Source organism: Strix uralensis, chromosome 16, assembly GCF_047716275.1.
Source record: "Strix uralensis isolate ZFMK-TIS-50842 chromosome 16, bStrUra1, whole genome shotgun sequence".
NCBI classification, from domain to species: Eukaryota; Metazoa; Chordata; class Aves; order Strigiformes; family Strigidae; genus Strix; species Strix uralensis.
This window is the reverse complement of record NC_133987.1, coordinates 5,306,359-5,591,488: the sequence shown is the minus strand read 5'-3', so window position 1 is coordinate 5,591,488 and position 285,130 is coordinate 5,306,359. Positions and strand designations below refer to the sequence as shown.

Sequence of the window (285,130 nt, the reverse complement as noted above, 5' to 3'; positions counted from 1 at the left end):
TGCTCTTCCATCTTAGAAGAAGCTTGCTTCTCTTCCCTGCTGGTATTTGTGCCTGTCTGGAGGAGGGAGGAAGACTTTGTCTCAGAAACACGGGCATCAGGGAGTAATAATCACTAACAAAGGGAAACTACTACATGCAGCGACCATGCAGAGATATTATTCATTTTATAGTGGCAAATGATACTAATAAATATGTGGGCCTCGGGGGAATCTGCCATCACGAGGGAAGTTCCAGGTTTCAAACCACCAGCTGCTCCAGCCGGTCTGGTATCAGATCATGACCCAAAAAAGAAAGGATTCTTATTTTACATTTGATCCTGGAGAGATGGATAGTGTCTGTTTTTGCTGAACTCATCAGCAGGCCTCTCTCGACGGCTGAGTATGCCAGAGGCTGTTGAATGATGCAGGCTTGATGTTATCCTAGGAGAAAATTTCATTTCCCCATTTTTATGCTGGAACGTCTCTGAACTGTTCCAGCTGTTTGGGAGTGAAGGTTCTTGGGAATGATGCACCTCAGTCATACTCCTTTTCCTCTCCACAGATCAAAACCAGAAATGACGCGACTGTATGAGGTTCTCTGGAAGGAGAAGGGAAGAAGTTCCTGCTGTGGTCCTTTTGGGGTGACACATGCTGAGTGCTGAGGCACGTGCCTGGGGGGCTGGCGAGGTGATAGAGGGTGATTGCCCCCAAAACTCTGGTTGAAATGCTTCACTTGCACCCACCCAGCTTCGGGCAAGGGCTCACAGCTGGATTTGTCTTTTAGGTTCTCTTCACACCTTGCGTAACAGAGTATGTCTTTTGCAGCCAGGACTGCAATAGACAGTTGCAAGTCTGTCTTGTGGCTCCCAGTGGCCCTAAAAACTGCAAATAATATATGCTGGAAATTCCCTCGCCTTGCCCATGCTTTTGCTGTGTAAGTCTTAGTACCTCCCATATCATTAGTCCTCCTTCAGCAAACAGCTATTGTGCATTTGATACTTTTATCTTTTAACAGTTTTCCTTTACATTTTTCATCTGCTAAATTGCATTTTTGTGGGCTTGTCTCTCTCTTTTTATTTTAGTTTATGTTAGTTCTTTCCCTGGTGTAACTGTACTCTTAGGAAGATTTTAATTACCTTCCTTTAAAGCCAAATGACAAGTAGAGCATGTCATTTGTAGCTAAAGTATCACTTGAAAATGCAAAAGCCTCGGCTTTATCAGGCTTAAAAGCTTTCCTGGAATATGTTCAAAAACTGCTGACTGGGCAAGATTAAACATCGCAATGTTAAGTAAAAGATCTCCGCATGTGGTATTCTTTTATTCCCCTGGGTGATCAAGTTAAACTGCAATGCAGCCCTCAGGCCTTCTTCTAAAATATTATTAAGTTTTTTTCTCCTTTGTGCAATAGGGAGAGGGGCTGGAGCTTTGGTGATGAGAATCTCAAAACAAGTCTACCCAAAAGCACAGGGGAGCTGAAGCCACGATGCCTTCAAAGGAGATCAGGTGTTTCTAGAGCCAAGCAGCGACAACAGAGGGCACCTGAGGAACAGCCCTTGTCCAGACACACCGCTCGCACACGTTATGCTGAGCAAGAACCTCCTGCAAGACTGGGCAGACTTGTAATCCCGCGGCACCGGAGCAGTCTGACTGCATCTAGGCATTAAGGGAAACCATTTGTTAAGATGATTTGCTGCATGGGGGTCAGCAGAATGGGCAGAGGACGCACCCCTTCATTGCCAGGACAAGGCCTGGAAGTAGGACAGTGACATAAGGCGAACAGAAGCACCTGAGCCCAACAGCAACAAGGGTGGCCGCAGCACCGGCTCCCCTGCCCGCCTCTGCCTGGGGAGCCTGGTGCTTTGGAGCAAGGCCCCAAAATCCACAAATACAGGAGGGACCTGCCTGTTTGGGTGTGCCAAGGGGATGCCCATCCTCCCCACACCCAAGCTGCCAGGTCTGGGCTACTCAGCAGTGCAACCTGTAGTTTCTGGGACCAGCAAGTGGGGTAGCTCAACCTGCAGTCACCAACGGGGCTTGTGCCTTTCCCCCAGGTAAGACGCTGCATGCAGACAGCAGGCAAACAGCCTGACCCAATGGCAGGAGCAGTAGGACAGCACAGGGTCCTTGCAAGGATCCAGCGAGGCAGAAAGCTGGTGCTGGGAGGAAAAAAGTCATGATGATAACCAAGATACCCACACAGACCTGCAGACATGCGGAGGTGGCTCCTGGAGCAGAGCAGCGATTCGTTATGTGTCTGTGGTCTAAAACTCCTTAGATGCCAGTAGCAGGTAACAGCATCGGGAGAGTCTCTGCTCCAGAGTAATGGTCAATGAACAGCCCATGCTGGGATCTTTCAACCAGGCATCAGCAAAACCCATCTCAGCACTGTTACTAGAGCTTGCAGGTGTGAGCCATGCTGGTGGACCCTGGGAAGGCTGGAGATGGGGTGGGGACATCACCCCATCGGGGCAGAGCCTCCACCCACCCACCCACCACCCGCAAGGAGCTTTGGTTTAGATTTCCCTGAAGGCTGCAGGGAGCAGGGGATCTCTTAATTTATGGTAACAGGTTTTCCCCTCCCTGAACACAGTGATCCGCTGGCCAAGAGCTCCTTAAAAATGCTGGGGAAGGAGAATTCTGGGATATGGAGGGGAAACACTTATGGTTTAAAAGGCACATTGGACTTCCAGGTCTGTCCAGATTGTCTCTGAAGAAACCCTCTGAGGGCTTGGATTACTCATTTTTAATATGAACAGGAACCACCTGCCTGCAATCACACACATAAACCGTTGGTTACTTTGCAATGGAAGAGCAGCTTGAATGCTTTTTACCATAATGTTTAACCCACTGTGTGTTTTGGAGCTTTGTCTTCTTTTAATTGAAAACACACTTTTCAGATGTGCAATGTGCTCCTCTCTATCTCCCCCAGCCTCCCCAAGAAGCAGGAACAAATCCCAACCTGTGCAGAGGGTGCTCCGTGGTTTGAAGTGGGGAGATTTGGGGTGACAAAGCGAGTTGCAGGACTCGGTGTGCAAACACCACCAAGACAGGGCTGATAAAGAGCCTGGCTCACCCACTGCATCACCGCAGCAAGCAATCCACCACACCTTTCCCCACTTCTTCTGCTCGCTGCTGGCGAGCCCGTGCTTGGCACCCACCTTTGTCTCCCTCTGACCAGCATCTGCATCCCTCTGAGCCGCTCCTAACAGCACAAACACCGAGCTGCTTCTCCCCTTTGCCCTCCTCCACCCCCAATATCCCCCAGGTTGATGGAAGGACACATCCTCATTCCTTCTTCCAATCGCTGAAACCTCCCAGGCTCAGCTCTCCCAGGCAGGGAGCTCAGCCAGCACCCGGGAGATGCTCTGTGCATCGTGTCCCACCGGCTCCCAGGCATGGCCCTGCAGAGAGAGGACAATCCCCAACAGGCCACCTTCCTCACCCTCACTAACTATTTTGCATCACTCAAAGTAAATCTCAGAAAGTTTGTTTTCACTTTTAAAAACCTCCTTTCAAAACCCACTGAAAAAAGAAAGCAGCTGACCAAACAGTCAGAGAAACAGCAGAGGTCTCAGGGAAGGTCACCCAGAATCATTTCCATTTTTCTTTCTGCAGATTCATTGAACCTGATCGCATTGCCCCAAAAACACCAATTAAGACTTCTAGATCATTTTCTCTTTTTTTTTTGGACAGACAGGCCAAGCAGTGCTCATCACCCACAATTTTAACCAGCTGGGAAAACACAGCTCTCAATTTTGAGCCAAACATCCAACATTGGGATGTTTTGTTATTGTTCCTTTTTTCCCCCTCCCTCCAATCAGGGAAATGCAACAGTTTTGCATCCTTGACCTGTGTGTATGTCTGTGTGTGTGTATGTGTGTAGCTGTGGGTGTCTTAGCAGCTAGAATCGCCTTTTGTCCCGTTGGGTTTCCATAGGGACTGAGCATTCCCTTCAATAAAGGGCTCCAAATGAATGTAGCCTTCTCAGGGATATCATACAACCAGGCCTGCAAAAGCCTTTTATTAGGACGTTCACCTCTGATGGGATAATTTTACCTATCAGATCACATAATCTCTTCCCCTGATGCTGAGCCAGGAAATGAAAAAAGACCAGTGGGGAGATTTTTGACTCAAGAGCCAGGTTCTGCTGTGATGACAGCCTTGATTACTTGGTCACAGTCGTCTTAAAAGACGAGTACATCGAACGAAGCCTAAAATTACAATGCACAACTAGACAATACGTGGGGCAAGAAAGAGAGCAGCGACCAGACACTTTTAGATCAAATTATCAGCGTTTAGTCTATTCATAAATATTTTAGCAGGTTAGTTAGTTAGTGGAGCTCATCAGGCTGGATGTGAAGATATCTTCTGTTGCTCAATTTTTGTCCATGCTAGTAATGTTTGATGCAAAACGAGGTGATTGAAAAAAAAACCCACAGAGGTTAAGAGGATTTAGGAGAAGAGGATCAAGATTAGCACACAAGCAAACTGAAATGTTAGCCTTCCTCTGCTCCCTGTGCTCTGACTTGTTACCACATATCCTTTTTCATTGGGTAACATAATCATAGCAAAGTGAAAGGCTGCGCAGCCGGGTGGAAGGTAATTAACAAATACCTGGTTGCAAGAATAAACTGTTTCTACCCCAGAGGAATGGAGCCGAGGTTTCCTCTAAAGCCTTTGGGTGCAATTCATCAGCCCCATGAAAACAAAGGTACTAGCAGGCTGATGGAGAGTGGTCCTGCTGCTCTCTGCCTGAGGAAGGGGTGATCGTACTGTCACAGCATCAGGCTGGCAGCAAGGAAGGGCTGAGTCCCTTCTGCCCAAAGGCAGGATCAGCTTCTCTGCTGTCCTTTCTGGCCAGTCTGCTCTTCAAGCAGACAGACCTTGACAGGAGATCTGTAACACTGCTTCACCATCCTCCCCCCTCAGCAGCTTTCAGCAAAATTCAGTCTGAACCTCTTTTACTGAAATTTAAGCCCTCTCTTCTCCACCGTGCATGTGGAGAACTGATCGTACCCTCTCTTTTGTGCAGCAGTGTTTTGAAGATTGCTCTCATCTGCTTTTCCAGTTTTCTCTTCCTGAGGCCAAACAACCCTTTTCCCTTCACTTTCTCCATCAGGCTGTTGATTCATGCTCAACTTGTGGCCTGTAATAATCTTCAAGCTGTTTTCTGAAGGACCCCTGCCTGCCTGTCCAGTTGTTCTGCATCCTTTCCAGTTGCCCATGGGTTATTCCTGCAGTACCTCGCACTTGCTCCTCAGTACATCCTATTTTGGGGGTCACCCACTCAGCCTTGTTGGGAGCGCTTTGAGTTCCAACCTGTCACCCAGTACAAGGCAGTCCCTCCAGCGCAAGGGTCACCTGTTCATTTAGTAAGCATACACTCAATTAGGGTATCCTGATCATTAATTAGAAGATTAACCTTGGGCAGATTCCTCAAGCCCATGGAATCCAGTTTCCTCATCCACTGGCTTCTTCCCCTGAGTCCCTCTTTTCACGCCCACCCTAACAGAGACGGTGGTTTTGAAACACCAAATATCAAAGTCTTTTACATCCACCAACAAAGTAAGTCCGATGTAAGTAATCTGCTTCATGCTTTCACTTCTGTCACTGCACCTGAACAATTCAGCTTTTGAAAGATAAGACATTTCCCTTCCAGAATGTCAGTGTTTTGCTGGAAAACAGTGGCTTACACTAAAATGTCACCATTGTTCTCCCAAAATAACTTATATGCTTGTATAACATATTAGCTCTATCCACTGAACTGCTTGTCAAAACATCGGTTGTGTTCCCACTAGCCTATCCTAAAGGGCTGGATCCTGTTCTTCCATTTTTCACCATAAATAAAACTACATTTTTGATATGAAATGCACATTATGGTTGTGGAGTTTATTTGATTCCTCAGTTAGGAAAATATCCCGTTTGGTCTAAGCAAACATGCAGGGCAGCCTGCCTTCCTCACCCCATGAGCCACAACGTAAAATCTCCACCACAAGAGCCGCAAGATCGACGTTACGTACATCAAAAAACCCTGAGGGGAGAAAGAGCTCTGGGGCATCACGAGGACTAAAGGCTGGGGGAGCAAAAAGGAGAACTATGGAGAATACAGCCCTGATGGAAACCGGTCCATTGACCCTGGGTGGAGTCCAGATCACCCCCCCTGAATTCAAAGGCATGACTCCAGATTGACAGGAGTGACACTTGATCAAAAATGTTTGTTTATAACTTGTGCTTAGTGGAGGAAGGCCCTCTCCTTCACTGACAATCTGTATCTATTTATAGGGATCTGAGGGGTGGAAGACAGAGACTCTCTTTGTGCTTACCTCAGGATGATAATTTCTGGGAATTCCACCTTTCCCTTGCCCTACAAGTTCATTATTCACTTATTATGGGGAAGCAAGGCAAGGCAAAGGCATGCAATTCTCTGACAAGTCACCTCCTAGGGTATTTTCTAGCCAGAGCAGGAAGTTGCAGCTGGGTTGGTAACAAAGACATCTTCCCTTTGATTTTCCCCCTGAGCCGTTCCCTGCAGCTTCAGCTTGTTGCTTCAGTGTTGATCTGCCATTTCACCTCCACTGTGAGCCTTCCTTGAGAATATTCCTACATGAAAGAGAAGGAAAACCCACATGGGACGTTATTCTCTTACAGCCAGACAGAGCCATTATGATCATCAAGTCTGACTTCACACATAATACAGGACATACCTTTCCACACCAAGCTTATAAGCCCTGTGTGAGCTATAGCAGATCTTTGTGAAAAACTCCTGGGGTTAAAGTCTTCAAGTGACGGAGAATCCGCAGCACACCTAAGTAATTCCCTGCTTGCTCCTACTGGTATCTGCAGCTTGGAATTCCTGGAGAGGGCAAGGACAAAAGGCAGGCCCAGATCCTCGTTCCGCTGCATCAGGAATGTTTAAATCGGCTGATGGGCATCGAAGACAGAGTCCATTCCTGGAAAGATGAGAAGATCAAGCTCATTGCTAAGCTGTATCTTATTTATCACACCAAACCAGCACTTTGAGCTGTTTGTAAACTAATCCCTTTGAAGACAAAAATGCTCCTGAAAGTCAGTATTTAAGAAAACTCTGTGGTGGAAATGGGGATTTGAAAGGACCAGAATGAACAGGGAGGTATTTTCCATGCTGCTTTGGAAAGAGCCAGAGCACCTCTGTCAGAACCAGGGTGGCAAACAGCCCACCTGAACACCACAGACCCTTAACACAACCCACAATTTCCTCTCTCCTCCTTATTGCCACTACCATGAATTAGCTAGCCAACAGCTCAGAGTGGGGACCGCCTCGCCAAGGAGCTGCAGCAGCATCACGGTGCTGTGTCAGAGGATGCACAGATCCAACATCCCCCACAGGATTCCATATGCCCTGGGCAGAACATCACCAAACCTTGACTTTTTGCCTCCTTCCTCCAGAACACCTCAAAACCATGACGAGGCAGGGAGCACCGGGTGCTGAAAGGGTTAATCAGGGCTATCTGCTGGTTCCTGGTGGAGGCTGGAGCATGTATGCCAGTGACCAATTAGTTAGACCGGCTACTTTCCCTGACTCCTCCAGCTGGGCTGTGTTATGATCCTGACCACAAATAAAGACAGTGAGGAAGGAGAACACAGGCTTTCAGTCGGGCAGATAACCCAGCCTCCGTTCCCCGGCAGATCCTCCCAGTATCAGGCCCAAGAGAGGCAGATCACCCCCTCTCCTGGGGGGTTCAGAGTTCAGGCTCATTAGCTCAGACTGAACAAGAGCTAATCAGGGAGGAAGGGCTGATGTCACCCTGCCCTCTTCCCACCAGGGAGGACAAGCCCTGGGCTCCCACACCGCCTGCACGGCCATTAATTAGCTCATGGAGGAGCCCCGGCAGCCCTGCCCCGGCACTGCCTCTCCCACGCCCTGACCCCAGCTGCGATGGGGGTGTGCGGTCCCCACAAGAGCCCTCCACCACTTTGCAATGTGAGAGGGGAAAGGCCGCATCCACAGGTTTCATCATGGGTTGACTCGAAGGAAAAAGTCATGTTTTAGGTGAAACACAGTCTTTGTAGAAGCTGAAGGACCAGGTAGAAGCACGGCATTCATTAAGGTCAATGGCAAAAACCACACTGACTTTCCAAGGTCAGGGTTTTAGCCTGAGGACAAGCCAAAGAGCAAAGCAGAGTCACTTCATATAGTTCGGGCAGAGCTACGGTATCATCCTGAGAATGCTGCTTGCTGCTAAAGATGGACCAAGCTCCCCCGCTGCAGGAAAAGGGTTCATCGCTTTGAAAATCATTATGGAAAGTTGGTGCAGTTGAGCAGTCCGGTCCGTAATAGCTTAATCCAAAAAGGGCTGCTAAAACGCACGATTTCAGTTCAGTCCAGCTGGGTCCTTGTGTCGCATTTGTCACGGCAGTATTGGATAGCGGAGCAAGGGAGGGATATCGGGCAGAGGGGGGCAGAGATGGGACTCCCAGCCGTGCAAACCACGCACAGCCAGTTGGGAGCAGCCAAAATCCCGAACCCGTTGCACAGGGCAGTGATTTGGGAGCCTCAACTCCGCTGTGGTGAGTTGCTCAGGTAAATCAGGTCTCTGCAAACACCTTCTCACCTCCGGGAAACTCTACACATGGGGTTCACCTGCGGCTGGTAGGACCCCACACAGACCACAGTGCCAGACCAGCCCTGAGCCAAAGGAGCATCATTTTGCTGTTAAAAACGTGCAGGGGAAGGGCTGCCCCTGGCCGGGTGCAGATGTCCAACTGCACCCGCACATTCCAGGCTGAATTCAATTTTCTGCTCCTCACCCAGGGCCCTGGAGAGCAGCAGCTGCCTCAGACTGCACCTAAGATGCATATAAATAGAGGCATAATACCTTATTATAAAGGAATGCATGCCTAAGCAGGAGATACTGTTACCTTCTGAGGAGGAAGGGGGAGGAGGCAAAATGCTGCACAGAGGAAGGAAAAGTGGGCTGATTGAGATCTAAATTGACTTACAGTAACGAGACGCTGTCAAGATTAAAAAAAAAAAAAAAATCCCATTAGCCCCCTCTTCTTACATTGCAGCAAAAGAAAGGGCCGAGTACTGGCACCCTCCTTTGTGCCATGCTGGGGGAGGACCCGGGTTTGCTTCCAAGATGCTGGGAACCAAGGATGAGCCTTGTGTCCTCAACTGCGTGCTATGGGTGACTCACTCCCACCAACCCCTCTGCATGAGGGTATGGAGCAAAATCAGTGAATTCTGGAAACTATCAGCTCTGCACTGCAAGACTTGAGGCTAGGTTTTAATCCGAGGGTTGAAAATTACTTTGGGCATAGGGAGGCATTTGGTCCATCTGCCTTGGCAGCGTGTCCTGCAGCAGGCAGGAACCAGTACGACATCCCTGCTGTGTGTGACATCCCTGCTGTGTGTGACAGCACCTCTGTGTATGACATCATTACTGTGTCTGACATCCCTGCTGTGTACGTACCACCAGGCTGAGTGACTTGGCAGAGGCCACATGAGAAGTCAGTGTCAGAGCAGGGCTCTGACCCTGGGTCCCTCCCCAGTCTGCTGTTTGTGCAATTTTGGGACAATCCTGCCCCAAAATGCAGGCAGACCTCAGCGCTCTGCCTCCAGACCTGGCAGAAGCCCTTCCTGATGTAAATCAGGAGCGAGCTGAGCCAGACCCCAGCGCTCCCCAGCCGAGTGCCCTCTTCCAACGCAGCAGCCCTCCAGGACCTCGGGGGTTGTTATAAATGTGCGGGTCCCTGCAGAGCCCCGTTGTCCCGTGGGCTGTGCCCCTGGCACACCTCACGCATGGCTGCTCAGGTAGGTTAGAGCTGAAACGAATCTGTGTTGGGCTGAGCTTGCCAGCGCTTCGGCTTTGATCTTCCCAGCCAGGGATGTGATGTAACACCTGCAGAATTACACAGGAACGAGGGAAAGGAAAGATTCTGGCATTTAAAAGGCACCGAAAGAGGAGGCTGGGAACTCATTGGGCAGCCCCGGCTCAGCGCAGCGCAGTCTCAGGTTTAGGGAGCTGGTTTTCAGAGGGATTTTTAAAGTGTTTTTCCAAAAGCTGTTGCCTTGACTTTGCGCTTGTGCTCTGGCATTTGTCTGAGCACCAATATCCCCTGTTAGCTATCGCCATTGCCCATGGAGAACGGGAGGACGGGGCAGTCCCTGCAGTGGCCGTGCCCACCCACGCCGGTGGCCCCACGCTGGGGCATCGCTCCGCTCCTCTGGCCAACTTCTGAGGTTTCCTAGCAATATTACGTGCTACCTCAGACCAAAGAAAACACATTTGTGGAGCATCTACTTTAGAACAAGGACACAAACCGGTGCCAGCAACCATGGAAACCCCAGAGAAAACAACTGAAATTCATGTTTATGTGCAGCTCCCGGTAGCTGCAGAAATTGGATTCCCACATGAAAGGGGACCTTCAGCAGCCACTGTACACACTGACAAACCCTCCGGCTGTGACCTTCCGTGGATGCGCTGTTTAATAAAGCCAGGGAGAGAGGGAAAATGTAAAGCTCTGTGCTCATTAGTTAATGTTCACCAAAGTACTTGGTAGGTGAAGCTGAAAAGCCTTATACAAAGGCTGGGCATTCATCTTTTAGAGATATTCGTCAGCAAATTCAGGTGTTGGCAACTTTGGGTTAGCCAAGGCCTGACTCAATGGGGGGAGCAGGACCTGGTCCAGTTTATTCTAAAGGATTTACACTGGGATAGAGCAGAGGGATGGAAAATGTACTGGAGACTTTTACCAACTATGTCAGAAAGGTCAAAAAAATTTCCAGATTGAACCCAGCCAGAGCAGTGGGTCCTTATTCCCTTGCAGCACAACTGGATTAAGCCAGGCCCTCGAGTCCAAGCATTTCTATGCCCCTGACAGTGGATGGAGACTGTCATCAGCAGAGTCATGCGAATTTACACCACCAGAGATGTGGCCCCCCGCCTGATGGGAACAAATGTCCTGAGTCTGGTTTGTCTTTGGGTTTTGTGAGAAGGCTTTTCAGGGAGAGGAGTTGGTTTTCATGTTAAGGATCCTTCCATTTCTGATGATTTGTGACAAACATAATCCCATACTAATTAGATTTTGGTGCATGTGTTGAAAGCACTGTGCACATTTAGATCGGTTGGGGTTTATGGAGACTCTTACTTGTTCTGCACAATTGTTTCAAAATTAATCCTTGGAAGCCAGAAAGCTCAGACCAGATAGAGCAGCCAGAAATTCAACAACAAAAAAAAATCACTTTTTGTTTTTTTAATTCTCCTGATCTAGTTGGGTACTAGGCAGGTTACAATTTCTGACATTACGCTACCACTCAAAAATGTCCCAAGCTGTCTACTCTCATTGCATCAATGATATCAGCTGTGTTGACCTGCTCTTAAAGAGTTTTAATTCTGTTTGCTCTTGGCTAAACTCCATTCCTAATCCTATTTTCACCCATTTCTATCCAATTTAATACAGCTTCTGTAAGTCAAAATTAATTACTCCGTGTGCTCTCCCAGCCCTGTGGTCTAAAAGGAATAATAGAGAAATCCCACCTCATCGTTAATGGTACCTCATGGCTGCTCTCGTCCAGGGAAGATGTAAGAGGGAAAGGGAGTTACATAAGAAAATAGTAACATTTTGCTCATTTCTGCGATTAGCATTTCATCCTTACAGCTCTCTCCTCATTGAGTCTTCACATGCCCATTTTCTCCTTATTAAATGGTGGTACCCATGGAGGAATGCTGATCTCCTGAGGCAAAGGAGCAAGTCAGCACCTTCAGGTCACCTTCTCCCTTTTCCTTCACTTACTCAGAAATAGTTCATTTGCCTTTCATTTCCAGTATTAATTACTCCTTCTGTCCAACCTTTGCCAACAGGGCTCCCAAGGGGAGGAAGGATGGTTGTCTGGTCACACGCGTCTCATGTTTCTTTAGTCAGGCCTCCTGGTTTACGACTTACCCCACCTAGAAGTTGGGTTTGTTCTTAGCAGGGATGCTGTAGATTTGAATTAACTGAGATTCATAAAGTACCCCAAAGATGTAAAGCAGAATTCCTACTAAACTCTAGAATAATTATATTATCCCTGGTTTGTGGGAACTGAGGAGTTGTCCTATATCTACGATGATTATTTATTTTTCATGTCTAATTGGTTTTGCCTACATGCATTCTTTGTTTTAGCCTATGTGCACTCTTTTTCTTCTCTCTATAAATATAGATATATCATCCACACATTGTGTAGCTGAGAGGTATTTGAAATGTGGAGCTCATTCTCTGGTTTGACTTCTGTGGCAGAAAAGTCCGAAAATATTTCACATCAAAGACATGAGAGCTCACAGGCTGCTTACACCTGTGTGACACATCCGCACATTTGCAAAACCACCCTATCACCAGGTACCCTGCGTAAGAGTGAACATTCAATTAATAGAATAGAATAGAATAGAATAGAATAGAATAGAATAGAATAGAATAGAATAGAATAGAATAGAATAGGAGTAAGATATGGTATGATATGATAAAAAGACTATATATGCAAATGTCTTTTCTCCTTCACATAGACCACCAGAAGATTTTTTCATTACACACAGACCATAGATGAGGGGAGTAAGCGTAGCTTCAGTCCCTGTAATGACAAAAGACAGGTAAAATGAAGCTGTGCTAACTGGCCGGCAGTGTTATGGCAGGGTATTGGACTTACAAGAGGCTTTGGTCTGGCTCCTACAAGGACGGGCTAGCTGAAACAGGGGCAGCAGGGGATGTTTTGGGGTGTTTCCTGAGCTCCTGCTCCAAAGGGTCTGTGAGCAGGTCCAAGTTATTGGGGCTCAGGAGGGCATTGCTTGCCTGGGCACACTGTCGGGGGTCTGCATACCCTCAGAGGAGAGAGCTTTGATACATAAGCTCTCTAAATTCAGAAGGGAAATAAATAGTGAAGAGTAGAGCATTAAGCTGGTGAAAGAGAAACAGGTGATGTTTGTGTCTGTGTGTATAACTGTGCCCATCCAGCACCCAGTCTGGCCCAGGATATTGCACGTGTTGATGTGTTTCAGAGCTAATTACCCTCGCTGGAAATAGAACAGTGCAAAGGTTTAGAAGGAAACTTCAAATGCAGTGTGAGCAGCTTCTCAACTTGAGAGGATGCAGAGGGCAAATTTCCTCCCTAATATTCAGTAAAGTGCATGCAGAGGGTAGTCAGAGTCCACCAGTAAAAATCATATGGCTTTTCCTCGGAAGTGGAATGAACCACAAATATCAACTGCATGACATCAGTGAGAGCATTACGGGGCTAAAAACATTCAGCCAGTAAAAAGGTTTGAATTTTCTATGTCGGAGAAGAAAATAAACTGACAGTATAATAAAGCAAGGAGTTTGCTTTCATGTGATTAGATCATTCATGCTGGCCCATGCTCTGTACCAAAGGCTACAAGCTATAGAAGCTACTAATAATGTAAACATTGGCATCATTAAAAAGATCCAAGCGAAGATAAATGTCTGCCATGTTCAGCTTGACAAGATGTCACTGCAACGCTCAGATGCATTACGCAGCACAGGTCATTTGGCATTTGGGGAAATATTTGCTTGTCTTCTTTCTTAATAATTTTTAATGCACCTGCTAAAACTTCATTAGAGGATCTTGCATGCTGCAAAATGTGTTTTTGCAAGCCACAGAATAGCATTATGGATATTAGATAATCACCAGACATTCGATCTGAATATCTCTGTGACAGCAGCACGGTATTTATCTGATGTTTATGAACAGCACACAACTTCAGTTCCCTCTCAGAATAAATGTTGTGGTCATAATTTTGCTTTTACCTCTGCAGACTTCTTCCTCCAACGGCTTTGATGGAGATACTTATAATTAGCTGTTACAAAAAAGTCAGAATTAAGAGCAAGATACTAAAGAAGAGAGATTGCCATGCCAAGAAATTGTGTTCCAATGCAACATATGAGTGTCCTGCATCTAACTATAACAGAGACAGATATTATCTTGAGTAGCTGCAGTGTCCCAAGTATCAAGAAAAACATGTTTGCAGGCTGGAAACCATCATTTTCCTATAACATTGTGCTAATTCATGTAAGCTAATTGAAAATGAAAGCTTTTGAAAAATAAACTTGACTTCCATCATTTCGTTTCCATTACATATGCAGCATTGTATTCCTTTTACCCTCGGTAAATTGTTCCTCTTTCAGTGTTTCAGTAATTAGCACATCAGTAGGTGTTGGTCAGGAAGTTATTTTAGGATTTGCTCACCACAAAGTGGTAAGACAGAAACACATGGAACAGTATTGAGAGATATTGTGCCTTTCCTAAGTGCCTGGGTCTTATAGAAAATAATAACATACTGTTGCTATTTCTTAATAGCGTTACCCCTTCGGCTTAAACAGGAGAAGTTCATGTTGCAGAGCTGACGCATTTTGTGTAGGACTGGCCAAAAAATTATGTTCCTTCCTAATGAAGAATGTCAAGGTTTCGTAAGTCCTTTTAATCCCCACCAAGGTTTTTTGGAAACTATTTGTGAAAAAAAAAACCACAACAAAACCCACAAAGAAGAGAAAGACCCACCCGCACCACAGGAGCCAGTAGCTCGCTTGGTGGTAAAGCATCTCCCAAGGGAAGCAAAGGCCAAAACTGCTTGTTATATTTCATCTGCTAACAGAGTTGTGTTCCTGAACGATGATATGTAAGCGCTAAAATACAGCAAGCACAAAGGTGCTCTTTCATTCGTGGAAGCCATCATCTTAAAGTAATTAACTGGGGATTAGTCAGAAACGATGCCCAAACAAATGAGATACGGAAGGGCAAGAAATTGTATTCCTCTCTTGAACCTTGCGTTACGTGGAGCGCTGCCAGTGCAAACAGCAATGAGAACAGAGCGTTATGTCTTAAGAATAATGAAAAAATAAGATTGGCAATTAGAGCTGGATGGTTGTTTTCAAAACAAAGCATCTCGGGGGTGGACAGTGCTCCGCCTGCAACCAGCACTGTCATCTTCTGCCGCCCAGCAGCCCCAGAGCTCGGCCTTTCTTCTCCCTCCAGCAGGATGCTAACACAGATTGCATGGGACTTGCTGCAGCTTCCACGACTGTAAATCAAAGGCTGTGTCAACAGTATGTCAGCGGCATGAAGGAATAGCCCTGCTCCTCATGCGAAGTTTTCCTCTAACAATCTCCTCCTTTCATTTGCCTTCCCATGACTGATGCATAATTCAGGAAGCAAGCGCAGGAACGATGGGTTTGCTGAGAATGAAACTGCAGCAGCTATTGCACAGGGAAGTTTTATGGCTGCAAAGCATCCATACAGGCTTGGGAAGGAGCAGAAGTACTGCTTGAGCCCCATGTCCAAGGGTTGCTCACATCAGGTTCTTTGCAGACTAAAGCCCTGGTCTGGCGTTGCCCCCCCGGTGCAAAGCTGGGCCCGAGCTCCCCCCCGGGAGCTGTAAGCGCAGCACAGCGCAGAGCCAGCGCTCCTGGCCCCCTGCACAAGACGGAGCACCCCAGGGAAATCATGAGTCGACACAAAAATCCCAACCCCACTCTAAATGAGCCTCGGGGCTCCCCCAAAACCTTCACGAGGTACACGGGCTGGTGTCAAACCCCAGCAGCTTGTGTGTCCGTGCTGCTCCTGTTACTGATGTCCTGATAAACGTTGAATTTGCTCTCTTGGGAGCAGCAACCAGCGCTGCTGCTACTGAGGAACGCCACAACCCAGCGCCCCGGGGCTCGGCAGCGGCTATAAATCCTCTGACCTCTGCCACCCGCCTGCTCAGCAGCCACTGTAAATCCAGGCTGTGCTTCGCTCTGCTGCTGCAGCCGAGCTCCCCTGGTAAAAGGCAGGCGGTTGCCTTGCAGACGCGGTGCACGGCGTGCTGATTGCGCTGGGAACAAACCTGCCTTCTTGTAAAGCCCATATGGAGGAGAGGGAGGCAAGTTGTATAACCTGAGACCAGTAATTGAGTGTGTGTGTTAAGTGACTTTACAACCATGCTTCACTAGGAAGCCAATAAAAGGGCAAAACACAATTGCCGGGTTTTAATTAAGAAGCTAACATTTAAATGAGGTGCATCATCTGTTTGTATTAAATGTGTTTAATTTAATTTGTTATAGTACACTTATTAAATAAATCAGCTTTATTGAATTTGCTATGCTGGTGGCATGCTGAACAGAAGTGAATAGAAAGAAGCCGGGTCTGGAATTTTCTTTCTAAATCAACCAAGGCTCTGTCTGCATGCAGTGACACTTGGGAAAATTAATTCCAGTTAATTAAAGGTGTGAATTTAGAGCAGATCAGTTCAGCCACCCTAAAACTCCGAGCAGACCTCTTCATTCAGAATCCAAATGCCGTTGATTCAGCTCGGCTTGATTCACTTGGCATGTGATGTAAGGAATTGAATTAAGGCCATTTTAAATCTGAATGAACGTCTGCACGAGCCTTTCTCAGGGTTTCATTTGTCCCCTTCTTTTTCCTGAGCATCTCTGCGTGGATCAGAGGTTTGCAGGAGCCATGCAGGTTGGGTTGGCAGTCTCCGCTCTCCCAACCTTCAACCTTGTTAGGAATTGCCCGCAGCCAGAAAAGCAAAGTGCTGCCGGTAATAAACTCCCCTGGCTGGCACTGCCTGGCTGATCTCTGCCCTGCCCTGTCCTTTCCCATCTTCACTCTGCCGTGGAAAGGCAATATTTCAGCTCACTGCTACAGGAGATCCAGTATAAGGATATTAATACCAGCTGGGAAGAAATTTTCCTGCAAACTTCGGCCTCTGTCCAGACCACAAATCACTGGCTGCAGCAGCTCCTGGGCCAGGACTCTGGTTGTCCACAGGTACCCAGCCTCAGGCGTTGGCTCCTTCATCTGCATCGTGGATGCTCTCACACCTTGGTCAGGTAGCCGACAGACCCCCAGCCTCGATTCCTCCAGGCGTGGTGGTTAGAGATGCATTTCCAGTAGTGGCGCATCCAAATGCACCCCCAGCATCTGACATTTTGGAAAATGCCATTCCGAGGCTCGGTCTTTTCCTGGCTCGCCTCCATCCCTGCGCACACTCAAGTAATACCTACTTATTTCACAGGATAGCCAGGAAAGTTTCAAAGCTGCTTGCAAGCCCCTCCGAACTCCCCAGCCGAAGCAGCGAGGCCAAAGCATCGAGCATCGACCAGGGAGCTGGCTAACACGGCACGTTGTCCCCGCTCCGGAGGGGAGCAGCATGCCAGCACCACTGCCGCCAGCCGATACTTCCCGGGGGGCCGCACACGCCGGAGCACCCCCCCCCCCCCCCCGCCACCGCCCCCCGCATGAAAGAGCCCTTGTTGCTCCCCGCTGCCGCGCGGAGAGGCAGCCCCTTGTCATCCCTTCAACTTTGTGCGCGCTTTTCCTGGGAGGAAAATGAAATTCCTGCCTTGGAATTGGCGCCACCGTGCCAGAACGGCAGTGACCTCTGTAACCACACAAGATTTAGTGGTTACTTTATTTCAGCTGTAATGAGGCTTTGTAAACCGCTAAAAGCCAAATGTTTTCTTCTCCTTTAACTCTTGGTGGATCGCGCGAAATAAATAACAGAACAGACGTGCTGTCTGTGCATGAATTGAGAATTCACTTAAAATTACCCAGCGTCTGAAGTGGGTGAAACGGTGGTACTGAGAGGAGGTAGGTGCTGAGTGAGAAGTTATTTGGAGAAATGAGCCCTGAGCTCCTTCCAGCAGGCGCAGCCGCGGCTGGCCCGGGGCACAGGGAACGGCTCTGGGCACACCGGGGAGACCCTGATCTACATCCCCGCACCAAGACCTGAGGGGCAATTTCCTCCAAGCCTCTCTCAGGCATGTGTGAGGGGTCACCTAAGCTCAGCCAACATCGTATTGTGACTGTCCCCAGAAGTGTGTGGTCATCCTTCTGTTTTTCTTTACAATCTGCATCTGCAGGAAGGCTCCTTCCCGTTGAAAAGTGATCCTGGCTGCACTCTGCCAACTAACACCACCTGCCTTGGCCACAAGACAGACAACAACTGATAAATACAGTCGAAATGGTTGTTAAGGGGCATGTTTTCAAAGATAAAATGCTCTTTCTTTAAATATACTCCTTATTCCAAGGCCTGCTTCACTGCACCAAAAAGCATTAAAGATGGTGATGATCGAAACGCGCTGATGCGGCCATGCTTTATAGGAAACTTCTTCACCCTCTGCTGCTAATAAAAAAAATAAATCTACTTTTTATGCTTTGGAACAAGTGTCCAAGTGTTTGCTGCTCCCGCAAGGGCTGCCAGGGTGGTAAGGTGAGTTGCTTTGGGATCCAGCAGAAGGGCTGGGGAGTGGCAGCATCCCCAGGACACAGGCGATGCCACCACTGTGCCACCGCCACACCGCTGGCGCTGGGAGCAACGGAGCCACGGAGGATTCAGCCTGGGCAACCCAATTAATTTGGAACAACTGGAAACATCTTTCTCCAGGTTTAATTTGCTGCATGACTGAATACAGCCTGTGTGATGATTTAAAGTGGGAGAGGGGCAGGGCCCCAGGCAGGGCAATGGCACTGCGTGATGGAAATGGGGGATCGTTTCCACACCCCTTCCTCAGATGGGCCACCTCAGGGTGCTGGGAGCCATGTGGCAGCAGTGGCCATCCCAGCTGCCAGCCCCAGCAAAGCCCTGTGCTCCAATTTAGCAGAGCTAGAGCTGCTTTTGCATAGTGATGGCAGGGGAGCTGGGTCTGGCTTTACAGCCTTCCCCAGCAGCTCAGATCCTGATCCCAGCCCAAATCCTGACTCCAGGTCAGTTTAGCCCTGCTAGACGATCGCTGCTGAAGATTTGGGAATTCCCAAGCAGCTTATCTATGTGGGGCACCCAGAGGGCAGGGATCTGTTGCACAGCCTGCATCCGAAACAAGAAGGGCACAACTTTGACCTGCTGTTAGCAGAGACGGGCCGCTCTTCACGTGTAACTATTAATTTACCAGAAAACAGTATCTCTGCTATCCAAACAACTGCAATGAACCGTGCCCACTCTTCCTCCGCACAAGGTGAACTCAGCTGCACGACTTATCCTTTGTGGTCGAGATCAACCCTTTGGGGTGGAGATACCAGGAGTCATCAGAGGGTGAACTGAAAGTCAGAATTGCTGGTTTCAACCCCCAGCTCGGCCCCGAGTAAAGGGCCCGTTACAAGGGAGTAACAAGCTTTCATCAGGAGACCGATCTGCTCATGCTCAGGGAAGATCAAGAATTTCCATTAAATTTACCTTGTGGGTATTTTGTGCCCAACCCTTTGCCCAACCAATGCCGTGAAGTAAACTGTGGCTGAACACAGGCCTGGTTTCAAAGTGTTGGGGGGATTCACCAGATTTTTCCAAGCACACCGTCTCTTTGTTCATTTTCTGGTGAACTAATCTATCTTGATATTCAAGTTTTTGTTAGAGCCATGACCTTTTCTATTCTAATTCACATATATAATTCTAACCATTTTGGCATCTGTTAAGCTTTTTGCTGTAACAATAATCTTGCATCAGTAAGTTCCACAAGTTTATAACCTATTGTACTTCACCAGTTTTATTTAAATAGATAAAGTCAGATTCTCACCTGCACTAAGTTGGAGTGAAGTCAATTTATGCCATCAAAAGAGCTGGCCCAAAGTTTTAATTTCATCAAACGCGTCTTTGATCTTCTATTAGAGAAAAGGGAAAATAGAAGCACTTTATAACTGGAGGGGATTATGCCACATGTTTTATCTTCTTCTGCCTCTTAACCTTTCAGAGTGGAACTGTGCTGTCCCTTTTAAATGTTCCTGGTCTGAGACTCCCACCGCTGACTCTCTGGTCTGTGCTGACCCTCAGGAAGGTCAGGAGACCACCTCTTTGCCTTGACCTGCAGGGCAAAGCTCCTGCTGGGTTATCCACTATGAGAGGAGAAGACACCTACACATTGCAAATGTGTTTTAGGAAAGGCAGAAATTAATTCCACACCTGCAGGGTGCCTTGCACCTCTCAGTGGTGTCTGGTGCAAGAAAAGATTCTGCACTACATGGACGTGGTCTTATCTAATCTCACTGCTCTCAGGTTAAGGAAGGACTTTATCTTGTCATTTGCTCTTGCTACCAGGAAGAAACATCTCCACATCTATGGTGCTTCACACATAACACCAAACAAAGGCTTTACTGTGCGATACCCTGACGCATTCTCTTTCTCACCTTCCTCTTTAGTCCCTCCCTTGGCTTCTCCATGTTCCCTCAGACGAACATCTCTTGTCCCATCAAGCAGCCCCTCTGTAGCCAAACAAATTTCCTGTCCATGTTCCCAATGTAATTTCTCTGTGATACAGTCTTTGGGTTGAAGAGGAACCTGGGAAGGTTTCTGGAAAGGCAGTTTTATGCCTCCATTGTTGAGTGGGCCAAGGAACACCATATGAGAAGGCATTTTTCCAGTTAGACTCCTGAGTTTTATACATTTTTTTTTTGGTGTGAGATCAATCTGAGCTACTGAAAGGGTCTAAAAGCTCAAACTAGGTCAATGTGCAATGACTGCATCGTTGGATCGCTGCCTTGGTGATATGTATCTCACGGAGGACAAAGCCACGTTGCCTTGGCAGGCCTCTGAGCTATCATCTAAAGCTGATCGTTTTCTATCCACCAGCCAGGGCTGGATCTGAAACCCCAGGCAGTGATGGATGCATGAGCTGTCTACTCGATAAAACAGCTTACCTCGGAGCCACAGGAATCCCCATGCTGGGCTTCAAGCAAGGAATTTAATCGAGTTGGGTCTCCCTCATCTTCAGAAGTGACTCAGGCCAGCTGCTTGAGAGGAAAGTGCTAACAGGCAGCCATGGGCCAACATGCCCGAAAGGGAAAGTTTGTCCTTATCCCTGTTAATTAGAGGTTTGCAGAGCACTGAAGCATGAGGATTTATAACCATTCCTGACTATTTCTTCTGGGTTTTTCCTAAGGCTCTGCAGCTCAGGGTGCTGGTGTTACACTGCTGTTCCTGCTCCCTCCTGGAGCCCTCTGCTCCAGCACAGCTCAGATCACCTGTCATAGCACAAGGCATCAGCAAGCCCTGCTGGCAGTTGTGCAATAAGCTTTTGGAAACTCTGAGAGGTTAAAACATCCTTATAAACAGAAAAAGAGCTATAAAAATTGTATTTTCAACCCTCCACCTCTCCCTGGGTGCCTTTGAGTCATGTTCTTTATGGCAGGGAAGAAAGAGCAGAGCTTTTAATTCAGACTCTCTGTGCTGAGATCCACTCAACATTAGGAAGAGGGCACTGGGTTCTCTTCTGCTTTTACAAAGCCTAAATGTGTCTGTGTAAGATTTTTTCTAGAGGCTCTGTTTATGGGGACAGGAGATAGATCTCAAGAAACACTGATTTTGGGCATCTGACACTAATGGGGAGGTGCAGCCTTGCACTGTGGAAGTGGGGAGCGGAGGTCCTGAGGATCCAACGCGGGGCACTCGTGTGTGCATCGCACCCAAGCGGGCTCAGTGAACTCAGCAGGACCCTGCAGACGTGTGAGTACCATCGGGATGAACAACACGTTCAGGGCCAAAGGGAGAATGAAGACAAAATCCCAGAGCAGGGATAGGCCGTGGTCTTCCACACCCTGCCCAAAGGCTTGTCTGACAGAAGGGGAACCCTGAAGTTACCCCCCACCCCCTATAGTTAACATAAATTAGTGAAGCCTGATCCTAACTCTACCTGCTGACTCAGTATTGATGCAGCGTCATCAAACCAGCTCACACGATTGACCCTGGGCTGTATTCTATGCTCCTTTCAACTAACGCTGAGCTAAAGCTGCATCTTTGGAGTCAAAACAGGTGAAGTCAGGCTTGGTTAATTCATTTTAACTAACTTAGATGTAAGTCTGATTTTTTTCTTTGTCTAGACAAAAGCAGGAACAGACTCGTTCGTGGTGTGTTAGACCATTGCCAGGCAGACACCTGGAGCAGCAGAGGCTCTGACAAGAGCACAAGGGCAATTACCATGCAAACGTGGCTGTGACCCACAGGAAGACCTGACCAGCCAAGAGCTGGGAGTTACTCCCTGCATGGGCAGGAAAATCCGTTGCAACCGTACACGAAGCAAGCCTGCACACTGAAAGAAGGTGTCTGCCACTTGGCTGTGTAGCAGCAATCATGACAGAAGTCCCTGGCTTGTGAAGTTGTCAAACTGTAAAGTTAATGAGGTAGAAATGAGAGTTTGGTGCAGGCGTCTGAATGTTCGAATTACTCCCCAACGGGTTCGCCCTCCTCTTATTGCAGCCTGCGTAAATGAAGTGACTAAGGGTCTCCTTGGACTCTGGCCAACTCGCCACTGCTGCTGCAAAAAGTGCGCAGTCTTGTTTTGCAGATTAATAAATACGGAGTTGTCAGTGAAGGAAGAACATGTGGTTTCTAAGAACTAGACAAGCAGGAAAAGCAGACAGACATTACACTGCTCCTTGTCCCGGCGAAAAAATAAAAGCCATACAAGCCATGCATGCACAAACACCCCTCCGCCAAGCATGGGAAAGTAGTGTTGGTGTGAGACAAAACAGGGGTGTTTCGAGGAGGCTGAGGGACGCTGGGGGAGACAAGGGCTCAGGTGCTAGATGGAAAAAGTTGGAGATTGTTGTGCTTTGCCACTGAAAGAGGAACTTGAACTGGATGAATTTACTTGGAGTTGAGGTCTGCTCTACCTGTGTGGAGGGACAAGTTAATGAACCCACAGCTGGCATGCCAGTGGAAGAAACCACCTGGTGAAGAAAAACCTTCCCTTTTGGTGCTGGTGAGTGGGTGGCTCCATAGAGAAATTCCCAGTAAGCATAGGTGTGTCTTTGTGGGAGCCCAAAGGCAGCGTAAGTAACACTGCGAGTGGAAACAAAATCAACAGACTTATGGGCTACGGAAAGGTGAGGGACGGATTGAGACATCTGCAAACAGCCTTGCTGGCTGGCTAACTCACATATCCTTTTGGGAGTCCCACCAGCTGACCTGCAACACTATGTTGAAGTGTAGGAAGAATATTAATCGTAGAGAGCAAGAGTAGAGCTAATCCCACAGAGACATTCATGTCTAAGGCTTGTGACTATGAGGTTTTGTTTCTCAAAATCCTACCAAGTTCACCTAGAGAAGTGGATCGTGGTCCTCATCATGGTCCTGAAAAGAATTATGCGAGACCTCCATAAGAAAAACTGCAGGAAGAGGACACACTGCAAATTTTGAATCATTTTCTTAAGTGCCAGAAAGCTGAGAGAAACCTGGAGCTGGAGCTTGCACTTTAGTGCAGCTTGAAGCTCCAACACAACCAGAAAGTTAGAGGTGTGCTGATGATGTCCATGAGCTCAGTAAAATACCCTCCTCTTGAAATTAATTATTTCAAATAAATCCTGTCTGCCCCTTCCTAGTGAGGAGATGAGGGGCCCCATTACAAAGCAGGGGCTCAAGGAACAGCTTTTAGCTGAGGATACAAGCAAGTTCAAAGGGATTTAAAAGTGGGAACAAGGGCTGGAACAAGCCTTTCCACTGCTATTAAGACTACAGGAGCAATCTAGTTAGGTTTAAAAGAGTATTTGGACCCTATTGCTGTGTCTTTCCCACACCAGAGGAACTGATCCATATGTCAACTTTGAGAATAGACATCCCAGCAAACCCAGACCATTACCAATGTGCTGGTCATCATGTAAAACAGGCCAGACTCTCACCGCTAACATCTGTATGCTCTGCATTATCAGCACCATCAAGTTTTCTATATTTTAGGCTCGAATCCACCCCAGTGCATGTTATTTTGATAAAGAAGCATCTGTTCAGATCCTGTACGGTATCCAGTGCACAAACACATGTAATGGCAGCCCAGAGGTACTCTGCTCTCTGCTGATGACACACACAGCAATGGGGAAATTGTGAAGATCAATTTTACACCTAATTTAACATGAGTTAGCATGTCTCTGTAAGTTTTCTAATGGAACACAGTCCCACTGCATGTCACTTGCAGCTGTTTCCTTTATTTTGTGACTTCCAAAATTGTCGACTTGTGATTTTAGGAAATTGCCAAGCTGCGACTTTAGATTTGGACGACTTGCACCTTCCAAGAGGCTCTGGAGTGGCTCCAGGGAAGCTCTGCGATGGCTCTGGGAAAGCTTTAAATTGTCTCATTGGAAGTGGGGATGTCTGAGATGATGCTAGAATACGTCCAGAGAAGCTCCCAGATACCTCTAGGAGAAGGTCTGCCCAGGCTCTAGAGAGGCTCTGAGGTGGTTTCAGAAAGCTCCTGTGAGCTCCAGGAAGGACTCTCAAGAAGAGCCAGGATTGCTTCAGGAGACCTTGTACTTGTGCTATGGGGGTGGCTCTGTGGGGCTCCAGAGAAGCTCTGGAGAACTCTTGGTTGCCTCTAGAAAGGCTCTGTGGTGCTCTGGAAAGCTCCAGGGAAGGTTTGGTTTGCCTCCAAAGCAGCTCTGGAAAGGCTATAGAAAAGGTCTGGGACAGCTTTTGCAAAGACAATGGGGAACACTGTGAAGGGTCTAGAAATGCTGCAGGATCTACAAGTCTCTAGAGATCTGCAGACACCGCAGCACCACCCTGCAAAATCCACAGTTGCAACTTGACAACTTTGCCGAGTTTCCACTTGGCAGCATCAGGAGGCTGGGACTGCAAAATTTACCTTTCTGACTCAGTGAATCACCAAGTCTGTGATTTATCGTGTTTTAATTTTTGCAAGTGTTTCACATTTGTGGGCTACAAATCCGAGGAGCTGTCAGTTGAAGGGCAATTTTCAAGCATCCTTCTGTTCCGTTGCTGTTGCTCCATCACCTCTGATGCTTCCTTCTGTCTCAGAGAGAAGAACCAGAATGCAAAGAGGACAGGGCTTGCGCCTTCCCACGTACCTGCACACCTTCCTCCTCTTCATTTATTTCTCCACAGAATCAGTGATTTTCCATACACACAATTTCCTTCCAAGTTACTTCTTCACGTTTAATCGCTACTAGGAAGTCCACACTTTCCTGCATCCCCTTCTTCTCCCACAACAGATTATGTTTTCTTACAGGTTTCATACCAGTGTCCAAGGGCACACATTTTCCTCTGCCTTGCCTTCTCTCTGCTTTAATATCTGCTTCCCTTCAGTACCCCTTTACCTTCCCAAGAGGAACTAGGGACTTCCTTCCACGTGTCTTCCAAGACTGGATCTGTGATTTTAACTCCTGTTTTGCCACTAAGGCACTGCTTGAAGTTCATAGTAATCTCTAAAGAACAGGACTTCATGAGAGGGGTTTCAGAAAGAATCAGATTGCCAAGTCAGCATGTCAATCCTGTTTAATGTAATTCCAACATTTGCTTGTAATTCTTGTTTAAGATATTTTCACCAAAGCACTTTTTGGCCCCAGTCATTCAAAAATGCACAAGAGTCTCATTTCCAAAACACAAATCATACAAGAGATGCCAATTCCCGAGTCCACTCAAGCAGGTCAAATTTTGTGGAATTGGCACCTCCTGAAAAGTGCTTTGCCCTGTTGCTGGATGGGCTGTCCTCACTTGGGGACATTTTTCTTTGGGTCTCTTCTTGCCATACCAGTCCTGGCTGTCTTACATCTGCCCACCACCTGCTCCTGCTGCAGAGAAGGAGCTGAAGCCCTGTAGCCCTCGCCCGGTGCCATTAGCAGGGTGAGATGTTTGCAGAAAAACCTGCAAGCCGAGAACACGCACGGGCTGGGACGTGCAACAGCGACGGCTCCTTCCCACCTCCCCAGACACAGCTCCTCCAAGGAAGGCAAGCTCGGTGTTGGCATCACCTCGCAGGGCACGGCAACACGAGATCTTGTTCAGGGGCAAATAATATATTTCCAGAGCGCAGATGAGTTTACACACTGCAAGGCAACGCTCTTTTAAAGTGGTGGCAACAGCTCCTGTTCTGCAAACCTCGGCTTTATTATTAGCTTCCATCCCAGAACTGGAGCTTAGGGTTGGGGTTTTTTCTTTTAAACACAGGTTAAATGCTGCAAGGAATTAAAGTGCTGCTTCTTCCAGCTGTCTTAATCCTCGGAAAAACAGCACAGTGGTTTCTTCCTATTGCAGTAACTAAGACTTGTTTCTGCTATGTCCAAAGCTTGACCTTATGCCATGTTCCCAATTTTACATGCCAAAATCCTCGTTTACCCAAAGACACAAATTAGGCACAGTTTGCATCGCCTTCTGCCTCTCCCATGCCTGTATTTTCCCCCTTTTCCTACGAGGGCCTTTTCATCTAGGCTGAGCCACCAGGAAAAATGTGAGCTGCCTCTCAGCTCCTTGGCTCCGTTGTATGGATGCTGGGATTATGTTGCAGATGTTGCCTGCGCTGAATGTGTAAGGATACTACATGGTGGTGTCACAGCTGGACATCCCATTAATAGGAACAATATTTGGTTTGAGCCATTTTAATTGAAACCACGGCTGTAGCAGCATGTATTTTTTTTCTTAATCGTACGCAAACGTGTTCCTCTCGGCCCTCCCCGCCTCCTGTGCGATAGTTATTGCTCTAAGACATCTGGTTTCACAGTTCAACAAGCACAGGCGTATTTCCACCATGTAGTTCTTCGCTTGTTGACAGGGCAGAATTTTTTAATATGGGGTTACTATCATCCAGACTTCCTCCACCTCCTCATTTATGTGACGGATACCTCTAAACAGTCCCTCAGCTCCTCCATCTTCAATCTGCTGGCCCAGTTTTATTAGCTCGCATACATGACACCTCGATGTCTGATTTTGCGCTCCCCTCCCCTCCTAGGTGAAATCCAAACCCCAAACGTGAACCGGACCTAATACTTTTTTTCTTTTTTTCCCTTTTGTTAAGGTCTGTTCCATAGAAACAAGGCCAGCAGCTTGGAGCCCCTTCATCTTGCAAGTAATTTGCAAGTGGATATAAGGGCTGGATGAGCCCCCACCCTATTTCTGACCAGGGCTGTAGGACAGCCCAGAGCAGCTCTGGAATCTCAATTTTTTCCATATATACTGAGATTTTGCACATACTTTATACTTTGCAAACTGGTACCTGCGTGAATGTGAAGGCTACCGCCAGCTTCCAGGGCATTTTGGGCTTCGGTATTTTGCAACACAGATGGCTGCTTCACTATGTCCACTGTCACCAGTTTTGCTGATGTCCAAAAAGGAAAAGCCCTGCTCGGTAGCAGGACCTTTCTCTGCAGGGTGGTTTCTGAAGGGGAATGGATTTGCAAGGGGAGAGGTGTCCTTCGCAGGGGACCACCCTCACCCCCAGGATAGGGACATCAGTGGCACTTTGCCCCAGCCTGAGCTGCCTATCCAACCTCCCTCTTCGCTTCTGAACATCCAAAAAAAGCAGTTTTATCACAAATGCACCCCCATACACACCCCGAGTCCCTCCAGAAGAGTCGCGTTATCTCCCATCACGCTCCATGATTTGTGCCTCATGAGCAGCCGAGGAAACCTGCACCGGCAGCTCCAGCCCGCCTCCCTCCCCGGCATCCTGGAGCTGCTTCCAGAGTTTCCCTGCAGCACCCATCGGAATGGCATCATATGGTGTAACTGTGGTATCTCACGGAGTCACCGCGTTCAGCATCGCCCTCCACTCAGTTTTGCATCCTCCCATCTTGGAAGGTTTTCTCTGGATATGAATTAGCCCCTCCAGCACCAGATGAAAGTGTCGGCCCTGCTATAGAGACCGCGGGCGACTTGCCCGGGGCAGTGTGGGGGTGACATGAGCTACCAGCACCAGGGACACACATGTAGACTGTGAAGATGGAGGATGTAGATCACTGAGCAGATGAGAAAAGGCAGAGTTTATATTGCACTGGACTGGAGGGAGCCCCGTGGCAAAGCAAGGGCTGCAAACCAGAAGTCCTCACTCTCCAAACCATCTTTTTTTTTTTTTCCCCAGCTTAGAACTGCATGTAAAATAACTCCAGCGGATACCCGTTATCTGAATTCATGCACCACCTAAGAGGGGTTTAAGCCTGGCTCACAGAGGTGCACTGTCACTGAAACAATTGCACCTGCTTGCCTAAGGTGTGACCTCAGTTCTTTATTTTCTTTTTAGGCTTTATTGTACAAAAAAGGCAAACTCAGAAAAAAATAAAATTATTAGGCAAGGTAAAAACAAACTTTACCTTTCATTCTTGGTTTATTGGTTACTGGAAAATAAGTTTTACAAACTATCTCTTGCAAAGGACTTGTTTTCAGCTAGTTTATATAGTAGCTTTTGTTCACATAAAAATTTAGAAAGCTACTTTCCTCTTCTCCTTTCCCCCCCTCCAATACATAAGGGAGGTATTACAGTGTGAAATATATCTACCGCTAGCAGGGCTGTGTTGTGAAGCTAAAATGAACACAGTAAATTCTGAGAAGGAATTTGTTTAACCTATAACCTTAAAGTAATAAGTGGAGTGCTAAATGTTTTGGCTCACACTGATATATTTTTATAACACTTGGCAAGGCAGCTTGGAGTCTGAAAGAAAAACTTGAGCACTGGAGAAACAGCTCTCTGCCTCTCCATCTCCGGGAGGCCGAATCTCAGCCCGGCACGGACCCCGTCCCTCCGTGCAGGCACCGGGAGCACGCGTGTGGCCACGTGTGCACATGTGTGTAACCACACGTGTGCCCGCGGTGGCTGCGGGAGTGGGATGGTGAAGTTGGTGTGGCTCAACCCAGCGCACCTCGTCCTGTCTGGTTCTAGTTGTGTTCATCGCATTTGTTTTTTTAAATTTAATTAAAATCCCTCTGGAGGGTTTTGGAGAGAGCCGGGGCACTGGGAGTCTGTGCTGAGGATGGTGCAGGTCCTGCAGTGCTCAGTCCCCTCTGCACCAGGTGGCTCAACCTTGGCACTGGCTGGGAGTGACCCCGGGGGTCCCAGTGCTCTCCCGCACCCCTGTTTCCCCATCTGCCTCTGGGAGTAATAATTACCCTCCTCCCTCCAGTGCTCAAACACATTTTCCCAAACATTTAAGGGCGATGCAATACGCAGGCCTGGTTTTCCTTCATTAACACCCGTTTGACATGGATTTCAGTAACATCACCCCCTGCTTGTGCCACCATCGGAGCTGAGCAGTAGGAGACGTGGATGCTGCCAGTGTTCTGCCATGAGCTCCCTCCCTCTCCACGCCGGCTCAAGCAGCGGGGCAGAGGGCAGAGAGTTGACCTCGGCTCCCCCGCTTCTCTCTTGGTGGAAACCCGGAGTGAACTGCCCTGAAACCGCTGAGCAGGAGTTTGCACGGCTGAGGTGCAGACCAGGATTTGGCCCATCGCCTGGCGAGGGTCCAGGGTACAGTCTAGCCTGAAGCCCGCCTGTATATTTTGGTTGCAAACCCACGCGCCGCAGGTTAAAGCAAATCCTTCTTTCTTTCCAGACAACGTCACTCCTGTTGCATCTCAGCCCAAGGTGATATTTTTCCTGGGGAGAGACCAAGGGCGCAGCGTTGGAGCCATGGGGAGGTGCTGCCGCTGCCGCCCTGCTTGGGGCAGAGCTTGCAGGGAGATGCGGGGGGATGCGGGGGGCTCCGACTCCAGATCTCCATTTCTGGGGGCCTGCAAAAGTGGGAAATGAGGGAATCTCCCATGTGGGAAACAGCCCAAGGACCACAGACAAGCTGGATCCTGGGCAAGGCACTGAGGGATGTGGCATCCTCACTGTGCAGCAGATGGGAAAGTGGATTTGGGGGGGATCACAGGAGATCCGCAAGGTTTCCCAGCCCTCCCAGTGGGATCTGCAGAGGCACCACGAAGGGGTCTCACCCACGGCCACTGACGCTCCCTTATTAAAGTGTCTGCGCCCAGCCCCGGGCAGCGTGGGTCCCCTCCGGCGCTGGGTGCTGCCAGCTCCCCCTTCACTTGGGAAAACAGCACCTGGCAAAGACCTTTCACACGTCCTTAGTTTAAATGCAACTAGTGGTGCCCATGGCCATGGCACTGAGCATCCGTGCCTCTCATCCATGTAGGACACTGCCCTTGGGAATTAGAAAACATTAATATTCTGTGTTTAAAGACAGGGAAACTGAGTCACAGGACTATGAAGTGACTCTCTCCAGGGTTCACAGGAAGCCCATGGCAGGTCAGGGGGTGCCACATGTCAGGACAATATGAAAAACTCAACCCATCTCTGTCAGCCCTCTGAAGCTCATGGGAGACAAAGGGGATCCATCTTCTGAACCAGGATATTTTCCCTCCCCAGGAAAACACACTGCTCCCCCAGGAGCCCTACTCTAGGGAGCAGGGACAGTGGCAGCAGGAATGTTTCACAACCTTCATCCTCCTCTTTTTTTTTTTTTTTTTAATTTGGCATTATTAATCTCTGGGGGGGTATAAATAACCTCGCTCACCCCTTCCCTGCCTCCACCTCCCAGATCATTTACTGTGGATTAATATTTGCTAGCTCGTTTGCACAGTAGCCTGTAGATTTTCAGCCTCGTCTCTGGAATGATGTTGACTTGCAGAGAAATTACAGGGGCTTTACCCTGGTACAAAGCAAACAGTGTGTGCTGTAATCAGACTCAACACCTCAGCAAATAATGAAAAGAGATATTATGTGGCTATAATTTCCACGCGGGATTAGGTGTTTGTCTTGTAAAGCATTCAGGTGCCGCCGGGTGTATAAACGAGTGTGTAATTATGGTCATCAGGTTAAACAGAGGGAGCAGGAATCCGACCCTGGGCTGGGGCGTGCACAGATGGGCCTGACGGTAGCTGTTAATTTGCAGCTATGAATGGCTCTTACAGGTCCTGGGTATTTGAGTGACTCGGCTTCTATTTATGGTTCCTGAAAGCAGAGCCCAGTCCAAGGCTCGCGGGGGTCCGCAGGAGCCTTTCCATGGCTCTGCACCAAGCCCCCTTCAGTTTTTGCTCATCTTATTTTCAGGGTAAATCAATCACGTGCTGTTTCCCCAGCTGGCACACAGCCACCTTGTCACACACCAGGAGATGGACCTCATCTATCTGCGGGGTTTGTGTTAGATCAAGGAGAAAGACTCAGGATGGGAGAGCATGGGGTGACACTGCGGTCCCAGAGACACATCCCAAAAACGGCTCCTTGCTCTTCGGGAACATTCTGGAGGGGTGCAGGGCACTGAGTGGGAAGGTGTGATGGGACAGGAGCACACACTAAATTTCCTCCTGAATCGGTGCCTTGTTCCCTAAAGGCTGGAGAGGGAGCAGCCCGTTTTGCTCTGGTCAGCCAAGAGCCGACAGCTATCCCTGGAAAAACCACCGAAGGCACCCAGGGCAGAAATGTCCACCCACAACGAAAAGGTGGGGGGGTAACAGCTTCTTGCCAGCAAACCCCAGCAGGGTCCAGCATGGGACAACCAAAGCCCAGAAATGGAAACCAGGCAAAACTCAGACTGGGAATAGGGACTGGTTTGGGCTGGGGAGAAGTGTTAGTTGCTGTCAGAGACGCCATGGAAAAGTGATGGACTTGGCACCTCCAGATGGACACAGGGCATGGGCAAGGTCCCAGCAAAGCACACACCCTTGGCCTAGCACAGAGATAACCTGGTAGTACCTCATGGCCAACAAGACACTATGATGCCATCCCAGCCAGAGTGAGTTTTGCCCTGTGTGGGCTAAACCTTCTCACGCAGTTCAAACCAACAATCCAAGCAAAAAACCCTCCTGGACAGTTCGTTCCTCCCTGTGCCCGCGCTGGGGCCTGGAGCCGTGGGGCCGAGGTGACCCCCAGGAGGCTCCTGGGCGGCCTGGCCGGGAGAGGAGCAGCTTTGCAGAGGCAGGAGCGTTGCCCAGCGGCCGTGCTTGGCTCCCGGCGCATGTCCTGGGTAGGCAGAGCCGGGCAGGAGCCCAGCGCCGGGAGCGGGATGGAGGCGGCTGGAGGAGGAGGCTGGGCTGGCTGCCCGGGAGGATGGGGCGTCTGCCCAGCCTCTGGCACAGAACCTGGAGGCCAAGGGGACAGTTTGCAGCCCCAGGAGCTGCCTGGAGCCATCCTGGCTGCCCAGCCTGAATTTACCCCAACGGGGGAAGGCAGGGGAGCAATACACTCCCTTAGCACCCCCAGGGTATCCCCAGCTTTTCCCTGCCAACCTGATCCTATCTCAGGGGTTCTCCTGTGTAGATCCCCCCTCCCTCCAGCACAGTGGGGTCAGTGCCTGCAAGGAGATGGGTCCGCAGCCCCCCCGCCACCCTCAGCCACCTCCACGCAAGGGGAGCAGCCAGGCCAAAACGTCTACGCCGCGCTCACGCCTTCCCCGAAACGGAGTCGCGGCTTATTATAGCAAATGTTATTGCAGTGGTGAAAGAGGCTGCATCCAGGAGCAGGCAATATCCTGCCTGAAATGTTCAGGGACCTCTGCCATGTGCACATTCTTCCACGGCGTAATTAGGGTGGCAGGCGCTGGCGACAAGCGCGCAGTCTGCTCAGGACGGGGTTGTTGGGTTGGTTGTTTTTTTTCTTCTCTTTGCAGGAGATTCACCTCAGATGGGGAACACACTGGTTTATTGAACACAAAATGTTCCAGAGGAAATCATTAAAGTGGGGTGGAGTGACAAGAGCTCTCGGTTAATGTCACCTAGGAGAAAAAGGGCTTCCAGAAAGGAAGAATTCAGGAAAGCCCTAATGGCCCCACATGCTCTCGGTGAGAAATGGGGACGTGAAGCTGATGCTCTCCCCAGGGGAAGGCTGCAGCAAACCAATGGTTTCTGGGATCGGCACAAATAAAACGCAGTGCTCGGTGCTGTGTGGCAGGAGGGACGGGGAGCCTTGCCGAGGGGTGGTGACACAGGGGACGTGCTGCCTGAGCCATGCTTGTGCCTGCCTCCAGCCAGGGATGCAGGGCTGGGGGGAGCTGCCCCCACATCTTCTGAAGGTTATGCCTTGGCTACAACATTATTTTCAAATTAAAAGTTTCAACTATCTCTTTTCAACGCTGTAAGGCCTCTGATTTCGGCAGAGCCCGTTCATCCCTCCTCATTGGAGACTCGGGCTTCCAGAGAAGGTCCTCGCAGCTGGAGTTGCTGGAGCCTGATGAGTCTGGGCTCCTGACCAGCCCCTTGGGTCTCTGCATCTGTCCTGTCTCCTCCCAGGCAAAGTCCCTGCTGCTTAGTAGGGGTTGGCTTCAGCCTTTTCCCTTAATATAGACATGAGCAGCACCTCATAGCAAACTGGGATTTGTACTGTGAGTGGTCTCAGGACTATCCACAGCAACGGGCTGAGCGCAGATCTGCAGATCTCTGGGCCTGCTTGTACCGTAGCCTCCACGGGCAAAGAGCTCCGGGGTGCTCGGGGGAAAGGATGCTGTAGGTATGTGACCTGTATTGTCCGGATATTTGGTGCCCTGAAATAGTCAACAACATATCTAATAATAATTCACTATTTAAGTTCACTTCAGCTAGGGAAACACAGACTTTTAACCCAGACTAAGTAACCATCCAGCCCATCTCCTTAGATTGCAGAAGAATTAAAGGGTTTAGGGGGGAAAATTTAACTACTGAGTAGGCTTGTGTTTGCTGAGGATGTCTGGAAATAACTCCTTCATTCATTCCATGCTAGGTGGGTATATGGGGGAAATGTGTTACCCCGAGTGCTGTCTTTAGGTTTCACGTTAAAGCACACACTTAATATTTAGCTTGTTGTTTTCCTGTTTCCTCCCTGGGGTGACCGACTCCCCAGGGAGAAACCTCCACAGCTATTTTGGAGCCCAAGGATGTGATTCACTTCAGGCAACCTATGCAAACAATAACATAAGTGTCTGTCACTCCTGTCCCCAGGAAGAGGAGGAAATCTGTCATACTTTAAGCTCCTTGGTTGGCACATCACTGCAAAACAATTTTCTCCCAGCAGCCACACTGGTGGGTGCCACAGTACCACTGCCAGGCGTTTGCCAGGCTGATAGTCCAACCTTTAGCCCGAGCTGAGTGCAAGTTTGGGGACTTCAAGGCACTGGGAGCTGCTCCTTTCCCAAGGATCCATCCTTTTTGCCTCATAGCTGCCTATCCCCTTACAGCCGAGGTCTTGCCTTCCCATTGCAGCAGCCTATCCCACAGAAAAATAGCACAAAGCAACATGAAATATATGTCCCAGAAAAAAAAAAAAGGGCTGTGCCTTGGCTAGAGAATGAATAGCCACCTCCCAGCTCTGTGCCAGTCGGGTTTTCTGTAAGAGGTCTGGCAAGGAGCAGGGACAGCGAGGCGGCCCTGGAGCAAGGCGGCACAGCGGGTCGCCCTTTCAAACCAGCTCCGCACCCCAGCCCGGGCGGAGGCTGAGCGGGAAACCTCTTCACAGCAAAGCAGGGGGGATATTTGTTACCACTGTCAGGATTTGGGAGTCAGAGAGCGGCAGCAGAATACAAAATCCAAGCCCAGGGTACAAAATCCAAGCCCCTGGGAATAGGGAGGTTAAATAAAAAGACTGTGTCCTGCAGGCCAGAGCCCACCTCTCCCTCCCGCTCTCAAAGGATGGGTTTCTGGTCTCGCTGCCTCCACGGAAAAGCACTGTAAAAGCAGCGTCTACAACCTGGCCCGTGGCTGCTCCTTCCACCCCTGTGGCACAGCCCCTGTCAGCCAGCATCCCCCCAAGCCCTGGCTCATGGCTGTGCCGGCTTCAGCTGAACCGGGAGGTGGGTGCCGTCACGCTGATGGAGCTGCGATGGGCAGGGATAACGTTATTACAAAGACAGTGGGATGGGATTGGTGTTCCCCTCAGATTTCACGCCCTGCTTTCATCCCATCCAAAATTATCGCACCTTTTGAGGGCAAGGAGCAATCTGTGCCACGCTCCCTCTCCGTTTGCAGCTACACAGGGTTGTATCCTTCAGGAGGAGCCAGAGAGACGTGAGTAACGGGACCGTGGCCGCCCTGGCCCCGCTTGTGCTGGGTTTGGCTGACACGGTGCTGCCCGAGCCCCTTGTTCCAGCAGAAACCCGGGGACCCCCTAAGGTGCAACCCCCAGCACCCTCTCAAGAACTTGCAGGCAGACAAGGGACCTTTCTGGTGACACGCTGGGACCTTGGGCTTGGGCCAAAGAGTTTTATTTGCTGCAGGCGGAAAAGTTCATCCCTGTTACGTAAAGCGACATCATCAAGCTCAGTAAAAAAGCAGCGGCTTCTGGAAATGCTCAGATTAGCCATGAGTGAGCAGGTTTAAGGGGCCTGCCGAGCTCCTACCCCAGCACAGCTCCGGCGGAGCGAGGGCCCGCAGAGCTCGTGGAAGCTGGAGGGGTTGCAGAGCTCTGGAATGAAAGGGAAGAGTACGTTCATCAGCTAAAATTTAGGTAGTTTCACAGACGCAATGTGTAATTAACAGAAAAAATTTAGCCAGCTAATTGCAAGAGATGCAGCTGCATTTGCACAAAGAGGAAGAGGGGTTTTAAAAGTTGAAAAGACCAAGCTTGAAGGTCCTTGTCCTTCAAACTCTACAGCCAGAAATCCCTTGTGGGCCCAGCAGCAGAGACATCGATATCCACCAACAGAGCTGTAAAACAATTCCCTCCCGCCCTGGTACAGTTCCAAGCAGCCTCTACATGGAGCAAATGATGCAAATCAGTGCCCATCTCTTTTGCATCTCATCTGCATGCCTCCTCTTGAACCATGCCAGGCTGCCCACGCTGCAGCTCTCAGCTCCGGGGGGGTGGGGGCAAACAGGGAAGCACTGCCTGAGCAGGATGGGGATGAGGATGAGGATTGAGGATGAGGATGAGGATAAGGATGGGGATGAGGCACTGGTGCCTTCTCATCCAAGGCAGGACCCAGCTTCAGAGCCAGCAACATCAGTTGGCATTTTCCTTCCTGAACTGACACGATTCAGCTTTGATTATCTTTTAAAAATGAATGAAAGTTGCAGAGGAGACTGATTTCAGGAGAAAATCCTGGGTCTGATCGGCACGAGAAGGCAGGCAGCGGGCTGCTCCACCGTCGGCAGAGGCCGTTATGGCTGTGTGTTTCCTCTAGCATCCCTCCTGAGAGAAAAGAAAAAACAGGTACTCACAGCAAAAAAAAAAACCTTTGCTGTCAGAGCAGTCAAGCAGCTGGGAATAACTCCAAGGGGGCCCTCAAAAAATACTGCTCCCCTGTTTGTTACCCTGGTTATAGGCCTGGGCAGCTCCTGGGATGTGGCGAGCCGTGGCATTCTCAGCCAGAAAAGCTGAGAGCAAGGGGCTGCAGGAAGCACCAGGGGGGAGCAAAAGCACAGCCCCCCCCCCCCGAGACCCCCCAGCCCGCCCTCGGCCACCCGCAGCCCCCAGCGGGCGTGAAGGCATTTGCAAACCCCTCACTTGGGATGATCACAGTAATATTAATAAGAGTAATAAAATCCCATTCTAACTGTGATAGCAAAGTGTGGAAGAAAGAAAAAATTATGCAAATGAGGCTTATCGGCTGATCAGAATAACAAGTGAACTTGATCTGGAAGGGGGCAGCCTTCCTGGGTAATGAGGATTATTTACCCACGATTTCCCTTGCAAATCAGCAGCGGGTTCCCAGAGCCAGGCGCGCACAGGGCGATGCTCAGCACCCGGCTACGCCTCTCCGGGGCCGTGGTGCAAAGCCCAGGGAGGGCACGGAGCACTTGGCCAAATCTACAGCTTTTTTGCAGTAAAATGCTGCTTTTTGGGTAGGTGCTTCCCTCTGTGTTGCTCCAGGGTTTGAGCCAGGTGTCGTATGGGCACATCGTTTTGCTTTCCGTGGCCACGCTGTGTATGTAAAGCGAAGGAGGGTTCATGTCGTCCGCAGCCTCTGCTGAAGAGGGAGTTGCAAGCCACATAAACGAGTTTACATTTTGGCAGTTAGCAGTCTTCATAGATTTTTAGCTATTATTAGTGGGCAGAGCATCTGTCCTGTATCATGGAACAGCACTCGCCAACGGCCTTGAATCCTCCGCAGCAAGGCCGGGGTCTCAGCAGGCTGGTTGTCCTGTTTCCTCGGCTCCAAGGAATCGCCCTTTATTGAATCCAGCTTCCAAGCAGCGTTCAGAGAGCTGCCTCTTCGAGCTACTTGGGTCTTACCCATGCTTTCTGGGCCAGGACTATTCCCATATGCATGATCCATGTGTTCCAAAATATTAGTGTATTGGAAAGGTCCTAACTCAATTTCACTCCGCGTTTTCCAGACATTTATTAAAACAGTGAGCTGTGAAATTCTGCTGTGGATTCCCCCCGGCTTAATTTGTGTCTGGGTTGGAGGAACCTGGAGAAGACCCATCCAGCACATACTGGCACAGGGGACACCATCACTGGGTGCTAATGGGGCTGTCTCACAGTGATCCCAGTGCAATTGGTGAAGTAAAAGCTTTTTCCTTCTGAATATTCAGTACAGGACACAAGGAAACATCACAAATAGCCGGGGCTTCATTGTCTCTGAGATGTTTGTAGGCCTCTCAGGAGCATCACCTCCCTTTCTATGGCATGCTCCAGTTCCCAGCCCCAGCTCACTCCGCAGCCTTCTGCTGCCCCACAGGAGGAGCGGATACCTGGAAGAGGGAGCAGATCTACCACGGACACTGCGCTCGTGCTGCTGGAGACGGGTAGCAAGTCAGGATTGAGCCCATCCCAAGCTGTGTATCATCTTCCCTGCGCACGCTCTTCCAGGCTGCTGGGAGAAGGATTTCAAGGTGTCACCCATCGGTGTGATCTACACCAGGGCTCTGGGCCAAGCACAAAGGTGAAAGATCTCGGAGTGGAGGTTCCTGGTGGGCACACGTGGGTTTTAGGATGGGGGATTCAGCAGAGGAGATCTTGTCCTCCCAAAAACTTCTGATGAGGTACCCGCAGTGGGACCATGCAGGACCTCCCTTCCTTCCCACCCCAGCTCTGCCGGGGGGTTTTCCATGGGGCTGTAAGACGTGGCTCCTTGCAAACAAGGGCTCAGCTCCAGAGACACTGGCCAGGGTGGGCACGTGGAGCGATGCCGTGGGCAATCCCGCGCTGCTGGCAACACAGAGGAGCCACCACAGCCCTGGTGAGGGCATGGAGAAGGATGAGAAAAGGGGAACAACATTATTAAGGCCATGTGAATATTTGGGGCAGAAGTCCAAGTCTGGCAGGCTCAGTGTGCTGAAACCCACCACACCCATGCCCAACAATGCATATTCATTTTGGTGTACTGGGGGGGGCAGAGGGCAGCCGCTCACATGCTTGTGCTAGGACTTTGTTTCAGAGCATCATGCTGTGGGACAGGGACGTCCCAGCACAAACATTGTCCCATTGTCCCTCTGCCCCAGTGCTCCCACAGTCCAGAGCAGCTCTCCAAAAAACAGATAGAGGAGGCAGTTCAGGGTCATGTTTCCAACCTCGAGGCCATCTGCGCTGCATGAACTTGCCAAGTCCAGCATTGCTCACCCCAATAATCTACAGAAGGATTTGCACCATTGTTCAAAATGTAGAGGCCAACTTGTTACAGGAGGTTATAGTTTAATTTCAGTGGTGGTTTCACCAGGAGTTGCTGTAATAAAGAGCTCGGTACTTCACAGGCTTTGGGTACTCTCAGGCCAGGTTCAGCTCTTATCACCCTTGTGCAAACCTGGAGTAACATTCCCGGTGTCAGTGAAGATGCTGCATGTTTGGAGGCTTTTAAACAAAAATAGGATTTGGCCTAAGATTTCTCCCAACAAACCTTTCTCATGCTAATACGGCCATTTTGCACACGCCTCGAATACCAAATTAGTAGAAGTTTCACTGCTCAGTCTCACATTTCCCCCACGTAACCCACACCACCACGTCTGTCCATGCCGAGTACTGGCACACGGCTTTCCCTGTCCCTGAAACCCGAGGGTGTATTCCGCCGGTGGTGACTCCGCTTGCTGCAAAACCAAATCGCTGTTGTTACACCAATAGCAATGTTGACCCATCAGATGAGATGGCCGAAGGGCTGCTCCTATGGGGATAGTTGGCCACGGAAATTGGGAGGAGCAGAAGAAATCAGGATGCAACAGCAAATCCAGGAAGCCCACAGGGAGTTTTGCTCTGGCTCTTGGTTGTAGATGAAGGTGCCTGAGCATCACAGCACCGGGGAAGGGGAGGGTGTAAAATCCCCAGATTGGGTAAATGACCATTAGGCAGAAGTGCTGGAAGAGAATGACATATTTCTGTCTCGCTGACCGTAACCAAGGAGCAGACCCCTCATTCCCCAGCCCCTTCAGGTGCTGCGCGGGACTGGAGCTGGGGGAATTTACTTTTGTCTGGCTCTGAGTCGTGCTGATCCCGCTGCAGCTGGGAGGGGATTTCCCGTCAGCTCCAACCCAGCTGCTTAAAAAACTCTTCCACTAAGTGAGCTAATATTTCATGAATAAATTGAAGTGGTCAAGTCCCATTTTGTGCAGAAAGCACGGTTCCCTGCCGATTAGCCTGCTTGGTACTTTTGGGGATATAAATAACTTCACAGACTCATTCTCTGCGCCTTTCAAAATAAAAGCAACATTCAGTTATTTGATTTTTTTTTTAATTTTATGCAAATGATCTTCTGTTCTGTGTTATTATGTAAACGAGCCAACTGAAATGGTAATGAGGGAACCCAGAAGTATGCATATATTAACTGCCGCTATAGAGCCTTACACCTACAGAAATGGCACTGAATTACATTTCTAAGGGAGGGACAGGTGTCCTGAGGGTGAAGATTTTACTCCAGTACTTGGTTACTTCTGAAATCCCTGTGTGTGAACGCTTCTTCCTACAGAGAATAGTCAAGCATTCAATTCAAAGAGCAAGTCAGCACTTCAGTCAGAAATTGCTTATTTTCAGTGTGGGAAAGTATGTTGTATTCAGTTACCGTCAGCCTGTGCAGCAGCAGTTCACATCCCACCTCTCATACTCCAGCAAGCTGAGCTCAAATCGGAGTCCACCTGAGTACAGACAACATCAGACAACCCACGATGAAGACAGAGCTGAAGGAATTTTTCTCTCCGTGCTCTCCATTGCAACAGGAGAACCTACGGGGAAATCATCCCTGCGTGCACTGCTCTAGGGCTGGGGAGAAAAGAGCATTTTTGGGCTCGGGTGAGCCCACAGCATGATAGACGTAGAAAATGATCCACACTAAGAGCAACTTTTTGAGTGCTTAAGGTAAAGGCAAAGCCCATTTCCAAAGGTCAGGCAGTCTTCAATGAAGTCCATGGTAAAACTCAACAGTGATAAAGGAATTTAAATGTTTCTGTTTCCTAAACCACATCCTTGTGTGCTCAGTGGGGTCCTGTGCCTGCTCCCCTCCCAGGTGCTACATGGGACACACCTCAAGCTACAAAAACTGCTGTGAGAATAAGAAGACAAGTAACATCTTCATTTTCTACAGTCTTCAAGAATATTCAAGGGTTTTAACCAAGGTGGAAGCATCAGAGTTTCTCACCTTCCTAAAACCCTGAGAGAGCTGAAGCTCAGATCACAAGGGAGCAGATGTCTCAAATCCTTCCTAATCCCCATGTTTAGCAATGATGTTTGAAGCGATTAGAGGTGCGGCGAGCACCGTTCCCAAGAAGGTAGAGCAGATGTTACACGCAGAGGTGCATTAAGCTCTCAGTTGTGGCTGCACTGCAGAAATGTTGGCCACAGTCCATCTCAGTATGTCTGACTGTTTTGGCTATTTGGCTCCGAACATGGTGGATTGGACCTGTAACATACCAGCACGGATCCGTTTTTCACAGTTTGTGAACTCACTGTGGCGTCAGGAGAGGGAGTGGAATCCAGAGACCTCCTGAAGGTTATTGGAGTCTTGTCCTTGATTAAGGAGCTTAATATCTGCAGCTTCTGTTTGATAATTAAATGAGAACCAGCAAATAATGGATAAATTGTTACAGGGAAAACTATACCAAGGGCTAGGACTGATCCAAGAGCCTGTGAAAGCCTTCTGCTGAGCCGACTGGGTTTTGGAACAAGCCCGCAGTGGTAATAAAAATAAATCCCTGTAATTAGGCAAAAGGAAAAACCCAAAAGATGCCATTTGAGCCATTTAGGGCTCAAAATCTGTATCCTGGGGTTTGGGCTGGGTGGCCCCGAAACCTCAGGAAATGCCACGAGCCCACGGGAGGTGGGTCATGGGGGGGGGGGGTCAGTCATCCCTGTGGGAGAGGATGGGGGAGCATCTTCTGCACCCCAGGTCTCAGCCTCCTCAAATGGCAACTCCCAGGTGAACCTGGGTGAGATGAGGAGACATCACCCAGTTTGGGATCTGGCTGGCCTGTTCCTGGTCTCTGTTGGCAGTCCAGCCCCAGCTCTGCCTTTCCCTAAGGAAGCTCCATCTGCTCCACTGGGTCTGTCCTTCCTTCCCACAGGCAAGTGTATGACAGTCCTGGCCGAGCTGCTTCACCATCCAAGATGCAAATGTCATTTCAGGCAACGCTACAGCCTTTTCTGCTTTGTCTGCTTTCCCTAGAGTGTATTTTCCCAGAGATCTAGAAATTTATCACTTGGAAGGCATGCCCCAAGAAGCAGGATTTATTGCTCAGAAACCAGGAAATCCAGACTTTTAAAGCATGTTTAAAGTCCATTTTTCACACTGAGATGAGACAAATGTCACCAGCATCAGCGCCAGGAGTGTATCAGGCCCCAAGGTGGAGTCAGAAACAGGGACAAAATTCTGCCCAAAGTGGATATTTTAGGTTTGGAGCTGAAATATGTTACTTGCTTCTAGGAGGCTCTTTCCAGCCCAGACTGACATCTTTTGGTGTAGGCAATGAAACACCAAATGGGGAAAGGAGAAGGGGAGAGGTGACTGATTATTCTTACCATCACCTGGTGTGTCTCATGATACAGTAATTGAACAGAAAGCTGAAATCAGATAAAAAGAAACACTTGGTGGGGTTTTTTTCAGCACAAACAGTTCAGCCGCAGAGCTCTGCCACAGGCAGAGGCCGAGGGCAGAGCTGGGTTCAGAGGAGGGTTAGACAAATTCATGGAAAATATGCAACTTCTAGGCATAGCACTGAGGCAACGCAAGTGTCTCACAGCAATTGCTGATTGCCAGAGGCTGGCAGAGACCAGGGGAAGGGCTATTTTCTACAAGTCCTGTTTGTTACCCTGGTTTCAGGGGTTTTTTGTTTGCTCCTGCATGGCAAACCTACATGTGCCTTTGCAGGATACTCCTGAGACAGACCTTTGCTCTCTTCCAGTGCAGATATTTCCATCTTCCCTCTTTCTTCCAAGCAGATCTGAGTATCTATGTAGTTTGGGGCTGATTGTTTTAGCATTTCTTTTTTCTGGGGGGTTTCAGAGGATCTTTCCTGCATTCCCAGAAATAGAACACAAACATCTACTACACGGATGTTTTGTTAAGATATTTTCATTAAAAAAATAAACTTGCTTCCATCTGGGAATTTTGTTAAGTGTTTTAGATATGTTTTTAACTTCTCTGTATCACATCACCAGTCGTGGATTTCAGCCAACTATTCCAGGGCTTGGACACACAGCTCTTAAGGGATGGTCGGAATCTGGCTCTGAAGCTCTCACCTGACTTCATTCTGATAGACGTCGCTCCAAGCTCCTCCTCCACAGATCTGATTTCTCCCAAATGTTGAGAATATCTGGATTCCTGCCTGAATTTTGTCCGTTTGGGTCCAGCTTTATCCCCATCATCTCCATCTGGTGACCAGGAGAGGCTCTCAAAGCCAACAGACCTTCTGGGGTTCTGGTGGCCCCGGAGCAGCGAGAGCTTCAGAGGGACAGGAGCAAGCCCTGGGGGACCTCAACAGCCTGGGAATTTGCAGAGAGTCTCCTCAGGGGTCGCATTAAATCCTCCTTGTTAGGAAAAGGGGTGTTTGCAGGAAAAGGTGACTCACTGGTCTCGAATGTGGGTGACTCACGGCTCAGCTCCGGGGGCCAAGATGCCAACACGATGGCAGCCAGACTCATCTTCGGTGGCAGAGCAAGTGGAGGTGCAGAGCGTGTCCCAGTTCCGCAGGCACCAGTGCTCCCCGGCTGATGGACCCCTCGTCGTTAATAACAGCTTTTCCATTTGCCTCCTTCCCAGCTACAGCGCGAAAGGAGGAACACAAATGGCAGTGTATTTTTTTTTTCTCCTTTCACAGTGTTAAGAAGCTGAAGTCTCAGGAGGAGCATTACAATTTCCAGTGGAACCAGTTACCTTCCCACCTCTTTTTTTTTATTATTTTATTTTAGTTTTGTTTGACATGCATGCCTTTACTTTCCCGAATAAAGAGTGCCACTAACTACCTCTTAAAATATTATTACAGAAGGGCTGTATTCTACTGAGAATGGCATTTTTTGTAATAACCCCATTTTCCTTTTCACTTATTCTTACCTAAAAAGTTTCAGATTGCAGCTCATCCATCTCCCTGACACCCAAATCCCCTCTCACGTTTTCAAATTTATATATATATTGTTAACCCATTATTAGCCCATAGTACCCACGGAAAAAAAAAAGAGAAGCGTGAGAAAGAGCCAGGCCCTGAGCGGAGGCACGGGATGCGTGGGGGGGTACATCAACTTGGCCTGCAGTTTGGGGAGGATTTGTTGTAAATTGGTGGCTGTGGAGCCTGCTTTCTCCCTCCGCAATGGGCTTTGCGGGGACACCTCGGTGTCACCGGTGGAGGGGGACACCCTTCATTCTCTCCCCGGGTCTTGCTCCAGCTCCTGTGGGCAGCTCCAGCTTGCTCTGCCCCACATTGTGTGGGGGATGAGACTCGCTCTGCCCCCAGCCCACCTGGACAGGAAAACCAGGGACCAAAGACTGCAAGAGGAGGAGAAAACCAAATTATCCCTGCCGCTTCCTCCAGCCGGGACCGGAGAGGTCGTTTTCTGAAGGATGCACGTGTGTGAGCTCATCCCAGCGGGGCAGCAGCGATGCACGTGGTTCTAAAACCTCCCTGACCTGGGTTCCCGAGGCAGGAGGGGAAGGACAGGGATGGGACATGGCTCCCAACAGAGCTGGCAACTCCATGCTGGCCATGCGAGCCGGAACCCGTCCATCTCAGCCTGTCCCAGTCCATCCTAGTCCATCGCATCTCCCCCAGAAGGCAGCAGGAAGATTCGGGCAGGTTGCAGGGGCATCTGGGCGAGGTGCATCAGCTCTCGGTGGCTTTTGCTACTCTATTCCTTGGAAATACAGGGTTCATCCTGTGAGGCAGGAGCGCAGCAATCCCGTACCCGGGCTGGCAGAGGGGCGATCGCTGCTGGTGATTCAGGAGGGGGAGGGTGCCTGTGCACTTGGTTATCAAACAGCAGCGAGGTCAGGCGGCATCCTGAGGACAGGAAGGATGTTGTCAGAGATTAAGTGATCCTCTGTGAGCTTTTGAGCAAAATTTAAAGCGTAATCTTTACCATGAGAAAATCTCTAAGTTGTGTGAAGGTGACAGCTTTCTATTTTCATCGGGCTGTAATGGATCACTTGCAAGGAAAAAAAAAGCTCTATCTTCATTAAAGTTTTCTTTTTTTGCCCTGAAACTTTCAACCAGCTGTGCACAGACCTGAGAGTAAACTGTTATTCCTATTTGTTATCCTCTTTAAAAAAAAAAGTGCATTCCTCATCAAAATCACACCTACCCAACGTGCTGGGCTTTTTTATTTATTCTTTCTTCCCCTTCTGTGTGTGTGGTTTTTATTATAACTCGCAGGCAACTGCTTAACATCAACAACAACAACAAAACTTTGGCAGAAGCCGCCTCAAAGGATCCGTGTGCGAGATGTTCAATGAACTTCCTAGCTACCAATAATTCCAGTTGGCTGCTTTTCCTTGAGCTGCATCCTCCCGGCGTCGGGGTGTGGAAGTGGTCAGCGCCCCATCGCTTGCGGGGGCTCCACCAGCTGCACGAGGCTTCCCCGAACAGTGGCTCTTTGGGAAAGGGGGGAAGTGGGAGAAGTTTATTCGTTCTTTTCCTTTTGCTAAATGAAGCTACTTCTCGCGAGTCTAAATATTTACTGCCGTTTCTGGACACACACACAAAAATTAATAAAACTATTCGTGGAGCGAGATTCTGATTCCCAATTATTTTGCCTTCGTGAAGTTAAAAAAAAAAATCCCAACTTTGTTTGTGCATTCTTATTGCAAACACAATGCCAACAATGGCTAAATAGACAGCATAATAAATAGCACCACAATGCCGACATAAAGGCCTTTCTGGTACTGCATACAAAATATAAACTGTGCCATGCCATTATTATTCCGGAGCCCTTGCTGAAACAGTGCAGTTGAAATTCCACCCCCAATGTGCACCTAATCAGCCATTCAGAGCCCCTTAATGACTTGTCAGTTCTTTGCCCTGCCATTTTCTGTCCAATTAATTCTTTTATTGTGCACCGGATAAAGGAAGACAAAGGCCTTCCATGCAATAATGAATCATTAAAATTCAGCAGCTCCTCTCTTGTGCTCTTGGCTCCTCACCAGCAATTCAGGCTGTTTCGCATTCGTTATGTGTGTGGTGGTTAAAATTCACTCTACCTCAAACAAGACCTTTCAAAATGCTTAACCCTTTCCTGGGTGAAGACCTCCATCGCTACATTGGGAATTTAGACACACACACACACACAAAAAAAAAAAAAAAAAAAAAAAAGAGGAGGAGGACGACGAGCGATGGGAGGAGAAAGGCAGGCAGAGGTATTTTGGGTAAATGTTTTAATATCACGTCTCTGACAGTCACAATATTGCCTGCGCACACATCCACAAACAAATACGGGGAGCAGGAGCCGATGCCAGCGCGGCTGCGAGAGCGGCCGGGCTGCGGAGCCGTGGCGGGACGGGCGTGCGGGTGCGGTGCCCCGGCCTGGGCAGCGCTTCCCGACCCGTGCCGGCAGCTTTGCATCGCTTTCCCTAAACCAACACAGCCCCGGGAGCGGGTGGCGGAGGCAGGGAGGGACACCCTCTTATTTTGGATTAGGAGTGGCTTGTTTTTCATTCCTAATTGGTTTAAGATAAACTGAAAGAAGCCGGCTTTTAAACCTGAATAAGTGTGTCCAACTGGCTTTTTTTTTTTTTTTTTTTTTTTTTTTGCACGGGCTTCACTAAATCAGGTCAAAACCAACACTCCAGTTAAGCCAATGACACACTGTGCATGGCTGAGCTCCGCAGCCATATGGGAGCAGCTTAATAGGGGTCAGCAGGAACGCCGGCGGCTCTTTCAAGCACGGGGAGGGCAGAGCCCCACTTTCAGCAGCACCCACCGTGTTTATCTAAGTGCCAAAGCATTTCTGAGCAAGAGCCCCCGGGCTGGTGGCAACAGCCACCCCCTCCGTGACTCCCATCCCACCACGGTGGCTCTGCTGCGGGCAGAGCTGCTGGCAGGCTGCAGCAGAAGCTGGGGGTAGGTTTGTTTTCGGAGCCCCATTAAAATGGGTTTTTTTTCAGTGGAGTTTGCGTGGTTTTATGGAAAGATGTTGCCTGCTGTTTCCCTCCTCGTGCACTGAGGTTCTGCGAAAGAATAAATTCACTTTCCACCTAAGCCACAAAACCAGCCGCCGCTCCGGCCGCAGCCCCGCTACTGAAATCTGCATTTCTCCACCAATACTCTGCGACAGAAACCCCGTGGCCCAAGACCCACTGTGAGCTGCCTGGGCTGGCTGAAGGGCTGGTGCTCCCAAAAACCCATGTTCACTGTCAGGAAGCAGCTCCTGCACCGCATCGTGTCCCCTCAGCAGGGACTGACCTGCAGCTGGCTCCCGCACGGGCTGGGGTTGCAGGACAGCAGGAGAATGAAGCAATTTGTAATAAGCACCATTTTCTGCGGTTTGGGCTCTGGAGGGGCTATTTTTAGCTCCTGCTGACTCATTTGGGAAATGGCTTCCCCTCCCCAAGCCTCATCCTTTGCCACTTGGTGCCATCCTTAATTCCTGTGTATAACATATAAAGTGAACTTGAACTGACACCGACCTGACTCAGCTGGGCTGGGTCTCCCTGGCTCCCATGGTCCTGTGCAACTCCCCTCATATCATTAATTAGGCCGCTGTGTGATGAACCCCCAAAAAACCTTGTGGAGCCTCTACAGGGTCTCCGAGGGAGAGCGGGGTGGTGGTGAGGTACGGGGCGTTTTCTCTCTTGGACCTGGGGTTCCTCCGTGCATCATTCACAGAGCGGTCAGGAGTTGATGTGAAACTCCCTGCTTTCACTCCCACTCCCCAGAACAGAAGTTTGGAGCCCTTCTGCTGGTGAATTCATGCTTAACAATTTGCCTTTGGGTGTAAAAGAGCCCTAAATCAATTGGACTCAACCCCATGCTCTTGAAGACTGAAAATAGGGTAATGTTGGAGTCTCCTTAAAGCCTTCCCCGAGGGTCGGGGTTCATCCAGGCTCCCCAGGGACCGGGGCTGTGCCACACTGTGTTCACCGTGGCACCTTCTCAGCTTGCCCAGCTCTGTCCCTGCAGCTCCTGTGGCCACTGAGCCTTCCCAAGGGCTCGCACATTGCTGCCCCTGCTCCCCAAAGCTCTCTGGCTTTGCCCCACAGTGTAGCTCTGCCCAATACAGGTCACTGGCTGCAGCATCTGCCTGCTCACCTGAAAACAGCTTTTGCTGCCCTCCTGGTGCTTGAACACCACAGACTCCAAACAGCAGTCATGTCTCTAGTTATTTTTATTTTATATTTAATTTTTTTTGCTTCTAGATCACAGGCAACGGGTAGCCAGGGGCTGCGAGCATCCAGCACTGGCAATGGGAGGATAAACATGGCAGAGGAAGGGGGAGGCCACACGCCTTTTCTCATCTCATTGAGCATTAGGCTGGAGATGCTGGGTAAGGACAGGCAGCTCCGCGGCTGCCGCCCAGGAGCAGCACGTGAGGATGGCCAAAGCCCTGCACTCAGATCCCCGGGGATCCCGCTCCCCGTCCCCCTGATCTCATGGCCTCACAAGGCTGTGGGTTGGGTCTGGGGAGCTCAGCTGGAAACGCCAGACAACCCAAGGAGGGATGTCATCCCAGGGAGCAGGGGTAGACCCATGCAGAAGTTTATTAAAGCTGAACACTGTCATAGAAATGCCATTTCAGAATTTCTTTGCCATAAAGCTAATACCCAACTGTAAAAAATGTGGAACAAAAGTTGATATCACTCCAGGAAAAATTATAATAAGGAGGATGGGAAGGGACTTTTTCCACCATGCAGAAGGAATGTGGATACGGTCTATAAAATTAATTTCCTCTTTCTTACTAAACAGTACCTTCTGAGCAATTCAGATAAATAGCAACATTCATTACTCTCTGCACCAAAAATAAAAAAGAGGAACTTTTATCACTTGTGTATTCCTGCAATTATCTTGAGAACCCTTTTTTGTTGACAGCCAGGGGTCAAAAGCCGGTCTTGGTTTCACCTGATCTCATTGACTTCTGCAGAGACATTCCAGATTCACGCCAACACAAGAGCCATCAGAGCCGAGCTCGGGACACACAATGCTGCCATTCACATCAGGAAGACGCTCGGCTCATGGAAAAATCACTTCTCTTTCTGTAGACGATATCTACACATAAAATGGAAGAAAAGCACAATGCATGAAAATACATTTATATAAACAGCAGTAGTTTCAAATCAAAATGCTCTTCTCTGAATATAAACTGTGCCCCTGATGAGTGGTTTTCTGCCAGGGAAATGAAATGGGAGACTCATATGTGTCAGTGCAAATCTTAGGTGTAAGGAATGAATTTCTGGTGCTCTTAGAAATTTCCAGCTCACCTTAAAGCCTGAGTCACTGGGATTATCCAGGCCACTGAATTTTACCTGCCTATCACCTTCCTGAACATCCATTTTGTAACGTCTTTGAATTTAACTCAACAGGAAATGTGGAGCGAGTATCCCCGACTCTGCGGGATGCCAAAACCAGTTGAATGTCACTCTTCAGCGTGAGCTATTCAAACGGGAGCTGCTTCCAGGAGCTGCAGAGGGGTCTCCAGGGCTCACATTATGGCTTGTACTTACTGAACAGAACAGATCTATAGCGTTTTGTTTCTGCAAATGTTAGTGAAAGCTAACTTCATTTTGCACAGCTTACAGAAAGCAAAAACAAGCGTGGCCGAAAGCAAATGGATTTAAAATCTGCATATTTTGGATGTGCATTTCCTTGGTGTAGTCACCAGGCTGGTCCCGGGGCCCCACGGCCACCCAGGGCTCCCGCAGAGGAGAGCACATCCCCACACACACACCCGCAGCTCCGGGCCGTGCTGGGGACGTTGCACTCGCTGGATGTCACCCCACGCTGGGGAGCCAGGGCTGGTACAACACACGGGGAGGAGAAGGAAAAGGAGAGAGGGAAGAGCTTGGTAATGTTGCCCAAGCCTGTGCCTTGGACTCATCCTGCTGGGTGCACAGACCCCCATCAGGCTCCCCCCCGAGTCAGAGACGCTTCGGTGCAATTTTTCATTTCAGTATTTTGGGTGATTTACAATACCGTCACATACAGATACTTTAACTCTGTTTTAAAGATTGATCCAGTTATCAGTGAGTTTACTGTAAGCTTCACTATTAAACATCAAGAAAAAAGTAACAATAAGCATTTCTATTCCTATCTCACCCTTTTTTCCCCCCAAAGTCTGTGACTTTGGAGAGGAAGCTCTACCTCAACACGCAGAACAGGCAAAGCCAAAACGCATCTATTTTTTGAGCGTGAGTTAGGATTAAGACTTGAAACTTGCATTGTAACTGGAGGGAGGAGAAAGAAGGAAAGAAAGTCTCCTCTGAAAGTTATTCTGCAGCTTTGGCTTATAGTGTAATAAAGTCATTTTGCCAGCAGTTTTGTAAATGAGCGCAGAGAAAATGGTGTCCAGTTACAGACACTCTGGCAAGATAGCTCTTGGCAGATACTGCAAACAGCACATTTGCGTTGGGACTCTGTTGTTCAGACTTTGTTAATGTTCTTGAGCTTCATTAATTGTCATCACATTTATTTTCCCCATGTTAAAACATTTTCCACAGGGCTGCACTGCAACCAAGTCCTGAGCGCATTTCTCAGGCAGAGGCAGCTGAATTTCCCTAATCCCAACCCTTTCCTCCCAATTAGGGCCCAGCCTGAAAATCTTGCACTGGTTTGTCTGAAGCAGTGAAACCAAACTGCAACTTCGTTTATATAAGCAAAAAAAAAAGTCACAAATGTAACTATTTTAATGACTGTATTTAAAAAAAAACAAAAACAAACCCACTAAATGCAACATATAATTTTGTTGCTATCATAATTAAGAGGTATTTACATGGGCTCACCAACCAGAAAACAGAATTTGTTACTGTAAAATTCCTACGTGCTGTACAGAATAAAATGAACTTGGTCTAAAACCATGTAGTCTGACCTTGCAAACCCTTACTCATGTGAACAGTCTCAATGAAATCCTACGAAATCCTTGGGATTATGGGTGTGGAAATATACTTCTCAAAGTAAAAAAAAAAAAATTAAAAATCTCATAGTAAGATGCCATTTATTACAGGGAAAGAGAGCAAGTTAAAAAAAAACACACAACCAAAAAACCCCAAGACATTAGGAAAAAGGAAAACCTTGGTCAACACATTTTATTCTGAATAGCCTGTCTCCTTCAAAGCTGTTCTCCACGTTTTTCAGCACAGAAATAAGCTCAAGCAGAAAGAAAACATAACACGTACTTGATAAAAAGCAATTTTTAATTTTATCAAATTGATCTGTACAAAAGTTAGCATTGCTTAGTCAGAAGCTAGTGAAGAGAACAGATAAGTAACAGCCAAAGTCTTTCAAACTTTATACAGAAAAATAGATTGCATAAAAATGAGTTTTCTGTATTTTCCCCCACCCCCACGTCCCCAAAAGGAAATATGCAAAAAATATTTTTAGAAAAAGAGTAGGAAACGTAGAAAAGGTAAAAAGATGATAACCTCTGAAATGTGTTTTTAGATTTACAAAGTTTTTAAAGGCACAAGTTACCATAAAATAGATGGTTATTATATGCTCAGCATACAATGGAAGAAGTAGAAATATATCAATGAAATATTAGTCTAAAACTAAGTACCTAAAAATTTTTTAGTGGAGAAGATTTTAGTTTCACAGCTTGATGGATGATATCTGGTCCCTAGAAGCCAAAATTCAAGCAGAAGTTGATAATTTCTCATTAAATTACATCTTCCTATAAAGTAGTCCTGGTTCTGAAAGTGTACAAACACTCTGCAATGCATTAAATCCAATTTTAACGCCCAAAAGCAGGTAGCCAGAAAAATCACCTGCTCCTTTTTGCAGTCATTTTAGCCTCCCAATTGAATTAGTAACTTCCCCCCCTCGTTATTTTACATTCCCACTTGAGTTTCCTGTTGGTGACCAGGTCTGCGATGGGCAGATTCATTCAGTCCCTCTCTCAAACACGACTGCTGCAGCGGTTCAAAATGAAAAAACCCAAAAACCAACGAAAATCTATAGACTCATAACACCATTTTATTGTATCATCTCCACTATTTTTATGCTCCCTCCCCACCCCATCTTTAAAATCTTTTAAAATTCTACTTTTTGCACAAAATTACTTCATTAATTAAAAGACAAAATAATACAGAACATAAATACATATTTAACAGATTTTAAAAAAAAAAAACAAAAACACTTTAAGCTTCCAAAAAAAAACCAAAATGTTAATTACAGCCAAACCTTGCTTAGAAGAACTCTTGACTAAAAAAAACACTTCAGACATTTAATTGGTTGGTCCCACCAGACTCGTTTGTTCCCACGAGATTGTTACACGGAATAGCCGGGTTTTCAGGTTTCATCCGCGTTGGTCCGAGTGAGTTCTTGCCCTCAAGGTTGGTCCGTTCCTCACATTGCAATAGACCCTTAAAGTCTCAAACAGCTTTTTGTTTTTTTGTTTTTTTTCTCCCCCCCCGCCCCCTTCCCACCCCCCTGCTCCACTTTTGCACTTGTCAACTTCCACGACGAGTAAATTCAGTTCAGTCCTCACAGAGGAGTCGAATGGTTTTGTCCTTCATTTATTCAAAAGGAATCGCCGGTCCTTTTTTTTTTTAATTATTTTTTTTTTAAATTTTTTTTAAATTGTATTAAAGAAAAATAGAGCTCTGTCCTTTTGGAGAGTTTTGAAGCAAGGGGACATCCAGTCACAACGAGCAGAGTTCCCAGTGGCTCAGGAGGCACTTCGGAAACTATCGCGGCACTCCACACTCTTCGTCTTCATTCCTTCATTAGTGCATAAGTCGGGGAAGCCCTCGGGGGCTCCACGCATCCTTTAAGGCCTCGTCAGGGTCGTATAGACTGGCTGGTCCCAGTTAGCGGTGGGGCTGTGAGCCGGTGGGATGGACAAGCCGTTGAGGATGGGTGTTGCGTAGGGACGGCGGGAGGAGTGGAAATAGGGATACTGGTAGATGCTGGAGGGGTAGCCAGGGTAGGGGTTGTAGTAGTTGGAGCTCTGGAGGTCTGTGTAGTCGCACTGGGAGCTGGAGAAGGAGGCGGCGGCCGTGGCGGTGGAGGCGGTGGTGGCACAAGCCTGGGCGCTGTAGGAGCCGTAGTCGGAGTGCGCGGGGGAGCCGTGGGACTGGTCGCTGTAGTGGCTGGGGCTCAGCTGCTCCGTTTTGATGTGTGGCCTTTGCTGGCCCGAGTCAGCGGAGGATGGCGACACCGAGGCCGGGCTTTTGTGAGTCCAGACCTGGTTGGTCCCACCGGTGCCCGTGGCCGAGTGGGAGTAGGACGCGCCATAGGAGCCGGCAGCGGCGTTGGGGCCGTGGTCGGCCGGCATGGCAGCGTGGCCGTTGAGCGGCAGGTACTGGTCAAACTCGTGCACGTCGAAGGTCTCCATGTTGTTGATGACCTCGCTGCTCAGCTCCGAGATGTCCACGTTGCTGAAGTCAATGTTCTGGCGGCCGCTCTCCACGAGGCGGCGGCCCTCATGCTTCAGTTCCTGCTTGCTGCTGTGGTGGAGGTCGGTTTTGGGGGTGGTGGGTGGGGTGGGTGGCCCGTGGGTCTGGCCTGGGGACAAAGGGACAGCAAGGCTTTAACAAGAGCAGCCACAAAGCACCCAACTCCTTGAAGGATGACTTAAAAAAAATAAAATGCACATTTCTTCCCCCCATCTCTTATTGCAAGAAGGGAAGGGGGATTTAAATCTATGGCCCCATGTTGGAGGTGGCTGATGTGCCCTGTCACCATGCCAGGGACCATGTCCTGGGCTGAGGGGTAAACCACCCGCTCGGTGATGGTTCACAGCGGGGAGGAGAAGCCGGGGAGTGCGCTCTGCCCCTCAGGATCACCCTGGGACATGGTGGGACCTCCCCAGCCACACAAACTTCCCTTCGCCTGGCAAGTGGAATTATGTGGGGGGGTGGGATTTGGAGGGCCCCGCTCAGCCTCTCCCCGCAGGCAGCCTGAAGCCAGCCCGGCTGTCCTGGAGGCAGAGAAGCCGTCCCGGCAGAGCGGGCCGGGGCCGGGATCCCCAGCCAGGCTGGGCGAGAGCGCAGACGCGTCTGAAGCTGCAGGACGTTCGCAATCCTCCTGGAATCTGTCAACACGCGCCCTGTGCCAATTCGCAGCGCCGACGAGGAGCGGGGAGCTTCGGGGGGAAGCCGCGTCTCCAGGACCTGCTCCCCCAGGCACCCTTCACATGGCCAACAGATTATTAACCCTTATTAGCTCGCAATTAATTCTCCCCACTCCCGGGCCGGCTGGGAAGCCGTGATCCCTGCGCTTTGGGGATTTCCTATCGCACAGTCAGCTCTATACGCATTTACTAAAACCGTGGTCACGTTCACAACCTGGTGCAAAACCACAGCTCACGGGGCAACAACTCCTGATTTGGATGGTCCCAATCCCACCGATATTCATTCGGGGGGCGGAAGAGCCCGTGCCTGCCAGCAGGTTCATGTCCCAAACCAACGTGCCCAGGACCTGGAGATTTTTTTTTTTTTTTTTGCCTGTGGGGGTCCTTTACCTGTGTGATCGCCGTGATGGTGGGAATCGGCCATGCCTCCCAGCCCGCTGTCCGCTTTGTAGATCTGCGTGCCTGCGTGGTGGCTGAGCTCGGCTCCAGAATCAGAGTCACTCTGCCCGGCTTTTACGCTTTTCCTCCTCCGTGGCTGGTATTTATAATCCGGGTGATCCTTTTTGTGCTGGACCCTGAGCCGCTCAGCTTCTTCCACAAAGGGACGTTTCTCATTTTCGCTTAACAAACTGGTTTGGGATGGATTTTTTTTTTTTTTAAATAAGGAGGAGGGAAAAAAAATAAATCCAAAATTAATGTCTTTTCCTTAGAAGTTTTCAGACTCACACATCCCCATTTCCCACACACTGATTTGAGCAACCAGAAAGTTATTTACAAAACGAATTTGCCATGGCAAAAAAAAGCTAAACTCTGTTGCAAAAATGTATTAAAATACCAACTACAGAGGTGCAAGAGACACTGACCACTGCTGATACTGATAGCTGGTCAAAACAAACCCCCCTGCCCCATTTTAAACCCCTTTGCTAAATATTATTCCCATGTTTGTCCTACAAATGCCACCCCCTCACCGGGACAAACAACACTGCCCATTTCCAGCTTTGTTTGGTGCTTACAAAGAAACCACGAAGGCAACAGCGACGGGATTATTTCTTTCAAAACTCGCCCCCACCCAGACCTCTCTTTGCAAACTCTTGGAGAGTCTCAAACCGCAGCGTGAGCATCCCTGGCCCAAACGAGCAGGAAAGATGCAGGTTTGGTACAGCCAGATATGACCGAATATACCACGCGGTAAAACGTGGCTCGTCGCGGAGCCTGGGAAAGCAGAGCGCGCTCGGATGCCGCCCAGCAAAAAAAAGTTTGTATCGCTGGGCAGCGCTGAGCATGCAAGCACGCAGATAAGAAGGGAAATTAGAAAGGAGATTGAAATAAGTGCTAAAAATTGGCTTGCTTCGTTTTATAGCTTGGTAAGCAACAAGTAAGCCAGTCAAGGCAAAAAATGTTAGAAAAAGCCATTGTAAAAGAAGCAATTAAAAAAAGTCTCGGTCTCCTGGGGACAGTGATGGGAAACCTTGGCCAGGAGAGGAAAGGACCCGGGCTGCACATCTCAGTGATGGAGCGGGGAAAATCCACGCGTGACACAGCGCTGGGGCAGGACCCAGCGGCAGCACCCAGCCGAGGGCACCCAGACCCCTGCACGGGGGCTTTTTCGGAGCAGGGACCCGCGCGTCCTTCGCAGCGAGCCGACACGCTCTGGGGGATTTCTGCACTTCAGTTTGAGCCACTTCGAGAATCCCCCACGGGCACAGACGGCCCAAAAGAATTATAAATAAAGAGTAAAAAAAAAAAATAAAAAGGGATTTTAAAAAAAAGCGGTGGGAGGGGGAATCCAGCCGCGTAGTCTGAGGTAAAGCCCCCGTCGCCTCCCCGGGCAGCCCACGGGGGTCCCCGCACGGGGTGCGGGGGGGGTCTCCCTGCGCGGAGCTGTGCCCCGCTGAGGGAATGAGGAGGAGGAAGAGGAGGAAGAGAAGGGGGGATGCGCGGCCCGGGACTCACCGCCAGAGCTTGCCCAGGGTCTTGCTGAGCTCGGCGTTGTGCAGATGCGGGTACTGGTCGGCCAGCTTCCTGCGGGCGGCCTGCGCCCACACCATGAAGGCGTTCATGGGCCGCTTGACGTGCGGCTTGGCCTTGAGGGATCCGTTCCCGCGGACGGGCATGGGCACCAGGCTCCAGTCGTAGCCCTTCAGCACCTGCGAGACGGCGTCGCGGATGCAGGCGGGGAAGCGCTCGTCCACCTCGGCCGCGTCCACCTTAGCGCCCAGAGGAGCGGCCCCGGGGGGGCGCGGAGCGGGCGCGGGGGCGCAGCCCAACCCCTCGGAGCCGGCGGGGGACAGAGGCGAGTCGGAGTCCGAGTCCACGTGGGACATGGAGCTGGTGGTGCCCGCGGGGCTGCACGGAGCCTCCAGCGCTTTGTCGTGCTCCTCGGTCATGTTGAGCATTGGGGGGGGTGGGGGGGTGGGGAAGGGGGGGGAAGGGAAGGGGGCGAGGGGCAGAGCCGCCCCGAGGGTGAGGATGTGCCCGGGCGAAGCGGCGGGGAGCGCGCACCCCTCCGCGGGCGCCCGAAGAGCGAGAAAAAAAAGATTAAAAATCGAAAACAAAAAAAACTTTAAAAGAGCAAATCTAGAAGAATAAAAAACAAAAGTCACAAATGCATAAAAATCAGCCGGGGGGAAGAAAAAAAAAAAAAAAAAAAAAAAAGAGAAAATAACCAAAAGCAGTCCTGCAGCCGTGCCGGCGCCCCGCTCCGCGCCGCTCCGCGCTCCACGTCCAGTGCGGGACGCGGCCCCCGGCAACAAGTTACTTTAAGGGGAGGGGAAGCGGCCCCGCCCCCGGCGCAGCTTCCCATTGGTGAAGAGGGCTCCCTCATTTACATAAGGGGGCGTGGCCGCGCTGCCCGCGCTCCCGCCGTTCCGCCGCCACCGAGAGGTGCCGGGGGGCGACGGGAGGCGGCCCGGCCGGGGGGGGGCTCCTCTTTCGGTATGGGTGGGCTCCCCACTATTTTATCCCGTGATTTCAGTGCGTTGCGGTACTAGCGGGGACCCCCCCCCCCGCGCCGGTGTGGATGTGTTTTATACGCCCGGTGCGCGGAGGGACCCCCCTGCCGCCGCCCCATTTTGGGGGGTACCGGTGGGGGGATGCTGAGCCCCTCCCCGGGCCCCCCAGGATGGGGCCGCCGCGGTGAGGCGGTGCGGAGCGGCACCGGGATGGGGCGGCAGCAGCAGCCACCGCCTCCCGGGGCTCCGGTGCGGCGGGACGCTCGTGCCCCGGTTCCTTTCTTTAAGTCTCTTTTCCGAGGGGATTTCTGGTGGGTCGGGGGGGGGGTCGGGACGCGGCAGAAGCACCGGTGCCTCCCGGTTACAAGCGGAGCCCGAGCTGCCCGTGTGCCCCCGCAGCCGGTGCAGTCCTCCGGCAGCCGAGCCCCGGTGCCCCCGGGGCCGCCGTGCGCTCCCCGCTCCTTCCAACGGGCAAATAACGGAGGAAAACGGCGAATTGCTGAAAACAACCGAAACGAGCCCCACAGCCTCCCCACCTCCGGGCTCGGTCCCGGCCCCGGGGCATCTCCCCGGGAGGGCAGAGGCTTTGCCCGCTCCGGAGGAGGATGCGGCACCTCGGGGTGAGCCTTTGGGTCTTGGGGGGGCGGGGGGGTGGGTCCGCTTTTTTAAAAATAATCCGCTTTTTCAAAAGATCTGCCCCTCTCGAAGCGAGCCCTGGTTTTGCAGCATTTATTTGGAGCATTTGATTCTAATTATCCGCGGAATCCAGCCTTCTAATTGCGACTGGCAAAAAGCAACTCCCCAAATTCCAGTTTTAGCCGCTGCTTCCCCCCAGCCCTGCTACCCTCTGGAAAAAGAGGGTCAAGTACAAGATTTACAGGAAAAAAACTAGAAATTGTGCGAGTGCTTCAAGAATTCCTGCATTTAAAAAGTAACAGGAACGTGGTGGTTTTGAGAGCATTTTGTTTAATTACTGCGATGTATAATCACCTTGAAATAAAGGGTACGCTTTAAATTTAAATGTAACACGATTTAAACGTGCCTGAATGTCCATATGCCTTCTAAGTGAAAATGAATATATTCCGTTAAAGTGCAAAGTGGGATTTTATTTTACTTAAGAATTCTCTCGTTTCCTTATTAGTAATTTCTCAAGATTTCAGCTTTCAGTTTGCAGAGTCACAAAGCGAGTTACCTTTTGGACAAAGGTTATTGGGGGTTTTTTGTAATAGAATTTTACAAAGTGCCATTTTAAAAATTATTGACTTTAAGGCTTAAGGCGTATTATATATGTTGAACTTGCAAGGGAGGATTAATTGAACTTCTCTTTCAGGGCCCAATCCAAAGCTTAATGAGACCGAGGAAGGGTTTCTGTTTCCCTGGGCTTCAGATCGGTGGCTTTGCAGTGCTGCTGGACACCTGGCAGAACTTTTTTTTTTCCTCTTGTGACATATAATTAACAGACATTTCTATAATGCCTGTTTCTTTAGGCTCTCAGAGTTCTTTAAGTTTACCTTACTGAAATTCTGTGAGTCAGGTAAATTGTATCTCATCCATTTTAGAGGTGGCTGAGTCAAAGCAATAATCTCTATTTTTAGTTCATTTTTTCAAAGACAGCCTCTCCTGCAGAGTAGTTTCCTCGGAAGATTCAAACCTCATTGCGTGGCTGAGGTTGGGAAGGGATTTGTGGGATGCTCGGAGCTTTGGGGCAAGCCCACGGAGGTAGGAACAAAAACAAGAGCCTCTATTTTCTGATCCCTGCCTTCAACTGCAAGTCAAATTCCTGCAAAAGAAGACCCCAAGGACAGCAGGAATTGGAGACATTGGTTTTCTTCCCCCTTGCATGCTGCTGCCTTCCACAGCTCCCCTGCTCTGCCCGAGGCAGGGAGTTGCATTTCCCAGCCCACACGTTTGAATTCCTCTTTGTCCAGTGCAGGTAGAAGGAGGAGGACAACTTTTGGTAGCTGCTTCCTCTAACTCCAGAGATGGGCACGGGGAAGAGGTAGTGCCTGGAACCAGAGCAGGGTACGTGTCCTGCTTCACGTCTGGTTTGGTGATCTTGCACAAACCATTCCACGTCTCCGAGCATCAGTTCTCAGCCGAGCTGGCGGAGGGTGCAGGGCTGCCCTGCCTCACACACCCAGCCGAGAAGCGGAGACGACGACGCAGGGAGAGGAGGGAGCTGCAGCACCTGGGAAAAGTCAGTAGCTCCCATTTCCTGAGAAGTTCACTCATCCATGAAACGGAATGAGATTACGCTGGGACAACAAGCGGGTTCAAGTGACATCATCTGTTTTAGGGGGCCTCATGTTCAAATTTTGTATGACAAAGTACCAGCAGTGTTTGCACAGGGCCAGGCAAATGACGGAGCTGCAGGGCAGTGATCCCACACGATGTGTCATCTAGACTCAGCTTAACACCTCTCTGTCTTGACCCAACCTGCTGCAGGGCAGGCCCTGACATAGGGATTTCCAGGAAAAGGGTGCAGATCTGGGAGGGAAGAACTGAGATTCCTGTTGCCCAAGAGCCTTGAAGAGTGCACCCAAGTAGGGTATGTTTAGAGAGGATTTGGTGGAACAGAGCCAGCTGTTCCTGACAGACCGGGCAGCACAGAGGTCCACCAGCTACCTGTCAATATTGATAATATTGCTTCATTTTCTTTAAAGTCTGGTGTGGTCTCCGATAAAGCTTCTGGCCAGCTCACACCAGCGTTGCTGGGGATCAGACACTAAATACAAGGTCTGCATGCTTGGCTCCATCACACTGTCAGTTGTCACCTGGGAACCCTCAGAAACCCCATGGCATGGAGGTGGCTGGACCTCCAGTCCTGCTTCCTCTCTGCCAGACCTATTCGATATACAGGAATAAGTGTGCGTGTGCATTGGTGTCAGAGCCCCGCTAATGTCAGGGAGGAGAAATTTCATCTTGAGTAGAAGACAGGGAAGGCATTTTCAGAGCATGAGAGCACACAGGAACTGCTGCACATGATGGGATGTGCTCTGCAACGTGCACACTTGCTGCACTTCTTCCCTGGCTGGATGGAGGCCCAGCCCAAAGGTGGGCTCTATCGCTTAATCTGGTCAAGCAGTAAAGTTATCATTTTTCAAAAATTGGCTACCTTTGAACTGCGAACAGATTTTACATGGGAATTTCAAAGAGCAAATAGAAAGAGCCTTACAGGCGAAGAGAAAACAACCCCTGATCAGATAAGAGTAACCTATGCGTGGTGTTAAAATAAACCTCTGTCGGCTGCAGGATTAATGCTCTGCCCAGAGGATACAGCAGTTCAGTGGCAACTCAGAGATTGTTTAATCCTTTTCAGGAAAGCTCCTGCTATCTGAAAAAAAAAAAAATAAAAATGACCTGTGGTAACTTTCAACTAATTTCAATGAAAGTAGCAGAGAAGAGCCGAAAAGCTTTGCTCTCAAGATGAACTGTAGTGATGGATCCAATCTTACACTGTGTGCTTGTGAAGGCTCCAGCACACAACTGGTGTCTGCTTCTGCCGTTTTAAGGCTAAATTTATATGGCTCAGCTGCTTGTAGATCAGTTTAGGTCCAGAATTTGTCTTCTGTTCACATGAAATGAGCCTTGCTGCTCTGAACAATTCAGGAGTAAAAGGGACAGAACCTTTTTGCAAATTTTAATTGACACTTGGGGTATTTAGTTCTCGGCATTTCCACAGCTCCCACCACTGTGCTTAGCTGTGCTCTCGAAATTCTTGTTTTCACCTGCACAGCAGGATTGAAAAATGACTGTGTGCTGTCACGAAGGTCACTGTGTGCTCCCACCACAGCGAGCACAAGTTTTTATTGCACAGCCTCATCCAAAGCCCATCATTAGAGGTGCTGCCATGGACTGTGAAGAGCTGGGGAGCTCGAGGCTCCCACCACCGTGCGTGGATGCAAACTTGCACCCCTTGCACAGCTGCTGCAGTCTGCTGAGAACTGGGGGAAAAGTGAGAGGCTTAAATAATAGTTTGATATTAGTTTTTACTGTGTTAATGGGGTGCTTAGCTCTGGCATCCCTCCTTTTTCTGGACAGAAATAGTTTGGCAGCTGCAGGGCGAACAATAGAGGAACATGTCCCCCAGCAGCTCTTTTCCAACTCATGAACATTTACCTGGCGTTGATACAAGAAACTCTGCACACCTGCACTGGGCAGGGCTCCACTGACCTCTCTCCTGTTTGAAATGCAAGCAGACTGCATGGCATTCCTAAGCCCTTTTCTCAGTTTCATCATGGCAGCAGAAATCAGAGAAAAAAGACTTTTATTTTTAGAAAGCTTTGACTTCAGTGTGCATCAAAGGCAGTGAGGGCTTCACGAAAATCTTTACATGTTACATTGGGCCTGGTGTGGAATTTCTGCTGAAATAAAATAAAATAGCCCTTCCTAACAAGTGCTTTTATGAGTATTAATTCTTTAATATCCCAGTGGAAAAAGTTAACTCCTGGCTTGTTCTGCCTTTTTATCTTGCAGCTTTCCCAGCCTGAAGTTGCACACCGTGGTGCTGGCAGCCAAGGACCCGGAGGTGAAAGCAATTACAGACCCGAAAGGGATGGCGTCCTCTTTCGGTCCCAGAAAACATGCATGCCTAAAGACCAAAACCAGTGGAATGGAAAAGATATGTCAATGCGTTGTTTCTGTTCAAATATTCTACGATGCCAGCAACAAAACAAAATTTGCTTTTGCAGGATCAACTCCCCACATGTATATGACATGTTAAAGGTCAGGTGAGATGATGGCAAAAGATCTCTTCTTTCCTCCTGCACAGCACAGGCTGGACAGTGTCTTTTCAAAATAATGGAGAACCATAATTCTATTAATTATGATCACTGTGATTACTAATTGTTTGTCCTATGGTACCACTTAGGAATCCCTCTTCTGAATCAGCACCTCATTACAGATGCTGTACAAATACAGGAGGAAAAAAAGGTAATTCTTCCTCTGAAAATCCTTTTCAGTCTTAATCCTGCTTACCTTGGAGTTAAAGATCAGATTTCCACAGGGAAGGATCAGGGATTTTAATGGAAAAAATATTACCGCTGGAAAAATCTTAACTAGTAGAAGGAAGCTCCCAAATTCTTTGCAAGATCCCCATCTCTCGTTTAGCAAACGCAGCTGAATGCTCAGCGGGATTGTGTATAACTGCATTATACATAATTGAATGTATGTTTTCTTTAGAAGAGTCCCCAAATGTTAATGCTGCTTTACAAAATAGTTATTTCTGCACACATTCACTTTCTCTGTTTCATTTAAACCCAATTCCTGGCAGCCAGAGGGGCGAAAGACTAGACCTGAATGAACACAGAGTAATTTAGGGTGCCAGGGACAGCAGGGTTGAGGTGCTGGTGGGGACAGCTGCTGGGTGCTGTGACAGTAAATGCTTGTTTCTCTGTCACTTTTGCAGCTGTTTGGAACACAGCAAAATAGGGTCGGGCGGGGGGACGTGGCGGCGCGCGTTTTGTTGAATGAAGATCAGCATCAATGATGCCTCAGCGCCTGCCTGCCGGCCTGACATTTATGAATCGCTTTCCCTTTGAGACTTTAAGGCTCAGAGCTTCGCTCTTAAATATCTTGTCTGCGTTACTTGCTTGGTTTTTACATTGTTTTCGTTTCGGGTACCTTACTTTGAAAAGGGGGAACACGAGGCAAAATCGCCACATGAAAATAAAAGCTGACAGTAAATAGAGAAGTGAGCAGAAAACCCGACACAGAAGATGGTCCGCACAAAGCTGTGTACCAGCAGGAACTGCAGAACGGGGAGGAGGTCATTTGATGTTCTCATCTACCATTTTATTGCACTTTTTCCTTTATAGCTTGATCCATCTTCCCGTAAAGCTAAAGGAAAGGCTTCCATTGCCTTTTATGAGAGTTGGATCGGTCCTTTAGAGTAACAACATTTTTCTGCCATTTAATAGGTTTAAAACTTTGCAGCTCGTATTGTTGCAAGGCGCTGTTGACACACGATGTCCCCGGAGCTCAGGTCAGTGTTCGTTCCTGCTACCGTCTCAACCTGCGCATCTGGCAGATTTCAGAGCGATCCTCGGCAATGAAAACCGACCCAGTTCAGTGTTCCCTTCCTTTTTTTGCTACATCTTTAGCCTAAACCCTCTGCTTTTCCTCAGTAATTTCCTCAATTATCCAGTTTGTTTTACAGACATTTCCATTTAATGTGGAATTTGCTGTAAAAGTTTCATAAAGACCCCACAAAGGAAACCATTAGCTTACATGTATTTAAATTTATCTAGCCAAACCTTGTGGCTAATCCAAAGGGAGAGCAAAACTGCAGTATACCAGAGGCCTTTAACAAATAGCTTATTTTTCTTTCCCTATACAATGCACCATTATGTAGGTTTTTTTCTAAGGAGAACAATGCAAGCAGCAGTGATGGGAAACTGGAAAAACAAAAGAGGCATTTAGAAGGGACCGCTTTACAGTCTGAAAAGCATTGAATAATGTTACACCTGATAACAGATACTTTCTCAGAGACCATCGAACGGTTTAGTGCGGCAGTATTTACTTAAGCGGGATACACGACGCACGTCTAAACACATCAATGACCGCTGAGGCCGCTTTATTAAAGCAGTTTGGCTAACAACCAGTATTTATGAACTCAACACGGAGTCAAGTGCTTGATGGCTAGATGAAATAGAAATCATGGCGGTGGCAAATGTTGAAAGCCTGAGGAATTTAACTTTATATTCCTCAGGGACGGAGCCCTGGTGCGGCGGGTGAAGGTGAAGGGGCTGCAGCCAGACCCTCCTCGCGGCCTCAGGGTTTTGCAGCCAACTCCTTCCTTTTCTTTCCATTTTTTTTTTTTTTTTTTTTTAAACTTTGCACTTTCTCGCCGTTTTTCAACGGTCACTCCCTGCGGCCGGGGCCGTACAAACGCCGGTTTTCCACACAAACCCCGGGCCCCGCCGTGGGTGACACGGTGTCCGCCCCCGGGCAGCCCCGCCGCCGTCTCAGCGCGGCCTTTCCCGCCGCCGCCCTCAGGGCCCGGCGCGGCGCGGCGCGGCGGGGGGCGGGCCGGCCGCACGCATGCTCGCTGCGGGCCCCGACATGGCGGCGCCCAGCGCGGCGCTGAGGCAGAGGCGGGCGGCGGCGGGGGACGGTGCCCCCGCGGCCCCGGAGCGGGCTGTGGTGGGGCCGGCGGGCAGCGGGGCCGAGCCGCCGCTTCTGCCGGGTACCTTCTGGCTGACCCGCATCGTGCTGCTGCGATCCATAGCCCTGCTTTACTGTGAGTCTCTGCCCCGCGCCTCTTTCTTTCCGCTGCCCGGGGAGCGGGTCCCGGAGGAACCCCGGGGCTGTGGGGGGCGGCCGGGCTCGTCGTCAAGCAGGAAACCCGTGAAGTCCTGGCGTTGCCCCGTCCCTCATGGCCTTCCCCGCTGCAAAGCCTCCGGTGGGGCAGGCGGGACCCCTGACACGGGGAAGGGGGGAGCCCCCGGGCGCCTCAGGGGTGGGTGCTCGCCCTCCCGTGGGGTCCCACTGTGGTGGGAGAGGAGGCCCGGGACCATCTTAGGTGCTCGGTGGTGAATCTCTGTTGGCGGGATGGGGGCTGCAGGTGCTTTGCCCCAGCTCCCAGGTACAGACCCCATCCTGGTGTGTCAGGGGTGCAGCAATTGCACTGAAGAGCCCTGCCTGCCTTTTACCAAAATACTGGTTAATTTTGGGTGTTGGGGGTACGTGTTTGCGTACACAAAGCTTGAGGGGACGAGTGAGATGTGAAATGGGAAGAGCCTCTTGTTTTCAACTCTTGCTTTGATGGTGGGACAGGGACCGTGCGGCTGGGATGGTGTTGGATGATGTTGGGGCTCCTGTGTTGGTGGAGCTGGAAGGAGAGTTTGTTCACGCCACAAGGCTGGTACCTGTCAGCAGAGCTGGTTGGAGTTGGTCATCCTTTTTCTTCAAGGTAGATGTTGTGAGCTACCTGTGCCAGAGAGGAACTCTTTGTCCTATGCAGAAGCAGGTCTTTAGCATCTTACGTAGGACTGGAGAGAGATGACGTCCTTGGTGCCAACACTACCAATTGGGACCTACAATTAACATGGCCTGAAAATAGTTAATGGTGAAATGAGCTTCCAACCTTGGCTGTGCTCATTTGGCTCTCGCTTTGGCAAGTAACGCTGTGAGCCATGCTCGGAGCCCACTAGTGTTCCACTTAAAAAATATTCACAGTGAAACCTAAACTGACATGTAACACACTACGTTACAAATTTTAAACTTGCCCCAGATTTGTCCACAAAATCGTTAGGATTTGTAGGCTGCCAGCCTGCTTAGATTATTTTGCATCAAAACCATGCAGAAGTTGTAGTTTTGTATGGTTTTGACACGTGCTCTGTTTCTAGTTTGGTTTCAGCTCTCAGTGAAATGCGGGGTTATGACTCTTTCAGTCAAAATGAAAGTGATTCCGATATTCCCCCGTGTGTAAATCCAGACTGCTGAGTTTCCCGTAGCTCGGTTTGCAGTTTCCTTATGAAAAACTGATTAGCGTTCTCCGCTGTGCGTTCAGTGGAGGCCGCTGCTTTCTGGTCGTGGATTTAGGGTTATAAATGTGCCACATCTGGGACCAAATGCTGGCCCGTAGGGTGGTGGTGTGTTTGATGGGAAGGGGCTGGTGGGGGGAGTGGGAAGGGAGCAGGCGGTGGCTGGAGGGGTGGGAGTTGGGAAGGGGATGATGAGGCAGAGGAGGGGAGTGGGCCAAACATATGGGACCTTCTGGTGAGTGGGAGACCTGATTTGGGACAATGAGAGCAGTAAGAGGTGAGGAGTGAGTCACCGATTCGGGGTCAGGTGAGTTACAGCGTGGAAGTGATTGAAACCTGCAGGCTGCAAGGAGAAAGGGGGAGCGAGGATGCGTACGCCAGAGGATGAAGCTGAGATTGCAGGCTGGTGAGTGAAAGCGGGATGAGAGAAAATAGGGAGAAGAACTGGATTCGGCACTTTTCCAAATTGGAGAGGGGAAGGGGAACACCTGGGAGTGGCAGAAGGAGGGAGGAGACCCCAAAATGCTTCCTCAGTCCAGGGTAAAGAGACCTTTTTGAGAGAGGTAGCCTCAGAGGAAAGGATTTGTGTCCCAGAGCAGGATGGGAGGATGATTCTGTCCTTTGTAATGGAAGAAGTGCAAGAGAGGAGAAGTTTACCTGCTCGTTATGCAACTTCTTATTGGTTGCAATCAGGTAACAGTGATTTCAGCTGTTTGTTTTGGTCGAGTAACAGCCCAACAACCCAAAGCCAGAAACCTGGGCCAGATTTGAGACAGGTCAGATTCTGGCTCCGGCTGTCACTTGCAGCGGTGTTCGGGCTCCAGCTCTGATCCCAACACGGGGGAAACACTGCGCAGCCGACAACCGAAGGGTTTGTGGGGTGGAAGTTAATTGGTGTGTCTGAGATGGAGAGATTGCAAACAGGCAGATTCTTCTGTCAAAGGCTGCAAAACCATGACACGGCTGTTGGGGTGGGATGCTCTCGAGGGAAGGTGGGTTGCCTTTTGATCTCTTCCGAGAGCCTGAGTTTAGAAACAGCAGAAAACAATTTAAAGTCTCTGTGCCAAGCTGCTCTTCCAACCTCTTTTCTGAAGATGGAACCATTTACTCTGACAGATTATTTTTTTTCCCAGACGCGGCGATTCTGCACACGCAGAGTCTCAGACTTGCTGAGGAAACAGTTGATGCCGTTGTGACAGTTTGACATTCCTCAGTCGTGGGTTGTTTTTCCCCCTTCTTTCATTTCACCCTTTTAAACGTAACCCTTTCATTCCTGCTGTGTTAAGCAACAAATCCTTTGGGGAGGACCTTGTGTTAAAGTATCAGGGAAGTGGTCACCCCCTGATGATTGTAGCTGCTGCCTATTAGTGCAGCTGTGTGAGCTGAAAGCTTGTTCTCCCTCCTAGGTGGAAAGGGAGGGGTGGGAGAGTGAAGGACCCTGTGGATGGGATGGAGAGAAACATGATTTGGGGTATGCAGTGATGCTGAGGTGAGGGGCAGAATCACTAAGCATGACCTGGGGGCCTGTCACCTCCTTCCTGCCCCCCACTCTGCTCTCGAGAGGTTGTTTTATTGCCTGATGTGAGCTGGGGAGATGCTTTCCCTTTGGATCTCCTCCTGTGGAAGGAGGAGAGGCAGAGCAAGGCAGGTGCGAAGTGTCCTTCTGTGTGCCCTCCCTTCTCCCCCACTCCCTTTGGTTGTAACAGCTCTCCCTCTTCTTTTTTTTTGAAGGGGGTTTCCAGAAGCAGCCAGGGCCTGGGAAGTCCCTGGCAAAGCAGCTGTTGTCTGAGAGGCAGGTTAGTGATGGGAAGGTGGGAAAGACTCTGACGATTTGTGGAGGTCAGGGACCAAAACCACCTGCTGCTTGCAGGAATGGGAAGGAAGGGAAAATGGATCCAAGCTGAAAGTGCTCAGTGAGGTTTGCTCTTTGCAATGGGGCTGTGCCAGCGGGGTCCTCCCAGCCGAGCGCTACGGTAAATGAAACGCCTGTCTGCGCAATTCTGGTTTTAATACTAGCACTGTGCGCTTGTAAACTCTGCCCGCAGAGACGTTTTCAGATCTGGGACCTCTCTCTCCACCAAGTAAGTGTGGGCAGACCAAGTGGTAAAACCCTTCCAAAGGAGGAGAGTGTGAAGTAACACAGAATCCAGCCCCTAACGCTTAGGAGGAGAACAACTGTGGAGGTCTTACCCCATGCTCTGCTGCCCAGACCCCTCACTGTTTCTGTAGAGGCATCTCTATATGCTACTGGTGTGCCAGGTGAAGAGACTTGTCTCACAGACTTCCACCATTGCAGCCTGTCCTTCAGTGGCTAATTGCAGTCTCTAATACAGTAATTTATGGGACAGGGAGGGTTGGAGAAATGCCGTTTTGAGATTTTGAAGGTTTTCCATCCTGGTCTTGCACTGTGTGTTTCTTCTTTAAGGCAACGATTGACATTTTGTCAATGCAGAAAGTCTTTGAGGTCTTCTTGGAAGTGCTGTTATAGGTAAATAGCTGCTCCCAAATCTCTTGACAACAAATGTGCATTATTTGCTCCTTTTACCCTCCTTCTAAATCATTGTTAAGTGCCCTTTTTGGATGATTGCTATCATTAGATTTGAGATGTAGAAGTTTAAGTAATTAAGGTACTACCCTTCCCAATTTCAGCCAGGCTCTGTAGAGTGCTTTGAAATAAAAGCTATTATTTAAACCCAGTTTATCTTCCTTCTCCTTTTGTATTAAGAGTAGTATTTTCTTTCCCCAGAGCTAGAGCTACAGGAGGTTCATGCTACTTCTTCCTAATTCTGAAATTTAAAGCCTTCTCAGGGGAGTTTGGCTTCCTGTAGGTTCCTGGCTCTCCCCGGTGTCCTTCCTCCCTTCTCTCAGCCATCTCCCCTGCTTTCCCTCTCCTCTTCCCTCAGTTACATTAAAAGGCTCCCAGTAGCTTTCAGCTTGCCTAGTCAGGATTATAGTACATCTTCTGACACTTTTTCTCCCCTGAAAGGTTTTATTTCAGCACAATGCTTGTTAGCAAGTCTGTACGACAGCGGCATGTTAGCACTGTGTCCTCCTAGGAAGCTACGTGCCCCCCATTTAACTCTGCACGAAAGAGCCATGTAAGTGAGACGCAATTGTGTCTGGTCCTGAACAAAGCGCTTTCACCATGGGAAGATAAATTCATAGCAAGCAGTGGTAGTTTAGGGGAAATGATAACAAGAACTGAGAAGGAGAGAATCTATCTCCAGTCTGCTGCTTGCCCAGAGCTGGTCTGGAGCAGAGGGATCTTCTCAGGGCATCCTCCAGCTGCAGGGGGTTTTGGGTCCTATGGGGGAGTTTTTTAGTAGTGCCACAGCCCAGCCTTTTCTGTTTGCTTTCACCTTATTTCAAACAAAGAGGCAATGGGGAGATAAGCTCTTAAAAAGCCCCCAAAGCAACCACCCCAAAGTCTTTAGCTTTGCTGTGAATAGCAATAAAACAAAAAAGTGTTAAGAACAGACTACTTTGTTGTGTGTTTATTTGTGGCTGTAAGGTTGCACGATGAAAAGGGGGTGCTTGGCTTCACTCTGGCTCTTTGCTCAGTACTACGGTGTTGTTGCTTCTGTGTTGCAAAACTTTGCAGGGGAATTTATCAATTGAAAACTTACTTGATTCATTTTTCTGATAATAATGAAAATACCATGAATATTATCCCCCTTCTTCTTTTCGGTAGTACAACCTCAGCTTGCCAGCATCCAGCATAGGGCCTTTTTGAATGCCTTGTTGGGTCAAAGGTGCACTTGATATATGGCTCCAGGCAGATTTTTTTTGTGTGTGCAAAATGTAGTTTGGTTTTCATGCAAAGCTCTGTGCTCTTGGTTCATTTCTTCTTGTGGTTTAGGCTTTAAGTAAAAGTTAAGACTTCTTTTAATGGGGGGAGAGAGAAAGCCATATGACCGGAAAGTTTTGGATTTCACATCTTTAAATCTTTACAGAGCATGAAGAATGGGATTCTCTCATTCTCCTACCATGACAGGCTGAGCCTGGGCTGGGGGAAAGGAACTGAGGTGACAGGGCAATATGGATAGACCAAATCATTTCAGATGGGCGACTCTTGTGTTGCATGCTTGGGTGGTGTTTATTGGTAGCATGTGGGTTCGAACAAGGAACGTGTTCAGTTTTGGGGGGAGAGAAGAGCCTGGGAGGGGAAGGAGAAGGTGGAGGGGGGGAGTTAATGGAAAAGTACAGTAAAGCACCTTCTGAGGTGAGAACAAGTAGTGAAGGTCTATTAGCAGTTGACGACAATTTACATGTATTACTTATGTAAAGATCAGCTCGCAGCAGGTAGAGGAGCGTGCTCCCATGTGAGCTGTCAAAGGCTCCTTCTGCCTCCTGAGTGGGAGGGAGCATGGGAGTTGCTGAGGCTGAGTTTTTTCAATCCGCGAAGGAACGAATAGTCTGAAGAAGACTGGCAAAGTGCTTCAGGTGGAACAGGGGAGACTGGCATGGGCTGAAAACTCCCAAGTGCAGGAAGTGTTGGTAAAAAGACCAGGCAGTGAGCAGCCACAGGGGTGATAGGCAAGGTGTTGGGGTTTTATGGAGACTTGAAGGTGTGCAGAGCTGTGCTGGGAGTGTGCAGGGGATGTCCCTGGATTAGGAGCCCAGCTGTGGCCTCACATCATTCCCACCTGCGATGCTGGAAAGGATCGCTATGGGCAAACATCACCTTCTGCATCCTGGCTGGCAAAGTATATTCTGAACTCTGAAAAAGCACCCTTCTCAGTTATGCTCTCATTTTGTAAGCTGATAGCAGAAAGTGGGAGTCGCTCTGAGGGGTTTGGCCTGCTAAAGGGGCTGGAAGGAGTGGGTGACTTGGGGCCCTGCCTCAGGTTGCTCCATCCTGGGGGAAGCTGCCGTGAACTCCTCGGTGCAATACGTGCATGAGCTGGAGGTAGCTCGGGAGCTGGTGGAGACAAGCTGCCTAGTACGTGGAAATGCAAGTGTTTGCTGTTCTGGATGGAAAAATAAATCCTGAACTGGCAGGAGATGCTGATCAGTGCGTTGCCCAAAGTTTGCAAATGCAGGAGCTGGGTTTGCTGAGGAGGAAGGCAGCTTCTCCCAAGCAGGATGTGGAGTCTTGCAGCTCTGTTGGTGACTGAGACGCTGCCCGCCTGCCTGGCTAACAGCGGTGCTCGCCGGCTCAGCATCTCTTTTGCCATTTCAACATCCCTTTGGGTAAGATCCTTCTCTCTTTGCTGCCAGAGATCGGAACATCCCTGGGCTGGCACGAGCCTTGCAGACACCCAAGAGCACGGCTTTACAGAGCATTTGGAGAGGCTGAGGTGAATGCAGTGCCGTTGCTCGAGCAGACTCCATCCATGCCTTGGACCCCGTGGCGTGGTTGAACCCAGCACGCTGCGTAGGTGGGTCCCCTCAGCATTGGCTGACTTACTCCCTGGTGAATTCTGGTTCGTGTTATAGGCCTGCTCTGCCACCCTCTTGCCAGGAAGAAGGTACAAGACAAACAAGAGAAGCGATTAACCTTGTCCCATGCCCTGGCAGTGCAGTGAGCGTGCCAGCCAGTGCCCAAGGTGGAAGCAAACTTGTTTGACCATGTTTACCTGGAGGGAGTGGGAAGATGGAGAGTGGAAAATCCCCAAATACAAGGCCAAAGGGAAGGTTTCAGAATAGGGGTTAAGGAAGAGGAAGAAAAGCACAGACTTTGGGGGCTAAAAGGGACTTTTTTCCCCCCCCCCATCCCAGACTAAGCCAAGATCAAAGAGAAGGGAGCGGGGTCTGTGTTACAGTCAATTTAAGGATACAGTTTCTTGAGAGGGGTTCAGGGAAAGGAAGCAATGCCAAGCTGATAAATAACTTCCCTTTTTTTCCCCTGGATCTGTTCATCTCCTGTGTTGCTGAAATCCTTTGTGGAATCTGTCTTTAGTTTCGACTATTGCGTGTGTCGGGTAGCGTGGGAACCACTGCCTACAGGGCGAAGCCTCTCGAAGACATAGCTGGTGCCTTGGAGGAGCAGGTCTAGGTGATTTGGTGGGGGTGTTTGAGAAGTGGGTGCTGCCTAAGGGATGTGCCTTTCAAAGGTGCTCCAAAAGATGCCAGAGATGAGTGGAGAAGGGAGCACGGCGTGGTGCGAGACAGCGGCTCAGCTTGGGGAGTGTCCAGGAGAGGGAGCTGGATCCGGGACGGAGCAGCAGGTCTAGGAAATGCTGCACACGTGTGAGCAATAAACGGCGCTGGCGATGGCTTGGGAGGGTGATGGATCGAAACCTAAGTGGAATGGTCAGGATTGTTTCAGGTTAGATGAGTTCTCCGTAAAGTAGGGCCGTTTGCAGGTGGGATTTAGCTGTGAAATGGTAACGTGCGAAATATCAGCAGTGTGGTGTCTTGGGAGAAATCGGTGTTCTGGGAGAAAACCACTTTGGAGCCCATCTTTAGTTGTGCAGTTCATGCCAACCTATAATGCAGTCTGCTGCTTTCAGACTTAAAAAGGCTGTACAGTATTTTGTACATACAATGTGTACTTTTCTGCAATAGCTATAGTTTGTTTTTCCTAATTTACCCTTTCCTTGTTTATCTTGCATACTGTGCAGGGGTCTAATTTAGATTTTTTTAGAAAAAAAACCTGCTTAGCAGTTATGGGTTGGGGCAGCAATTTCTGTAGCATTTAGAGGTGAATTTGATTAGCACTTTTGGAAAACTGCAGCAAACAGCAGTGCTAATCAAGGGAAATGAAGCCATGGAGCTTTAAGGCAGAGTTGGTCTTTATTTTTTTAAATGCCAAAAATGAAGATATTAAGCTCTCTGAGGCTCAGAAGTATTATACTTGTGCTGGTTTCACGTGTCAGGCTTTCTGATGCCGAACTGAATGTTGGTAGAAAAATATGAATGCTTTAAAATATAAAACACTTAATTTGCAGTCCGAAACTGATTCTTCAGTGTTGCGATCAGTTTTTCTCTTATCCTTCCCTGTCCATAATTGAATAAAATATTCTGTGTGTCTTTTATTTGTTAGTAAAATCCTTTGCTGTGTATAAAAGACAGACAGAAGGAGACACAACCAATTAAACCCCCAACTTTATTGTGTTAGAGCTGTGATTCAGGATCTGTTGAAATCAATGGAAACCCTCCCAGTGACCTCAGATACGCGTTGGATTGTGAGTTTTAGCGGTTTTTCAAATGAGAACAAAATGCATGGCGTGTGTTTAAAAAAAAAAAAAAAAAAGTGGAGTAAGCGTTAAGTGGATTAACCAAGATCCACTGGAGACCTTTGTGCGTGTCTGGGGGGAATGGGACATTTATTTTTATTCCCTGGGGCTGCAGACTTTTGGTTGCTAATCAGACTTCAAAGAAACGGGAATCCAGGCCTGAACTCGGGATATAGTTTCACATAGACTTTCCCCCAGTGTTCCCAGTGAGAGACACCAACCAGATGAACACCAGAATTTGTGTTTGCAGAATGACAGTATTCAGATAAGGAAGGAAACAGATTTGATCATTAACTAAGGGGGACTGGGGGGAAACAAATCGGCCTTTTGCGAGTCCTCTGCTATTGCTGTGTGTGACGTGGCTGGTGTTTGGAAAATGTTTGAAAGATGGGTAAGTTAGCTGCTGGGAGCAAAATGTATGGAGCCTAATCAGGAAATGTTGGCCTTCATTTTTTTTTCTGAGAAATGGAGATTACTGCAGTTACGAACTGCAAATTGGTAACTGGAGGAGATTCCTAAAATATGAGATAATCCCTAGAAGCTGACCAACTTTCTCTGTAGAACATCAAATTCTAGGTCTACAATCTGTAATTAAATTGCTTATGTGCTGTTAAAAAAAGCATCTGGCTGTTCTAAGATTGTTCAGTGCAAGAGCATAGACACTATAAATGAGAGAGCTATAGTGACATGTAAAAAGTAGCAATTTAGAGGACAGGAAAATATTAAGATTTTGTATTTCTAACCTACCAGGATGTGAGAGGATCCAGAAGGTCAGCCCATAGTATGACTACTGTATTCTGCAATTGCAGTGTATAACCATTAACCATTATGCTGCCAAAAGAATTAAGGTGTCCTTTGGACCCTTCTTGAACGGTATGAGTTTAAGCTGTCTCATTAACAGTATTTTGAAATATTAAGTGTTTTCAATATAAGGAAATAATCCAGTATTTGATAGATGCACAGAAGGTGTTATGTAAAAATGGAGATAAGCTTTGGCTTTGTAGGACAACATAACCTCACAGGCAACAATCTGCTTTCAGTCTGCCATGGGTTATTTGAACTGGGAGCGCAGACATTGTAAATCACCATCCACAACAAAGCCCATGCTGGAGCTGTTGTCTATTTACACTGCAAAATGTTTTGTGAAGCTGAAATAGGAGGGGTCAGAAAGTACAGCTGTGTCTTTGCTGCCGCCGAGCCGAAGGGAGTTGCGTGTGCTCTTGTGGCTGCTTCCACTGTGCTCCCCGGTATCTGTGCGTGAGCCGAGGGTTTCTCGGTGTCTCCTTTCCGAATGCTTTTTGTAGAAAGGAAATTCTGTCTGAGAGTCTTGAAATGAATGCATTACTCTCACTCGTACTCTGCAGTGCAATTAAGCTGTTTACCTCATCTGCATGGGGAGATGAATAGTGTATGTGACTAACGTAGGGTCACGCAGAGTCTAACAGAGCTGGGCTGAGCCTCCTGTTTCTGTGCTGGGTCAGGTCGCTCACTTACAGGGAGCTTTTCCCAGAAGCGCATTGTTGAGTTTGCCTGAAGCAAGTGGCATGTCCCTTGCAGCTGTTGAGGAGAAAATTATCTCAAAACAGACTCTGTGCCATTTCCTGGTGTGAAGGCACAGACAGTATTTATAGAATTCCTCTGCCTTCTGCATCGTGGTTAATAGAAATGACTGTGTTGTATTTTAATGGAGATGAGGACATGTGAATCAATTCCTTCCCGAGGCATGAATATACTTCTGTAACTCTGGACTCAGCCTGGATGACTTCTAATACTGTTTTTCCCCCTCCTTGTTTTCCTCTAGTTGTGGCCTTCCTGGTGGCATATCATCAAAATAAGCAGCTGATAGGAGAGAAGGGGCTGCTCCCTTGTAAACTGTACCTGCAGAATGTCAAAAAGTATTTCAAAGGGAAGATCAACCTGGATGCTCTGAGCTACGCACCGACAATCATCTGGTTTCTGGATTGGTCAGACATGGACAGCACCTTGGACTACCTCTCCCTGTTTGGCCTGGCCACTTCAGCCTTTGTGTTGGTAACTGGATGTGCAAACATGGTCCTCATGGCTGTCCTGTGGGTTCTCTACCTCTCGTTGGTCAATGTTGGACAGATCTGGTAGGTTAACAGTCTCTCTGCTTTGTTTTTCCTTGTAATCTCTTGCTGTTCATTGTACATGTTGACTTTGTGTTACCATTTGAGGTTGGTAGTCTGGTAAGGAGCGGTGTAGGTATGTGAGATAAGGAAAGCATTTGACAGAAATGGGTTATGGGCATGCCCCTGCTCTCGCTCTTACGTGGGATATCTGCACTGATTTCTCTTATCCTCTGAGAGAGGCAAATTGGCTGCATAATGTGCCATGCTACACGTTGTCCCTGCTGTGGAGTACTTTTCCTCATGGCTGTTGCAAGGGAATTCCCCCAATAATTACCTTGGAGATGGTTTCTCAGTTTTCAGTTCAATCCAGAAGAGAGCTGGGACACTCATGATGAGTACATGAAGCCTCTGGGGAAAAAGTAAAGGAGAAACAGTGACTGTCTGCGTATCGCCTTGCTGCAGGGAAAGGCTGTGGTGCAAAAGGAAAGGCTTTAGGTGGTCCTCACACTTGTTAAGGCCCCAAATACATTGGTTAAAAGGTGGTGGGCCCTTAGAACCTCAAATTTCATTAGTTCACCTCTTCAGGTACCTCTCTGCCTGTAACAGAGGTGATGTGGCAACTTCAGGGAAGTGAAAGGCCATGAAGAGGTGCCCAAGCTGTGGGCATGATACAGCTGCATCACTGGGATGTTCTTCTCAAATCTTCTGGCTCAATAACACACGATGGGACACCTTCCCTGTAGATGGGCTCAGTGAATTTAAATTTAAGGATCTGCATGTGCTTGGGCAGGCCTGCATCTTGTCCTGTCCCATTCATTCCTATCCTACTCCAGATGGTATGTAAGTGGGTGAAGGATAACAGCTTCAGTTTTCTGAAAAGCTCTGTTCTCTGAGCTCTTAACTCAGCATGAACTTAAGACTGTGAAAGCAAGCCACAAAATTTGAAAAATAACTTGGTGGATAGTTTTCCGTTGCCCATTTCCAAGTTATTCCAAAATCGCTCGTCTATTTTTCTAGATGTTTTATGTTACAGGGCAAGAATTCAAGCATCGTCCTGCTTTCATTTCCAGAGATACAGGAGCCTGTGTCACTGTAGCAGCAAAATCTGGATGTGTTCCTTGACTTCCTTCTCTTTGCGTTTCTGGTTGTGGGGGTGGAAAAAGCCCTAACAACCTCTCCCTTCAGCTGCAAAGGTTTTCTAGCTGAAAGCTGGATCCGCAGTGACTCCCGAGGCTGAAGGTTTGATCTGGCTTGCCCCTGAAGCAGTGGGGTAACTAGATACCAGCATGACAGGCTTTCTTCGTTAGTGTCCATGAGGCATTCTGGAGTGCTCAGTGTACTGGTGCTGTGGCTATAGTGGTGCTATGATGTCGTTACAGTTTTGATTTTAAAAAAAGCTAGCTGGAACGTGTTCTCCGTGTCTCGTTGGGCAGTTGTATTCTGTGCTGGTCCTCTGCTCCAGTTGCTTTTCCTGGTACAGGCAGGCTTGTGGTGTCTTCTCTGCTGGTGCTGGAGGGGTGACAGTCCTGCAGAACTCTTGAATTTTTGCCAAAATAAATCCAGTTGTGCCTGTTGAATGCATGGCTGTTTTGTCATCTTTTAAGTCTTTAAGGAAGAGGCAAAGGGCCAGGGATAGAGAAGGCAGCCTTCTTCCACTGCTGCACCAAACCACCACCAGCGTCCAGCAGACCTTGTCCAAATGCCTCTTCCTGAGGGGGTTGGAAGCTCACGGCCAAGCGTCAGGTCTCTGCAGCTCTGAAGACAATGAGCTGGCCAGCAGGAATGCAAGCGGAGCCCAGAGTTTGCCTCTTGTGGATGCTGTGGTTGAAAGGAATTGACTCTTGATATTTGAGATAAGGCTGTATTCTTTCCTCCTTTGCTACTTCAGATTTGGAGTTTCAAAGTTACCCTGGCCCAGGCAGGTGACTCCTGGTTATGCAGCAATAATACACCAAGGGAATGGGTCAGGTTCTTCTGGGGAGGGAGTGAGAGAGAAAAGAGGGGGGGATAGAAGGCATTGCCTCAACTTCATCTCTTCTTAATTATGTCTTCGAATATATATTAAACAGGAAATTAGGTTCTTGTAAAAGGGTGAGGGAAAAGAATCAAAGCAACCTAGTAGTACAGTTCATTCAGCTGTGGTTACATTTTTCATTAGATCCTCTGAAATGGGTCACTGGGTGGTCAAAACCATATTATTATTGTGCATGCAGTGTGACGTTCAATTCCCTGGAGAAAGGGATGCTGGGTGGCTTGGTACTTACAGTGCAAGTGAATGTGGGGAAAGAGCAAAGAAGGGATTAACTAATTTCTCACCATCCTTCAGGGAATTTCGGTGGCACGAGGGATGAGCTTGAGAGTACCTGAGATCTCATGAATTCTGCTGCTGATCAGGGGTGGGTGGGTGGCAGCATTGGCCTTGGAACTAAGGCTGGCTTTAAAACTGCCCTTTCACACTGGTTTGTAGGTGGGGTTAGGTGGTCCTGTTAACTTTGTCTTACTTTCAGATTTGGGCAGATTGAGAGGTTCAGATGAGTTCTTATTGTTCTCCAAAGCTTTGACTCACATTGACTTCTTATAAAGGGGGAAAGGACAACGTCGTCAGGCATTCCTGTTCAGAGTTACGAGATAGCTCAGCAAAGAGGAGTCTGAAATGAGGAAGAAATTCCTCCTGTGGCCACATTGTTTTGTAATTATTGTATGGTCTTTCTTAATGTTCTTCTTCAGCTGGCAGGCGTGGACTCTTGCGAGCCAGCACTGCTGGGCTGGGCACGGACCCGTGGGCTGACCCGATCCAGCAAAATCCTTTGCAGTAATTGCCTGGGAAGCTGGTTCAAGGAAGATACGGGGTGATAAGGAGGAATAGAGTTCTCTTCTTTAGGCCAGTGAGGAACAATTTATTCCTTTTATCGCCTTTTCTTTTTCTATTTTAATTTTAAATGTTTCTATTTGTTTTGGGCTGGAGTCTCCAGATACCGGGCGCTGCTGAAGGAGCAAGTCTTTCAACTGCTGTCCAGCTGGCTTGGGCTCAGAGTCAGAGGAAGCTTTAGAAGAGCAAACCGTCTCCTTTGAAGGGCAGGACATGTTGCCTGCCTGCCCCGGTACTGCTGACCTCCACCTGTGAGCCAGGGAATATGCTGTGTGCCTGGGGACAGCTGAGCCTGCTGTGACAGCACGGCAAGGGACCGGCTTAAAGGTCTTTGAGGGTGTTATAACCCTCAAGAAAGCTGCTCCTGGAACAGGCTGATGTGAGCTGTTTGTGATGGATTTTGTGGGATAAGGATTACTTTGGCAATCTAAAATCCTGAGAACTGGGGCCAGGATGTTGTCCTGGCCCTGAATTCTTGACTTCGCCAGTTTAGTGTTGGCTCTGCCAAAGCGTAAGTGAACTGTTTGAAATAATCTGCACTTCAGTGGGTCTCAAAACTAGGCTAGCTTTCAGAGAACAGCATGTTAATTTTGGTACCTGTGAAATGCAGGACCAAGGTTGCCTTTGCCAAATTTGAAAGTGGAATGCACAGGGAAGCTTTTGTAACTCTGGGAACTCTGTTCCCAAAACGGCGGTGGTATTTGGGGTCTGCTCAGACTAAATGTGGACGTGTTCTCCTTGTCATGGGGCATGGGTATAATGGTGCTGCACTTGCATCACAGGCTCAGGGTGTCTGTCTTAAAATACTGGATTTGTTTTCCCCTCTGCCATTTTGAGCTTTTGAAGTAGGAGGGGACTGTCAAGAATGCAAAAATCTGCCAGCGCAGAAGAATATATAATGTGTGACCCATAGGCTGGGTGAAGTGCTTAATAGTTATGTTAATTTTAGCCTTGATTTTTCTTGAAATTTCTGCAGACTATGCCTATTTTCAGTTTAATAATAATAGTAAAAAGTGGTCCCAGTTTGTAATAAAAGCTAATTAATAAAGCTAAAGATGCTTAAAAAGATTTTGTGGGAATTCCCCATACTTCAGCATCCATTTTGCAGACTGCAAGTCCTGCTTGTCTACGTTCAGTCGCTCGTGCAGCTCCTCAGGTCCAGTACGAATGGCTTTGCCTTTCTCCCCACTTCCTCCCTCCTGAATATTAATATAATGGATTGTCATACATTTAAGCAAGAATGGGAAAAGCTGCCCCTTTGTTTAAAAGTAAAAATACTTGTTGCAGGTGACCTCATGAAACCTCTGTTTGTGGTTTTATTCCCTATGGTTTCTGCTGGGGCATATGTCTGCAGAGATGGACCATTGGCAGTAGAAGTCCTTTGTTAGGACAAGCTCTCCGGGAGAGGTGCTCCAGCAGAAGTTAAATCACTTTTGTACCAGAATAACTAATGCACTTCTAAAGTGAATTTGTAATTCTGGAATAAAATCACTTTTATCCCACAGTAAGGTGTCTCCAGAGAGCTATTACATTTTCTTATATAAACAAACTTTTAAACTACTCTGCCACTGATCTCCTGTTTCTTCTTCTGTTGTTTCCTCACTGAACCAACCCCCCCTCCCTCAGCATTTTCAAATGTCATCTGAAAACCCTTCCTTTCCCTTGGTTATTGTGTTGTTTCATTTTACAAAGCCTATTGCCCACTGTTAGAGAGCATTCAGTGGTACAGTTTGTAAGACACTTGATACAAAAGCTAGAATTGTGGTTTTTTAAATCCTATTGCCTTTTTTTCTTTCATGACTAAGATTCTGGTAGAGTTACAAGAGCTCAAGGGAATAGGTTAAACACGCCAATAAATAAAACATTACAGCATGAGGTGGCTACAGCGTTCTTTTCAGTGTGTTCTTCCCTTGTGGAAAATGTTGGTGGAGCTACTGCTAACAGGTATTTAGGGTAACATAAGACTAAGCAGCACACTTTTTTTTTTTCTGCAAAGAATATGAAGCGGAACAGTGCTTCACCCCTGTACAACCCCAGCGATTGCGGGCGAGTGCCGTTTGAGCTGTGCTCACGTGCCCATCGAAGCCCACATGCCCAGGTGGTTTCCAAAAAGTTGCAGATGCTGCAACACTTTTCTAGAGCACGGGGAGGAGGACTTGCCTCTGGCTTTCCAACCTCGGATGCCTGGTGTTTTTTTGTATTTAGCTGATTGAACATGATATTAATAGCTTTTAACTTTAATATTAAGGACTTAGTGGAGGGACAGGTATACTGCAGGTCATGAAAGCACGTCTCTGAGGCATGTAATTTAATTGCAATTAAATTACCATCCTCAGAAGTTCATTTACAACGGAGAAAGAAGAAAGACTTGTATGTCATGGAGGTTTTGTGGTTTATATGTCTCATTAAAAACCACTTGACCTATGCAGGACTTTAATCACAGTCTTCTGTGTGCTAGCGGATGAACTGGTGACTGGCTCAGGCTGAGCTCCATTAAATGCTGGGGGGCTGATGAGATGCTCAGGGCTGTGTTTGCACTCTCCAGGAGGGCATTAGGAGCCATTAAATGGACCTCTTCCCCACTTTCTTTCCTCTTACATTCTACAGCTTTGGTTTTTCAGTCTAAAGCACTTGGGGTTTTGTCTAGTGTCATCCTATCCAGTAAAGGTTCGAAATGGATCTCTTCTGAGTTTCTTATTCCAGCTTGTAAAACAGCCGGCGTGTGAATTGTGGGCTGGATTTGGCAAAACATCATTCCCATTTTGAAGTGTACTGGTTTGTGACCCTCTTACGCTGAGGACACAGCACTTACGGAGATACTCATTTTATGACTAGAAGAGTCCTGGTCTGACATGCAGGATACAGATGGAAGAATCACCCTTTGCTCTTCCAGCAGACCAAAGCCAGATCAAGGGTGAATGAATGTATCCACACGGGTGCCTTTGAGCTAATGCACACTTTATTCAGTAGCGTGGGTAATTCTGTAAGACTTTTTTGACTGCCCCTGAGCAAGCAAACACTGAAAGATCAGGAGCTGTGCAAGCAGGGAGTAGGAACTTGGCGTCTCCTGGGTTTCATCAGTACTCTTGGTTCTCTTGGGAAGTTCTCCGAGACCTCACTGTACAGGCAGGAATGGATGTGTCGGGCTGTACTTAACTGTGTGACCTTGGCAAGGTCTTTCCATCAGTCTATATCCTGCTTTATCTGCCTGTCTGGAAATAATACAAGCTCGTACCAAGGGACTCTAAGACTTATTTGGTATCAGCTTTACAGATACCAAAGTTTGAAGTCCAAGCAAAAATTAATGTTGCGCCTGAATCCAGTGTACAATTTTGTGTATTAAAAAAAGTATCTAGGATTTTAGATGAATCACATTAACAAAGATCACCTTGATGAATATGCTAAACTGGAGTAATTTGAAGTTTGCTAGGGGCTTTGCATATAACCCGCTTGCAAAGAACCCTTTTTGCAACCTGGCTTTATTTTTCTAGCTTTCCAAAATAACCCAATAACAACAACAAGAAGAAAACTTAGAATATCTTATTCCTTTATCTGGCCCTGGCCTTGGCAATAAACCTCAGGAATTTCTTTGTTACTGTGGATCGCAGCCTTGCATCCCTTTTACTCCGACCTCCCCTCCCTCTTTCCCCAGAAAGAAAAGATTATCTCTAGAAACGTAAACCAAAAGCTGAAGGATCTCAGGGGGTCATCCTTCCTGTCGAGGAAGCTGCTTTTTGGCACTTCCTACTCGCACAGAAGAGAGGGAGCGTATCGGTTTCAAAGAATGCTGTGAGCAGTTGATATGACATATTAATGAAAACAAAGATTAATACCATGTGACACTGTTGCCTTGCAGTACAACTGGGGACTAATGAGGCTAATGAGAACCATATTTTTCTTTGAGAGATTAAAATTTAATCATGGCTGATGTCAGAAATGAATCATTTAGCATTTCCCCCACACCCCCCCAGCATATGTAAGGTTTCCCCTCCCTGCCCTAGGCTGGCTTTTGGTTTAGCGAGAGCCCCCGAGCAGGGTCAGCCCCTTGCCATCGGCTCGCCTGGCATTAGCCATGGCTGGGAAGGAGGAGGGCGATGCCGTGGCGAGCTCGCCTGCCTTAGTCCCCGAACCCTGTAAATGTGTGCTCTGCAGTGTGAGGTTACTTGTCTGGGTTGAGGCAGTTGAGTTAAATGCAGGTGGAAATGGGTTGTATGCCATTAATTTAGGCTGGGTTTTTTAAAAGGGCAAGTAGGAGCAAAGAGTGCAGTTGCCACAGGATGTCCAAGGTTTGAGCGTGTTCCTGCCGACATCTACTCCAAAAAACGTGTGTTAGGCTGTGTGAGTGGAGTGGACTGAAAAGGCAGGTGGGGATGAAGCTGATGAAGAAGCCAGGTCCCGCTATGACATGAATTTGAGAAGATCTGCATGAGCTGTCAGTAGGAGAGGAGCTGCCAAAAGCCCTTAAGGGCTGTCAAAGGATGCTTTGGTGGGATCTCCGGCTGCACCAGGTCTGGTCACTGCCTGCTTCCGTGAATATATTCCTGGAGAATGGTCTAACTTGCCATTGAAACATGACGTGAAAAACAAGAGAAGCAGCTTTGGTAAAATGGTGTGCAGGGGTTTTTTGAGCAGCTGCAGTGTGGAGATTGCAGCATTCTTGCTGAGGCTATTGGTTTTGTAGCAAGTAGGGCCTCTAAGATTAATGTCATTTGAATAATGTGAATGCTTGTAGGAACTTAAATAGATTTAAAAAGAGGGAGACTACAGGGAAATTTAAATATTTTACATTGATTGGTTGCATGCATTGTTTTGACTTATTGTAATTACTGGCTTTGTTTCACTTAATAATAGCAACTTTGGAGGATTTTTTTTTTATTTAAATCTGCTGTAAGATAGCCAGAGATCTGTAAAAATTAATTCACCGTACGTAGAAGAGATCATGTCTTTGTTTACAGTAGAAAACATTCTTGTGCCGAGGGTGCCCTTAAGGTGTGTGCAGGGGCTGTAGCATTCTGTCTGTACCGCAGCGGGTGCTGACTGGTGCTGCTCCCGTAAGCATCCCGCTGCCAGCCAGCTCCTCCTGCCCCAACGCCTGCTCCGTCTGTTAAATGTGCGCTGTGGAATTGCCCTCTGAGTCCTGGTTCATAACCTTTCATCTTGTTAATCCCAGTAATCGCTTCTGTCTAAATGTCAGGACAGTTACCTGTATGTAGTTTTAGGAAAGCGTAGAAAAGTGGTGGCATGTGTCTGCTACTTCACTTTCCAAAAAGCCTGACAAAATGGCTCAATGTCGTAGAGCGCAATGCTTTGATAGCACAGCAAAAGGCACGTAGCAATGTTCTTTCACCTCCTTCCTGCTTGCTACCCCTAACTTGATTTCATGAGAAGACCATGCTAAAAACACCAGCAGCAATGGGAATGGGATATTGGGCAGAGCCGTGGCACAGGGAGCTGCGTCTGCTCTATGGACAGTTAATAACCCCCCACTGTTTCCTTTGCACAAACTGTCTCTAGATTCCAATCGCTTCTGCAAATCGTGGCCGATGAGAAAATGAGAGCAAAGAAATTATCAGAAGATTATGTGGTTAGTGGCGTGGCTGTGCAGTGTCTGATGTACCACAGGCCTTTGCCAGAGACAGAGACAAATATTTTTTAATTGCTTATTATCTGGCACATCTAATTGCCAGCTGTATCCAGTGTGTAGACGTGGGGTATTGATTCCACAGCTGAAAGATTTAGGAAGAGAATGAATAATGTCTTTTTCATGATTTTTTTTTTTTTTTTTTTTTTTAAACTGTAACTTGCCAAATAGCTTCATGCACCCGGTCTGGTCCAGCACACGTTCATGTTGTTTAACTCAACTAACTTCTCAAACAGCTGTGGTTGGAAAGAATGTTAATGCAGTGATTGGTACAGCTGAAAAGCAATCAGGGGTTAGGGAAGGGTCCAAGCCATCCGTGGTGGGATCTGTGTTTACTAACTTCCCTAAGGGTCTTAATCCAGAAATTTATTCTTGAGAACAGCGTTAGCTACCAGCGGTGCCGGCTCATCACTGGGCTGGGGTTACTGCACCACCGGAGTTATTGTTAGTGAAGACATGTTCCAGGTCTGGCTGGGTAAACAGCAGCTCTGTCCTGGAGAAGGGGAGGCAAGCGACTGCAAAAACAAGCAAGCTCTCCTGGGGAAAGAGTCTGGGGTAGAAAGTAGGTGGAAACTTGCATTAGAATAACTCATGTCTTTAGGAACTTGGCGTAGAAGAAATGGCCATGCTTGCCCTGAAACCCAGAGCCATGCCGCAGACTTCTCCATGTGGTGGGGAATCACACCAAGTCTGTGGGATGATTGGTGGTGGAGGGCCAGCCTTCGGAGAGAGATGAATTAATGCAATTAAATGATTTATTTTTTTAAAAAAAATCAAAGAATGGAATTACTGAAATGCAGTTTTCCTGGGATTTTACTTGCCAGCATGCTGGCAGCAGAAATACAAGGCTTTCTGCTGCTGGTCCTGACAAAGCAGGATTGCAGCGCTCGATCTGCGCTGCCTCTCCGCTCACCAAAACACCGCCGTGGGACTGGCCTCTTGTTCTAGGCCTTGAATGTGTTCAAGCCAATGCTGACTCCTTTATTTTCCATCCGTGTCTGTTCCCACTTGCTGGGCACACACTTTTCAAGCCTGTTTCTGCCTAGGGAAATGCAGTGGTTTTGGCAGGTCGGGCAGCCTGGTGCAGCTTGTGCCAGGCTCTGGTGGGGTGGAGGAGCTGCAGTTGCCCTCCTGCTGCCGGCTCCCATTCCCACCTTTCCTGCTTTGGACTTTAGGAGCAGCTCAGAGAGGAGTTCCCAAGGCTGCCATTTCAGCATCTGGTTTTGGCACTGGAAGGATTTAACCAAAGCAAACTTCACTTGAGTTTGGCAAATTCTGCAGTCGTGTAAACCAGGGCTTGTAATAATTTTTAGCTTTGGAAATGAGCACGGACAGGACAGTTAGCGAGTGCCGTGGCTTAGTTGGGTAATTCACATTTGGTATCCTTAACCAAGCCTGGTTCCCTGCCTTACAAGGGAAAATAAAGCCGTGCTGGGATGGCTCTCCAGCTCGGCCGCAGGCAGAGCCGTGCGGCAGTGCCCGACCGCGTCGCGGCTGCGTGGGCAGGGGCCGGGGTGTGAGCACCCGGCGTGGCTCCAGGAGGGCGGCTGGCCCGTCCCTCATCCGCTGGCTCCAGCCCTGCTCAGGCACCTTTCCCAGCGCCATGTGCAAACAGAGGAGTAAACCTCATCCTTGAGCGCTCTCTTTTTTTTTTTTTTTTTAAATGTTATCCCCGTTCCTTCCATTTAAATGTGGATGTTGTAATTACAGAGCGCAGAATCCCAGTTTTTAGAGATCTGTGACCACAATAAAGTGAATCCAGAAACCAGACGAGTGGTTTCATTTACTACCATTCTAGCTTATTTCCTCCCCCCACGACCGCTGTGCAATACTAAAGGCTTGGCAGCAACTGAAACCAGCTGTCAAAAATGTTCCTTACCCCCACACTTTTAAGTTAATGATGTTCTGAAATTAATGGTGCACTAGACTAATTCTGTCATCTCATTTTGATGGACTCTCGTGCTCTTGCAAGTTAAGTTTGCCAACTGGCTTCTTTGTTTTGAGGAAGTGGATCCCCAGGTGCCAGGTACTGTACATACATATACATTGAAAAGATGGGGTTTTTTTTTGTCCTGAAGTGTTTACAGCTTTAATTTGGTTGGTATATTGTGGTTCACCAAACAAGCTTTCAGGCACGTAAACCAGTAACTTTAGGAGCGTCGTGTGCAAGACAGCAGTGGATGAGGTTTTCCACTTCTCGGAGCTGGGGAGGTGTCAGCCAGCATCTCCTATCTGGTTGTCACATTGTGCTGGAAGTGGCTACGGCCCCACACCGGGCAGAGAAGAGGCACAAGCCTTGGCAGCAGGGAAGAAAGCGGCCTGTTGTGGTGAAAAGCTGAAGGAGCTGAGTTTGATTAGTTGAGAGAAGGGAAAACTGCGAAAGGAGACAAAAGATCTTCGAGTGCGTGAAAGCAGCAGAGGATGGAAATTAGCTGTTCTGTGTTCGCTGTCTCGGCGGGGATAGGACAAGAAGCTGTTGCTTTACATGGTGGAAAGGAATGTAGAGGTTACACATAAGGAAAAGCCTTCAAGAGTACGTATGGAGGAACACTGAGCTGAATACCTGGAGAGGGAGGTGGAGTCTCCATTGCTGCTTAGACAGGTGCCTGTCAGAGGTGATTCTCACATTCAGCCCTGTCTTGGGACAGGTGGATTTTCCACATTTTTCTACACTTCCATGGCGTAGCCCTTTTTTTCTCCCCTGATGCAATGCCTGGATTTCTGGCAGGCAGCTTGTCCAGCTTTCCCTGTTACTGAATTTTTTGGAAGGAAGCTCTCCACTCTGCCAGTGGTGTGTCCATTTGGTTGCCCGCTGCAGCCTGAGGCTGCTCCTATCTCCTGCGGAGATGGTTCCCTACTTCCTCCTCTCCCTGGCTGGGTACTGCAGGGAAGACTGGGGTGGTTAATATGTCACACTTCCTTTCTTCACAGGGAAGGGATACCTCGCAGTGTAGCTTTTACCTGGTTTCCATTGTGGAGGGGTGTTGCTGTGGAAACCTTGTTACAGCAGATTTTGGAGCCACATCCTGATGGAGAAGAGAAAATGTTTTTACTACCCAAATATCTTTTCCCCCATCCCAATTTATACAGCCCAGAGAATGAGAGAGATTCATAATGGAGATGAAAGTTGACATCTGGGTTCACTTTCTGTAGAGGATGTTCTCCGTGGAGAACAGCGAGAGAGGCTGTTAACACCAGCTGCAGATTAGGGATGCAGCAGAGAATTATCCTGCCTGTGGAAATCAGTTTAGTTGGAAGAACCTTGTGGTGTTGGGCACTGCCAGGGTGCGAACGGTGGATAGGACTGTTTTTTTCTTTTTTTTTTTTTTTTTTTTTGGATTATACATACAGATGTATTTTCCTAGTAAGCATCAATAGATGTAAAGATCAGAGTTCCTGTCTCTGTTCTAATATTATTTCTTAACAGACTTTATTTAGAATTTTGTCATGTTTTACAGACTTGTAAGTGGAGTGCCTGTCCCAGACAACTCTTGCATTAAATAATTTGTGTAGCTATGAGGTAGGTGAGTGGAGAAGGAATGTAAATTTGTTGGGCAAGTCTGGCCGATCTGCTTTTCCTCCTTCTTGAGCAAATAGAAACCATCATCCCACGTGCTTTGTGCGCAGGAAAAAAAAAAAAAAAGGTGTTATATAGAAAATGTGATGTTTTCTGCTGGGTTGGTTTGGGAGCTCCCTGTTCACTTGCGCAGCGGTGCCCGTGTGTGGTTTGGAGACATGGGAGGCTCTTGCGGAGCCACGTCTTCAGACCCAGCTTGACTCTGTGCTGCCTCCACCACGGGCACTGATGACGGAGAGTATTTTCATCAGGAGTGATGTAGTTTAATGTAGTTTAAGCTGTGTTTTGCTATCAGTTTTTGTTTTCCAGGAATACACTTGACTAAAATTAATCAGCATGACAATGTGGTGAAAACAATTTAACCCAAATATTTGATGATGTTTATGATTCCCAGCTGATACTTACAGTCTTTCTAAGCGTGACATGAAGTTTGCCTCTAATGACAAGTCATGGCTAATTACATTGTTTCTCCAACCAGAAAACAGAAATGACATCACGTTTTAATTTGATTTAGAAAATCCAAATGGAATATACTTTGAATTTGCAAAATTTCTGGTTTTGACAATGTACAGATCAAAAGTTACTCTGTTGAAATTTGTCAAAAAACCCCAAACCCGCAAAATCAAATCCATGTTTTTACTTGTCATTATCTGTCGGTAATGTTGCAAATGCCAAGGCAGGCAGTAGGAAAAAAAAAAATCAATTTTTTTAATAAACACTTCTGTTTACTCCATATAAGCAAGGAAGAGGAACTTGAAAAGGAAAAATGGTAATTAGGTTCCAAACTACAACCTGAAGTCTGCAGGAATTGGGTACCTGCCTGTTTGTACCTATTAAAAAAAAAAAAAAATCCCTGCAAGAAGCCCTGCTGCTTTTATGTATTTGGAGTGGGCCATTTGGTTTGGTTTCCTTGGCATTTGTATCGCAGGCTTCTTCAGAGAAATAAATTCACAAGTGTTTGCCTGTCATCACATGACAAGTAATGGAGCCTAGATTGATGTAATCAGCAACAGACACACGTCAGAAAACTTAATGTGGTTCAGAAGAATACAATATTTTATTAATTCCTCATTTTGTGTGTGTCTCTGTGTGTGTGTGTTTTAAATGAGCCTCAGGGGGTTCTTAACTTCTGCCAAGAAATAAGAATAATTCGTACAAGTTTATGTTTAACTGCACCACAACAGCGAAGTTAGGTTGCTCTTAATGACAGATATCTTTATAAAGAGCCACTTTTATTAAGAAAGTTAAAACTTGTTGTGCATTTTAAAGTTATTGCTCTCTCTACATCAGTAGCCCGGTATGAAATTGTTGTTAAAAATGTAGTAAAATATTTAGACTGATGGATTGTAGAACTATTCAAACTACACATGTATGAATATAAAATTTGCACACCTAGTCAGGACATTTTCAGTAAGAGCAAATCTTTCTGAAAATTTTTAAAAGCCTGGAGTATTTTTGTTTGTTTGTTTTGGAGTTCTGTTGTTTTTTTTTTTGGTGTTAGTGTAATGCAATATGCTGCAGATACAAATAATAAAGCCCTGGTGTGGGATTGAAGCCTTAATGGGAGTAAACACAAGCTGTCTGTGAAAGAACAGCATCTTAAAACTTGTTAACCTTTGGGTTTAACTTTTAATCAGAACTTGTAATCTTACAGAAAATCATTATCTTGTAGCTGAGGCTAAAGGTAATTTCAGTGAGAAGACCAGTTAAAAAAGCAAGTTAAATGATGCACCAGATTGGCAAAAATTCACATGAAAATGATACAGTAAGTGTGTATGGCTTTTCCTGAGGCACCGAGGATTGGTGAGCACCCAGTACACTAGCAGATGGCATGGGGCTGGACTTCCCTGCGTTCCAAAGGGGAAAAAACCCAGCGAATAGTTCACCAGTGAGAAGTAACTTCTTGCTTTTCAGCAGCGTGGGCTTCATCAGCACAGAAGTATGCATCAAGCTTCGTGTTTTTAACAACTTCAGTTGTTGTCTTTTGCCTGGGAGGTGCTTAGCACGCTTTGGAAACCATAAATGAATAATTTTGCAGCAGAATCTGGTTAAGCTGCACTATCAACTAGATTGCTCGCTCAGAAGAGTTTCTTAAGTCGGAGCAAGGTGAGGAGCAGCCCTTTGTGAAGCCCAGTATCTGTTGTGATTTGGGACGGTGCTGCTTCTTCCGGGTACGCTGCTTTAGCATCTTTATGGAAAAAAGGGTGGCCGATTGCTCAGAGTGCTAAATAGCAGCTTGATTTGCCCAGAAATAAGGGAATTGCTCTTCTCGCATTTCCAGGTAGCAGCAGTTTACAATTTAGTGCCTTTGAGTTGCACGTTACATGGTTCAGGCATATTTCCATACTCCTTGACAGATGCGTTTTGAAACTCAAAATGTGTGAAATTTGAAATAAAACTAATATGAGACATAGGTTCCTACATTGATCAACCAAGATTTTAATTTTTTTGCTTTTTCTTCATTTTGTTTTGCAGGTATTCGTTTGGTAAGTGAATAAAAATGAGAAAAAATCTGCAGTAATAATGTATTGATGCATTTGTGGGTATGTAGCTTTTACATTACTCTAGCTTGCCTGTTCTGTCTTTCTCTGTTAAATGTTTAAGTTTTGATTGTTTCTATTCTCTGCCTGTCACTGAATTTCTTTCTGCCCATATGGCCCTAAGGAATGGAAAACTGGTGTAAACTCTGCAAATTGAGCTTGAAGGAGAGTTGGTGAAGGGTTGTGTAAGTACTAACAGCATCATTTGGAGGGTGACATTAAAGATGAATAGTTAAGCCTGAGGCAACCAAACGAAGCGTGGTCTGAAGGACACCCCTGGGAGGGAACTTGTTCCTCCCAAATTCCAGTTCCCTTTCCACTCATGATTTGTATGAATTTCAGGAACCTCTTACTCGTATCATCTGCTTTTCCACTGGTGTGGGGTGCAGATATTACTCCCTTAGAGGTCTGGAAAGTTGATGCATTTGTACAGGTTTGGGGTTTTTTCAGTGTTAAATATTCAAACCTACACCCAGAGTCTAAATGGAAAGTTAGAAATCCCGGTAGAAAATGTTCCTCTCTGTGGAAATATTAGGAAAACTGCTAGTGTACTTCTGATTTTCTGGGAAGTGCTGCCATGGCATAATGTCTTAAAGCAGCCTATTTGGTCGTATCTTCTCATCCCTTGAGCCAGGTGCTCATGCTGTTGGATGGGTGGGTGGACAAGGATGTTGGGTCACTGTGTGGATGAAAAGGGCATTGGTATTCCCAAGATACAACTAGCCAGTCACAAATACAAATTTGGTTATTCTAGTATAAGGCACAAGAATAGTTAAAGTCCATTTGTGTCTGTGTATTATGGAGGCTTGCAAAAGTAATGACCGAGGTTGCCTCCCCTTCTCCTTGTTGGAATCGCGTCCGTCTCCTTGTTTACTGATTGATTGTTTTAATCAGTTGTAAGTGGACGTACTGCTTTGGTGCACGTGGGGTCATCGAGATGGTGCTTCACCAAGTGGAGAGGCGGAGGAGTATGGAGAATTGTTTCTACTCCTGTGTGTTTGAGAGAATACTTCCAAATCAGATGTGGGTATTTTAACCAGCTGGACTTTACAATATGAATCCATGCTTTTGTAGGATTAGTGAGGACACCCATCTTAGTTTTAACTCAAGTTACTCATCTTCTGTATATGTTTTCCACTCTCACTGATGGTTGTAGAAAAACTGCTTTTTGCAAGTGGTGTTTTACCTTTCTTTGGCCTTTCTTTATGTCCCAACTGGATAGCCACCCTATGAGGATTACTGAAGTCCTTTGTACGCAGTAGGGTCTCTCCCTTCCTTGTTTTTGGCTTAAGGGCTACTTCTGAGTAAGATGAATGAGATGTAAATCTTGAGTTACTTTTGTTAGAATACAGGAAAACCACAATATTTTTGTTATAATATAGCTGAAACAACAACATTGTCATCCATTGCTGTAGAAGTACATTAAATATTGCTGAGCTCTGGAAGCCTTATTCTTTGGTAGCATCTACTTCAAAGCAAGATCTTAAAAAAAAAAAAAAAAATTCCTGGAGAGATCTTTGTAAATGCTGACTGTTTCCTATTCCCCTCCAGGAAGTGTGCTTTTTTTTGATACATCTTAAGATGGATTTTGGTAGCCTCTATTAAAACTGCAGGCTGTCCCTATGAATTTTAAAGAACTCCAGAGTCTGGAAATAACAACAAGCTGTTAGGCCAAATGGGATCAACTGGTATTGCCACAGGTTTTGCTCTTTGCTCTTACTCCTGTCAGGTAACAGTTATTAAAAACACTCTTCACTTTAGGGAATGAACTGCGAAACAGCCGTGCAAGAGTTTTCACAGTGCAAAGCATGGGCTGCATTGGACTATTTATCTTTGAAAGGTGAAGAGGTGCTCCGCAATGCAAATCCTGGAGCGGGCATCCGCCTGGGGGTTAGTGCTGTTTTGAAGTTAGCCGAGCTGTAATCACTTCTTGGCTTTATTTATTGTTATTCGGATATAAATTTGGCTTTAGATGTAGCGTGGCGTGTTTCAGTGAGCGCACGGAGGTTTTACATGGGGTCCCTCCCTGTGGATAGGTACAGCTCAGGCGTGCGAGACTCCCTGCCAGGAGACGGGAGCGCCCGACTCGATGGCTCGTTTTTCCTCCCTGCTCTTGGCTGTGCAACGCTCTGGTTGTTGAGTGTGGGTTTTGGTTCTTCCTAGCTGAGCTGAGGCTGCCGGGAGTCCCAGGGATGGGTGAATGGATGGATGGAGGTGCTGCCTGTCCTTGGAGGAGCACACCTGCAGGGCCAGCAGTCAGGCTGCTCCTAGATAGCTGAGCTTTTGTGGCAACTTCATTCTCAGCCTAAATCTCCTCCTTGAGCTGTGGTGTGCCAAGGGCTTTCCTCCATGGCCCTCTCTGTTCAAGCTCCTTTCTAGGTGCCTTGGTGACCTGTGTGTGCCACCATGAGCCAGCTGGCCTCATTCAGCACCCTTGGTCCTGGCTCAGCCCCAGAAACAGCAGGTCTCCCTCTCTCTGAAGCTTGCAGCTGTGGTGCTAGGACTAGAAAGAACCAGCAAGGTCAACTTGTTATTTCATCCTTCTTTGAAATTAAAGACATTTTTTCTCCTGGCTTAGAATGAGACCAAAGCTGCTTCAATAGATTTGTGGTGTTGACAGCTTTGCTGTTTCTGACCCTTTCTGAGCAAGGGTGCGCTCTCCTGGAGCAGTAGTTCCTGATGATGTTTCTGTCCCCCAAGGACATTTTTTTTTTTTCCAGTGGAAGCCTGATTTAATATAGTGATTTATTATCTCTGTTCTAACAGGCTTTGAAAAAGACGATGCTCTTTTACAAGCTTTCTTGTCCTCTCTTCTCTGTTCTGCCTTATTATTGTGTTAAGTAGCCCCAGATATTCAAAAGACAGTTTGATGGCCCTAAGTCTGTCCTGAGATACTTGTCAAATGAGATACCAGTGAGGAGCTAAGCAGAGCTGCAGAAAAGCTGCAAAGATCATGTGAGTTGTAATGGACAGCCACGTCTTTCTGTAGAGTAAAAATCCAGGTGTGGTGTGGGAAAATGATGTAACTGTCCAGGGAGATTCTGACTCCACATGTCACCTCCGTGGCCGTCAGATACCTCTCGGAGCAGCAATCTGGATTCCCAGCAAGGAACATGCAGAAAAGACAGAAATGTGTCTGTTTACCTCTTGGCTATCAATGGGATCATTAAACAGAAAGGATTGAGAAGCAGCTGATCTTATTTGACTCTTGATGCACAAAAGTGTCCTATTTGGAGCCAAAGCAAATGTTTCCTTGGGGATTGTTCCAGAGAACCTTGCTTCTGCACTCTTTGCAGGCCAACTCTATGGCTAGAATTAGAAGCATATTTTAAAAGTAAGAGCTTTTTTTTCCTCTTACAGTAAACTTGCTTGTTAATTTTGGTATGGAGAGAAGACAATCAACTGAAGATTGAGTTAGACTCCTAGGTTTTTTTCCATTATCTGTAAACATGGAATAAGCAAATAATTTCGGTCATACCCATGCCTGCCCCCAAATTTTATATTGCATCTGTTATCTCAGGATTTAAGATGAAGTGTGTTTTGATTAGAAGTAGAAGAAAAAGTTGAGAGCCGAGTGTACGTAATTCTCCATTACTTGTTAAATCCTCACTCTTTACTTCAATGCAAATTGTTCCAAGGAGGATTTTCTTTTAAAAGGTCTTCAGGGATCTTGAATTTTAGATGTGCATTGACATAAAATTAAATGTTAGAGTGCACAGCTGGGGTTCTGGCTTTTGCTGTACAAGATTGAGATGTTTCTCCCATGCTAGTGCATGTTTCCAAGGAAGAGGTGAAGTTTTCATATGAGTTGCACTATACTAGTGAGCACCACTGCGGCCACCGAAGAAAATGGGAGTCAGTTGAAATGACTGAGGTCAAACTTCCCTAGTGCAGGTCCAAAGCTTAGTTTAAAAGTGTGCTGAGATGGGGACGTGTCTGGGCTGAACTGTGCCCAGATTTAACCCGCTGATTCCTGCAGACCCATCTGCAGTGTCTGCGTGGTGGGTGTGAGGTTGCCCAAGTGCAAGAGAATTCACTGGCAGAGGTTTGCTTTTCCGCGTGGCAGCACAGAAGCATCATTCTAGCACCCGGTGGCACTTGTTACTCCGGTAGCTCGCTGTGCAGAAGGCGTGTGGGAGAGACATCGGCAGCAGGACGTGGAGGACGGGTTGCTCTGTGTTATTCCTGGAGAACTCTGTTCTGTTCACAGCAGGAGACCACGGAGCCGCGGCGCGAGCGTCCCAGCAAGCCCCTGGGAATCGCTGCGGGGTTGAACACCCAGATGGCCATAGACTGCTATTTATTCATCCTCCCCCCATGCCGAGATGGGAGGGACGGGTCTGCTTACCGACTGTTCCTGTTCCTGGCTAATATTGTGATCTGCTGTTCCTATTTCTCGTGTAAGAGTGGGAAACTTTTCTCTCTGTCTTATTAAATCTATTTTTCAAGCTGTCACTTAACCAGGTCTAGTGACAGAGTCGGATGTTTATGTGGCCCTGGACACTTGAACTCTGGTGTTTTCAATCACAACAGCACCTTTTGCCAGCCGTTGTGAATTAAATACTCCTTGTGACCTTTTACCCTCGCCGCTCTTAAATTCATGCTTTAAAAACAGCTTAATGAGGGGTTTACTGGCCCAATTGGAAGTTTTTATTAAAACCTATTAGTGTGCTAGAGTAGCCTGCCTGAAGGAAACGATTAGCCCAAAGCAACTAAACTTGGAGCTGGCCCCTAGCCACACCAGGTTTTCTCTAAACTGTTTCCAGACCCACGTTAACCCTAACACTGCAGCTTGCATGGTATTCATATCCTCTGCTTTAATTTATAGCTTGTCTGATTCTCTCCCCAGCCTTTCTCCATGTTCACGAAAGCATTTTGTTTTAATGTAATTAGACCTGCATTAAAGGGCAACATGCCTTCATTCAGGCCTGACTCATTTGAGAACCTCAATTAAGTGGAAGTGTTCCCCCAAAGTCCTCTGCTGATGCCGCCCAGGGATGGAACTGCCCTATGGACAAGGTGTGGAGTCCTCTTGGACAAAGCCAAGATGTTCCCGGGGTCCTGGCTCAGCTTCCCGTGAGGAGCATCCCAGCATCAAGTTGGTGATGCTGCTGCATTGGTGGAACACCCCGGGGTTTGAAGTGAAGCTGCGTTATCTGGAGGACACAGACCTCAGAATAACGTGCAGGAGCTGAAGGGTGGAAATCCCAGCTGGCTTCTGCCGCTAACTTCCAGTTGGATCTTAGCTTCTTTGCTCTAAATCTGTGTTTTATATTCAAAACTGGGCCAGTGATTCTTGCCCATCTTAAAAATAAACTTTGAAGTGCTACTGAAGCCCTGTAGCCAATATCATAGCATCATAGAATGGTTTGAGTTGGAAGGGACCTTGGAGACCATCCAGTCCCACCCCGCTGCCATGGGCAGGGACACCTTCCACTAGCCCAGGTTGCCCAAACCCCCATCCAGCCTGGCCTTGGACCCTTCCAGGAAGGGGGCAGCCTCAGCTTCTCTGGGCAACCTGTGCCAGGGCCTCACCACCCTCACAGTCTTTCTGTTATTTTTGTGTTCTTGTGCTATTGTCTCCCTGCAGCTGAGAAGAGCAGGCTGGAGCTCCTACTTGATAAGAAAATTGCTGTAGCAAGTCCCATGCTCCAAAAATGCTGAGCAGCTATCAACTTTGTACGTATTCCCTCTCCATCCATGCCCAGCTGCTTGTCCAGGCTTCCTGCAGTGTCTCCTTCTGAAACCACAAGGTCTTTGGAGAAGGGACTTCCAGTTCTTTTTTTTTTTTTTTAAATATATATATATATTTTTTTTTTTTTTTTGGTACTTGCCTGTTCGTAGATGTCAGCAACTACTGAACTGAAGGCATGAAATACTACAAAACTTGTAAGGTATTTAATGTTTTGCTGGTGGGGTTCTTTGTTGTCCGGCTGCTGAAACGACTGTCCACAGGTTAATGGTACATCCCCAAAGTAACAATACATCACCCAGGAGTCACTGCTGTATGTGTTGAATGCACGTGTCAGGCCTGATGTTTTTTGTTGCTAACCTCTGATGAGGGAAGGCAAGCTGAAGAGTGAGACATGAACTCCCACCTACAGGACCTTGTTTTAGCCTGGAAAGAAGCTTATAGACAGTAAATATAAAAATTAATAGGGAAAAAAAAACCCAGAGTTGCCAATGTACCAACTAGGCTGCTGTTTAAGTGACAGAAGTTTTACGTTCTGGGATACATTTTGAGCATCATAAAGCATAAACAAAGCACAAACCTAAAAGCAACTGGTCCCTCTCCACACCGTGTGTTTCCTTAGTGTCACCTGCTGTCTTTATTTTTACTGGAATATGGATGCACCAACCTTGGGAGGTACCTTTTAAAAAGAATGTTTAAGGAAAAATCTGCCATTAAAGTTATTACTGTAAAGTAGTGCCTTTGATTGCAGCAATTATGCAAATGACTTTAAGGGATAAAATACTTCTTAACAAGGACTCATGTAAATGGCGGTGCTGGAATGAGTGCATAACTTCTTCAAACAAGATCTTTCCATGCAAGTAATTTTCCTGCAGCCATTTGCCATGTTGCCTGGATGTCGACCTGTGTAACCGATGACCGGCCTGCGGATGTGATTTTATTTTCTCTTAATACAGGAATGTAAGTGGGTGGAATGGGAACGCTGGTCTTGCAGAAACTGGGAAACCCTTTCCCTAAGCAAATTGTTTCTCCACAGCTCTTGTGACTGACTTTTGTCCTAGCCTTAATAAAAAGGAAACAAACAAAAATGCTTTTTGCAGGCAGAGGTTTTCCTCTGAAAAAGCGAGTTGAACTGGGTGACTAGCAGGAGTGGAGCTCTCCTTGATTAAGGCTCTCACCTTAATGCATTGCCAAAGTTAAGTTAAATGAAATTTCCTCCAGTATTAAAGCAGAGAAGTTGCATCCTTGTCTCCCATAGTTTGAAAAACATTGACCACAGTTAGAAGGCAAGCATCTGTTATTGGCATGGCTGAGAGACCTATCTCCCGTTTCAGTCTGTGGTGCTTTAACTAAGCTTTTGGCTCCTGGTGGGGCGGAAGCGCAGTGCTGCACAGTGCGTGGCATCAGTTATGCGAAGGTTTACTGTTTCAGTTAAAATTATTCCCCAAAAGTGTCTATGGACAGTCAGTGCCTTGAGTTTGGACTATGTCAATGATGTTCCCCCCATATTATGGATTTGTTGTCATTAGCCCTCCTGCAGCTGGTGTATAATGGCATAAAAGCCAAAAGCCTTTGTAAAGCCACTGCAGTGAGCAGTCGTGGAGGTACAGCAGCACGGCAGGGTGCCCGCACGTGTCGGGAGCACTGTTTGTGCTCTGTGAGATGCCTGAATTGCTGCGTCCCTTTGAAACCTTGGCATTAAGGGTATGGTAGAAATGCAAAATGAGCGTGTGCGTGTTTTTGTTAGTGATGTGTCCAGTCTGCCCGAAAACCTGCATTGTGGGGAGAAGGCTGCAGGAGTTAAAGATGTAACAGCAAAATAAAAAATAAAAAAAAAAGAGGTCTTGAAGGTCTGGTGGCATAGATGTTGTCTATGGGTCTTGGGATGCAGCAGATTGCAGGGTATTTTGTTTAGTGTGTGCTTCAAAAACGGGCCCAGCCTGCCCGAGGATGCAGGAGCCTCTGTCCCTGCCAGCAGCGGCGACAGGCAGCCCCGTTGTTCGGCCGGTGCGGGCTCACAGGCGAGCGCCGCGTCTCTGGCGAGCGTTTGGATGCTGTCACGCGGATCGAGCTGCGAGGCCCAGTTTGGCTGGAGCAGGTGTAGTCATTTGCAATTATAATCATAGTTTCTGTTTTTGCAGATCTGTATGCAAATAGCAAGGGTATTGTATTTAAAGCTTCCTAACCTTTGTGTTTTCTCCTGAAATGCATTCTCCGCTTTTTAGGTGCTTTTCCTGCTTTATAAGGAAAGGATTTAATGTGCTTATTGCAATGGTCTGCTTAGATTTTTATCTTTTTAACAAGGTTCTAACAAGAGAAAATTTGTGTATGTGGGTATTTATTTTAAATCTGGGCATCTTTGTACTAGGAGAAGGACAACGCAGTTCGGTTAACTTCAGTTGCTGTAAGTATGTAAGGGTGCACCTATTCACAGATACACCTGAACAGTTTGGTCCTGGCACTGAGTTCACTTGTGTGCGATATAAAACCAGCACTTGTTCTCCTTATCTTGTGTTAGCGTCTCCGTTATCTGCTATCCTGAGCTTATGTTGGATTTGTGTTAAGCCTTTCCATTAAACTTCTAACTTCGTGTGGTGTTCCCAGTTGCGGCTTCCTGTGCAAAAGCTAAAACAAGACTAGGGTTAATAAAAGCGCCAGCTCACTTCAAAAAAAAAAAAAAAATTAAAAAAAATCTTTCTTGTAGCCTTTTCATAGGGAGGTGTATCTGAACAAAGGCACTGGCTCTGATCAGGCTCAGATTTTTGAGGAGGATTTGACTTATGTCCAAACATCCCAGCTTGGACTGATTGCTACTTGTTTGTGTAAAAAAAGAAGGCATTTCTTTTGACAAAGAAAAAAGCTAGTTCCAAGCTCGCTATAGGCAAGGGGAGTGCTGCCCACCACTGAAAGGCCTCCACCACTGTGGGCTGGGGTTTAGCACTGTCTCGTAACGTGCAGGGATGGTGCGCAGTGTGAGACAGGGCAACCTGAACACAATGTCCACTTGTTTGGGGGTTTTAAGGAGGTCAGATGTAATTACCCACTTGGAGTGTGGCCGGGAGAGGGTGATTAATTTCCCTGCTCCATCAGAAAAGCCTGTGGGAATTTTAATGACCCCAGCGATAAGATCCTCAGTTTGGGGCATCATTCAGAGAAGCAGAGCTCCACCTGCCCAGGCCTGCTGCAGCGCTGGGTGCACTCGGATTCGGGACCGATTTGGTGGTGAGATGGGACGGGGAGGTGCGTTGAGGGCAGGAGAGTGCATCTGCAGAGTTGTCATCCGTGTCCTACGGCCCAGATGAGTTTTTGAAAGGTAACCGGGCAGGTATGACCGCTCTGACCTTGCTCAGGTTGTGGATTAGCAAGAGGTTGCAGCGGTTGTATTGGATGTTGGGAGTTGTTGCTTCTCTCTCTTTTATTTGCTTCTATTTAATTGCACAAAAGCATGAATTTTCCCTCTGCCAAACTGGAGCAAAGCCTTTCAGCAAGGCTAACCTCGTACAATAGCCACAAAATTGTTCCTGTAAATACTGTACTATGGAATTATTTTTTTCCTTTTGCTCTATTTTTAAAAACAAAACTCAGGCAATTGTTTGAAATAGCATTTGTTACGTGTTCAGGCAATTGCAGAGGACATCAGCTTTATTTTACGTCCTCACCTCATTTATGGGTTAGTACTGGTTTTGCTGCTTCTTAGTAGTACCTCCTGTCTGGCCGTAGGGCTCACCTACATGTTGCACCGTGTTGGGAGGATCTTGAGGGTGCTGCTGCGAGCTGCCAAGCAGGAATAATGGCACTTTGTTGTGCCTGCAATATTTGCCAGTTGTCATAAATGCCAAGAGTCAGCACAGCCCAAGCATAATCCACCTACTTGGTTTTACCTTTTAGAAAGCAGTCAGTTCTAGTGAGTGTGTCTTGTAAGCCAGAAGGCCAACATAAAAACAGAATACACCTCAAAAGTGGGAGATAGACAGTAAAGTTTCTTCTGATTTTTAGTGAGAAAGACAAGTTGGGGAGAATCCAGTGAAAACAATGGATTAGCTCCATGACAGTGCTGGCTTCAACAGGCTGACACTTCTCAGCAAGGCGCTATTTAAATTCATTGTGATATCGCCAGGCTTTTGATGGAAGGAGGATGAGAGATGGGCAGAGTTGTCTTCAAGGCATGCTTCGATCAAAAGTTCAAGTCTGGCATGGGAGAATGAGTTTTATTTTTATTTTTCTATTTTTCTGAAGTTAAATAAACCTTGATGTGCAGAATAACCCCTGAATAATAATAATAAACTGAAGGACATCCAAGGAACTGCTGGCGTTTTTATTTTCCATTAACCACACTGTCATTTCTAACGTGGATCTGATTTATCTATGTCTGGTTAACCATTCAGATGCCCTTTTTCTGACCTGATATATATCACATAAAAGTTTTGTGGCAGTAATATATAGAGGAAGATTACAGCTCTGAATGTAAAGTTTTGGAGCACCATTCTTGAGCATAGTGGGTCTTGTTGGGTGTTCCTGAGGTATATGGTAGAATTACAAATTAAAGGATTGAGGTCTCGGGACTTGGCATCTCTTGGAGCTCTGAGGAAGGTTGGTGGGACTATGGGCCCTTTTTTAAGGAACCAAGTCTATTGGGATTCTTCATCCTTCTTTTATTCTGGATTTGATCTGGAGTTTGGAAGTTTGAGTGGAAGTCTGTAGATTTTGGATGCTTTCCATCAGGAATGTTTGATGAGCAGAAATGCACTGCAGTTTGAGTCAGGTTAAATGGTCTAGATCTTTTGTCTTTTTTAATCAGTCATAGGATTTAAAAAGCTCTTTGTCTGGAGAATCATCAGCAGATCTGCACTGTACCCTGAATATCTGTGCAGAATCCCAGTTGCTCACATGCAGATGTGGAGGGAGCAGTAACACCATTGCAATGGAGACAAGATTTTGGAAGGAGGAAGAACACTTTAATATTCCTGCCCATTTGTATCTGGTACTAATTTTTTTTGGCTGTGCATTAAAAAAAAGCAGTATTAATCCATTGACTTCACCAATAAAATAAAGGGCTGGTTTCAGGACATGTATCGCAGCATTCTCTCATCTGTTCTTACTGTCTCGTTTTTCTTGCTGGGAGGAGGAGTAGTGGTGTGGATTTTTTTTTTTCCCTTCTTTTAAGTTGTTGTCTTAAGGGTATTTATTTGACTGTTTGATGCTACTGAGGCTAGAGAGGTTAATCTATTTATGCTGGCAAAATCCCTTTTTGAAGCCTCTGTGTTTTCTCACAAGTCGTATTTTGAAGTTTATTGCATTTTCTGTGTTCACTCCATGTTAAACACTGGTAGAAGTACTGGCATTGGGTAATGGAGTGAGAGCCAGAGGTCAAGTTTGATCTTCCTCTAAGGCCAGACTCCTTGATCTCTCCGGAGCGGGGAACAAGCTGTCACTCTTCACTGTCTTTGCAGAAATTGATGTAAAAGTGAGTGACCACATGAATGGAGCCGTCTATGGATGTCTTCTTAAACTTCCTTTGTCCAAAAATGTCATTTCCTTGAAATAGAGATTATTTGGGGGAATGCACCAGTTTAAACAGATTTCTGGATCAGAAAAATGAAGTCAGCATTTTTGAAATTGTAGAACCTTTTTGTCTTGCCGTCTTTAAATTAGAAAAAAGTGTGTTGTAGTTCAGAGAGATTTAGTGTATAGAAATTTAAACATCAGTTGCACTTATTATAGCAAAAAGTGCTTGTGTTAGTGTGTTTGTGCATGTGAGCGAACGGGCTGATTTGTGTGAAGGAAATGAGTAATGACTTAGCGTCATTTAAAACCCGTATCTTTGTAAACTTAATGGGATTTGACAGTGTTCTTGAGCATCATCTGAACTTCAGATTCTGGGTAAAATCATTCCAAGAGCGAAAGTGCAAAATCTGAAATAGAAGAGAGGGCGTGCGGAGAAAAGTGTGCACTGAGCTGTTGAATTGTGTTGAGTTGGTGTCTCAAAGATTCCACATCAGGGAGCTTGGGCCTTGGAGCTGCCAATTTTCTTACTATCCCCAAAGCATCTTGTTTGACTCTAAGGAATTTACTGCAGCAACTGGGAGTTGAAATGTCTTGTGTGTTTTTATATGATTTGTGGCATCTTTGCACGGAATTCGAAGCTGATGCATCTGCTTCCTACTGAGCCCCGTGCACTTCAGTACGCTCCTGAGCAGGATGCCCTTATTTTCTTAAATACTATACTAGCACTTAAGTATTACAGTTTTACGTTATCACTTTTGATTTAAGGAGAATGCTACCTAGCCAAGTACTTCTGACCGCCTCTTCATTGCGTCCACCATGTTCTCTTAAACTCTTAAAAAATTTGATTCATTTATTTATTTTAAGTCTAGTGAAATAATTTTCTCATGGGTTTCTTTTCCGTTTCTAAACTGGGTAAAACCGCAGTGTTAAGCCATCCTCTTCCCAGTCGTATATAGGAAGTGAGCGTGAGCCAAGGTACATATTTTATGTTAGTCAGAAGAGATAAGTGTCAGGATTTCAAAGTAAATTCCACCCTGCAATTTCAAGTGCTGAAATCTCTGCTGTACCTTGGCTCTTGTGCCTTGATTCCAAACAGTTGGTGCTTTTATTGCAACTGTCTCGTATTTTTGTATTCTTTTGTATGGGGGGGTGTCTACACGCATGCCAAAATTATCTGTCCGAGTCATAATCCCTCCAGGAAAACCCTTGAGTGGCAGGAAACCTGCAGGTAGCGAAGCTGGAGAGGGTGCTGGCCCGCGAGCTGAGGGTGTGCCCGCCGGGAGGGGAAGAGGAAGGCGCACGATGCCGTGCTTTATCATCTCGGGAAGAGCAAAAGTGGCTCCTCTCGGTGCTCAGCAGAAGGCTTAGTGCCTAGAGGCAGTGCTCCGTCCCCAGGGGTACGTACCTGTTGCGGGGAGAGGGCGGGCTGTGTTATAGGTGGGGAGGGAGATGAGCCTGGGGCCGTGCTCCCACTTGCCTGGTGCGTATTAACCACATTTCCCTTGACATCAGATGGGGATAAAACTTTCCCCAAGGTGCTTCCAGACCTTTATGTAAAGCTGCTACATAAGAGTGAGAAGTTGCTGCTCGGTGAAGGCACAGTGCCTAAAATAACAGTGTTTTAGTAGTGGGATTTTGAGTTCTATCCTATGCTTTCAGGCTATTAGGTGATTAAACCTCCATTAAAAGTGGACTAAACAGCTCAGGGTTTTAGCGGAGCAGGTAGCTGAGGTGTGGAGGTTTATGAGGTTACTTCTTGATTTCCCATTTATTATGAACATTTACCAGGGAGCAGATAAGGGGTAATTTTCCATTTTGCTTCATGCTTGTCTGAGCCATGTTGGGCTGTGTCCAATTCAGCAACTAACCTCAAGCTCAGCTGGAAGATCTGCAGGATGGAGCCCTTTGCTCCTGTGAGTAGGAAGGACAGCAGGCTGGGGTTTGAGCTGTGCAGCCTGAGCCTCTCAGCAAGGATTGCTCAACCGCCCTGGAGCTGGCTTGGGGCTGGCCGCCTCGCTGCGTGGGCAGGCTGGGCTGCGACCCGCCTGCCGAAGCCTGTGCAGCTTCCAGGGATGGGTGGGAGACGGCAAAAGCAGGAATAGGTCCTGCAGCTCCAGGCTGGTCGGCTGTCAGCACCCAGCCACTGGCCTTCTGCAGATATGGACGTTTTTCCTCTGCAAAGGAGGGGTTGGGGCTGGCGTGGGGTGACTGCACTTGCACGCAGTGGAGATCTGCCTGGGAGCTGAGGGGAAAAGTCATCCTGCAGAGCTCCAAAAATAGGGTGGTACTTCTGTGTGGGAGGGGTGAAAGGAGAGAGCAAAGATGATCCCCCCCCAAAAAAGAGCGAGGGGCGAATAAACAAGCGATGCAATAAGGAGTGAGCAATCTGGGTGCAGGGTAGGGAGGAGATGTCAGGAAGGCTCCTCTGGGGGAAAGGAGCAATGGGAAAGGTGAAGGATGAGGGGTAGAAACCGATGGGGAAATCGTTCTTGTCCCTTGTTTCGGATTGCTGAGGTAATGTTGTTATTTTTGAATAGAGAGCTGGAGCGCATGGCAGAGCTCAGTTCCCCCGTGTGATGTCTCTGCTCGGCCTCACAGCTGCAGGAGGAAGGCTGTCAGCGACGGGAGCGACGGGCTGCTCTAGCTGCGGGACGGCCCTTTGCTATCGCCAGTTGTCACAAGGGCAAATGCTGCCCAGATTTATATATATATTTTTTTCTTTTAATGCAGTTTGGTAAACACAAGGGCCAGATTCTAGGCGTAAATCTGGAATAGCATCAGCGCAGTTGGATCTGCCCAGCTGGGCTGGATATCTCGCCTGGGGGAAGGCATTGCACAGAGCTGGTGTGCTGGGCTGCTCCGCTCTGCTTGGAGACACTGAAAAATTACCAGAGGGACAGGGAAGGGCAGCAAGGGGGAAGGAGATGCTGGGGAGGTGTTCAAGGGGTAACACAGAGATGTAGCTCTTCCCGTCTATCCTGCACTTTGCTAAGCTTTAAAATGCCACTTTTTGTCCTTTGTATTTAGCTGATAAATATGTTATGTTCTCACTTATATGGCTTACTTCTTAATATGACCTCCTCTGGCTTAGTCATCTTTTAAAAGAGATGCCCGATAGCTAATGGCCAGGGAGAAGAGGAGGAGGGTGCTTTAAAGCCAAAATTCAGTGCTTTAATGCAACGCTTTAAATCTGAGCTTCAGAAAATCCAGCTATCGGAATTGATTACATTGAAATGTGTGTGCCTTCATCCCAAGGCTTCAGCAGGAGGTTAACCCCGTGCCCTGGGCCCGTTGGGGAAATGCCCAGGTGATGCTGGCGCTGAGCAGCCCCAAATCCCAGCCACGGGGCCCTGATGTCACATGGCTCTGCCCAGGGTGGGTGCTGGCACAGAGCGGCATCACTCCGTGCCGATTTCCACACTCGTGCAGATCTGTGGGCACGGCACGGAGATCTTTGTCCTAAAAGGCTCCAGGATTTACAGCTGTGTTGGTTGTCAAGCCCCTGGGAAGGGAGTTGGATGGCTTTCAGTGCTCAGAGCTGTCTTGCCTGTGTCCTTGCTGCAGAGCATGTGAGGTTCAAGCTGAAGTGTCAGTTGGGCTTTAAAATTTACCCCCAGATACAGGAGTGAACCAGACCTCGGAGCAAAGATAAATCCACATGCTTGGGGGGTTTCTCGTGGGCTGCTGGGTCTTGCGATCAGTGCTGCAGCTCCTGTGTCGTGATACAGCACGGCTCATCGTATCAAATCCTTGCTCACATTTTGCAGTGCTGTGTCAGCCCTACAGTGTAGCTCAGACAGGGATTTTATTTATTTATTTATTTATTCTAAAAGAAAGTCACTTGATGCATGTATTTCAGTCTACAGGAATATGGAGAGCTCTGAGATCTGCGCAGTGAAAATGGTATATAGATAGTTAAGCAGCGGAATTTGGCCAAGACTTTCTGGCACACAGCTTGGATAGTTAGAATAATTTATTATAATATTTTCCCATCTGTTTGTTATTATTAAATATGAAGTACTGATGTTGCACAATTTTACCTTTTGGATTTATGTCCAGAAGAAATCGGTGTACATTTTTATTGAATACCTTTTAACTCTAACTTATGGTTACAAACAGCATTTTGAACTTCTTTACCCTTTGTGAGTTTAAAGTAAAATTAAATTTAAAAACTCCTGACACATGCCACTCTTTAAGGGTCAGCACTTTCTCTTTGGAAAATTATCCTGTACATGAATATCTTGTCTCAAGTGTTTTATTTCACTTCTAAATCTTGGGTTGCCAGCAGCTTCTTTTCCTGCTCGGGTTGTCCGTGAAGGAAGGCAGTCAGTTTTGCAGTTGTGTCACTGGCTGTGCACACACGGAAGGCAAAATACTCTGTACTTATACCAGCACCAGGTATAAAACTGCTGTGAACTAGAAGGTTTGTGTGATTGCCAGAAAATAACTCCTGCTCCTGAACTGCTGATACCGCTGCCTGGAACTGCTGCAGCCAGGGCCGGAGGGAGCTGCAGGTATCTGATTGGTTTTGTCATAAGTGCCCCTTCTCAGGGCCACCCTCTGTAATGGAAATAACTCTGTAGATCAACAAGCATCTCCAGAAATTCCAGGTAATTGCTAAAAACCCCCCTCCCTGCAGATGCGTCAGTTGGGAGAGGATCAGGGCTCTTCTTTTGAAACAAAGCACTTCTTCACTCCTTTCGGTCCAGAGGCTTGCTATGCTCGGTTCTCTGCATTTCCACATTTCTAGATACTTCAAAAAATGTTTTATCTTTGATATCTGTACTTATCCTCCCATGTAGTCATTTAGAATGGGACATTGTGTCATGCTAAAAAGCTGTTGATCTCTTTTAAGTGGCTTTCTAGACCAACTGAGCAGTACTACATTTATTAGAGGGAAAAGTAAATTTTTGTATGGAAGTTTGCTGCACATGGTAACATTTAAAAATTGGCTGTTTTATAAAGTAATTATTTTCACAAATAACGCAGATATTTTAGAATTGCTTTTCGTTCCCTTACCATGTTTCAAATGACTTTTAAATAGAACATATTTTTTTCCCTTCCATCCAGGGCTTTATTGGTGTGAGCATACCGCGGCCTCAGGTGTATGATAAATCACTGGAGTAAGCGGTGCTGGTGTTCAGGCAACCTTCACACGTGTTTCCAGTTACTGAATTTCAGCCCCCAGCTTTACTGACAAGTTTCCCATTAATGATTGAAAGTTTGCATCAAAGACTGGATGGTTATTTCTATCGATAAAAAGAACATATTCTTTGAGCGACTGTTTTGGAGGTGTTTTCATTCACTTGCAATTTCAGTATTAAAGCAGCTGCAGGATATTTTCCCTGGCTTTCCTGCAGTATTGATAACTATTTGTGTAGAAAATCCCGAAGTGGTACCTGCTATTTTGCATTTCCAGGTTGGCTTTCCGTTGCTGAATGCTTAACGAACTACACGCTCCCTTGCTGGATCACTCTTTGTTCTGGGGCACATGCGTTTTCAGCCTGAATTAATAACACTGTAGAGTGAGGACAGAAAAGCTAGTGATTAATTCATATGGTTCATTTTATGCACTGAAGTCATTTGGATTTCTTACAGCGGGGAGAGCCGAGCGGGTGTATGAGTCTTGTGGTATTGGGACATATGTGAATAGCTGTTTAATATCAGTTGTCACTATCCTGTGTGATTTTTTTTTTTTTTTAATGTGGTTGATTTCAGCGGTTTATATAAAAACATAAAAAGCTGCTTCTTCAAATTAGAAGCAAAAATTCTAATTATATGCTACAGAATATGCTCGCAAGTGAATTTGATGTCACACGCATGGGAAACCCACCACCCAGGTTGCCGGCAGCAGAACCGTGGCTGGCTGCTTCGTGGCGCTGGGGCGGCGAGGGGCAAAGGAAAATCTTGCTCTGCGCCGTGTTATGTTATCATTAAACCACTGAATCCTTCCAACTGGCAGCTTCTCAGCAGAACTTGGGGAATGGTAATATTTGTGGGAAAATATGCTGCTTTTCTTCTCCCTTCCTTTCTTTACCAGGAAGGGGCTTCATGGCATTTGCAACTGGGCTGGAGAAGGGGGATCGTTCTGGAGTTGGCTGTAGGTGTTTGCTGGGACACCCAACCCTGTGTCTTTCTTCCGAAAGCCGTGATGCAGATCTGTCAGAGGGGCAAGGGAGCTATTTTGTTGGGGTGACCTGAATCGGGACTCTGACCGGAGGTTGCACGAGCATCAGGCCATCTTTGCTGGGGAAGTGGCTCTGCAGACCCTTTGCTCAGCACTGCTGGGTTTTCACACCTCACTGGTGGGCTGTGCAAACCCCGCCAGCCCGCAACTGGTGGCCAGGCCGTAGTTATCCAGGCTTCCCTTCGTGACAAAGCTTGAGTGAGCAGCTTTCATGCTGCTGCATCCTTAGGAACCGATACTGAATATCTGTGGTCACAAACAGAGCAAAATTCCTGCTCTAAACTTCTCCAAAAGTTAATTTGCAATTGGTTTTGATTTTGTAGCAGAAGTGATAATTAATAAATAGTTATTAAGAGCTCTAGGAAGTAGGGAAAGGGCTAGGGATTTTAAAAATGCATTCCTGGAAGAAACAGCCTTGCCAGCTAAACTGTTGGACAATTTAAAACGAAAGATTCCATCCTCTGAGCGTGGTGGTGGGGTTTCTTGTTTGTTTGTTTTTGTTGTTGTGGTTTTTTGTTTTTTCTAATGACCTCCTGGCTAGAGGAGAGGAAAGACTGGACTGGATTTAGGGTTGTCTTTATTGCTGTGTTTTGTTACTGACTATGGGACATAGATGTGAAGAAATAGAATTGCAAGGCTTAAAATATTAGCTGTGGCTTCATCATGTTGCTGTGTCACGAGCTTCAGGATTCCTTCATAGCTCACTCCGGCCCTATAGATGCAGTAACAGTTGTCCAGACCCTGTAGCTGGAGGGAGTGCAATACCCTGGGACAGAAATAATTAGTGTGCTTAATTCCCTGTCAAGGGAAATTTGTTTGATGTATGGGGCAGAAAACAAGAAACGAAGAGCCCCGCAGTTCTAAACCTGCCGGTGCCACCACCGGTGCCTCGGGAGTGGGTCGGGAGCAGGTCTGTGTCGCTGTGGTACCTGAGTTAGAGTGCAAAGCCACCACCTAGCCTGGAGGACACGGGAGAGCTGGTAAACTGAGGCCCGAAGCAGGTTGTGGAAGACAGGAAGCTTCCCACAGAGCGTGCGGCACGTGTTTAGTCTTGCATAGTCATTTCTGCAGAGTGCAATTATGTAGTTACTTTGCCTTGGGTAAATATAGATTTCAGCTAGCACGAGTTTGAAGTGGATGTTGTAATTTTGGGAACATATATCTGTTTTAATTTCCTCTCCAAGATTTTCTTGATCGCTCCCTTGATACTTCTCCCATCAAATTACTCTCTTGACAGTTGAATGTGACAGCTCAGGTCTCTCAAGAACATTTGCCTCTGTCCCAGATGAATTTGGGCTTGGAAACTGCGTCGGAGGGGACAGGTGAGGACGGGTGGGCAGAACAGCCGTTTCTGTATGCAAAGTGCAAGCAAAAGGGGAAAATGAAGCGTTTGCCCAGGACTGTCTTTAGGCACCAAACTTACCAGTTTTAGGGCTGGGGTGCGTGGCCGCTCTCCTGCCCGCGGGGCACAGCCCGAGCTCTGGCGCTCGTGGGGTGCTGGATGCTCAGCCCTCCCACCCCAGGACGTGGGCTCGGGAGGGAGCTGAGCACGGGGCTGTCGCCCAAACTCCTGGATAACTCCGTCGGGGGAAGGATTTGTCCCAGGGTTGGGTGACCAGTGCCACCGTCGGAGCAGCGCCGTGTGGGGTCTGTGTGCCCGGGGCTGAGCCATCCTACCTTGGGTGGTGTCCCTGGGCTAACAATGGGCCGAGTTACCAGGGGAAAACTCCTCATTTAGGTGAATTACCAAAAACTGTTGAACGGCAGTTCTTAAACCTTCACAATCAGATGGTGTCTCCGAGCCCTTTGGCTCACCTTTCCTGAGTATCTCTAAAGAAACACTCCTATTGACCCAGGCAGGCAGTTACTATTTTTTTAATCATTGTACTCTGCTTTACTAGCACGTTTTACAAATTGTTTCTTACCTGTATAATTCTGTTTAGCTGGATTTAGCAAAACAGTGTGAAAAAAAGGAAACACAAGGCATATAGTATTGTGTCTGCAATGATTCAGGAGGAGTTAAGGGCCAGTGCTGCAATACTGTTCAACCTACTGTGGTCATTACGAACCCTAATAGCTGCCAACCATGTGTTGCTCATGTTTATTCGTGAGCAACGAGTCTGTGTTCAGACTCAGGGCCCCACCTTTGCTGAAGATCTAAATAATAGTTTTGTGGGGGTTTTTAAGAGTATAAAAATAATATCTAAGTTGCCATTTTTGCCAGGTTTGATGTTGAATGCTGCCTTCTTGGAAGCCAAGTGTGGCTCTTCGAGGAGTTTCCTTTCAGGAAAATATTTTTGGAGGAATATTTTTGTTTTTACATTTTGTTAGCACATAATGATATTGACTGTTCAATAGTAGGCAACAACTCTGCAAAACAGCCAGAAAACAAAGAAACATGTATATTCTTTTCCAAGTGTTGGGGAAGATGAGGCAAAGTAGAAGTAATTTATCCCAGCTGGCATTCTCAACCATAGAATGAATGCGTAATATTTTCCAAAAAATAGGGTGGCTCATAACTTCCAGGAATCAAGAACCTTGATTTTCTTCAGGTAATATTAACACTAATCAGTCTCATAGAAGATGTGCAGTTAATGTCAGTTAACTGTGGCTGTGTTAACAGCATACTGGGTCTAGTAGTTCTTAATTTTATTTAATGAAGTCCTTGGATATGTGCAGAACTTCCACTGATGGATATCAGAGCTAAGGTACAGGTCCTCCTAATGAGGAGGTGTATGTGCAAACACATATAAAGTGGTCTGTTTTCCTCTAGTTTCAATGTTTTCAAGAAAATAAAAAGGGTACTGAGGAATTCATGCTCATGCAGAAAAAACTCAACATTGGAAGTCTCCTTGATACACCTGTAGTAATAAATTTTGGTTTTGTTTTGGAAGTTTTTCTCCTCTACTTCCCTTATCTTTTTTCTTTGTCGCTGCATCTTTGTGCTGGAGCCCATCCTGCTGCCCGTGGTCCCTGTCCCACCATCCCTTCTGCAGAATCAGCGGCCAGGGGAGCAGAGGGCTGGTGGCCGGTGGCCACCACAGCCCCGCACTGGGCACAGCCTCCCTGCGTGCTGCCCGCAGAGTCCCATTGCACTCGCTGGGCTTTTGGCAAGATCTTTTCAAGGTGCATCAAGGTTAAGATCTGTTTTCAGGCACAGGAAATAAAAGGACCTAGAAATGGAAATTTATCGTGCCCTTCAGGCGATTGGGAGTTAAATATTTGGAATATATTAATACTAACTACTCTGTGTTGCTAGGTTCTAATTTCCGCCGAAGGGAAGCACGTTCATATTTATTTTAAACCAATAAAGCAAACCCAGGTCATTGCTGTGGATGCTTTGCTCGGGCAGGAGGGTGACACCTGTGGGGGTTCAAGCAGTGGGAGCCACCCGGGTGCCCCGTTGCCACTGTTATCAGCACTAGCACCCACCTGGACAAAACTGGGGGGGCTCTGGGGTTGAACAGCAGGTCTTGGGGTCACATCCACGGGCCCATGCTCGGGGCGGTGGCAGGCACCCCGTGCCCACCGGGGCTGAGCATCCCTAACCCCACCGGACAGCTGGGGGGGCACCAGAGCCCTTCGCTGTGTCCCACCCTTGTCCCACGGCTGTCCCCGACCCGAAAACACACGATTCGGCCGTGTCTCCTCTCCGGACTCGCAACCCGGCTGCTGTTACTGAGGCTTCCTTATTTTTACAAAGCGGATTTCAGAGTTTCTTTTAAAACCATCATAAACAGTTAAAACAACTAAACCACAGCTGTCAAAATAAATAACCCTGCTTTGTGTTGCTTTATCTTTTTGTTTTCTTACCACTCTGAAACTTGCTTATTCCTAAAAATGGAATCCACAGTAATTCTCACAGCTGCTCGTTCGGATTAATAAGGGTGTCTGTCTCCAGCTCCTGCCAGTGTCTGAGGTTTTCAAGTTTAACAAGTAATATATCTATACATGTGGCAAAGAAACACAGTGAATAGCATATTAATAAGAGCAACACTTACTGAATGCCACATCTGGCTGTTCCTCAACGTAAACCTGATTTATATTTACCTTTTTTTATCAGCAAATCTAAATTTATATTTGAGATGCATATTAGAGTTGGGTATTTACTCCGGTTATTTTGTAGGTCGTAAGCTGAGCTTCTGTGTGCTTGTGTTTGACACGGGTGGAAGCTGCTCTGGATGACTGCTGTGCATCCATGTTTTGTAGAGGGAGTAAAATAGTAGGACAGGCTGAGAAAAGAGCTTAAAGAAATGACCTGAGATCTTAAGGCTCTTATAATTATTTCTCTCTCCTCTCAGTGTATCCCAGTGAAGACTGATGAGTAATTTGATCATGATGGGGAATTTTTATGGCAGAGGGAAGAGAAAAGGTAAAATTAGGGCAATGTTTGGGGCTGCCTTATGGAAAAAAAAAAAAAAAAAAAAGCTAAAACTTTATGGGTTTGACATGCTACTTAATAAATGTAACTGTTTCTGGGGGGATGGGGTGAAGAGGTTGTCATCTGAAATCTTGACATCAGGCCTGTAGTATTTTTTAATTAGCCATTCTCTGTTTAAGATGAAAATGGCAGGTGGCTGAGCACGGCGCTGCGTCCTGTGCTGGCTGCATCCTCCTTCCCTCTCTGCCTCTGAAACCCATTAAGGAATTGGCTTTAAAGGTGTCCAAAGGACGCTTTTGGCTTTTTTTCAAAATAAGTAATGATGGGAAGAACACCAGCTCCTACAGTGGGTGGGTTTTGTTTCTGCTGCTTTGGTAAATTGTCCTTGGTATGTGGCAGCAGAGTCGCTAGGGTAGGTTGGTCATGTTGAATGTTTAATGTTTCCTGCAGACTGATTGATTATCTGAACGGCTGCTTACAGATCCATTTGCTGTCGCTGGAAATAATTATGTTGAAGTCTTCCTGATTTCTTTTATAGTTTATAATTTTTAATGCATTGTATGTTAGTTTAGTTGTTTAGGCACTGAATTAAATGATTGCTGATCTAGTTCATCTCTTTCTTTGTATCAGCAGGGAGATTTCAGGACTCAGAAGACTTGGCACATAGTTCAGGTCTCTGACCATCAGCATTTCTGCCTGTTTGTGTGTTTGCTCATCTCATTGTACTGTGCAGGGAGAGAACTACTTCCTAACGCAGTTGACTTATTGGCATTTGTCCCATAATTACCGAAAAACTGCTGTTTCCTCCTACGTATCCACCAGATCTCTTTAAAATCAGATGGGTTTTGAAAGCAACTTTTTGATTTCCTGAGATCTGCATTTGGTCTTCCTTCCTCCTGCTCCCCCTTTCTTCCTTTGTTCTTGGAGGTTAAAGCTGTGGGTGTTGAGGTCTCATTAGTCATTTTGGCCACTTCTGAGCTCATCATGTTTAAAAATGTCTGGATTAAACCATTCCTGAATCACAGCAGATTTACATCACCAACGCTTCGTTAGAGTTAGCTGAGTTACTTCTGAGCGATGTAGCTGAATAGAGAGTCTTGTTTACTTCTGCTGGGATGGAGGGGATGTCCTAAAGGACACAGCAGTATCAATTTTCTTATTTAACTGTAGTCCCGAAAAATAGACTTCGTTCCAGAGAGAGCAAATCCCCTTTTAGAATCAGAAAATTCATATTATAGGTTCTGTAGTGGTTTTCTCATGCTGTCTTGTATAAATAGTATCCTGCTTTTTTTTTTTGTTTGTTTGGGTTTTGGGTTATTTTAAGGTTTTGAGTGTAAAAGATGGTGCAAGAATGTAACTGAAAGCTCCACGTGTGGATGAAGGAGTTTGCCACCACCGAAGGAAATGGGCCCTGCAGTCCTCTCCCTCCTGATGGCTGTTGGCTCGAGCGCTGTTGCTGTTTCCTTGGGTGACAGCCCATCGGAAACCAATGTGCTGTGTTGGCTACCTAATATGCAATATTGTGCTCTCCTTCTTGGGGACTCTTTTTTACTACTAGGACTTGTATTTCCACTCCTGCACCAGGACAGCCTTTCACATTCAACCTAGAGGTTGGCCATAACCTGCTCGTGGTCTTCTCACATCTCACTGTTGAGATTGTACCTTTGTCATCGCCCCTGTGGTCCTGCAGCTGTTGGGGTGTTGGATGGGTATATCTGTCTTGATGTTAATGAACCACGCAGCCTTTTTTTCCCTAAATATACAAGCTGTAATTTAAAGGCACTGCGTTCAGGAAAAAATTAGGGAGGCAGAGAAAATTTTAAATGAGTGGTCCACTTCAAACTGATGGGGAAGCCCGATGCAGGAGTCATCCCTCGGTGAGTATTTATCATCTGCAAATGTTGATGCTAAAACATGTGCTTGCATGAGGCTAAAATGTGATCTCCCAAGGGCAATGGGAGTCTCACATGATACAGCAGGAAAAATTTGTCTAATATGCTTTTTATTTCGAGACTTGCTTTCTGTCTGTTAGCAAAATAGCTTGCCAGGTGCCTTCATGGTATTGGTTTTAATTTGTTCTTGCTTGAAGTGTACAAGGGGGGAATGATAGTTTTGAAATGGTGAAGAAAGCGGGCTGGTTGAGCTGTTAGGCTCAATGTTGCCATGCTAACCATGTTAACAGCTGCTAATGGTTTCTTAAGCTGCCAAAGCAGCCTGAAGATAGATTTAACACCCAACAGACACCTGTTTTTAGCAATTTAGCTCTGCAGGCACATGGCACAGTACTGCAGGGGTCCTGTCCATAAAGAACAGATAAAATGTGTTCAACAGGTTGCTTGAGAAGGTGGAAATTGCTGGCTTTTTACTTCATAGTGGGGCTTTTTCGGTGGAGAGTAAGGAGGAAAAGCACAGTAAGAAGGAATGTAACCTGGAGGAGACAAGCACCAAAGGGATTTTTTTGGTATTTCAAACTCAGCTCTGTCTTCCAAAGCCCTTGGTGACTTTCCCTCAGTCAGGGGACCCTCATGTCCTTGGTTGCAGCATCCTCCCAAGGTTCACAGGGCTTTGCAGGTGGAAATAAGGTCCCACTTCTCCCAGATGCTTGGAGGCTCCGAGAGAGTCCACCTGTAGCAAGGCCAAGTTGCAAGATGACCTTCCCAGGAGTTTTCACCCCAAGGCAGTGTCAGAGCCCCCACTGACTAATCCCAGCATGACGTTATGTTTCCTGAATGAGCTCGTTTCCACTGGTTTTCTCCCCACCTCTTCTCTTGGTGCAGTTTATGCCCTGTGACCATGCAGACTGCAGTGGCCACCAAAGCTGTGCAGAGGGCCATCCCCCAGAGTAGCAGGGGGAGGCCCTGATGAGAGAGGCCAGCTGAGCTGGGTAGAGTGTGTGTTGTATGCAACAGCAATGGCCTTCTGGTGTATCTTGGTTGTGTTGGGGTAGACTTGAACTTCTGACCCAGTCAGTCCCATATCAGCTGTTGACCAGTGCTGGAGGAAAACATAGATTTCCCTGGGAAAGAGGGCTGGGAGCTGAGGTTCGTGTCTCTAAGGCTTTCAGAGCTACCATTCCAAGCTCCTGAACCTTTGCTTGACCATTTGTTGCAATAAAGGGGCTCTGAGAGCTTTCAGTTGCTGAATCGCTGTTGGCTGCGTGGAAGGAAGGTGCTGCAAACACCAGCGCAGGATTTCTGTGTAGACCTCCCTGCAGAGAACAGCGCTGCGTTTGCAGAGCTCTGTTCAGACCACTCCGGGCTGAGCAAATGGGATGTTTTTACGTGAGGTGGATTTCAGGCTTTTCCTCTCACATAGCAGGAACGTGTATAATAACTACCAATTCCTGAACAAACCCTGACTGTTCAGGTTTGGTAGGAGAGAGTTCAATTTTTGCCTTTCTTGTCCTTTGGGTATGTCCAGGTTTTTGCTTATTCTCTTTTAAGCCAAAACCTCCTGATTCTGTGCGCTTGGCTGTGCCACCATGTATTCTTTTCATCTGATCAGCGTGGGTTTCCAGAGAGAAAACTCACCACAAAACTGGCTTTTAGTCATATCATGGACTTCAAAGCGATCAGTACAGAAAGGATAATTGCAAAGAAAATCCCTTCCAGGTTATAATTATTTGTCTCAGGAACCGGAGTTCCTTAGTGATGCTACATATTTTCCCTTTTGTTTTCCTAGTGCCATGGGAACCTGGCAGTAGATGGTTGCTGCTGGTATGTGCAGTGTATACCTGAACCTCTGCACAGGGGAACAGAGGAATCACGATACTGAATTCAAACCAGTGATCCATCGAGACTGGTTTCCAGCAGCACCAGAGCCAGCTGCTTCAAAGGAGAACAGAGAGCTCCGCAGTAGGCAGGTTATCAGTTTCGAAGGGAAAGCTTCTCTCCAACCACTCCCATCAGCCAAGGATTGTTCTCTGCCTTCAGGCTTTTTTGTTTCAAGCCTTTAAAGCTGCTTTCTTTTCTTCTGCTGAGAATCGATTGAGTGGGAACACGCTGCGGTGCCCTAATGCAACGTGTAGCAGTGATACTAAACGGATCGTATCACCTGGTTGTGGTGGCATCACTTGTCCTTGGCCTCTGCTTTTGTTCTGCATCTGTTCCCGGCTCTGTTTGAGCTGCTGAATCTCATTTCACAGTCAGTCCCTTCCGTCGCTTCCCATTTCAGTTATGAAGTTCTCAGTGTTGCACGTCGTTTGTGGACTGGTGCAGGATGCCCAGCTATTTTTTGTCCCCCTGTCTTTGTGGCCAGCCTAAATCTTGCTGATCTTTGTCTAAATTTATTGAGGTGAGTATGGAGGAGCTGTTAAACCTGCCGTGGAGTCCAGCACCAACCTCGGCCATGCCTGCAGGAGGACAGTGGGGAAACCCTGGGAAGCCACTGTCATCTCTTGGCCATGAACACTCCTGATGCTCGTTCCCCTCTGCTCACCAAGAGCTGTGGCACAGGTCTTGTGGCTGTTGGCCCTGTGAAGGTTTTGAGGGATGGTTTGAGACGTTGAGAAGTCCAGTGAGTAAGCAGCAGCTGCTGTCGTTACACGTCTCGAGACAGCACACCCCTTGCTGCTGAGGCCCATGCTCGCATCTTCTCCTTGCCTTGATGGCCATGCTTGAGAGATGCTGGGGCCCCTGAGTTCATACGAACACAGATGAAATTATTTTCATTACTTTAGAACAGAGTAATTAAATACAGTATATACTGATCCCTCAAAATGACAGCCGCCCACAGAGCTAAAAACAGGAAATCCATTAACTTCATTATTTAAAAAATAAAATAAAAATCCTCCCAACTGATTCTTCTGTCACTTAAAGTTCTGCATGGAAGGAGGGCTAATTTAACGCTGCATTAACTCACTGTTATCACCCTCCTGTTACCTAAGTAGTTTCTAATGACTACCCTGGAGAGCACTTGGAAGCTTTTAAAAGTTTTTATGCTAAATTTTTTTTTCTGTGTGGTTTATACTTTAAGAACAAAAGTTATTGATAACATTTTTCCAAATCTTCCAACAACATCAAAAACTATTCTGTTGGCTGCAGAAATGTGAAGTATCACCAGTGTCTTATCTCTTTGGCAGACGAGAAATTTGAAACATTTAATATAGGTGGTGGTTGGGGGAAATGGATATGGCAGAGTTGGACTGCGGGAAGCTGGTTCAGATCTTGGGCTCGTTGGTGTTTGTGGCCGCAGCGTGTCCTGGGGTGGGAGTAGAGGAGTGGGGTTATTTGCTCTTGCCCAGGGCAAGATGCCAGAGGGGACTCGGTCCTTCAGCCCTCTGAGCTTTGGCTTTCAGAGCTCTGAAAAGACTCGAGACCCCGTGGGACAGGCGGCTTGTGAGATGTGTCTCTTTGTTCTGGGATCCGTAAGTGAAAGGCACCACCGAATTGAGAGGCAATAAATCATTGTCTTTGCTCATTGTTTTTTCCTCAGAGCTGTGGTGGACTGATTTCTTCCTTTTTTTAAGCATCTCTCCTTCTTTCTCTGTCCTGGTTCAGATGTGTTTCTGAGGTCAGCAGCTGTTGCACTCAGGATTTTGGGGGTTTTTTTGGGCTGACTTCAGAACGAAACATTCTTGTTGCTCTGCAGTATTTTCAAGTCTTAAAGTTGAAACTTTCTGCTTTATATCAGTTGAAAAGAGCACTTTGCTGTGCTCCTAAGGTGTGTGCAATGCTAATGCCCAGGCTTAAACTCACCCCCGATTGAAGACCTAACTTATTTCAAAGTTAAGCCTTGCGTGCATGCTCTGCCTGTTGATGGAGGAGATTCAGAACTGCTCTCTGACATTATTAACAGGGTTTTCGTGTTTACAGGCTGACTGTGTGACTGCTGAGAGACCTGGTCTTTCCATTAGGAATCGCCAGGAATCCTCTCCATTGGGAGCCCTGGGAAACTTTTTAAACTTGACACAAACCCGAACATTTCTTGTATGCGCTCTTTGTGCCTCTATTTTTTTATTGATATTTAGAAAGCTAGAGTGAGGGGAGTGAGTCTGTCCCCCTGATAGGTTTGTTGTCCTTTTGGAAAAGGATAAAACAGTGGAAAAAAGGCAAAAAGGGGCAATGTTGCAGGGGAAGGAAGCTGCTGGTGATGCCTCGTGGAGCGCCCAGTACTTCTGGGGTGCAGAGCAGAGCCGATCACGGTCTGAACTTGAGTTAAAGCGATTCACTGAACATCCCCTGCTTTCCAAGGGATTCCTTCTGCTGCAGTCGAAGCTGTTTGCGTCTAGCTGTTGCTCTCCTTAAGCCTGACATGGCACAGCAGCAGACCGGTCCTGATCGCTTGGGTTTTTAGTGTCACCTTCATCACCGTGCCGCTCCTGCCTGGCTTCCCCTGCCCCAGGGCTGGCCGGCGAGTCCACTCCCCTGGCCCTTGTCTTTAGCGGGGACGAAAAACCAGCATGTTTCAACAGGTGGTAGCTGAGACATGTGAAACTCCTGCATGAAAGCCAAACCCAGTTGAAACTGGTGATAATTTTGCCATGGGTCTTAGTGTGGCCAGTATTTCATGCTGGAGATAAAAAAGGTATTTGTAGTTAGCTGGCAGGCGCAGTATTTTAATTTGCTAGAAGACGTGTTAGCAAGACACTTTAAAACCATGCAGCTCTTTTTAGGATAGTTAGGAGACTTGCTTTCCTTTGAGGAGGTTGTTGCTATGAATGATGAAAGTTTTCATGATTTACAGAGTATTTTGTTTAAAAAAATATTTAAAAGTAAGGGGAAAGCAGAAACATTTATTTTCCATGGACTCTTTTTTTTTTTTTATTATTATTATTTTAGGTTTGGGTTTTTTTTTTTTGAGATTTATCTTTCATAGTTGGAAAAGAGGGCTAGGTCTGGCCTAACTGTTCTCCTTTAAGGCAATATGTGCTTGTTAAAAGAAGTATTGATATGTCAGTACGGTTCTGAGCACTTTGTAACGTGATCTGCATTTCTGCAAGCAGGAGATGAGTACGGCCGGCCGGGTGAAGGAGGGGAGACCCTGACGGGGAAGGTGATAGGGAGGAGCGGTGGGTGCCAAAGCAAAGAGCAGCCGGTGCCCGTGGCAGCATGCCGGTGGGTAAACAATTACTGAGCATCTTGCTCGCTGCCGGACAGGGGTCTGTTTGCGTCGGTTGAACCGCACGTGGTAGGTGCGACGAGCATTGGCAGACTAAAGTCCTCGGTCAGAGTATCCTGTAGTCATCAGCGTAACTCATGCTATTTTCAACAGGTGTTTTAGCGCTATGGCTGAAATTATATCATCCTAAATTTCAGGGAGGTAGGGAGGAGAGGCTCAGGAGCAGTTAATCTAATTCCAGGGTTAGTCAGTCCGTATTGGGTGTCTGTCTTGCTCTGGCTGCTGGGGCGCCTGACACACAATATTTGCAGGCAGACAGCTGCGCCGCCGGGCACGGGCTGCGGAGACCCAGCTCTGAAATCCGTGGACGTAGTCGAAGCATTTGTCTGTGCCGTGCAAGCACGCTCTCTATAAATTTTATGTGTAGATATGTATATACAAAGAGAGACAGTTTGCCACTTCACCTTATCCTGTATTTTAGGAAGGGGAATGAATAAAAATAATTTATCGGAGTGTTTTCTACCATAGCTAGATGCGGGTTTGATTTTGAGCAGATGATTTTTTTTTTTTTTTTTTGCAGAAAAATAATTGAAAATGAGAAACTTCGTTATCTTTGGAGCTGACTATTTTGTATTTAGTTCTGAAGGCTTTCTGCCCTTCTATGCCTCGTTGCTTTCTCCCTGCCTGTCCATGCAAACGGAAGACTGGTTTGGGATGCGGGAGGGCTGAAGGTGCAGCGTGCAGGGCTGGGTGGGAGGGGATTGCACTGTCTTTCCTCTAGCCATGGACAAGCTGTGGTACCTTGGCTGTTTTTTTCATCAGATGTTTGATGGTAAATAATAAAGATAAAAATTGGAAACCTTAATGATACAATGCTATATAAGCTATACTCCATTAGAAATAATACCCTCTATAGGGAGCCATAATGGGGCTGCTTTGCACTTTTTTGGAGACCATTCATACCAAATGGACTTTTTTTTTTAATGTTAGGCACCAGTAATGTTTTCTACAGCGCATGGGATGTTCCTGCCAACACGTATGGTCTCTGCCGAAGGACTCGGTGAGGCGGCGCGGTGCCGGCTTTAATAGTTCCTCTTCCAAGTAGCAAATGGTTTTAGACTATAGATGTCACTTGATGTTGAGCTAAATGTCCTAGCTGAAAATTTAAACTGTTGGTTTATATAATTTTAAAGAAGAAAAACATTTGAAAACCCTAAAAGGAATATGGGAAAGCTTTTGTTGGTTTTCTTTTTGCTTCCTCCCCTGACCTGTCTTTCCTGCCTCCCCCGGCACATCCTCCCCGCTTCGCCTCCTCCCCTGCCCCAGCAGAGACCTCTAGAAAATGCCAAACTATGGATTTTGCCGCATCAAGTTCAGAGCATGTAACAAACATTCGAAACGCGTGTGGGGCAAGTGCAGCCTCCATTGGCAGTTTATTTTATTTCAATTTTTTTTTTTCCCAAAAAAACCCTCCCCATGGCTCCCTCTCCGGCTGCGCGGGAGATAACAATGGGGCGCTTTGTGCTGCTCTGCAGCTGCTGAAATTTGACTAGATCCAACTGAAGAAAACAGGAGCAGGTGGGTCAACAACGTGACCCTTTCGTTCCCAGCAGTATCAGTGTGCGCCAGGGCCACAGGGACCGGGGTGAAGGTGAGCCCCGAGTTTAGCCCCAGCAATAAGGATGTGTTGGTTGGCGCGTTGAGGAGGGGAGCTGCCTTTCTGAGATAGCCCTGATGCCTCTAAAGATCACAGGGTTTGCTGCCATTTATAAAATGGGTTCTCCAAAAATGCTAGAATGGGGAAACGTCGCTGTACGTATTAAGCTTCGTGAGAGGGAAGAGATCTTCACTCCATTACCGGTGCTTTGATTCCCGCTAGTTTCTCAGTTTGTGTGATGCTCCGTGGCTGCCCCGTGAGCTCCCGATGCCCAGTGCCTGCCCTCTCCTCCCACAGCCCCAGAGTGGGAAATAATTTAATTCCCCCTCTAGGTCCTGCCAGGTCACGGAGATGACTTCCTTCATGTCTTATGTTTTTGCAGTGGTAGAACTGTCCTAAAAAATGTTGAGGGTTGGAATTTCTGCAGCTTGGAGGAGGGTTCAGTGCGTGGTTTCCATGTTTGGTGGAGATGGAGGATGTGGATGTTAGATTCCTTTGCCAAACACATCCCATCAATCCTGCCCACTTGATAGCACAAGGAGGAGGATAAGGATACGGAGAAAAATGCTGTTATTACTTAGCTGCACGGGTCAGCTAAGTACCAATTGTTACTAAGGTCTTCCCTGCCAAGGTGTGGTGACTTGGTTGATTCCTTGTAGGTGTCACGGTTCATTTGGGCTTTGTGAGCTTCAGAAGTGGTCTTAAAGGGTGGCAGTGCTCAAACTTCAGCAGTGTGGGGCAGACACATGGTTACAGCCCCGAACCTGTCTAAGATTGCAAGGGATTTTGAGTCTGAGGCTTTTAAGGGGTAGATATGAACAACTGTTTCTAAGTCAGCAGTTAGAAACGCAAGGTTTCTGTTGATGGATCTTGTAATCTTCCTTTCTAATATCAATTTACAATAAAGTGAATGTGATATGGAGCAGAGCTCCCCCCTTCTGTGCTGTACTGTGGATACATTTGTGATGTTCAACGTGTTCACATCCTTGAAAGTCTTCACGATTTAGCTGTAATTTTTAGTAGAAAATGTGACACACGCATCTCGGATAATCCTACCATCGCAAACGCTTGCTTTGCTTATGGGGTAGGATCAAGCATCAAGGCTTAACTGTTTGCAGATGATGGAGCCTGTAAGAGGACTAACAAGGTAGAGTCAGGATGAGATCTGTGCTCACTGGGGAAAGGGAAGGCGGTGACAGCTTTGGCAGTGGGTTGGGAGCAGGGAGGCTGCTGCAGGGAAGGGTCCAGGGTGAAGAGCTGCTCAGGGTGGAAGGAGGGTGGATGGGGGCTGGAGAAGGAGCTTCTGCTGCCAAGGGCAGGGTGTGTAACTGTTTGGGTGACGTGTGCGAGTCCGGAAAATTGATCTGCATGACCACATTACCATCTGCGGAGACTCAGTCCACCAGGAAGAGGGTTGTTAATAAATCAGAGGCTCTCTGTGCATATCTGCATCTTAAACTTGGTTTTTAGCAGGAACTTGCTGTGATTTGCTATGAAGGTTAGTAGCAGAGCAAAGTACAGCACAGCACTTCATCTGCATGAGCAAATCTGCCTGTTGCTGTCGATGGGTGCAGAGCAGCTGGAGCTGGACAGGATTTAGCTGCAAGCTGAGGAAGTTTAGACAGAGACTTCTGAAACGGTGCTGTGACCGCAGTTTGTCCTTGGCTGCACTTGCAGTTAAACCCTGTTTGGTGCCGGTTTAGCTGCACCCGCTGCCAGCCCCCGTTGTCAGCAGCGGGTAATTTAAGAGGTTTCTCCCAACAGCTGGCAGCACTGCTTGCTCTGGTCCCCCCCTCCCGCCGCGGCACTGAGCTGTCCCCCTTGCTGGCACGGTTCGCAGCGGATTATGCTGTTGGACTCGCAGCCGGGTGGTGGTGATGGTGCCAGGATTCAAACTTGTCGTTTTGGAACAAGAAGCACAGGTGCAGGCTGAACTCATGATCCTTGGAGGCCAGCACATACCGGGAAGGCTTCGGGTTCGCTTGGGACACACGCGCGCTCACGCACGCGTCCCTGGGTGCTGGGTGCGCGCTCGTGTAACCCATTTAACGCCCCAAAAATGTGTCCCGTGGGATGGCATGGTCCTTTCGTGCCCTGTCCCTCCACGCATGCAAACACCTCCCTAGGAGTTCGGTTTAAAAATAAAATTAAAAAAAAAAATGCCAGCATGTCCTGCTCGGTGAGAGGCGATGCTGCTCTTGGAGGGAAGTGCGTACGTAGGGATCGAAAGGCCGTTTGGAGACGTAGAGGCGCTTGCCTTCCTGCTCAGCCGTCCAGCCAGGATCCTATACGTCTGCAGGGGAACACAGTGATTAACATATGAAAACGCTGATAACAGTGGGATTCTTGTGCAGGCAGAAACGAAGGAGATATACTACCATTTTGGTGCCAGTTAGACCCATAACTGCTATTTGTGGCTGGGTTTAGTAACAATTAACCTTTCACATTTTGTATTAGCCATTGCTTTCCTGGTGCAGCTGCTTTTATAACAATATACTTCGCTTCTCCTCTCAGAAGTGCTAATTTTGGCAGTTGGGGTATCTGTTCTAGAAACCACAGGATGTATGGAGGGAGAATGGAGATTTTTTTTTTTAATAGTTGTTTGACAGAAATATTTGAATGTAAGAGTGTGTAATTGAAGGTAGGACAAAGTTGGAGTAATTTGGTTTTGGCATCAGTATATTGTTACTTAAAAACATGGTGGAGTTGGACTTCACCTGTCAAAACAGAACTGCTGTGTTCTGGCTCTTCCGGAATAATCATTTCAATATTTTTGTTCTATGCTGTGCTGGAAAAAGAAAATGCAAAATGCAGATTTGCATGAAGTAGGTCATAGTCTGCCCTCTCCAAAGCGCCCGGTATCGCAGGTAACAGGTTCACTGTGTGGTTACAAGGCTGTGCTTTGATCTAGGCTCTACTGGGATTCAGTCTAGAGTAATTTCGCTAAATCTGTCAATGTGTAAAACTGGCTTGAGGGACAATTTGGACTTTTTTCATTATGACTTTCCTTTAAAATTAAAAATTCAAAGCTTCTGGTTTGCACATTAATGTTGGTGATGAATAAGACTTAATGTGATCTTAATCATTGTCTTTTGAAGATAAAGACTGCCCCGTTTTGGCACAAATCCAGCACAGTCAGCGGGACGGTTTGCAATCGCTCGGTTGGTCCATGGTCTGCAGGAATCAGCAACACTGATCAGTTGTGTGCTTGGGTCACCTTGTGAATTCCCAGGGCACTTAAATCACATTTTCCTTTGCTTCATAGATGTTCTTATTTTTTTCTCTTGCTTCACACTGCATAAAATAACTGTGTAAACAACAGAAGTGTCAGTGTGCACGCTTGGAGAACACCACAACCCAATGCACCAAATGCAGATGCACATCATTCACATCATCAGCTTAAAGCATCTGAATTCCCAGCGTGAGATGTGTGTGTTAGGACAGAGTTGGTACCTAAGTTCCCCCAAGTTAAGCTTAAAAAGCATTACAAGTTATTTTTTTTCTTCTTGGGTGTTTAAAATTTGTGAAAGGGTAACTTAGAGGACTTGCACAATCACTATTTTCTTTTTCATTTCTCATGTGTTGGCACTACAGGATGGGAATCACAGCTCCTGGAAACAGGGTTCCTGGGGATATTCCTCTGCCCGCTCTGGACCCTCTCCCGCCTGCCCCGGCACACGCCTCCTTCCAGCATCATCATCTGGAGCTTTCGGTGGCTGATTTTCAGGATCATGCTTGGAGCGGTAAGTGGGACTTCACCTTTTTGCTTTTTTGAGGTGACAGCAAAAGAAGTGTCTCATCCTAGCAGAAAACCTGCCCCTGGTCCAACACATTGGAGTCCTCTGGTGTAGGAATTTTTCTGGTTACAAGGAAGGAACATGTAGCAGGAAATGCTTCGTGCTCTGGTTTGCAGAATCTTTTAACTTATTATTGGTATTTATTTTAAGGAGGACAAACATGGGAGTAATAATATCTGTGTTCGTATGTTGGTGCTGCTCTTGTGATTGGCACTTGAAAAGGAATAAAAGTGAAGTTTGAGGCTTGGGCATTGTTGCTTTTTGATAAGATGTTTGGTAATCCAATGGGTAATTCCCAGGAACCAGGAGCTTTACCCTGTTATTTTTTCTTTGTGTGCGCTTTGCTGAAATGTCATTCTCTGCTCCGTGTTTTCAAAGAGAACAATTGCTGCATTACTGTCCCCGTGCCAGTGGAGTTTCCCAAGTAGCTTTTAAAAGAATCCATCAGGAACTGACACATCTTTGTTAAAATAAAGGTGTGGCAGGGGCGTTATCCTGTCATTTCGATCCGCATTGTGGATATTGCAAAATATCCCAAAACTTTAAGCTAAGGATCATCACTGTAGAAAGAGATTGCAGGTGGATGGACATTCCTGTGTCCATTTGCTCTAAAATCCTCTCTCGCTCCAGCTCTTAAAGTGCTTGAACGTGTAGTCAAGCTCAGTAAGCTCTTAATTATCCTCCCGCTGTTAAAAAATAAAAGAAATGAAAGACAAACTTTTTTTTTTTTTGCGTTAACCTTCCTATTACCTGTTTTCAAGACCACTTTGTTAGTGGAGAATGTGTTATCACAGTAGATATTCTTGGAAAACAGGTCCTGTACGCTTGTTGCATCTAAGGGCGACTTCCCAGCCCATGACAGTTCAGCAAATTCAGCTTGAAAGAGCAGAAAATTCTGCTTTTTCGTATGTGTCGTGGAAGTAGTATTTCAAAACCCACTCTTTGATGTTGCATTCATTTCTTTGCCATAGCTATTGTGTAGCATTGCCAGATTTCGCTCAGCTTCCTAAAGCTGCAATTCTTGCTCATTACTAATTAACTAGATCGGGTCCTGCTGTGTGGTGATACAGATGGATAAAATGATGCCTGAAGGTCTGCTCCAGCCCAGTTTTCTGTGACTCTATACAATATCTGCATGTGTAGCTAATCCTATAGATTTTAATGCAACTGCTGGTTGAAAATATTCAGTAATGATTTATGGGACAAAGTCACATTTTTAATGCTTTTAAAATGCCATAAGGCTTTTGGTCGGAGTTCAGGTGGATGCTGCTGCTCTAGCATCCCACCATGCCGCTCCTGCCATACCCTGGGAGGGAGGCTACTGGATGCATCTGTAACTGCAACTTAACTTTAAATGATAGAAATCAGTCCTTTAGGAAGCCTGACTTGTAGAGAGAGGGTCTGTCTGACTCTCTCTGGGATGAGAGCGGGAGATGGAGCTAATGGGGAGATCTCCGTGCTGGGCTGAACACACAATGTCAGGACACTCATGGCAGACAAGCTGTTGTGGTTAGGGAGGTAAATGCAAAATTATTTTGGCTCTTGTGATCTGCTTTGTGGAGTCTTTTTCCTGGGACAGCTGAGAAGTTGCTATTAGAAAAAAAGCTGGAATTGTTCTTAGCAAAACTCCTGAGGAAAGGAGTGAAAATGGGAGCGTCTGCAAAGCTTGGTGGTGTTTGTGGGCAAATGATGTTGGGAGGGAAGTGTGGTAGCCAAGTGAAGCACAGTGTATGGATTGGGGAGAGAATAATGGAAGATAATCCTTAAAAATGACCTGCCTTAAACCAACAGGTGGTTTGTAAGTCTGTGCGTGGGCTCTGCTGCAGCCTCAGAGCCTGGCGAAGCGGTCGGGAGCCTCAGGGCTGGCACCGCTGCAGGCTTGGGTGCACAGAGGCACCGTCCTCCCCGCGGCAGGGCTGGGTCTGTGCCGGTACTCACTGCTCCGTGTCTCTTCTGCACGAGATGGCCTGTGACTTGCTGCTGGCTCTGTGCAGAGCTCCGTGGGGACATCACAGGTGATGAGATGTGGGTCTCCATGCAGTTCATCCAACAGCTGTGAAGGGTACGTTGTTGGTCTAGTGAGAACGGTTCTGTTGAAACTTCTTTGGATGAGAAATTAAGGGTGGTTTTGGTATTAAATTTTTGTGAGGAAGCAAGTTGTTCTTGATGCTTCCCCATTTCTCATTTGGACATCACGATGACTTGGTTAAAATTGAGATCTTTCAGAGTTGGCTGGAGAAGGTCCCAATAACACCTACGCTCGAGCTGGCTGGAGCTGTGTCCCCCCCAGCCGTGGGATGGGTGTGGGGAGGTCACAGTCCTGAGGGCAGCCTCTCTCCACCTGAGGAAGGATTTCTACAAGTTTAAAGCAGCGCTTAAAACTTAACGCGCCAGCCGCTGTTGAGAGATGGTTTTACAGTAGGTTTCAAGTATTTTAAGCAACTGTTTAGGAAACACAGTTGAAGGCTGCTAACCTGCCAGAAATCTCCATCCACGTTTTAGTACAAATTAAATTTCCTGTCCTCTCCTTTAAGCACAGAATGATAAGCACTTTAGTAGCTGGTCTGCGTGGTTTCTTCATTATATTTTTGAGGGCAGCAAAGGTCTAAGTTGTTAAAGATTTGTGAGTGCAGTAATACAGCACTGGCTGACCTTTCACAACAGTCATGGGGACCCGTGTGGGTGACCCGAGGGGTCCCAGTCCCTGCAGGACCCCTGTGCAGTGATTCAGGAGGAGCTGAGAGTGTTCCCTGTTTTTCTGGGTTAGATCCCATGAGGTGAGCTGTTAATCCCCTCATCTGGTGAAGTCCAAGATGCAAGTTACCTTCAATGCAGGTTAGACCTTGCAGGGCTTGGTGGGGGGTGTGGATGTGATTGGGGGGGGCTTGGGTTTTTGGGGTGGGTTTTTTTGTTCTTTTTTTGGTGTGGTGTTTGGTTTGGTTTTGGGTTGGTGTTTTGTTTTTTTTTTTTCCAGGAACGTCATTGTGAATGTATTATTTGGGCCATTTATCCCCAGTGACATTTTTACCAAATGTCAGCATAGCCCCTTTGTCCCCGATGGGTGGAGGCTGACTCCTGTGGTCTTGATGCTTCTCAGCTTCTGAAATGCTTCTTCACAGTCATGATGCTGATTGTAGAAAGAATCGACAATCCATGATGCCAAATGTAGGGAAACACAGCTAATTTTCTTAACAAGTTATATGATCGCTAAGTCTGCATCCCCCTTTCCTTCTAAAATAGAGGAGTCTGAGCGTTGCTCTCTTCCTGCTAATTTGTAATATATTTTCTGAATTATGGGACAGGTTGGATATAAAGGGAAACCGTGCTCACCAAACATCTTTGTTACTGTTATCTCTGTGCTGCTTCTTGGTTTTATCTGGAGAGTAATAACTCTCCCGTTATTTTAGGGAGAGCCCTCTGCAGAAGAGATGCCGCCCCTCGAGTCCCTCATCTGTCTGGGTTACTGATATATAAGTAACAGGCATGGGAGAGGAAAACATGGAAAGGTCATTAAATGGGGATCTATACAAGCAAGTGGAAATTGGTGATTGATGGTATCTTTAATGTTTTGGGGCCCAAACACATGTACGTTTCCGTCTTGGCCAGGGTAATGGGGCTTGCAGGCACCGGGAGGCGAGTTTAATGCCTGAAAGCGCAGTGTCCTCCCGGCGCAGAGGTGCACCTGCTCACAGGCCATCTTTGATTTCTTCTCTGATTTGGGCAGGAGCAGAAGCCTGTGCACAAACGTGAACTGAAGGAAGTTTTTCCCAGGGGTGGGATTGGCAGTGATTATGTCTTACATGGGAAGAAAGTTCGACTTTCCCGCACGATTCTCCGGGGACTCTTCTAGCTGGTTGGGGTTAGGTTTTTCTTGGAAAATGCCATCCTCCAAGCAGCGCCGTTCCCTCGGGTCAGCTTGGGGTTTTCTCACCTTGTGCTAAGTGAGCAGTGCCGTGTGGGGGTTTGACACGCACCTTAGATGGACAACTTGTCTTTCTTTCGCAGTGTGATGACTCCCAGTGAAGACTTCAGGTTCTTATCCCATAGCTCTCCTGTTTTCTGCAGTCGGTTCCTGTATCATGAACATGGGGGTTGATTTCATTTGTCAGCCCCTTTTTTGTTCTGCTCAGTGTATGATATTTGGGAACTTTTTCCATGCAGAGCTCTAGCTTCACACTGAAGCACTAGGAATTCCTACCAAAATGAGTGCTGATGCACCGATGGCTGTTGCAGCCCCTCTTGTATCAGCCTGTGAAGGAACAAAAGATCAAGCCCAGTAAACTGCTGGATACAAAATAAACCTGACTGTAAAGAAGGGAGGCTGGACCTAAAGGACATTATTTCCTAACCCGAATTGGCATGATTGTTGCTATTGGTCTCCACAGAGCACATCAACCATCATTTCAAAATCTTCCCATATCCTGTTGCCCCTCATGCTTCTTTACACCCTCCTAATTAAGGAGCACTGGAGCAGTGATATGTCTTTATGCTTTTTTACTACATAAACCATAGAAGCCCACAGAGCTGGTGGAAGATGTCTGAGCAACACATGAAAGTCACAGATGCGCTGTGCCTGCTCCCCTGCTTTGCTGCTGCCTTTTCTTTTGTGTCTCCCTGTTAATATCTTTTCTGCTTAGGAGGTGAATATTGCTCCTGACACTCAGCACCATCCCCAGCGTGGTCCTGTTTCCTCCTCTTTTAGTCTTAACCAGGTGTTTGCTGCTGAAGCATGTGAGCACCGTTGTCCAGCTCTGGACCAGTGTAAGGAAGTCTTGCTGTTTTCTGGCTAATCCTCCCCCAAAAAATCATGTCCAGAAGTTGCTTTATTGTGATGCCTTCCCTGAGGGCTGGCTAGGCATGCTTAGGGGAGATACAGCCTATGAGAAGTAAAATAACCCTGGCTGCGTACTTGCAGGAGGCGAGGAGCACAGGCAGGCTCTGCTTCTGGGGTTTGATTGGCAGCAAGTGCTGGGCTGATCTCAAATATTGCTGACTTTTTAAAAGGCATAATTATGTGATTCAATCTATATGTTTGATGTTCTTAATAATCCATTAGTGCAGGATGTAAAGACGGATGCTTCTTAGGAACATGCAGAGGCAACAGAATAGCAGTCCCTTTGTGTGAGTGAGTAGCTTGTTAGGAAATAAGTGATGCAAACAGACATTTATGGGGCTGATTCGCCTCAGAAGCGCTCGGTGACTTGATGTGTTCGTCGTTTTGCTTGCGACTCTCTGTCACTCTGATTTCTTGAAGCTTGGAAGATGCAAAGAGTTGTTTTGTGTTTCCACAAGAATCAAGAGGCAGGTAAGCAGAGGGGCGTGCTCAGCCCGTCAGCGTTACCCAAGGACGTTAACCAAACGGTGGTGACTTGCTGAAAGGAGCAGCCCGTGCTGTCAGTGAGGTGCTTTGCTCGGCACTGTTGTCTGGTGGTAATTAGCTGTTTTGACATCTGCAACTACCTGGGGAGACATCGAAGGCACGATGCTGCGCTCTCAAAGCCTCAGCCCTCTCTCAAGTATATATATTTTTCAGCAGACAGAGTTTGTTTTCCAGCTGCTCTGTTCCCTGTAGAGCTGGTGTTGGGCTCGGTGTGTTTGGTGGGTTGGAGGACGGTGGGGCTGTCTCTGTGCTGCTGGCCCCACTCCCTGGTCTGGGTCAGCCTCTCCTCTGAGCCCCTCACTGCAGGCTGGGGGGCCCAAGAGGCTCTCGGCTCCTGGCAGCCATTTAGTCAAACTGCAGATTTGTATAATCGCCTGATCCCCAGTAATGGGACTCGTTGGAGGAGTAGCTGTGCTTCCCTGGTTCGGTAGAGCAGCATCTCCCCTGCATCTTGTGGCTTTTCAAAGCCAAGTCACATTTGTGCTCTCTGGGCTTTGTGCTCTGGCCAGGCTGGCGGGGGGAGATTCAAGTTTCATTTCCAGGGCTGTGATCATATGCTGCACTGGGTGAGGCCGTGGCCTTTGCCTCTGAGATGGGCAAGTTTCTGGTTTGCTTTTGGGGTTGTTTTTGTGATAGGTAGCAGCATTGCTCATGAGCATTCTTTTATCAGAAAATACAATTTGTGGCTAATACCCCATTCAGCAAGTGCTAGTCCCGTTCTTTTTTTGCAAAAGACTTGGAGTAGATGACAATTTGTTGAGTTCATATATTTTGTGTAATTACCTGCTACAGGCAAAAACAATGTGCTGGGGGAATCCAAATACCTGCCCCGTTTGTGCTGGGGGCAGGCTGGGGAGTAGCTGTGAGCTGATGAATTGCCAGCGCTGTGTTGCTGAAACTTCATCATAGCTCTTTGGATCCTGAAAGTCATTAGTGATTGCATACGTAAACCGTAAAATATAGTTTCTGTTTCTTCATTAGTTGAGTGTCTAAGAAACATTGTGTGCATACTTAGAGTCACAGAATCATTCAGGTTGGAAAAGACCCTTGGGATCATCGAGTCCAACCCTCAGCCCTACTCTACAAGTTCTCCCCTACACCACATCCCCCAACAGCTCATCTAAACGACCCTTAAACACATCCAGGGATGGTGATTCCACCCCCTCCCTGGGCAGCCTATTCCACTGTCTGACCACTCTTGCTGTGAAAAATTTTTTCCTAATGTCCAGTCTGAACCTCCCCTGTTGCAGTTTAAAGCTGTTCCCCCTTGTTCTGTCACTAATCACCTGTGAGAAGAGACCAGCACCAACCTCTCTACAATGTCCTTTCAGGTAGCTGTAGAGTGATGAGGTCTCCCCTCAGCCTTCTCTTCCTCAAACTGAACACTCCCAGCTCCTTCAATCGCTCCTCACAGGATTTATTCTCCAGGCCCTTCACCAGTTTTGTTGCCCTCCTCTGCACTTGCTCCAGCACCTTGATATCTCGTATTGAGGTGCCCAAAACTGGTCACAATACTCCAGGTGTGGCCTCACCAGTGCAGAGTACAGGGGAACTATCACCTCCCTACTTCTGCTGGTAAATGTGAGAATTACTTGCTCAGAAATGTGAGAATTTGATTTTCGTCAACACCTGTGTGCGTAACTATAGTAACACTGATAAAACTTAGTAACTGAAAAAACACGTGTAAAGGGATAGGAGTACAGGAATGTGATTTATCTGGATTTTGGGAAGAACCCCAGGCAGGGTCCATCCCTGAGCCCCCTCCAGCCAGACTTGGTGGGTAAGGGGTGGCAGTGCTGGGTGTCGGGGGCTTCTCCCGATTTCTCTGCCGTGGGGTTTTCCTGCGTTGCATGAGCTGTGACATCCCCGTCCAGCTTGGGGCCTGGTGCTGCGGAGGAGCTCAGGCTGCATCCTGGAGTGCATCGAGCTGAATCTTGACATGCAAAGCTGATGCTTTTGACTGCAGACATGACTTTTATGATTTCCTCACTAATTATTCTCAAGGGTTGCCTCTGCTTGTTACACACAACTCCTCCAGTCTCACCAGAGGGGTTTGTTGATGAGAGGCAGTTAAATGTGGGGCTGTTCCCTATCAGCACATCTTTCTGTCAATAAAGTGGATATAAACAGGGTGCGTAATGAGTTCAGGTCTAACTCTTGGCATAATATTGCCTCTTCCAACTGGAGCTGTAGTGGTAATGATGGGACAGGTCAAGGACTTACCAGGTCAAAAAGCAAAACTGCTGGGGACAGAAAATATGACTTGGGGACTGTGATGGGGAAACAGGTCCCAAACTGAGCCAAGGGCTGGGGGAGAAACTGGGATGAGCACAGGCAGAGCAGGAGCGAGGACGTGGGAGCCCCATCCAGCAGAGGATGCCGTGCCGGGGCCCCTTCCCGCTTGGGCAGGTTTGTTGAGCCTGATGCTGCCAAAATCAAGCACAGCTGGGTTCAGGCCTGCCCAGCTCCATGCCAAGATCTGTTCTCGCATCATTACATCTTTGGCTTAACTGGGAAGAGCATTAAACAGCGAGCAGCTTTGAGTGGAGGAGACATGAGTGGTTTTTATGGGGGTGCGTGATAGCGTTTGCACGTGTGCTGTCTCTCCCGCTCTGTGTTATTTCAGGTTTGGAGATATTTGAAGTATGCGTGTAGGTTTTTAACGAGTGTGTATCAGCCGTGCACAGCCTGGATTGCTGCCGCAGATGAAGTTAGTGAGGAAAGTTGTGCGAGGGAACCCTGCCTGGAAGCGTGAGCTGCCGCTGTTTTACTGCAGCTCTGTGCGGCTGCAACCGTGCAGCTGGCACTTGAAGGGCTGGTGCTGGAAATGTCATTATCCGTTTACGGCTGGTGTTCCTCCTGTAAAACATGAGGCACACGAAATGCCTTTAGGTCAGGTTGGACTCAAGGCCAACGTAGAAGTAAGAGCTGAGACTGAGTTTTCTTGCACCAGAGCAAATGTGAGTGCTGCTTGCCCGTCGTGGCACACGGCCGCGATGCTGTCAGGTGTTACTGGTCCCTCTGGAAGCACCCAGCAGTGATGATGTGCTTCAATTTATGTGACTTCTCATCATCTCCATTTAAAAACATCTCCTGTGCCTTTTCCCTCCCCACCTTTCTCTCTGTGGGGCACAGATGTGGAGCCTGGCAGTTCTCTGTGTTACACCCAGCTGAGGACTGGTGGTTGCTGTGCTGATAATCCCAATCCCATCCCAGTGCACATTCTGAGCACGGGAGGTGTCAGGGGGAGTATCGGTGATTAAGAAGGTTAAACGCCTTGAGATTCCCACTCTCTTGTTCTTGCAAGCCTGCTGCATCCCTGTTCCATGGCAGCAGAGCTGTGGTCCAGGAGCAGCTGTCCCAGGCCAGCCTGCCCGTTTGCTGCTATGGATGGCAGTGGGCTGGTGCTGGGATTTACCCGCGTTGGTGCAGGTCTCTTGGGTGCTCTCACTCAGGGAGTGCAGCCAGTTGCACCTGGCCAACAAGGGAGGGAAAATGCTTTTAGTGTGTCCTGAAGGAAATGGAGAACTGACGTGTACTTTCCTGTTTTTCCCTGTTTTTTGGGTTGTGGACGCTGTGATAGACAGGACCCGGCAGTGCCCCTCTGCTCATGGGCAGTACCATGCACCTTGGAAGTCATCTGCGCAGCTTCTCTACACCAACATCTCCTGCAGCCTCTTCTCTGGGTCCTCTTCCCAATGCCGTATGGTGGAGTTGTAGGGATACGGTGGAGTTGTAGGGATACGGTGGAGTTGTAGGGATACGGTGGAGTTGTAGGGATACGGTGGAGTTGTAGGGATACGGTGGAGTTGAGAATGGTCAGTGTTAGGTTAATGGTTGGACTACATAATCTCCAAGGTCTTTTCCAACCTGGATGATTCTGTGATTCTGCCACAACCAGCTGGAGATACTGGTGCTCTGCGAGCAGTGACGCTTTAAAGACACATAAGCCCATACACGTGCAACACAGCTTGTTGGGGCTCTTACTGTTTCTCGGGGGTTTCCAATAAGCATTTTGCTTTGCAGCAGGATGGGTTTGCAGTGCCCCATTAGCAGGGAGCAGGCAGCACTGCTGAGACGTGTACAAAGGACTCAGTAGGTGATGTTTGCTGTCTTGATGAGGTGATGTTCTGTACAAATAATTATCGCTCCTGGAGATGCAACGAGGAGGTGGGGGGGGTTTCACGTGCTGGGAGTGTAACAGCACGTTGGGAAACTGGAAGTAAATAGGGAATTAAGGTGGAGTTGTGTCTTGCAAAGGATCACGGACATATGGAATAAGTTACCGGGGAAGGTGGCTGGAGCAGAGAGTATAAGTGAGTCTGAGACATCTTGATTAGTTTCTGGAGGAAAGGATTGAAGACTGTAGTGAAAAAGCAGGGAAACAGGATTTAAAGCACATTACCACTTTAATTTAAAAGTGCCCAAAGCAAGGAAATTCAGATTTAAAGCTGCCAATCTATCACTGGCTGATGCAGGTGTTGGGGTTGGGGTCTGTGTGCAGATGGGTCCATGCCCTGCAGGCTCCGCTCCCCCGGCCGGGAGCTTAAGCCCAAGCCTCAGGTTTGCCCCAGGAATTAGGTCCTTTAATATGTGTGTTATGTAATAAAATAGTAATATTTATAATATATGTGTATTGTTACCTAATAATATTCTAATAATCTGCTGTGTATGTAGTGTCCTTGACACCTTCTTTGTGCGATGCCCTTAAAGCTCTCGCAGGGGCTGCTCTGCTCGCCAGGCTGGTGGCACACCAGGAGCCAGGGATGGGGTCTTGCAGGGAAGGGGTTTTCTTCTCCCATTTATCTTCACGTATTGGGGAGCCCTTCCCCAGAGTGGCTCCCCCACTCTTCCTTACGCTGGGTACGTCATGTAGAAGGTCCTGAGGGGCACAGGGGAAATTTAGGGAAACCCAAATGCATCTTTTCAATTGTGATTTGTGACTTGGCGGTCCCTCCCCTTGCTTTATTTTCTGTAAACAAAATTTCTCTCTTCCCCCCCCACTTTCTGGATTTCCCTTCCTGAATGTAACTGCAGACTGAACACCCCAAGTCCGAGCTCTGCCTCTCGGAGCTGTTCAAGTACATCCTCAGCAGAAGCCGCTGCAGAACAGAGGAGTCCCGGAGCATTTTTTGGCAGAGACATAGAAAATAATTTAAATCCTCTGGCGTTTCAAGTCTACACAAAAGATATGTTTCCCCTTTTACAGAAGAAAAAAGGATCATTTAAAGTGGTAGTCTTGGGAAAGAAATAGTGCAAAAAGATTTATAATAATTAGCAATAAATTCTTCCACTAAATTCTCATCATTGTTTCCTAGTAAATGTTGTCCATCTTTCACACAGAGATGTGTTTTCACAGAGAAAGGATCAATTACTTCCAGATTATTTGTATACCATTAGATATTTAATCTCCTTTTAAATTATTTTTAATTTTCTATGCTATTAGGAAAAAATGTTTCTTTTAACCAACTGCAGCAAATTATTTTAGAAACTAGTGGTTCATGTTAAACTCTTCATTTTTCTTGTTTTGTTTTTGCTCGGATTCTGTTAAAAGTGTCATAACGTGGGTGGCATTTTAAAGGTTACTGGGAAGGGTGGGGATGTGATTAGCTAATAAGGGAGATGAACTTTCTGGCAAAAATAATGAAGACTTTGAAGCAAATAGAATCTGGATGCCTGTAGTAAAATTGCATTAGATGTAATGAAATAAAAGTTGGAATTTAGGCGATCTCTGTAAATATGAAAAAAAGAAGAAGGAGAAGAAGAATCAAACGGATGTAGTTGTCATTTCAGTGACAAGCGTGCCCTGATCCTGGGCATTATGGCTCTGAAATTGAGAATAATTATTCTAATTTGTTTTATTACATTAGCGTGGGTAGGAGGGAAGAAAGGGAGCTTTCTTTTATGGCTTTCTCATTATTCATAGGCGAGCACGGCGGGGCCAAGCTCCCGACTCCCGCGCCGGGGCTTCATGGGAATTTTTGGAAAATGATGTCTGCAATGTTCTGACCTTTGCCGTCCCAGCTGCAGCCCTCCTCCTCTCTGCAGGGATCCCACACTTGACTCCTTAGCAACCTCCTTTGTGCCTCTGATCTCTCTCCATTTGTCTAGTAATAGCCCTTGGCAGGAAGACTTGTTGTTCCTTCGGTGGCTGTAAAAGGCAGGGAGCCGCTAATGCCAAGTACTTTTCAAAATCCCTTTCACCCACTCCTTGCAGCGCCGTCTTCAAAGTCAGTCAGATGCTGGTGCAGTCATGGTGGCTTCTCAAAGGGTCTTTCTGGTAGCCGGGAAAAACCAGCAACAAATAAACCAAAACAAAAATCAACACCAGTGACTACTCTTTCCTTTTCCAGTCCGTAGAGTTGAGGTGCTCTGCCGTTGTGTTTCGTGGCGACTCCAGTTTAGCTTTTGCGCTGGACCAACCTGTGCCCGTTGTGGCAGAACTAGACGTTCACCTCTTCCATGGGTGGGACCTGGCCTGTGGGCTTACGGTCCTGGGGCCATCTCAGCCCATCCCTACCTGCGTGGGAGGGTACAGGCAGGTGGGGTTTGTTCACCTGAAGGTGGGTTCTTCCAGACAATCTGGAGCCTGGTCCTATAATCTGCTAATGTGGGACCAGAACCAACGTTCTGCAAGTGAAGGGAAGTGCCCTCGCCTTGGTACAGGCTTGGACTTGAATAGGCCTGACTGTGGGCTTTGAACTGATGTGCAAGGTACAGAATAAAGCTATTTAACCAGTAGTCTCATCTGAGGAGCATAAGCTTGTCATTCTCTGGCTAAGGAGGAGGAATTTTGGCCCATTATTTCTCTCTTTTCGTGGAAGAAGCAGGAGAGATTTGAATTAGTGGCTGTTCATTTAATGAGAGGTTTGTATGAACATCAGGCACAGCTCTTTTTAAAGCCTTTAGTTTGCTACTGTCAGAGTTGTAGAAAAAAGTTTCCAAAGAGCCTAATACCTGTGTCACGTCTTCCCCATGTGGCAATTTTTAAAGAAAGGAATAAAATACCCCTGTGCAGCACACGTGATCCAGATCATCCTTCCCGCGCCGCAGAGCTTGACCCATCCGGCAGAGCCTGCATGGGGGAGATGTGGAGGGTCTGGATAGGTCTGGCCCAAATCCAGCCTCTGCCACCAGCGCAGTTCCTGGCAAGCCCTGCACCAGAGCACTCTGTGCTGGAAGATTTGGGCTCATAAATTATGCAATTATTTAAAAGTATGCAAACAATTTCGATAGCCATAACACGAACCTTGAGGCATAAAAGGACCATAGAAAACATACTGAATTTTTAAAAAGCTAGAGCCCTTGCTGGTCATAGAAATTAAATATTGTGTCCATTATGAGGTATAGAAGAAAAAAAAAAAAGTCATAAAGCAACGTCGTGGAGTTCAGAGGCAGTTTTACACGTCCAGCAGGATTGTGCCACTGCTGTAGTGTCACACCCGTCAAGCATCTTTCCCCTGGTGAATGCAGCATTGGGGCATGATATTTATTATGGAGGCTGAAATAAAATCCAGAAATTATCCTTTCAAATGCAGAAGAAAGCTGGAGCAGGTGGGTATTGAGCAGGCTGGGCAACCTGGTGCATAACAGCAGGAAAACTGAGTGTTTTAGTATTGCTGTTGTGGTCTAAAGGCGTCGTGTCGGGTCCCTCGGATTGGGGTGCTTCAGGTGCCGGGGTGCAGCGGGTTTGAGGAGCAGCGTAGCTGGCTGTCACCTTACAGCCCTGCCTGATTGTCCTTAAACAATTTTCTTTTTTTAATTTTAACTTTGTAAACCTCCTTCCTCTTCCCTGAACTTGGGGTCTAAATTACAGCTGGTTTGTCTTCAGAATACGCTGATATGTGTTTGGCTTTCAAAAGATGTTGGAACCACTTTTTCTGTGGGTAGCAGAGGCCGGCGGGTGGCTGAGTGCGTGAAGTGCAAGGCACTGTTTGGGATTTTCTCTGAGAGTGTTTCATTTATATTATGAGAAAAATTAAAATCTAGAATTTAGGATTGCCCTTCATTGAGATTTTTTTTTTCTTTTTCGCCTATCTTTTGTATTGTGAAGACACAGAAAGAAAGTCTTTAAATTGACTCTAAATTTATAACGCTGGTGCCCCGTACCCCACCCTTCTCTCCAGAGCCGGTATCAATAGGGGTTTTGCAGTCATAGCTTGAGTCACCAGGCTTTTTCTCGGCTTCCCGTGCTATTGGCCTGTCTGTACCATTTTTTTCAGAATTAATTTTGGGCTGAAAAAGTCTCAAAGAGTGCTTTGTTCCTCCTTGACACTCACTCCAGGGGAAAAAAAAAAAAAAAAAAAAAAGAAAAAAACCGTGGAAAATCTGACATCTGCATTGTAGAGAAAAATCAATAGATAGGGAGGAATATAATTATCCCCCACTCCTGAAAGAATTTTTAAGATATTTTTTGTAACAGTGACTCATATCGGCTTAGAGCTTGAATGACATTTTAATTATTTAGGCTTTTTTTCATTTTGAATCACCAAAGTACAGCAGCCTGAAAGGGGTACAGTTGGGCAGAGCAATCTGCGTAAGATGAAAGGGAAGGATTTGGCGTGTCGGAGTTCAGCCGCTTCCCTGCCTTCGAGCGGCGTCGGAGCGGGGTCGTGCGGAGCGAGATGCTGCATTGCTCCGCAGCGACGGGTGACGGATCACCCCTGCGCCCGTGAATCATGTTTGCTGGTGTCAAGTAAATAAGGAAACAGTTTATCTTCTTTGGAGATGTTTTGTTCCTTAGGCGAAGTGTAAAATCCTTACGGGGTTGTTTGTGATGGTGCATCTTGAACTGATACCGGTGCCTGGGTTTGATCTTTTGGGGAAGGGGCAAAATGGGGCTGGTGGAGTCGACGGGGAGAGGGAGCGAGGGCAATACTGTGGATTTTGTTTGGGCGTAGGCAGATTTAATTAGAAGGGAATTGCTAATTAGAAAGGCAATTGAGAGGAGAGTGAACACAGGAAGGAGGGAAAGAGAGGTCTGAAGTAAAGCTGGAGAGCAAAGACTGTGGCCAGTGCCCACGTGCGTGGGGGAGCCGGAGGTTAGACCCGCATGGACCTTCCCCGGAGGATGCTCCCCCTCGTCTGCCGTGGGGTGGCTGAGCTGCATCCAGGTGGGATGACAGCCGTGGGACGACAGTGGGCAGCCGGGGGGAGATTGGAGGTGGCTTTCTGTGGTTCTTGTTGTGCGTGGTGGCTCTGATGTGACACGGTGGAAGGGCTTCTCTCCACCTCTCTGGGGATGGACCCGCATGGTTCCCGTGCTCTGAGCCTTCTGCAGATCCAGAAGGTCTGGGGCAGGTCCTGGGGGTCTGAAGGGGGGGTGTTCCCCTTACAGAGCCTCTGCCACTGGTATTAGGGACCAGGCAGTCTTCACAACTCAGTGTTGCGTTTAATCCTAATGGCAGGAGCTAGGGATGATACAATAAAAAGCATCCAGATGTGCTTCTCTCACTGGAAAAATGCAGTAGAAAAGTGAGGACCCATTTTCTTCACATGTTCATCCTCTCTGTGATTTGAGAAGGTAATCCCCAGCATGCCAGAGTGCAAATTCAGATTTCAGTACCCTAAAACCAAACAGGGAGGTGTCTTTGGAGGACGCAGCTGGCAGTAGCACAGTTCGCAACCCTGTTTGGTTCCGTCCTCCAGTCCCGTGTTACGTTCCCTGTGTCACCGTGTGCCATGGCCTTAGGTTTGGGATTTCTGCCATGATTTAATCAAACTCATGAAATGTAGGAATCAAAAGCTGTTCGTAAACTTCCTCTCTATGGCTTAATTTCCCCTGAAATCCCTTTTGTTGGATACTCTTTCAATGATGGGGAAGGCAAGGGGGCACGTGAGGTTGCTCAATCAAGCAAGACTGGAATTGATTCAGTGGGAGCGAAGGGGTGATTTTGATTTCCACCCCCAAAGTCCCCTGGCCGCCAGTTGGCAAACCTTGCAAATGTATTCAACAATCTACTGCATTTGAAAGACAATTTATTAGTCATAAATAGCTAGTTTTCAGCAGGCTTACTGAGTTTTATAAACCGGACTGGTTTGGTGCCTTGCTGGCTGAATCAAGTCCTGCAGCAGGCAGGCAGGAGGATGAATTTTTTCAGCATGGGTTTTGCTAAGAATTTGCTGGGAAATATATATATATATATTTTTTTTTTTCCCCTCTGGTTGCTTGTGGATCTGCTCAAGTGTCTGCATGGTCATCTTTCCTTTAAAACTGTAGTGAGCTATCAAAGCTAGTGGTGATGCTGGAGGCAAAATAGGGTTTTTTCCACGTAGCCAATATCTAGAGCTGACAGATAAAATAAAAGCACGGTGGCAAAAGTCATCTGTGACACCTGCGGTGTATCCAGGGTGCACATCAGCGGAGTTTGGGAAATGCCATTTATACATGACTGTGAACTCATGGATGCAGAGCAGGGCTGGTGGATGGAAAGTGCACTGGGGCTGAGCGAGAACGGCGGAGTGGCTCTGGTGATTAAAACCAGGCATTTTATTGAACACATTTAAAAAAAAAAAAAAAAAAAAGTCCTAAATGTAATTTTCCTTCCCCTGTGAAAAATGCTGGTGAATTTAATGCACCTTAATTGTGAGAGCCTGGGAGCCCCGGAGGTTGGTGTTTTCGAAGTACAAGCAGGTGCTGCATCTCTGTCCTCCCCTGCGCTCCTCAGCCGTGCCCTAAAGGGAGCAAACTTAGTAGGGGAGAAGGTATTGAGCACATATTTCATTCTGGATGCTAATTCAATCCAGGGTGAACATTTTATAGTTCTCATGCGGACAGCAGCGCGAGGAGATTTCTGAGTGTGCAGAATGGCCTGGAGCCTCAGTCAGCTGTAAATTAATATGACAAAGATCTCAACTTTCCCCTTCCCCAGGCCAGGCTTTCTTATTGCTGGAAGGGGCTTGTGTGCACGTTCTGGCTTCCATGAGCTCCGCCAAAATGATCAAACCCCAGTGTCTTTGTAGCCACCATCCCATCAGTATGAATTTAATAATTCTGGTTAGAGCTGGATTCAAAGCAAGGCCACAGAGGTGAAAGGGCAATTGCTGGTTCACTTAGCCACCTGTTTCCTTCCCTTTAGTTTATATTTAATTTGTATTGCTGAATACCTTTCCCTTCTGATATGCAGGGCTTTGAAAGGCCCTTCACCCACCCCCAATGTGCAAACAGAGCCAGCATTTCTGGGGGTGCTTCGTGTTTTCCTGGGGTTGTAAGCACATGAGCATGCATTTGCCTTTATCACTGGGAAAAGAAAATAAAATTTAAAAGCCATTTTCCTGTCCCCGCCCCCCCAAAGCACAGATGCACTTTTTAGTTTTATCTAATGATTAGAGCGGATCATAAAAAAAAAATGTTTTCAAAATTCCCTGTCTCCTGCCTATGAGTCTCCAATCCTTATGTCAAAATAAATGCAGAATTCAAGTTTTTGGCTAGTGCTCTGCTAGCTCAGAACTGGGAAGAAACTTCTTAAATTTGCCAGTGTAAAAAAAAAAAAAAAGGAAAAAAACACTCTGAAGTCATTTTGAAATTTAGAAAACAAGAAACAAGTTAGTGCATTGAGCGTCCTATAGCACATCTTTTCTGTGTTTCCCAAATGATTGCCTTGCCCCGTGACAATATTAGGAGCATTATGCCAAGCTGGAATAATATAAAAACATGTATAAATGAGAACAATGACTTCTTACAATAGCAGTGACAGGAGTGCTACAGGACTGGGTGCTCCTGGCTGGTGCGAGGTATTTAAAAGACATGTAGATGTGGCACTTAGGGACACGGCTTGGCAGTGTTAGATTTATAGTTGGACTCGATGATCTTAAAGGTCTTTTCCAACCTAAATGATTCCGTGAGGTACCTGCGGGGCTCAGGACTTCGTTCTACGTTGGTGCAGCATCCTGCCGGCCGGGGTCCTGTCTGGTGACACTAACTCCTCAGTGCTATCACGGTGTGAATAGTAAATACCCGTGTGCAGTGTGGTGTCAGGTGCCGTTTCAAATTGTCTGGGAGCTGGAGGTTTTCTCCTTTATTTCAGACTTGTGAAATGTGGTCGGTGTGTTGTAAGATAACCAGCAGTAATGACGTTACCAGCTGGCACGTAGCCCCCGCTTTTCAGGCAGCCGAACTTTGCAAGTTTAATAAAAAGTTGGGGAGATTATTGTGTTGGACAAGGAGCTGAAAGCGGGATGAGAAAGGCTTTCCTCTTCGCGGTGATGGTGTCTTATTGTACTCACATCTTTGGGATGCTTCAAAAGGGCTGTAAAAACTGGGATGGTTTTAGTATATTGAGGTGTGGTCCGGCCTTCAAAGCGAATTACAATGGATAAACACTTAACTGTTGTTTTTTATCACCCAGCAACTGGAGCCCAGTAAAGAGCTCAGCTCCTCAGTAAACAGGGGCTGGCAAGACCCTGCCCCGTGTACGGCAGTGGTTTCTCAGGAGTTAACAGTGGCTGCCCTTGGAAATATTTTTCTGCTTATTGCCTACCTGTTAGCATGGCAAACTTCTGACAGCATTAGTTAGCACTGAGCTAACAGGTCAATTTTGACGTTGTATCAAAAAACACACGGTACCTAGAGACGCTTGAACACCAAAGGGAGAAATTGAAGTTGGGAGGGATGGAAGGGAACCAGGCTTGGCATGAAGAACACCAAACACTGGAAAATGTGGAGAAGGCTCTGCAAGTGTTGCTTTTTTTCATTTGCTTCCTGAGCCTTGAACTTATTCTTTACAAAAACTAGAGACTTGTACATGTGAGAGAAAGAGTGATTCAGCTGGTACAGCAGGTTTGTGGTAGCAGCTGCCCATAGCTGCTGCCTGGAAGCTACTGAATGTTCTAAATGCCTTTATATGTTCTTGGGTTTTGAGGGTATCGGGCAGATCCTACTTTCAAAAAACGCCCCCCAAAAGTGATGGAAAAGCCCTTTTTAAAAACATTTCCATCCTGGTCTTTCTAACAGTCAGGCATTGCCTCCAACACAGCCTTAACACAGGAAAGCACCAGGTTTGTTCTTAAATCTGTCCCACCTAAGGCTGATCTGTAGAGCTCGGTTTCAATCATATACTTAAAACTGAGTGCCTAAAGACGGGCTGTTTCCTTTCTCTTCTTTTCTTTTGCTTAAAGCAACTCTGCCAGGAGGTAGCAAGAGGGACAAGATCTGTCCGCCACATGCTCCAGGAAGGAAGCAGTTAGAAATGCCGTTTTGGGGATGTGAGCCCTGCTCTCCAAAGGGCTGCTAAATGGTTTCTTTCCTTGTTTTCCATTGAATTTGTCTATATCGTTCACCTCTTGAACTCTGCTTAATATTTGCCCCCAAAATACTCTTTGCAAGATGTTTGTAGCTTATGTCCAAATGAGAGGAGGGTTTTCCAGGTCTGCTGGAGTCTCGGGGGGTTGTCCCATGCACATGCAAGGGACCAGGAGGAAAAGGAGCCAGAGGGCACGTCCTGTCCTCATCAGAAGAGAGGACAGTGGGGGTACGTCAGAGATGCACTAGCCGTTGCTTGTCTGCGAGCAGGGGATGGGGATTTTTCCCTGTGCTTTGATCTGTGGTATATAATCTGGTGCAGCTGTGGAGTCCAGGCCCGTTCAATATACACACAGAAATCTTGAAAATGGATTGGGAATTGTTAGCAGACTGAGAGAAGTCCAGTGAATGTGAAACTCCAGCAGATGTGAGGATCCCCGTTTCCTCCCTTCCTCCTCCTGTCCTCTTGTGCTCACTTGGACCCAGATACCGTTTCTCAAACTAAGCTTGCATCTTGAAGAGGACAGTAGCTGATTTCCAAAAATGTCAGTAGAAGCCAAATAATTAGGGAAGATCCTGTAACGTCCATCCGAGTCTGGAGCAGAAGGTATGTCAGAGCTCAGCCTGGGTGTGTCGATACCCAGGGATCCACAACTCTTCACAGCAGGATTATGTAGCGAGCCACCATGGCTCATTCTCCTTTAGTGGTCCTCTTCAGCAGGGACGAAGCTACAGAGCACGTAGATTTTCATGCACTAAATGCTCTTGTTTCTTGGTCAAACTTCATTTAAAAACTGGAAAACTCGCATTCCAGTGTGGGAGTGGAAGTGGACTTGAAGACAGCAGCAGGGTAAAGAAGACTTCAAACGCCCCTTAAATATGAGAGTGGGAGTTTTCTGTGCTGAAAAACAGATTTGATATTAAGAGCTTTAAGTGACTTTCCTGTTTGAAAGCTTTATAGTAAACAAAATGTGATTAACTCCCTTAGTGACTCATTGCAGGAAAGATTTTGATTTTCAGTATGGTGCCTTTCTATCATATACTTGTTTTAATTATCCTTGCTGAATAATAGAGCTTGATAACAGCTTGGGCAAGGTAGGAGGGAAGGTCATCAAGATAGCTGTCCTTTTTTAATATTCCAGCATTCTTGCACAGAGCCTTTCTTAGTGTCTGTCCTGCCACTGACAGGGCTGCCGGCTGCGGCACATCCTGTGAGATGCTATCATCGTATCCTGTAATTTTAGAAAAGGTTCGAGGGGCAGAGTGAGCTGCGGATGATTCGGGAGGGGGAGATGAAGCCGTGACTGTTGACAGCGAGTCTGTCTTGTCCTTGCCTCTGCTGTGCCAGCCCTCGCAGAGTGATGGAGAAGAGAGTGAGGAGATCTGCTGAATAACTCGCTAGAGAGTAAAACTGCAGAGCAGCCACTGGTACCCACCGCTCTGCTTTCCCATCCCACCAGTCTTGTATGATAGCACTTTGCATCCATTGTGCTTTTATCTGTGTCTTCTGGACCAGCTCTGCTTGGTTTTTTGTGGTGGTGGTGCTGGTGGGGAGTGTCCCTTTCATCAGGATGCTGAGATGGACACCTCCAGGTCCCGGCTGTCTCTAGGTCTGAGCTCCTGGCGTGGACCCATCTCAGCCACACACAGAGCCACCCCGGGCCGTTCCCATTCCAACCTGTGTGAGACAACAGCATGCGGAGGTTTGAAGGTGCCTCTTTTCTCTGGAGGCTGCTGGGAGGGCTGGTGCTCAGGCTTTAGTGTAGCTCTTGGGGAGTTTTAGAGGTCTGAAGGCCAGCAGGGATGTGCAGGGTAGCAGCATCCCACAGGCTGCCTGCCCTCGGGGGACAGAGCGTGCACCACGCTGCTCTGGTACCCTTCCTCGTTCCCGTGTTGTGCAGAGCAGCGTCAGACACCACAGAAACCTTTGCCTTATATTGCTATTTTCCTTATCAATCACTTCAGTAAAAGAATGATTACCCTTTACTATATCTCCTTGCTCTTCCTTGCTGGTTATGACGGCATCAGTCTTTTGCATCTCTAGCATTTGCCTCTGTGAGGGGATGCTTTTCCTGAAGCTCATAGTTGATGTTGGGAGCTCGTAGGGGCTGTGCTGTCTGTCTGTCTGTCTGTCTGTCTGTCTGTCAGGGTTTAACCCCAGTCGGCAGCTCAGCCCCACACAGCCACTCGCTTGCTCCCCCCAGTGCGATGGGGGAGAGAATCGGAAGAGTAAACATGAGAAAACTCATGGGTTGAGGTAAAGACAGTTTAATAGGTAAAGCAAAAGCCGCGTGCACAAGCAAAGCAAACCAAGAAATTCATTCACCCCTTCCCATCGGTGGGTGGGGGCTCGGCCATCGCCAGGACAGCCAGGCTCCGTCACGCAGAACGGTGACTTGGGAAGACAAATGCCATCACTCCAAATGTCCCCCCCTTCCTTCTTCCCCCAGCTCTATAAGCTGAGCGTGATGCCATGTGCTCTGGGATATCCCTTGGGTCTGCTGGGGTCAGCTGTCCCGGCTGTGTCCCCCCCCAGCTCCTTGTGCCCCCCCAGCCCCCTCGCTGGTGGGGTGAGGAGCAGAGAAGGCCTTGACTCTGTGTAAGCACAGCTCAGCAATAATGAAAACATCTCTGTATTATCAAAACTGCTTCCAGCACAAATCCAAAACACAGCCCCATACTAGCTACTGTGAAGAAAATTAACTCTACCCCAGCCAAAACCAGCACACCAGTGTTTTCTTCATTGGCCACAGGATCGTATTGGGTACAGATGGCCCTGCCTGGGGGGGACTTTCATCCTTCTCCATGAGATGTGCCATGAGGAGTTGGGGATTTTACTGCCTTAGCTCTACCAAGTTCTCCAGGTTTATTCTTGGCTAAAAATTACAGGATGTAAATCACCTGGATTAATGAATTTTAAAAATGTGTAATAGTTTCTGTTTACTGTCCTTTTCAGTTAGCACTGAATTTTTCATTTTTTTTATGACTAGGAAAAAAAACGGAAAAATAATTTGGAACAGCAGATGGGTGAAATCTGCCTGAACACAGCAATGTGCCTGATAGCAGGTATAATTTAAGGCTGTAAATACCCCTATTGAAAGCTACTGGGGTCACCTGTATTCACATAGACATACATGTCTAAACATCATCTTGTATAAGGCTCAGACCAAGAAAGGTGCCTATTTCCTATTAATTTACCAGCCAAATAAGCTTGTAACTATTTTTGTAGATCTTTGTTTGTTTAAGAAAGCCTATGTTGGGTTAAGCCCAAGGTCCAACTAACTTCTTGTATTGTCTCTAATAGCGGCCATTAAGAGATGCTTGGGGAGGAATATAAAACATAAAGTGATCTTCTGGGGCAGCTCCCCGCAGCTCCTGGCAGTCAAGTGGTTTAGGGACTTTCCAGGGAGGAGGTTGTGTTCAGAAGTTACCCCAAGCCCGTCCTCTGGGATCATGGCTAATTCCTTTTAAACACATTTGTACTTTTGGCTCCCATAAAGTAAATGATTTGCTGTGTGGAAAAATACGTCTTTTGTTCATTTGTAAACCAGCTACTTGATCCTTCCCTCGGATTGCCTGTATGTCTTGTGTCAGGAGAAACGGTCAATAATCATCCCAGCTGACCCTATCAGGAGTTACTGGACTCTGGTCTGTCCTCCCTTTTCCACACTCAACAGCATATGGCTGTATATGGGCTCCCAGACATCGTACAGCCCACATCCAGCCTTGGGAACTGGATATTTCTGGATATTTACTTAGGAGATCTGGACAGTTTTGGGGGTCTTTAACTGGAATTTGGAATTTTTTCTTGAGCCCCAAACCTGCTAAATTTTGTTTAATGCTGCAAGTAAAGATTCTTTTTTTTCAGCAATTTGGATGAAACCAATAGGTCAGGGTGTGCTGTAGTGCTGGAATTTCCTCCTCCTCTGAGTTCTCAGATTTTAGCACTGAAAGGTCTCTGGTCTCTTCTTGAAAACCTTCCCTACTGCAAATGTAAAGAAGCTTCAGGATGCTCCTGCTGTAGCAGCAAGGGGTCCTCGCAGAAACTCCCTGTATTTTCTACTAAGGAAGGCAGGAACATTATAATTAGGGCAATGTCAGAGGTAGGCAAATACCCCCTAATTGTATGCAGATGATAGAGCTGGTTCAACCTTTTGACTAGTGAAGCTTTCCTCAATTTGGGATATTGTGATCCTAATCAGGGACCTTTTGCCATACATCAAAGCGGTCAGGCTGAACCCGCATACCTTCAGGCTGGCACGGCTTGATTGCAAAGGCTTCCTGCTAGCAGGCTCATCCCTGGCCAGGTGTCCTTCCTGCTGTGGACGACTGATTCCTTTCTACTCTTCATCACTGAGGCAAAGAAATTTAATCCCAATATTACTGCCAGCCCTGGAATGGACCCACTGGTTTGGAAATTTCACCCTCTTGTTGCCCTGAAATATCAATGCACAGCAACCTCTGATACCTGCTTATTTCATTGCCAACCTCTAACCTAAGGTGGAGCAGACCTGTCATTAGCGCATTCATCTGTGTTTAGATCTGTCAGCTTCCTTCCCCTTCTCCTCTTTTGTTTCTCTAATGACTTTGATTGCATCTCTGTAGCCAGCTCAGGGCTGGTGAGGCTGCCGGGTCCCCATCCCAGTCTGTGACACTCCTTCCTTTCCTACAGGGGCGGCTTTGCCAGAGTGAGACAATTGGGTCTGGATTTTAAAATTGTGAATGCAGCTGTATTTAGGTCTGCAGGTAACTTTTCAGTCTGTTATACAGAAACGTCCCAGGGGTAGAGTCTGGTTTTCAGGCTTTTTCTATGGTTTATCAATGCTCTGTGCCTCCTACCCAGCAATGCTGGGCTGCTCACAGCCGCTCTGCAGAGACTCGGCTGGGGGTGAAGCATCTTCCAGCACCCTTTAAGTGACATGGCATATTCCACATGGATTTTGTGTCAGATTTTCAGTAAACAGACCGTGGAAGGAGTCGTGTTGGAGCTCTCCTTGGGTTATGTTGCCTCGGGGGGGACAACTGGGCCTGGGGTGCAGATGTGCCGTGGGCCTCCGGGGGATCGTTCCAGCCTCTGTGCTTCCCTGTTACAGCTCTCCCTGTAATTTAACCACTGTCTTTGGCATCTTGAGCTAATACCTTGACATACAAGATAAAGTAAAATAAAATATTTGTGACAGTATTTTTTGAATTTTTTTTTTCTCCCCCCCCCAGGGTCTGATTAAAATTCGAGGAGATCGCTGCTGGAGAGAGTTAACTTGCATGGATTATCACTACGAGGTGAGCAATCTGCACGTTAAAACCAATTTCTCTTATCTGCTTTACTTTGGTGGAAAAATTTTCTCTAACCTTTTCTCTTCTGCCAGGCAGCTCTCCATGTTTTCTTTCTTTATCGTAGCCTTCTGTCTCTGGCAACGCAGTCAATGTCCATGTGCCAGTTTGGTGATGCTGTTTTTCCCAAAGACCAGTTTCTCTCCTTCCTTCCCATCACCATCATGGACTGATTCAGGAGCGAACCTGAGCCTCACTTGAGAACTCTCTCAGTAAAAATGCTTCTGGAGAGGGACAGAAAGGAGTTTTCTGTAGCATTGTGCTGAATGCTTTCTGCTTACGCTCCCAAAACGCAGGCATATGTAGACAGAAATAGAGCATCCCGCCGCTCTCCAAGATGCAGAGCACTAATCGTTGGCAATTCAGAATTATACGGTTTTATCTTTTTGACATCTGTTTCAGTGATTACATTGCATTCTGATTATAAACTGTGGTTTGTATTCTGGCTCTGAGTGTTGACTCCTCTTTGATTACAGAGAGGAGCTCAGCTTCCCCTCTCTTTGTACCTATATTTTTGCATTTGCGTTTTGTATAAACAGTGTTAGAAAAGAAAGAAATCGCTGCGTACAGCGATGCTCCACTGGGAGAGTAACCCTGGTTTAATGAAGGTACTGAAGAAATATTCCCTTCTCTAGATTAGCATCGCAGAAAACGGCATGCGGCATTATAACGCCTCTGCTCTCTAGTCCATGGCCACCTAACGAGCGGGCGAGCGGGCCGCGTCTGTGAGCATGAGGCTGCAAAGTCCCTGGTGCTGCGCTCGCCCCGTGTTGGTAAGACCTCTTCGTGCCTCAGCCACACTTATTTTCAGCCAGCAGGCCTGAGCTGTCAGCCCCGGGAGATGTACCTTTGGGGTGACATTCTCAGCGGACCTTCATCACGTCTGGAAACTATTTCCCCCTTCCAATTAAACCTGGCAGAGCCTGACTTCTCTGACCTGCAGAACGTGTTCCAAGGTGTTGCCTATGAATTACTTTTTATGGGGTAGGCACGCTGAGCAGTGGAAGCGGGGACGCTCGTACAAGACCTCTGTCTTTCCACCCCTGTGTGAAGAGAATTGCGTGCGAGTGCCAGGGACCACATTACCAGTCCTGTTACAGGATTGGGATTCCTCTCTCCCCAAAAGAGGAAAAAAAAAAAATAAAAAATCTATCCATTTCCCAGGCGCTGACACCTTTATTTTTCGCTCCTGTGACTGAGTTAACTGGTTGCACGTTTTGAAATGGAATTTTGCCGGTCCAGAAAGCTGTATCTGCCTTTTCAGCTTTAATGATCCTTTTTTTTTGTTATTATCATTTACTTTCAATGGGGTTTCACCCACTGAATGCAAGGATGACCTTTTATGAAGGCTGCTGCTCCTGTTGGACCATCGGTGTCCTGCTTCATTCTGAGTAAAACTTTGGATGCAAAGACCCTTCAGTGCTGTCATTTTTAATCCCGAACACAAAGGCAGCTGCAGTAAATTGTCCTTCTTCTTTGCCTAGCAGCGCGAGGGCTCTGCTCCGCGTGCTGCCAGGCACCTGGCAGCAGTCTGAGAAAACCCAGCTCAAAGCGAGCCCCCCAGAATCCCCCGGCCGGCTCCGCTGGTGACCCCAGCCCACAACAGTCAGCCTGCATAATCCCAAATATTTCAAATCAAAACCAGAATCAGTTCTGTAGCCCAGAAGGCTAATTAAGACCATGCCTGTCATATCCATAACGCAGGATCCCCAGCCTGTGCAAGTAATTGGGAACAGGGGCAGGGGGCAGATCACATTATCAATATCAATTATTTTAATCCACACAAAAGAAGCTGCAATAAAAGGAAAATGAAAGAGGCCAAACTTTGTCTACCAGCAATAACAAAGGACTGCAATTCACCTGCTGATTTCAGCCAGCCAGAGGGAGGAAGAGAAGGGTGAAGCTGAAGATACCTCTGCAAGGGGAGAGGGAGGGAGGGAGCTGGGAATCTGCTCGTAATTAGGATGATAAAACTGGGTATTGGACCAGCTCGTAAGTGGACCTGGGCCAAATGTAGTCTGCTGTGATGTATGTTGGCCACCCCAGCTCTCCTGTTCCAGTCCTGAACTGCAGTCCAAAATCTACATGGGCTTCTCTGCCAAGAGAATTAATGAAAACACATGGCCTCCATCTCTCGCGTGGTGAGCGCGCCCTGGACTATTTATTTGTAGTAGAACTAGCAGCTATGCTCGTGGAAAATAACATTTCCACTTTTGTCAGGAATCGTGTATAAAATAGTAAAATGTTGTTATGGCTTGGGTAATTAAACGGAGCATATTTTTCCTCCCTCTTTCCTTTCTAATGTGCAGGGCCTTGATCCCAGCCTTTCTGGAGATCTGTTCCTCAACTGAAGACTCTCTGTTTAGAGGCCTTACGATCTGTGACGCTGTGTAATTTGGAGAGGGAAATGGTGGAACTCATGGTTTACATAGGGAAGGTATTTTCCTACCAGCCTACCTCTCCTCTGCTCCCCGAGGAGTAGATGGTCTCCAGTAAGTGTGGAAGAGAAAGGCAGATGCTGATGGAGATGAGAAGACTGTTACACCACCATACACAGCCTGGCACGTGGAAACTACCCAGAGGCTGGCATGAGGTGTGGGGTAGAAACACTCAGCGGATTAATCATGGCTCTGGGTGCCAGGAGTCCCAAGCTCTAATCCCAGCTTGGCAAGACACCGTGAACAGGGAATTTAACCTCCTCCTACATTAGTTTCTTTGCTAACATGGCCAGAGGCTCCAAGGTAGGCGTGTACATTTGCACCCCGGTATGCGTGCAGGTCGGGGCTCCGGGTGCCCGTGGTGCCCCGGAGCTTCACATGCAGCAGTGTCCACGTTAGCATGTGAAAATAGACAAGCCTGGGTGGTAACTGGCAGGTGAAGTCCTAGGGTCTGATGTGCTATGGGCTTTATTTATTTATCATTCGTTGGGTTTGCCATTGTCTCACTGCTGGCTGTGGTTAGATGGCTTTTTTCCTTATAAGAGGGAGGCTTTTGCTCAGTGGAACCTGTTCCTGACGCAGTTACTGCGGAGGGAAGCTGCTTCTGGGTTTTAGGTCTGTTTGTCATCATGATTATTAAGCATTTATCTACTGTGTACACAATGGTTTACAAATATGCGTGCAGCGGTTTGCAGACTGGAGCTGGATTTCCGCTTCCACTGGAGCGCGTGGCACAGATCCCGCAGCCTTTAGTGGCGTCGCGCCCGCAGGGCAAGACAGAGCGGCCTCCGCTCCCTGCTTGTGTGAGACGTGGCTCGGCGTGTCCCCCTGCCTGTCCCTGCCCGCTCCAGAGGATGTCCTTCACCCCCAACAGAGTGCAACACCTCCCTCCCATAGCCAAGCTCCCATATGCACCGGGGAAAATGTCTGCTATGGAAGGTTTTGTGCCACTCGAGGCCGTTTCTTGCAGCACATCTCCCGGGCGTGAGCTGGAGCAGCTCTAACCACGGTTAGTAGGTACCAGGTCTGTGAGCCAGGCGTGGGATGGGGGAGCACCAACTTGCTCCCCAGGGGCCTCTCACCACTCCCTCCTGCGCCAAGGTTTTTCTGGCCCAACCTTTGCTAATTCTGGGTGTGCTGCTTAGCTGGCACAAGCACAATGTCTTAACGTGCTCCAAATGGAGAAAATCCTCTTGTGGAAGACCCATATTTTAAAATCTCCCCACCAAACCTGCAGCTCTCCCACCCTCGCGCTTACACTGCGGAGCACCTTGCGACCATATGTCTTGGCACGGGCCAGGTTTGAGTGGCACAGGCAGGAGATGAGCATTTCTGACCTGCAACCAGTCCAAATGGAGCTCGTGTTCTGGGCTGCTGGTGGTGGTCTTGGCAGAGCAGTTGAGCAGATAATCTTAGGGGTTTAGAAATGGGAAAGTCCTACATGGTCCCATCTATCGCATCTCCCCGTATTCCAGTGCAGAAGTACTCCCCGTGGGATGCAATCCAGTGATGCATTTTTATAATGGCTGCCAAAGTATTGTTGCTTTTTAATTACAGACAGATATCTTGTAAAATTCAGCCACCAACTGGTAGGAACAGCTGCCGAAGCAGCTGCTGGGGCAGGCGAGCGTGTGGAGGGGAGCCCCGCTGGGCCGCTGCCTCCTCCTCCTCCTCCTCCTCCCCCCGAAACTGCACAGGAGCCGTTAAACACATCCGGGGGGTCCCTCGTGTCCCGCTGGCCCCTCGGCTGGGCCAGCGCTGGGCAAGCTCAGAGGTGCGAGCCATGGCACGCATCAGGCAAGGAACCTGTGGCCATTCCACTCACTACTGGAACAACTTGTATTTTATATTTTTAATTTCAAGATAATTTTCTTCAAGTGATGTTTTGAAGGGAATGCCTTTTATCCCAGAGTTTCTCAATAATTTGCATCCCTTGCTGTGGAAAGCCAGGCTAGGGAGGCAAGCTTACTACTGAGACAGAGATGAGGCAGAGGGATAAAGGGAAAGTAAAACAAAAACCCACTCCCAAAGCAACAAAATCTCTGTCAGCGTTGAAAGTAAGACCCAGGATTTGCTTCCCTGCTGTGGAGTTATCTGTCGGTGCTCAGGACGGGTTGGTTGCCACGAAGCAGGAAAGTTTGAAGGACTTTGCTGAACCAGCCTCTACTTAATAACTGAGTCACATTTTAGCTCTGAATTTGTCAGTGCTGCCGAGAAAAGCTTTGTTCTTTACGTAAGACGCTGCGCAGCCACAAAGGTCACTTCTTCTGATTTGTACAAATTGTTGCTAATTATTCTGTAACTGTTTTTCTTAAATAGAGGCTGTCAATCAGTGCTCCAGCTTCTGCGTACAGCAGCTCTCCAGTTCCTGGAGAAGCTCTCCAGAGCACAATGTCTTTTGTACCTAATTACAGGCTTGCTGACTGATAGCTGTGCTGATAAGGATGAGAAGGAAGCTCTAACTGCTCTTTAACTGCCTCTTGATTTCTTTTCTCCCTTCTCTTCACTGTATTAGACCTTGTTAGACTTTCATCTAGCTTTTTCCAAGCTATTATGAAGCAAAAAGTAAATAATATCTAGCAATTCATTTTGATAAATCAGAAAATGATCTGCTTTCATGATCCCTGATGTCTCAGGATGGGCTTTATTCCAACAGTTTGCGTTGCTGGAAGCGAAAATGTTCTGAACGGGGAAGCAGATCTTATGCTCAAAATGTATGTTTTAAAGTTACAAATCAGTATGAGGGAGATGGTGCTGAATTAAACAGAAAACAAGAATATGTAAAAGAAGTAATCATGCAAAGCATTTTGGAGGTCTTTTTAATAACATTATAAAATATTTATGTAGCATCCTAAGTTTACAATCATTGGCCCTTTACAGAGTTTTCTCCGTTCTGAAGATAATCCTGGCAGGACTGATGATCACAACAATGAATTATTATGGCCAACAAAAAGCTGTGGCTTCACTGTGGAACTCCCAGGTCTGGCCTGGCTATGGGAGCACACGTTTGACAGGTGGGCTTTCCAAAACTGATGTCTTCTGGGGGAAAAACAGATCTTCCCCTTACAACAGTCACCAAAGGGAAACCAAAGAACCCACCTCGGGGTTTTTGGCACAGCGCGGCTGAGCCGGTTGGTTGGCACCTTTACCCCTTGCTGGTGTGAAAGAGTCTGATTTTGTTTCATTGAATGCAGAATAATGTGCATCTCTGTTCCTTCCTTCATGCAGGGCATGAACTTGCATGGTTTTGGTGATGGATTTTGCTGGTTCCCATTGGGACGGGAGGTGCTGGCTCACAGCAGTTGAGTTACCGAGGTCAGGGCTGCTTCCGTGTCCCGGCGCACGTGTTACCGTTGAGGTTTGCTGCAGAATTGGTGGAAGCTTGGAGGAGGGACAAGATGCAGCGTTGACATGGGGAATTTTTCCAGATTTTTGCCAAAAGCATTTGAAAAAGGTGTGGAAGTCCAGCAGTCTGTGCTGGCAGGGTGAGCTCAGTGCTGCCGGACACTTGGGTGTGAGCCCAGGGCAACTGCCTGTCCTTAGCATCTGGGAGGGTTTTAAGAAGTGACCGTGGGATTTGGTAGATGTGCTGTGGGTTTCTGGGGTTGCTCATAGCCTGTCGTTACTTGAAACAGTAGAATTTGTACTCTGAAAGCTGTAGTTTTTATAAAAAATACGGGTGAAGTGAGTTCTGATCCATCGCTACCCTCAGTGGACAACTTGCCCCATAGAAGCCAAAGCTGCTGTTGATGAGTCCTCCATGAAGAGAGCAAGGCAGAGGAAACATGGTTCTGCCCAAGGTGAATTATAAATGCAGGTTTTTTTCATCTCCTTTGTAAAAGCAAACTGTTCTTTGAGTTAAGGCAACTGATACCAAAAGGAAGAGCATGCTTGCGTTCAGCTTTTTTTTTTTTTTTTTTGTTCCATTTGGTCATAAGTTTTTTAAGATGACCTTTTCGGAGGCATAATTGAAAAACCAGTTGTCCTCATTCGCACATATCGAAGGGCTGCTTAGTGTGGATTTGAAGCTGAGGATTAGGTGCTTTCTTCTGTTTTTTGGTGATTTGCATGATGTCAGTGCTAGCACTGGAAGAAGGGCCAATTCCTGACCTTGCCTGTGATCAATTAAGTAACAAGATCCATCATAAGGTAAGTGCATGAAGCAATAATATTGGCAGATAAATGTCAACACAACATCAAAAGCTTATTACGCTGTATCTGGATTTTGTATCAGGCTGCTGCAAGAAGGTCTCTGAGACAGGTTTTCAGATGAATCCCAGGTGCTCTGTATTGGGTGCAAGATACCTTTGCAGTTTGCTAGAAACGTTCGTTATTCCCAACTTTAGGCTGGACTCTGTTGTTCTAATAGTAGCTAAATGTGCACATCACTTAAAAAGAGAGGGAACAAATGCTTTTAAAGGCGAAATCTGTGCTCAGCTTGGGAAGATAGGTTTGCACAGGTCGGGTTTACTGGCAGAAGCACAAGCAGAGGTGCAGTGACTGTGTAACTTCCAGCTGAGCGCCGCTCGGAAGGAGGCCCTGGTTTTCCAGAGTTTGGGCGCTGGCAGCGGGTTCTGCTGCAGATGATCAGTGCTTTTGAAAATGAGGTCTGAGCTCTCAAAAGCTGCGAAGCAGTAAATTTTCAGCAGTGTAACCGTCCTTGGGGAGTTGCGATTTTAGAAGACGTAATGATAAATACTGACATTTATGCCCAGTCATGCTGCTTTTTAAAAAGAGGAATACAGGTCTTGAAATCAAAGGATGCTCCAGAAGAAGTAGGATGATTAATAACGTTGGGCCTTAAGCAGAACAAAAGCAGATTTCTCCTACTTGCAGGGACACGGTAGGTGATATTTTATTCCAAGCAGAGCAGGCAGGGAAGCTGCTTTCCAGAGTCATGCACTCATGAGAGTGTAGGTTTACTGTCAGCCACTGTTTGGTCCAGGAGTCTGGCTTGTATTACCCTGAACAGCAAACATGACAGGCGAACGGTAAGTGGATTCCCAACCACCTCAAAGTTAGCATCAGTTCAGCTATCGTCTTCATCAGGATCCTGGCAGTGAGTTTAGGAGAAAGGGGAGGAGTGTCTGGTCAGAGAACTATCAAAATAAAAGGTAGAGCTGCAAATCAGCATCATAAAGCAGACAAAGCATCTTTGGCCCAGGCTCAGGAAACCACATGTGACTGAAGTAAATTGGACGTAAGCAGGTGCTGAGAGAGAAACTTTCAGAGTAGCTTTAAAAGGAAACTAATGGCAGGAACTGGAGGGATGGGACAAGCATGCAGTAAGTGATCCCTCGCAGATGCCAGCTACCATGGGCGGCAGAGCACCGGTTTTGCTGCGGGATTTTATTTATCTCTTCGGTGCAGTTCAGGAGCTGCTTTTCTCTGTGCGTTTCTTCACCAGAAGTAACTGTATTACAACAGTCGAAAATAAAGTGAGCAACCTCTGTGAGTCTCACGCTGGTATGAGCCCAGCAGGTTGGTGGCACCTGCCACTTGGGTCACCCACCGCTTCCCACCGCTTGCCCCAGCTTTCCCCTGATTTCCAGCAATATTAAAACAAAATGGGATAAACTAGCAAAAATTTAGTGGAAATGCCCCCCAGGGAACTTTCTGTTGTGAGCCTTTTGAGGTTTTTGAAGCGTAGGAAGACATTATCCCTCCCCGCTGCCGGGATCAGCGGCAGAACTGTCAGTCACACACTATAAATGCATTGGGAATATGCCAATACCGTTTTCAGCAGTAATACAATTCCTCTTCCTGGATTCTTTTCTGTTTTTCTTAAGGATTTGTTTTAAGCCTGGTGAAAGCTTCCTGTACAACTATTGGATTTCATCTCTTCGTTACACTCTCCCACTGTTTCAAACTCGTTTACAGACCACCCAGGACCCTCATCACTTGCCTTAAATATTCTCCCCTTTTCTCTCCCTCCCCGCTCCTCCACCCGTTTGGTTTTTTTCAATCCTAATCAGATTAATCCTTACAACCCACTTCGCAGCCACTTAATCAGCTCTCCATGCTCCAACCCTGTAGTAGTTTTTATCCTGCTGGCCAGCTTCTCCAGCAGACAGGAACGATGGAGCCCATCACTTCCCTCTGCCTACCAGGGGCTGTGGGGAATAATCTACTGCTCATGAAATGTTCAGGACCCAGGAGGTTTGTCAGCTTTGAAGATAACAGAGGCAATGCACCGATAATTATTTAAATTGTGGATTTATGAGCTAGTTAATGGTGTGTGTTAAGAAATCTGCAAAGAGAAGAAAGATGACAAATTTCAGTGCTATCTGGAAGACAGAAACAAGAAGGGAAAATGGTAGAAGAAAATTCAAGAGCTTTCCAGTCTTTCCAAGTAACATGTCTGTTATCTTTCTTGCTTTATGGATGAGAATCTTTTGTGGCATGCATGGACATTAAATACTGTTTTTTCTGGTCTCCTACATAGCAGCATGCCAGCTGCAGTCTGGGGAGAGTTGGTCTTCTCATCCATCCCCACCTTCCCCAGTGTTTGTAGGGGATTAACCATCATTCCAGTTCCTTTGCTTCGGAGACCTTTGGGATGATGCAAAGTGTTGGTGTCTGCCAAAATTTAATGCTCTTCTTTTTCCGTAATGCTTGCTCTCAACGGTCCAGAAGTCTAAGCAAAACTGAAACGTGAAGCTGCAAAATGGTGTGTGCAGAGCTCCAACGTACAATTAAATTATCCGAAAACCAGCCTACATCCTTGCCATCTGCTTTTCCGGGGAAAGCAAAATAACTACATGCTTTTAATCGCAGATAGAGTTTAAACAAATAGGGTGTTGGTTTACGAGCTGGTGCTTTCTTCTTTGGAGATCAGATTACATTTTCATCAGATTATGAAAGCGTGCTACTGTTTCATCTCTTTCTTTGACTGTTAAATGTGTTAAATTGTTTAATGAATTTTCACATAATAGAGAAGTCTGCCCTAATTTAATAAGTAAAATATTGAATTTGTTGCCTACAAAATAGCAGACACACACAAAAATTTTACTGAAGAAGCTGCATTCCCAGTGGCGGGCGTGTTTGCGCATCTCTCCTCCTCTGGTCTCTTACTAGGATTTTATTATGGGAATAACCGTAAGAAGCTATTCCAGTTCTCAGTTTAACACTATATTAATTATTGCCTGCACCAAAAGTTTTAAGTTCAGCTTGAAGTTTTATTTCCACAGAAATGTTGGTCTGTCCAGGAGAAGGACCGGCCATTGGCAGAATTTCATCAATAGTAGAGCCCTTCCATATGCTGGAAAAAGTTTGAATTATTTGCATATCTTCTATTTAATTTATGCTCCTTCCATGCAGTTCTCTGTGTTTTCAAACTTTTCATGTTGAACATATATTTGATTTGAGTTGCAGCTCTCAGGTAATGTCACTTTGGTAATCTGGAGGCTGATGGCCCAATACAATTCGCATACACATTTCCCTCCCTACTGTAAATCGGGAAGAATTCTACGTATTTCTCCAATGCCATTTTTTTTCTGCCCTGCAACTATTAACAGTTATCACAGGAAGCTTTGTAACTCTGTAAAAAGAAGAATACGGCGTTAGGATGGTGCACGAATGAGTTAATAATAAGTCTCTGCTGTGGTGTTTTGCTCCAAAGTCGTGTGCGCCAAACTGACCTTTAATCTTGGAATATAAATCACTTTCCAGTCCTATTATTTGTAAAATCCTACAGGCTTGCAAATGCACAAAAGAAGCCTTTGTCTCTTATTAATTTAATTTATAGCTTAAAGTTTCAAATCAGTGGCAAGCAAAAGCTGATTTACTATTCACTTCAGGAATTGCCATTCTGGAAAGCATGGCATTTGCTAGACTGCCTAGAAATTGTGATATGTAATTAGGAGCTTCTGTAATTATATATAATGTAATATAATTTGCTTATCTTTTTTGGTATGTATTATACATAAAAGCTGGGAGGGTAACTCAATGTGGATTAGCTCTTTCAACCCTAAAAACTCAACAGATCAGTAAACCCACTGTTTTTTGTCTTATTCTATTAACATAGTGGCAGATCAGTGTTTTCAAGCTTTTGAAGTTGCTGCCCTTTTATGTATAGAATCATCCCATCATCTCTTGTACAGTGCCATTTGTGCTGCAACAAAAAATAGCCACTTCCATGACAAAATTTAGATAAAAGCAGCACAGAGCTTTTTCCCACCATTTTAAAACAAGACAACCGTTCCTATTGTTAAAATTTTATTTAAGCTATGAAATTCCCATGTGGAGTCAGACGTGGAACACTGGTTTCTCTTCCCAGAGTTAGGAGTGTTCCCATCTGCAGTTCAGACCCATTTCTTCCACTTCATGGGACTTCTCATTAAGCGATTTTGTAACCAGGTTTTCTAGTCTGTCTCAAAATAACTTGAGACAAAGAAATAAAACTTCTTCCTAACCATGCTGTCGTGCCACATTCCAAGGTAAAAGCTTTGACTGCTCAAGGTGCTCACTAGAAGCTTTTACCTCTTGACCAATTTACGTGGAAAAGTAGGGATTGTGAATTGTTGTCTTTGCAAGCATCATGGAAATACTCGTATTAAAAATGGCATTTATCTTACTCATATTCATGAATTCACTTATCTATATTTTCCAAGGATCACGTTCTTCCTCTTCCCTTTCAGCCTGGCCGTCTGGATGGCTAAAAGGGGTTTTATTGCTTTAGCATTAATCAAGTCGTTTGACAGAACTGAACTGGATCCTGTCCAATTAGACTGAGACAATATTGAATTTCGAACTGTCATGTTGGATCCATTTGAATGTAACACAAGCTTGTCGGTCTCTGCAATCAATACATGGGTTTAATAATCCCAGCCCGAGGTGAATGAATGCCCACCTTTCCCCTGCAGCCGTGGCCGGTGACTGAAGCCAGTGGAGCTGTGCCTGGGCTGTGTGCTAGCATTTCCCGTTCACTGCTGAGGGCACTGAACAAAAGCTCTGTGGCACAAGCAGGGAGAAGGGTTTTTTTCCTCTTCTTAGAGCCATGTTCAATGAACTCGCCTTCCTCAAGGAACCTGCTAACATCTGGAGTCCTGCTGCTGGTTCCCCTCTTCCCCCAGGCTCGGCACTCCAGGCCGTTGGCTGCCTTGGTGAGTTGGGACCAGCACCCCTTTTTCACCCGTATTTTCCCGTAAGATTATAGATATAAGGAAAAAATTTTTTACTATTTTTATGATTTTTTTACAATGAGGGTGGTGAAACACTGGAACAGGTTGCCCAGAGAGGTGGTAGATGCCCCATCCCTGAAAACATTCAAGTTCAAGTTGGACAGGGCTCTGAGAACCTGGTCTAGTGAAAGATGTCCCTGCCCATAGCAGGGGAGTTGGACTAGATGACCTTTAAAGGTCCCTTTCAACCCAAACTATTCTATGATTCTGTTACTGCTTTTTTAACTTCTGGGTGTCAGGCCATCCTCGCTCACGTGGAGGAGAGCTTGGGGAGACATTAACCCGCAACTGCTGCAGCTAAGCAAATTCTGCTCTGCAAATAAAACTATTAAAGAGCATTTATTGAAATATAAAATGTGAGTTGGCTTTAATACCCACTTGTCTAACTGCAGCGCTTGCCACAAAGAACATGTAGGTTTGTTGGTAGCTTAAGGGCCTTGCAACAGTCTTCATCTTGCTTGATAAAATTTCCTGTCATCTGTCTAAGGAGTAGAAATAGTATCCCACGCAGGAGGTGGCCCACGCTCTGTATGAAATGAGCTAGGATTGGTAAATCCTTAAGGCAATAGTTGCAATTAACAGTTTGCAAGCAGCCCACAATGGAAATCTGCTTGAATGTGTTACCCTTGGCCCCGAGGCAAATAAGTAAAATACTTTAATTCAAGGAGTTAATTGCAATTTTAGCAGCCTTTCAATACCAGGTTTGGCAGATGATGTGAAACGCTGTCCTGCTGTACTCTTAAGCCAAATGACTAGGAACACCGGCACAGATGTTGAAATCCAACATGAGCAAGAACAGGCTGGGAATGTTTCTTGACTCGTTATGTTGTTCATTAATGATGTTTTTTACTATTGCTGCCACGCTTTATGTTGTTGCAAATCACCTCAAAGAGTGTTTCCAGCAACTGCAGAAAGAGCCCCACGAGCAGGTAGCACGGTCAGGTCCTGTGATCTCTAAGCAGTAGTTGCCAGCTCCAAGTGCCGTCTCCCTTTGCCCTTGCTCACCAGTTCTGTTGGTAAACAGAGCTGATGGACATTTCACAAGCTGTTCCTCCTTTTGAACATTGAACCTGAACTATCTGAGTGCACAAGGGATTGACAGGAGGGAGCAGGAGCCAAAGAAAACTGCAGTAACCTCTTTTCTCTGCCAAAAGAAGTGAAAGGATAATGTAGCATGTAGTTATCAAAGGGTAGTTTTCTCAAAGCCAGTCAAACCTGACTTTCCTAATTGAACTTTGCTTTTATTATAGAGAGAGCAACTCGCTTTCGTAACTTGCTGAGCTTAAAGTTCACATGAGGGTGCCTCTTCGAATTCCTGCAGCCCTGGTCTTGTGCTGACCTTGGATTTGGGCACTGTCCTTAGGGAGACGACTTCTTCCAGCAGTTTTTGTCCCAACCTTGATTCGACCAGAGGATGCTTGGGAAGGTCCTACTGAGATTGTCAAAGAGAGACTGAAGGTGCCAGGGGAGGATCAACTCCTGAAACCCTCCAAGGGGAGGGAGGCAGCTGACCCCTCTCCATGTTGGGGTGCCCCGGGTCACTCCCAGGGCTCTTTAGGGGATGCTTTTCTGCTAAACATCTTTTCCTTCTGCTGGCGGTCCTCATGCAGTGGCCTCGCAGCCAGGAGCGGTTGTGAGGGGCCAGGGAGCTCACTGTTTCTTGGCCAAACCCTGCTGGGATGCTGCTTGTAAGAGGTGCTGAGCGTTTCCAGCAGGTTGATCCCTTTGTTTCCCAGAAACCTGCACACACAAAGTTTTAAAAGGGCAATCCTTTAATTCTTTAAGGCACTAGTCTGAATTTCACCATGGTCTGTGAATTTGTCATCATTGAGAATTTCCTTTAGCAGTTTTGTAGGAAATGTAACCGGAAATATGTCTTTAAAAAGCAGTTTTTCTCCACCAATGCATTTTGCTTCTGCAAAATACTTGATCATTAGTATTCCTCTGTGTATGTTTGTGTGCAATTTTCATCAAGTTGCTCCTGCCGTACATTTTCCTAACCACGAGCAGGATCTAACAGTGCTTTTTATAACTCCCTTTTGCAGTTATCCGTGCCAAATATGCAGCAGCAACACACGTGACCCGAGTGTGCTACCAGCAGACAAGCGTTAGCTGATTACCTTGGGGGGATGTAAAGGCCAGCAGTAGTTAACAAACATGGCTGGTTAGCGGCTTAAATATTGCAGATTTGCTTTCGATTGTTTTATTACTCCTGTACGTCTCGGCAGTCTGATTAACATCAAGCCCATCGCCTTCCTCGTTACTGTAATGAGTTTATCAAGCTGATGGGCGAGGGTGGAGGGCAGTTCCCGGGGATGATGGAGTGCGACGCTGCGCAGACGTGAAAGCCATGTGTGTTGCGTTATGTAATTAAATGCAAAACTTTCTCATCTAGAAAGTACTTCGGAGATTTGTAGTTGATCTGTTTTCTTGTTTGTGGGGCAGCTGTACGTAGAAGGAAAAAGTGTTGGTAGAAGGACTGTGACAGATCAACATGGGGGTGGGTTTAGTTGCATTTTTACTTCTCAAATTTAAAAAATCTTGTGAAGGTGGCAGTTAAGCAGTATGGGTGCTTGTGAGGATTTTATCCACGGCTTTGTCCTGTTTAGTGTCTTCGTATCTGTAGCCCATATGAATTATTGGGTTTTACTCTTCCTAGCTAGAATGACTGAAGAGTTAACCCCGCACGGAGGCTCAGGAGGGAGGAGTGGGGCCCGGTGCGGCTCAAAGGACACGAGGGAGAAGCTGAAGACGCAGGAGCGGGTATTTACCCGCAGGCTTTACTCCTTGCTCGGCACCGTCTCCTGTTTTGTCTGACAAGGATGAGTCCAGGTTTCATTTTAAGGGATTTGCCTCCAGCAAATCTCAGAGGAGCTCGTGCCAGGCTTGAGACCTTTCAGCCTATCTCCCTCCGAGAGTACTTTCTTTGGGCAATAATACAGGCTTTTAGCAGGGTTGCCTCTACATCAAGCGTGGTATGGGTTTAATTTGCTAGTTAAGATGTTACTGACTTCTCCTAGATTTCTAATGTTTCCTCTTCTACGAAATCTTATATGTCACCTATACAGGAGCCGTTTTGGCTGGGGGTTTTTAGAAGAGCACTCAGGAATTTCTTACTGTTTCTCTGGCACTTTAGTTCAATTTACACTGTACACTAAAGAAATAGTTCCCTTTAGGTTAGGATAGGTTACATGCTCTCCTCCGTGGAAGAACAAAGGGCTGTCTGTTACAGCGAGCATGGTTATAAGTTGGGAGGTGATGCTGCAGTCGGTGAGGATGCAAGATGGGATTTTGGGGGTAGATATCACAGATATCACAGATATTTAAGGAGCTGACGAGCAATGAGGACGTTGCAATAAAATAGGATGCAAACAACCCCTCAAATACTGGAAATGTAGGAAAAAAATTAGATTATTAAAGCACAGGGTGTTGGCTGCATTGTTGTTTCCTGCAGGGACCCTGTGGCAGCCCTTTGTGGCTTGGGGAGGCTGGATCCTGTGGTCCTGGCTTGCTGAGAGGGGGCAGTGGGGTCAGGCGGGTCGTTGCTGCCCTTAGGCTGTGTCGGTGCCTGCGAACAGCTCTGCCCTCCTCCCGAGGCTGGACGGACTCCTCCAGCTCCGGGGAGTCTCTCAATGCTGAGCTTAACTTTCATCTTTGTACCAGATTTGGGCATTTTTAGTGCTGCTGAGGTGCTGGTCTAATGCCATGGCTAAAGGGGATGGCCAAAACTGGGTGAAATCGCTTCATTTCTTCGTTAGCATCAGTCGTTTAACCAGACCTTTGTGGGGAACGTCAGGTTTTGCCTTCCCTTGGGTTGCCTTAGGTGGTCCCTGGCATAATGCACATTTTGCTGTTTTTTTGGGCCACATTCTCTCCGATGGCCGCAGGCTGACAGAGCATGTCTGTGGCAGGGGAGCCCTGCGTAGGGTGTACATCGACATTCCCAGGAGCGTGTGACATAAAAGCACTATATAGCCATACCCGTGATGTCTTTTCGTGCAGGCTTTTAGCCCACCTCCTTTTTGGAGCCCGCTGGAGATGCGCTTCATGGCCTGGTGCATGCAAACCTCTGCACAGTAGCAAGCCCTGACCTCTCTTGCCGGACTTTTCACACCGGGAAAAATGAACCCCCGTGGACCCTTAACAGGTGTTTTCATGTTTGGTTTAAGGAGGCTCGACAACATGCTGGTTTTATGGGTATTGCATTTGTGTGCACCAGAGCTGGGTTTAGGGTCCCTCTGGGATGAATGGCCCAGTTACTCCCCCAGTCTTTTCTTCCAGAAGTTGTATTTAGAGGTAAAGCAGCTGCAAATTTGTATAATCTCTCCTCTGCCAGCAGACACTGCTGCTGGAGTATAGGATTGAAGGCCACAAAAAAGCTAGGCAGTGATTTATTTTTACCCTGCAACAGTGGTTGAAATGATGACTTGAAGTTTGTTCTCCTGCTGTTAACATAACCGCTGTTCCCAAAGAGGAACTTTGATCCCGAAGAGCAGCTAGAGCAGACCTGGGCATGCATTGCTGAAGGTGTAGAGATTTCAGCATCTGATACCGTGCAATGAGAGTTTACTTCTTAGATCTCCTCCTGTTCCTCCAAGGCAATCCCAGGCCTATACCCTTACTCTGTACCTGGTTTTGTCCAGTGCAAACATGGTTTTTCACAGGTTTTGAGGGGGCTCTGCCTGGACACAGATCCAAGGAGTCATTATAGAAAGTCATCCATGTGATGACCAAAGACCAGGAGCCACCCAGGGTGTGGTAGCCTAGATACTCAGTTGGGGAGGCGGGGAGAGAGACTGTCTGTAGCCAGATGGGTACACAGAGCTCGAAAATAATTGCCGGCTTTGGATTCCAGTAAAGCATTGCTCTTGCACCGGCCTTCCTTCATCCATGGCTCCAAGAGGAGTTGTCCATATATCTAGCTGCCTCTATCTAAGCCCCCGTTTCTTGAAGATGACCCCCCCCTTTGCCAGCCAGTAGATTTGAGCCCAGCCCATCCGAGGTAATGCCAGACCTTGAGCTTCTGTTCTGCAGTTTGTAAAATGACTTGAAGTAAATACCATCAAAAACAGAAGATGGGTTTCCTTGTGGAACCAAGAGGTCATACATGTCTGGTGCGTGCTGTGTGAGCACATGCCAGAAACGTGACAGCCAGGTGCCATGGGAATATTTGATTTTTAGCCAAAACATGCTCTCATAAAAGCATCTTGGGAGGAATTCCTTGCGGTGTGCATATGCTCATCTTGGTCCTGAGCGTGCAGCGTGCTGGCCATCAGTGTGTCCAGGGGGACTTAGTCAGACGTCAGTGGGTAGTCATTAACTCACCATTTAGCATTGTACATTTTTAATGATTTTATGGCTTCTGAGAGAGCCCAACTCTTGGATTACTGGGTTTTTTTTTTTATTGTAGTCCATTAAGAAAGCTTGCTTCAGGATTTGGTTCTACCTGTTGAAAGAATTTATTATAAAAGATATTGAGAGCTTTGTCTTGTTTCATTTACAGATTTCACAGGATAAATTGTATCCATGTTACGGGACCATGAATGTATGTCTGTGACACCAGCTGGTTTTGATAAACTATAAAATGGCCCGTCTCAAGTAAATTAAACACAAATTTTACAAAACAATTATGCATCGGCCTTTTCATTCCCTTCCCTCAAAGTTTGAATTTAATTTTATTGCTTGAGATTTAGCAGAAATTTAATACTTTATCTTCTTCTGAAGAGTGAACCATCTCTCCAAGGCCCAGCATTCCCTTGGCTGTACAGTGTGGATTTTCGGTTCCAAGCACAGCTTATGTTTTGCCAAATTTAAGTTGCTCTGTACCCAAGCTGCCCAAGCTTAGTGGATGGTTAAAACTTTTGAAGTTTGCTGAAGAATGTGCTTTACGCTTAGTTGCATGACAGGAAAGATTCCTCCTTTTTAATTTTTCATTTAAAGCAGCCTTTGGTCAGAAAGCCAGACTCAGCCAAGACATCATGAGTCACTAATCTTTCAAAATGCTGGGTTAGGCCTGCAGAGGTATCTGTTTATTCAGTAAGGATTCAAGACTTATCTTTATTGAAAGAAAGTAATTTAGAGCCACTGAAGCAGCCATTAGTCTTGTGGTTATTAGATGAGCATCTCATCTGCTCTGAGTGGGGATGCAGTCCTCCAACTTTACTAATGATAGGAATTTCATGAGTGTCTGTGGGGCTCTGGGGTAATAAATACTTCCATGTGTGAGATTTTCAACAGTTTGAGATAGGAGTTTTATAGATGTTTGTGCATAAAGGCATCCACCAGCTCAGGATCATTTGATGTATGATTGAAACAAAATTTGATCGGCGTTTCTGGAGAAGGAAACCCTGGCACACAGGTGGAAGGGGAAGAGGGTGTAGAGGGTGTTGTGGGCATGGCTGAAGCCTGGGGAGCCCTGAGGTACCATGGCGTTGACGTCATGGGAAATGTGGTGGGTCAAGAATATTGAAATGGGATGTGGTGGAAGAGGAGGACGCACAGAGGCAGATCTGTAGGACACCAGGCTTCGGAGCTTCAGCTCCTGACGGCACAGCTCTCAGGGCTTTTGGCACTGTTTGCTGCATGCAGGAGATCTGCATCCCAGGAGAGAAAACTGGGAAGGAAGCTAATACTGTTGAAGCATTCAGCAGATGCACCCAGGAGCTACCTCCTGGATCAGACCATGGCCTGGGTCCAGAGATCGGGCTGCTTGGTGCGTTGTAGAGCCGCTGGCTTAGGCTGTCTCTAGGAGTGCCATCTAGTGCCTCCCCATAGTACTGGAGCATCCCCAACCCTCGTTTTGGGGCAAGTAAGGCCCTCCATTGGCTTGTTTTGTTGTTCTAAACCAAGGGCTTGTGGAAAGCTAAGTATTTTTGTTCTAAGTTTCTTTGGAGGCTTTGCGTTTGTCTTCTGCTTGGTGTGAGTTTGGGGATTGAGGGTGAGATATAAGGAGGAAATCTTCTCAAACAGGTTTACAGGCATATTGCAAAATTATCTTATATTGCTGTCCTCTGTGTTTGAGAGGGGGAGTATCTCTGCAGGGACGCAAGCACAGTCAGGTGAAGGCAAACAGTTCCCTCTTCTCTTGACTTTTGGATCACGGCACAGAGCTGGGGACGGACGATGGGTTCACCTTCCCCAGGGGTGCCCGGTGTAGCTCCAAACTGCAAAAGTTAATTTGTTAGAGACAGGCTCTGGTCTGATGACTGTCAAGCCATGAACACGCTCTGTATTGGCGAATATGGTTGATCGTGGTCTTTATGATATGCTGCTCCATGGAGTTACCCCCTTCATATTAATGCTGTGGGGTAAAACTTTTGGCTTGAAATGCTTATTTCCAGTCTGCCTGCTCAAAGAATGTCCTTTGTTCCTTTAAACTAAAATTGTGCAGTTTCTGTGGAGGGATAGTGCCCTGGGCTATCTTGTAGGAGGGTTGAGGTGGGTGGAAGAATGATCACATTATTCCCGGTAGACATGTGGTTAACTGCACATGTGGAGGGGCTGCTTTTATGGGCACGGGTGTCTGCGAGAACGGCAGGGCTTCTTCTGATTTGTGGAGGGAGGAGGGGGAGCAGTTTGGGTTTGCCCCAAAGGGTTTCACCCCAAAGGTTATCAGGATTTTGTAGCATTTGCCTTCGGTGAGTTTGGCTTTCACGTGAAGGTCCCCAACTCCCCATCGACACATTTGCAGGCAACTCTGAATTGCGTCGCTTTTTGTGAGTTTGTGCCAGAGCTGTATTATTTTAATGTGGCTGTTAGCGTGTAAATCTGTCCGTATTGCAGCGTATAAACAACAGCGTTTTCCCTTTGCAGTTTTAAAAAAAACACAGCATTGTTTATTCCTCTGTTTTTTGTCCAGTAACGCTGGGCATCTCCTGCTCCAATGCAAAGACTGAGGAAGCAAGTCCCATTTTAAAATGAAATAGGAGGTCGTCTGCCTTTTGATATTTGAAGTAATTCCATGTCTAGTGTTTTTCTAGAGGATGTTCTTGAGTAGTGAGCTGTACAGCGATGATTCGATTTCGGGTGAGCGGTGGGTATGGGACTCTCAGAGGCAGGGATGATCTCTGGCAGGTCCCTGAGGCATGTGGCGCTGGCAGGAAAGCCATTGTAAAGCCATTAAAGGTGTCACGCTTCTTATCTGCTTTTTGTTTATTAAAAAAAAAAAAAAGGGCTACAAATAAAGCAGTGTCACAAGATCCTACTTGTAATTGAGGGTCCTAAATTAATTAGCTATGGTGAATGTTCTGCATGGCTTTCTCTCTCCTCTGAAGAAGGACTCCTTTGTGCATCACAGCCGAAGGCTGCTCGGGCAGGATCCGCACATGAAGTACCTGAGGGCATCACGGGGCCTTTTCCTCCCTCTCTTATTTTCACACTTCTCTTCCCCTTTCTCTGCCTGTCCTTTCAAATTCTTTGGATGGGAGGATTTCCTAACATCTCTTTTCAGCGTCGCTTCCTCTTCGTCTCCCTTGCGTTTCCCTTAATGCCTCTCAAATCCACAGTAGTAGTAGCATTACCCCCGTTGTTTGATTTTTTTTTTTTTAACATCGGAGCTGATGCCGTGGATTTCCAGACCTCCGCGGGCTCTTAGATGCAGCTGATCCCATTCCAGTGCTCTCCCATCTCTCCGTTGGTTTGACCGTGGTGACTGTCACATTTTAAGTGATGTGCTGCTTGTGCTCCTCTGCTGTGCCTCTGAGGCTTACTGGTTTCTCTTTAGATTTGCTTTTCGTAGCCAATTCTGTCCTTTTTTTGTGATGATCGACACTGTTTTGCTCTTCATCTGTTGACTGAGCTGTGGCTTTTGAGAGTACTGGCAGGAGCAAGTCTGGATTTCTCTAGTGTTGGGATTTTCTGCCTTTTTTCTATTCAGTCTCTTCAAGTTTTTTCCAGTGACTCCTGCATAGCAAATTCAAGTCTACAGATGATAACTGTTAACCTTGAAAATACAATTGTATTTCCTATGATTACATTTTATATAATTTATATTACAATTTACATTTGAAAATTCTAATTTAAAATAATCATCAACAGATTCAAGGCCCTTCTAGATTTTATGTTTAATTTGTGCTTCGTGATCGTACAGGACTGGGTTCTGCCCTCGCAGTGTGTGCACGAGCTTTTCCCCTCCTGACACCCCCTTTTGTGTGGGGATCCACAGCTGAGGAGCAGAGCTGCTGGCAGATGAGGAATGTGTCCATCAGCCCCAAAATAAATTGGGATGGGAAGTGTGTCAGGGAAACTAATCCACCAGCTGTTCCACCAAGCTGTCACTGATCGCTCAAAGACAAGAATTAGACCAATATAATAAATAAAGGGACATCGTTCTGCAGGCACAGCCACTCTGGCCCAGGTTCTTGCTAAGGAAAGGTGTTGAGCCAGGCTCTGTGCAGAGCATTCCCAAAGGCTGAGCATCCTTTGGGAGCAGGCAACCTCTCTCCAATGGGTATGTGCTGTCAGAGACATGCTCTGCTGCACCAGGAGCTCCTCCAGCTGCTGCTGTGTTAATGTAGGTAACCTTAAAGAGGGGTAAATCCAGTGAAAACCCATTTCCCCACAGCCAACCTACCAGTGCAATCTGGGAACCTGACTATAATCTGTTCCAGTTGTAAACTTACAATCAGTCCTCACCCTACTACCCTTTTAATACTTTTGGGGCTGTTTAAGCTAAATGTGCTCAGCATGAGTATAATCTTATTTTACTGTTCAATGCAGTGTTGTTGCGAGCAGGCCAGGCTAATTAAACTCCACAGCCACTTGTGTACTGACACTTTTGATAGAGTAACTGGAGTAATTCATGTTTAAATCCAACAGCCAGCCGAGCCAGGACTGACATTGGAGACATATTTCATAGAGCAGTAATGAGCCTAAATTTCAGGTATGCGTCCTCTTCCCCAGCCCTCAACAACATGGCTGCGACACACTGTTTACTCAAGGAAATTAAAGCCAGCAATGTGCATGCTGAGTTTTTTTATTTGGGTTTTTTTTCTGTTAAAAAAAACCCAAAAAACAACCCTAAAAACAACCCAAAACCCCTCACAACACCCTCTCTGACTGTTAAAGTTTGTGCATGATTGATTTTAGTGGGTGGATTAAAAGAGCAAATCTTTTCTACCACGTTCCAAATCATACATCAGAAATCATAGGGGAGACATTTCTGCCCTGGGAGTGGGGTGTATGTTATCCCGGTTTTAATTGTGAGGCCTGGATGTGTGCAAACTGTTTCTTAACGTAATTGGATGAGGGTCACTGGCTGCCCTGAGATATATGGGCACACTAATCAGAGAATAATTTCAACCAAGGTTGAAGTTGCCAGTAAAAGTTGTAAAAGTTAATTTTATAGGAGTTTGTACAAAATATCAGCGAGCAGTTTTGTAGTTATGGTTTATTTGCTTTGTCTAGTGACATTTTTATTATGTTTTATTATTATTATTTGTGTTTTAAATGCAATTTTGGGCACAGGGGAAGAGAGAGGAGGGAGTGCTGACCTGATTAGCAGCCAGAGCAGCGTGTGCAGATGGATCAACCGAAGTAGGAGGAATTCATAAACTGACGTGAACTGCCCTAGTCACAATCAGAATTAAATCAAGTTGCAGGATGATTTATATATTTTTACCTTTATATTCTTTCCCTTAATTTCCACCAAGTGGCAAAGCCCATCCAAGAGTGTATTAAATAAGTGGGTTCATAGATGCCGTAGCCTATTGCTCTGTGCAGATGAAAGGCTTTCAAACCGCTGTCCTCGGCTGAGCCCTGCGGTAACTGCAGGCAGGGAAGGTGGGACATGGCTCCCGTGGTGGGAGCACACACGTTTTGGGATGTCTGCAAATGCGGAGAGCAGTCAGTCAGTTTGGAACTCCACCAAACCCATCTCGGAAGATAACTTTTGTGTTACAGCTGTGCAAGTCCTTCCTTAATCTGCCCCTAATAATGTTAGATTGTGCAGTTCGCATTAGTACGAATAGACATGGCTGAAACCCAACGTCAGCAGGTATAGATTGCTTCCATTTATATTCTTATTTTAGGTGAAATGCTTCATACTTAGATTTTTGCTCTACTGGCCTTTTTTCCTCCCTAAGTTTCAGCGCAGTCTGTTGAGTGGTGCAGACCCATGCCGCTGGTCTGAAAGAATTCGCTAAGGACCTAATTGCATGAATAGGCATGCGATAGCCCACAGTAAAAAAAAAAATAAAAAAAAAAAAGTCTTATCCCATTTTGAAAACACCTAGGGGGAGAACTAAAAGTCAAGCAGCGATGGAGCTCAGCAGAGAGAAGACCTGCGGGGATGTCAGCAGGCCCTCGCTGGAGCCCCCGCGGACCCTGTCGTCAGGGCCTTCCTGCCGAAGGCGAGCAGGCACCCTGCCAGGAGTAGGCTCTGCTGGGTACGACACCAAAACATACAGTATAAAATGTTACAGCCCTTATAAATGAGTAATTGCTTTGGAAAGAGCCCTGTTAAAAGAGCGAACGATGTCAGTGCCATGAAGTTACCCATTAAACTGGAGCAAACACCTAGAGAGTCCAGGTGAAGTCGCTGGCCAACACTGACAAAGCGCTGCTGGATTACAGTTCAGCTCTTGTCTGTGCTCTCTGAAAGTCTGGGCTCTGGCCCGAGGTACGGTTCCCTGCGTTTTCAGCAGCATGACTTCAGTGTACTTTCTCAAAATAATTTTTTGTGGTCCTGGAGAATCCCCTGAGCTTTGCAGTTTAAATAAAAGCCAGACCTCAAATGAAAGCTTTGTAACATTCAAGCAACCCACGTTGACGGTTTCTTCAACATGGCACAACCCTTTTTCCAAAAGCAAACAAGACAGTCATACTTCTCAATGAAAGATTTTGGGCTACTAAATGGCCTGAAATGCTTTTTTGATGCCTGTCTGGTTACCTTTAAATTTTCTCCTTCTGAAGCGAAGAGTTTGATGTCTAGAGGTACAGTTGATAATCTTGGGCTCATACTTGGTCTACCCCCAGCAGAGATGTTGATGTTTGGTAATGAGGCGTGGTGTTACTGTCTCATCAAATTCTCCTTGGAGGATGTTGAGCAAGGATTTGGGGTACAGGTTTAGGAGAGAGTTGTTCACAAGTCTGTTGTGGCATCAAGGGAACATGCTTGGTTTGAAATGGTGTTTCAGCAGCCCCGTGTTTTATCTGATGCTGCCAACACACCAGGTTGCCCCGTAGCCACGGTGCTCCTGAGCTTGGTTCCAGTAACCTGAGGTCCTCCTGCGGTGGGGAACTGACTTTGGGAGCCCCGTTCTCCCTTACATGCAGGAGGTGAGATGGACAGCCAGGGAACAGGAGTGGGAGCCACACAGCACCAGGGAGCACCAGGTTGGACTCTGAAGGTCTGTTCCTCAGAAATGATCTTACGTGGTTTATTTACCACCTTTTAAATGAAATATTTCTAGCTGAAAGTCACTGGTCTAAATGCAGTGTTATTCAGTTTGCTCCCTGTGCCAACCTCAGCTTGTTCTGGGGATCTCTGTTGCAATACAAACTCGTGACAGAACAGAGGTACCTGTGAGAGGGGAAACGGGACGAGTAAGCACCGGTACATCAAAGACCTCTGTACATGTGGGTGTGACTTTTCCTTCCCAGCAAAGCCAAACGTGAGCAGAGTGGGCAGACAGCCCGGCAGCTTATTGCCAGGCGGCTCCGGGCTCCCAGCCTGCCTGCAGCCTGGTCAGCAGTTGTGTTTGCTCATGGTCACAAGAGTTTTCCCACAGTCGCTTCACATTAGGCAAAAATACGACTTTTCGAAGAGGGGATTGTGTAATTGGAATTGTTTTTCAGAGCCTGTTGTGAGCACCATTCTTATTCACCTTCCTGTTATTCATCTTAGCATGTCATCTGAGCTGCAAAATCTCTATTGTTTTCTGCTGGACTGAGCCTGGTAGCAGAAAAATGACCTCGGAGAGACCTCCGGGGACTTCATCACTAATAATAAACCGCTGGAGGAATCAGCAAGTATTTTGCATTGGCATTCGACATGAAACGGGCATTTTGCCATTTGACTTCAGAGAGTAGCTGCTTTTCTTTTCTTTTCTTCTCTTCTCTTTTTTTTGGGCTCACTGCATGTGCACTGAGGTTATGCTGCTTGGGCTGCTCAGCTGCACCTATTCAACCATGTGCCAGGTGATTTTTTTTTTTATTACATAGGACTGATAAAATCAAATGTAAACAGCATTTGAGAAGTGTTTGCCCTGTGAAACACTGCAGTGTTTATGTGCTGGTGGTAGAATGGGCGTTCAAATTCGTACGTATTATCAGAAGCAAGAGAGACTGTCACTATTAAAAACTATGAGCCACATGTTTTGAAGGTCTATTCAGTGTCTGCAGGACAGCTAAAATGTGAGGGCCATAGCACTTGTTGGGTGTAACGTCTCAGGGTCAGATGCATTTCCTTATTTCTACAAACTTTAAGGAATAAAGTTCAGTTGTGTCTGTAGTTATGAACAGCAGGGAGGTCACTCATCCCTTTGTAAATCTAGAAAATATTTGGTCACAGGTCTCATCCCCTGTATACAGAGGGTCATAAAAGATATCTTTACAATTTCTGAAGTGAAGCAAATCGGGTTTTTTTAGTGAACGTATGACTGTGTTGGGAAATGTGCTCTTTTACATTCTGCTCTTTGTATACTCATGCACTGTGGCATTCCCAGTTGTCCCAATCAATGGGATGGATTTTTAGGGTGATTTACCTTTTCACGCTTTCCCTCGCGCCACTGAGAGTCAGCCACAACTTTTATCCGCTGCTTTCTGGACGTTTTGCTTGAGGCTTGTGTAGATGAAGGCTGCAGTCGTGCCTCTGCTCTGCAGGGCAGGGGGAAGCGCTGCCTCGCCGGGGGGGGATCTGTGGGGGGCCCGCGGTGGCCGGTGGGTGCACAGGGCCCGGGATGGCCTCAGTCAGTGTTTCTGTGTGCCGGTGCTGGTGCTCCCAGTCACAAAGCCCACAAGCAGTGTCGGCGCAGGCAGATGTGAAACGTGGGAGGCCAAGCAAAAAGTAAATGCCGTTTGATTCTGTTTATGCCTCATAGTGACATTGTTTAATGCATGGTTCCTGGTTTGCAGAGTGACCCTTTCTACTGTGCTTCTGTAGAGAAGGATTCATTAACATGCTCTTTAGGGAATTCTTGAACGCTTTCCCAGCAGTTTCCTTCATTACTGCAGACGTTAAATTCCAAGAGCCAGGCTGCAAACAATATTAGCGTGGGGATGACAGACGGATGCTTTAATTTTGATGCCTGCATTGCTCCGGTTTTGATGCTGAAGTTTCATTAACCAGAGCAAAAAAAAAAAACAGTGGGGACAGGAGAGACCTCACATAGGGACACGTTCCTCCCCTGGTGGGGTGAAGCTGAGCTGGACGGGACCAGGTGGCTTCCCAGGTCCCTGCACTGAGGGCTGGGGAGAGGAGGATGCAGGCAGCGAAATGCATGTTGTCCATACCTTTGCTTTCCCCTTGAACTTGTAGTCTTTCATTTTCAGTTTTGAACGAATGCTAGGGGGTTGTTTCTGGCTCATGGAGGGTGTGGGGTGAGCGGTGGCCGGGGGCTCTGGGACCAAACCCAAAGCTCCTGGGGCGAGGGCAGTGCCCAGGCTGCAGCCAGCTCCGGCTTCCCATGTCGCACCAACCCACCCTGTTGAGCAAAATTAAGAGCTCCGAGACCCTGCTTAATTAAATTCAAAAGTACCCATAAATTCCACTCCTTTTTCATTAACATGTAGAATCAGGAAAGCATACTTTTTGCTCTCAGACTTCACTAAGGAGCCCAGCGTAGTCTGTCTCCTGTAACTTTTTGATGGCTGAATCTATTAATGGGTGAGAAATTACTTAATTTGACTCTTCTGTTTTATCTGACATTGAGCAGTTTCACAGCTCAAGTTCCTGGATTCAGGAAAATGTGTTTAATTTTCACCATACATCTATGTGATTTGTGATATGTAACTTCCTTCTCTCACTTAAGCAGATAGCATCAGTATGGAGCTGCTTGATATTTAAGAGGGTGCTCGTCTTGGTGGTTCTTTATTTTATTTTTATGTTGTTACTATGTAAGTCTACTCTAAAGAGCTGCGTCCTGCCCCTGGGCAGTCCACATAGAGGGGACAGCTGAGCTGGAATGCACTTTTGTTTTATTTTATTATTATTTTTATTTTACCTAAGAGCTGCCTTTGGTTCTTGACATATGGTAGGTAAAAAAAACCCCCCACACCAGAATTCCAGATCTTAATGAACAAAACTAGGATGCACAACCTGCATCTCCACGGCTATTTAAAGAGTTTAGGGACACAGAATGGGACGTGGCTCTGCAGTGTGTGCTCTCGAGGTGCCCAGTTTATTTATTTCACTAAAGTGGGATGCAAAAGTATTTCTTTTAAGTCCTGTGCGTGGGTAGGAGTGGATGTGAGGACAGTTCACTTGCTGTCTAAAATCCCCTTATCAGGGATGAGACGGTTCTTAGGGGTGAATGTGAGAATATTGATTATTCTCAGCAGCAGTCTGTAGAATTTCTTAAAAATAAAAAAAAAAAGTAGTTTTAATTATTATAAGCAGGAAAAATATTTGCATTATTAAAACCATCTGCATCCAGCCGAGATTGCTCTTAACAAGTGAAACGCTAATTGCTTTTGACTGAAGCAGCAGCATGTTTATTCAAATATGCCTTTCATTTTGATGATACTGCTAATTAGGTCCTTTATTTTATTTAGACAATTATGTCTAAACAATCATGGAGTTACAGTAGCTCTAATTGAGCTCTTATTTTCTTACCTGCTTAAAGATTACACGTGGCTTTAAAGAGAGAGGTGGGGCTGGGTTTATGTCCCAGAGGATTTAAAACCCCAGAATCTAACACAAATTGGTCAACTTCCCGTTCCTGTTTGTCTCTCTGTAAAGTTTACAGGGAGGGTAGAGGGTTTTGCTTTATTTTTGACTTTTTTTTTTTTTTTTAGTGGATTCTGCTTTCCACAGCCCTGTACTGACGTGTTGGGTGTGTGGGCTGCTCCTCCCATGAAGCCCAGACCTGCTCCTGGTGTCCTCACCCAGAAGCACAGGAGCTGAGACCCCGCGTAGGTCTGCAGAAGGGGCAGGAGTATCCGTTGCATTTATTCCTAGATAAACCGTGAGCTACTTTGACTGCACCCTCATCTCCATGTGCTTTTATTCCTACTGAGCACATGCTTTTCCTCGCTTTTCTCCCAGCTGTTCCTCTTCCTCCATCAGTATAAACCAGCAGCGATGCTGCTAAATTCACCGGAGTTGTGGGAGAATGGCTTTCTGCAGCCCTTCACTTTTACTTTGGTTTCTATTTTTAGGGGTACTGGAAGGAAAATAGGATCCTTTCTCCTCTGGTCACCAGGCACCCGTTTCCCCATCTTCTCCCTGTCTCTGTGCCTGGCACCCGCAGCTCAGTTGCTGCTCTCTGATGTTTAACTCTTGCACCCTCGTCTTGCTGGATTGGCTTGTTCTGCCACGCAGTTTCCCTTGCATTTTTGAACTATATCCGTGTAAAGCTAAGAAAAAAACTTCCAACTAGTAAAATGTGTATTTCCCCACATTCTTTTTTATAAATCCTGGTTTTCAGTGTCATTAATAATTCACAGCGCCACACTTACCTTTTTCCCTCCTCTGCTGGCTTTCTTTGCAGCAGTTCTGAACTTACAGGTCTGTTATTTCTCTCTTTCCTTGTTCTTTTTTCATGTTTCACCATCTGCCCTCTTTCCTTGCTATGTGCTTTTCCCTGCACAGCAGCTGCCTCATCCCCACTGGCCCAGTGAGATCTCCAGGGCTTTTCCCGAGCAGATGGGAGTGAAGGGGTGAGATGGCCTCGCCGGAGCTTCCTCTTCACCAGCACTGGGCAGGATCCGTCCCGGCTGCTTTGGCACTCCCAGGCCACACTGTGCTGCTGCTCTTTGTCACCACTTTGCCTTGAAAAGTTGCTGCGAGAGGAGAGCGTGGAGCAAGAGGGACAAGGTTTTCAAACTACTGTATCAGTTTAGTAACGGGGATCAAGAGTTGTTTTAACTACATTTCCTAAACATATTCCAGGTGTGAAATCCATAACTCGCCTTTCCTCTTTTCTCTCTTTCCTTCCTCTCCTCGGGCACTGTGGTTTGGGTTTCTTTCTCAGCCGCAGCTAAAAGCTGCAGCAAACCCTCCGCCGTGCCTGGCTCAGGCAGGAGCTTTGTGGGTGAGGGTTTCAGATCTGTGGCAGGAGGATGTTATTTCTTGAGATTCCTAGTGCAGAGAAGAGCCGCGGAGCCCCGGCTTGGGATTCGGATGCGGTTGCACCCAGTGCTGCTCAGGTAGGGAGCAAAGGGTCGGTGGAGTAAGTGATGAGCAGGTGGACAAGCAGAGACAGGCAAAATTAATATACCCATCAGTCTGGCGGGCAGCAGTTTCCGTGTGTTGTAGTGATACCACTGGCTTATTTTAGCACAAGACAAAGGCCCACATGTATAAGGGAAGCACCAGGACTTGGTGTCAGACCCTCAATGTCCATGAGGCTGGGGCAGGAGCCTGCTCCCTGGGCTCAGTGCTGCTTCTGGGGAGCAGGCAGAGGAGTGTGTGCCTGCCTGGCCATGAATACATCTCCCTTACACCTTGTTTTTCCCATGTTTTGGAAGAGGAATTCATTATTTTAATCACTGAAGTATTTCCCATTTTTGTTGTCAAACACACAGCTGAAGGACAAGGGAACATAATTGTTCTCTTGCTTAAAATCTTGGGATTTTTGCATCATCAGGAGAGAGCACAAGTGCTTCTGAACCATGCAAGCTGCTTTAACTGATTTTTCCACGTGGGTAAAAGGATCATGGCCCAAAAATGGGAAATGAATCTTGGTTGGGGCTCCTGTCATTGCTGTACCCGGGCACCTTCCTGCCAAATTAACCCCGTCCCTGAAGGGTGCTGAGTATTTCTCTCCTTCAAGCCGAGAGCTTGTTCTCATTTTTAAGGTATGTGTGTTTGGAGCCAGCATCAGCAGCGTGTGTGTGTCTGTGCTGCAGACGTCTGTCCTGCCAGGAGATGCCTCTCCCGGCTCAGCGCGTGGGTGCTTTTTGCAGGCTAGTCTCCATCCCCCGGCATGGGGCTGACGGACTGTCACAGTGCTCTGCCCGCTGCTCCCCCAAACCCTCTGCTCTTCCACTAAGCTCCAATGCACACATACACAAATAAATATAAATATTTTGTCAACAGCGTGGGGCGATGTTTGGATGTTTTGAGCCTTGAGATTTGTTTGTAAGGAAAAGCAGCTGAAGACATCCCTTACGTTTTCCACCTTGTTTATATCTGTGAAGCTAGTTATTAAATTAAAAATACACGTGCCCTTTAGGCTTATGTCTGTTTTAAGCACCAAGGCTTATATTTTAGAGCTTCTGTGGTCTGCACCCTTAGAAATATGGGGTGCTCTGGCCCTTTCCCTCTTTGCCTTCCTGTCTGCCATCCCCCAGTAGCTCGTTTGTGGTCACCAAGTGTTCGGCGGTGCCGAGGGGCTGGTGGTGGGCACAGAGGGGACCAGGGACCCCCCCCAAGCCCCCAAAGACGTCCCTGGGACCATCGTGGTCATCCGAGGTGCAGGTCTCCTGGGGCTGCAGACAGCTGACCCCCTTGTCCTCATCTTCCTTGCCTGGAAACCAAGCAAATAAAGTTATTACTGGACTTGGGCTAACTAGTAGTACAGGTTAATCCAAATTTAGTTGGTGTCCTGCAGTTTGAACAGGAAGGGGATGTTAGTGCTGTACCTCTCCTGTCTGGGATGGGGCAGAGGGGTGTGCTCAGCCACACCGAGCAAAGGGGGATGAAGAAAATAACTCTTTCTCCTGCTGCTTCTGCCCTGTCTGTTGCATCCGGTCCCAGAAAAACTCCGGGGAATTGGAGAGCCCAGAGGGTTTGCCGGTGGTCCCATCCCACATCTCCCCCCTGCTCGCTGGGGCACCGTGGCCCCGGGCACTGGCAGGTGTCTGTCCCGGTGGGGTAACTGCCCTGATCAAAGCGTATTTACTGTCCTGGGGACAAGGAAAGGCTGTGTTATGTCAGGTGCGACCAGAGGCTAACAGAGGATTTTGTCCTTGTGTCGTGATTCCCGTTTTCCGGAGCTGTTTAGAAAGTGTAGAGGGATTCCCAGTGCCGGACTGGAGCAGGTAAAGCATGGACTTATCTATCTCCCTCTGAAGCGAGACAGGTTTGTTATTGCTCTCCCTAAAACTCAACAACAAAGCTGAGTTTCCTTGTTTGTGTTTGCTGGGAATGTCAGGGGGATGATGGATTTGGCTGGAAAGGTAAATAAGCTGCTGGGCTGAAGCGTAGCCCAAGCAACCCTGAGAATGTGCAGTCACTATCTTGAAGGCCTTTCATTTGTTAAGTTTGATTTGACAGATTTTGGTGATTGCTCAATATTTTCACTCTGCTTTGGACCCACACTGTTTATTTCTGTTAGAAGTTACTTAAACATCCCAAATTCGTTCTTCTTAAACAGTTGCTTCAGTTTGTAGAGGCTTTAAGGTGGTAGATGCCTCTGACTTTGCTTGCAGTGCAAATAAATAAATAATCCGTTTCCAGGATTTCCAATTTAGTTCTGTTTATTTTCTTATAATACACACAGACACATGCGCACAGAGTAGCTGGAGCTACAGGGCACGGTGCTGCATTGGGTTAATTCCATCCTTGTTTGTTTAAAAGTGATGCACTGCGATGTCCCAGAGCGGGGAGATGGGACACGTTGGAGAGATGCAGCGGGTGCTGTTTAAAACGTGCTGAATGAAATGGCTGTGCTGCCGGAGGAGAGGCAGGCGTTGCTGTGGCTTCTGAAGGAACGAGAAGCGTAGACAGCTTTTGGGTGAGACAAGGCTCTTGGGTTGATGGATCAGCACATGAAGCCTGAGTTATGAGTCTGTGAGATCCCTTTCCCTTCTCCCCAGGGTGATGCTCACCGCTAAGATTCTCCAGATCATTCCTTGTCTCCTACCTCCAATAAAACACTGCCCACTTGAAAGATCATCTGCAGTGTCTCACAGGTCTGCGAACTTGGCTTCATTGTGCTGCACAGAGGTAACGAAACACCCTCCCCCTAACACACACGCGCCTGCGTCTTCACCCCACACTTGATTTTGCAGCAAACGTGCAACATCATCTCCCTTTCTGCAGCCAGCCTGTAGCAGCAGAAGCCCCAGGCGGGCACAGTGGTGCTGTTTGGAGGCACTTAGGGAGTCACGGTGTCTTTGGCTCAGGGAATTAATTGCACTTGGCTCTGCTGTGGGAAGCACATTCTGGCTGTGGGGTCCAACGTGCCTCTGCTGAGGACCCAGCCATGGTCCCTGTAGGGGAGGCAGCAAGGGACGGCCGTGGTGCGGGGGGCCTGGTCCCTCCCATGGCTCTGCCACCACCATGTCCCGGGAGCAGCAACATCCAGGAGGTCTCCAGGACCTGACTCTCAGCGTGCAGGAGCGGATGAGGCTCCTCAAGGGACCCCACTGCCTTGTGGATGTGCCCCTGTAAGAGAAACAGCAGTCACTGGGACTGGAGCTATAGGGAGCTGCTGCCTTATTTAAGGCTAATTAAGAGCATAAACTCTTTGGGGCAGGGCCCTGGCTTTGTTTCAGCCCTATAGGCACCATAGTGAAACAAATACACAGAATAATAAAGCAGTAGCTGTGTAATACAGCTTTTACTCAAGAAATGCAACCTATTGTTTAATTGTAGTATTGCCAAGCTGAAAAGGAGTGGGGGGGAAAACCCCCCTGTAAATGCTAGTGCTTTGAAATGCTTACAGCTGCTATCACATAAAACCCATGAAAGGATTATTTTCAGAAACTTTGCTGGCACGACCGTAAGGTCATACTTTATTGTCAGCCAAAGTCATGCTATTTGGGGGCAAAGCGTGTTGAATTTGCTCAGTGTTCGGTGCTGGCTTCCCGTGTCCCAGGAGCGGTGGAGAAGGGGGACGAGGGGTCCCCCCCGGCTGCTCCGCGAGCAGCAGCGGGGTGTGGAGGCAGCTCTTGGGGTTCGCTGTGGAGCAGAGCTGGTGTTCAGGCAGTGGTGAGGGCACCGCGGAGCACACTGAGAAGTGGGTCATCCTGACTTAGGGTACGAGGTAATTTGTCACTTGTAGTAAGTTGGTGGTAATTTATGATGGAGGTTTCTTTCCAGGAGCTTCTTACCGAGGGTCCTTGGGGTGCGGTGTGTGATCAGAGATGTCCGGTGGCAGGACAGGTAACGTAAGGAGCAAAACCACTTGCAGCCACATTTATAAGCGTAATAAACCAACGGCGCAATTAAAGCTGTGAAATGTTCCCAGGGCAGAAAGGCTCCTGGTGCCAAATGCTGATTTTTCTTGGTTTGACCCGGAGTGCGGATACGTCCGGGGGACGGTGCCTGCCGGGAGTGCGCAGGAATGCGCTGCCTGCCCAGGGGCAGAGGTGCAGGCAGGGGCTGAGGGCAGGGGCAGAGGTGCAGGCAGGGGCTGCGGGCAGGGCCGTATCGCGGCCGCACCCAGGGCACAGCTCTTAAAGCCCTAATGAGGGCTGGGCAGCCGAGCTCCCCGGTTTTGGTTTTATTTCAGTGCTCCCAACAAAACAAGCTAATATCTACCCAGTGCCTGGAGCCATTTGGAAGCAGATTAAAAGTTTTCATCGGCTCTTCTTAATAGAGCCAGATAAACCAGGCTAATAGTCATGTGTTGAGTTATTGAAGGGAAGTTCAGGTAATATGCAATCACCTTTAACCTTCGGCTTCCTAAGACCTCCTGCTTCGCGATTGTTTGTCTGTGGTGTAAACCATAGTCCAGTTCATAAATTATTATGTAGTTCCACTAACCTTAATGCAGTACAGGTTTCACGGTGTTTCATTTTGTAGTGTAAGCTAATTCTGGCTGTGCACACAATAAAGCTCCAACGTTGGTAGAATTAACCCTTTCCCTGACAAGTAGGAGTTTGCCAGTAAGTGAATTATCGCTACTTGTGCACTAGTCTGTGTTTTATTCATGGGTGTGATCCATGTGGAATTCTCTCTTTTTGCATATTCCTAGTGAATCTGAAAAATTCCCTGAGCAAAACAGAGCAGGAAGTTTTTATAAAAAATTTTTTAAAAGTTTAAGATGTCATTTTTAGAATTCAAACACCACTGTGATGATTTCAGCAAAATTTATGGTTAACAATTTTACACCAGGGGTATTAGAAAAATGTATTTTGGTGTAATGTCACCTACAGTAGTTGTCTGATATTTTTTAATTGAATATGAGCCAGTTGATCCCATGCATTGTGCATTGTCCTCTCCACTGACTGTGGAGGGTGTTCAGATGTTGGGGGTCTCTGCTTGAGTCTGCCTCCTCGCCTGAAGTGTCGGGAGGTGCAGCTGAGCCCCCCCTTGAAACATGAACATCTGAAACCGCCGAGCCCAGTGCCGTCCCGCAGAGCTGTACCCGTCCTTCGTTGGCGTAATTTCACTCTGAGTGAATTTTATGCCAAGGGGTGTGATTGCAATCTTGAACTCATTTCTCAGTGTTTGCGGGTGTGGTGGTGTGTGGTTTTTTTAATCCTGGTGGCTTTTGGCTTTTTGGCTACGTTTTCCTGTACTTTATTCAGAATTGCTGCCGGAGTATGACAAACCTTGCCCGCCTAACGCATTGTTTCAGGCTGCTAAAACAGGGAGTAAGGAGCCTGCGGGCTGCCCTCCTGGCTGCGCAGGGGTGATGCTGCCCTCTGCGGGAATGATGGCCCCTCCCAAACCCCACCACCCCCCCCAAACCCCACCAGCTCCCCAAAGCCCTCTCCTTCTCCCTCACTCCAGCCTCTCACCCTGCCTTTCCTCCTCTGCCTGCCCTCAGAAAGCCTCACCACACAGATCGCTGCCGTGCATTGTAATCACACCATGGAACGACCTCATGGTTAGTCCAAACTGCAGAATACCGTTTTGGTCTCACCATGAAGAACCTAAAATCGAAGCATTAGACCAGCACTCCTCAACAGTGTCTATCTGTTGTGGATTTTGTGTCCAGCTTTCCCCTTTTTCCTGCTTTGCCTAATGTTTCATGCTGGGTCTCGGGCTGGATTCAGCGTGCTTTCTCGGGGTGCTGGTGCACATGGGTGAGTTGCTCACTCCCACGATGTGGGGAGCAGAAGCTGTCCCGTAAAGAAGAGCATTTTCACTGATGTACAAGTCTTGCCTTTATCCACCGCTTTATGATACCTTGGAAAGATAATAAGCTAATAGATTCATATTGCTTTAATAATAATGATGATGCAGCATTCATTTAATAATACATTAATATAATGTACTTAGAATTTAGTTGTAAGTGGTGATTTTTTTTTTTCTTACAAACATCCATGGAATAGATTCATTCATATTCATACACTTTTTTTAATCACAGCTATTCTGAATTTCTTTCAGTAGTTCCTCCTCCTATTCATCAGTTACTGCTTTCCATTTCAGTAGCAGATATCCTACCCTAAGGTGAGGGGCGGCTCCAATGCAGCACAGCTGAAGGATAAGAAAGGTTGAAAACCTTTTGAAATGAAGAGCAGAATCCTGTTGCTTGCAGGGACTCTGAGTCACAGTAACAGGAGGCCGGGTGCATGGGCATTTCGGGGGTGTTTATGCCCAGACTGCCTGGCAGGTTTTATATTTGGACTTTGACATTGTAATTATTTTTATGGAGAAGCCGTGAGAGATGAAATTCAGATATTGCTGTTGGACAAAGCAAACCTTACAGAGGAGCTGCCGTTTTCTGCAAGTGGTTGCCTTTCGCCTCGCTCTCCAGCAGGCCTGTACACCGGCGTTCTCAGCATTTCTTGTTTTTGGAAAAAGTTATTGCTTCATTAGCTCTGCAGGACCTGGATCGCATCCATGAGGTGGGAGATTTGCACCAGAGGAACTGGACTGCCATTGAGGCCTGCCTCGGCTCTGATCTCTGTCCAGCTGGCTTTGGGAAACCCTCTGCTTTCTTGGTCCTCGGTTCCTTCTCCTAGAGCTGGATCTGATCCCCTGTCCCGCTCCGCTGCGTTGGCTCACCTGGGAGTCCCATCCTGACCCTCTGGCCCAGTACCCAGCACCAGGTTACCTCCTGCTCCCCTTGGCGTGGGCCAGACCACCCCCCACGCTTCCCATTGCTCTCAGCCCACTCCCACCCTGCTCACGGTGCCCCCCTTGTATTATTCCACTCAACCATGTAGTACAGACCTTGCTCAGACCAAACAGGAGTCTCTTACAGCCTCTTCATCCTGCTGCAGCCAGACTTAAAATATAATAGTGCTTCTTAAGAGAGAGCCACGCTATCTGCCAGCTCTTCCCACTGGGCCAGAGCTCTTCCAGCTGAGTTCCCTGCCCTTTCAGGTCCTTCTCTTCTTCTAAGGTGGGTGTCCATCACTCTTCTTCTTCACGGTCAAGCCAGAACAGGGGTCCTTGGTTTCTGGAGGTCCTCGGTCTCTGGAGGTCCTTGGAGGCTGGCTGTGGTTCACATTATCATGGTGTCCTCTGCAAGAGGGTTCTCAAACCTGCAGAGCCATGGGTCCTCTTCTCCTGGCACCCAGCATGGTACTAATCAGGGGAACTGTCCTAATCTCTCCTTTCTCAAATGGGCCACCCGGACGCTGCTGACAAAATGTTCAGGACAATGAGGCAGGAAGATTTGGCTATACTTTCATTTGGGTTTTTGTCACCTTGTTGCAAACACTGCGTGGTCCAGCATGTCTCTGGACAACTTTTCCTGCACTTCCCTGTGAACAGTGAGTAATAACCAACTTGCTGGTGAAACCAGGAATGAGTCTGCACTGGTACGTTTATTCCTGCCCTCAGACTGCCATGTGTACAACTTCATCAGGATGGTGAATGCCATTTCTTCGTCCCCTTTCCAGCCAAGGGCTTAGCCCCCAGGGTGGATTCCCTTGTACAGTGGTTTGCAGGTTCTGCTGGCTCTCCTGGGAGCCCCTTTCCTCTCTGACATTGAGCAACGTGATTATTGTCATCTTCCACTGACCCTTGGCAACTGAGTAAGAGACTCTTTTGCGTTGAGTCTACGTCCACTACAAAACCAGAGTTAGAAGGCATTTGAGATCTCTCCAGGCAGCCAAGCCCTCAGCCAGGTATTTCAGTTGTTGACTTCATTATCTATTTCATTATCTTCCCTCCCAAAATTTTCTTTTCTGCTCCAGGCATGGCACGGCACATTCACAAACAAGGTGGCAAATAGTCGTAGTTGTCCCGAGACAGGTATGAAATCATTGATTCAGAAAGTACCAGGAAACACAGGATGTTTCTCAACTCCATCCCATCTCTGGAGCCTTTGCCATTTGGTACTACGAATGGGCTCTTTATTGGGGCAGCAAGTCTACTTTAAAATGCTCAATTTTGAGGAAGAAATGCTATTACCAGCAAGCCGGTTCCCGGTGGGGTGCTGCGGACAGTCACAGGGGTAAGTAACAGAGTTTCCAGCAGCGCACAAACTCACGGAACATGGTGATATGGTTGTATCGTGTCACATAGATTGTACCAGTGTGGTTGCAGAAGATGGGGAGATGGTACGTGTGGGTCCTCAGCAAGAGCTGGGTACAAAGCCCCTCCTATCTGCATCGCCACTCGCATCTCCTTAGAGCCGCCTGATATTTTTTCTTTTCCAAGGAGTCCGTTTTCCTCCCGGCAGCAGCAGCCGCCGCTGTTAGTTTTTCCATATCCACCGGGAACCACACTCCTCGTTAAAGCTGTTCAAGGGCAGGAGGAGGGGAGGGCTCCAGTTCCTTCCAACAACATGCCGTGCTGCTCACAGCAGGCACAACGCTGGGGCGAGCAGAAAACATTGACCCATTGAGGAGAGCGGCGGCACATACCTGCGAAAGGCTCCTGGTCTCCTTGCTGCAAGATGACACCTATTGGCACCATCTGCACAAAGAATTCCCTAAAAATTTAAGAATCCTCTTTAAACGTAACCAGAATAAGAACAAAAGCCTAATTTTCATCCCGTTAGCTTCTTTGTGACCGATCCAGGGAGCCCGAGAAAGGAGTCCCTCAGGCACTGATTTGCCCCCACTCCTCCCCTTTCCTGGGCTTGTTTATCTGTATTTATTAATTCATCCAAGTCTCAAAATAGTTTGGAAAGTCAGTTGCTCTTTGCTTTTCCCCTCAAAGCTTATGAGAGGAGGACAGTGAATTTTTAATGAGACTTTTTCAAAGTGTTTGCTGGCTGTGGAAAACCAAAGTGCTGAAAACAAATTCATACAAAACCAAATTTTAGAACCAGGCTGCCCTTGAGTTCCCTTTGCAGTGACTTAACTTCCATTCTCCTGAACCTCCACAAATCTTTTTGGTAGTTGGTATCAGTTTTCTAGATTACCAAAGACCTGCTTTCTCTGAGTAAGGAAAAAGGATCATAATTATATCTACCGTGTGAGTGCTGTGCCTGTGGCTTGCTAGGGTCTGTGTCCTCACAGCGAAGAATGAGAAATTTATTTACATTCAAAGCTCTTGGCCTCCTCTGTCTAAATGTGGCAGTATTTTCCTTTTCATCCTGGGAAGTACAGGCTTATAAAACAGCACTTCTGGGCATGGCTTTTCCTTCCTGCCTCCCAGTTGCATTGTCCTGGGTACCAGCTGGACATTCAGACGTGCTGCAGGTGAATGGGGTGTTGGAATCATGTGTTTGGAGTTCGGTCCTTTTTAAGTCAAGCTGTACAGTTGGATAAGGAGTTTAGGTAGAATTACTTTAGCCCTTAGCGCTTTATAACAAGCGCAGGACTGGGTCGTTGCTCTGCCTGTTGCAGGTATCAGATGGAGCATCTGGGAGAGATGCAGACTTCCAAAAAGGTGTGAGCAAATGTGTGTGCAGCTTCAGGACACTTCTCTACTTTGGTTCACGGGGTCAAGACCCTGTGCAGATGCTTAATCGGGTTTTAAATACATATTTGTTGATGTGAATATCAGCTTTACACATGAAACTCGTGCCTTGGAACTGCTTGTGCGTGTGCAAAAAAGCTGCTGCAGTGGACCAAAGCTGGCGCTCCCTCAGCTGAGGAGCAGAAGAGTGTGTTCATACCACGTCTATTGCTTTGTCGGTTGGCAACATCAGAAATGAGTTTCATGTGCACTGAATATTGAGAACTTCTGCTCTGGAATAAGACTATCGAGTCTTTTTTTATTATTTTTTAACTGGAAAATTCTGGTTTATTTCTTTATTCACATGGGATTGCCTTCAAATAATTAAGTTCTACAAGATCAACCACAGTAATGTTTATATGGAGAAAATTATTTGGGTAGTTTTGATACATATGCTGGCAGTGAGGCGAGGAAGTGGAAAAAACGGTTCAGCGTGGAGGGGAGGGATTGTTGGGGGGACGAGGGCGAGGGGCTGGGGCCGGGGTGACGTAAGCTCAGCTGCATTCACAGCCTGGGTGCCTTTACTAAAAGCTGATGACAGATTGTAAAGCCTCATCCTTATTGAACTGAAGTGGTCCCCCTTTATAAGTCTGATTAAAATTATCCCTGTCCACATTTTTCTGTGGCGTTTCCTCCGGGCAGAGAGATGTCACGGACTCTCCAGTCCATCTGCCCCGGAGGGGCTCTCGGTGCTTTCCGGAGTTGGCTGCTCTTCCCCTGTTTGCTGGTTTGTTCCTGATCCCTGGGAATGAGAAATTACTAACAGTGGTACCACTTACCATGAAGCAATGGTTAGCAGTTCATAACTATTTTTTCCCCTAAATATAGGAGGAAATTGCTGGCTATGGTGAACTATAGATGTTTATAGGCAAGTGCTGTTAAAGAGTTTTACTTCCTGGCTTACTTATTTGTAAATTTTATTTTAATCAGTGCATCAACTTGGAAACATGTTAATCACTAATATGTAGGTTCGAGCAACTCTTTTCTTCTTGGGCTGGTGCATACTTTTAATGCACTGAGCTGCTTGTGTGGGCAAGAAGCTTACTTTTTAAATATTTTATGGAAGGCACAAAGTCTCAAAGGTGTTTTATGTGGCAAGCTAAAGATGTAATTTAATAACAACAAATAGTTGAGGGGTTATTCGGGGAAAGTTTGCCTCTGTGCAGAAATGCTGAAGAATGTAATGGAAAATCCAAATTACCTATGCATGGCACGCTGCTTCCTCTTGCCCCCCAAAAGGACGAGCCTGTGGCTTTATTTCATTTGACTGCTCTTTTTATGGTGGAGTCTGATCCGAAAGTCTTTGCTTTTCCCTGCTGGGTTTCTGTGGCACACAGGGTCACTGGCTGTGGGACGTCGCCCACTGCTTCCACTCCTACGTGGCTTTCAGGAGAGGTTTCCCGAGGCGGTTCAGGGGGTTGGACCCACTGACCACTTGCATGTCTTGGTTGTGATTGTAATAAACCACGTTTCTCTAGATAAGGAATTTTTTTGCTCTTTCCAAAAGCCCACGTGCCAAGAGACTTACTGAAAATTCAAATTTCAGGGAGGAAAAAAAAGAAAAATCTGATGTTTTAAAAGTCTGTATAGGCATTTTCTGCTCCCACCAGGTATCCTCCTTCTTGGCACTGAGTTAGAAAAGAAAAGACCGGCTACAAACCCTGGCTCTTCCCTCCTGGCAGCGTGCAGGAGCTCAGGGCACTGCCCTCCTCCCTCCGAGATAACACCTGCGTTGCGTTTCGGCTCCTGGTGCCGTCCAGTAACGAAGTTACGCCTCGCAGAGGAGAGGGATTATAAAGGAAATGTAAAATCATTTGTAGCAGAAGTGGCATGAAATGTCATTACAAGGGAGGCGGTGGAGGCGGGGGGACCAAGGGACGGGGAGACCCCTCTTCTGTCCTGGCCGATGGCGTTGATTTAATATAGTGTTGATTTAATACAGCGTTTTAGCCACATCACATTTTTGTATTCCTTTCCTCCCTTAAGTTATGCTGGGTCTTTATTAGGCTTTCTGCTCTGATCTCTCACTTCCTCGGTATTTCCACGGCATTCAGCATAACTGGGTCCCAGACAAGGACAAACTGCTATCCAAACAAAAATACCAGGCTTTTTGTGCAAACGCGTTTGGGATGAGCAAATGGGACCGCTCTGAGCTCACTCTCACCTTCTTGTTTGCTCGCTCTTGGCAGTGAGGTGCTCAGGACTGGGCTTAGACGGTTGGAATAATCCGTAAATTATTGGCAAAAATTGTGGCACATTGCACAAGACTGTGCAGTTTTGGGCAGTAGCTCTGTGTAACAGAGCTGTATGACTTTGCTCTGCATTGCAAATCTGAATTATTTAAATACTTGGGTAGGCAGAGACGTGCGTGGGGGTGGCCTCATCCTAACATTGCTCTTTTGCTCTCTGAATTTCTTGTGGACAGTTGCGTTTGCTTTATTTTGTCCTTGATTTAAGTACAGCTGGAAAGGCAGCTTAGACTGTATTTAATAACTAGTCCTTCAACACAGAGAGGTGCAGAAAGTAATTTGTCCCCTTGCCAAGCACCAGAAAGAATGGGCATTTTGTTCTTTGCTTCACAGTGATTTTACCTGGGTGTATTATGGAAAGAGAGAAAGACTTGTGCTACTGTTACCCTGCACGCTGTGTTGATTTATTGAAATTGGAGCCTGCGAGTGTGAGTCGCGAGGTACGTTCTGACATGGAATTTCTAGGAGAAATATACAATTGGCCTGGTTATTATTTTTTCCCTCCTCCTTTCATTTGGGCGTGTTTCCAGCTTTTGCACTGAGGAACAAGACTTTAAATTAGTCTTGAATTTTAACACAATGCAGCTTTGCCTTCGTATTTCCAGCGTTTTATTATAAAGCATCTGAGGTTGCGTTCTTGTTTCATCTCCATCACCTTGCTCACCTGCTCTGAAATGAATAGTTTCTTCTCTTTTTTCTTTTTTTTTCTTGTTTCAGAGGAATGAATTAAAAAGGGGCTGCAGGCAGTTGTCATCTTGGGCTGAAACTGTGGCTTTGCTGGGACTTAAATGTCATTGTCCCCCTTCCTTGGGTGTCTGCATGGGCTCCAGTTGCCTTTCCCAGTGTGCCCATCCGGGCAACCCATCGTCTTGGCAGGGGAGCTCCCGACAGAGCCAAACCTCTCCTGGAGGCAGGGTTTGCCTGTTTCTGCCCAATATGTGTGGCTGAGGCGATGCTGTGCTCTGCCTCAGAGCAGGCGGGAGGAAGAGGAGGAGCCAGGCTGGGCTGAAAATGGCTTTTATCAGATTATTGAATAGGAGCCGGTTGCTTGCAGCGGAGCAGAGCGGTAGAGGTTGGGTGGAAGCTCGGACATCGCCTGGTCCAAGCCCTGCTCACACATGGCCTCAGCAAGCTGGCGATGCACTGGAATATTTTCTCTTATTCAGGCAGTTCTTAGGTTGTTGTAGAAACTTTGGATGCTGACATTGCAGCATGTGCTCTATACAGCCATTTTACTTACAAGATGAATGACAAAATGGAATAAATTTGTTGGGCTGTAACAGAACTTTATCTCTTGTTTAAGTAAAAGCAGATGTGAAAGGCAGGAGGAGGGTTTGTTGGGTGAGATGGTGTAGCTGGTCTTTTTTTGTAGGGCTTTAGTTTGATTTATGTGCTCATATTTATATATAATTTTTGTATCTGCTTCCGGAAGCTGATAAAGACATTGCAAATGCAGTGGGATGAAAACGTAGGGATTAGAAATGGCCTGTTGGTTACAGGTAACAAGGTCTGAGGAAGGCGCTCGGCCTAGGGTCTGATATAAAGCAGCAAAGGAATTGCTGCTCCGCATCGGGCAGGCGCTCGCGGAGAAACTCCTCCTCGTACGTAAAGTTACCGGAGGAGGTTTCACTCGGGCATTACAGTCACAGATATATAACTTAAAAATCGATCGATGTGTTACAGAGGGAGGACACGGGGCAGCTGAGTGTTGGCTCCCGTGTGGCAGCCAGATGTGCGCTGGCACTGGGGGGGCTGGGGGAGCTGAACCCTCTCGTGTCTCCGTACGGCCTAATAAAGCGCGGGGTGCACTGGCTGTGGAAAAATTGATGCAGATGAGAAAACCACAGGGAAGGAATTGTTTGGAGACATGGTGCTGTGTTATCCATGTCTGAGATCTGTGAAAAGAGTAAATTCCCTGATAGCAACTCTAGTTAATTTATTTCCTCTTAAGCTGTGTTAAAATATATGAAGAAATCCTTCTCTTAATTAATCTTGCCAGCATTTATGTATTTTTTTCCTATTCGTTATTTTTATAGCAAGAAATTTAGGGTGAGTATTTTGTACTGATTCTTCCAGACATATTTTGTATCTCCGTACTAGACACCTTAGGCTGCTTCTCCTCCAGTTTTAAATTATTTACTGGGCAGGTTTTAACTCTTAGAGCAAAACTCTGATCTCAGAACTCTGCAAACCCAGCGGGGCTACGCTGCGAACAAGCCTTGAATCTGTTCCCATTAACAAATTCTCAACAAATGAACTGGGGATTTGAGCGCTGCAATGCTTAGATTAGTGGGTTTCTGTTAATTATTGTCCCACATAGTTATTAACAGCATCTGCAATCGTCGAGTTAAAGCACTTCCCCAGGCTGTTGTTTCTCCATGGAAAACATATCTGCTCCTTGACATGTGTGGTAATTCAGCAAAACACTTCAACACGTGCTTGCTTTGAGCAGTTGTTTGCTGATGGATCGGCACCGGCACGGCGGTGGTGGCCTGGCGAAAAGCAGTGGTCGTTGCGTTGGGATGGTAAGAGGCAATTTTTGTGAGCACACGGAGGGCAGAGAGCTGATGCTGCTGGTGTGTAGAGACTGTGGCAACTCGGCGCAGGTCCTCGGTAGTCCTCCCACTTCCCTCTCTTCCAGTTTGATCAATGACAAAAAGCCGCCTTCCCTCTCCGGTGAAAGATCAGCTCCCAAGTAATGATGTCCAGCTGTACTGACAAAATGTGATTGCTCATCAGTTTGGTTGATGACTTAATCTGGGGCTGATTAGCATCTTGGAGACTGTCCAGACGATCAAAAATGATGCATAATTTTGCTGCGGGCCACAGTTTATTTAACATTTTAGCATCCTCCCGGCTCTTGCGTAGCAGCAGGGGCTTGCGTTGTGATGCATGTTCGCTCTCCACAAGGCTCGCTTTTGGGGAGGCAGGGTGCGCTGAAGCCAGGCTCCTGTCGCAGGCAGGAGGGTGTGAGCTGGAATGGCTTGGCTTTGTGTCACTGGGTCGTAGCTGCAGGGGACGTGTCGCTGGCTGGGGCCTCACCGGGCAGAGGAGAGCAGCCCATCGCCCAGAAGTCTGCTGCGCCCTTGGGGTAACGATAAACCCATAAGAGCAATGAAAATGCTCTCCTTCCCCAAAAAAGCTGCTTCCTTAAGCAACTTAATACATTTTCTGTTTATTCTTGCAACTTCCAGATCATCACCCCAACAAGATTTTTTGCTGCCAGGGTGGGGTTTGGGGAACAGGAGAGAGGACAAGGCCCCAGGGGGACAAGACCTGCGGCTGCTGGGAAGGCTGAGCTGTGGGGGAGGCAGCCCGACTCCTGCCCGGCAAGGGTTAAAGCTGGAGCGGGGACTGTTGGAAGAGTTCAGTTGTTTCACATTAGGCCGGGGCGGCCCTGGCTGCCTTCAGTGCTCTGGGAGCCGGGGGCCGAGTCCCCAGTGTTAAATCTGCGTAACCGATGCCGTACAACTGGCACCAGCCTTGACCACAAGTGGCCGTTAAAATAAACATCCCCGGGCTTAACTGACAGGCAGGCTCAAGGAGAAACAGGCCTGCATGACGGGGAATATTAAATACCCAGCGAGAACCTAACTTCATCAGGCAAACACACACATAACCCCCCCCCTCGCCGCCCCGGCATCGCCCCAGCCCCGCGGCATCAATGGGCGCAGTGTTTGGGGCAGGCGCGTGCCTTTCCCGGGGGGTGACGGGCTGGTGCCAGTGGTAGAGGAATATGCAAGAAATCCAGCCCCAAAACCCAGCCTGGGTAAACACGGCGGCACGAGTCCCACGGCGGCACAGGGACTGGCCGGCACGGGCACCATGGCACCAAGCAGGGAGGCAGAGCCGGAGGAAGGGGGCTGCTATCCCTCAGTTGCTCAGGCTCTGAGCTCCTGCTCTGCGATGTTATTTGGCGTTAGGAAAGGAGGTAAAAGGCTTTATTAAAAATGAGACATTTGGCTTAGGTCCACAGTCTTATTTATAACGATGATTTGCAAGCTCTCCAACTCAGGACAAGTGTGAGGGCATTATTACGTCCACGGGGATAGTGGAGCGACACATTTATTGGGTGGAATTTATCTGTCTACAGAATTTATTTCTTTATTTTAGAAAAGCATAGAAACAAGCAGCGCTTACGAAACAAGCAAGGCGATTACACAAGTGCAATACTTGATGGATCTCAAGGCAAAAGGATTTGAACACTCAGACGCGTGGTGGTTGGTGCTGGTGGGAGAGACTTGACCCAACCCTGCAGGCGACCTAAAGCCTCTCTCGGTTAACAAGCGACTCCAGCACGTGCTGCTTAAAATCTGTCACGTTTTTGTGCTGGAAGGTAAACGACTAGAGTTATTAGGAGTGTACTGTGGAACTTTCCATTCCTAGATTGTCCTTAAAAATATAGGTAATTACTATTTTTACCCAAGGAAGGTCTAGAGCAGGATGAGGACATTTATAACAAGCACACTTTTGTATCCAGACATCCAAAGATGCCCAAACCTGTTTCCTGGCATTAGCAGAATTTAATATTTCTATCTATGTCACTGTGTGTGTGTGTGACTTCCTAGCAAATTGTCATGTCTTTGTAAGAAGTCGCTATTTTAACCCTTTAATTAAAAAAAACCCACGTTATTTGAATGATTTCCACACGAAAAGATGCAGTGCCTGTTTGAATGGCTGTAGAGGTGCAGTTCGTTGGCAAAAGAAAGCAGAATTGACTGCTGGATTCATCCACCCATTGAAAGAGTTTGTGTATCGGCTCCTCGTGGCAAAGAGTTTTCTAGTGAATTGTTTTACTTGTCCTAAATTCTTTCAGTCTGCATCCTTTGTTACTAGGGAGAAGGCTTAAAACAGGAATAAGCTCTGCTAAGCTTCTGGCTACATCTTTGGGACAGTTACCTGGTTTTTCCTGCTTTCTTGTTCGCACGGGGGACAGTGGCTAATGCAGGAGGTAATACTTGCTGCTCCCCAGACCCTTCTGCTTTGGCAGATTTTTTCTTTGTTTTTTCCCCTAGGAAACAAAAGGATTATTTTTATTCCATCCTGCTCTATAAGTGCTCTTCGACCAACAGGAGATTCAGGCCTGAAGTCTCCTGAATCAGCCACAGCATGTTCTGCGGAGCTGGTGCCTCTGGCAGAGCAAAGCAGCCTTAGCGTGAGCATCACTGAGTGTCCAGTGAAAGGGATGAGTAACTGCTGTGCCCATTTAAAAGGCCCTTTTGACCAAGTATTGCAGAGAAATCTTTTTGCCTGCTTACACTGTACCCAGGAGTTGTATTACTTCAGCTATAGAGAAATGGTTAAATTTGTAAAATGCCGCAGTCTAGAATGGGCAGAGTTATCCTGGTGTTCATATCAATGTGGTTTCTAGAGGAGAACAGGAATAAGATATACCACGTTATTTTATATACATATTCAACTTGGATTGAATTGGCATAACCATTTTGGGTTAAAAAAAAATATAAACATGCAAGACCTGTCAATAAATTGGAAAATGTATTTGGCAGAGTTGTCAGGCGTTAGTGCTGAAAAATGGGCTGGAAGAACACATGAAACAAGGTGAGAATGTGTTAGAAATCTCTATTTCAGTGTTTAAAGCAAAGAGGTGAGAGGTCCACAGGAGCAGAGACATCTTCTGTCTGCTCCAGGAAGTACTTGAGAATACTACTCAGTACAGAAGGGTAGAGTAGCTCCATACCCTGTACTTTCTCAAATCCCAAAGACCTTTATTTTCATTTTGCCCTTAATGACTATTAATTAAAGAGGTAAGAATGTGTTAATCTGGTGTCACAATGAGTAGAGCACAGAGGAGCAGACTTCACTGATGCTACCCACTCCAGAAGCCTTGCCGAGGGCTACTCAAAGGCTGTGTGCTGGGACTCGTAGGCAAAACGTGTGTTCCTAATGCTAGCCATTCTTTTTTGCACCTCTCGGATGGAGTGAAGAGTCAGTTCCAGGGGTTTTGTTATTTTGGAAGGATTTTGGGAGGCTGTTTATGTCTTTGTACAAACATCTAGGAGGATGGATGGGATCTGACCATCTTCAACTTGTTTCACCCTTTCCAGCCTTGCAGAAACACCTGGTCAGTGTTGGGACCACTCTTTTGTTTCATTTTAATATGAAAGTTTCAGTTTACATTCTTTTTCTGACTTGGCTCAAAGTCTTCTCAGTAAAACCGAGGTGACTTGCAGAGCTAACCAGCACCAGGATGCCTTTCACACCATACCCTCAACCCCTTCCACCCCTTGGATGTTTCATTGATAGCGACGCTGCTCAAACCAGCTGGCTGGTTGAAATACCCACATTTGATGCAGATGAGCATACTCTGTCTCTCGGGCAGTTGGAGAGTTAAACGAGGCAGCCCGTGATGCCAAGCTCCCCATCCTGCCCCCGGCGCTGGATTTGGCCGTGGAGCGCGGTGGCGTTCCAGTTCGGAGAATTCAAATGACCGTCCAGGTAGTTGGTTCCTAATGGTACAATTTACCCTTTGTGAACACGTTTTATGAAAGATCCTACTGTTTGTCTCAAGTTGTGAAAAAAAAAAAAAACCCAAACCAAAAAACTAACCCAACTGTAAATGTCCAGGCCACAAAACTACCTAATCCAAACACAGGCACGAGCCGGGGGCTTTGCTGGCGTTCACCGCCCGTGGGTTTTGCCCATGTGTTCCTTGGCCTGGTGCTGAACATCGTATTTATGAGCGCACACCAAAAAAAAAAAAAGTCCTCTGAAGGAGATACGATCCTGGTTTTAGCACTGAACTTTTAAAAAGGAAAAAAAGTGAAGTAATGAGGGCCTTTGGGAGAGCAGCCACGGTACATTTTTAGAGTTGTGAATGGTAGGTTAAAGCCCTGGGCCCGCCTGAGCGGGCGTAGCGGTTGGAAAGATGTTTGGAAAGATGTTCTTCCACCCTCTCTCTAAAACAGTGGATTTGCCCTTCAAAGCACATCCCTAAAAAGAGAGAAGGGACCACGCTGCATCGCAAGGGTCTTTGGTGGAGGTGGAAAATGGGCACTGGCTGGTTTAGAAATAACTTGCAGTTTGGGGCAGATCCACGAGGCTGCTGTGACCCTGCCAGCTCCATTGCCCCGTGTATCTGTATCCGGGGCTTTCCCTGCTGCAGGAAACCTCGCAGCCTCCCACGCCAGGAAGGGGGGAGCACTGGCACCTTTTAGAGGAGAGCAGAAAGGCTGAAAATAACCTGGCAGCTGCCACCGTCCCTGCAGCCATCCCGGGTGCTCACAGAGGTGGCAGAGATCCACTTCTCAGCAGGGTATCTCCCCTTCCTGCACTTGTTCTCAACTGGACATAGTGGAGTTGTACCAGGAGACCCAGAAGACAATTTACCTGTAGATCCTCAACAGGGAGAACAGGCTCTGCTCTCGGGTTATGGACTTCTTCCTAACTGAACACAAGCTTGTCTTCTTTTTTAACATGGCAGATAGTGTTTCCTCCTTCTCCTCTCCTGACCATCTTCTACGCTGTAGGTTCAGCTTCAGCTGCTTAGGGCAGCCTGTGATCTGTATTTTTAGTACTTAAATTGGATTTTAAACACTTTTCTGACCCTTTGGTAGTTGTGGCTCTACCTGTTGGCAGCAGAACACCATCACAGCCCAGGGCTCTGAAAATTCTGATGGAAAACTTTGATTTGCAGAGCAGTGGACGGGAGTCCTGGGGTAGCTTTTGGCTCCTGTGTCCTTGTCGGTGTTGTCCCCACAGGTTGTGGTTGTCCATTTCCCGTCACAGGCAGCATCCTGGTGCTGTGTCCAAAGCTCCCTGCTCATCTGCTACGTCCAAGGGCTACAGCAAACCAGAGAATAACCCTGGTTTGCAACAGTGAGCTCAGCAAAGCAGCCCTGCACGACAGCAGCGCTGGCTCTCTGCTATTCTTGCTGTGTGGTGTTGAATATCCTTTTGTTTGCAGTGGTTTAAAAACACACTAATTTGATATCATTCCATGGCTGTGTTATCGACTAGAGCGTGCCAGGAACTCTGCTGAAAAGGTCAGAAAATCCCAGTTTATTGAAAATTCCCGCAGAAAAATATTATGGTAAAATGGTCCAGAGAAGACCATGCAAGTGACCTTGCAGAGGTCGCAGAGGGGAATCATCAGAGGGATGAACAGGACAGGATTAGCCAGGGGATCTTCGAGGTGCCAGAGCTCTCAGGGAGATGGGCTGTGGAACCCAGAGGTCCCATCTGGTCCTAGTTAGAGTTAAAAGCATGGAAGATGCTCGTTGCTGGGGTGACCCATGCTCTTTGGGTAGAAACGTTGACATCCTTTCCTTTGAAATGTTTCATACTCAGGCAGAATAAGGAACTGCACGAGCTTTAGTGCTGGAAATGTTAAGCACTGTCATCTCAGTCCACTTGATGCTGGAGCTTTTGGGTCTTGCAGTGATGATAAATGCTTGATGTGGTGTCCTGGCTCTGTTTTCTCTCCTTTCGGCTGCTTATTCCCGGGATGTGGCAGTGTAGCTGTTGCCTGTTATCTGATTTACCAGTTGCTTATAAGGGGGTACCCGGTGGGAGCTGGCAAATCCATCGTCGTGCTCATGTACCAAAGTGATACCCCTAGTCTGCAGGAGAAAAGACTGAATGAACCCAAAAGTAATGTGTATTAAAAGAAAATGTAAAATGGCAGAGGCCACATGAACTAAGCAGAGGTATTTTCTAGCTGTCTAGTCTAACGTTTGGTATCATTTTTCTCTGGGATTACAGGGGCTTTCACCTCATAAATTTGTGCCTGTTTGAGGTCGTTAATCTTTCTTTACATGTTGCCCTGCAATTTTAGAGCTTTGCCACCATCTGGGATCACATTTTAAATGGAGTTTCCACTCAGTACGTTCCTTTTCATGAAATTATTTATATATAGAGAAATATATAATAAATATATCAGGGCTAGGTTGTTTTTAAACATTTTCAGTGCTTTCGCAAGGGCTTACCTTGTGTGGAAAAACTTGTCTTCTCTAATAGAGAGCCATAATAGTGACCAATTAAAGGATCACATTTGCAATATGCTCTTAAATGGCAATTTAAAATATTGGTGAACGACCTGCCTCACGATCCACCAGGGAAGGTGAGCTCTGTTGGAGAGCACCGGGCCAGGGAGTGCATTTCTGTGTTGGAAAATCTTGAGAGTATGAGACACACTGGGAAAGCCCCATCTGATGGCAACGGGATATCAAAACCTGGAGAAGGATTGCTGCAGCTCCCCCGTTGCCCTTGGGATGGGTCCTTCTTGGTAAGCATCTATTGCCCTTAGCTCCTCTTTCTTACAGATGTGCCTTCCAGCCTGGTCCACTCCCCCAACCAAACGTGAGCCATCTCCGGGGCTCTCAATAAACAAATCTTCTCCCCAAAGGCAGCAACACCCGCAGTTGGTTGCACCAGTTTCTTCTGGCCCCTCCAGAGCCAAGATGTCTGTTCCAGGCCCTGCTAATTATTTTAAAGGGATTTTGAACAAATAAATACCCTGAACAGTTCAGCGGTTCTTTGTGTAATTTTAGCTCTGGACCCCTCCAAGAATGTACAGAATAAATAGGTGAATCTGTAATGCATCCACAATTAACTCTATATACAGCGAGCAGCTCGGAGGCACGCTATGGAGGAATAGTGTCAATAAACAGGTATGCTGTGGGCCGTGGAAATGTGGTCTTTGTTATTGGAGAAGGATAGCTCTGACCAGGAGGTAGGGTGCAGTCTGGAAAAGCAAACAGTGCAGCTATGGAGCCTTCTGCCCCCACCCAACTTGTTGGAATTCAAACCTCCAGCATTTCAGTGTAGCCCTGGTAAAGTACATCCTTGCACGTGCTGGTGTAAATCGGGGCTGACTCATCATGAGCAAAGCTTGGGTTTGTAGCTAAATGTCATAGATGTGGCAGGAAGGTTTCACCTTCACTGGTGACTTTGCAAGTACAACTTTCCGAACAGGGAAAAAAAAGTTCCTTGGGATATTTTATAACGCCGAGGCATGAAATTGCACAACAGAATTTTCTCCCAAGACCCTTTCCCCGCCGGCATTTGTAGCCACATGTGCAGCCATCATTCCCCAAGAAACCCAATGCCCAGACGTGAATCATTTCTCTGATTTTTCATGCTTTTAACTTTTCATTGCTGAGGCTTCGCTCAGCTGGGAGAAGTAGGGACCTGTTTCAGCTTTGAAAAACCTTAGACGGAGGGACGGCTGGGGAAAGGAGTTAAAAATGAAACAGCAGATTTATATATATAAAAAGTAAAAATATATGTTCTACATCTGAAGTTTATTTAGGTCCTTTGGGAGAGTGGCGCGGCACTACGTCTCTACTAAATTGCCAACATTTTATGGTTGTGCTGGCACCGAGTCAAACACACATCTCCTTGGCTTGGGTTGCTGTCTTAAAGCAGGCAGATTCCAGTATGTTTTTCTATGAACTGAATATTACTATTGACTGGACAAGAGAAGCTCTGCCCAGTGAGAACGTATAGGTAAATTTTCTTTTTAATAGACCTATCGAGACTTAATTATTTTGATATTATGTTATTGAAGAGCCAACCCCTTGTGACCCACCCGGACATTAGATCTCTGTGCATTTTAAGACAGATACAACTTTTTAGTTTTTTCTTAAGATTTTATTTTGATTGGAATCATATTAATAATTGGAAAGTTTTGAAGGGCCTATTTTTAACTGGCTGTGTATGCAAGTACATTAGGAGCATGCACGTGGAGCCTTGTGTGCGTGAATATGTATAAAATACACACGGCACAAGGTACCGCTGGGATTTACGTGAGTGACTGAGCAGTTCGCTGCTCAATTTCCTTTCAAAACCCTTGCCTACATGTGTATCTTTGTCCAAAATTGCTATGTTGTTCATCAATCAAGGTGGCTGCACACGCAGAGCGCCCACCACAAAGCCTCGCCGGCAAGGAAGCAGCTCTCCGTAATGTCCCCCCGTTATGAAGAAGGGTGTTTTGCAGGAGTCGTCAGTTGCTGCACAGCACAAGACGGTCTGACTTCAGTCAAGACACGCATCTTCCCACACTTCCCAGCAGATGCGAGTGACCCAGTTTATCTCCTTTCTGCTTGCTGCCTCTTGCTCTTCTGCACGGGGCTGGGAAGCCGTTTCTGCTGGGGCTTGGGAGAGTGGAGCTTTGATCTGCAGATGCGTAAGGAGGAAGGGTCAAGATCTGAAACAGAATAGACTGGCAGAGAAACAGCCTGTTGGATCATGTTGATCAAATTATGCTCTGCGATGGAGAATCCTTTTTATTTTTTGGTCTGAAGTACAAGAGAACTGAGAGCTTTTCTTTGAAGCTGAGAGGATGAGTTCATGCCTCAGTGCCTTGGGAAGTTGGAGTACTGTGCTTAACAGTTCATCTGTACCTTCTACAAACGCTCAGGAAAACACTCAGTAATAGCTCTGAGCCTGCTTTTCCAGGGTACTGCTCTTCTTCACACCTTTCTGTTTGTGCCAGAGGCTTCCCTCTCTTTTGACTGTTGGAGCCTCTGGTGCCCACAAGCTGTTACTGAAGTGTTTGTTGCACCAAGTTAATCCTATTTCTTTTGACGGAATAGTTGCTTCCACTCATCATTTATTCATATTTGCTGCTGTTCCATTTCCTTCTGTTTTTCAAGATTTTTCTGACATTAAGTGTGCTCAGATTTGATTATTTTGGTTAAGTAGGTGCCTTTCGATGGGAAAAGAAATGATAGTATCTAGAGTGTAAGGAGTATTTATGGCTTGATTTGTTTTTCACCAAGCCAGATTTCTGTGATGGGCATCACGTATTTTGAAAGGCTGTCCTTAGTGTTGTTTTAATATTAATGCCAAGTATATTTCTGGTTATCTGAATCAATAGATAATCTGAGTTTATCTTGTGCAAACAGGTGGAAGAATGGATTTTTTTGTTCGCCTTTTTGAACCTGATTCGTTCATAACTTGCTACTGTTTTTTTGAAAGATGCCTTGTGAATTTGAGCTGTTGAGGCGCTCAGACGAGCGAGCAGATACAACAGAGACTCCTGACGCCGTGTCGCAGTTTATTGTGGAGTGAAGGAAGGTAAAAACCCATTGTTGCACAGGATAAAAGTTACTTGATGTATCTCTGGGCTCCTCCTCATTTGTGATCTGGAGAGGACAGGGGCTTCCCCACCCTCCAGCTTCGCGCTCCCGTGCCGCACCGTTACTTGCATGGGAGTTGTGCCGCTCCCGCTGTAATAACAGCCCCAGCCCTGTCTGAGTGGTGGGTTGTTCGAGGACAATGTGGGACTTGTTTTCACACACACACGTGTAGGAGAGCCTGGAGATTTCCCTAGGCTGAGCTGGGGTATCTAACACTGGGATTACATACTCCATCGGAGTTTATGTAATGCCATACCAATAAGGAGGCTGAGAGGAGAGACCCTGTGCATTTACAGTCCCAGAGAAGAGCGTTTACTCTGGTGTATAATAGCCTTCTGTTGGGTTTTAGTAGCGTATAGTTTAGTAAATTAGGAGTCTTCAGGTACTTAGCACTTTAATGGTTCTCACTAAGAACATAATTAAACCATAGACCCCTTAGGGAGAAAAAACAGTTTATTGTACATATTTTTAGAATCTGTTACCAGCCCTCATAAAACCTGGTAGATACAAGCCAGAGAACATGCCTTAGCTGGCGACCCAGAATCCATTCAGCAGCCCCCGCCGAGTCTCGCCCCGCAGTCACACGTTACAAATCTGCCCCGTGAATTATGGAATTAATTTTCCCCAATCCGATTTCAAAACGCATTTGCAGTGCAGTTTTTCTCTGGCTGCTGGAGGTGTGAGGGAGGCAGAAGGTTTATTATATTGCACCTTGTGCTGACACATGAAGCTGGTTTTTACTAATCATTTTTTTATTTAAAAACATTTTATGTTTCACAGGGGTATCCAGAAACGGGGCTTGTGGGAGACACGGGCTCCGCTCTGTTCCTCTCACCGTACGTCTGCCTTCAGCTTGTTCATTTAGTGGCATCTGACTTCGAGCTGCATTTTTCTGTGTCTGTGTGTGTCAGGAGTTCAGAGTTCTCGATGTAGGGGAACTCCTGGCTGCTTCCTAGGATGCTTCTCCTTGCAAAGCAGCCATGAAGCAAAGCTCAAAATCCCCAGCGAAACGAGCTGGGTGAAGTGATCCTGGAATGCTTGTCCCTCCTCCCGGGCTCTGACAGCGCCGCCTCCGACACTGCCGCGATGTTTCCGTAGGATATGATTACACTGGGAACGCACTAGGCATGCCTGTGGTGGGCAAGTTTCCTCTCTCAGCCCAGCAATGCGCCCCAGGGGCTCTCTCCCAGCCCCAGCTGGGTGCTGCACAGCGGGACCCACCGGATGGGGTGTCGGGTGCTCCCAGCACCCCCGGGTAGCAAACAGAAACCAGAAAGCTTTCCAGCATCACAGGTGCCTGAGCTTGGGGCCACGGTGATTCACACGTTGCTCTGGGTCTTTGCTCTTGCCTCAACACCCCTTCCTGAGTAAACACGGCTTTCTCCCCGGGAAACCTGTGCCGCGCTACACCCGCATTCGCAGCATCTGGAAGGCATTGGGAGGAACACACACACACAGAGCGCTCTCCTCCCCCAGCAGCCTTTTAACAAATTTCTGATACGTGCGAATCGCTTCTCTATCGCTGTGTTTCGCTTTACAGACTCGAGGTTTACACACCGGCGAAGCGGCTGCAGCGGTGGGGAGGGTCCCTTACTGATAGCATCCCCAGAGGCTCCAGCACCAGCGCTGCTCTTAGAAAATGCATTTCTTTCCCTCTGTCAAAAGAAGCGCCGAGGAACCGTGTGTTATTTGTGGTGTGTCTGCTGCTGGTTTAGACTTTCGGTCTTGTCGTTGGGAGTTTTCTTGCCTGTCATGCGGCATTGCCCCCACTGACACCGTGGTAGTGTCAGCGCTGATAAGGGGAGGGGTGGCAATGCTGTAGCACCTGGGAGTGAATTATTAACCCACCAGATTTCTGTGCTTCACTTCTCCTTTTTCCCCATTTCTACCCCAGGATAAGAATCAGGCTGCTGCTAACAAGCTAACAAGGCTGTTCCCCCGCCAGCCCGTACGTGTCTGCTCCATGAGCCCAAACCAAGAGCTTTCTTCTGCTCCTTGTCCCACTGCAGTGGGACTAGAGGCAAGAATTTTATCTTTCTGCCCTTAAGCACAGGAGGTTGGGGGGACGATACCTTGAGTCCCAGCCCAAAGCAACAAGCAGGATTTGCTGGCTGTGGTTGGCCTTGATAGGTGAGGGCATCAGCCTGTGATGGAGGGGAAGGGGTGGAGGAACCCGATGGCACGTTCAGTAGCTAAGGATGGTCTTAGCTTTAAAATTAAACAGCCACAGTCAAATGTCTGACTGCTTAGTGCTATCACATCATGAGATTTAATCACCTATGTAAGTGAGTGTGTAATTACATGTGTAATATTGCCTGTTCTCCATGGTCCCTGGCCGTAAGTGCTGCCTGCATCGAGGGGAGCGGCTCCACGACACGCTGCTGGTGGGGCCACGGGCAGCGGCTGCATCACAAGAGGGGGATAAACATGCTGCCTTCCTACGGCTCCGGCCTGCTGGGATCGGGCGGTTACGTGCTGGAAACTGGGTCATCTCGGGCTAAACGCTACACCTGGTAGGACTGATACATCATCTAGGTCAGTTTTGGTTAAAGCACTTTAAAAAAAAATAATAGAAGAATCCAAGAAAGCAACCTGCCTTCTTGGAAGGCTAAAGGCATTTCTGAGCAATTTGGGATCAAGGTAAGAGGATCTCTTTGTGAGCCTCCCTGACGTTCTGGGAATGCTCAAGAGCAGTCCAACAAGGAGATTAACTCAAACCAGGTCCTGTGCGGAGGGGAAGGACGCTTGGTGGCACCCGGGGCTGCTGCTGCCCCGGGAGCGGGGAGCCCTGACCTCCCACCCCCTTGCCGGAGCGGACTTGGCAGAGCTCCTTGACCCCGACACCGCTCCATCCGGCGCCGGTGTCCGAGGAAGGAAGGATGCGGTCTCCTGTCCTGAGGGGTTACAGCAGCCTCAAATCCATATAAAGCAACAACTTTATTAATCCCAGCTTTGCTAATAAGGAATTACAATAGTTGTGGGATTTGGCAGTGGAAGCACGCTCAGTTGCCATGCATAGTACAGTATTTTCCCTGTTTTGTTTGTATTTTAGATTTAACTACAAATAATTTAAAGATGTGTTGTGTCTCCTTCAATTAAAATTTGCATCTTCATCCTCTCTTCTTTTTTTGTCACCATTCTAAAACAATACTAATGAATTTGAGCTTGTCAGATAAGCTAAGATAAATCGTTCTTTCTTTTTGCTAAAATTGCATCATTTCTTAGGGTGGCAGTTATTAACATATCAGGATTTGGTTTTGTTTCCTTTGTAAAATTTGCAGCTTTATTGTAGGGGATGGAAGATCTCCCAGTGTCAAAAAATTGCAGGCTGATAGAAGAATAATATTGTCACAAGGCCAGTATGTAAATACCTTAAACCAATATAGCATGTTTAGAGGAATTACACTTTCCTCTCCCAAATTACGATTTTGGAAAGCAACTCTACCACCACATTTATTTCAAATTTAAACATTTTGAAAGAGTATCTCCTAGGTTTTGAAATCTGGTTTCCATTCCTGGCTCTGTTTGACCTACTGTGTGACCCTGAGGAAATCTTTTTCTCAGTTTCTGTATCTGCTTAGTTGCTCTGATGATCTTCAGCACTTGTGCAGAGCGATTTAACATCCGTCGGCATCGAGCTCTGTGTAACATTTCAGTATTAAATAATGGTGGGTTTAATTTAAGATGAATGGAGTTTGGTTATGATGAAAAAAGAGAAAATTAGGACTCTTGTTTTTTAAAAGATGTGTTGCTTTAAAAATTCCTTGGGTTTGCATGAAAACAACTGAATAAAATAATTTTCTCTAAAAAGAAATGAGTGCCCAGAGGCAAAGGATGGTTCTCCTGTGAGCAAACTTGGGGAAAGAAATAAGGGAAAAGGCCAAGAGACCCTGATGATGAGACTTGGAGAGGGATTGATTCTTTTTTTCTTCCATCTTTCAGACACAGCCAGTGCCCAACCCCATCGCCTACTTCATGCATCGCTCGCCGTGGTGGTTTCACCAGTTCGAGACCCTGGTCAATCACTTCATCGAGCTGGTGGTGCCCTTCTTTCTCTTCCTGGGACGGCGGATGTGCATCCTACACGGCTTCTTGCAGATCCTCTTCCAGGTGAGATGCTCCCGGGTTTACTGCCTAAGGGTCTTGTCTTCACCCAGGATGGAGCAGGGGGTGTTTGAAGGGGGTAAAACCTCTCCCGCTGCCTGCGGCCGGGGGCCATGGGGTGGGCTGGGACCTGGGTGGCCGAGATGCAGACACACGTTCCTCACACCGGCTCTGTAACCTGCCACGAGGACGTGGGCAGCTGTGCCAGGAGCGGCAGCGGTGCGGGTCGCTGAGGCCCAGCTTCTCGGAGCGGGAGCCGCATCCAGAGGAACTGACTCAAGCGGCAGGTCGAGAGTTCAGGCTCAAGTGAATCAGGATGATTCACAGCTATTAACTGTTGGCTCTCGGGTGGTTTGCGCTGGCGTGGCTGCTCTTAGTGTGATGCTAGAGGTTTGTTTCCCTTGTCGCTGGTTTGGTTTCCGTTCATATGGATGGTAGAGAAATGTCAGCCCAGGACTAGTGCAGAGGGTCTGATCCTGCGGCTGTGGGCAGCTGGGATGAATAGTCACATTTTTTTCAAAAGTTAATTTTTATAGACATCTTTCAAGCCCTTTGAAGGGATTTTTTTTATACATATATTTAACATTCAAGGGCTGTTTTTTATCTCTGAAGATGTTTGAGCTGTTTTTCACAACCATCAGATTCACTGAGGCTCGTAGTGAAAATAATTTCTTCAAAAATTAATGTCATTCATGTTCCAGTTGAATCTGTTGGGGTGTTTTTGTAGGTGAAATAAATAAATCTGTGCAAAAGTCAGAGGACAGAAGCTTCTGCATATATACTTTCCTAGACCACATCTGATTTCTCTCGTCTCTGTCCCAGCATAATTCAAAGAGCCCACTAGACCCCAGCCACTCTGACCCGCAGAAGCGCAGCTTTCAGCCCTTGCTGACTGCAGCGTTTGTTCAATATTGTTTCAGCATCATGAAATTCATACTTGGTAGCTGCTACTGCTTCCTCTAAATACGTGTGATGATTAAACTGGAGAACAGCTTATAAACTCTACTGGTAAACCACAAAAATGCTGATCAGATTTTAAAGAGCTGACATAAAAGCTGCAGGATTTGTGTCCTCGCAGAGATGCCCGCTCCTTCTCTGGCATCCAAAACGCCTCCCGTTGTGTCTGGGTACCACCGAACGTAGAGCTTGTACCTCTGCTCACTCGGCACTGACGTCGGGTTTGGTTTAGTTAGGATGGATCTTCTGAGGCAGCTGGAGGTCCTGACAGCGGAGCAGAACAGCTCTGACCCAAAGAGGTCTTGGGGCATTGCTCCAGTTGTGTTTGTGACGGGCATCACACCTGAGGTTTTCAGTGTCACTGGGAGGATCATATTCAGCCCAACCCTAAAAAACCTGCTCTTTTGTCTCATGGACAAAGCAAAACATCCCATCTCTGTCATCTGCTCATTGCAGCAGCAGGCGGGTGTTGAGGCATGGTGGAGATTGGATTAGCAGGCAGGAATTGTGAGTAGAAATACTTTACGTGTAAGGAAGTGTAGGGGGGATGGTGATGGCTCCTTCTAAGGTGAGCGGACCCAGAAGGGAGCAGGACACACCATGCTCTATCAGAAAACAAACCACATGGCCAAATTCCAGGCTTTGGCACTGCTGCCATGTTCTCAGGGCAGAGCTGTCGTGCTCTGCTCGCTTCTGTGTTGGTAGAAAAATAATAGCGTGATGAACTGAGATGATGATGCTTTGTCTTCACATCTCTGCCAGAAGAAACTTCCAGGAGCAAAAAACCTGACCAAACGCTCCTCTCTCATCCCCTTCTCAGCTCTGGGTTTCTGGGTCCTGACCAGTCTGGGGCACAGTGGAAATTCAGCCCCAAGCCCCCGGCCAGGGTTCTCGGGCTGGTGCTGGGCTCCAGCACCCTCATGCCTCCTCCAAGGGCCCCTAACGAGCAGCACGACTGTTTGTGTGCTGGGGGACTTCAGACGGAGCCACTGGGATCTGAAAAAGCCAACTACATACAATAAAGGCTCATAATGACATATTGTAAATGCATGCATCTAACCACCCTTTAATTGGCGCTTTATTGATAGTTTGCAATTACTGACTTATTTCTATCATGAGGGGAGTCTGCAAAGGAAAAAAGGGTCCCAGTGTAAAATGCAGCTCTGGTGCATTTATAGCATTTCAACAAAAACCTGTTTATTTAATATTTACTGCTCTTTTCTTCATTCAGAATGACTTTTATTGACAATACTTCTGCTCTGCAAAGGAAGCAATAAAGTTTAATGTTGATATACCACTTAATTCTGCTTTTCAAGATTTGAATTGACATTACATGCAAGTTTTATTGGACATTTTATAATTGTTATTGGAGTCATGGTGGCTAGGTTGAGTAAGTGTATTTTTCCAGATTCCAACTGGCCTGGAGAATATTGCTTTGTCAGGAACCCAAAAAAAGTTGTGCTTTAAAGAAAAAAGCCTTTTTTTTTTTTTTTTTTTCCAAGTGTGAACTTATTCTTCTTGCCTAGTTCACGTTTGTAAGGAAAAAGGCTTAGCGAGTTTGGAAATGTCAGAGAGGAGGGGCCTGGCAGCCCGCCGGCTCGGCGGAGCGGAGAGCGCGCCAGGAGGGTGGATGTCTGTCCCCACTGGATCCCCCCAGGGTGGTGCCGGCCGTGCCGTAGGCAGACCCTGCTGGTCCTGGTGTGCTGGACCATCCTGGGCCACCTACCACGCGGGAGATTTGGGTCACGACGACTGAAACACACTCTGCGCGGGCACGTCTCTGCACCGTCCCCTCCCCGTGCTCACCCACCCACCCGTGTCCTCACAAGACCCGAACGGGGAGCCCGAGGGGCTGGGACACCCCATGATTTTTGGTGTTTTGTGTGCGTTGACGTTGCCGTGATCTCAGTTTGGGGTCTGCCTGCTCTAACATGAGTCCCCAGGGCTTGAGCTTCCAGAAATCTCCCCCTTTGGCTGGTTTTTGATCTAAAATAAATCGAAGAGTCTTACTTATTGCAAGTCTCTCAATAGAAATAGTCTTTGCTCAAAAAAAAATAATCGAGGAGCAGGTTGAATGCTGGCCAGTTCCCATTAGAAAAATCATTATTCATTGTCACTAACCACCAGATTGGGGAGGGCTTTGTGATTTACAGCTGTGGGTGTAGTTTTTGCAGGACATCTGCACACAGAGAGAGAGAGATTCTCAATCAGATTGCAGCGCCCAGAGCACGTTTACCAGGATCAAAGGTGAGCAGAGAGAAAATGTCATCCAAGATTTTACAGCCAGGCCCCATCAGCCGCTTGTCCCCCGGGCAGGCTGCGCAAGAGCTCCCCAGCCGCCAGTGCAGCTGCTTGCGGTCCCGGCCAGAGGCTCAGGGCTGGGGACTGTCCCCACGGTGTGGCACCAGGGTCCCACCACGCTGCCTGTCCCATGCACGCCAGGGACAGTGAGCGGATGCGTGTCCTCCCTGCTCCCAAGAGAGAGGTTTGGATGGGCAGCGCTGACCCTCTCACTTGATTCTCCGATCCCGAGGCAGCTGTTTGCGCTGAAGAGGTGGCCGTGGAGGGGAAGCTCTGGTATGTGGCACATCCAAGGGTGAGGAGCCTCATGACACAGCCGCCACAGGGGTTCATGCTCAGCAGGGCCAGACAGCTTGACTGTGCCCATCTTGCTTTGTGCCATCACACACGTCCCAAAAGCAAAGACTCCCAAACTCTGCACGGTTTGACATCACCCCTGAGGCATTTTTCTTCCTTTAGTGTCTGCTGGGATTCACAGAATCATCTCGGTTGGGAAAGACCTTGAAGATCATCTAGTCCAACCATTAACCTCACACTGACCATTCTCATTCAAACCCCCCAGGTTTCTGAGACCCAAAGTAGTGCATCAACCCATCCCACCTGCAAGGGAGCCTGTTCCTTCGTGAAAGCGTTAACGGGTGATAGTGGCAAAGCCTCCCTGTTAGACTCCATGCTGAGAGCATCCTTTTGCATTTAGAAAGAAATCTTAGGTGAAGGGCAGCCAATTATAGAGGATCTCCAAGGTAAATATGCAGCATTGTTTCAAAAACACATTCTTTCTAGCATTTATGGTACGTAGAAATCCAAATCTAAACCAGAAATTAAACTAAATGGACGTTTAACTTTTCAACATCGTTAGGGATTTATTGTAAGCAGGTGCCAGACTTGACGTGCCGAGCAACACTGCTGCAAATTGTCTCTGCCAGGAATAAAGCTGGAGGAGAGACTTGTAACTCAGCTCCTTCCCTGCTCAGCTCTGCACTCCAGCCCTGTAAAATCAGGCTGGTGAGAAATGGCCAGTCTGAGCCACAGAAACCTCCAAATAAGCCTGAGGTGGAGTTTGCCCTTTGCTCATACGTAACCAAGGGTCCTTAGAGTTTTTGAGAGTTCGCTAAATATCGAAAGCTTTTTGCTACCACTTACTGTCATCCTTCCTGGGGAGTACAGGGACATTTTGTAGCTGCTGTGTTGAGGCAGGACCGTGTTCGCCAAGATGCTCATGTCTGGAGCAGGGATATGTGCACCCCCTCTTTAAGTTTAAACTTCCAGTGCTGAGGTTGGGGTTTTGGACACCTCTAATTCATAAGGATGGAGTGGTTTTCATTGAATGTCCCTTGATGGTGGCTGCTGAACGTGATGTTCACTTACAGGGATGGAAATCCAGCTGCAGGTGGTCGCAGTGACCAGTGTTTTACAAATCACTTTGGTGAATGATTCTTTCGTTTTGATTCTGATAGTACCAGTTGGCTGATTTTGTAGGAGCATTGAGGTCTGAGCCTCAAAAATATAGAAGTAGATCTGAAGCACCCCTAAGTTCAGGAGAAATCAAGCCCAGAATGTGGCTGTTAGTATCTTGAGGGGGAAGAATGGGTCTTGGAGACCACAGGTGAGGTCTGGACCCTGTTATTCTTGGTTCTGTAGAAGCATCAAGTCGGAGCCTGCCCATGGCCTGAGGAGCTTGTGGTTTTAAGGGGGAGGGAGGATGGAAGTGCTGCGTGGGGAAGGCAAATCCCTTCCCCTGCCCGCAGGTCAGTGGCACAGGACCCCTTCCCACCACATCACCTACGAGAGCGTTGTGCCGTGTCCCCTCTGTCCCCGCTGACGCCTCCGTCCCCTGCTCATACCTCGGCCCCTGTGTCCACCCCTGCGTTCAACCACCCACGGCCAGGGAGAGCCGAGTACCCGTGGCCGCGAGTGAAACTGGAGAGGGTGCAAACCCACGGCCTCGCTGCTCTGCGGGTGTTTCGCTGTGCTCTGGAGCTGGCTCCTAAAACCCTGAAGCTGCATGTTTTTCACGACATCTAATGCACAGCTTACACCAGCAAACGTATTTCTTGGCTCCTTAAGCCAGGCAGTAAAATTACATTGCTTGGCAAACGAGTTGATGAGGGGAAGCGAGAAGAAAGCCAAAAAGGCAGGAAAAAGCCACCTTGCCCCTATGAGCTGGCAGGTAGTGCTGGGTTAGAGAGCACGGCAAGGAGCCTGCAGCACCCGGGCAGGGGGGGCTGAGTTTTCTTAGAGCCAGGGGATGGTTTTGGCTGTGCCAGATGGGAAGGATCTTCAGTATCACAAAGGTAAAATCCAGAAATAAATAAATAGTAAATGGAAAATATAAGGCTAGCACTGTTGGAAAGACAGGGTCGTTCATTTGCTTCCATGCTGCTGTTCTGGGTCACAGTCCTATAGGCACAGTTTGGGGTTTTTAGGATGTGGGGAGAGTTTTAGACCTTCAAAACCCCTTAGATTTGAATGAATTTGGGGAGCCTGACTCCTCTCCGTGGCCCCTGAAAGCTCCTGGCACGTCCTCCCGCATGGAACATCCTCTGGAGCGGGGCCATTTGTGCCGGGATGAGCTCAACCCCCAGCGTCACACGTCAGGACAGAAGTTCCCCGAAGGAGCCGGGGTGGCGAAGCTTTAGTGTTGCCAGTTCTTCCCTGCCACTGGTCCTCCTCCCGTGGAGGCTTGGCAGTGGGCTGAAATTCAGGCTATCCCAGGATGTTTTTCAGCAGGAGCCGTATATAAAGCGGGGGGATGACAATGCCAAGAGCGAAGCTGAATTCCAGCCTTGCGGAAGGCAAAGATAAAACTTCCACAGCCAAAACCCCCTCAAACTCACAAAGAAAACTCCTGGGACAGCTCTCGGGGTCCGGCCAAGGAGCTGCGCGGGAACGCGGCAGCTTTACGAGCTGGTGGAGGGCCAGGGGGGAGGACCTGCTGAGAGGGAGCACCCGGGCTGGGGGGGCTGCAGCAGAAACCTCCTGCAGCAGAAACTTCCAGCTCTTTTCCCTCGGAAAAGCTCTGAGCACGACCCTTGCCCAGCCAGGCACCGCACCGGGGACACGCAGCCCCTGTGCTCGTGGGAGCCGGGAACATGCAGGAGAGAGGGAAGCAATGTCATTTTCCTCTTCTTTTTGTTTTTTAAGCAGAAAACAGTTGTTGAATAAATAAATATTTTCTGTTCTTTTTTGCCTTGGCTTGGACAAACCCCAACCTCCTAAAAATTTTGATGGAAATGGACATTTTCCTCCAGCTAGTCCTTTTCCCATCTCCGTTCCAAAGCTGTGCATGGGAGGCGAAGCGGGGGTTTTCCCCCTCTCTTTTGGGAGGGGAGAACCAAGCCCCCCGCTTCCATCGCTGCTGCCTCTGCCATGCCGCAAGATGTTGGAGGGATGAACTGCCCTTCCAGCCACACACGCGCAAATTAAATCATGCTGTTGCAGTGCCACAGCTGCAACATATTGTGTTGCTGACTTAGGAGGTAGCAGAGGTCACAGCAGCAGCCCAGAAAGAAGGAACAAAAATTAAACAGCTCCCCCCTTCCCTGCAGAAAGTGTCTGAATCCAGTGTTTGTTTTCACTTGTCAGATACGAGCTCGGTTTTGTTCTTTTTCTTAGGCTGGTGTAAATCAGATGTGTGTCTCCAGGAGGTTTATCAGGGTTACACAAGTCCCAGGCTTGTGGCAGAAGAATCAGGCCCTTTGTTTGTGCTTTAATTATGCACCTATAGGACATTTGCACTCCTCCAGTAGTTGTTTTTCTTTATTGATGCAGAATAGTGTCGTTACTTTATGAACATGTTGTGCATGAGAATAAAGCCGCTGCCTGTTTTGCTGTAGGAGCCACCCCAGGCTCCAGCCAGGAAATTCGGGCATCAGTTCCGCACTTCTCCCATAGAGATCAGCCGTGTGAGTAGCTTGGAGTTGAGACCATAAAAGAGACCTCGGGAGATATTCCTCCAGGTGATATCCCCAGGCCAGGCTCTGATTTCACTCACAGATCCCCTGCGGGGACGGCTGTTGGGGTGCGGGGTCTCCCTGGACCAGCATCTCTGGCTGCAGCATCCCTGGGAGGCTGCGAGCGAGTGGGTGTTCGCTGCTCGGGCTGGGCAGCAGCACAGCCTTTCCCCTGCGAAAACAAAGAGGAAATTCAGCCTTCACAAAAGTCCAAATTTTGTTGATTTTGTTGTGGTTTAGAAAAAAACAACAAACGGAGAGCGTCCCAGGAAAATTAACAGCAGAACATGAGTTTGCTGCTAGGGGAGGAATGGGCTGATGGAAAATAGTTTTGCTGCTCAATTGTTTAAAAATCTGCTTTGGACTCGGGTCTGAGACGGAGGATGCAGGGAGAGCGTTTTAAAAGGTTGTTTGGGAACCTTGAAGCACTGGACTGGGATTATGGAGATTAATCATCAGCGCTGCAGCCTCTGGGTCGCCCGGGCCAGCCCCGTGCACCCATCCCGGCTCCCACAGGCGAGGGGCGGCCGTGGTCCTCCTGCCCCTCGCTCGTCCTCCAGCCTCCCGCGCTCAGCCCTGGCGTGGCTCCAGCTCGGCTTTTCTCGACAGCAAAACAAAAGGAATGTGAAATCAAAGGAGTTGCAGGGTAGATTTTCTGTTACATTTAAGCCACCTTAAATTAAATAGCAAGCTATACCCCCCCACCCAAAAAAATCTAACTTAAGCAGGCAGAACCCAAACTATTTAACCACTCCTATATTTGATTTCACATCCAGCTTGATAGTATCTGTTGCGAGGCGAGGCTGCTGTGCCAGACACGAGAATACCAGCACATACCACCCCAAATCAGTAAATAACGCTGCTCGTATAATGGTGTCTGGTATTAGTTAGCAACAAGTTAAGTTCTTGCATTCTGCAGTAGTCGGAGTGACTTAGAAACACTTACTGTTAGCCATAGGAGTGCATTTAATTAGCTTCTGATTCAGGGGGCTGGGGGTTTTTTCTCTTCTCTTTTCTTTTTTTTAAATCATTAAATAAAGTGTCACCCCTAGCCAGTGCTGTAAACTCTATTTTGATTGTGGCTGCAATAACCCCTTTGGGCGTCATTCAAATTGTACTAAACAGTTTCTGGAGAGTGCTGGTTTCTCTCAAAATAAACCAAAGTCCGGCTTTGACAAGCTCTAATGAAAAACAAATTGTTATATTACTTAGAAAAATAATTTGAAGGAAGTCTGAATTAGTTGTAAAGGTGGAAAAGGTTCAGCTACTTGAAAATAGAAATTTGGAAGGTATTTATTTTAACCATTAAGCCAGCAGCCTTGAAATACAGCCTTGTTTGTTACAGAATGCGCCTAACGAGAGACATGAATCATGCTGTTAATCAGTATGGGAACTTGATTAATTGGAAGGGGGACCGTCAGTGACTCCAACAGGCGGAGCCGCCTGGCAGCAGTCTGCGACGGAGCCCTGGAGCTGGTGTGATTTACCATCAGTCATCCTGCTGGCACGCGGAGAGAAACTTTGGAGGGATCCCACAGCCTTGGGTTTGCGGGTTGTTGGGTTTTTTAAATTGAAAATAAAAAGTGGTTATTTGGGACACTGTCAGCCTTTGATTTTTGGTGCCTCTGCGTTTGGTTGTCCGACTTGAAACGTGATGGTTTTCCACGGAGGAGGGTTCAGAGTGTCTCGGAGGCAGCTGGTTAAGATGTCCCAGGCCGCGATGCCTGTCACCTCACCTTCGCTACTGATAGTGGTTTTGCTTATTAAACCTGAGAGCGAGATTTTACGCCCAGCTGTGAAATCAGATTTGCGTGGGAGGCCCCCAGGATGCAGGGCGCTGCCATGGCTATAAAAACACAGCAGGAAGGTCCGTATTAATTTTCACTGTTGACTGGGGCTCTTGGTTTTGGGGCCAGGAAGAGCTTGAGTGAGTTTGGCCATCCAAGAGCACTGTTTTGTTTCAGAGAAGCGTATATTGGCTCATATGGCAAAAGGATATGGTGGCAGGGAGGGGAGAGAGCGTGTGGCCGTGCCAGAGGGATGAGTTCCAGCTGAGTTTCAGGGTCGTGGTGGAAGGTGCCACGTGTGTTGGGCTGTCCCGGTGGCGGTGGCCTGGGTTGGGGCCATCGGTATCATCACAGTAACCACGGTGGCCAAACCAGGGAGACCCAGGGGTCAGGTAGGCTCCAGTGGCCCCGCGTCCTTGGGTGTGGTGCTAAGCTCTGATGTTCAAAGATCACAGGTTAGATCCCCACGTTGCAAGATTTGCTTAAGTGTAATGAAAGTGCAACCAATTCTGGCTGCCCTCGGTGTTTCTTCCGCGTTACAGCCTTCCAGGGTGCTCTCAGGTCTCATTTTCTGTGCTGCTCTGTGTAGGCTTTACACCCCTCTCCTCTTCGCACTACATGAACACCTTCCAGGGCCGTATTAAATGACATGGCTGACATCCACCACATGTGCTCCTTCCTTTGCCAAGGGAAGAGGTTGTGTAGTACTTCGGCTCCTAGGGCTCTGGGGCAGGGTTGGGGTATTTCTTTTTTTCCCGTTTTAATTTTGCATTTGATTTTCAAGATATCTCTGCGATCCAGAACCTTTGTGTCTGCAGTCCTCTAGCAGAATTTCCAGGTGCTTGGGCTCGAAGAGAGAGAAAAATCAATTACAATGATGTTGTCAGTGAAACGATATGAGTTGGCGAGGCTGCAATAGCTTCAAAACATCTGCACTTTCCAGATGTGATTCGCTCGATGCTATGCTGCAGCATTTGGGTCCAAACAAGGATGGGAGATAAAGTATGTGTTGCACATGTGATTGCATGTATGTGTAAGTGTATGTATAAAACATTATTTCTAATAAGAGCCAGACCAGCTATAAACCAGAGATGTTACTGAAGTCAGTGACACGATCTTGAGCATTCACTGTTACCATATTTCCAGTGATGATTATTTATTTCTGTTTAGGTGTAGCTACTAAAGCTAACTAAAGCCATTATGATCCATTAACGTCGCCCAAGCCAAAGGACTCGCCCACTAATACGTGTCACATGTCTTAAGGCTGTAGCTTTATCCGGTTTCAGTGTAATGGCTTGAAGTGGTGGTAAAGTTCTTCCAAGTTTAATCACATTTTCAGTACCTTATTCCTGATCTGAACTGGTCACGTTGCATCTTCCCAAGCCCTTGGCTCTCACCAAGTCTTTGCTTTTCGGCAGGGTGACAGTGGTGGTGGTGGTATTTGGATTTTGGTTTCTCTCCTCCCACCATCTAGATTACGGGACCTTTAAATAATGTTTTATATTCCATTTCAAAAAAGAAGAAATCAGAACAGCCTAACTGGAAACAGATGGCAGATTATGAACTTTTTTTAAAGGGAATTTATAATACATGTATTATGAAGAGAATCATTTAATAGTGTCAGATATAGAAGTGTGAAGACAGAACGTGCCCGTTCGAGGAGTGGAAGGGGCTGAGAGTGGGCTGTTGCCTTTGGTGCGGTGTTCTTGGGGGTGAGGGGAGGATTTTGCTGCAGTTAATGGTTACAGCGAGCTCTCCTGGCTGAAATGAGGGCTTCCTACCATTACTGCTCTTTATCTTTCCCCTGCTATCACTGGCTACTGGAGCAGTTTAAATTCTGCTCTTAGCTTGGGTTTCTGGGTTCAGGTTAGCAAAGCCAGGGAGCCCAGTGGGTCAGGACTCCTCAGAACAAGCTCTTCCCTCCGTGTGTGGGAAACCTGACTCTGTTGATTCTGTCTTCAGCCATGTCCCAATTTCCTTGCAGAGACGTAGCTCTACACATCTTCCTCGGCAGCTGTGCCCGTGGGGAGGGGTGTGCCGGGGCAAAGGCCGGGCAGGCTGACGGCATCGCTGCAGTGCACGCGTCGGCTGGGCTGGGACCTGCTGGGCAAAGACCGGAGCTGCAGATACCAGCTTGTGGGCCAGATCTTCATGTGGGGCAATCAGGGTAACCCAGAGTCCATCGAGACATACCTGGGTGGCCAGATGATACCTTCGATCCTCCCAGGTGGTCAACTCAGAGGTTTTATTAATTTGCATCTTTCAATAAGTGATTTTCTGCGAACTTAAATTAGTGCATCTTTTATGTGTGTGGATAGTTGGATTTAAGCACACCTTGTGTCAGCTGAATCCGTAAAACTACCCACGGATCAGACATGCAAGTTTTACCAGTATCCCTTGCACAAAGATTGGATAGGTTTAATTAGAGCCACTAGCATGTAATTTCAGAGTCAAGATAAAGCCGTGGAACTTAGTGTCGGGGCTGCTTAGAGGTGGAGGTGAAGATGGATTTTATAGTGTCCTGCTTTGATGAAAATAACTCATTTGCTTGTTCTGGGCTAAGTTGCTGGGTTTAGTGTTTCTCTGTAATGATGCTGCCTCCAGAGAGGTTTTATTTTGATTTGGAAGTGTTGGGATGAGGATGCAGCCCTGAGATACTTTAGCCCACACGCAGTTTACACAGCTGTATTATCTGATTCCCCAGGCACCACCAAAGACATTATCTCTTTGGTGATGCAACAGCTAGAAATTGCAGGAAACCTGTGTCACTCATTACTTTCATCTTCCTATAAAAAACTGGGGTTTCTTGGAGCCAGTGACTCAGAGAAATTGTGGATTAGTGCAAGATACTCTTCAGGCAGCTGTGGTTTGTTTGCCGCGCTGGCCAGGATGAGGGATGTTGCCCTTGGACGCAGGCAGCGGCGCCCAGCTCTTCCCGGGGTGCCCACCCACCCGTGGGATGGAGATGCTGGGCGATGGGCGGGGGTGGTCCTCGCCTGGAGACTTGTTTGCAAACCCCAAGTCTCACTTTTCCTTTCCTGAGGGTGATGTTGGCATTTTGCAGAAGGATAATGGGTTTTTCTCGCTGCCGTAAACTGAGTCGGTGGCTGAGCTCAGCCGAGCCTTGAGCCCCAAAATACCTTGTTCCAGGCCAGCGTTTGTAGCACAAGGTCTCACCTCTCTTGCTTTCCTCTGAGGGACTCTTGCATTTTAGTTTTGCCTCTGCCAGGAGCACGCTGACAGTTTGTCTGTCCACGGGAGGTTTTGGTGATTAACTGCTCGTTTCACACATACGCAACCCCCTTTGAAGATGGGTTAAGCTAAACAGGAACAACACAGGTTTGTTCTGGGCTTGGTGTCTACATGTGGAGCTACTCAGGAAGAGATATGGCGCTTTAAATTTACACCCTACTTTAATTAGAAAAACTTGCAAGCACCAAGAGACCCTAGATCAATGCCAGTTTTGCAAAGGCTGAGAAAGCAAGTGCCTAAAACAATGTTCCCTACTCATCACATCGGCACTTCTTGTGACTTGTGCTGATGAGAGGAGAGATGAAAGAAAAAATCCCAGAGGCTTTCTGGTAGCCGTGCGGCTGATTCATTCAACTAATAAAGATCCAAGGATCTGAACCCTCTAAAAGCTTGAAAAGCTGGATCTCTTGTCTGAAACATATTGTTACTGAACTCCTGCTGGTGTTAGAGGAAACATCTACGTGTGCATAGCACGGGTCTTTCCCAGTTGCACAGATCATGTATATGAGGCGGATGGAGATGGTCTAGCAGAAAAGCTCACAAAATAAGCAGTAAATCCTTAGAGCAGTTTGGGAATGTTTAGTATCAGATTATGGCCTGTGTGGCACAGCAGTCAGGGCTGGTAGGGCACGTGGATTGATTTCTTGCCCCCTGCGAGCAAGCAAGCAGAGAGGAGGAGAGGGTCAGGTATTTCGGAGGAGCCCTCCTTGTGATGGCAGGTTGCTGCCTGGCTGCCCCTCTTGCTTCTGAAGTGCCCCTGTGTCACCTTGGCTGGTTTCTGTAGTATTTGGGTAACTCTGCATTGGGTTTGTGCCAACAACCCAAACCGTAGCCGTTCTGGCCAGCTCAGCACCATCGGCTTAAGGTGGGCTGGAAGTCACATTCACACCTGCATGTGCTCCATTAACCCTTCTCCCCCAGGTATATATATTTTATATATATATATATATATATAAGAAATAGGTAGCAGAACCTTCTTACTCCCCTCTGAAGGTGTGAAAGCCCCAGGTCTGCTCTGAGGAGTGCTCCTCCAGCGGCAGTGCCAGGCCGCAACCTTTGTAACGGCTGAAGCCATGAAAACCAGCAGATGACATGAGGAACCAAAACCTCCCGTGCCAAATGGTCTTTGCAAAATGCTCCCCCCGGTGTTTTGTAGCGATGCGTTTCCTGTTCATCTGCTCTCATTTCTGGCCACGAGCCACAGGGATGGAAGCAACCCCTCGCCATATAATTGGATATTCGCCCCTGCATCCTCCCGGGGTGCAGAAGTCGTTGTTACCTGCCTGGGTTTGGTGTTAGGTGGTGCCTGGCAGGCATGGATCACTCTGATAACTGTACTGGTTGTTTCTTTGTGAAGCTCATCTTTTTCCTAGTAAAAAGAGATTGATGAATTTGTTTTCATCATTACCTTAACCAATTCCTCTGCAGGAGCCTTTTTTACCCAATTTCCAATGTCTTTTAGTAATAATTGCCTGGATACTTGGGTCTGTGCTGCCCTGTGCCAGGAGTCCTAAGGCTGGTTAACACTCAAGGTGAGATTTCCTCTGTATCTCCTTCAGCTGCATCCCCCTTCCTTGAGGAGACGGTAGATTTTGGGAGAGGTTAAATGATGAAAGCTCAGGTGATTCCTCCTGAGTAATGTAAGAGGTTAGGGAGAGGGATTTGCTGAACTCTGCATTCCTATAACATGAAACAGGTTGGGAGAGAAGGAAGGACAAGCATTTCTCATCCATCAGTCAACCATCACATCATGGTCTCCTTTGGAGCGCCTGCCAGCTCCTGCTGCTGGGTGCTGTGGAGAGATGCAGAAATACAGGGGCAGTAGAAAACTCAGGAGGTAGTCAACTTAAATTTAAAAATTTCCTCTGGAAAAATTTCCTCTGCATTGTTTGTTTGGATTGGGGTTGGGAATGGCAGGAGTGGAGAATGGGAAAGGGACAAGGATTGCTTTTATTGCATCAATAATGTCATTTATTCCATAGCCAACCCTTGAAAACCAGTTCTAATCCTCACGCAGATCCCTCTGCAGCAACAACAGCAAATCTGCCAGTTCTCCTAATCAAACGCTGATCATTACTGTGGGCCAGAAACCTCAGAGGGAGCGAAGCCAAGGTAAAAGGGTCAGGATCTGGGGGAGGGGGCACTCTGAAACCCAATGCAACCAAATCGGCTCCGTCTCTGTGATTCAGTGGGCAGATGGGACGGTGCCAGAGACACTATGGGGCCAATATTTTTCTTTTCTCCCCGCAAAGTGTTCAGGGGCAGACAGTGGGGTCCTAAAGAAGTAGAGAGATCATTTTCCTGGGGCTATTTAGAAGAAATGTGACCACAGATAAGAACTGGAGATTCAAAATGTTGTCGTTCATCCTGTGTTCCTTCCCCTTCTCCACCCAGAAAAGAAGTGATCGGCTGGAGAGCCCCGGTTCGGGCGGTCACCTGTCTCTGGTCCTGACTGCCGTCAGTAAAAGGGTTGTTGGTGCCCGCAGTATCTCTGCTGGAGGGTTTTCCTCTGGCCCCCATTACTGATTACTGGAGCGCAGGGGAAAGGGAGGAAGATGTTTTCATGGAAATCTGTACCTCAACTGTCTTGGCAGCCAAACCTGAAACAGCTCCGAGTCTTTTGCCCCCAACTTCATGTTTATGGTCAATCTGAAACTCCACCTGTGATCACCACATGCGTCCTCTGCAAGACTGCAGTAAATTAAAGCACAACAGGGAATTTTAAGAAATACATCCTCTTCCTTCTTGGAGTCAGGTTACATCGACCTCCAAACATCTGGACACAGTGTCTCAGGGCTCCCAGAGGTTCTGCCGTATTAAAGGTTCATCTGCCTTTGTTAAATTCCCGGCCTTTTCCCTTCCTCGTTGCCTCCTCTTGATTCAGCATTGCTTTCAGTGTGCCTGGCCATCTATGTAATTGGTATTTTATGTTCAGTATGTAAAACACACCATGGAATTTTAGTTATCTCTTGCCATGAGTAAACACAGAGCCATAACCCATTGCCATTTACTGTGCTCGTGGGAGAAGTCTAAAATAAAATACACTCCTATTTTTTCAAAAGCCTAAATTCCTTCTAAGCTACTGGTTACCAACATCCTAGAAGACTGAAATATAATGTTCATTTTTTTAAAAAAAAAGCTATTCTTTAGTATTCCCTAGGTCACAAAAATGCATTTGTTGGTATAATGCCCCTTTGCTTTGAAATTCCTTTGCCTGATCTCCAGGTTGCCCTGACAGGCAGGCTCTAATCACCACATCCTGCTAATTGAAGTGAAGAGTGCAGAGGTGGAAGCAAGTGGGTCCAGCTGCCTCCGACCGCTGGGTTTTGTTGAGTCCAGAGCAAGAGGGAGATGCAGAAGCCATCAGGAGGCTGTGCGGGAGCTGCGGTCGCTGGTCCTGTGGTGATCCCTGTTCAGAAGATAAAGTTGAACTCCAGCATCTCGTGGAAGTCACCCCATCCTCACCCCCGGGGAGCAGCACATCTCAGCTCACCCCCGTAGCACCACTACCCTTTAGTTGTTGTGCAAAGATCAACGCCCAGAAGGAAAATGCAACTCCAGCTTTTTGCTTTCTGCCTTTCAGGCATAGGCCTTAAGGTTTTAAAGACTTACATATGTGTTTCACTTGATGTGCTCTGAGTATTCCCATTGAAGTTAACTAAATGGATAAGACTTTGCAGGATTAAAGCCAAATGAGTCCTCACCCACCATGCTGGGAAGTCTTGTTGAAGTGGGTCACTGGAGGGAAAGGAGGAGGAGTCAGTACCGAACTTGCCCCTTTCATTTTATGCTTCTATTTATTTAAAGGATATTTTTTCTAAGACAGCTTGGGGGGAGAAAAGAAAAAAAAAAAAGCCCCAGGCTGTGGTGTAACCACCACAGTCAGATGTTGTCATGACTACTAAACAAGAAACCTAATTTATAAAATGAGGAAAAACATATGAATGTGAAATGAAAGAGAAAAAAAGAGAGAGACAATCTTAAAATATTAGCTATGATGTGGAGAAAAATATAAACAGACACAGTTAGGAAATTCCATAAGGAATATGACTTGTTTAATATTAATCATAAAGGAAAAGATTATGAGAGCTCTAAAGAGTGCCAAATGAAATACTCCACACACATCCACTCCTGTGATAAGAGTCCTTGCGGTGGTTTTCCTTGGCTGCTTGGGCAGTCAGTGCTCTCGGCCGCATGCCGGTGGAGATGCCCTGGTTGGAGGATGCCTCGGGGACATACCTGCTGGTTCTGCTGCTTCTTTCTTGGTGGTGCTTTGCCTCCCTTGCAGTACTGGTGCAGCATCTGAGTGCAAACCTCCATCCCATCCATGACACCCAAAATAATCTGTACTTTTATTTAAAATATCAGTAAGTTGGGGAAAGTAGTTGAGTTTGGGGATGCGGAGGGATTTCTCTGAATGGCTCTGATGTTCCTTAAGCCACAAGTTCATTGTCTTCCAAAGCTGAGGCTGCTGCAGAGAAGGGGCTGAGCACATTCCTGAGGTGTGTCTCCGGTGGGGTCTGCTCCTGGCTCTGTAGGTGCTGTGTCACACTGCTGCTCTTCCTGCCTCTCTCTTGCCATCTGGCCTCTCCTGAGTTTGGAAAGCACATGGAGATCCTGAAAGCAAAACATTAGAGAAGTCCCAGGCGTTCATGATGTGAACATGAACACTCATGAGCTCACAGGCTACCAACCGTTCCTTGTGCAGGGCAGGGTCAAAACAGGGAACGCTGAGGGTCTTCAGGACCAGACTCACCCACAAGACACCTCTGAGCAGGTAGCACAGGGCCCCTTTAGAGCTCACTGGGTCCATGCAAATACCTTGTGTTGTGTTGGGCTCGTCTGTTTTCTGGTGACAGTGCCCTGATGTGGCCCGGGGACCCATGACCACCAGCACCATGACAGCAGTGGTGCCACCACAAGACGCCAGAAAGGAGCTGCTCCGACCACAACTGCCAATGAGTGAGTCCTGGGAAATACCTATGTGGTATCTCGGGTGGAAAATCCTGGGCAGAACTGTAATTTGCTGCTTCGTTAAACTTCCCTCAGTCATGTCTGAGCTGTTCATGTATCTGTCACGCAGAGATTTCAAGGCTAAAATTGGGCGTTGGGAGATTAATGCCTTGTGGCACGTCCTGTGCTCCATCATGTAATTTTGCAGTGGTGGGGCTGGCTGCTCGCGTTGGACCCGGCTCTCTGGCACTCGCTTGTAAACATTTTGGTTTACAGAAACCTTAAGGGTTCCTTCTCACTGTCAGAAGAAATTAAGCTACAAAGCCATACTAAAACTACCCAAAACAATGTCAGACCGAAGTCCATAGCGTGAAGGTCCAGGATGCAGATGCCCACCCAAGCCAGGCCCTTCCAGGGGCGTGGACCAGATTTTCTCCTTGCAGAGCCCATCTGGCACACGTGAGCAGTGCTGCTGCCCGACAAAGCGCGATTCCTCCCCCTCCCACACTGCTCGAACCTGGCGCCGGCCGCTCGCACGCAGCCGCCTTGCCAAAGCGCTAATCGTGAGGTTGACGGTGCAGAAAAACTGGACCAGCAGAGCTCCTGCATCTTTTCCCAGCTCCCTGCATCTTCTTCCAGCTCCGCGCTGGCGTGCAGCAGGCTGGGAGCGTTCAGCTCCCTGGTCCTTCTGATCGCTGCCGTTTCAAACGCCGCTTGGCTGGTGCCGAGCAAGTTCTGGGCTCTGTGTCTTGTTCCCCCTCTTCCGTTTTAATGTCGCACTAGTGTCACCTGCCTCAGAAAAGCTCATTATTCCCCTTTGCTAGATGAGGCTGTTTGAATCACAGAACCAGGCAACACTGAATTTTTGCTCTCTCCCTCTGTTGATAAATGTAATTTGCTGGTGAATAATGAGTAACCTTTTAAAATCAGCCCCATGGCTGATGTTGATGCGCTTGGTTTTTGCTGAATGAGTCACACGCTCGCTTTGGAGCGTAAGAACTTACTCACGGACAGGCAGCTGTATTTCATCCTCTGCTGGAGATTATTTTGAGCTGGAAAACCTCAAGCCCCATGCAGTTTTTTTCCAAGAGTGCATCTCTTCCTGATAACAGCGCAGCTGCCATTAGGTTCTTGTCAGTGCAAGGGCTCATTGCAGCGTTACGCCGCCAGCAGTAAGGCTGTCCGGTGACAGCTCTTCCTGGAATATTCTGATATACATATATTTTCATTCCTCTTCCAAGGTTCATCTCATATGTAAGCGATCAGTGCAGCAGCATGAGCAGGGATCTCCTTGCAGCTGTGACCTTGAAAGTGGGTGGCATTTTCAGCTTCCTCTCCCGCATCCTCCGGGATCTACATTTCATGTGATCCCATCTGACATAGGCCAAATCTGTGCTGGGAAAAGTAGTACGATACTACCAGGAAATACCCACTGCACTAACCTCTTTATGGTTGAGATCTTCAAAGCTCCCTGTAGGAGACAGGCTCCTCAGGCAGCTTTTGAAACCGTAATATGCCATGTGTGCAGGCAGCTACCTATTAGATAAATTGCACAAAGTTTATTCTTTTGCATATACCCTTCAGAGCACCTTAGCTTTTCTGTCTTCCTCTGCAAGCCTGAATGCAGGGCTTTAGCTTCTTTTAAATGTTTGAATTAGTATCTAGTGCTAAATGGATGCAATCAGGTCCTGTATTGGAGGTTTATTTCAGTTTTCTACAGGCAAATAAATGTGCACACAAATGCACAGACAAAATAAAAGCCCCCCCAGCGAGGCTGGACCATCCCAGCCCTCCTGCGTTCTGCACGTCCTTCCCTGGCTCCATCCCACCAGCCGTCCTCGGGCACGGTTTGATCCCGTGTAGAAGGAACTGCTCGGGGAGGGGAGGGCAAGAGCTGAAAGTTCTCCTTTTTTGATCATTTCATAATTTACACCTCATACCCATTGTAACCTAAATTACAAGCGAGGCGCCCCAACACTGAAAAGAAACTGCTGCAGATGGCAGCATAAAAATGTGTTCTTTAACACGTTTTGTGTTTTCTTAAGCATATCTGGTTTTGCCCAACATACATTTCATTTGCTATTTACTTAAGTCCCCGCCACTGACAGCTTGGGGATTGCTAAGCTGCCATCTGGGATGTAAGTAAAACGTCTTTTTTTCCTTCTTCTTCTTTTGGCCTTGGAAAATTTAACAAAGGCTTTATGTCCACCGGTTGGGCATTTCATATTTTAAATATGCAGTGCAGCGTTGTCAGCGAGCTGGCTAGATACATCATATATTTGTCACAATTTTCAACCCATTTTCTAATAGAGTGGAGGGAACCACTTAGGGTGAGTGCAGCGGGGAGCAGCCGGTGCTTTGCTGCCTGCCGCAGAGGCTCTTCACCGATGGAGATGCTAAGGCTCAGTAACTGTTCTGCACTTTCTTCAGGTTTCTCCTCTTTTTTTTTTATTAAACTTAGCATTTCTACTAAAATTTTTACATTTAGTACTTCATTTTTTATCCCCGAGGCTTTTGCAGGCTTTCTTTATTAAAATCAAATGGTAACCAGCCCCAAATATGGCACCAGATTATTTTTTCTCAGTGCATTTTCACGCCACAACTGTTTCCTATTTCTCCTGAGCTTGCAGAAGCCCTCGGCCGACAGCTCAGGTCCACGCCCGTACGTGTATTAGCTCTGAACGTGCTGCGAGAGGTTGGTTTGGTGGAAAAATCCAGGTCATCCTCGATTTTGAAATACACCCAGCCTTGGCTTTCGGTGACACTGAGTAGCCAACCCAAGTTAAATATTTTACTGCAGATGTTGCTAAGAGCTTAGAGTTACTGAAATTATGTACTTTAATGAGGCAAAGAAAGTAGCTGCAGAAAGATATAAATCAGAGAAGCCACCAATGTTTTCCACCATAGTGTCAAGCTGATCAGATGTGACATCCCCTTTACTTTTTCCTTGCGTTTTCCTTATGCCTGTGGATGTGGTCGTGTCCTTTCCTTTTAACTTTAAAAGGAAAAGATGAGTTTGAATCTGTGTTGGGCTTGAAATGCCAGTGAATTTGGAGAGCGGAGTCCTGGTCCAGCTTTTGCAGCTGGCTGCTGTGTCTCCACAATTGGTTGAACCAAAACCTTGGATTTGAGTTGTTTTGAAAGGGATTCGTAACACAGATCCCGTTTCCCTATGCCAGAGCTGTCTGAGATTTGAGGTACTCACCCTGCCCATCTAAATTTATTCCAAAGAGCATTGTTTTCCCCATACTCTGTCTTTAATACCAATTTAATCCAAATTTTACCAAGACCTGGACAGATACTAGGCAAAAAGTTTGCTATCAGAATAGATTTTTTCTGATGTTTTCTCCTTCTCTAATGGGGTTTGCTCTCATTTTGGCAATTGTTAGATATGTCTAAATATTGTAGAAAAAGTGAATTTCAAAGGAGCCTGCAATGACTGTATGTGGAAAGGGAATTGAAGTATTTTCACCAGAAATATTTTAGCATTCCTTCAATCAAGGAATATAAACAGTTCCATGTGACTTCAGACTGATCCAGGATTGAGAGAGCAGGGTTTAATTCACATCATTTCTTGCAGAGGGAATTTTGAACCCACACGTCTCTCAGTGAAGAATGTCCTAATTAGTAGAGGAAAGGATATTCTGGAAAAAGGGCTTTCACTTTCTAGTCTTAATACTGTTCTACTTTATTATTCAATAATCATTTAGCATTTATTATGGTGGCGTTCTGTGCTTTGCCATGTAATTGGTGAGCGAGTTACTGATTTATGCCTATTGACAGCCTATTCCAGATTGCAATTAAAACAGGATAGACCTCAAACAAGGATTATTTCTACTAGGGTGAAAAATACTTTTGCTGACTACTTCTTTTCCTGTACGTTAATATTAGGAGATAATGCTTGCTCTGAAGCAGAAATGGCAAATGAAATGGCATCTGTGGTTTGACCAACTCATGAGTCAAACCACTGGTTTGTCCTTGCAACGTCTTGGTCTTGCTGAAGCTGCTGGGAAAGGCCCCGTGGAGCTGGTCTCAGTCCTCCGAACCCTGCCATGCCTCAAACCCCTGTACCTCTTGGGAAAGACCAAGGTGCCTAGCAAGGCATTCTTGATCCCTGCTGCTGTGTAATGCTGAAGGGCCATAATTGTGCCTCTTGAGTGACTTCCTACTTCTTTATTTTTTGCACACGATTGAATTCAAAACACTGCCGTGTGGAAGTGACTTTCCTTAGTCTCATATTCCATATTCTTTAGGAATATGGACCTAAGGTCCTCTCATTCAAGGGGCTGTACTCTATCAACATAAAGGCAGTATTTCCTCTGTTGAGGGCTTCCCACATCCTCGCATCATCTTAATTCATCCGCCTGACATTCTCCTAGTTTCCTGTCCACTAGAAGATGATCCATGTGCTCCATGGCTCACCAGAGGCAGCTTCAGCAGCTCTCACAGGCTGTGGGCAAGACGTCCAGCGGGCTCCTTACCAAACCTTGCATTACACATCACGACCGCCCTGGGTGGTTTCACGGGGACGACCCACCAGCCAGAGGTCCAGCGGTGCAGGACCACGCCATGACCACCCCGCAGTTTCCCACGGGGATACCCCGGCTGCCCCCGATGCGCCGCAGCCCACAGCACCGCAGGCATTTGTCTGCATCCGCTTCCAGAAGTGCATCCAGCCAACAGCACAAGCAGCCCATGTAACTGTTTAGGTTTTTGACAGTTTTATAACCTTAAATTTGCACCTTATGGAAAACTATGACATTTAATGATTAATTGCCATGCTGGAATTTTTCTTATGATGTCTTAATATCCAAGTATGTAGCAGACCTCAGCAGAGAGGAAAAATAAAAACCTGCAGCAAAATGCTCCCAGAACAACTTGACTAGGCAAGTATTGCCCGGTCCAACTAGTACTGTCCAAAAGACATGGTTATATTTAGGATTATTTTTTTAAAGCTGTAATGCTATTTACTAGGTGTCTAGCTCAAATTGGAAACCAGCTTGAAAGGAAGCTGTGAAACAATTTTTTGTGGGTGCATTCTTCAATCACTTTTCAGTAGAAAGTTGGTTTTGATATTACAAACCAGCTGCTGGTTGTTAACTGAAACAGGCAGGAGCTCGTCATTAAACACCGCTGCTGTTGCACTCTAAGACCTTACTGCCGTGCAAACAAGAAAAGAAAAATAGTTTATCATTTTTTACAGTCAGATAACTGCTTTTAGCTTATTTGCCATTGATCTGCCTTATCTTGCGTCTGCCTGTCTCCACTGGTGACAGACCTGGCTTCGTAGCTGCTCCACATTGACGTGCGAGTCGCCCGTCACACGCGTCTCCCCCGGCCGCAGGGGTTGGGAGCTGGGGGCAATCTGTGGTTTGGGGCTGTGCACAGGGACAGAGCGGCTGCTCAAGGGTCCGTAGCCTGGCCTTGTCGCTGTTACTACAAAAATATCAGGCACAGGATGGCAATTCCACTTGTGAGTCACCTCTGGAAGCTCAGATTTGATGGTGTCCCACAAACCAGATGGATGGTCTTTGAGCATCCTGGATGGGAACAGGGTTCCTGGGGAAGGTGCTCAGAGCTGGGTGTGGCCCATTTAGTATTTTGATGAATTCACAAATTCTGATTGGAAAAAATCCTTTCCAACCTGCTCTCCTCATGGAGGAGACAGATGGAGGGCAGAGCCTGACGTCCCTCCGGAGCTCTTTCCAACATAACCCGTCTGGAGATACCACTGAAGCAGAGCCCTTCTGCTGGACTTCAACTTTACATTTGCAATAAAAGTATTTTTAATGAGTGGGATGGAGCTGGTTAGTGAAACGCTTGGACCGTTAATAGATGTAGAAATTTTTTAATGTGCTGTTTGACTTTATTGATGAAATGAGCTAATCGGAACGAGTGCTGCTCTCGTGCCGAGTGAAGAAACCCAGGCGTGCTCTGGGGGAACAATGCTTTGGTTTTCCACAGCGCTCTTGTCCCGTGGATGGATCCTAAAGCATTTAGCGAAGAGCACGTTTGGAGCTCTGCTGGCGGTGGGACGTCGCCGCTCCTCGGCGGTGTGCCAGGGCTGCTGGGTCCTGCAGGCATGCCGGGAAGGGCTGTGGTGCCCTGGTTGTAACAACCTGACTTGGAGTTTGGGTTGAGATCTTCTGCATCCTGCTTCTCCCGGCTTCGTAGAAAATTCCATGGTCTCTTTTATGACCATGAGTAATCAGGAACTTGGTTTTGCATCCTGTTTCAAAGTCCACACAAGGCCCCATAATTACATGCTAATATGGTTTTCTCGGGACTGAATCGGGGCCAGATCCTGATCTCATGCTGGTACAAACCAACGGGGTAGTTCACTCCAGTAGCTCTGCCTCTTCCTGCTCCTGATGGCAATAGTAGCTTTGGTGGTGACCTGCCAAGTCTTCTGCTAATGGTTAGGGGTTTGAGTCGCTGCCTCGTAGGTATTACCTGCCTGCAGGGCTGGTTTGGATTAGCAGCTAGAATCGTTTCTGAGTTATCTCTGTACGATCTCAAAAGCTGAGGGTCTGTAGAGAAGGTCTTCTCGCTCCTTTGCCACCCTCTTTTCATGTGCTGACATGTTCTTCATGGAGAAACTCTCTGTCCCGAACTTGGAGGACTTGGTCTTACCTGGACTTGCCTTCCTCACCTTAAACAGCATCTTCATCTAGGAAGTCTGCCACTGAAATCAACTTTTTGGAGCAAATTTGAGTAAAATCAGGAAGAAATTATCTAAAATTGGTCTTCTAATGTAGAATGCTGCTGAAAAGCTCATTGAGATTTGCTGCTCCATGAAAATGCTCTTTGGTAAAGAAATAAATAAGGTGTTGAAAGTTTTTTGACATTAAGTGTCTTTGTGACAGCTTCCCCCTTTAGGAAGTAACTTTACCATCAGGGATGGAAAGATGTTGATAATTCAGAGCAGAGTAGCAAAAAATTCCTTCCTTCTGTAAAATTATTCTTTCATTTTATATTGGTCCAACACTTACATAAGCAGTCCTTCGGCAGTTATTTAGCCTGTAATATATTAATGTGGAACACTGTAGCCTCTAGCAAAAGAGTCAATGGATCAAGCAACACCAAGAGGTATTTTACATAACAAAGCTGCAGAGCAGAATAAATGTGTCAAAGTCAGTAATTCGGAGACATATCTCGGCTCTGCAGGACAGGAGGGGTCCGCTTGTGTTTCAGACCCAAAGCGAGCAACCGATCCTAAATTCACACACAATACTTCGGTAATCGAGTTAAACATATAAAATTTCCTAGAATAGGAATACTTACTACGACGTCTTGGGCTACATGATAAATAAAAGGAGGTAAGTTTAACCCTTTTGGCACTGAACGTGTCTCTCACCCCAGCTTCCTACCCCAGTCCTGGGTGTTTCAGAAGGGGCAGCCTGCACTGAGCCGCCGTCCGTCCGTACTTCTGACCGCCCATCGCTGGAGGTCAGCTGGAGTGCTGAAGTGTGAGATTTGTTTATATATATATACACGCACATATATATAAAACCATAATCACTCCACTTTCACTCTCTTGCTTCTCTTTAAAATTTTTTCCATTGAAAATCTGGAAGTTGTGCTTATCCATAGAAACGCTCCGCAGTCAAATCCCATAATCTGTGGGAACTGTAGTAGGTGGCTCATATAGCTACAAATTAAAAATGAGTATGGAGTGAGACATTTATATTGCTTCACATTTAGATCAAGAACAAATGTCGGGTGTATAACAGGAATGGAAAGGGTTTGGTTCCCTATTGCTTTAGCACAGTTCTGTTTGTAACTTTAGACCCGGTCTTAGACCGAGGATTGCAAAAGCCTTACAGTGCAATTTGTAATATGTCAAAATCTGACCCAGTTCAAGGACAAGTTTTAGTGAAGATTGCTGCATGGTTGCATTTATGCATCTATACTTATTTTATTCCTCAATAGTTATTTTATTCCTCAATATTTCCATTATATATTTATAAATTATGGGCAGTCTCTATCTATACAAGTATTTATAAATAGTATAAATACTGACCTCTGCTTTTTAGGGATAAATATGGGTCTTTGTTAACATGGTTGTTCAAGCCGCCAGTCATAGTTGTTCAGGAAAACAAAAATCTGTATACAGGATGTGAATTATAAAATGCTTTGAATTCTAGCGAATTCCTCTGGCTCTAAACAAATGATTTGCCAATCTTCAGTCTAACTAGAGGTGCACAGTGTGTGTGTGCAACTGTGCAATGAACAGCTCAAGGTTTATTATTTTCTTATTTCTGTATTAAATGTGGTAATAATATGTGGGTTCTCTCCTATCATCTTGTGGGAAGGAAATACTCAGCCTTCGCCTATGAAATCATGTTTTGGATACCAGATCCGGGCTGGTTCCTGACTCCACGATATTCCCAGTGAGCTGGGTAGGTGCTTCCACCCCTTCTGGAAATTCAGGGCTGAGGTTGCTGAGGAGCATTCATGTGTCCTGAGACCCCACAGCAGGTAAGGGATGGAGAAAGGGAGTTGGCTTTCTCTCGTGGGCTGCGGTTTGTAATGTGAATTAAGTTGAGATCACCTCATTGGCTGCGCGTCAAAAGTAAACCGAAGTCAAGCCACGCTCTTCTTTCTCATCTTACTGTCACAACTGACTTTGCTCCTTTTGCTCCTGGTACTTCCAGTAGCTGTCTGAATTTCTGTGGGATTCACAAAACTGTTTTATCTGCTGTCTAAAACAGAGCAAGTGGACAGAGGTAATTATTTTCCTATGTATTTTTCTGCACTAAACAGCTCTGCAAAGCAGAGATGAAATCCTCATGCAAATATTTAATCAAGAAGTTAACAAGAGATTAGATTAATAATAGAGGAAAATTAAATGTTCTTGCTGTTGTCATTTAATGGGAATTTTTTGCCCGTGCCTACAATAACTTTTGGGAAAAACTATATATATAAGTATTTTTCAAACTGAAACCAGATGGGGGAATGATAGCCTGTTTTTCTTTGTGGGAGGCTATGTTTTCATGGTACGCAAGTAACTAGAGGCACATTAAAATCAAATTTGGCTTTTGAGGCTTGTTCTTCCTATCTCTTATAGGAGGGACCAACTTTTGATGTTATAAGTTTCAGGTCATCCTAAGAGTAGGAGATTCTTCGGCGGCAGGGCCGTGCGTTTTAGAAGGGCGGATTTAACCGCTTAACCAAAACCAAAGCAATGTGTGCACCTTTGAAGAACTCTGGTAAATAAAATCTTTTTAAAGATTCATCCCAGGCACAGATGGCACAGAGACTGTGGGCGATGAAACATCCCCAACGCAGCCGGTAGCGCTTGCGCTTTCAATTCCAGTGGCACCAGCGTGCCACCATCTGCCTTTCCCCCAGCCCAGCTGCTGGGTGCCCAGAGGAAAACCAGAAAGATTTGTTTTCTTGGTGTCACCCGTACCACCAGGATTTGTCCCTCTCTGCTCAAAGGCATGGCCCGGTTGGGTCATTTCCAAACTCCCGCTTCTCTGGTTCCCACGGGGAGCCGAGCAGCCCATAGTGCCTTTGCTGAAGCGTGGGAGATAAGGCTGGTGCAGGCATTTCTCTCAGCTGGGCCTCTTGCCATTAGCCCTGTGTGGCTGTGGAGTAGTGCTGTTGTCGTGCACGGGATGGAAGGGGATGGGGACCAGATGGTCTTGCCGGTGCCGAATGCCACTGCTTTCCCTGGTAGCTCCAGAGAGCACGGCACACACATTCTTGGGTGCTGACGTGGGCCCTTCCTCGCCTCTGCTCCTTCATACGGATCCATAAAATCCAGCTTAAAAGACCAATTTCCTCTTTTCTTGGCGACATGCAAAGTCCGTTGAGGAGCGTTCTTATGTTCTGGACATCCAGCAGCAGGTCCACCAGGAGGAGGGGGTCTTTACTGTCCCAAGCAGCTGAGCAGATCTTGTGTTGCTCTGGGGATCTGCGATGAGAAGGTCCATGTGGGACCCAGGTACTGCAGTTTTGACAGTGCACAGATGAGCTGGACTCTTTTTTTCTCCAGCTTTCACGAGCACAGAGTGACTAAGCCATATAAACAACTATTTTGTGTGGAAGGGAAGAGGTTTACTTTTGTTTTTTCAACATCCTATTTTTTTTTCATTGATACATTTGGTCTGTGTTTTATCTTGAAATGATTAGTGCCTTTTCCGTAACAGTCATCACTAAAAAGTCACATCTCACATGGCTGTCGGTATAATTAATACCAGTAACAAAGCAGGATGACCTCAGCCCCAGGCAGGGGAGAGCTGGAGAGTACTTAGCTAAGTTAGATCCTTTCAAATCATCTGAGCCTAAGGAAATCTATCCTAGGGCTGTTAAAGAGCTGGTTGTTGAGATCCTGTCAGCATCAGTGATTATCTTAGAATGTAGGTGAAGTAATGAAAGAACGGAGAAGAGCTAATAAAGTACCTGTCCTCTAAAGAGAGAAAAAGGGAAGAGCCAGGACATTACAGAGCCATTACGGGAAAAATACTGTGAAAAAATGATGAAACAGGCCATTTCTAAATACCTCCAAAAAACAAGGGGGATAACTACAGCCGTCGTGGTTTTGCCAAGAGCAGACCATGTAAAAGCAGTCTTCTTCCCTTCATTGACAAAACAAGGCTCATGAATAGAGGATAAACAATATATGCTTTTACTGAGGCTTTTGAAACTGTTTCACATAAAATCTCATAAACAACCCAGGAAAATGGGGTCTGTAAGAAGTAGGAAATACTGTCCAGCAAACAAAACGGGTTGGAAAGTCTATTCAGCAGTTATCAATGGCTCACTGTCAGAGGGAAGGATTTATCAAGGGGGCTTCTGCAGGGTCTATCTAGGGATATTCAGGGTTTTCATTAATGTTGTCTAATATTAGTAGACCACGCTCAGGTCGAGGCTATTGGTGCACATGATGAATATTCAGAATAATCTTGGCAATGCTGTCGAGTCAGCAGGGCTGTACTGTTGCAGAAAGGGCACACATCCTACTGGAATCCATAAATTCTTTGTGCTCAGAGTATATAAATCCTTCCTGCTCTCTGCTGCTGGTAAGGCTAGAGCTAAAAGCTGTGGCTCAGCTTTGGGCATTCCCTTCAGGAAAGATACATCCCAGCTGGAGAAAATCCAGAGGATGGTGAGAATAAGCAGAGATCTAGAGACTTGGCTTCACAAGGCAGGGTTGGACCAACTGGGATCATTTAAGCCAAACGAGAACATGACTGGGAGGGAAGAGGCAGTGGACCACGGACAGTTTTTACCTGTATGAAGGGCTATTGCAGGTATTGCATCTTTGATGGCAATGAGCAGAGAAGGGGTCATGGGATTAAATATTGTCAAGGAAGAGTCCGTCTAGATATTAGGAATAATTTAAAGATGATGAAGCAGTGGAGCAGGTAGCCAGAAAGGCCAGGGACCTGGCTCCATCACTCAACAAAGGCTTCTAGGAAGAGTTTAGATAAACACGCTACGGTGCAGGTAGAGACGACTCTACCTTGGGGCAGCAGGAAAGACTGGATGGCTTCTTGAAGTCTCTTCCAGCCCTCTGCTCCTATGTCTTTCTCTTTAAATAAATTATAGCTCTTCCAGGCACCCCAGTTTTGGCTTTTCTGTGCCAATGGCTTAATATCTAAAAGCTCCAGTGCTGCGTGGTGACTGTGTCCCTGTGCTTGGGCAGAGCCTGGAAGCTCCAGCCAGCCCTTGACCGTGTTTAAGAGTTTACAGCCCGTTGTTGTTCCTTCTGGACAAATATACAGTCTGCTACCCAGAATATGAGCTTCTCCTACCTACTGTATGTTTATAACAATCTGTGATTTAAAAAAATAAAAACCAGCTAAACAAAGAAGTCTAACCTGTAAAAAAGTTATGGGTGTAGGTGCCCATTTTCTGACAGAGGGGTTTGGTAACAGTGCAGGGACAGAAATGTAAGGAATAATTGTTTTTGGGCCTAGAACCAGGAAAACTACTTTTCCAAATTAATCCAGTGAGAGCCATGAATCCACAGTATTTCATATCACACTTCATAAAACTCCAGTCATAATCCATAAAACTGACATTATTAGATTAAAAACCTCAGTTCCTCCTATAAGGAGCTCGCTCATTAGACATGCTGTAGTTTTATAACCTTAAAGTTCCTACCCAATTACCATGATTAATACTGTGCTTTAATAAAAAATTTTTAAAAATCACCACAGGGGTTGATACCATCTGTTTGTTATAATTGTGCATTTAAATATTGTCCAGCAAGAGAAAGACACTCAGTAAACACAAATCAAGACCACGGGAGGGAGGACACAGCCCATCCACCGCAGCCGAGGTCCGGAGGGTGGAGATATGGAGATACAGATGGGTTGTGATCGTGGCAGGAGCGCAGAAGGGCCAAGCCTGGCACGGTGCAAAGGCTGAAATTACTGTGAGATGTGTGCAACAAACTCCTGCTTCACACAGCTGATAGGGAAGGAGCAGCGATGCTCTCCGTGCTCTGCCAGACCACCTCCCGGGGGTTTGGTGTCCTTGCCCCCAAACATGGGTGCGGAGAAGGTCCAGCACTCACACACCTGCTTTGCACGTGGGTAAAATAAGACCTTGGGAAGTTTGGTGGCTTACCCCAAATCACCAGCACCAGCGTCAGGCATGTGCACCCGTCAGTTCCCGGGGCGGGAGGTGATGACACAGGGTGTCCCTGCCCATGGCAGGAGGGTTGGAACTGCGTGAGCTTTAAGGTCCCTTCCAACCCAAACCCTTCGATGATTCTATGATCAGAGATCTCTGCCCTCGCTGCCCTGAGAAATTCATGTTAAATTAAACTTCCCGCCAGGAACCAGCGTGGCTCTGCTTTGCCAGAGCAGGGAGAGCAGGGCGCGGAGACTTAGGAGGTTTCACGCAGAAAAGGAAGGATTTAGGTAAATGTGCGCTCTGCCAAGGCAAATACTAGTTTGGATCACAAAGGATCCACTAGCCCGGGGGGATGCTGCGCTTGCAGAAGACGCCGGTTGCTCAGCTGACAAAGCTTCACCCTTGAGGCTGGCAGGACACATCGATCAAATAACACACACCCCGTGCAAAACCAGCCACGAAACCCTTCGCGAGGACGGCCACCCGTCAGCCTGTTTGAAAAACTGTCTCTTTTCCTGTTAATTGACTTCGAAGCGGGAATTCCTTCCAGGTTTATTTTTGCAAAGCTGAGGGGTTCACAGTGCTCAGTCCCCCTCGGGCAGGGTATCACACTAACCCATGTCTGAGTCCGCGGCCGGTGCCCGGCAGCAGTCGCAGCGGCTGGCGCGAGCATCGAGGCTCGGTCAGAATAACTGAAGTTAAAAATGTGTCAGGTTCGTGATTCCACCCACAGACCAGAAAACGCCAAACTTGTATTATTTTTGAATCCCCTGATTTTTAAGGGCTGGTGGAAATAAGATATCTTGCTTCTGACTTCCAAGCAATAAAGAGAGGTGAATCACTACTAGAAAAAAAACTCCCGTGGACCACCCAGTCGCTCTGTACAAAGCTGTAAAATGAGCCTCAGCAGAAGTGGCAAAGTGCAGAACTATTTTCTTAATATTACTGCAATTGCACGAGGCAAATCACATCAGAAAAGGATCAGAGTTTCCTAACAAAGTAGCAAAGTGAGAAGTGTGTTAATGAATACAGGCTGATTAATACACATTGAACTAAATCACATTCGGGTCAAAGGGGGAACACCAAACCTTGAGTATAACATGTTATGTTCAAGGACCTAACGTGTGTATGTAATTCAGATTTTAAATACTTTTTTCGCCTCATAATTCTGGATAATTACCCAACTCAGGATAAATAAGTTAATTTTTTAACTAAATAATAGTTAGGACTTTTGTTACTTACTGTAATTGGTCTCATTTTTCTAAGATTATGTGACTCTGTTACTGAAGAGTCCTGCTGGGGTTTTGAAAACTGTAACTTGCAAATCACCGTATTTAAAAAAAATGGTGCCAATCATATAAAATATGAAATGACATGGTTTTAACATTTATTTGTTGTCATTTTTAATGAGAAAGCGTACATCTTTTCAACAGAACACTGGCTGAAAGTCCTCAGACCGAAATTGTGCATGTGTTGTCGATGTTTGCATTGTGGAATAGTATTTTGGGAGACCACCTCTTATTTTTGAGCGGGAGAGCAACACCACAGTGAACCTTTTTCAGAGGAGGAGAGAGCCCACTGGCTGGGGGCACTCCGGGATAAACCATAGGGAGCCTCTGGGGACCAGCCTCTGAGCACACAGGTATTTTGGGGGGACTTGTAATTAAGGCGTTGGATTCATAATTGGGAGATTTGGGTCCTATTTCAGGTTCTGCTGCAAGACTCCTTACGTGATCCTGAGTGAGTTTCTTTAAGGCGATATCCCCAGAGAGTGCTGCTGAAATAAGTAGGTGCCAAAATTCTTCCGCTCTCTGCCTGTAACACGGCTGTACTACATCCTAATTTTGATCTGACTTTGACCAATATGTTTAAATTAAGTTTTTTCAGGATAGGAACTGTCCTCTTACCATCTGGTTTGGCAAGTCCAAGTTAAACAGGTCCGCGTTGCAATTGGAGCCTCCTTGTGTTATGTGAGTATAACAAAATCCTGATACCAAGTCCCCAGGTAATGGCCAAAAGCCCTTGAAAACAAATCAAGTGTGCTGCTTATAAAGTAAGGTGGTGGGCTCGTTTCCCTGTCCCCACCCGTATGGTTGGCACTGCCATGGAGATCTTGCTCTCAAACAAGCCCCAGCAGAGGTGAGAGGCCTCTGAGTGAGGTCACGAGACACCTCTCTGAAAGCCAAGGGCAGCATGAAGGTATATGTAAAAAATATATAGCAGCGTTCCTAAGACATCTCAGTATTTAGCTAAAGGCCTGTTACATGATCTGTCTTGTGCTGTAGGAAGTTTTACCATGATAGTGGCTACGTGATACGTTACACAGTGGAGGTGATATCTGCTGGTACTTCTCTGGGCTTCCATCATCCTGGCCAGAGGAGAACCTGCAAGGTTCACTAAGATTTCCTCTTTGCTTTTTGGTGTTTGTTGTGGGGTTTTTATGTATGTTGGAGAAAGTTTGGGATGGTCTCCAGCTCCCAAGGAGTCTTGTGTTTGACATGAGTTGGCTCTTCAGGGAAGCTGGGTTTCCTCCAGAGACCCACTGTCCTCGGGTGCAACATGGGCTGGAGGAGCAGCAGAGAACTTCAGCTGTGCCTCTGGGGTCTGTGGTCGGTCCTTCAGCTTCTGCATCTCCTCAGGGTTTCTGAAAGATTCGTCACTTGTTCACTGAGAGGAGGAGACCTGCGGCGGGGCCACGGTTATTTTGGCAGGAGCGTGGTCCACACAGCAGCTCCTCTGCCTGCAGCGGGATGCTGGGGCTGTTGTGGGTTTGCACGCTCAGTCTTGCGCTGTCTTGAAAGTCTTCCTTGACCACATGCACTAAAATTGTGAGTAAACAGTGCAGGGGAGGATGAAGTTCAGCTGTGTGAATGGGAGAAGTGTTCTTTAAATAAAATAATAGTGGTGCCAGTCAAGGTTACAGCTTTCAACCCAGCTGGAAGGTGGGGAAGTTCTCATTAGTTGGTCTGAAGGCTGAAAAATAAATGACTTTCTTACATCAGGGCATTATTTCTCGACGTGTAATAGATTAAGTCAGCTTCATAACCTTCATTTTTTATGGATAAGGTGGCGGGACTACTTTCCTTTCTTTCCTTTTTTCCGCTTCTTTTGTTTCAATGTGTCTGAGGAACAGCTAGTTAATTAGGGCTGAATCCTAAGTAATGTGACTAATGGGAGAAGAATCCAAATCAGCCTCAAAACTCAAATAGTCCTGAACAGGCATCAGCTGCTTTTCTCTTCTTGTCTTTGTGTGCCTGGATTCCCATATATTGTTTTATGCCAACATGCTAAATCGCGTCTGACACGTTCCTTTGTGACCGCTGCGATGGCTGGGCGGCCCCGGGGAAACCCAGATGTGTCTTCACGGCCGCTGCCCCAGGGTTGGCTTCGTTTGACACGTCGTTTCACTGGCACTGGAGCAAGTTCACACGTCCGTTCTGCATCTCTCGGTGTCAGCAAGGTTGAGCTGGAAGCGATCCCTTCTCTCGTGAAACGTGGAGCAATTAAATGCTTCAGATGCTTTCGGTTAAAAACCCCATTGTGTATGAAAGCAAAGATTTTTGAGTCTGTCGGGTCTCAGCATCCTTGGCGGTGTCAGTGCAGCACGGGCTTCCTCCTTCCAAAGGTTAACGGGCAGATGGGATGAAATTGGACTGCACGACACGCGGGATGATGCGCCGTGGGTTAGGAGCAGAGATGTCTGTGTGATGCCAGGAACTGCATATTTGGAAGATGCTTATGTGTTGGGGGACTTGTGTGCCCCGGCTGGCAAGCACTAAGGTGACACCCCGGCGGTGAAGATAAACGTGGTGTTAAAACACAGCGGGAGGGGTCGGTCTGGTGGAGCATGAGAAATGTTAGCGCCGCTGTACAAGGTCCTGGTGAGACCCATCTGATACCCTCCGTACGGTCCTTGTCAGCACCCAGAAAGATGGACTGAGCTTTGCTCGGGTTGAGGGCATGGCTGCGGGAATGGGCAGGCAGGGACGTCCTCTGGGAGAGGAGACCAGAGCCGTTTGGCGTGCTTTGAAGTATGAAAAAGGAGAAGGGATGTAACTGTACAAATAAAACAGCAGGGTCTGTGAACAGGTGAAATACTGACCTAGAAAAAAATGAGGATGTATAGACCGGGCTTGAATAAATTTAGGCTAGAAAAATAGAAATTAAAAACAACAGTTGTGAGGCAGCAGAAATTGCTCCATGCATTCGGGTTTATCTTGAGCTCTAATGAAAGGCTCTGGCTGGGGGTTGGCAGGTGCCTCGAGCAGGGATGTACCTCCACCTTCCCCGTGGCTGACATGGCGAGGAGGTGACATCTTACAGCTGCAGAATGAAGCCCTGTGCTGCAAAGCTGTGATTCATGACCAAGGTTAAACCAGCAGTGCCCAGAGACGAGCGCTGGATGCTCATTAGGACTTGCTGGAAAATGGCAAAAAGGTGCCTCATATTTTTCAAGTCATTGTAAGAGTAAGACAAAAAATAACATGTGCCTACAAAAAGCCTTTCCCAAAGTGTACAGATATTTATGGAGACTCCTCCAAAGGCTCACAGATTTTTCCACTTTCTCTGCCTTACACATGCAAGACGTTCTCCTAAACGGCCAATAAAAGCTAAAATTAAAAAAAAAGAGCCTCTTAAAAAATACACACTTCTATATTTAATGCTGCTCTTTAATTAGAAGTTCCAATATTTCCTCCTGAAGGGTTTCAGGAACGTTGCTGTCACAGATACATCGGCATAAGCAGGAAGCAGACGATTCCCCAGGGGCCAAACCGCTGCGCCGTCACCGGGAGCACTATGGAAATCAAGTCACACTATACCCTGGCTGATCTTTCTTCTGCTGAAAGCAAAGGCCAAGCTCACGTTGCAAGCTGGTGGGGTACATTTGGGCTGTAGCCTGGGCAGGGAGGGAAAGGTTTGCCATCACTGTTGCAATCATGGAAAATCCACAAAGAATGTGCTGGGGTGCGAAAATCCATCCAGCGTTTCCTTCACCACACTCTTCTGTTGTCATTTAACATGCAACACCCTCTGCTACCTTCTTTCCCGTTTAGGTGCTTCTGATACTAAGTGGCAACCTGAGTTTCCTCAACTGGCTGACCATCGTGCCCAGCATCGCCTGCTTCGACGACACCAGCCTGGGCTTCCTCTTCAGCTCCCGGCCAGGAGGGGTGAAAGAGCGGGTGGTGCAGATGCAGCTCAAAGATGCAGCCAGGGAGCAGCTTCCCCTGGGTGAGTTATTCCCAGAAGCGGGGAGAGGTTTCACTGAGGTGTGTTTGGTGTGCTTATCTCAAAAGCCATCACCTTCTTCTGGAGTAAACCTGGGTGGGCAGGGAGGTGACTCTGCCCCTGCGTGGTCTTCTCTGTGGGTTGGAGGGTGCCTGCGCCTCGGGGGCTGGGTCTGCACGAGCACCCCGCTTCCCGGGTTAAGTTACTGGACATGAGGTTGGTCTTCCAGAAAGAACCAAATCGATTGTTGATCTGTTGTGGCTCCACCAACTCTTTTGCTAACTGGGAAAGAGACCTGGCTGCTGGGAAAGTGGCTGTTCCCCATTCAGTGTCCTGCTTGGAGAAGGCAAGAGGATCAGTGGCTGGGGCAGCGTGGGCACTGTCACGGCAGGGAGCGAGTTCTCCAGGGCAGGGAAGAGCTGAACTGATGTTCATATCGTGAATATGGAAAAGCAAATACAAGGGGGTTTGTAACTAAACAAAAGGGATGAATGTGGCTGATGTTTCCTTCTGAATTTCCTTCTGAAGGGAGTTTTCGAGCAGCCCTGTTCCAGAAGATCGCTTGCACAAGCCACACTGGGATATTTTTCATGGGGCTGCATAACAGATGTAAAGTTGTGTTTGTAACATTTTTATAAACCGCATATAAGCAACAAATTGCCTATAATATCAACAACAATCACACATGCTTATTTTTAAATACACTAAACATCTGTCAGAAGAATGAAAAATGTCAACAAGACGCAGCATCTGTCTCCAGTCCTTTCTCATCTACCAAGAAGCACAGCTTATTAACCAGAAGCGTTAGTTCCAGCAAGGCTAACGCAGTTTCATTAAACTTTCTGTGTCTCCTATCTTACATATTTTGCTGGAAGAAATCTTTAACAGCTTTTCCCCTCCGGTAACTTTGCTTAGAGGCTGTGAGAGCCTAGAGCTCTCCTACCATCTGTATTTTTGCATCCAGTCCCAAACAACACTCAAGTTGCACCTTCCTTTCTGGAGGAGAAGCCAAAGGGCGCCTGTTTGCTATGGCACGTGGTGAGTCACCGTGAGGGGGAGGTGGATCCTTTTTTTGAGGAACTTGCTTCTTTTCTGTGATCTTCTCCAGAAAACCTTACTAAGCCAGGGTGCCCAAGCAAGGAGAACCATCCATACATACCACTGCTCTGGAGCGTAGATGTGTCCCTGTTCTGGGCTTTTAAAAAGGGGCAGTCCATAAGTAAAGGGTAGGGTATCTGTAATATTCTGGGTGAATTTGGATTTCTGCATATTTTTTCTGCTAACAAAGCAGAGCCTGTTGAGCTGGTGCTGATGGGCTGTGTGGCAAGAGGCTTGGAGGAGGCCTCACCCTTGGGTCACCAGAGCAGAAGACAGGAGGGTACCCAGCCCTTCCCAGCTCAGGACCGGGTTTTACAAGGCTCTGGCCCCATCCTTGAAGTGTGGGTGTGTGTAATTCCTACTGAGACCTCGAATTCCCATTGCTAGTGCTCAGCCTCTGCCTGCTGGATCCAGATCCCATTGGCTCGTGTCCCATGCTCCTTCCCCAAGTTTTGCTCCGTCCTTGCCACGTAGATTTTTTTTTTAATTGTATTAAACCCTTTTTCTCTATGACTGAGTAGCTGTGACCCCAAGGGCACAACGACGATCAACACTTGCTGAAGGCTGAGCAGGCCGTGCGTGGCCATAAACTGTGACCCTGTGGAGGGCTCTGCGTCTGTACCTGCTCTTTAATTACAGGCTAGGAAGTTCAGCCCATCTAAAAGACAAAAAAAATGCCCAGCAGACTCATACTGCTCTCACAGCAACACAGGGGGCGAGGGGAGGCATCTCAGTGAGCTCCTTCCCAAATCAAATGATTCTCCAGAAATGTTCTCAGACTAAACAATTAGTAATAGCTTCTGAGAGAGGTTCAAATAAACATCCCTCTCCTGCAGAGATAAGGGGAAAGCTACATGCAATTGCTTTGAATCTGATCCTTGGGCTGTTAATGTTAAATAAATTTAAAACGGCCATAAGGGTAGGAACCCCTCAGAGGTCACGTCTGCTTATTTGTCTGGTTGCAGTAGGTGTCTCCTCCGACCGAAATCCAGCACAGCCCTGCGCTGCTCCTGCAAACCGAACACCAAAGCGCTGGTGAAGCTACACACGGCTCATGCATAAACGATAAGCAATAGAGATTTTGCAAAAGAAAAATGAGGTTTGAATGGAGCTAGTGAGTGAGAGGGAGGCAAAGGCAGGGAATAAGTCTGGCTGGTGAGAGAAGGAGGAGGCAGCCCCAGGCAGGAACGGAGCCGCAGGGAGCTGGAGGCACTCCACGCATGGCTTACAAACCAGGAGGGCAATTTTGAGCAAGGTGCAAGTGCCAGCTGTGTTTTTTCCCCTGTATTAAAGCAATGATTAATCTTACATTTTAGACATTTTTCTTTTTAGCCCTTTCTCAGACTATTTAGAGACAGGCAGATCTCTGGAGCGATAGCGTATGGCCCTTGGCAAGGTCGGGTTGATTACGGCGGAGCATTTGTCAGCCCCAGCTCGAGAGCAGCTTTGAGCACTCGGGCAGGGGCCCGGCCACCACGGGGGGGTCGGGCAGGCGTGCAGGGAGTGAAATCACCTTCTTCTGGTCTCCTTTTGTGTCCCGAACAGGCTGCTACATCCGCAAAGTGGTGAACATCTCCTTTGGCCTCCTGATCGCTTATCTCAGCATCCCGGTTGTCCTAAACCTGCTCAACTCCAGACAAGTCATGAACACATCGTTCAACCCTCTCAGAATAGTGAACACCTACGGAGCTTTTGGGAGGTACCTGTATTTTAATGGCACATCCTATAGCTCTGCTCCTCTCTGTGTGCCTTAAACCTAAAGAGAAATCCTTCCAGTAGCCAGTAGACTTGGAATATCTGTTTATGAGAGAGAAGGAGAAAAGGAGCAGGTTTCTTTCCCACTGAATTACATTTTGTTTTCTTTGAGCCACTTTTAGTTTGCTCATTATATGGATATAGCAAATGTAATAGCAGGATGAAAATACCCATAAGAGAGTTCATCCAGTGGATAGTCTTCACCGTCACCAGCCCACTATATTTACGTGAACTTCTCTTCCCCTGCATGCATTTGCTCTCCCTCATGTAAATATTCGCATAAGCTATTGGGTAGCAGGTTTTAGGCCAACAAAAGGAAGTGCTTTTTCCAACGAGTGACTTGGGGAATTCATTGCTACAGGAAACTGTGGAGACAAAAGTATAAATGGCCTCAGAAAAGAACAAGACAGATTGAGAGGACAGGCCCAGCAGCGGTCTGGCTGCTGCCTTCAGCTCAGGAAATCCAGCTTATGGCTGCAAGGTGGGACTGGACGAGGGAAGCATCTCCAGCTGTGTTTGCAACCAGGCTGGTTTATAAACATCTGAGTCTGGGTTTTCTGGGGACAGCTCACCAGGCTTAGGTCAGGCTAGGTTGGGCTCACCATAACCGTTCTTGTGTGCTGTTCCTCCCAGCCTCTTCCTGACCAGGACGACTGAGAAAATGCTGAAAAACAGGGCTTCATCAAAATAACTTGCCCCAGGGGCAACAACAGAGCCAGTCTTTTCTGCATGGACTTCTGGTTTTGCCACCGCCTTGCCGTGGTGGCCATGGGGTGTTCCCCAGAGGTCTGAGCCCGGGGGTGGGATGGGCAGCTCTGGGGTTAGTGGGCTCTGGACAAGGTCCCACAGGAGAAGCCAACAGTAATTAAATAGGTTTTATAAAAGGCAAAGCAGGTTGGCTGTTGAGAGGGCTGGCACAGCGGATGGTGACGGAGAGGAGCAGGTCCACTGTGAGCACTGCAGATGCAGAGGAAACCTGGAGCACATCAAATTAATATGATGTTTTCCCCAGTTTTTCAAATAGCAGAAACTTCTGTGGAAGGAAAAAAGTTAGAAAAAAAACGTGATTAGAAATATCAATGCTAGTTGTGGAAAATGCTGAAGTTTCTTCTTTTTTTGAGAGAGAGGGAGAAATAACCCCTGAACCTCTTTGAAGGTTGGAGTGGTGAAGCTACAGGAGATTGTTTTCTTTGGGTTGTTGTTCTTTTTCTTCTTCAGTCTATGGTTTCTGTTTCAACAGTTACCAGAACCTAAAGAGCATGTGATGAAATGCTGCTGTAATATGTTTGTAATTCCAGCCTATGTAAACCAATAAAAAGAGGATTGCAGCTTATAATGAATATACGATTATGTGAAACTTGACATATTTTGAATCACACAGTAGGAACATACTTTTATTAGTAATTTGGTGTCCCTGATTTACAGTGTGTTTCTAACCATTGGGCAGCTGGCCACGGCTCATAACTCAGCCCAGTGTATAATATGGAACTTGGCTGGAGAATCCAGAAATCTATTAAATGTAGGTAACAATTATAAGCGGAGACGTACAGTATTCCTTGGGTTGTAAGCATCTATCACTGGAAGCCACCAGGGGAGAAGGTGGAGGCTGTGTGTTTCCAAACTTACGGTTTCTTGGGTTGGAGGAGGAAGGACCAAAGTAGTAAAAAATTAAAAGGGTGTTGGGAGCTGGACAGCTTTGATAGGCAGAGTTACGCAGTTATGTGTTCGTTATGGAAAGCAGCTCTCCAGTGGAGGTGAGCGTCACTGACAGGTCATTGAGAACTTGATGATGGTGTTTTCACGTGGGCTTTCCGTGGCCTGGAAGGTTTGCCGTCCCCCCTGCTCTACCACCTTGCTGTGCAGAGAGAGTCCAGCCAAGCAGCAAAGGCTGCCGTGACCTGCCAGAAAGCTGGGGTGCTTTTTAACCAAGTTTCTGTTCATTGACTGGATATGGGGGGGCTTTTTTGTTTTCATTTTCTGCTTTTTGGTTTGCATTGGCTTACATGTTCCCTCCTCCTCCTCTTGCTGAGTAATAGCTCCATGAGACCTGTTTTCCAGCCGGGATGGTGAAATGTTTGGGCACGTATAGACAGCTGTTAGTGATGCCCCAAAAGTCAGCTCCTGGTGGTGCTCCATATGGGCCCAGCCGCCTCCCCACGGCTCAGGCAGCTATAGCCAGTTAAGCTGGGCTCACTGCAAGCCTGGCCTGCCCTTTGCCGTGGCCAAGGCTTAAGCCAGAGCTCAGCACCCCGTGGCCAGCGGCGCCGCGGGGAGAGCCGGGCTCGCAAAGGGGACACTGGAATGGTCCCGGCTGGAAGCTGCTCTGCTGATCCCACAGCTGGAGGTCTCAGGGACAAACCTTCGAAACGCAGAGGCAGGATTTCTGTGCACAATCACCTGTGAAACTTCCCCTGCAGATAACATCGGTGGCCATGCTGTTAGAACATCCACACGTGCCAGTTACAAGCCTGTATTTTTGCACATGGCACGTGCTAAAAATCTGGAGATGGAGCTGTTTTGTGACCATCCTTCATCTCTGCTTTCTCCTGTCAACCAGGAGCTTGTAGTCGGAGAGCTCTTGTATCATGGGAGTCATCAAAGTAACTGAAACAAAGGTTTTCTTCAGAAACGTGGGACAAACAGAGAAGTTGGTGCAGGTTGAAGATGCTTGTGTGGGACTTGGGAGACACTCGTATTCTCTCAATGTCTTGGACAAGGGTTAGGCTCTCATTTAGAAAGACAGACCCATTGATTTCAGTAGGAATCACTTTTTTGGGCCGTGGTCCTTCCTTGGACTGGCACAACCGCGGTGTGATAGAGGGGAGGGTGGGAGGACGTGAAACTTGGAGTTTTCCATCTTCTTTGCTGCTGGAGAGAGACAAGTCTGCCGGATAGACAGCTTCTCTGTAGCTTGATCCACCAGGGCCCAACTGTACCCTGAGGCCACTAAAGTAGTTGCCATGTTGACTCTCGTGAACCAGCATTTTACATGGCTTCAGACAAATAACAATACCATGTTATGTCCCGCAGCATTACCAAGGAGAGAACAGAAGTTATCCTTCAGGGGACATCCAGCCTGGATCCCAATGACCCCACTGCTGTCTGGGAGGAGTACGACTTCAAATGCAAGCCCGGGGACTTGAAGAGGAGGCCGTGCTTTATCACCCCCTACCACTACCGCCTGGACTGGCTTATGTGGTTCGCTGCCTTCCAGGTACGTGCCTTTGGGTGTCCTGAGACTTGGGTGACCAGGAAAAACAATTTATATGAATTTACTATGTGCTGGGGTGGGTGAAGGGATATTTGAAGCCCCAGCTAAGTTAATTATGTTAAAAAAACCCTAAAAGCTTGTATTCCTAAAGGATGTCTGCTGCTAGTGTAATGAAACTCTTGGAAACTTTATGTGAGGCTTTTTAATTGTTTCTCGGCAATAACAAGAGTAGAAAACCTTGAGAAAGCCTCTGGACTCGTGCAGGGGTGGCACGGCGGGGAGAAGCTGCCTCACAGGGTGCCCGGGACTCACCAGGGCTGGTAGCATCCCCCTTGAACCCGCATCCCTGCCGGGGACGCCCCCAGGGACACGGGCAGGTGCTTCCACTGCGTATATACGCCTGCCTGCATATGGACACAGGGTCCCTCAAAATATTTTCCCCATGTGATCTCAGCAAACAGGTGACAGCCATAAATTAAAAAAGTGAAGAGGAGGGAAAACTTGGAAAATTAGTTATTTTATATCTTTTAGCCTATTCTGCAAAATCTCATTTGCGTGAGCATGAGAACTTGGACCGGGTTTTACAAAGCTGGAGCTTACAGCAGTGGTGTGAGGCAAACCCATCTCAGATTATCATGGGCTTTTCTCTTTGTTCCTGTATCCTCTCCCGGCGTATCCTCTTCTCTCACTCCTCTCCCCCTGCCCCAAACTTCTCTGTTTGCTTTCTTTGTGGTATTTTCATTTAGGCGCCTTTTGGATTCCTCAGCGATGACATAACCATCGCTCTTTGGCTATGGTTTTATATTTACCCCGCTAGTTTTTGTGTGCTGGAATTTCATTTAATCTGCATTAGGTATGCTTATCCCTCAGCAAGCTGACAGCAAAGGTTAAAACTCAAGCCAGCAACAGTGCCCAGCATTACATAAAGGTGCAGAAGGTTGAGTGGGAGCTGTTGGTTTAAATCTGGTATTTGGGGAGGGCTCCAGCAGCAGAGAAGAAATCCAGCTCACCCAACCAAAGGTTGTATCTGCAGAGGAGAGAAACGTTTCTGAGATGAGAGAAAGGCTGTTTGTTTCCAGGGCAGGAATATCACGAAGGCTTTAAAACACAAAATTATCTCAGATTTAAAATCAAAGGAGGACGGGGCATAAACACTGATGCATCAGAGGCGAGCGCAGCTGTGCTGGCGCTGAGAGACGCCGTTACACCCCAGCGCCGTCTCTCCACAGAGCTGGGCTGGGTGCTGAGTGACCGCGATGTATGGGACAGCCTGCGGAGGAGGAGGAAGAGGAAGTAACACGGCCTCCTTCGCATCGTTATTATTAGTTTTTAATTCACTGAAAGGTTCCCTGGAGTGTTTCTGTTCGCCTGGGCGCAGGGGGCTGCTGGAGTGCATGCCTGCCAAGGCGTCTGTCCACGCCGTCTGATTAGCAGTAATTAGCGTCGGGGGTCTCCGTGTGGCGGCGGGAGGAAGGTGCTCGCCCCCCGGTCGGGTGGGTGGGTGCCAGAGGTGTGTGTCAGTCAGTCCTGGACTGTATGTGTCCACCAGGATGGGCCTGTTGCCCCTTCCTGGCTGTCCCAGTGTGTGTGTGTCCCGTGCAGCGTTCCCTTGTCCCCTCCTGCCCCTGGGGACTTTCCCGTGACCCCCCCAGTGCACACAGGTCTCTGTGAAGCAATTTCAGATTCTGCTTAGATGAGGTATTCACAAAAGATGCAGAAAGGAACTAAAAAAAAAACCTCTTCAGGGATGACTTATGTCAAAAATAATGGGAAGGCAATTAGCCTAAGCACAGTAGCAAGCATTTTCAAATTTGGATGTTCAGGCATGTAAATACCTGCTTAAACGTAGAAGTAAATCTCATTTGGAGTGGCCAAATGTTTGTTTGAAAACTCTGAGCTGTGTATTTGGTGCCAGCTGTCACCCCTAGGAGAGCTGGCTATCCTGCCGTCCCCCCGGCGCTGCCGCAGCCGGGAGAAGTCGCCGTCGTTCGGGTGTTGTTTAGGCTTGAGGCACACAGAGCTGCAGAAGGGATGAGAAACCAGAAGCTGAAACCCCAGAAGAAGTTTGTGAAGCCAGGCAAGTTTTGCAAACCCTGTACAGTAGTTTACGGAGTCCATAAAACCAAGTTACTTCAGCCTCTGGATTAGATGTAATTTGTTTTTAAAAGTTCTGGATTTTTTCTACGCCACTGCTCGCCGTCTGCCCCATCGCTTCCTGAGCAGGCGGCCGCAGGGCTGGTTTTGCAGTTCGTTGGCGGTGGCCAGGTAAGGAGCTGACATATCCAGCTCTGACAGGCTGCAGAAAACCCAGGGACTTGGGGGGAAAATATTTACCATCCCTTTGTGCTGCTCGTGACAGGTTCCTCTTTGCACCTCATCACCGCTTGACATATGACGCCTTCCTCCGCTCAGGGTTTCCTGCGAAACTTTCCACCTTGGCTGTAGCCACAGGATTTGCTCTGAAGAGCCAGAGCACGGGACAGCCGGGTCCTTGGCACGGCTGGCACGGGCCGGCGCGGCAGGGAGCCTCCGGCACGGCCCTGGCACGGGAACGGGAGGAGCCACGGTGCTCCTCCACCTCTGAATTGCAATTTTATTAGTTGACCGCCTCTTAATTACCATTCCAGTAGTGCCATAATTATACATAATGTAACATGGCATTATTTTCCAGGAAACAATTTTCATGATGTTAATTTTATTATCTAAATATAATATGCCTTTTCACTTGTTTTCTAAATCCCCTCTTTGTTTTGTACGTCTTGACATCCCGAGGGTGCTGTAGCTCTGAATTGAAGCCCTTCATTTAGTTCTGGCAGGGACATAACCCGTCCCAAAACATGTCTGCCTTGCTTCTTCCCGTCTGCAGAAGGAGAAAAACTCCATGAGCCGACAGCGGCGTGTGGAAATCTGTGTGACCCTTTTCAGTGGTTTGTCATCTTCAGACAGGACCCCCTTTGCCCCGTCCCCCAGCTGCAAAGTGGGCTGGGGTGGCCTCAGCAAAAAAAATGTGGTCAGGAGCTAATGTTCAGGTGCTTGTTGTTGAGGTCAGTCACTCCGGATCACCTGCCTCCATCGAAACAATTTAATCCAAGGTCTGAGCCAACTTAATGCACATTTTTAAGAGGAGCTTAATTGGAAAGAACAGCTCATTGCACTTGCAGGTGCCACCAAGGTGTGAGCACAACACAGGACAAGGTCTAAAAGCCCAGCGATCTTGCTGGTTTGCCTCCGAGCAGAGAGGAGAGGTGTGCACGGTGCTCACACAGACGGCAACGGGATGGATCCTGCTCCGGGGAAGCCTCTTGGGCTGAGCGTGCATCACCAGATGAGCACGCTTGTGAAAAAGCGTTGTGAAAAGGCAAACACAATACCATGATGGGCGAGCGGGCCTTTGGCTCACATGGTGTCACCCTCCCACTGCACTCGGCTGAGCACCCGGTTGGGGAAGGATGCAGCTGACTGCTCGGGGTGCGGGAGAGGGACCCGCAGAGAGCAGCGGTGCAGAAACCTTCTCCCACGGCGACAGAGCGAACAAATCCATGTGAGAGTCCTGATGTCAAAACAGGTTTGGAATAGGTTGTCACCTGCTGCAGAGGGGAAAGCAGCAATCTGTTTTCTGTGTCCCTGTGGAGAAGGGAGGAAATAATGGATGAAATGGCAGAATATGATTTAACCTCAAGAAAATTCAGCTTAAATATTAGGAAGAACTTTCACCCCTTGATACTTTATTATGTTAGTGCAAAGACATCCTGTTTTTTACAGAAGCTGGAGACAAATTGTTAAAGCTTTGTCTGTCCTCCAGCTACTGTAATTATTTGACTTCTCGTTTAGGGTGGGCATTTATCGAAGGAGCCCAGCCATCACAACCCAGAGCTGAGCTATGCTGTGCTGCTGGTACGAAAAGCGTTACAGTTTTTGGCAGGCTGTGGGTGGATTCAGCATCGTTGATAAATAGCAACCAGAAAACAAAATACTGCTCATAGTTTTGGGGCTTCAAGTTGGTCACTTTTCCTGGTAGCAGGATGTCTTGGAGTTTACAAAAGCCAGTTGTTTATCGTACCAAAGATTTGTTCTTTACCAGTGGGCAGCAGTAGAAAGCCTGCCAGTGCCCTGAATAAAGAAAAATCAAAGGGAAGGCTTTTCCCCTTCTTACTATGACATGAAGGTTATTTATTCTGTTTGGGGATGGCATTTGGCCAATGTGAAGGCACACGCTCTTGGTGCTTACCAAATAATAACTACTCAAAAAATACCAAAGCTAATGCCATCTTCATATTGTTTTTTAAACCCAGCGTCTTTCGGCGTTGTACCTCGAAGCTGCTCCAAAAGTCTGTGGATGTCAGGGCTGGCACAGAAGCCTCTCAGACTGGTGGCCCATGTCGCTGTGTCCTACAGGGCTCTGCAAAACCCACCACGGAGCAGCATATGCGGTGCTCTGAGAAGCAGTGTGTTTTTTCTAGATGGGATGTATAAGTTTATAAATAAACTTCAGCTGCCTTCCCAAGAGAAGAGAGAAACCTCAGCAGCAGGATTGGTGCTCTGAGGATCCCCCCTGGCTGGTAGCAGGGAGTCGTGATGGAGACTTCACGTTATCACACACGAACTGGGAGAGCTGAGAAAAAGTAACCCTACTTATAGAGAATGCAGATTAATATTTTTGTGAAATATTTTATTCAAGCCTCTGTTATCTCAGTCTTCCAGCAGAAGGTGCTTACAGGAAAAAGCTGCATGGCAGCAGAATGGAGGAGGAGGTGTGTGTAACGTAATAAAACCTAAACCTCATGCGCAGTGCACTAAGCACAGCCTTTTACATTTCCTTTCTTCCCCCTTCTAAAAATACAGGCCTCAATTCACTTCCATTTTCCATTGCAGCATTCATACATTTTGGTCCATGTTCAGCATGTAAGAATTTTATTTTCTTCTTTTAACTGTGATTACTTGTCTCCCTGTGAATATGAATAATTTCAAACCCCCAAGCTGCATTTAGACAAACTATAGGCTGGATCACAGGCAGACTCACCTCTAGCAGTAATTTTGTGATGGAAGTACCCAGAAACCCAAATAAGACTGATAGCCTATCGTGCTGTGGACTGTATAAATACAGAGTAAGACCTTGTCTATGCAGGGAATAATTATTGTCTACAGTGGCTATTGTATCTCCCTGTCTAGACTCTGTTCTGGAACAAAGTGACTTTTCTTTCCAAATACCGAGGTGATACGGGAGCTATGCCAGGTGCATGATTTCCCTGTATAGGCAAGATCTAAGAGCCGGTTCCCAAAGTCTTGCTCCGCTCTCTCACGCAGCCTTTTATTCCTCAGCCCGGACCTGCTGCTTTCCCAAGAATTTCCTAATAGGACGGGCTAAGGGATGGCTTTTAGTGAGGCTTGAGAAACTGCCCCCGCTGAAATACTATACGCTGAGCCAGGCCTGCGGAGAAATGGCTTGCCTCTTTGGGAAACTAATAGAAAGGAGGGGATGTGGTTATTGGAGATAATGAGAAAGTGATGCGACCTGACGTAGCCTTTGACCTTCCTTGGTTAAGTCGCTTGGGTAGCGGGAGGGTAGCAAGCGGCGGTGAGCTGGAATATTATAAAAAAGCCAAGGGTTGCATTAGTTACGCCCTCTTTTCTGTGGGATGTGGATTATTTCTCCAGCTGATAGCTCAAGTTCCTTAAACAGCAACAGTTGAAGGCCCTCAGCTACCAAAGTGGAAACAGCAGCGTAAACAGCAATGTGAGTATTGGGTGAAAATATCCAGGACGGTGGAGTTACCGCTTCACACCCCGCAGTGGGTAGGCTGTGACGTGAAAAATGCCCCTTATGACATAGCGCGGGAAATGTAAACCTCCCCTACCCCTCTGTCACCCGCCCTCACACACCGACGCCGATCTGAAACCGGCCAGAGCTCCCAACCATGTGAAATAATAATGCTGGGCTCCCGTGCCAAGTTTCCAGCTGTTTCCACATGTGTATCTCATACTTACCTCCTCCCGTGCGCCTGTGCCAGGACCGAGATTCAATAAAATGCCATACTAATCCGCAGTCCTTTTTCATTAAATGACCAATTAAAGCTAGAGGAAAAGGGTTCTTATTATTATTATTTCAGTTGGGAACATGTCCCCTGTAGCACGGGGTGGTTTTTATGTGTATTTTTTGCGATGATTATATTCTCTTCTACTTTGTTATCTCTGCAGAGTTTTGTTGCTACTGCGTCTGGTTTGCCCCCAGCTCCTCGCCGTTGCCTGACTTAGCGGTGATTTGGTTTTAGATTCTGTAAAGTTATTAAAGACTTCTGTATACAGGTTCATATATTCAAGGTGAGAATGCCGTGTTTATACACTGGTAAAGTGTGTAAGTGGAGAGGTCAGAGAACATAAACAGTTGGAGTTGGCTGCTCCCGGGAGGTGGTGGTACCCCGGGGTGCTCAGCGATGCTCAGCTCCTTGTGCTGGGCCGTGTGCGGGTGGGGAGAAGGAGCAAACCCCCGTCCCAGAGCAGCGTAGGCAGCGAGACGGGCACGGGAAGCCCAGGGGAAGCAGCTATCTGAGCACTGCTCAAGGCTGAAGCCCGTCAGGAAATAAAAACTCCTGAGGTCTTAACACTTAGTCCCAGGTCCTCTTTGTTAGCCCACTGTGATATACCTAAAACCTGATTTTTTGGAGGTCTCGAGAGCTGGTGCCAGCTGTAAGAACAGTTAGAGATGATCCGGCTTGTTGGAGAGCAGCGCCTGCTGCGTTTCTGAGGGTCTTTCCATGAACACAGAAAGGCTTTGGCTTTGTGCTGAAGGTAGCCTTGCTGTGGGAACCCCAACCTCTGCCCGAGCTGCCTTTCTCAGGCATTTTAGTTGGGCTGATGATGGGTTTTTTTGTGTTTAGGTTCATTAGTTGCTTTCTATGCTAAAACAGAAAGAAAACTCTCAAAAGATAGAGTCTTGTCTGTGTCCATGTGGGCTGCACCTCGCCAGGGATGCTCTGTTCAGGGTTGGATAGTGAGTTGTGCAGCTCGGGGCACATTTCATGCTCCAACCAGCACCCTGCACAGGCTGGGTGGGTCACTGGTTCCCCAGTAATCCCAGCACGAGCACGGCACAGGCCCCGCGTGACACGAGGGGAGCTGCACCCCCAGCTTTTGGAGGGCAGGAGGCAGGCGTGGGAGTCTCGGTCCATGCCCATGTCTTGATGGAGACAGAGCAGCCCAGGGACCTGTTGAGGGGTCGGTCCCCGTCTGCTGGTCTTTGTGCTCAGTGATGATCCAAAACCTAAAGCTGAACCCAACACGTGCGTGCCTGCCCACCTTAAGGCAACGTGTGCATCTATCCTGGCTTTTCTTTTTTATTAATCCACTGGATGATTCAAGCTCTCACCCCTGTTTTACACGCTCAGAGCTGGCAAAAGCAGAGCACCACACCAGGCCCCATCCTGACCATCGCAGGTCTGCAAACAGGGTTTGGGTCTGGGTCTCACTGGATCCACGGACAGAGGAACCGTCACCTTCCCGCCCTGTGGTGTGATGCTTCCCTGGATGCAGCCCAGATCTCCTGGACTCTTTTTTTTTCCCCTCCCTTTGCCACCATATCACTTTACAGAGTAATGAGTTAAACAGCACGGTCGTTAGTGCAGCTCCGGCTCCTGCGTGCTCCGAGCATCAGCGGCGTACGATATCTAAGCCTTCGTGCTGGGGGGAGTGGGGGGAGCTGCACCGGGTGGAAATTTCTCACCGCAGACTTTGCTGGGGCCAGACATGTTGTAAATTTTACAAGAAAAACACTTTACAAACCAGAAGTCCAACTCTTGTGCGTATGGAGCTGCTAATTAACAATTTGGAGACCATGTGAGCCAGGGAGCCAGTTCCACCATTACAGAGCCTCATGGTTTTGAATCAGGCTTTGAAGATTTGGGATCCTCCATAAAGCTCTAGCTCCGGGAGTCTGGTGATTTCTTTTTCTGTTCTTCTCCAGCTTCTCCCCAACTCACGCGCTGGAACCCTTACACCTCCCAGGCCCTCCTAGAAATAGCACTTTAAATTATACAGAGCACTTTAAAAAGGGATCTCTGGGGAGGAACAGGATGCTGAAGGGCTGACTCGTGATATTTGATCATCTGCAATTGCTGCTGCACCTCTCGGGAGGTCCCTGCTCCCAGCCAAGGATGCCCCGGGGTCCCAGCATGCCACCCACCCTCCCAAAGCCCACCCTGAGCTGAGCACCTCGGGCGTCACCAAGCCGTCGAAGGACATGGATGCGCTCGGTGCGACCGGGACTCTTGGCGTGAGTTGTCCCGTGATGACGCGGTCGGGCCCTTGGCAGGGCTGCTGCCGGCTTTTCCTGCAGCCCTGCCAGCCCTGGCAGGGTTATTGCAAGACTTGCAAGGTTTGAGTTTAACATCTCGCGTGACGCCAAGCTCCCAGCTCCAGGGCTCACCGCATCTCCCCTCCCAGACCGCTGTGTCGGGGCCATGGTGGCCTCAGTCCCGCAGGGGCTGAGGTTGCCCTGTCCCTCCTTGAGAGCCACCGCCACCTCCTCTGCACTGGGAAGGGGACCGGGAGATGGGAGATGGGGTGGCAGGGGGTGTTGGTGGAGAGGGGGTTGCGCCGGAGTTTAAACGGAGCTTTGGGGTGGGCAGAGCCGGTGGTGGGAAACACCCCCAGTACCACCAGCTGTCCGTGTTGGTGGTGCAGCCGGGAACAAGCCACATGGTGAGGCAGGACGGAGGCAGGCGGATGGGGAGAGTAAGCTTTTTTAAAAAGTTGTTGGCTTAAATAACTGTGGTTTTCCTCTAAATTGTGATGAGCACAGGTCAGAAACCCTGCGAGGTAGAGCTGCCGCTTGATGGGCCTTTCCACCAGCGTTTGGTGTTTTCCATCTCGTTTCTCTCCTCTGTTTCCCTTAGCAACGGAAATAACAAACTCTACCATTAGAAAAGATTTGCGGAGTAACTTTGCCTTGATGTTCTGCATTAGTCACAGTCCTGCAGGTACAGCTGCCGGGTTTCGCTTTCCCACAGTGTCCCCTACTGCTTGCATTAAAAAATCCATTTAGGTACACAGTAAAAAAGGAGAGGAAAAAAAAAATTGTAATGGAAGTATAAAGCACAGAAAGTCACCCGAAGAGGAAATGCTTTTCATGGAGCCTCGGCAAGAATCCCTGCGAAGAGCATGAGATGCAGGGATTTGTGGAGGGAGGTAAATGCCAAGTCAAGTCCTGCCACTGGAGCTTGGACTGGGGCTCCCAAGAGCTGCTCTGCTCCCTTTCGGTGGCTGCATGGGTAAGGGTCCAGCACGGGTGCAGGATGTAAGGAGGACAGGTTAGATTAAAGGAAATAAAGAGGAGAAAGGAATCAGGAGTAGAGAAGTCACTCTCTTCTGTTTTCTGTCTGGTAACACGACAGGGAAAGCAGCCTGGTTTAAAAGGATGGACGGATCATCATTTCAAAATGTGATGTTAGTGTTCCTCTGTGGAGCTTGCTCCTAAAAGAAATCAGTAAAATCAAGTGTTTGGGGGGCAGAATAGGCAAGATCACCTCCAGCTATGGTAGATACATATCAACTCAAAAAAGAGATTTATGATCCAAGGTGGAGGAGGAGCAGCAAAAGTCTTTAATGCTAATAACGCTACACGGACACGCCCAGCAGTGCCTAACTTTTTTATTTCCTATTCCTTCCCCAAGACCTATGAGCAGAATGAATGGATAATCCACTTGGCTGGGAAGCTGCTGGCCCAGGAAGAGGAGACCTTGTCCTTGATGGCAATGAACCCATTTGCGGGCAGAGCACCCCCACGGTAAGCTTCAAGTTTTCCTGAGGGAGCTGGAAGTGCCTGGGCTCTGTGTTGTTCCTGTCTTGGATGTGCACACGCAGTTTCTATTGGTGTGTTGGGTTTTGTATTTTATGGTCCCCGGGTGGCCTTTAAATAGGGTGGGTTTAATATGAGTCAGCACCTTAATGCCTTCCTGGTGGGGACACAAGGACCCTTGGTTGAGCCCGTTCCCAGGCAGGTCTGTGAAGGGCTCGGTGTTGCTTCTCTTGGACAGAAATCATGACTGATGAAGTGGTTTCCTGCCCATCAGCTTTAGATTTTTTGCCATGATCACTTGGTGAGCTCAGATCACAACTACCGTTTCTACCGGCCTACTGAGGTATTTCAAAGACAAAACAGCCCTGCAGAAATAATTGGTTTTGTGGACACTTGTCTTGGAAGTGTTTGTGTTTTCAGTGAAGAGACAAAGCAAATATCAGCAAGTGAAAGGCATAGATGAAAGCCCCAAGGTTTTTTACAAAAGGAAATTTTTCACAAAAGTGTCTATCTTGTTGATGAAGTTATTTTTAGCTGAGAAAACATTTTAAAGGGAATTTTGGATCAACTCAAGTAGTATTAAGCTCTTGCTAATATTTTCCATTTGAGGCTCTTAGACTGCACTGCAAACAAGGATGAAGGTTCACAGCACCCTGTGAAATGAACTTCCTCTTGAACCCTGCTGATGTTTTTCAGCTTTAGCACAGTGCATCCCCCCAGACCTTCTGAGGAGAGACTCCTTTTCCAGCTAAGCCACTAAGAACTTCCACCTTTTACCAAAGCTCTTCCCCCGAGATGGTTCACACATCCCAAGAGGTATAAATGTATAAACCCGTTTATACCCTGAGCAGAATGTATGTCCGTATAGAGTCTGCAAAAAACCAGAGCAGAAGCACAGCTTGGAATGCAACCGCTGAGTGAGTTGCCCACCATCATATTTTAATATTTCTAATAACCACATTTCTGGCGTTCCCCAAGCATCCAGCCCTGTCTCATAGTGCACAACCACCTTATCAGAGCATCAGTACAGGCTGATGGGGCATAATCCCTTCAAGTAATGGTTTTAAACTGACAGAGGGGAGATTTAGATCAGATCTAAGGAAGAAAGTCTTCCCTGTGAGGGTGGTGGGGCCCTGGCACAGGTTGCCCAGAGAAGCTGTGGCTGCCCCCTCCCTGGAAGGGTCCAAGGCCAGGTTGGACGGGGCTTTGGGCAACCTGGGCTAGTGGAAGGTGTCCCTGCCCGTGGCAGGGGAGTGGGATGGGATGATTTTTAAGGTCCCTTCCAACCCAACCCATCCTGGGATTCTAAGCACAGGAGCCAAGACCACTATAAGAACCATTATTTGGAGTTTTTGCACATATTCTAATTTGAGAACCCGTTGTCCCGTGGGCGCAGCATCGCAGAGTGAGCCAGTGGGTGCTCCGGGGGCGCGGGGCTGGATCCTGCCCATAGCCCGGAGACTCCCAGCTGCACCAGAGCTCCCATAAACGGTGGTTCGTAGCTGAGGGCGCGCTGTAGGGTGCTGTCACAGTCTGTTGGGTTACACAACCAGCGGATCTGTTACACACAAATAATGACGCCTTGGCTCCGGCCCAGGAGGGCTCTGGGGAACCTCTATTAATTATTGCTACAAAAGGCGTGCTGGGCTAGAGCAGCACAGCCCTCGCCACAGACAGATACAGCTTTAATAATGTTGACGGAGGGGTTTTAGCTCTGATTAGCTGCGCTGGGGTTGGCTTTCCGTGCAAGGAGCAGCGCGCTGATGCTGTGCGATCAGCTGGTCTCAGTGTTGGGAGGAGCACAGGAAACCTCTTTGCTTTGGTTGTTTTCCCATTTTGGCCATGTTTTCTCTTTGTTTTTATGGACCTTCATTGGACTGTACATGCATTTACCAGCCAAAGTGTGGGGTCTGCAGCTTGTGACAGCAAGCTGGACCTCCCCGCTTCTCCCTGCCATCTCCTTCTCAGGGGGTGCTCAGCCCCCATGGAGGCGGCACCTTTCTGCTGGCCAGGGAAGGGGCACAGTGCAACCCCAGCACCCACAGTGGGTGCCTCGTTAGGGTGCTAACGAACGCTGGAGCTCACAGCAGGCAGAAATTAAGTCCAGTGAGAGGGCTCACCCACCGGGATCTGGCAGGAGCTTGTCAGGGAGATGGTGTTGGGGCATCATTTGCAAGGCTGAGCTGGAAGAGCGACTAGAGAACCTGCGTTGCGTTGGCTCCGTCTGGGGTGGATTTATCAACCGAGTCTCACCAGACTTTGCTTGAGTCCCCTGAGGCTCAGTGCTGTAAATTCACCAAGTGGCATTCATTGCAGGGTGCTCCTTTACGTTGCTTTTTTTTTTTATTTAAAAAAAAAAAAAATAGAAGCAAGAAAGTCAGACCTGAGTGCTGGCTCACCCCGGGGGTTTTAGCAGACCCTGGGACCTTTAGACACTGAGTCACCAGTTTGAATTAGGTGTCCCCTGGTGCCAGCAGCCAGAAGCCGCGACCATCTGGTGGCTGCTGGCAATAAACGGCTCTCGCGGTTCACGGAGCGACAGAAGCATTTGATAATCCCAGAGCTGTTTATTACCACGTGTCCCCCAGTGCCATAAACGTTGCTGCTGGTACTCACCGCAACTGAGGCTGAAAACAAGGCATCCGAACAGATTAAAAATCAAGAAAATGTGTATCACGTCTTGCCTTCCAAGACGTTGCCATAGGGCTGCATCTTTCCGTGCTTTCTAGCATCAGTGGTGTTAAATTAAAATAAAGTAGTTGAACGCAGGAACTCATTTTAAAATGAAACTAATGAAGTGGGATGTGGCTGGGATAACACTACATTGCTCCAGGCGGTGAATAGTTTTTTTTACCGTATTCTGTAACAGGTGAGGAAGGGAAACGTTCAGGAATTTAAAGTGAAACCAAAAGCAAATCTTTATCTTTGTTAGTTTTTACAGGATTGCACAGCGTACAGAGGAATACAAGCAGGTCCAATAAGTAATTACACAGCAGCGTGGATGCTGTGCTGAACACACGGTGCGACAGATCTTGTTGAACAGGGTCTTGATTCATGCATTACCGTGCTTTAACCAAAGCACAGACTCTGTTTTCACTCTTTAGCAGCTAGTTTATAGTAGGAAAAGATCAGGATCCAGCGCTGGTTTTATGTGTCAGCTGCCTTTGCTCTGGCATTAGCTTTGCTTTAAAAGTTTTTCATGGGTCTAGTGTATTTTTGGGTGGCGTAAAGTAAAAATAACAATTTACAAATGCTCGGTTTGGCTCAGACCAAAATCCAACACCCCATTTCACTCTGGATCCCAGGTTGTGGGTCACATTTCGGTTTTTAGCGAGCCAAATGCAAACACTTGGGACATTGGCATCATCTGCATTTTCACCCAGGTGTGAAGGTGCGGGACAGGGGCATGGCTGGGTGCTCACTCCTGCCCGCACTGGGGTCGGGGTCAGATCCTGCGCTGAGCTCTCACATCAGTCACCGATTCCTGTTGCTATTTACATTTCTTTGGTTATTTCTTGTTTGCTGTTTAGCGCTTCGCCTGCATAAGAAAAGTGAAGTGACCGTTCACCTTTTTTTTTCATTTTTGTGCCCCATCCCAGTTCTGCTGGGCTCACACTTGCGGTGCTTGCAGCTGGCATGGACACAGCAGCTCCATCAGCTACTTTTCACCCAGCGTTACTCCTTCTCAAGCAGGCTCGCCAGCTCGGGTTTAGAGTTTTTTCCTTTAAATTTCAAAATTGCCATTTCTTTGTTTAATTTTAAACATCCCTTGTTGCACGCTGAAGCTCCCAGCAGGGCTGGCGAGCTCTCTGCGCCCACGGCACAGCCCCATTCCCACCGTGGCCAGAACCTGGGGGATTAATCTGTGCCCTCCGATCTGGGTGCAAGAAGTGTAAGAAGAGGCAGTTGGCAGGATACCTACTTTTTTAATCTAGACCCCTTATTAACCGAGCGCTGGGTGCGGGCATCCTCACTGCTGACAGCTGCTTGCAGCCAGCCATCGCCTTTTTGTTATAATTTCATTTTAGTTGTGAACAACAGCCTTAAATTTAAGCCTCAGCGGTAACACCTGGAAAGAAAAGATAATTCTGGGTGGCTGTAGCTGTGGTAGTTTCCTGCACCCTCACCCGTGGGCCGGAGCCCGCCTGTGCCTGCTGCAAACCTCGAAGATGCCTTCGCTCCCACCTTCCAGCTCAGGATTGTGCCCACCACAGCTCGGCTCTGTTTGGTAGCTGGGTGGAAAAAAAGCTAATTTTCCTACCATATTTCCCCCCCACCCCCACCCTGCTCCACTCTAAAGGGAATTTTGAGACTTAATTATTTTCATTCCCTGCTAGACTAAATAATTAGGGGAAGGGACTGTTTTCCATAAGAACATTACACTCCATACTCCACGGAGTTTATTCTGTTAATGGAAACTCTACACCTTAAATAGCCAAGGGACTTTCAAAATGAGTTAATGCCTTCGAAATGAAATTTCTGAGACCAAAGTTTGTAGGTTTCTTTACAACTCTAGAAATTATAGTATTTTTTCAAGTGTGATAAACTTAAAATGAGAAACAGGTGACTGATTAAAAATGAGGGTATTGTTGAGCGCCCAGCCTAGCTGAGTGTGAAGCTTTACTTCAAGCACAGTGATGTTTGTGGAATGTAGATTTACAAAATATTATTGTGCAGCGGATAGTTCATAAAACACCAGCCGTCATAAATCTGAACGGTAGGGCTTTGGCTGAGAAATTAATAAGTGTTTAACACACCGTCATGGAAACAGACTGCAACAATAAAAGAAAACAAAAATCAGATTTTGCCTACAGAAGGAGGAAAAAAAAATAATCAGTTTTTAATTTTTGACCTGAAGTGTTCGGTGTCTCTGATACTAAATCATGTTCACTTAAGGACTTTTATTCCAATTATAGTAGCACTTTGTTGAAAAAGCCCCAACACGTATCTGAAGACCTGGATTTGTAGCGGTGGTGTTATTTCTAGAGGCAGCGCTTCCCATTTGATGCCACCTGCCTGCAGGAACGCAAGAAGAATACAGCGTTTGGTATTCTTTTTTTTCTATTTGACTGCCCGTTTATTTCCCATTTGCGTCACAGCTTCTGGGCTTTGTACCCAGAGGCATGTTGGACTGGATTTTCGGGTTGTGTAAGTCACCAGGGACCCTGGCAGAAAGTGTAGGTGCTTTCCCGTGGGGGCTGCTCCCCTGGACACCCCCAGGGGGGGTAACAGTAATTCTGTAGCTATTGGGAGCGTTGCTGAGAGCAGGCAGGGAGTATGGGGTTATTGGAAAATATGGGTGTCGTTGGGATGTAAGTGGAAATGGCATTTCTGTTGTGCAAGGTCTTCCAAAATGTCATTAGAGGAGGCAGGAGCGGTGCTTACAGGCATGGGCTGCTCCGTGGGGACTCGAGTCCTTCAGGGTTTGAACTGGGTTTTGCTGAACCCCAAGTGCTTCCTCTCACCTCGAGGCATCTCCCTGCCAGGACGAGTCTTCCTCCAAGTACCCATGTGGTCCACGTGACGTGACAGCGTAAGGGAGCGATGTAAATCCACAGAGTCCCCAAAGCCTCTCCCACAAGCGCTGATGTCTTCTGCACAGAGAAGTAAACTATTTTGTATGGTTTTCCCACTGAAAAGCGGCTTTGCCAGCAATGAAACTGCCCTGGGAAGTGACAGGATCCTCAGAGGTGAAAAAGTATGAACGTGTTCTTTTGGCTTTCTCACTGGGTTTCGCCATGTGAAATGTTTTTTGCAGTTCATTTCTTCTTTCCTTATGTACTATAATTTCAAAGAAAATCTTTAACTTATCATCAACATTATACTATCTGATACTATCAGAATGATTCCACTGTCCTGAATGAAAGTTTAAGGGATTTCCTTTTGGTAAAATCAACCTCTATGCCAATGCTGTCAGGGAAGGGCAGAGCTCATCTCAAAGCATCAGGATGTCCCCCAGGGTGGAAAACGGCATTTCCAGCCACTCCTCAGAGCGGTGGCAGATGCAGCCGTGGGGCAGCTTCAGCGTGGCCGGGACTGCGCCGCGTGTCCCATGGCCGTGGAAGCCGCCTCCCTCGGCAAGGGCAGCTCCCGCCTCGGCTCCAGCGGGAGCATCGGCCACATCCCCATCACACCTGCAAAGCTCTGAACCCAAACGCACACGCTGGGTCTGTCCATGCTGAAAGTCATCCCAGACAATGCTGTGAGGCCTGGGGAGAGCCAGGTTTCCTTCCCCAAGGTTTGCTCTGCCCTCGGTATAGACACAGCCTCTGAGCTTCCCTTTCTAACCTGTCCATGGGGGAAAAAACCCCACTTTGCCATCTCCCGAGAGAGTTTTGAGGCTAAACTGCCCGCCGGGATGCTCTGGCTCTGCAGGGCCAGACCTTGCAGGAGCCTTGGAGAAAGAGAAGTCAGCGGCGTTGAAAAACAATCCATAAAACTGCCCTTATTCTGCAAACTTGGGCCAAGATGAATTTATGATCCCTCCTGCTAACGGGGCTAGAATAAGCAAGAAAGCCGATGATGGAGGCTCTGTTACTGTAATGAATTTGTACTTTCCACTGCCACTTGCTCCCTGATTTACAATGGAGTGGGGAACCTTGAGATAAAAAACTACAAAAAAAAGCCAAATCGAAAAGACGCCCCGTGTTTTGGTTTCTTTCTTCCCTCTCCCACCCCGCCTTGCCCTGTCAGGCCATTAATTCTAACAGAAACCACCGGCTCTGGTTTTTTCCCTCGAACCCCTCAGCTGTTGCAGGGAGACAGCTGCACCCTCTGGAACTAATTACAGCTGTCTCGGAGATTTAGCCTTCCATCCCAACAACTCCAATATTGCTGCTAATTTTTAACACGTACAGTTGGAAGATGTCATAATAGGCTGATATATGATCGAACCTTAAAAGTGCTACAGCGCAGCTGCTACCGGGCATCTGGCGGGATGAATATATTGATTTAAAAAATAATGCTTATTATTTTTAGCCTTTCTGCCTTCCCTGAGGCTGTAGCCTTGCCCAATCTGGGTGGTGATGGAGGGCGGGTGCTGGCCCAGAAGGGTGGTGGCAGACGGGTCCCGGCGTCCCGTGTGGGGCGGTGGGTCCTGGGTGGCTCAGTGGTCCTCCCTATTCCAGCCACCCACACTGGGACCAGCGCTCTGCCAGCTCCTCCTGGGCACCGCCGCTGGGCTCGGAAGATGCTGCCAAAGGGGCTCTTCTGTCCCTTGTCCCCGTTGTTGTCATAGCAAAGAGGCTTTTCCATCTGAAGGAGAAATGTCTGACTTGTTTTATCTGACCGTACCTTCTTTCTGGCTTCTCAAGTGATTATTTTGCACTCGTGAATCTCCTAAGGGACTGAACCCAGGCTTAGCTGGTTCAGCCTAATGCTCCTCCTGAGCCATTTCCACACTAGGCTGTGGTGGCTGGTGCCCGGTGCTTCCCAGGGAGCCAGGAGGAGCTGCCAGCTTGTGTTCACTCAGTAAATCCTGAGAAACTGTTTGCAGCCGGGATTGTCCTTCCTGACCCTTCTGTCTCCTCTGAAACGTGAGTCTTGCTCATCCCTCTCTGAGTGAGTGATCACCCTTGGCATTAGTCTCCTTTTAATGTAGACAAAGTCAGGCAGCTTCCCCGTGACCTTCTTGAAGATGTTCCCATTTCTCTGGAGCGGCAAGTGAGGTTCATGCATGCCGGCAGTTTCCTGCATCAGAAGGAGCTCAGAGACCTGCAGGTCCCTTCCACCAGCCAGAAAATCTTTGTCTGAGCCCCAAAGTTGCAAAACTCACAAGCAATTGCTGATAAGGTGATCTGTAGCTTGTAGCAGTTTCTTAATCTGCAGGCAACCACGCGTGCAGGCCTCTCGCCTGAGTTACAAGCTGTCCAGGGCTCCAAGTGATGCTTGTAAAGTCTGTGAGCCCTGAAATGATGGACTCTGGGGCGTTAATGCTTCGGCCCTGTTAGTGCAGGAGCGTGTTCGCTCCCTGAATCCCAAGAGGAGGGAGCGGGTCCAGCGAGGCAGTGCTGGAGGAGATTGCAAATCCTGTAACTTCAGGACTGAGGCACCCAGGTAGATTATAAATACTGGGGTAGCTTGTAAACTCTATGAGCCCTGAAATGAGGGGCTCTGGTGAGTATTAAACTCTGCAGCTTTTACATCCGTGCGCCTTGCAAGGAAGGATTCCCACGGGTTCCAGGTTTTCTGCGTTTCTCCCACAGCCCCTAACCCCGGGAAGGACAGAGAGGATGGATAGCGTGGGGTCTGAATGCTGCTGTTGTATTTTGATGCTCAGAGGTATCGTGATGCCCGGAGGTATTCCCACTGCAGTTTCTCCATCCTGCAGCACACGTTGGCTGCTGCAGCCATGCAAAGGCTCTTTGGTATCTCCCTTTACCAGAATGGAAACCTTCAAGTCTTGAATCCCAGAGATGCGCTGGCGGTGCAGGACAGCGAAGAGCCGTGGGCTCTGGTCCATTTATAGCTCATCGCTGGGTGAGTGGTTCAGCTCCTGGGAGAGCTCAGCTCCACGGGGTTTACAAACTCCACAGCCCACGGAGTTGTGCAGGTTCCTCCTCCATGGATCTTGTCATCCTGACGTGGACCGTGACCATCCCAGCTCACAGCTCGGATGGAGCAGGCTGGGGGAAGCGGAGTGACCGTGCCTGGGACAAGAGGGTGGCTGAATTTAGAGGTCAGGGGGCTTGGGGGGACTCTTCCGATTGATTTAGGCTCTGAACAGAAGAGCCTGGAACACAGTCAGATAGGAAGGCAAACTTTATGCCACAAAAATGCATCTTCAGTTGCATGTGGTCGCTCTAATGCTCACACAGTTCTAGTTTTACATGCTGATCCCTTTGATAGCAAACATTTTAATAGACAGAGAACATATGGGAAAAATCCTACCAAATCAGATGATAGATATTATTTAATCTGGGCAGGCAAGCCCATTCGAAAGGGACAAGGACATTTTCATTCCAGAGGGGTTATAGGACAGTCCTTGAGGGTGGGGAGAAGGTGCTTCTGTGTCTGAGCAGAGACCTGGCGTCTCCTGAGGTCTCCCAGCTCTGCCCCAGGAGCTCAGATAAGTCAACTGCTCTCTGCGCTCTGCATCCCCATCTAGAAAACGGGAACTCTGCCAAATGAGGTTTGCAGATCGCTCCTTCCACGAGGGGCCCCCCGTTATACCCTTACTGGGGCTGTACATAGACCTGTCCAGCTTGGTAGATGCTCTGCAGTCACTTAGCAAAGAAAAAACTCCAAAAGCAGAGGGAGGCTTCGAGCAGGAGAGGGACTGACATAAAATGAGCCACTGAAGCTTTTTTTGGGAGGTGAGTATGTTTTTTTGAATTCAAGAAAGCAATCAAGCAGCGCAGCTTGGAAATCTCTAACCATCCCGGACAGGAGCCTGCAGGCTACCTGGACCCGCGGGAACGCTGCTGTTCAGCAATGCTCTAATTATTAACAGGAAATTTTGTGCTCCTGCGAAGTAAACACTGTGGGAGTAACACTTCAGCCCCCGTTTGACTTTTACCAGCCTCAGAAAAGAGGGGGGAGAGAGGGTGTAGAAATGGCCCCGGCTGTAATGAAGCCAGCAGCTGCGGGGCAGCATTTATGGTGATGAGATGCAGGTTTGTGCACCCCCAGCCAGGACCATGGCATTGCCCCCTTCTTTTCCCATTTCCCTTCCTGTATTTGAGGGCTGGTATCCTGCCTCCCTGCAGCCCTCTGTCAGCGGGCAGCGAGGCGGGGTGCTGGGGCGGCCTGGGAGGCTCTGCCATGGAGCGGTGTGGCATCAGGGGACACCTCCATCCCCCCGCTTCCCTTGGCACCCAGCCCTCACCAGTAGTTTAAATTAGAGCTGTCCTAGTGCAGCTCCAAATGCTTTAGTCTGGGCTTGCTTGGATCCCCCCTTCATCCTCAGCAGAAGAGGAAATATGGAGATATTTGTCCTCTTTTTATTCCAGCCAGGAGACATTCCAAAAACATGATACCACAGTTACTGCAAGTCAGCAGCAAGTGATGGGTGTGATGAGCGTTAACGTGGTGTGTTAGGAGAATCCTCTCTGTATTGCTCATCTGGGTACCCAGCAAGATTTAAATTGAGATGTCAAGATGTGATTGCAGCAGATCTTTTAATTGGGTGCCGTTTTATCTGGTGTCTGCAATCTCCTCTGCTTCCTGTCGCAGTGCCGGCGTTACGAAGGTGAGCGCTAACGGCAAATATCTACGAGTCGTCCCTAATTATTTTAGCAGTAGGAAGGAACTTTACGGCTGCCCGAGGTGCAGCCCTGGGAGCGAGCAGCTGCGGGAGCGTGGTGCCCTGCTCAGTAGCAGGGTTTGTATTTTAGTAGTGAAGCAAAGCAGGTTTAAATGAGCATTGACATGACTTTGACATTTTTATATTGTGGGTTATTTTATGAACTTATCCAGCAAACGCGGCGATGCACTCTGCAAACAGGGACCACAACGCCGGAGGACCGGGGTGTTACTCCTTCTCTTGTCAGCATGCCCTACATCAAGTGGGACCAAACCTCCCGAACCGAGCGGCATGGTTAGCCTCCGAATGTGTTTCGCGACACTGATGAATGCTTCTTTCTGCACTGTTTTAAAATCTCCTTTTCTGTCAACTCCCAGGGCGGCCAGAAAACAGATGCGCTCGTAGCCCCGCTAATAAGCTGCGGAGCAGAAGGAGCAGCCGCTGGCTGGGGCAGAGGGATGCTGGGGGAGCTGGGGTGAGAGTTGGGCTCTGTACCTAGAAATTTCCCAGGCAGAAATACTCCATAGTTGCTTTCAGAAAGGGAAAAAAAAAAAAATCCTGCTTTTATTATTATTCTTTCAAACTTGGTCGTAGCGAGGTGTGCGGAGTGCGTGGCGGCGGTGGGGAGCACACAGGTCAGTGGGGCTGAAGCTCCTCTGCCTTGTGCTTCGTTACTGGATATTTTAGACTGGATATTAGGAAGTATTTCTTTGCAGAAGGGGTTATTGGACGTCGGAATGGGCTGCCCAGGGCAGGGGGGGAGTCCCCATCCCTGGAGGGGTTGAAGGGTCGGGTTGAGCCAGCGCTGAGGGATCTGGTGGAGTTGGGAACGGTCAGTGTGAGGTTCATGGTTGGACTGGAGGAGCTTCAAGGGCTTTTCCAACCGAGATGATTCTATGATTCTGTAACGAAATCGCAGCAAGGGGAGCCCGGGAGCTCCCCAGTGCCTCTCTCCCAGGGATGGATGGAGCCCCGGGAGGTGGGAGCCAGCCAGGCTGAGCACCCACGAGCGGTTTTCTCCACCCGGCTACGGAAAGGCTCAAAAACTCCACTCCCAGGGAAGCATAAATAGGGTCCAACCACTTCCCACCTTGGCCCGGCAGCTTTGCCACCCCCCTGAGCAGGCTGTGCTTCGTTCCTCTGCAGGTGGATCCGAGGGGAACACTTCAAGTACAAATTCACCCAACCCGGGGGGAAGCATGCCAGCGAGGGGAGGTGGTGGATTCGGAAGAGGATTGGGCCTTACTTCCCCCCTGTCAACCTCCAGGGCCTGAAGAAGTTTTACGAAGACAGGAATTGGCCGTACCCCCTGCGGGACTGATGGAGGAGGACGAGCAAGGTCAAAAGGAACCGACTGGGGAAGAGGGAGAGCAGTCAGCTCCCTTACAGACTGCATGTCTTGCCTCTCTCTGTATTTTTCATCCATATCCTTGTTTTCACATATTTCACAGAAGGTTCCCAGCCAACCTGTTCACCTGCTGTTGTGCTCTGTTTTTTCTCATCGTTCCCTTTCTTTCTGTTCATCCTTCTGGCCACAGCCGTGCCTGGTGATTGATTTCTTTTGCCAGGCTGCTCCGTTTGGAAATCATCAGCACTAGAATTTGGGAAAAAGGTGAACAAATACCACAGTTAGTTTTGGGTGGGTGTTGGTGTTGCTTTCACCAACCCGTTGCTCACAGCTTCCCTGGGGTCTGACATCAGGCAGAGCACCCAGGTCCTGCTCCTTCATCCCATCCCACCCCCATGTGTGCCACAAGCACTGAGCCTTCAAAGCTGCTTTATTCCCAACATAGCTGTGCCCACGCTGCCCTCGCTGTCCCCCCGGGAGGGGTCTGGCTGTCCCATGGTTCATCCCCGGGGCAGCACAGTGAGCCGGGGCTGGGCAGTGCCCCCAGGCTACGAGAAACACCCTGGGACGTCAGGCTGAATTTCTCTGTCCCTCTTGTTTGCTTTGGAGTCTCCCCCTCATTTCGGTCTGTGTTTAAAATCACCCCAAACTGTCCCACCACGTGGGTTTTGCTTGGTGAGCCCAAATCACAGTGATGGGAGGGAGGTGAGAGCAAGAATATGGACGGTGTCTGAAACAGCCAGCAACTGGCTGGGGTAGTGTATAATAATCGATTGCTTGTTAGCACATTCTGCTGCACATGTTTCTTCTTGCAGGGAAAAAAAAAAAGATCAAAGCAATCTGTGTAACACATAAAACCCCGTTGTATCAGGCTTGCCTGCAAAAAGCCACAGGTTTACTGAGAAACCTGAAATAGCTCCTTGCTGGAGCTGCCCTGCGGGCTCTGTGACTCAGCCCCAAGGACAAGCGCAGCCCTGTGTGGCTGCCCCATCCCGTGGCCCGTGGCTGCCGATGCTCGCGGGTCGCCCCGGCGGCAGCGGCCGGGTTGGAAAGGTGGTTGGAGTCAACAAGTCTGCCGCCAGCCCCACCACGTTTAAACAGGTCTTGTTTTAACGGGCCCTGGCCTGGCAGCGCAGACGCGCTGGGCTGCGCCTTCCTGTTTGCTTAACCTGGGATTTTTATAACTGGTGCTTTTTGTTGGCGGCCCAGGGGCTGAAATCTGCCTGTTTGGAGGGAGTTTGGTGCCGGAGGTGTCTGACCGGCCGGCGTTCGGGAGGAACTGAGCAACCTGCGGGTACGGTCCAGTGCCAACGGCTGCGTGGCCAAGCAGGAGAGGGCAGGGAGCAGCGCAGAAAGGGGCTTGACAGGCTTTTCCCCCTGGGTTTTTGCAGTGGCATTCGCCTTGCCCACCCTGGAGAGGAATTCCAGTGGCCAGAAAGCTTACAATAAGGCTTTCACCCTTCTAGAGCGAATTCAACCCAAGCCACAAGTGAAGGGAAAAGCGTTGCTGCGTGCCGGGCTGTGAAGCAGCCCGTTACCTCCTCGCCAGGGGCCACCAACCCAGCAGGGACCGATGGGCACCATGGGAGACAGAGGTGGTGGCCACGTCTTTGCCTCTGTCCCTGGGGCTCATCCAGCTGAGCCCGTCCTCTCCTGCGCGAGATGTGCCAAAAGCAGCCGAATGAGGTTTTGAAAGAAAAAACAGGTCCAAACTGAGAAAAGCAAACCAGCAGGTAAAGCTGGCACCGGCGCTGGCACGGGGCAGCACGGGCTGTGGATGCGGGCACAGAAATGCCATTTTACATGTTTCTTCCCCCTTTTTGACCGCGGGCACTGAATGGGCACCGCTGAGAGTGTATTTCTGGAAAGGAATTAAAGCAAACAGCTCTTGAATAACCAGCGGGAGCTTCACTCATTTTTTACTTTTTCTAAAACTGTTAAAAAGGGAAAACGGCAGCAGTCCAGCCCTGGGTGCAGTCCCCCAGTGCCTGCCCTGATGTGGCTCACCGGGGACATGCCAGCTCCCCCGGGGCCGAGGTGACGGGCAATAAATAAGGTGAGTCCTGGGTGTTGCAGCACTTATTTGCGTTCGAGGGAGAGCCTGGTGTCCCGTCCGAGCTCTGCTCACCATCCCAGTGAGCCCGGGCTGCCCGGGCTGCAAGAGCACAGCTCTTCCTTCCCTTCTCCAGGGTGTGTTTACACGGGGCTCCCTCTTGGTTTGCAGTTGCTTTTCCTGCCCGGCTGCTCCATCCATGGTGGATCCAGCTCAGGATGGCTGGAGGGACTGGGAGGACCCTCTGGTGGCCTCCTGCCTGGGAGCTGGCGGGGTCCCGGGAGGTGCCTGCCTTCGCCAGGGATGAGCCAGCGGGCAGGGAGCAGTCAGCACCCGGCAAAGCCGTGACAGCGGCGGAGGTGCGGAGCCCATTGCCTGGAGCCGCCGCGCTTCTGCAAGACGTTAACGCTCTCAGCCAGGGACTGGGAACGTCCTATATGTTACCCAGCCATGTTCAAACCAAGACAAATGGTTTAATTGTGGGGCTTGGAGCAACATATAGAGCGCTCCAAATTGTAAATAACCTTTATGGCTCAATTGTGTTTTCCTAAATACTTGCCATAGTTGGAAACCAACGCTTCTCTGCGAACAATGGAAGAACATTTTGTTCCGATTACTGCGCAGAGGGACGAGGGCGAATGCCGCCATCCCACATCTCACTCCCATTATCGTCCTTCCTGGCTTGGCCAAGCCGCTGAGGGGCTGGGGACGATGGAGACCGGGCTGTGTCCGTCGAGATTGTGTCCATTGCCAGCAGGGACAGGGAAGGGATCTTACCCCTGGACTCGGCACTGGTGAGGCCGCGCCTCGATGACTGGGTTCAGTTTTGGGCCCCTCACTCCAAAAAGGCCATTGAATGACTCGAGCTTGTCCAGAGAAGGGCAACAGAGCTGGTGCAGGGTCTGGAGCACAGGTCTGATGGGGAGCGGCTGAGGGAACTGGGGGGGTTTAGTCTGGAGAAGAGGAGGCTGAGGGGAGACCTCATGGCCCTCTACAACTCCCTGAAAGGAGGGTGCAGAGAGGGGGGATGAGTCTCTTGAGCCAAGGAACCAGCGCCAGGACAAGAGGGAATGGCCTCAAGCTGCGCCAGGACAGGGTCAGACTGGCTCTTAGGAAGTATTTCTTTGCAGAAGGGGTTGTTGGGCGTTGGAATGGGCTGCCCAGGGCAGGGGGGGAGTCCCCATACCTAGAGGGGTTGAAGAGTCGGGTTGAGCCAGCGCTGAGGGATCTGGTGGAGTTGGGAACGGTCAGTGTGAGGTTCATGGTTGGACTGGAGGATCTTCAAGGGCTTTTCCAACCCAGATGGTTCTGTGATTCTGAGATCTGGTGGAGTTCACCTGTGGGGCTTTGTGTCTCGATGGGCACGGGAGGTAACGACGCGGCTTCATGCCAAGCATCTCCAGCTATGTGAGCTCAGGCGCTGCCTGCACCCACCTCATTGCCAGATGTTATTTGAAGCATTTTACTATTTTTTTTTATTTTCTTCTTCCACGGCTGAAATTGGACCCTGGAGTCGGATGCACAGAGCAAGGCTGGACCCCGCCCCACGGCCCCATCTCACCTCTCACAGGACCTTGGGCAGGATTTTTTCAGCAGGTGAGTTGGCCGAGAGCAGCACACACCATCCATGTGCTCTCTGGCTTGATGGGATTACGGAGCCTCCCATGAAAAGACACTTTTCACCTTCCTAGCACCCGGGACAGCCACGGTCACGCAGCAGAGCCTGTGCCCAGCTGTCCCCAGCTGTCCCCAACCTCCTTGGGGCTGGCCCCGCTCCTGGGTCAGGGCTCACCGCAGCAAAAAGCTGTTTAGGATCCCAACTCCTTGGCTACACCCATCCCTGTGCTGGGGATCCCCACCTTGGGACCCTCCACACGAAGCTGGGGGCTTTTAAATTGCTGTTAAAAGCGACTCTGCCCCCCAGTCACGCTGACGAGGGCTGATGGGTGACAGACGTCCCCCGGGCATCCCTCCTGGGCTGGTCACTGGCAGCAAATGGTGCTGGCCTCCCCCCTCCCCAATTTAATTAATTTCTTTAGGTTTCCAACCTCTGGGTCAGGGATAATGGAACCCAGACGGGCATTTCCATTCCTGTTTGCTGCGCATTGTGCTTGTTAAGCGTTTTTTTCTTTTCTCTTTTTCTTTTAAATCAAAAATTCTTGCTCCGCTCCGGAGCACTGGCTGGAAGATAATACACATTCAAAGCAGTGAGGAAGGTGCATGCAGGGGATTAAATTAGAAACGTTTCCCTGGGACAAAATTTTTAAAAATAAAAGAAACAATTATTTAGAGGGGGTGAGGAAATCGGAACCACATTGTCTTATCTATTGACTAGAGGTTTTCTTGGAGAGATTTTTTTTTCCCCTGAGCTATGCACTGGAAGTAAAACTCTGCAGCGTTCCCAAGTCAGCGCGCTGTAAATCCATTTGAAAGATAACTCTGCCTGAGCTCTGATCCTGCCAAGCTCCTCTTCCTCAGATGTCTTTGAAGAGGGGACGGGGACACCCACCAAGCACCCAGCACAGAGGATTAGGGTCCCGACATAAACTCCACTGGGTCCCAGGCATGGGGTTTGGGTCCGTCGGTCAAAGCAATGATCAGCTGAACCTTCCCATGACAACTCTTTTATCTTGGCTGTGTTTTCCCAGCTCATGCCCTGAGCCGGAGCCTGATCTAATCCTGCTCCCTCCTACTGCTGCTCCTTGAGGTCCAACTCGGTCCCAGAGCCACTGGTGCCAAGAAGGGATGGATGTGGCTGGGCTGCTCACCCCGGGTCAGCCCTGGGCAGCTCAGGCTCCCCCGGCAGCTGGGGGCATCTCAGGGGACAGTGTCAGATCAAAAGTAAGCAGCTTTATTTTTTATTTTCTTTTTCTAGATGAAAGTTATTGACCCTTGGGGTATTATGAATGCATTTTCCAAAAGCCACACTCCCCTGTCCGTGGCCGTTGGTGGCTCTGCTGTGGCACTGGGTGCTCCACAGTGCTGGGGAGCAGCCACCCTTCTTCTCCTCGAGTGCATCACCCACAAAATCATGGGGCGGGGAGGAGATAGCCAGGAGAGGCCCCCCCGTGCGCACAGAAATTAATTGGCACCTTTCCTCCCCAACTCCTGGGCAGGGTCCCCGCAGGGAACAGGCGATGCTGGGGGGGAGCGGGGCCGCAGGGAGCCCCGGCGCAGGATGCTTCGGTGTTTGCATAGAGGATGCTGGCGTTGTGCGGCCCCTCCAAATGCGTTCTGCACATGTTCACCGGGGACGGCCGGGGCTCGGGGCACGCTGCCTTCCTCCCCGCTGAAACCCGAGCACGCCGCTGCATTCAATACTCGCTCGGTGATGGCCCGCTGCAGTGAGCTGCGAGCCCTCCCGCTTGGAAAGGTGCCCCCCATTCCCTGCCCGCCGGCTCAGCCCAGACCTGGGGCTGTTTGCCTCTGAAGATGGATGTGATCGGGTGACTCGTGTACCCAGAGCTTCCTCGGTGGGTTTAGGAGGGCCCCTGCTGCCACACTGGGTGGGGGAAGCATTTTCATCCTGGAGAGGAAAGGCTGGAGGAGACCTTACGTTTTCCCCCAGGGAGAGGAATCACAGGGTCAAGGATGCTTGTGTTTAACCTGCGGCTGAGGGAACTGGGGGGTTTAGTCTGGAGAAGAGGAGGCTGAGGGGAGACCTCATGGCCCTCTACAACTCCCTGAAAGGAGGGTGCAGAGAGGGGGGATGAGTCTCTTGAACCAAGTAACAAGCGCCAGGACAAGAGGGAATGGCCTCAAGCTGCGCCAGGGCAGGGTCAGACTGACTCTTAGGAAGTATTTCTTTGCAGAAGGGGTTGTTGGGCGTTGGAATGGGCTGCCCAGGGCAGGGGGGGAGTCCCCATCCCTGGAGGGGTTGAAGAGTCGGGTTGAGCCAGCGCTGAGGGATCTGGTGGAGTTGGGAATGGTCAGTGTGAGGTTCATGGTTGGACTGGAGGATCTTCAAGGTCTTTTCCAACCGAGATGATTCTGGGATTCTGTGAAGACCAAGCTCCTGCCCCCGGTACCCCACGTCCTGCCCTGCCAACAGCTGAGTTTCCCTTCATGGGTGACCACACACAAGGGGTTCAATTTTCTGCACATCCAATCCCCACGTCTCAGCACACCCCAGAGTTACTGTGAGTTCCCAAGGACGGTTCCTCGGGGCAGGTTGTCCCCTTCAGCTTTGTTTTGTGTTGCTGCAGAAGTTTCCTTGCTTGGATTTTTTTTTTTTTTCACCCTGATGTCATTGCAGGTTTGTTTTACTTCTGCAACCCTCCAACCCGCTGCCTGGTCCCCAGGGGCTCCCGCTCTGCCGCACACCCAAAGCCAGGGCTCCCCAAGGCGAGTCTGGGGGTGACCAGCACCGCGGCGGGTACCGGCCCAGTGATTCCAGCTGGCAGGAGGTCTGGGTTGCAGGATTGGACCAACTTTTTTTCCTTTTTGCCAAGATTACAGCGTTTTGAAAGCATGAGACCCCCTAGCAAGCACAGCTGGGTTTGTATTTCCCCATGTTGGCCGCCAGCTGCGGCGGGGTCGGATCCCGCAGCCTTGGCCAAGCTCATCTGGGCTGCTCTTCCCCCTAAAAAAGGAAGCCTCCCTGGGCTTTTTTTTTTTTTAATACTGCATATAAATGTCTATTCCTGTTGTTGCTGCTGGGGAACACAAAGGGAATATGTACAGGCAGATGGATTTTAGCTCATCTCTCCTACACAGGGAATGGCTAAATCGATCCGTGCGTAATTTGGGAAGACCCAACAGTGTGGCTTTCGGAGCGAGCTGGAAGGGACGATGCCCATGTCAAGGGGAGGTGGTTGGGTGGCTGGATCAGGCCGTCCAGGGGTCCCCAGAGGCGCTGGGTTTTTTGGTTTTATTTTTATTATCCTGCCCGCCATGTGAGGCTTTGGCTCAAACTTCATTGAGTATAAAGTTGCAAGGGGTTTCGAGGTTTTATAGATGATCTACCTGTCTCCAAGCCCTCCAGGAGAGCTGTCTGGTGGTCAGATGGAAACCTGTGCTGTCTGTTAATGCGCCCCGTCCTTACTCTCCCACAGGAATTTAAGGTTCAGCTGGAAAATCTTTAATGATGGATTTATATTTGGAAGTTCTGTTTTCCCATCAGCATTTATTGCTGCTGCAGGAACACAGAGAGGTTCCCAACTCCATCATCATCACTGGGAGGACATCTGTCCCTCGCCAAACCCCCTTGAACGGACAGCCTTCCTTCAAAAAAACCCTCTGGGGTTGGTGTAAAAACTCTTAAGATTTGGGGAAAAAGTCATTCCTTCCATTTAGATTTTTTTTGAGATACACCCAGATCATATTTTCAAACCTTTCTGTGGGTAAAAGCGTGGATTTGATTCGTGTTTTGGGAACGTGGCCCCCGCAGTGGGGTCAGTGGTGAGGAGCCGCCGGAGGACATGAGCCTGTGCCTATGCGAGGTCCTTGTGCAGGGCTCACGAGATGGGCCCGGTATTATCTGTCCTAGCAGCCACAGTGCACCAACCCAGAGATTTCCTTATTCCTAGGTCATTTATAAATTGTAATTATTTGTTTTAAAGTAGCGGACCTTCAGTCTGGGAGTTCCTGTAGAAAATACATGTATTTGTATACCTTCCCTGCTCCCAGTTGCTTTTAGAAGCTGGCTTTACTTTAACACATATTAAAGAAAAGAGCTTTTTTCCTTCCCAGTAGATTAAGTTTGGCTAAACAATTCAGTGTGAACTGCTGGGCATGAGGCAGAAACCTGTAGGCTAAATTACCCAGCTGCTATAAGTTTAGACCAGCATGGGATGAATTTCAGGATCGTATATTAGTTTTCATTTAATCTGATTATTCTGGGCTGGAGTTCCTGGAGGGTCTTCAGGTTATTGTCAGTCAAAAGAATCTTTAAAAGCTTCCATTTGCACTAAACTTTTCCCATTAGAAGTCTATTTTCATTATGGATCGATTTTTATTTTAATGAAAAAATGATTCTCCCAACCCCCCTGCTTGGTTTTTTTCTTCCCAGCCAGGGTTAAAACTGAAGCCGCAGCAGGGTCTTGCCACTCAAAATACCACTTTTCTCTTTTGCTGAGGCCGTTGGCTTGGTTGAAGGAGCTTGGGCAGACGACGAGGGGACAGATAATGCAGAAAGGCACCTCCTCTGCTCCCAGCGATGCTTCTGGCACCCGGCTCCTCATCCTCAAACCCTTCCCTCACTGGGAAAATGCTTTAAGTGGCTCAATTCCTGGGGGGATTTCTAGCTCAAAAGTCTCAGAGACTAATGCAGGACTAATTGATCTTAAAAGCCTGTTGCTGGATGGCTCGGAGCCGCGCTGTCAATTCACGGGCTGGTTTCTATCTGCTGCCGCCTCTCGGCTTCCAGTTTGGGGAGCAGCGCAGGCTGGGGGGGGTGGTGGGAGCAGCCCCCCCCCAGGGCTGGGAAGGCAGCAAACCCTGTGTTTTGTGCTGGCGAGGACATCCTTGTTGGGTCTGTCTCTGGTGCAGGAGCGGCAGCTTTGTGGCACGGGGGGGCTTCAGGCACTGAGCCAAAGGCACCTCCCTGGGGCACCCGTCCCGCCTCGGCCCCTGTGCAGGTGGGATGGCAAAGGGCTGAGAACCCACCCCAGGTGGGAAAAAAACAACACAGACACGTCCAGAAATAAACCCCAATCCTGTATTCTTTATTCATGCAGGATTTTACATCGGATGTGCCAGCCTGAACCTTCCAGAGTCCACGTGCCATCCATGCTGCTCCCATAGGCGATCCCAGCACTGACCCTGGAGAGGACCAGGACCACGCAAGGCTCTGTGGGGACATCCATGGCCTGGTACCTTGTCACTGCCTAAAATCCTCAGTTTTCTCAGGCTTTGCACATGGGCAGGTGGGGAGGAAGGAGTTGAGCTGCGGCACCGAATCGTCCCTGTGCGAGTTGGGTCCCAGCCGTGATGTTGGGCACCGTGTGGGTCCCCCCCGATGGCATCCTGTTCTGCCTCCTTCTTCCCCCAGTGAGCCAGCGGTCAGGACTAACCCCTGCCTTCGTTTTTCTGCAGTTAGTGAGATTTTTCCTTGCCCTTCACGTCACCAAAATGCCAGGTTTTCCTCCATTTCCCCTGGCACAGGCTGGGAGGCTGCTTCCTCTGCGGTAGCAGCTCCGGATAAGATTGCACTTTGCTGAGCTTTTCCCCATGTGTGCCTGTTGCTGGGACAATTATACTAAAATCACACCACCTGCAAGCAGTTAGTTAGAATAATAAATAAGTGATAGATTATCAAATAAAGCGTTGGCTTCAGATGAGGTCATCCTAGCACCGTGTCGTGGGTCTCGGAGGGTTTGCAGGCTGCTTTCCGGCCGCTGATGGGCTAAATAGCTCTTGTATCAGTCAATAAAAAAGTTGTAGAGATTAAAGAATCAATTAGGTACTAGCCAAAGGGGCAAAAGCATAACCCAAACATGCTGATAAAATCCGGTAGGTGATTATGGGAATGGTTCTTATTTCATTTTACTTTTGAAAGGAATAATTGCTCGTTATGGAGCATGGAGCGACATGGACTGGATACTTTTCCAGCTTTACAGAGGAGGAAATTCTAGTGTTTGGCTGACAAAGGCACGCTGTGCTTTAGGGCTGAACGGGCATTTTTTGATTCTTACTATGAGGAACGTCGTTTTGTCCCTGCAGAATTGGCCAGGGGAGCTTGGTTGGTTATCTGGTGCCCAGAGCAGCCTTACCTGAGCCGGTGCAGGTGCTGGGGGTAAGGAGAGATGCTCTCAGGGGAGGCGAGAGGGATGGGACCGAACATCAGCACCTGGGTGTTTTGGAGCCCTGGGGCTCTGCTGCTTATCACACAAACTTTGATTAACCGAGTAAAATCTGATCAGCTGAAAAAGCGTTTAGGGCTGTATATATTGGAGGTTTTTTCCAATATTTACCATATGGCCTTCCATTTTCCAGGAACACACGTCTGCAGCGCCAGCCCCGGCCTGGGCTGGCAGCCCGCGGTGGGGAATTGGGCTGCGCAATGTCACGTTCTGCTAATTCATGCGAACGTTTATTAAGTGTTAGTCTAGTGCAAAGCCTTACCTCATTTTGGGCCAAAAATAGGGCGTACCCGCCGGGGGATGGCTCCTTGGGACGGAGCGACCTGAGCGTCCCACCCAGCATCGCGGCGCTGCCCGTTCCCTGCCTGCACGGGCGCCCCCAGGACGTGGCAGCTCCGGGAACCCCGCAGGCGAGCGGGGGGATGAGCAGCGGGATGGGTCACTCTGGGTCTGCCTATGTGTTTCTGCAGAATGGGGCTTTCGCCACATCATTTTCCAGGGAGGAAAGTTCAAATGAATTATCGATTTTTTTCCCCCCTTGTATTAAGATGAAATGTTTGGTTTTACAAGGGGAAAAAAGCATGGATTGCGTCGTTTCAAGCCATTTCTGTTTGGAGCTATTTCTGAAGGGGAAGCATTGTGCTTTCAAGTGGATTTTTAAGTCATTTCCACCTCACAAGAAGCACTGGCTGTTCACTCTCCCTTCCAGAGCAAACATCCATTTTGAGATGGAGCAGCTCCCCGGGAAAGGGCTGCTCTGCCCATGCGCTCGCTGCCTTTCCTGCTTAAAAGGGGGAGATTTACAAACAAAAAAAGCAAAAAGTGAGCCATCCTGCAGGCGCTCTGGGCCTTACGTCGGAGGTGGCACAAGGCCGTTGTGCCACGGGGACAGCAGCCACCAGTGTCCCCTTCGCTGGAGCACACCGTGCCAGTTCTCCCGGCCAGGTCCTGCTGCCTGCGTGTCTTCCAGCCAAGTTCCCAGCTGCCTGGCCCTGCCTGGCCCTGCCTGGCCTGGGTGCTTATATATCCTTCACAAAGCATTATTTTTATGGCGTGCATATAAAACACACGCACAATGTACATCACGGCCGGGCTGGCAGCGAATGGCATCCCATGCCGGAGCCGGGAACGAGCTGTTTATTGCTCTGTGCCCTCACTCCCCGTGTTCGTGCGTGGGTGGGCAACATGGGGAATTTGTTTTTCCCTTTGGTTTTTTTTTTTTCCCTTTTCGCAGGTCGTATACCACCAGGCCATGCCGTGGCTGCGGGCAGATTGCCTTGTGTGGGTTTGTTTGAGGAACCTTGGAGAGTTTATCCCAGCGTGGCTGGGGAGGTGTTTGCTCCCCGCTCGAGGCGGGGGTGATGCAGGCAGGCTGGAGCAGAGATGCACCGCAGCTAAAGCATCGCCTGGCCTCTGTTTTACCCTAGGCACAAAAAAAAACAGAATAAAAAATAAAATCCCAGGAGCTAGCTGCCCAGCTGGTGTAAAACCTCTTGCAAAAACTAATTTTGCCCAGCTAGAGATGGACGGCTGCAGCGTCCAGAGGGGAAGAAACACTCCTGGCTGGTGCCGGACCCGCCGCTGCCGCGGCGAGGAGTTGGGTTTCAAGTGCAGGGGAAAAAAGAGCCCAATCCTCGCTCGGGGGCTATGCGCCGCTAATCCCTGTTTATTCTCCGTCTAGCCCAGCCGCCCACACTCTCTTAAGCTTTTGTTCATTAACAAGGTCCAGGGTAAAAAGATACCTCTGCGGCAGCTGTCTGCTGCAACGGCGCACGGTCCCGGCGCAGCCGGAGGAGCGGTTGGTGCCGGCACAGCCGCATCCTCCTCCGGCCCTGGCGCAATGCAAACTCCATCCTCCCAGAGCAGCTCCGGGGTCCCGGGATTTGGCCCTTTCGGGGTGATTTCAGCTGAGGACCACAGCGTAGCCTGGCCACTTGTCAACTCGGATAAAGGCTTTATTTTTTTTAGAAAGCGGCAACAAGTAGGAGGGATCGGAGTTGTATCTGCGGGGTGGGCTCTGGCAGCCGACAGACGGCTCTTGCGCTGGGTGTGTTAACCCCACCACTATGGCATGAGCAACCCCGGGTGCTGCCCCGAGGCTGGTACATTTAATTGGCAAATTAATCTTTGTCTCCTGGGCCAAATTCAAGAGCCAACTGCTGCCCTGAAGTGTTGGAAAGTCGGGGTCTAAGTGGGAAAGTGAGATCTCCACGTGCCAGGTTACAGATGCAGTTTTGCTCCCAGTAAAGTGTTGAAACAGCATATAAAGTAATAATTATTAGTAGTAATTTCTTATTAATCAATAATAATGCAAGTGTTGAGATGCTAAGGCAGATAAATATACTTTGGAAGCAGAAGGCCAGTCTATAAGCCTGAGTAGAATTGTTCCTATCTCCTGGAATAGAGTAACTGTTATACAGGCTAAGAAGGTTTTGCAGAACCTTAAGCAAATTCAAAGGTGACTGAATTTATATGACTTCAGGCTCTGAGATGATCTTGTCTGTCCCCAAATGGAGGGGAGACGCCACCTGTACCTACAGTGGTTGCAGCACTCACGTACATACAAAGGTTGTAGCGGCCACATCCAGTCCTGCCTGCAAGGGAGTGCAGCAGGAGCTGAGCTTTGCCCCTTGAGCGGGACCCAACGGCCAAGAACCGACACTGGGAAGGTCAGAAGTTGAGTCAAAAGACAAGGATGAGAAGTTGTGCTTCTCCCTGTCGCCGGGAAGGCCTGCAGCTCCTTTGGGAATGACCACACCACACAGGCAACCATTGCTCAAGACCCCTCTGCCGATCCGAGCGCTCGCCCGGCCGGAGACTTGCTGAAATCGGAGCCAGCCGCAGTGAGACCAGACGTGCTGGTTGCAGGGTGAGCTGTGGGTGACTCGGTCAGCTCCTTGAGACATCCCAGCATCCCTTCCCGCTCGCTCCTTTTCTCTAATTAATTGCGTTTTCTGTCCCTTTGTGGTGCGGGCACGCGCCGGCTGCAGAGCGGCGAGCAGGGAGGGTGCAGCTGTGGGCTCGGTGGCAGAGCAGCCATCTGCAGCGCCCGCCCGGGAGAAAAGCCTCGCAGCTGCGTGCGCCTGGTACCGGCGGTACCCGGACGAGGTCATTCATCACCAGGAGCCCGGGCAAGGAAGCTTGGCAGGGAAAAGGAGGACAGCAACCACAGGAGGCAAATCTTAAAAATAGTCAGCGACAGCGGGTGTTGTATCCACAGCCTCAGAGCTTGTTTCCTCTTGCTGTTACAGAAGGGCAGGATGCGTCTGTTGTGTCCCGTGTGGGATGGAGCAGCCCCAACACAACTCTATCGTGCTGGAATGAGCCGTGCTCCGGGGCCAACTCTGCCCCGAGTGGTGGGAGTGGGAGGTGGCAAGGGCATCCCTTCCCAAGCAGCATGGCAGGGGGGTACGAGCGTTTAAATCAGCAATGCGGCACATTGGGTTATGTTGGGTGGTGATGGAGGGTGTCTTGCTCAGTGCCCTCACAGAGGCCCTTCTTACCCTCTCTCCCTGGCCTGTAGACCATCTGTGCTAACAGCAATGACAGGAAACAGCAAAATGTGTGAGTTGAGCCCTACGGGTACTTGTGGGCGTCCAACTCCACTGGCTCTGGCTATGCAAAATGCTGCGGAAGGCTCTGACCCACTTTCCCAGTTGTCTGTCCTGCAGAAGGTCCCCACCATGGGCATGGCAGCAGCACAGATGGCCTTGGAGCAAGGACACGGCGATGGGCCAAGGTCTCTGGGCTGGGGAGCTCATGTTTGCCACCCAGACCTGGTCCACCTCCCCAGTCCTCGCTCAGCCTAGCAGAGGGAGCCAACAGATACCCAACAGTGATGTCCGCATCAGGCTCTGACATTGCCTCTTCTTGCCCCCCAGTTCACCAAAGAGGAGACTGGGTATCAGGAGCTGCATGAGGAACAGGGGATGACCACCCCAAAACCCCACCTGCAGGTCCCTGGACACGGATGGCACCACTGGACCTGTCGGCAGAGACGGCTTTGCTCCTGCAAGATGGGATGTGGTCACCTTCCCAGCAGAAAGAGGTGAGATCCGGGGATCGCGGCCCCGCAGGGGACGGTGGACGGGGGTGCCCACGCGACTCGGTCCAACGATCCGTATCCAAACTGGTTTTCTCTCCGTGGGATGCCGCGTCTTTCCTGTTTACTTGTTATTTTGGAAATAGAACAATAAATAATTTATCGCCGATCGGTTGGCGCGGGTCCGACCTGTCAGTTCAGTTGATTTTAACTGGCCAAGTGTCAGGGCAAAAGGCCAGGAACGCTGTGCTAGGGAACAGTCAACACCACAATTATAAGATTAACACCTTGTTTAGTGGTCAGATACTGTCAAGTGGTAAAAGATTGCTCCGGTTCGTCTCTATAGAGCATCGCTCACAAATTACCTTATTAAGCAGGATCTTGCTCGCGGTCGGTTCCCTGCACCTGTGTCCTCAGATATTTCCATTCATGGTGGAGAGGAGGCCAACACTCGGCCGGGGCTGCTGGGGGCTGCGCAGCTGCGGGAGCATTATTCCCTCTTACCATATTTGCATATCAATGAGCCCCTGATTAATATTTAAAGAGCCAGCTGTCCAAGCCACCTATGAAAGAAAAAAAGCTCTGTGAGGTTTTTATTTTTTTTTTTTTTTAGGGATAACACTTACTGCCCTTTATCAAGTATGCTTCATTTTTACCCCCCCTATTCTTTTATTTAAAAAAAAAAAAAAAAAAACGCCAGGGAAAAAATATGAAACGCTGTTAACGAGTTATCAGTGAATGAGTTGTGCTGCTCTCAATGCTTCTCAGTCCTTTTGTGCCATAGTTGCAGCTGCATCAAGCAGGTTTTGAGGGGCAGGAGCCCGGTGCCGACGGGCGCCCATGGGAACTGTATCTACAGGCAGCTCAGCGCGAGAGCACGAGGAAACGGGCAGCGTCCCTGCGGGCAGGCAGGGCAGGGGCTGCCTCTCCTTTACGGGATGTATTTCCATGCCCCCGGCTTCCCCGGGCTCGTGTGGCAGAGCCACGGCTGGTGCCGATGGCCCTGCGGCCCCCGGGGCGGGGGGTGGATGCGGCGGCGGCGCGAGGGATGCTGGTGGTGACCCATCAGTTTAACGAAGAGAAGCAAGGCACAAAGTAAAAGCTCGAGCGGGCTAATCAATTGAAATGCCATCAAAAAACTCCGAATTGGTATTTTCCGTGCCTCCCCAGCACTGTTAATTGCCCGGCGGTTTTGTTTCCAGGCTTAAAAAGCTGTCATTTTAATAGACTATTCTCTTGCCATTTTTTTTTCCTTGAGCATTTGTCAATAATCCTCCAACAGCGGCAGCTTTGTTATCCCAACTAATTGGAGTCAAGTAGGGCTGCGAGAAAAGATCGTTCACGACCGAGCCCTGGGAAAAATGCAAAAGGATTTTAATTTTCAATAAAATATGCAGATAAGTAGAAATTAACAGTGGGGAACGGGGTCTGGAGCCTGCGTGAATAATGGTGCTGCTCAGACGATGGCGGCTCGAGTGATTTAATGAGGACTCGAGCGGGTAGTTGATGATGCTGGTGGCTCTGCGGGGCCGGAGGGGGGGGTCCATGGACCTGCCCCCCCACACCTGCACGGCCGCCCACGGCAGATCGATGGCTCGGGGTGCTTTTGAGTAGTTTAATCGATGTTTCTTGGGTGCAAGGGGTGAGTGAGCCGTTTATCTGAGCGGCCATGCCTAGCTGCAGCTAGCGGGGAACTATTTCAGGTCACACTTTGTTATTTTCATATACAAATGAGGGAAATTTGGGCATCCCTGTGCGGTGGGGATGGGATGACTGCGGGGTGCTGCACTTCTCGTGAGGCCAAACACAGACACGGACCTTCTCTGCCAGTCCCAGCGTGAGCCCAGCAGTGGCCACCGGCCAGGAGTTTGGCCAGGATGCCCTGGGCAAGTGTTTCTGTCACACTCCCCTGCCCATCGCTGCGTTTTGACCCAGCTGGTGGCAGGTGGCCTCTTCTGCTGGTGCACCCTCCGGAGAGGAACCAAACAGTTGGGAGCAGAAATAAAAATCCCTCCAGTTTCACTGGACGCACAGAGGCTTGGCTGGATTTGCCCAAACAAATGGGGCAAACAACCCCAGTGCTGCCTGCAGGGTCTCGCTGCCAGCTCCATGGCCGCCAGGTCGATCCTGCCTTTCCCAAGCACATTTTTAGGACGATTTTTGCACAACTGATGCCTCCCAGCCATGCTCCATCCCACAGTGATGTGCTGTCCTGGGCACAGCGGGGAGGGAGCCGAACGCAGCCGCCGAGGAGGCGCGGGCAGTTTCCCGAGGGCAGGATGGAGCCGGCTGAAGCGTGGGGGACCCGCTGGCCCCCACGCCAGCCCCCCTCCAGAATTAACAGCCCCGTGGGGAGGGGGACAGCTGAGCTGTCACCTGTTGGAGCTCAGACACCGCAGCTGCGCCCGGCACCACCCGGCTGCTTTGAACCCGCCGGATTAGACAGAGGAGAGTGCCACGCATGCACTTGTGCTCCGCATGCCAATGCCTTCCTCCTCCTCCTCCTCCTCCTCCTCCTCCTCCCAGTGCTCTCACCAGCCACACAGCCACAGCGTCCCCAACCCAACATCTTGTCCATCTGGCATCTTCTGCGCCAGCTCCTTGCTGCTGGTTGGGGACAGTGAGGACGAGCCCTGGGTAGGAGCAGCAGGGATCTGCTCTCAGCTGGAGCAGGCGCAGTGGTGATGGAGGTGGGAGGGCCTCTGGGACACTAAGTTCAGATCTGCTGAGCTTTATCCTTCGTATCCAAAACAGACAAAACCATAAGAAATCCCAGGGAGGGGGAAAAAAAACCATCATTTTTTTTAACTTTGGGAGAGCCACAATCTGCATGTGGACACGGCCCAGTGCTCAACTGCACATTTTTTTTCCACTCCATCTTTTCCCATCATGTTCCCAACTTCCCACTGTAGCTGTGGTGAGTGACAGCCCCAGCTCCACAGATGACCCCTCTGTGCTGTGGCCAGGGTGGGCTCCTCTTGTCTCTCACCTTGTGCAGACGCTGCATCTCCAGTTGGGGTGCGCGGGGTCCCCCAGTTTGGGTCAGGTTCCCCCAGTTTGGGTAGGTGCTGCCCTGCTCTGCTCTCCCTTTCGCGGGGACGGCGGAGGATGGCTTGTGGGGGGCGGCTGTGACACACGTGGGTGGCTCCGTCAGCCACCACATCACGTGTTGTGGTGATGTTCCCAGCTCAGCGGAGGACAGAGGGGGACATCAGGTGTCTGAATTCTCCACTCGCCCCAAGAACCACCCCATCCCTTCCCATCCCTCCCTTACACACCCGCGTGACACCTCTCTCCTTGCACCACTATTTTCTCCTATTTTCCTCAATCTGAAATTCAAACCCATGGGGACATCAAACCCATTCCGCAGTTTGCCAGCAGCAGCCAAGCTGTCCCCATGCCCTCTCCGAGCTCAGCGTGAGGGACCAGGACCGGGACCGAGGCTTGGCCTCGGTCCCCAGGAGTCTGTTTCTTAAAGTGCAGGATTTGGCCTCTGCTTTTAAAAGCAGAGAGAGAATGGTTTGGGTCTGTAGGGTTTTTTTTAAAAAAAAAAAGCTTTTTTCCCAGTACTGTACTTTTTAAATTACCCAGTTTCGCTATCTGTTCCCCACGCTCATGCTTTTGGTCTATTTAAGAGCAAGAGTGTAACATTAAGGTGATTTATAGCAATCTCTGGAGTGGAAGGGCAGAGACTTGGCTATTTTTTTCCTTTTCCTCAGGTGAAAGAAAACCTCGAATGTTAACTCACGAGACATTACAACGACTGCTCCGTCAATCCCTGATTTACGAGCTCAAATTTATGAGTTAAAAATTATTATTCCACTCGCATATATTTTTTCCCTTGGCTGTTTTAGTGCTTGTGAAAGGTGAGGGTTTTGACAGCTCCTGGAAACAAAAGCCTTTAATATCTCCCCGAGCAAGGCTCTCCCAGGCAAGAAGAGAGATGCCAGGAGGGCTTTTCCTCCCTGCTGCAGATATTAGTCACTCCAGGCCGGTCTTAACCAAACAGAGCAGAAAGTTTGCTTGAGATAAGCCAGGACTAATTAGCAAAGTCCGTTCTTGGTGCCTGGGGAATCCTCTGGGATTATCCTCAGTGGCCGGATCAGCGCTGGGCTGGAGGGTGAGGCTGGGTGTGGAGGATGCCCATCACCCCCCCTCCCCCTGCCGACATTTTCAGACCCCTCCCAAATTTTTTTGGACACCTCCAGACTTGTTGGTGAGGACACGAGGGGACTCGGGCTCTGTGCCGCGTGGCGGTGGCGGGTCACCCTCCTCTGAGGTTGCTCTGGGATTATTTTTAATCACTTCGGTGAAGTACCTCCCCTCTCCTCCATCCCCCAAGTGACACCAATGTTTTGGGCCTAAACTAAACTGGCAGCAGTCTTTAAAATATAACACGCGTGAAATACCAGGGAGCAAAAAATATCCTCTTTAAAGCATATGTTGCGCAGTGGCTTAGAGAGCCGGGGGATTAAAACCTTAGTGGAGCTTGGGTAATAATGCCAGAGCCCCTGCTGCACTTCATTAAAGTACATTTTTGACGCAGCTTGCCTTATTCAATAACAATTTAGTTGACCAAAAACTGAATCGAAAGGGACAGGCAACTGTGTAGCATTTTGTTGCATTTTCATTTTCAGCATTTTTTCATGTCAATTTGCCATCTGCTGCCCCAGCGGCTGGAAGGCGGCTACAGGCCAGGGGCAAGGCTGAGCCCATCTCAAAAGTGGTGGAAGGTTTGTGTGTGTGTGTGTGTGTGTGTGTCCCCCAAAATAAAAAAGCAGCTGGAGTTGGGGTTGGGCTGGTGCTCCTGCGGGGTTGGCTGGGCTGGGTGCTGAGGCTCAGCACCATGCTCACCTCCCCGCCAGCTTCTCTGCTCAACCCACAGCCACAAGCCCTGCTCATGAATCCTAAAAGCTTTGGCCACACTGGGATGGGGTGAACGTCTTGGGTTTCCCCTCCAGCTTCACCTGCTGGGACTTAACCCCGATGTTGACAGTCATGGCAAAGCCCAAAAGGCTTCAAAGCCATCGGTGGC

At 47.8% G+C, this 285,130-nt stretch overlaps 3 protein-coding genes across 5 annotated transcripts; 2 read left to right on the top strand and 1 right to left on the bottom strand.

The window, feature by feature from the left end:
- Window positions 1–50,332: 50,332 nt before the first annotated feature.
- On the bottom strand, window positions 50,333–56,004 carry SOX8 (SRY-box transcription factor 8). Its single transcript, XM_074886256.1, has 3 exons — window positions 55,183–56,004; window positions 53,620–53,858; window positions 50,333–52,661 (listed from the first exon to the last, which is right to left on the bottom strand). Exons 1-3 carry the CDS (start codon window positions 55,623–55,625, stop codon window positions 51,925–51,927), a joined length of 1,419 nt encoding a protein of 472 aa, XP_074742357.1. The 5' UTR covers window positions 55,626–56,004; the 3' UTR covers window positions 50,333–51,924.
- Window positions 56,005–56,209: 205 nt separating this feature from the next.
- On the top strand, window positions 56,210–61,413 carry LOC141950862 (uncharacterized). The gene is made up of 2 exons (XM_074886258.1): window positions 56,210–56,800; window positions 60,657–61,413. Exons 1-2 carry the CDS (start codon window positions 56,322–56,324, stop codon window positions 60,901–60,903), a joined length of 726 nt encoding a protein of 241 aa, XP_074742359.1. The 5' UTR covers window positions 56,210–56,321; the 3' UTR covers window positions 60,904–61,413.
- A 1,808-nt stretch (window positions 61,414–63,221) lies between these two features.
- Window positions 63,222–266,322, top strand: LMF1 (lipase maturation factor 1). Of its 3 annotated transcripts, XM_074886014.1 has the most exons (11): window positions 63,222–63,420; window positions 73,649–73,958; window positions 88,500–88,510; window positions 122,640–122,788; window positions 146,677–146,742; window positions 203,566–203,733; window positions 238,579–238,756; window positions 241,397–241,550; window positions 244,637–244,820; window positions 254,483–254,595; window positions 265,997–266,322. In XM_074886014.1, exons 1-11 carry the CDS (start codon window positions 63,222–63,224, stop codon window positions 266,169–266,171), a joined length of 1,707 nt encoding a protein of 568 aa, XP_074742115.1. In that variant the 3' UTR covers window positions 266,172–266,322. The 3 variants fall into 3 exon arrangements, with proteins under 3 accessions (XP_074742115.1, XP_074742116.1, XP_074742117.1); XM_074886015.1 differs by lacking the exons at window positions 63,222–63,420; window positions 88,500–88,510 and having other exon boundaries at window positions 73,742–73,958; XM_074886016.1 differs by lacking the exons at window positions 63,222–63,420; window positions 88,500–88,510 and having other exon boundaries at window positions 73,783–73,969.
- Window positions 266,323–285,130: the final 18,808 nt, after the last annotated feature.

Coding starts and splice junctions, on each gene's coding strand:
- SOX8 (XM_074886256.1), bottom strand. CDS start 55,625: ATGCTCAACATGACCGAGGAGCACGACAAAGCGCTGGAGGCTCCGTGC. Junction 53,859..55,182: donor ACCCTGGGCAAGCTCTGGCG/GTGAGTCCCGGG, acceptor ATCCCAAACCAG/TTTGTTAAGCGAAAATGAGA. Junction 52,662..53,619: donor CCATCACGGCGATCACACAG/GTAAAGGACCCC, acceptor CTTTGTCCCCAG/GCCAGACCCACGGGCCACCC.
- LOC141950862 (XM_074886258.1), top strand. CDS start 56,322: ATGCTGAGCCCCTCCCCGGGCCCCCCAGGATGGGGCCGCCGCGGTGAG. Junction 56,801..60,656: donor GGAGGATGCGGCACCTCGGG/GTGAGCCTTTGG, acceptor TTTATCTTGCAG/CTTTCCCAGCCTGAAGTTGC.
- LMF1 (XM_074886014.1), top strand. CDS start 63,222: ATGCTCGCTGCGGGCCCCGACATGGCGGCGCCCAGCGCGGCGCTGAGG. Junction 203,734..238,578: donor TCTTGCAGATCCTCTTCCAG/GTGAGATGCTCC, acceptor TTTCCCGTTTAG/GTGCTTCTGATACTAAGTGG. Junction 244,821..254,482: donor TGTGGTTCGCTGCCTTCCAG/GTACGTGCCTTT, acceptor TCCTTCCCCAAG/ACCTATGAGCAGAATGAATG.